Source organism: Eleutherodactylus coqui, chromosome 1 (genome assembly GCF_035609145.1).
Source record: "Eleutherodactylus coqui strain aEleCoq1 chromosome 1, aEleCoq1.hap1, whole genome shotgun sequence".
NCBI classification, from domain to species: Eukaryota; Metazoa; Chordata; class Amphibia; order Anura; family Eleutherodactylidae; genus Eleutherodactylus; species Eleutherodactylus coqui.
In genome coordinates this window covers 156,152,385-156,440,742 of record NC_089837.1, presented here as the reverse complement: position 1 = coordinate 156,440,742, position 288,358 = coordinate 156,152,385, and the positions used below count along the sequence as shown (strand labels likewise).

The following is a 288,358-nucleotide window of genomic DNA, read 5'->3' as shown; positions in this document are numbered from 1 at the left end:
ATAAATGGGAGTGCTTGTGAGCGGGAAAGAGGTCCATGTCTCCTGGGTTCCTGGCAAATAGTGCCAGCTACATGGGGGCACCTTCAGGCCTCATGTAGTGAAGAATGGAGGAAGACGAGAGATTTCCCACACACCACCAGAAATGCTGCTAAAGAAGTGCGTTCCCAAAGGACAGAGAGCGTGAGTTGAGCGTGCGTGTTCTTGTGGCAAGGTCTAGTGCAGAGGTACTCGTATCTAATCAGTTCACACCTGCGCATCCTACAGTCTGGGACCACCAGGTGGAGGTACTTCGGTTTCATTGTTCACACTCAAGCATCTAAAAGTCTTGCTGAGTGGAGGTACGCATCTTCATTTAATTACACATGCCTTGTAATGCCACTGCCTTGTGGAGTTACTTTGTTTTCTCTCATTCCTGCATGTTTTAAACTTGTAATTTGTGCCTTGTACCACTGAAGCGTCAAGTGAATGTTATTCCAGGTCCTGACCGTTCCTAGGGACCTGAGGTACTACACAACTGTCTGTTGCTCATTTATTTCCTCGTTGATGTTCATGCCGGCGGGGACCGGAACGGTGGCGTCACCCGTGACAACTCCTTCACCATGCCGGGGGTGTCCGGAAGAGGCCCAGAGCTACATGCTACATGCGTCCCTCCGGTAGCGAGTGTGGTAAGTGCTGCCGTGACAAGCCAGCATCTTGCCCTCCCAGCTCCTCAGCGTATGCCACGTGTCCGGGGGTCACCATACAAGACACTGCTGTTTATCTTACCATGAGAATTAAGAACCTTTTTTTTTTTACCTTTGTTGGCCATATTGTCATTACCTAGATGCTCAGATGTATTTACTGTATACATATCCCCTATATGGTATATGCTTTATATAGTGTCTATGTTTGTTTGTTTGGGTATTTTTAATTGTAACAAATAAACCTATTCACAAAATTCCCTGCCAGTAGCTATACTAATTGATATACTGATACAGTAGATCAGTACAGAATATCGGTATATCAGTAAGTATGGACAATGGCAGTGTTTTGTGAATAGATTTGTCCCCTTCTCTGATTTGTTTGTAATGTTAGTTTAGGGACATGCAAAATAAAGAGGACCCTTTAGTGGCTGTTGCCCCATATAGCAATTTACCTATCTGCATTAGGCGGGCTGCAGAGGACCAGGTCGGATTCCGGATGCAGGATCCCACACCCGAATCCAACCCTGTGCCGGGCTGGTAACCCCAGGTACCTGTCAGTCAGAAGTCTCCTCTGTACCGCGAATAGTCCGGACGGCTCGCCATCGGACATCAGCAGTACAGATTTACTGCGCCATTGCCTAGCAATGATAAGGAATCCATGACCTTTCAGCAATGTTAATTGCGGAAGAGCCGCTGGTCTGACAGCTTCCATTGACTTCATTGGAAACCGTCCATGCAGAGCCCAAAAATAGAGCATGCTGCAATTTTTCCTCCGTAAGTGGAAAATCCCAATTGATTTCCGCTTGTGTACAGGAAAAAGTGCTTTTCCGTTGCATGCTATGGGCGGTATTTACTACGGAATCCGGGGGCGGAATGTCTGCCTTGGTTTCTGCAATGCAAATATGCCAGTGTGCAGCCGGCCTTAGGCTGACCCATAGAGATAGGGCAAAAAATAAAATGGCAGCTATACAGCAAGACACCTTCCCAATGTGTTACATCTGCTAATAGTAATGCTGGGGTAAAGTTTTAGCATTAAATTCCAACTGCAAGATGGTGCTCAAAACCAATGTATATTATGAGAAATGGCACTTAAGATTTCCAATTACACAAGCGGCAGCAATAATATTATCAATTTGCTTTTGTAAAAAAACACTATACTTTAAAACATTAAGTACAGACAATGGCATTTATCCTGACAATCTACACATTTGTGCTGTTCCTACAACAATAGCCCAGGTGCATCTTCTACCTCTGCATCTTCTATAGCTGCAGCCCTGCCTAGCACATGGTATGAATGCTATACAATAAATATTCTGAGCATGTTATCAGACACTAATACTAGGCATACAATAGAAAACCCAAAATGTTTTATGTTGCATTCATATCCAGTGGCAAGATCAGCAGAGATGAAACATAGTCTCTATACAAAAGGAACTCCACCACATCCATCAGTGAACACTTTACACTAGCCAAAAGTACATAGCGGACTCACATATCACATTAGCCCACATATCTTGGGCTAATGAGTTCAATGGGTATAGAAAGTGCTGACAAGGGTTTGGGAGGTGCATTTGTATATGATATGTGTTTCGGCTAAGAACTCGTGAAAATACTTTGACTCAAAGAGACATCTGCTATTTGATAGTCTGAAAACTGGGAAATACAGGATCATTCCTGTTCCATAAACAAGGATGGATTTGAACTATATAAGAAGTGATGACTCCAGTCATGCAGTAATACTGTATGTAGCAGAGTGACTTAGAGAGTAACTTGTTTCTTATACAGGGGTTTTCAGTTTCAGCCACTAAACGTGTGTGATTGCTCATCAAGTTTCACCTTAGTTACAGAGGAGTTAATCAGAAATCCTGCAAGTACGAGTCTCCCCAATGAATGTGTTGTTACTTGCTGTGTTTTGCTGAAACACTAAATTTTTGTGTCCAGAAACAGGGTGTGGAGCTGAAGTACACAGAGTTATGTTAGTTTACCCTTTCCAGGCCTACAGACACAGTTATGTATTATAGTATGTAACTAAACTAATGTAACTCGCTTGTAAAGTTCCTAAAGTAACAAGAAGTTATAAATTATGGAAGAAAACATGACATTGGTTAGGATCTCTGTCACCTCTTGTTGTCGCACAGAATGAGATTAGATGAATACGGAGGGTGGAGGCAAGGGTGTCATGCATTTTTTGCTAAAAAATTGCTTAACACTCTACGCTGTGTAGGAAAACCGGTGACTGGTTCTTCCATCATGACAACGCACCTGGGAGGACCAGTCACCCGTTTGCCCACATAGCGCTTTTTTTGATGAAGAATGGCATGGCCCTCTTGACTCACCCTCTGTATTCACCCTATCTCGCCCTGTACATCTTCTTTTACAAGTTCTTTGAGCAGTGGAAAAGGATGGAAATTTTCAGAGCTGCACATAGTTCGTATAAACCAGCCATCACAAAATGGGTGAAAAACTGAACAACTTGTTAGAAAAAAAATCACTAGAGCAAAACGCAGCCTTCTCTAACAACATTGGCTGGCATACCACCTCAGAAGGCTTTCGCAGACATTCAGCTAGCAACAGAAGCCTATAGTGGTAACACTCCGCCAACCAGAAGAAGATGCCTGCTCTTTTGGGTACCCCATTGTAAAAAACAAAAATGTTTAGTACCCTTAGAGGGCTTGAACTTGTAATTGTATAGCAGTATATTGTTATTTTAATGTTTTAATAAATGGCATCCCTTGAAGTCTTCACTAGACCCAGGGCTACCATGACAACCCTAGTCATCCCATTATCGCATCACGGTGGTCCAATGGTGAATTGGAGGGATCCCACCTCCGGCTGAAAGCTTACATGCAGTGGTCAGGATTAATAGGGTGTGTAAGCTGTCAAACAGAAGTAATTGGAACTAACTCCGATTGTGGTTGTTCTCAATGGGTTTGAGCTGTTTCAAACAGCCGGACCGCTCATCTGGTATGCAGCAGACACAGCTCCTGAGCCCACTTAAGATACAACCAGCGCCTGTAAGGGGAAAAGGATCAGAATGGTTATCTATTTTAGTTTTCCTAGTATCTGGGGTGTCGCTCATTGATCTGTGTGCAACTGGTGCCAAAAGTGGTTTATTCTACTTGCAGCAACAGGACATAAACCTACATTTTTTGCATAGCACGAACTCAGAAGTTAAGCCCATTCCCTCTGCAGTAGGAGCTGGCTGTGACTGACAACACCGATCCCTGTTAACATAGACAAAGATATATATATATAGCCCCAGCAGTTCTTGTTAAAAAAATTTATCTTTATTAAAGTATATCCATAGAAAAGTAGAAAAGCACGCTTACATTTGAGAATAGGGACCCACACAGGGGTTTTACTGTGCCAAGGTGGAAAAACCTATAACAAATATGTAATTTTGGTGTTGTCATAATCGTACCAACCTGCAGAAAAAAATTATCATGCCATTTGTGCTGCATAATTCATGCTGTAAAAAAAAACGCAATATTTCTCTCTGGCCTCCGAAATTTTTTTATAAAGGTTATACAATACATTATATGTTCCCAGAAAATGGTACAAAAAACCTGCAGCTCATTAAGTAAAAAGTAAAAAAGGCTCATATGGCCATGTCAATGGAAAAATAAAAAAGTCATGGCTTTTATAAAGTGGAGAAAATCCCCCCCAAATCACTGTGTCCTTAAAGTCAAAATAGGCCATGCCCTTAAAGTGTTAAATGGTGGTGCATGTACAGCTATCTATCTATCTATCTATCTATCTACCTATCTATCTATCTCATATCTATCTACAGTATCTACCTCATATCTATCTATCTATCTATCTATCTATCTATCTATCTATCTATCTATCTATCTATCCATCTCATATCTATCTAACTATCTATCTAATATCTATCTATCTATCTCATATCTCTCTATTTCATATCTCTCTATCTAATATCTATCTATCTATCCATCTATCTCTCTATCTCATATCTATCTATCAATCTATCCCATATCTATCTCTCCATCTATCTATCTTATATCTATCTACCGCATATCTATATCTCTCTCTATCTCATATCAATCTATCTCTCTACCTCATATCTATCTAGCTAGTATCTATCTATCTCATATCTATCTATCTATCTAATATCTATCTATCTATCTATCTATCTATCTATCTATCTATCTCATATTTATCTATCTCATATCTATCAATCTATCCCATATCTATCTATCTATCTATCTATCTATCTATCTATCTATCTATCTATCTATCTATCTATCTATCTATCTATCTCATATCTATCTATCTATCTATCTATCTATCTCATATCTATCTATCTATCTATCTGTCTCATCTATCTATCTATCTCATATCTATCTATCTATCTCATATCTATCTATCTATCTATCTATCTATCGATCTCATATCTATCTATCTATCTATCTATCTATCTATCTATCTATCTATCTATCTGTCTCATCTATCAATCTATCTCATATCTATCTATCTCATATCTATCTATCTATCTATCTATCTATCTATCTATCTATCTGTCTCATCTATCTATCTATCTCATATCTATCTATCTATCTATCTATCTATCTATCTATCTATCTATCTATCTATCTGTCTCATATCTATCTATCTATCTATCTATCTATCTATCTATCTATCTATCTGTCTCATATCTATCTATCTATCTATCTATCTATCTATCTATCTAGATACAGTATTTTGGTTTTTTTTTGTCTTTTATTCCCCACAGATGTTGCTTTCAGTGGCGCAGAGCAGAATCTGATGGAACTTGTTCCTCACACTCCCCGTGTTCCCAGTGAGCTGTCACACCCAGCTATGCAATGCAGCTCCAGGGTGTGTAGAACAGCAGGAACTCTCTTTTGTCTAGTATATGTATTACACATCACCATGTTAGAGAATGTGCTTGGAATTCAGGGACATTCACTGACCATGTTTTTATTTCCTATAGAGGATCACCAGAATCCCTTTCACACAAAGTATCCCTGTACTAAAAGGGAACCTTACCTTAGTTTACATTGTGAAGCATTGCATAGGTATATATATTTTATAGCATTTTGGACACCTGTACTGATAGATTCTCAATGCTGAAACAATTAGGCCGGGCTCACTCAGGGGCGAAATCCATAATCGACGTCCACAAGGAGGATTCGCAGCAAAACACAGGCATTGAAAAGCATGTACTTTCACTTTTTCGATCACTCTCGCAGGTGCATATTTCAGGAGCGGAGAAAAAAATTGCAACAAGCTCTATTTTGCCACGGACTCTGTGCAGATGGCCTCCATTGAGGTCAATGAAGGCCGTCTGACCCGCAGCCCAAATTCAATTAACACTGCAATTAGCGTCATCACTTAGCGACGGCACGGTAAATACAAATGTTGAAATAAAAAACTTTACTGCACATGACCGACAACGAGTCACCATGGTCATCTGTAATACAGGAAAATAAGGTACGCAGAGTCGTCTGCCTGGTTCACAGCCATAGGGCTGAGTCACACAGGCGCATCGTGCCCGTACTGCACGAAGAAGATGGCCGCACTACAGGAGAGACGACTCCCCGCAGCGCCGAAGAAAGAACACATGACCGGCAATGAAGTCAGTCACATGTTCTTTCTTCCGGCGGTGCGGAGATTTGTCCGCATCTGCAGTGCAGCCGTCTTTTAGTGCAGTAACACGGGAGGCAATGCGCCCGTATGACTGAGCCCATAATCCTCTGCGGGCCTCCCGCATGTTGAATCTGGTCATGCCACGTAAGCCTGGCCTAAAATATGATTTTTTCTGTCATATTTTTGGATATTTTGGTCTACCGATAGTTTGATATTAGTAGATGAACCTTCATTAAACAAACATACTAATACTGTACATAACAGTTACTGCTTTAGTTTTTATGAAGGCAGGAATAGTGTGGTCCTTAGTGATAGTCTTGCCTTAAAAGCAATAAAACCTGCAAACCTGAAGAAATCCATATATCATGCATAAGGGCTTCAACAGACGAATGTCAAAGGCCGCAATTAAGCAAGCGGGAAATTCCTATGTGCCTAACACTGTAAGTTGAAACCATTGAATTTATTGGTTCATTCTCACATCTTTTTTGCGCCAGGGACCTATCTTTCTGCATTTTGTGTGCCAAAGACCTCCATAGAGGTCTACGAGAGGTCTGCTAACACGCACATCTGCTATCGCAGAACTCAGCACATACCCTCAATCACTGGCACCTCGTTAGGCAAACTAGTGTGTTAATTAGGGTAGGATGAGAACAGGTGCATGTTCATGGGGATGTTCTGAAAGAATAGCTGTCTACTCAGCTTTCTAAGGTGTATGGTCATCTGAGAACAGACAGTTTACTTCAAAGTGGGTGAGGGAATAGATATGGGGATAGAACAGCCATCAGGGCATATCTGTGCATCTTCAAACCATTACATAGGAGACAGGACTCATAAAATAGTTATTATGAATAGGAGAGCAAAAGATACAATGTGCAATCCCTGTATGGGAGCCAGAGGCAGCTTTAGGACAGGACTTTGGATATATGTTCCATATTCAATTTTTCAACAATGAGCTATATAGTATTTTAGACCCTTTATATTTTCAGAATTTGCATCTTTTAGTGTATGCTTTCCCACTTTTTTCTCTGATTATGCAAAAAAAAAATTGTTTCCTAAGCATCTCCCATTGATAGACATAGGCTAAAGCTGGCCATCACACTTTAGATAGCTGTCAGCAGAACACTTGTTTGGCCAAGGGCTATTTCTGCTGACTCTCCCATAAACAAGCATGGTAGATAGACTTAACACGCATGTCTATTTCAATAGGGAAAGGGTGGTAGCAGCTTATCTCCAAAGAATGCCCTTTTCTCCGAACAACAGTTGTCAGGGAACCGTTGATGACCCCCATACATGTGAGGTCATTGTCTGATCTTATCTGTAATAATGTAAGCGATAGAAAAGGTTTTCCTTGACTTCCTACCAGGAATTCCAATTGCACTTTTGGGTGTTTTCTTTCTTAAGACTAGTGCTCCTACCTCTATGTGTAGCATTGTGAAAATAAAATTGCATATTAGGTGCTGCCAAATCCCTAAATTCTTTAGGTGCCTGTTAGGTAGATAGACTAAAACCAGGTTCTCCATCAAGTTAACATTGACCCTAAATTCCAATCATGGATAAAACTCCTATATGACGCACCCGTAGCCAGGATTAATTGAGATGTCTCCTCCTCCTTCCCCTATGAAATGGAGCATGAGACAGGGTTGCCCCTTATCATCCCTGATTTCGCTCTAGCAATAGAACTGTTTCCAGTGGTAATTCATCAATCCTTATCGATCAAGGGTATTCCCAGAGGTTCCTTGGTCAAAAAAGTTTCTCTTCAAATGGATGATAACCTGGTATATCTAGTGGATTCAGGCCCTTTCCTGGTTACCCTATTGAACTTTGTGGCTCCTTTTCCAGGCTCAGGATTTATTGGGCTAAATCTTTGTTTTTCCACCTGCTTGATTCAAAATATTAGTTTTCTGGTGCAAATTAAGCCAGAAAACTGTTCTACATGCCATGCACCACATTTACTATGTGTTTTTAGACACTTTCCAACAGTTTTTCTGACTTGTCCATAAAACGGGAGTGACCTCAGCTGTGCCAAAATTTGCTCCAAATTGCGCCAACGATTTGGCACAATTTTTGGTGTAAACTAAGCCAACTGATGGGTGGTCTAAACTAGACAGTCTTAAAATTAGACAGATTTATTATTCAGCAAAGCCACTATGATAAATCTGGCCCATTTTAAGACCATCTAACTTTTATGTTTCAAAAGTATTTATTGAAGGTAATTATAAACTGTTGGCAATATTCCTGCCGCATAGACCCCACTCAGGGAGAAAAACAAATCTGGCATCACAACAGGAATTCTTGGCATATTTTGAATCGATTGATTCCAAGAAACAGTTATCAACTTGTATAAACTTGTACAGCTATATAACGAACAATGTATAGAGATGGGGGGAGCAGGGTATAACAGTACAACACAATATAGGCACCTTGTTGGTGTTTCACAGTAAGTCGGGATGGTGGAATTTTGTGTGTATATATATATATATATATATATATATATATATATATATATATATATACACAATATATATATATATATATATATATATACACAAAATTCCACCATCCCGACTTACTGTGAAATATATATATATATATATATATATATATATATATATACATACACAAAATTCCACCATCCCGACTTACTGTGAAACACCAACAAGGTGCCTATATACATATAGTGTGCAATTGTGACATTATACAATTTATGCATACATATTTGAAGTTCCGCCTAGTGTTGTTCGCTCAAGTGTGCCTGCTTCCAATTCTGTATAAATTGGTGCATAACCCCCCCCCCCCCCAAAAAAAAGGTTATTCTATCATACTCCGCTATTTGTGCACATAAAATAGTCATCACTACCTGGAAATCGACTTCTCCCCTGGTTCTTTCCTATTGATTGAATTTAGTAAATACGTATACACCCTATTACAAGCTCTTATATATGTCTAGCAAATGCCATACTAAATTTGAAAAAGTATGGCCTGTATTGCTAGGAACTCCAGAGACCGGTATTTAAACTTCTTAATAGGTGTTGGGTTCTGACCCACAATGAATCTTTGGACTTGATGCTGTTGGCAGTCCCTTCTTTTTCTCCTTTTTGGTCTCCCTTTTTTTGCTACTGCCCAAATTGTTTCTGGTTGTCTAATATTTATATTATTGGAGACAGTGCAGTTATCTGTGGTTGTGTCCCATTAAACGGCGGTTTATCATGGCATGGACCAACTCTGTGATCTTGGTCTAGAATTTCTGTTGATATTGCTGTTATATGCTGTTTATTTGGAAGCATTTACATAATTTATTTTATTTTTGTAAAATTATAAATAAAGCCTTTAAAGAAGTAAAAGAGGAAATACAAGCTGCAATAAGAACAATAGTGAGGGAAAGTGTGTGTGACTCTCTGTATGCAGCAGTCATGTTGCCTCTCAGTGGTCAGTCCCGGGAAACACATTTTGTAGTGCTCTGTGCTCCGTTCTTGCTGTGAAGAGATGTGTGCTCATTAGAGATGAGCGAGCACCAAAATGCTCGGGTGCTCGTTACTCGGGACGAAATTTTTGCGATGCTCGAGGGTTCGTTTCGAGTAACGAACCCCATTGAAGTCAATGGGCGACTCGAGCATTTTTGTATATCGCCGATGCTCGCTAAGGTTTTCATTTGTGAAAATCGGGGCAATTCAAGAAAGTGATGGGAACGACACAGCAACGGATAGGGCAGGCGAGGGGCTACATGTTGGGCTGCATCTCAAGTTCCCAGATCCCACTATTAAGCCACAATAGCAGCAAGAGTGCCCCCCCCCCCGCACTGTCAGCATAAAGATCGTTCTCCTCTGCCATAGCTGTAACAGCTGTGGCAGAGAAGAACGATGTTTGCCCATTGAATTCAATGGAGTCGGCAATACAGCAGGTTCCACTGAAAGCAATGGGCTGCCGGCGATCGCGGGATGAATTGTCGGGAAGGGCTTAAATATATAAGCCCTTCCCTGCAATTCATCCAGAAATGTGTTACAATAAAAATATATACCGTATATACCGGCGTATAAGGCAACGGGGCTTAGAACACGACCCCCCAACTGTCACCTTATACGCCGGGAATACAGCGGAGCAAAGAATAAAAATCATTACTCACTTCCCCCGGCGTTCTGCGGCGCTGCTGCAGGCTGTCGCTCCCTCCTGGTCCCCGGCAGAGCATTGCTTTCTGGACGCAGGGCTTGAAATCCCCGCCTCCAGAAAACACACGTGCCTTCAGCCAATCACAGCCATTCAATGACATCATTGTCATTGGCTGTGATTGGCTGAAGGCACGTGTGTTTTCTGGAGGCGGGGATTTCAAGCCCTGCGTCCAGAAAGCAATGTTCTGCCGGGGACGAGGAGGGAGCGACAGCCTGCAGCAGCGCCGCAGAATGCCGCAGAGCGCCGGGGGAAGTGAGTAATGATTTTTATTCTTTGCTCCGCTGTATTCCCGGCGTATAAGGTGACAGTTGGGGGGTCGTGTTCTAAGCCCCGTTGCCTTATACGCCGGTATATACGGTATATATTTTTATTGTAACACATTTCTGGATGAATTGCAGGGAAGGGCTTATATATTTAAGCCCTTCCCGACAATTCATCCCGCAATCGCCGGCAGCCCATTGCTTTCAGTGGAACCTGCTGTATTGCTGACTCCATTGAATTTAATGGGCAAACATTAGAGATGAGCGAGCACCAAAATGCTCGGGTGCTCGTTACTCGAGTCGAACTTTCAGTGATGCTCGAGAGTTCGTTTCGAGTAACGAACCCCATTGAAGTCAATGGGTGACTCGAGCATTTTTGTATATCGCCGATGCTCGCTAAGGTTTTCATTTGTGAAAATCTGCAAAACACAAGAAAGTGATGGAAACGACACAGAAACGAATAGGGCAGGCGAGGAGCTACATTTTGGGCTGCATCTCAAGTACCCAGGTCCCACTATTAAGCCACAATAGCGGCAAGAGTGAGACCCCCCCCCCCCCCCAATGTCAGTGTAAAGATCGTTCTCCTCTGCCACAGCTGTAACAGCTGTGGCAGAGAAGAACGATGTTAGCCCATTGAATTCAATGGAGCCGGCAATACAGCCGGCTCTATTGAAAGCAATGGGCTGCCGGCGTACGCAGGATGAATTGTCGGGAAGAGCTTAAATATATAAGCCCTTCCCTGCAATTCATCTAGAAATGTGTAAAAATAAAAAATATATATACTCACCTGGTCCCGGCAGAGCGATGTTAGCCCATTGAATTCAATGGAGCCGGCAATACAGCCGACTCCATTGAAAGCAATGGGCTGCCGGCGATCGCGGGATGAATTGTCGGGAAGGGGTTAAATATATAAGCCCTTCCCTGCAATTCATCCAGAAATGTGTAAAAATAAAAAATATATATATACTTACCTGGTCCCGGCAGACGGAGTTCAGCGCGGCAGGCTGCAGTTCTCCTGAACTGCTCTAAACAGCTGTGAGTAGTATTCAGCAGCCGGGGATTTAAAATCCCCGCCTGCTGAATGAGATGCCTCTGATTGGTCACAGCCTGACCAATCAGAGGCATCCCTCACTCACACCCATTCATGAATTCATGAATGGGTGAGTGAGGGCTGCCTCTGATTGGCTCAGCGCAGGGAGCTCTCAGCTGTCCCTGCGCTGAGCCAATCAGAGGCAGCCCTCACTCACCCATTCATGAATTCATGAATGGGTGTGAGTGAGGGATGCCTCTGATTGGTCAGGCTGTGACCAATCAGAGGCATCTCATTCAGCAGGCGGGGATTTTAAATCCCCGGCTGCTGAATACTACTCACAGCTGTTTAGAGCAGTTCAGGAGAACTGCAGCCTGCCACGCTGAACTCCGTCTGCCGGGACCAGGTAAGTATATATATATTTTTTATTTTTACACATTTCTGGATGAATTGCAGGGAAGGGCTTATATATTTAACCCCTTCCCGACAATTCATCCCACGATCGCCGGCAGCCCATTGCTTTCAATGGAGTCGGCTGTATTGCCGGCTCCATTGAATTCAATGGGCTAACATCGTTCTGCCGGGACCAGGTGAGTATATATATTTTTTATTTTTACACATTTCTAGATGAATTGCAGGGAAGGGCTTATATATTTAAGCTCTTCCCGACAATTCATCCTGCGTACGCCGGCAGCCCATTGCTTTCAATAGAGCCGGCTGTATTGCCGGCTCCATTGAATTCAATGGTCAGTGCTCGTTTAATCGAGACGAGTACCGCGTGGTGCTCGTCTCGAGTAACGAGCATCTCGAGCACCCTAATACTCGAACGAGCATCAAGCTCGGACGAGTATGCTCGCTCATCTCTAGCAAACATCGCTCTTCTCTGCCACAGCTGTTACAGCTGTGGCAGAGAAGAATGATTTGTCTTCTATATGTTCTCAATGGGGTCGGCGCTGCTGCCGCTGGCCCCATTGAGCGCATATAGAGAAGAGAACAGAAATCTCAGATCGCACATAGGTGCGATCTGCGATTTGTATGGCCTAAGAAGGACCGTTGGGGTTCTTGAAGCCTAAAATCACTCCTAACGCTCTCCCTATAGCAGCTCTGGCATCAACAGCACTTTCCCTGAACTATGTAAGAATGCATCTGTGGCGAGCCGCGGGCGGGCAGATTTTAATACTCGGGTGATGACATTCGTTACATGGATTCGTTACATAGATGACATTCTTATTCTCTGGACCGGCACAAAACCACAATTCAAGGACTTCATGAGCTGGTTGAATAGCAACAATTTGAACCTCAGATTCACGGCAGAAATTGATAAACAATCTATAACCTTTTTGGATATTACTATCGAGATCCAATCAGATGGGAAGCTTTCCACAAATCTTTTTAGGAAAAAGACTGCGACGAACAGTCTACTCTCCTGGAACAGCTTCCACCCATATCCACTACGTAAGGGCATCCCAAAGGGGCAGTACCTTAGAGTGAGACGCAACTTCTCAGAGGATGACTCATTTAACATCGAGTGCCAAAAACTGAGGAAAAGGTTTCAATAACGTGACTATCCTGCTGAAGTCCTTGATCAGGCAGAATCATATGCACATGCCCAGAAAAGAGACAAGTTACTTATCCCGAGAAAACGGAAAGATTCTGGTGAATTGCGCATAGTGGGGACATATGACACGGGACAAAAAGAAATCCTGGAAATTTTGAGATCTTACTGGGATGTCCTCCAGAACGATAAAGATCTGCATGCTTTCATCCCACCATACCCAAAAATAACATACCGTCGTGGCCGGAATATTAGAGACCATCTAGTTAAGAGCCATCTCAGATCTGGTAAATCACAAAGTGATTGGCTTTCTCGCTCAATCCCGAAAGGAACTTTTGCATGTGCAAATTGCATGGCATGCAAATTTATCAACAAAAGCAACTGTTTTGTCTCTACAACAACAGGTAGACAGTACCAGATATGTGATTTCATCAACTGCCTCTCCACCAATGTAGTTTATCTGATCACATGTATCTGTGGCAAGCAATATATTGGTAAAACCCGTCAACAGTTGTGTCGACGACTACTTGCACACATTGGCAACATCGGGAGAAAGGAAGCCACACCGGTATCCACTCACGTTTGGGAGCAACATGATGGGGATCCAAACTGCCTCAGTTTCCAAGGAATAGAGAGGATAAAATCTGATGGAAGAAGAGGAGATTTGGATTCTCTACTCCTCCAAAAGGAAGCCGGCTGGATTTATCGCTGTGAGACACAGCATCCAGCGGGCTTGAACGAACAGCTATCGTTTAATTGTTTCCTCTGAATAACCACTAATTTATCATCATACATACTATTGCACTCTTGATAAATGTATGATAGGTATAAAATCCATTCAATCATCCATCTGAGGATAAATCAGTAGACCCATATAAGGTATAGGAAGCTAACTGAGTATGAAAACTCCCTTACGCACAATGAAGCAAAAACAGAGACACCAACTGATACTTGGAAGTTTATTCAAAAAAATATATGCATATGCTTTATTTAATACTCGGGTGACACCTAGTCTCGCCAGCCACTCACTGCAGGGGGGTGGTATAGGGCTTGAACGTCGCAGGGGGAAGTTGTAATGCCTTCCCTGTCTTTCTATTGGCCAGAAAAGCATGCTAACGTCTCAGAGATGAAAGTGAAAGTAACCGGAACACCGCGTGGTACTCGTCTCGAGTAACGAGCATCTCGAACACCCTAATACTCGAACGAGTATCAAGCTCGGACGAGTATGCTCGCTCATCTCTAGTGCTCATCATTAGAATTATATATTACACACTGAGTTGATGTTGTATGTCATAAGAAGAAACTTGTTGTGTTTTTCAGCACTTTGTAACAATGGTAACAATTATCTGATCTGTTCATGAGTCACACGGGTTACATAATAGTAATAGTTTCTTTGGAAGTGTCTGAATGCTATTTCTTCTAACACTTAATATGTTATGATATTTCAGCAAAAATACTTACTGTATATAGAGATGAGCATTCACGTTGGTAGTTGGAGGTTCTGTGGTATATGTCAGGTCCACTTGGGCCCGAGAGGCGGTAATTTAGATGCTGTCCTATTGAAAAGAGAGGCGAGATGGATCTTTTGCCCGAAGAGCAAAACACCCTTAGGATTGAACGAGGGTTTTTCTTTTGGGGCATTTATTTAAATGCCTAATATGATATTTGATACTATTGAGTATTAGTATGTTAAGACATGCTTTTCTTTGTTTAGAGGGATGGGGCTATATATATCTAATTTGCATATTTCATATATCTAAATTGTTTTCACATAATCATTAAGCTGTCGGCTTTATGCTGCAACGGCTGCAAACCAGTAGAGTATTAGAGAGGGATCTAATTTATTTTGTCACATTAAAGTAGGAAAATGAGTGTGATTGCTCGGCTATCATAGCGCAAAATATATTTCCATCTAGGCCTTGCAGAGATTTTTATTTAGTCCATTTTGATATACTAAGCATGCTCTGGCTGATGAACACTGGAAATGCCTCTGCATTATGGAGACTTTTAGCCTATCGGCCCGTTTTGATCCACTGAGCACTCCTGGCTGACGAACACAAGGAGTGCCTTGCCAATGTATTTCCAATTGGCTGATTGTTAAGTGTTCCTCTATTGGCTGAAAATAAGGGAGATGGAATAATACCTCCACAGTGCCACCTATTGGAAGGCAGCATTCCTTCAAGCCAAATACAAGCCTTGTAACAATGACTGGGAATCTGCGCATGGAGTCTGGCTTTGCTTTTAATTCCCAATCATTGTTACAAGGCTTGTATAAAGACTCTAACTTTGGCTTGAATGAATGCTGTCTTCCAATAGGTGGCAGTGTGGAGGTATTATTCCATCTCCCTTATTTGCATATTACCCAGAAATGCCCTACTAAATTTGAAAAAGTATGGTCTGTAATGCAAGGAACTCTAGAGACTGGTATTTAAACTCCTTAATAGGTGTTGGCTTCTGACTCACAATGAGTCTTTGGACTTGGTACTGTTGACAATCCCTGAACACCTCCTTTCCCTCCTCCTTTTTTTTGCTGCTGACTAAATTGTTTCTGGTTGTCTAATATTTATATTATTGGAGACAGTGCAGTTATCTGTGGTTGTGTCCCATTAAACGGCGGTTTATCATGGCATGGACCAACTCTGTCATCTTGGTCTGGAATTTCTGTTGATATTGCTGTTATATGCTGTCTATTTGGAAGCATTTACATAATTTATTTTATTATTGTAAAATCATAAATAAAGCCTTTAAATAAATAAAGGAGGAAATAAAAGCTGCAATAAGAACAATAGTGAGGGAAAGTGTGTGTGACTCTGTATGCAGCAGTCATGTTGCCTCTCAGTGGTCAGTCCCGGGAAACACATTTTGTAGTGCTCTGTGCTCCGTTCTTGCTGTGAAGAGATGTGGTGCTCATCATTAGAATCATATATTACACACTGAGTTGATGTTGTATGTCATAAGAAGAAACTTGTTGTGTTGTTCAGCACTTTGTAACAATGGTAACAATTATCTGATCTGTTCATGAGTCACACGGGTTACATAATACTAATAGTTTCTTTTGAAGAGTCTGAATGCTATTTCTTCTAATGTTTACTATGTTTTGATATTTCAGCAAAAATACCTACTGGATTAGCATCCAAACAGGGCCTCATTCACATGGCAATGTTTACATCACTATTGTACTTGTAAGCCAAAACTAAGAGTGGGTCCAAAACACGGAAGAGGTGCAAATCTTTTCACTATACTTCTCTATGCTTGTTCAACGTCTGGTTTTGGCTCACAAAATACTAATCAAATACACACATGGGATTGGCCTAATATAATATTAAATTAGATAGATAAACATTTTTTTTGTACAGACTGTTTTAAATGCTCCAGGTATTAATATGCTCATGTTTATATGATGGCTAAGAGAATGGCAAGCTAGAGACATCAAGAAGATACTTAGTAACCTACCCAGAATGTATTACTGTTTTACCGAGACAATCTTCTTTTTTACTACCAGTGTTTGACTCTGTTTTCCTGTAGATTAAGTCACCATTTCAGGTGACTTTTCATAATAAGCTGTAGTATGTGTACATGAGGAATAATATGTTTTCTGGCCTTTATATGATGTGATTTCCCCACTGAAGTCTTTATTTCTCAGTTTTCCCAGAGCTGGTTGGTGGAGACTAGCTGCTATGATGCCTCACATACACTGCACACATAAAGTGGAGGAGATTCTGCACGCCTAACAGTATCTATCATATACAGAGAAGCAGCAGTATGGATGACATTGCAGACAAGTACTTATATATGTGCTTCCAGGAGCTGTGAGACAGTAAGGCCCCCTGCACACGGGTGGAAATTCTGCAGGCATAGCAGAGACGAAAGACACCAGGAGCGGGTGAGCCGCAGGCCTCTGCAGGGGCGCAGGTCCGCATCCCGCTGCAAGAGTTCTCACAGCGAGATCCGACTCAGCCGTCTGCAGGCGGCCTAAAACAGCATTCGTTTCAGCAGCATTTGTGTATGTCTTTCTCTGCTTCTCTTTTGGTTCTTACTCACCTGTCTCCTGTCTGTAGATTTCTACGGGCGGCATATAAACTGACTTGTTAGTGAGCTGTTCGCCTTGAGAGTTCTTCTTGTCTACCAAAATGGCTTTTAACAGTTTTTTGGAATGAGTGAACAGTATATGAAGACCGGGTAGGAGAAATAAAAAACTGATGATAGGAGAATGAAGTCTTTTTCTCTGATAAGAAACATGACAACGTTCCTTATTTTAATTTATCAGTTATGCAAAGTTGGTTGAAGCAATAGTGACCATTTAAGCGTTTGGTGAGTGCCAATTATCAGAATAGTGCATTAGCTGCCTAAAGGGTAACAAGTTGCATTTTATGACTTTTCCATTTTCATGGCTGAGCTGGTTCATTATTTTAAATTTATAGGATTTCTAATTACACGACTTAGATTTTATGTCAGATACATTAGGGGAAAATGAAATTGCAGAGGCTTATGAAATACTAGAAGTTGGTTTTATGAATAATTTTGTGTTTTATTACAAGTAGTTATTACAAAAATACAAATAATAAACCAAATTTAAATAACACCTTCCCAATTTATAAATTGCTTATATCATAGCCCAAAATAGATAAAACATGGATCAGTACTACAAGTACAAAACGCAACTTTAGCAGTACATCAAAACTGCTTATTTAACACTTCTGTCACCATGTCAGCTTTCTTTCTAAATGCTCCAAGGAAGATGTCTGTATTTCCTGTTCTAAATATGTTGGCAGCAAATAGAAACAGATTGAAAAGAAAATCAACTGATCATCAACGTTGCTCATTCAAAAACCTGTGGGGAAGCTACTGCTAGCCATCATTTTTGTTTTGCAGTGGCTGTGGCAGGGCAAATATAGGATGCCATGCCAATGAATCATTCTAACATAATACATGGCTAGTAGAGATGAGCGAGCACCAAAATGCTCGGCTGCTCGTTACTCGAGACGAAATTTTCGCGATGCTCGAGGGTTCGTTTCGAGTAACAAACCCCATTGCAGTCAATGGGCGACTCGAGCATTTTTGTATATCGCCGATGCTCGCTAAGGTTTCTATTTGTGAAAATCTGGGAAATTCAAGAAAGTGATGGAAACAACACAGCAACGGATAGGGCAGGTGAGGGGCTACATGTTGGGCTGCATCTCAAGTTCCCAGGTCCCACTATTAAGCCACAATAGCGGCAATAGTGCCCCCCCCCCCCACTCCCAACAATTTTTACTTCTGAAAAACCCTCATTAGCCATGCATATCTTAGCTAAGCACCACACTACCTCCAACAAAGCACAATCACTGCCTGCATGACACTCCGCTGCCACTTCTCCTGGGTTACATGCTGCCCAACCCCCCCCCCAGCGCACGACCCAGTGTCCACAGCGCACACCAAAGTGTCCCTGCGCAGCCTTCAGCTGCCCTCATGCCACACCACCCTCATGTCTATTTATAAGCACGTCTGCCATGAGGAGGAACCGCAGGCACACACTGCAGAGGGTTGGCACGGCCAGGCAGCGACCCTCTTTAAAAGGGGCGGGGCGATAGCCCATAATGCTGTACAGAAGCAATGAGAAATCCAATCCTGTGCCACCTCCATCAGGAGCTGCACACGTGGGCATAGCAATGGGGAACCCATGTGCCACACACTATTCATTCTGTCAAGGTGTCTGCATGCCCCAGTCAGACCGGGGTTTTTTATAAATAGTCACAGGCAGGTACAACTCCGCAATGAGAATTCCATGTGCACCCACAGCATGGGTGGCTCCCTGGAACCCACTGGCTGTACATAAATAAATCCCATTGCATTGCCCATCACAGCTGAGGTAAAGTCAGGTTTAATGCAGGTGGGCTTCGGCCCACACTGCATGCCCCAGTCAGACTGGGGTTCTTTAGAAGTGGACACATGCAGTTACAACTCCGTGTGGACCGACAGCATGGGTGGGTCCCAGGAAGCCACCGGCGGTACATAAATATATCCCATTGCAGTGCCCAGCACAGCTGAAGTAACGTCAGGTTTAATGCAGGTGGTCTTCGGCCCACAGTGCATGCCCCAGTCTGACCGGGGTTTTTAATACATAGACACTGGCAGGTACAAATCCCTAATGTGAAGTCCCTGTGGACCCACAGCATGGGTGGCTACCTGGAACCCACCGTCGGTACATAAATAAATCCCATTGCAGTGCCCATCACAGCTGAGGTAACGTCAGGTTTAATGCAGGTGGTCTTCGGCCCACACTGCATGCCCCAGTCAGACTGGGGTTCTTTAGAAGTGGACACATGCAGTTACAACTCCGTGTGGACCGACAGCATGGGTGGGTCCCAGGAAGCCACCGGCGGTACATAAATAAATCCCATTGCAGTGCCCTGCTCAGCAGAGCTAACGTCAGGTTTAATGCAGGTGGTCTTCGGCCCACACTGCATGCCCCAGTCAGACTGGGGTTCTTTAGAAGTGGACACATGCAGTTACAACTCCGTATGGACCGACAGCATGGGTGGCTCCCTGGAACCCACCGGCGGTACATAAATAAATCCCATTGCAGTGCCCATCACAGCTGAGGTAACGTCAGGTTTAATGCAGGTGGGCTTCGGCCCACACTGCATGCCCCAGTAAGACTGGGGTTCTTTAGAAGTGGACACATGCAGTTACAACTCCGTGTGGACCGACAGCATGGGTGGGTCCCAGGAAGCCACCGGCGGTACATAAATAAATCCCATTGCAGTGCCCTGCTCAGCAGAGCTAACGTCAGGTTTAATGCAGGTGGTCTTCGGCCCACACTGCATGCCCCAGTCTGACTGGGGTTCTTTAGAAGTGGACACATGCAGTTACAACTCCGTATGGACCGACAGCATGGGTGGCTCCCTGGAACCCACCGGCGGTACATAAATATATCCCATTGCAGTACCCAGCACAGCTGAGGTAACGTCAGGTTTAATGCAGGTGGGCTTCGGCCCACACTGCATGCCCCAGTAAGACTGGGGTTCTTTAGAAGTGGACACATGCAGTTACAACTCCGTGTGGACCGACAGCATGGGTGGCTCCCTGGAACCCACCGGTGGTACATAAATAAATCCCATTGCAGTGCCCATCACAGCTGAGGTAGCGTCAGGTTTAATGCAGGTGGGCTTCGGCCCACACTGCATGCCCCAGTAAGACTGGGGTTCTTTAGAAGTGGACACATGCAGTTACAACTCCGTGTGGACCGACAGCATGGGTGGCTCCCTGGAACCCACCGGTGGTACATAAATAAATCCCATTGCAGTGCCCATCACAGCTGAGGTAGCGTCAGGTTTAATGCAGGTGGGCTTCGGCCCACACTGCATGCCCCAGTAAGACTGGGGTTCTTTAGAAGTGGACACATGCAGTTACAACTCCGTGTGGACTGACAGCATGGGTGGGTCCCAGGAAGCCACCTGCGGTACATAAATAAATCCCATTGCAGTGCCCTGCTCAGCAGAGCTAACGTCAGGTTTAATGCAGGTGGTCTTCGGCCCACACTGCATGCCCCAGTCAGACTGGGGTTCTTTAGAAGTGGACACATGCAGTTACAACTCCGTATGGACCGACAGCATGGGTGGCTCCCTGGAACCCACCGGCGGTACATAAATATATCCCATTGCAGTACCCAGCACAGCTGAGGTAACGTCAGCTTTAATGCAGGTGGGCTAAAAATTACTAGGATTACAATGTAGGCGAGGGCCCCCAAAAATTGGTGTACCAACAGTACAAATGTATCTCAGAAAAATTGCCCATGCCCAACCAAGAGGGCAGGTGAAACCCATTATTCACTTTGGTTAATGTGGCTTAATTTGTAACTAGGCCTGTAGGCGGCCCAGTTAAAATAAATATTGGTTCAGGTGCAAGTTTCAACGCTTTATTGAATTGAGAATTGAAACGTATAAACATTGTTTACAAAAGTTATATGACTGAGCCTTGTGGGCCTCAGAAAAATTGCCCGTTCGGCGTGATTACGTGAGCTTTCAGGAGGAGGAGCAGGAGGAGGAGGATGAATATAATACACAGATTGATGAAGCTAAAAGGTCCCTGTTTTTTATGGTGATAGAGAATGATGCTTCCATCCGCGGGTGCAGCCTACGTATTGTTTAGGTATCGCTGCTGTCCGCTGGTGGAGAAGAGAAGTCTGGGGAAATCCAGGCTTTGTTCATCTTTATGATTGTAAGCCTGTCGGCACTGTCCGTTGACAGGCGGGTACGCTTATCCGTGATGATTCCCCCAGCCGCACTAAGCACCCTCTCTGACCAGACGCTAGCCGCAGGACAAGCAAGCACCTCCAGGGCATACAGCGCGAGTTCAGGCCACGTGTCCAGCTTCGACACCCAGTAGTCGTAGGGGGAAGAGGCGTCATGGAGGACGGTCGTGCGATCGGCTACGTACTCCCTCACCATCCTTTTACAGTTCTCCCGCCAACTCAGCCTTGACTGGGGAGCGGTGACACAGTCTTGCTGGGGAGCCATAAAGCTGGCAAAGGCCTTGGAGAGTGTTCCCCTGCCTGTGCTGTACATGCTGCCTGATCTCTGCGCCTCCCCTGCTACCTGGCCCTCGGAACTGTGCCTTCTGCCACTAGCGCTGTCGGATGGGAATTTTACCATCAGATTGTCCGCCAGGGTCCTGTGGTATAGCATCACTCTTGAACCCCTTTCCTCTTCGGGTATGAGAGTGGAAAGGTTCTCCTTATACCGTGGGTCGAGCAGTGTGTACACCCAGTAATCCGTAGTGGCCAGAATGCGTGTAATGCGAGGGTCACGAGAAAGGCATCCTAACATGAAGTCAGCCATGTGTGCCAGGGTACCTGTACGCAACACATGGCTGTCCTCACTAGGAAGATCACTTTCAGGATCCTCCTCCTCCTCCTCCTCCTCAGGCCATACACGCTGAAAGGATGACAGGCAAGCAGCATGGGTACCCTCAGCAGTGGGCCAAGCTGTCTCTTCCCCCTTCTCCTCATGCTCCTCCCCCTCGTCCTCCTCCTCCTCAACGCACTGAGATATAGACAGGAGGGTGCTCTGACTATCCAGCGACATACTGTCTTCCCCCCACCTCCGTTTCCGAGCGCAAAGCGTCTGCCTTTATGCTTTGCAGGGAACTTCTCAAGAGTCATAGCAGAGGAATGGTGACGCTAATGATTGCAGCATCGCCGCTCACCATCTGGGTAGACTCATCAAAGTTTCCAAGGACCTGGCAGATGTCTGCCAACCAGGCCCACTCTTCTGTAAAGAATTGAGGAGGCTGACTCCCACTACGCCGCCCATGTTGGAGTTGGTATTCCACTATAGCTCTACGCTGCTCATAGAGCCTGGCCAACATGTGGAGCGTAGAGTTCCACCGTGTGGGCACATCGCACGGCAGTCGGTGCACTGCCAGATTAAACCGATGTTGCAGGGTCCGCAGGGTGGCAGCGTCCGTGTTGGACTTGCGGAAATGTGCGCTGAGGCGGCGCACCTTTCCGAGCAGGTCTGACAAGTGTGGGTAGCTTTTCAGAAAGCGCTGAACAACCAAATTAAAGACATGGGCCAGGCATGGCACGTGCGTGAGGCTGCCGAGCTGCAGAGCCGCCACCAGGTTACGGCCGTTGTCACACACGACCATGCCCGGTTGGAGGCATAGCAGCGAAAGCCAGCGGTTGGTCTGCTCTGTCAGACCCTGCAGCAGTTCGTGGGCCATGTGCCTCTTCTCTCCTAAGCTGAGTAGTTTCAGCACGGCCTGCTGACGCTTGGCCACCGCTGTGCTGCCACGCCGCGTTACACCGACTGCTGGCGACGTGCTGCTGACACATCTTGATTGCGAGACAGAGGTTGCGTAGGAGGAGGAGGAGGAGGGTGGTTTAGTGGAGGAAGCATACACCGCCGCAGATACCAGCACCGAGCTGGGGCCCGCAATTCTGGGGGTGGGTAGGACGTGAGCGGTCCCAGGCTCTGACTCTGTCCCAGCCTCCACTAAATTCACCCAATGTGCCGTCAGGGAGATATAGTGGTCCTGCCCGCCTGTGCTTGTCCATGTGTCCGTTGTTAAGTGGACCTTGGCAGTAACAGCGTTGGTGAGGGCGCGTACAATGTTGTGGGAGACGTGGTCGTGCAGGGCTGGGACGGCACATCGGAAAAAGTAGTGGCGACTGGGAACCGAATAGCGCGGGGCTGCCGCCGCCATCATGTTTTTGAAAGCCTCCGTTTCCACAAGCCTATACGGCAGCATCTCCAGGCTGATCAATTTGGCTATGTGCACGTTTAACGCTTGAGCGTGCGGGTGCGTGGCAGCGTACTTGCACTTGCGCTCCAACACTTGCTCTAGCGACGGCTGGACGGTGCGCTGAGAGACATTGGTGGATGGGGCCGAGGGCAACGGAGGTGAGGGTGTGGGTGCAGACCGGGAGACGGTCGTGTCTGTGTCCTGAGAGGGGGGTTGGATCTCAGTGGCAGGTTGGGGCACAGCGGGAGAGACAGTGGTGCAAACCGGAGGTGGTGAACGGCCTTCGTCCCACCTTGTGGGGTGCTTGGCCATCATATGCCTGCGCATGCTGGTGGTGGTGAGGCTGGTGGTGGTGGCTCCCCGGCTGATCTTGGCGCGTCAAAGGTTGCACACCACTGTTCGTCGGTCATCTGCACTCTCAGTGAAAAACTGCCAGACCTTTGAGCACCTCGGCCTCTGCAGGGCGGCATGGCGCGAGGGGGCGCTTTGGGAAACAGTTGGTGGATTATTCGGTCTGGCCCTGCCTCTACCCCTGGCCACCACACTGCCTCTTTCAACCTGCCCTGCTGCTGCACTTGCCTCCCCCTCTGAAGACCTGTCCTCAGTAGGCTTAGCAAACCAGGTGGGGTCAGTCACCTCATCGTCCTGCTGCTCTTCCTCCGAATCCTCTGTGCGCTCCTCCCTTGGACTTACTGCAATTACTACTATCTGAGTGATAGACAACTGTGTCTCATCGTCGTCGTCCTCCTCACCCACTGAAAGCTCTTGAGACAGTTGCCGGAAGTCCCCAGCCTCATCCCCCGGACCCCGGGAACTTTCCAAAGGTTGAGCATCGGTCACGACAAACTCCTCCGGTGGGATAGAAACGATTGCTGCCCATTCTGGGCAGGGGCCCGAGAACAGTTCCTGGGAGTCTGCCTGCTCCTCAGAATGTGTCATTTTAATGGAGTGAGGAGGCTGGCAGGAAGGAGGAGCAGCAGCCAGAGGATTCAGAGTTGCAGCAGTGGACGGCGTAGAACTCTGGGTGGTCGATAGATTGCTGGATGCACTTTCTGCCATCCACGACAGGACCTGCTCACACTGCTCATTTTCTAATAAAGGTCTACCTCGTGGACCCATTAATTGTGAGATTAATCTGGGGACGCCAGAAACGTGCCTCTCTCCTAATCCCGCAGCAGTCGGCTGCGATACACCTGGATCAGGAGCTCGGCCTGTGCCCACACCCTGACTTGGGCCTCCGCGTCCTCGCCCGCGTCCACGTCCTCTAGGCCTACCCCTACCCCTCAGCATGGTGTATTACCAGTAGTGCAGAAACAGAACGCTGTAATTAAATGTGCCGCTTATTGGCCTGTGGTTGGAGGTTGACTTCGCTTACGGAACGCACAGCAGAGCCAGGAAAGAATTTTGCGCAAGCCTGTAGTGAGACGTAGGTGCGTATGACTGAGCTAGTGGAATTCACAGCACTGAAGCAGTCAAGTGTCCAAAGGCCACTAGTAGGCCTTAAGTATTTTGCTTCTATTTTTTAAAGGCTGAGCTGAGACAGCAGACAGATACTGTAGGCAGCGTATATATGTATACTGTTTCCCTCTGGACGAGATGACGGCGGTGATGTAACGGGCAACGTAGAGCCAGGAAAGAATTTTGCGCAAGCCTGCTGTAACACTTAGCTGCGTATTAATTAGGACTACTACCCCCAGCAGAGACGCAGTACACTCAAGACGGTCACAGGCAGCCCAAAGATAGTATTTTTCCCAAATTTGTTTGAAAAAGCCCACTGCCTATATAGACAGTATATCCCTTTCACCTTTCCCACTGTCCCTGCCTCACCACTACTGGCCCTATACTATGTAAAATTACTGCAGACTGTTTCCCTCTGGACGGGATGACGGCGGTGATGTAACGGGCAACGCAGAGCCAGGAAAGAGTTTTGCGCAAGCCTGCTGTAACACTTAGCTGCGTATTATTTAGGACTACTACCCCCAGCAGAGACGCAGTACACTCAAGACGGTCACAGGCAGCCCAAAGATAGTATTTTTCCCAAATTTGTTTGAAAAAGCCCACTGCCTATATAGACAGTATATCTCTTTCACCTTTCCCACTGTCTCTGCCTCACCACTACTGGCCCTATACTATGTAAAATTACTGTAGACTGTTTCCCTCTGGACGGGATGACGGCGGTGATGTAACGGGCAACGCAGAGCCAGGAAAGAATTTTGCGCAAGCCTGCTGTAACACTTAGCTGCGTATTAATTAGGACTACTACCCCCAGCAGAGACGCAGTACACTCAAGACGGTCACAGGCAGCCCAAAGATAGTATTTTTCCCAAATTTGTTTGAAAAAGCCCACTGCCTATATAGACAGTATATCTCTTTCACCTTTCCCACTGTCCCTGCCTCACCAGTACTGGCCCTATACTATGTTAAATTACTGCAGACTGAAGACGCAATGCTCTGCATGCCCGATATACAAAAAAAAAAAAATGTGCAACACTGCTCACAGCAGCCTTAACATTACTGCACATGGTCAGATGTGGCCCTAAGAAGGACCGTTGGGGTTCTTCAAGCCTAAAATAACTCCTAACGCTCTCCCTATAGCAGCAGCAGCATCAGCAGCACTGTCCCTGATCTCTGTCAGAATGCATCTGTGGTGAGCCGCCGGCGGGGCAGATTTAAATACTCGGGTGACACCTGATCTCGCCAGCCACTCACTGCAGGGGGGTGGTATAGGGCTGGAACATCACAGGAGGAAGTTGTAATGCCTTCCCTGTCTTTCTATTGGCCAGAAAAGCGCGCTAATGTCTCAGAGATGAAAGTGAAAATAACTCGAACATCGCGTGGTACTCGTCTCGAGTAACGAGCATCTCGTACACCCTAATACTCGAACGAGCATCCAGCTCGGACGAGTACGTTCGTTCATCTCTAATGGCTAGGCCTCAACTTCCGAGTAATTTCTGAAGCTGGACCTGTGGTGATCAGCTGATTGGTGTGCTATCTCAATCTACAAAAAGAGTTGTCATAATGGCCTGCTCTTGCTTAACAGTACCTTAATTCCTGCTCACAGAAAGGAGTCCCAAGTAGGGTGGTCCCCTTAATATGGTCCTTATTTCATTACAGGGTGTAAGGAATTTAAGTGTCCTGGTTAGATACACCCTCTTAAAAGTTTTTACTCAATTCAATCTTCTACAAGATCTATTCCTCTTTTGCGGCTGCATGGAGGAACAGTTCATTCTGAACTAAAAGTACATTTCTCATACATCACTATATTATATAATCCAGTTATCAATACATTTGTATAATCAGAAATTGCCATTATTTCCTCAAGACATTATATGGGCACAGTCTTTGTTAGGCTCCACAGTGGTTTTCAGGTTTCTTCTAGTTGAATGAGTTGTCTGCTAAGTTAAAAACATAGGGCAGTATTTTAATGGGCATCATACCACCCGCTTAGGAAATACACTTCACAGTCTTCACTGATGCCTCTGATCTCCCTTGTACTCCACAGTTGAGTTAATCGAAGAGTGCAGCATACAAGATGAAGAACAGGTCACATGATCAGCAGATGGGACATCTTGCTGCAGAGCTTGAACACCGCTCCCATTGGGGCATGTGACCATGGACTGCAACGTGGGTCAGAGACATCAGTGTACACAAAGTGTAATTGGCAAGTAGATGGTAAAATGCCCTCAAAAACATTGCTCCATATTTTTTGTTCAACAGACAATAACTTTAGGGGGCTTTTACAGGGGATGTAAATGCTGGAGAATTTCCCCAGTGGAATTTGCTGTGGGAAAATCCGCAATATTTAGAGTGCAAGCGATGTGGATGATATTTAAAAGAACTTGTCCACATGAAGAAGAAAATATTAATGCAAAAATCTGTAGTGTATTTGAAATACGCTGTGGATTCTAAGTTCACCACATGTTAATTTGTGCTGTTATCGTGACTGGAGATTTCAAACTTTGAAATGCAAAGGTTCAAATTTGCATATCTACACCAAAATCTGCAACACATCAGTATCATTTAGGTGTGTATTTGGCCCTGAGGATTTTCTGTGTATTTGCTGCTTATTTTCCGCTGTGGAAAGTCGGTAGTGAATATGCCCCATGTGAAGGCACCCTAAATGTCCTCTTTCTAGAAGTGCACTCATTGTCAAAAAAAAATCCATACCTTAGAAGGAGTTGTCGAAATCAAATGAAACTTCATATGTGTGATTGTCACTTTGATATAAATAAGTGATTACAATAGGAGAGCAAAAGAGTAATTTATTGTGGAAAACTGAACACTTGAAGGGCAACTCAAGTACCCTGCTGTACCACCTCTAGCATGGATACAAGATGTGATACAGGCTGGCATGGAGGCTCTAGTACCCTGCTGTACTGCCTCTAGCTTGGATGCAAAATGCAATACAGGCGGCATGGAGGCTCAAGTACCACCTGCAGCTTGGATGTAAAATGTGATACGGGCAGGCATGGAGGCTCTAGTACTCTGTTGTACTACCTTTAGCTTGGATACAAGATGTGATACAGATGGGCATGGAGGCTCTAGTACCCTGTTGTACCCCCTCTAGCTTGGATACAAGATGTGATACAGATGGGCATGGAGGCTCTAGTACCCTGTTGTACCACCTCTAACTTGGATGCAAGATGTGATACGGGTAGGCATGAAGGCTCTAGCAACCTGTTGTATCTCCTCTAGCTTGGATGCAAGATGTGATACGAGCGGTCATGGAGGCATACAATTTCCGTTTGGTATCCTGCAGCATATAAATCCATATTTACCACAGAAGTGTGACAATGTTGTGGAGGATACTGTATATCTACAGTGTATTTTTAAGCACACATGCAGCACGGCGTAAGTGAATTGACATTCATACACCTAAAACAGGCAGTAGAGTTGTGAAGCAATGCTAGTGAATAATTAACTAATCTTTCTAATGTGAATGTCTTTCTTTTTACTTATCCCCCATCCTACTCCCCTATGCCTAAATATCTGTGGTTCATTGTGAACTATACTTCCATTCCCTTCTCATGCTCAATGTGTCAAGACCACGGAGACTGGCTACACTATATTGTAGCCTATATTTTTAATCCATAGGCTTGTTGCAGTTCTGGAGCCTTCTAAGTAATCTCCTACCTAGACATTATCCGTTCTGCTGTGGGACACAGTCACAATTATACTTGTAAAGATTTGCCTAGACATTAACACCCATTTTTCAGCTGATCACCAGATGTATGTAGTCTTATGATATGGATGCCTCAAGTGCCAGTCTTGGCATAGTAAGGGACCTGTCCCAATACATAGGCTTTTTTCTTGCTTTTGTGTCTGCTGGCTTTCTAATTGTGGCAACCTGGACTGATTGTTGGATGCAAAATGCAGACGACTCCCTGGAGGTAAGACGCAATAATGCTCATCTAAAAATGGGAATTATCAATTTATTTTTCATAATGAAGAGCAGTTCTTCATATACCTCAGTACATAGTAGGCAGTAGATGTGATATTCTCTAGATACATATTGCCAGGAAATTAAATAATGAAGTGCATTCAATTTATCTTCTGTATTGTGGATTGAACTTCTTTCAATTTGTCTCTCATGAGTATTTTTAAAGACATGACGTAATAAAACCCATGTCCTGTTTATCAACATACTGAGTTGATGTCAGGAGATGAAATGTATGCAGATTGCAACTGAATTATTTTTATTTAGTTTTATATTATAGAAAATGATACCAGATGCATATCCATAAATATCCACCGCATCGTGAATTTCTGTTATACTAAAAATGTTCAAAAGCAAAATTATACTTTTTCTGCTGAATGTACAATAAGCAATAGGTAAAAGAAAACTTTGTTTTGTTTAAAAAGTTTATTGTATAGTCCAATCATTCAGGAGATAGATGTTTCAGGAATCCAAAAACGTAGGAAGAAATGAAAGCAAAGTGTTGAAAATAATTTTCTGCATGTCACAAAGTGATTAAGAAAAAAACTAGTTTAAGTAGAACCTATGTAAGGGCATTTTCACACGGGTGTATGCGCAAGTACAATCGCAGCTACGGAGCGTAGTTGCCCATGAACAAGGAAAAGATCTTTTTTTTCACCTTTCAAATGCTGCGCTACTCCATGCAAGTTTGAAAAAAAAAAAAGCAGGAAGAAAGGTCCTTCCCTATCATTCTATCATTCTCGCATGTAGTAATCACTAGTGAGAATACCGATAGGAAAAATGAAACCATTGAAATCAATTGGCGTGATTTTCATGGACCCTTAACAGGACAAAATCATGCCCATCTGTTTAAGCCCTAATGGCTTATTCACAGTTTTCACGGCCGGCTGATATACGCTGCCATTTGAGCTGTTTTCCCCCTTCCCTCCCCCTCGCTGGCTCTCTGCCTCTCTCCTCCCCTCCAGCTGCTTGTAATGAGACGGGTCTTAACAGCTGCAGACAAGGGGCAAGGCGGGGGGAAGGGGGAGCCTAGCACCGCCCCCTCCCATTGCAAACAGCCGGAGTGAAGGAGAGAGGTAGAGAGCCGGTGAGGGGGAGAGAAAGGGGCAGACAGCTCAGATAGTAGCATATATCGGCCGGCCGTGAAAATGGCAGCCAATATAAGCTCCTGTGAATAAGCCCTAAGCCTGTATTGACTTGGGCGTTTTCCAATGTGAGTTCTGTCCAATTCCAAGATGGACAGAACTCGTACAGGAGAGGAACCCACTCATTTGTATAGGTTAATTCACATAAGTTATTTTTCTATCAAAGTGATAGGGTTTGCTCTATGTCCTATTTTTGTGTGATTCTTGTTCAAGAATCAACCATTATTTTCTATAGAAGCATGTAAAACGGATTACATGCTATTTTGATGCATGTTATTATAAAGACTACATGAAAGAAATGAAATACAGAGCAGTAAAAACCACATGTGAAAAACAGATGTAAAAAGGATGCAAATTGTGCGTGAAAATCACATGGAAAACAGTCAGTTTTTAACTGACCAAAATCCCACTTGCCTGTGTGAATACAGCCCTAGTTAATTGATCCAGAGTGAGGGCGGCATCATACAACCGTATGAGCAATGGTGCACTCTTCAGCACAATGTACTTGCACTGTAAACGAGGATTGATGAGGTATATTTGCGAGCCTTAGGCCTTAGTCACATGGGCGTTTTTTCACGCGATTTGCGGATCGCATGACGGATGCGCATCCGCAAATCGCGTGACCGGTGCGCAAGTCGCGGGCAAATCGCCCAAAAATCTGCTCCTAGCCGCGTTTCATTAGAAACGGGCCGGAGCTGTCGAGCGCATTGCATTCAATGGAGACGGCAATAGAGCCGGCTCCATTTAAAGCAATGCGCTGCGGGCGAGCCCGGGATGAATTGTCGGGAAGGGCTTAAATATATAAGCCCTTCCCTGCAATTCATCCTAAAATGTGTAAAAATAAAAAATATATGTATACTCACCTTCTCCCGGCAGCCGGAGCTCCGCGCGGCCGTCCTGCAGTGGGTGTGAAGGGGGTGTGAGTCAGACCTGCCCCCTGATTGGCTCAGCGCTGAGCCAATCAGAGGCATGTCTCACTAACACCCATTCATGGATTCATGAATGGATGTGAGTCAGACCTGCCCCTGATTGGCTCAGCGCTGAGAGGCAGCAGTCACTCACCCATTCATGAATGGGTGTGTGAGTGAAACCTGCCTCTGACCAATCAGAGGCAGATTATTCAGCAGGCGGGGATTTTAAAGCCCCGCCGGCTGAATAGTGCCGAGAAGCAGTTCAGGAGAACTGACAGCGGCCGCGGCAGAACTCCGGCTGCAGCGGAAAGGTGAGTATACAATTTTTTCTTATTTTAACACATTTTAGGATGAATTGCAGGGAAGGGCTTATATATTTAAGCCCTTCCCGACAATTCACCCCGCGCACGCCGGCAGCCCATTGCTTTCAATGGAGCGGCTGTATTGCCGGCTCCATTGAATTCAATGGGCAAACATCATTCTTCTCTGCCACAGCTGTTACAGCTGTGGCAGAGAAGAATGATTTGTCTTCTATATGTTCTCAATGGGGTCGGCGCTGCTGCCGCCGGCCCCATTGAGCGCATATAGAGAAGAGAACAGGAATCGCAGATCGCAGATAGGTGCGATCTGCGATTTCTGTTCTATAATTTATCGGACGAGCGCATAAAAAGCGCTCATGTGTCCGATACCATTGCAAAGCAATGGTTTTATAAAATCGCCGGACGCATGCGCATGCGCAAATTGCGGCTAAAAACGCCCGTCTGACTAAGGCCTTACGCAGCATAGTACTGTAGTTTTTGCTCACACAGGCCACTTAACACACCCACTGTGGTTTAAAAGGCAATTTAGCCTAATGAGGTTCAGATATGTTCTGTTTTTAATGAAATTGCGCATTTGCATGCATATTCAGTGTGCATTTACATACCTCCCATAGTCTTCTATGGGGCCCTTGGTGCGTAAATGCATACAAGAATAAAGCAGATGCTATTTTTTTCTGTTCATGAGGATGAACCCATTGACATCAATGCGCTCTATTCTTTGCGCATTGCGCATGTATATTTCACACACACAAATACCAGCACACACACAGTTGTCTGAACTTCCTGGGCCATTAAAAGTGATCTTTTTAAAATCATTGTCAGCCCTTTTTATTAATTCTAACTCAAAATATCTTTAGTCAGAAAACAAATGTTTAGGACTTTTTCTTCCTGAGGATTTAAACAAATGGGCGCATGCGCTAATACGATCGCCACTATGGAGCATATTAGCGCATGAACTTTTTTTTTTTGACTATTCAAACTCTGCGCCATTGAGCACAACTTTGAAGAAAAACACAGGAACATAGGATCTGCTCTTTCTTGTACATAAAAAACATGCAAGAAAGATGAGGCAAGCCCTATCTTTTCTCGGGTGTAATGTTAACAGGTGGGAATCCCGCTAGTGGAAAGAAAAGCATTTAAATCAATGGTACCGCTTTGTCCTTTTGTGGCCGTGATTTTCACGATCGCAAAAGGGGACAAAAACATGCCCATGTGTTTAAGCCCTAATGCTGTCATTATTTTTCCCACTAATACCTCTTCAGGTAAGGCATTCCAGAGTTTTACTACTCTAAGGGCGCCCACCCACTGGCGATTTTTTTTCCCTGCGAAATTCGCAGCATTTTTTTCTCTGCAGGGGTCTATGGGACTTGTAATGTTAAAATCGCGATCGCGCAAAATCGCAATTTACCGCGAAATCGCGATTTTGCGCGATCGCGATTTTAACATTACAAGTCCCATAGACCCCTGCAGAGAAAAAAATGCTGCGAATTTCGCAGGGAAAAAAAACGCCAGTGGGTGGGCGCCCTTACTATAAAGAATACTTTCTTCATTGGGAGTTTTAGAGCTATATAAAAATAACTCTAAAAAAAAAACAATACAAAAGCAGTTTCTGAAACTTATACTAAGATCTCAGCTTAGTAAAATGTCACCATAAATGTAGAACAATCTTGGTAATGTTGCAGAAGGGTTAGAAACACTGAAGCAGCTGGGTACTTTGTAAGATAAACAAAATCAGAACATCAGACTCCTCTGGTCTTCATTTATTTATCCGTAATGTACAACAATGCTTTCAAAGGCTATCATAATAATCAAAGAATGCTGAATTATGTTTTGCTAGTGCAAATCAGAAAAATATGTGATCACATTTCAAAACAATGCTATATCCCAACGTACGACCTATTTATTAAAAAAAATAAATCTTTTGCTGTTACAAAATAGATCAAACTATGAGCATAAATGAAAATGCAGCCCACTTTTAGGCCTCATTCACATGAGCGTATATATGCAGCTATTGGAGCTGTGTTAAAAAACTGCGACCATGTGAAGCATTGGATTCCAATGCATTCATTCACATGAGGGTTTTATGAGCGCATTAAAACATCACGCCGCCAAAACGAGAAATTGGCAAACGTTTTTGATCACCGAATTTTGATTTCAATAAGAGCCGTGCCTGCAGTTACAAGCGCTGGCCACTACACAGAGGTCGGTGCGGAGGCTACTGCTCTGACCTCTCTTATTGCGGCGCTGACAACCTGCGATTGCTCAGCTGGTCGGTCTCGGACGATCAACTATTGACCTATCCTGAGAATAGGTCATCAATAGCATTTCACTGGAAAACCCCTTTAAGGAAATTCTGAAAACAAGACCTGTTGGGGCAACTTGGGAATGGATTTGAAGACAATATCCTAGATGCCTGTGGGCTGGGATTACCATTATAAATCCCATTTGTTACCTTTTTTGAGATATCTGTATTCACTTTCTGTGGAATGAAATGGCTATTTAAAGCCTAATAAGGGTCGGCTGTCTTATTTTCCCAGCATTGCCGGCAAGGTCACCCCCTTCCCTTTGATTTTTTTGAACCTGCCATAGACTTCTATGGAAGCTTGCTGCGTATAACACAGAAAGATAGGGCAGGTCGTAACTTTTCTCATGCTCAGGAATCGCACACGAGAAACACGCTCATAAGAACTGAAAACCTGAAGACAACAGAAGATTGGAAAGAATTCTATGGGAAACTAATTTTTTTCATTGGTGCTATTTAGCTTTGACATGTCATGATTATAATCTAAACCTGCTCTAATCCAAAACCTTACTCGATATTCAAAGTTGCATAAATCCTCTATGAACATCAAAGGGGTTTGTTTGCATCCCCAAGTTTCATGACCCCTTTATTCTTGACACTGGTGAGAATCATTTTACCAAAATTTGGGAAGATAACTGTACTGTCCTTTAAGCCTTTCCAATCCAATTTGTATCCTGGTTTTTCTAGGGGGCTTGCTCTTTTTCTGATGTTATACAACGGTGCTATATGCTGGCTAAAGCCAGTACTGCATGAGGTGACACGTTGGATAGGATCCGACAGCAGAGAGGCTGGCAATATACAGTAAAAGAACCCCGATGGATGCCTTCCAACATTGGAGCTGTACAGCCTTAAATCATAGTGTCTTGAGACGTCAGACAGTGGATTGGAAAGGGTTAAGGTGCTGCCCACAGTGCTCACAGTGGCTCCAGGTTTAGATACAAGTAATGGTCCCTACCACAAAAAGGACTATGGAATTCAGCAAAAGAAAATATGTGAAATGTCAACACCCAAACTCTACTAGTCTTTGCTTGTGATAGCAAAGACTAGTAGAGTTTGGCTTTTGACATATAACTGTACAATATAGTATGTAGCCCAATAATCATCTTCCCTGTTGAACTTAAGTGGTTCTGAAAGTTCTGTCCAAATAATTCTCAAGAGTTCTCAGGTATACCAGAGATGGTTTTGCCTTTGAGGCATACATGTAGTGAAGAAAATTAAAGATACTTGAAAAAATGGCAACGAAAAAACAAACTATATAGTAATACTATAGTATAAAACATATAATATCAGCTTAAGAGAAAAATAGTAACCTTCTCTGCTATAGACAAAGGCACCTTTAGCAGGTATTGGGTATAACAGCTTCATTAACAGAGCTCTTAGTTAATGATAACTAATTTTCTCACGTATCTGGGAGTCGAATCAGTGCCAAACCCTCCAAGAACAGGCCTTAGGCTTTAATATGTGATAAAGTGGGTTTCCTTCCCTGCTTAATAACCTCAGAGACTTTTTACTATGTACATGCAAGTAAATGACCCATAGCTGCACAGCTCCTGCTGAGTTATGAAACGACATCACCTCTCTTGAGGATGGAGAGAGGTTTGCAGATATTCAGCCATCAATGTATTTCGCGAGTTAGCCAGTTATTTACAGTACTAATCTCATCAAGGTGCTAGGATTTGAGTGTGCTCATTTGCTGCAGTAAGCAATATGAATATTGATTATATGGAGTAATATGGTGCACCAGGGAGACATTATTTAATATACCTGCTATGAAGGGATTTATAAAATGTGTTGCAGTCAGGCAGCACAGTCATTATGAAGAATATCTAGCAACAGGATGCATATTAAAGCAGAGGCTTGCGCTGCTTGTTGCATGTTTTTCCATCACAGCAACTGCTGCTTCTAAATTAGTAGTAAGACTCTGCCATGCCAGCAGATTAATAATTCAGGAAATTGTAAACATCATAAATTACAAAGAAAACATATGTTTTACACTAAAGGTTATTAAAGGTTAATATGACTATGAGGGTCATATATAGAATGCATTGGTGCAAGTGAGATACAATAGTGAGGTTAAATGTTATTTTAAATTCACACAATTTAAAGCTCAAACAGATGGGCGTGTCTTAGTTCCCTCATGTAGCCGTGAAAATCATGGCCGCATAACAGGACAACACAAAGCCATTGATTTCAATGGTTTTTTTTTCTATTATTGGGATTCTCGCTAGGGATGAGTGAGCACCAAAATGCTCGGGTCCTCATTAGTCGAGCTTTTTGTAAAATTCGAGAGCTCTATTCCAGTAACGAACCCCATTGACTTCAGGCCAATTCGTTTCATAAAAGGAGGAATCCTATACCATCTGGTTAAGGGTGGACACCCACTGGCGTTTTTGTTTCCTGTGCTGCAAGAGCGAGTGAAAAATCCCCGCCTCCTGAAAGGGCTGTGCTGATCGGCTGAGCACTCAGCCAATTACAGGCAGCGCTTAGCTATTCATCAAGCGCTGCCTGAAATTGGCTGAGCACTCAGCCAATCAACACAAGAGTTTACATGACCGCAAGAGTTTACATGACCACTCCAGGAATAAGGATGCATCACAAGAAGCCTTGAGATCTAGTTAGAATACAAGCCACTTCATGTTCAGAAAACTTTCTCTCGATGTCTATTTCCCATTGTCTAATGAAAGATGGCGTTCCAGAAACATTTAGTTTGAATATGATTATAAAACAGAGAAGGGTCATTTTTGGGGGTAAGGTGGGATTAAATCCCTCTAATCCTTTTTGGACAGGATGCCAAGAAGGCTTTTGATACAATTAACTGCACATTAATGACATAGACACTCATAAAATTTGGATTCCATAATAAATTCACCTTTTCTATAATGTCCCTGTATACCAACCCTGCTAATGTAGGTAAAAGGTTACAGGTGCCTCTATTTAGGCATCAGAAGTCATCCTGTGGATTTATGCTGACCGACGGATTTTCGGGAATTGACGAGAAAATGCTAATTAAGCTTGGAACTTGAAGGGAAGGGACTTGTTATTTGTATAGCGCTAACTTATTCCGCAGCTCTTTCAAGTAATTTGTTTATTACCCCCCACCAAGCTGGGTACTCATTTTACCAACCTTGGAATGGTGGAAAGCTGAGTCAACCTTGAGCCAGCTACCTGAAGCATTCAGGGATTGAACCTGCAACCTTCAGGTCATGAGTGAGAACTTAGGACTGCATTTTGCTGCCTTAACACTCTGCACCACATGAGGCCCCATTCATGAGATTTTCATCTATGATGTGGTCAGTGTGAAAATGCATATGCTTGTGTGAAGGAGGCCTTAGAAAGATCTTTAGTGGCACCTTATCAATGTTCTGTCCATCAGTGATAGCAGTTTTTTAAATTCAATGCATGGAGGGAGATGAGCAATACTATTCTATTCATGTCTGGTGCTATGTTATGGACAACATTAATAGCAATATGACTGTCAGGCTTCCTGCCTATGGCAGTGTCGGACTACGCCAGCGGAATACCACAGCGAAGTCCGACACCGTGCCCCACAAAGACCCCAATACTCACCTCTCCAGATCCGCCACGAGAATCCCATCCGGCGGGCCGGCGCACATGTGCAGTTAGCGCATGATGTGCCAGTGGTGGGCGGTGACGTGTATTCTTGCAATACTTCCACTGTGCTTTCAGCGGAAGTATCCTGTGACAGATAGCTTCCATTGACTACAATGGAAGGCAGCTGCACGTTTTTCCGCGGCAAATAGAACATGCCGCATTACAGGCAGAAAAGCTATTAGGTTCACTAGAACCTAATAGCTGCGGAATAACGATGCAGATTTCCTCCGCGGGAAACACGGCAGAAATCCATTCATGGGAATTAGCCCTTACAGTTGGAAGTAAAAGTAAGTGAACCCTTTGGAAATACCTGGATTACTGCATTAGTTGCTAGTAAAATGTGATCTGATTATTATTTTAATCCCAATTATAAATAAACAATCAAACTGAACTAATAACACATACGCAGTTGTATGGCTCATGCTTATTATTGAGTACATTGAGTAAACATCCACAATGCATGGAGAAAAAGTAAATGTATCCTTGAATTTAATAACCTGTACATCTAGCAGCAATTATTTGCACTAAATACTTTCTATAGCCAGAAATAAGATTTGCATAAATTTGAAGATAAATTTTGGACATTTGCTCTCTGCAAATGTCTTTCAGTTCATGAATGTTTCTGGGATGCCTAGCATGCCAAGACCCCTTCAGACCATACCACAGCACCTCGATAGGGTAGGGTTAAGGTCCTGACTCTGACTCAGGCCATTCTAAAACAAAAATCTTCTAGAAGGTTAGTTTAGTTGATTTATTTGTGTGCTTTGGGTTATTGTCTTGTTGTATCAACCAACGTCTCTAGCTTGAGGTTATGGACTGCTGCCCTTACATTATCCTGCAAGATGAATTAATACACCTTAGAATTCATTGTTCCCTAAATTGCAATGTGTCCAGGCCCTGAGATAACAAAATAGCCACAAACCATGGTGTTCCCTCCACTATGCTTCACACTTGGGATGAGGTTTTGGTGTTGATGTTCAGTGTATTTTTCCCTTCAATTATGGCATTGTGCATTTCTGCTAAAAAGTCCCACTTTTGTCTCATCTGTCAACAGAACAATTCAGCACAAATACTCTGAAACATCTAAGTGGTCTTTGACAAACTTTGACAATGTTTTGGGGCAGCAGCTACTTCTTTCGTCGTGTCGTGTTGTTGCTTAGTGGTTTTCTAATAGTGGACACATGAGCAGAGGTTTGTTGTAGTTCAATTAATCTTCCATATGTATTTGGCTGTTACTTTTGGGTTCTTTCTCACCTCTTTCAGGATTGTCAGAGTGATCTTAACAGGATGCCAACTCCTAAGGAGAACAGCAACAGGGAATACATAGGGAGCTGTGTTTGCATTACTATCCCAGGCCACTGAAATGTGAAATTATTATTGATGACCAGGGGCGTAACTATAGGGGATGCCCAGGAGCCATAGGGGAGGCCACAAGGCCTCTCTTCTCCATACAGGGAGCCCAGCACTATGAATAAAGCATTATAAATTTTGTATTGGGGCCCAGTAGCTTCAAATTACGCCTCTGTTGATGACCTATCCTGAGGGTAGGTCATCACAGTATAATGGTGGACAACCCCTTTATTTTAAACAAGCTTTTTCCAATTAGCTCTTGGAGAAGTCATTAACACAAATGTTCACTACTTTTTACTCCCTGTTCTATGAATGTTTACTCAATATGCTTAATAATAGACATGGACAGCACAACTGTTTGTGTGTTATTAGATTACTTACACTGTTTTTGCCTATAATTGTGACTTAAATAACAATCAGACCATATTTTATTTCTAATCAGAGCAAAAATGCAGGTAATTCCAAAGGGTTCACTTACTTTTTCTTGCAACTGTAAGTAAAAATTCTAATTGAGTTGACTTGACCCTGTTGCTATGACACTAACATCATTATTTCACATTTAATCTTACTACTGTGTTCACATTTTATCATGTTATTTTTTGCATATCTTTTTGATATTTGCTTCTCCAATGTCATGTCTGTCTGAGACTGCTGGCAAAACTGGGGTGCGCAGGATACTTGAGCAGTCTGGATAGATGTGTGTACAGTAGACTGCTCTAGATGTCAGATGCAGGACTAGACAAAACAGAGGGGTACACATGTGAACAGAGCACCCTGAGCCTCCCGACTGAACTACCTCGAAGTGTAGCACCAGTCCCAAAAAAGACAACCGCACTGCTTGTATGAGGCAAAGACCAAAAACAGAGAGGAATCAGGGAACCAGACCAGGGACTACAGATGGACTGGACATCCTGACAACCTGAAAACAAATAGATAGACTGAGTTCAAAACTGACCGCAAACAGGTATGCAGAGTACAAGACTAACAACAGACTGATATGCAGAGTACAAGACTGACAACAGACTGATATGCAGAGTACAAGACTAACAACAGACTGATATGCAGAGTACAAGACTGACAACAGACAGGTATGCAGAGTACAAGACTGACAACAGACAGGTATGCAGAGTACAAGACTGACAACGGACAGGTATGCAGACTACAAGACTGACAACGGACAGGTATGCAGACTACAAGACTGACAACAGACAGGTAGGCTCCTCTGTAAGGATAGGCTGGTTTAAATATCATAAGAAAGTTGCTGACTGGGCTGTCAATTATCCTAGCCAGCCCATTAGCTGAATAACTCTAATAAGGTTACTGATTAGCAAACTGAACTGTCAATCACTAGCAGGTCCTTCAACTAAATAGCAGCAGGGAGATATTTCACCCTTGATGACCAGGGCTGACAGAAAGATATGCACATTGGCAGGTGCAGCGCACAATCTGGAGCTGACATAGTGACGTCACCTCGGACCCAATCCTGAGACAAGAAACCAGCACCTGTGGCACCATAACATGTAATCCATCCCTAAAAAAATGTCTTAGGTTTTTTGCTACGTTTTGTGTCCTTCCCTCCTGGGGTGAAGATATGTAGTGTCTGGCCTTGGGAATGTGTGACTTGAATGGTTGCAGAGAGTGCATCATTTGTCACTACTGAAGGAGATGTCACAGGACCTGATGGCCTGGGCATTAGGGTGGCCCAGAAAAACTCAACTTTCAACTACAAAGCAAGACACCCTCTAATTTTCTTCCTTTTAACAAACCTTTATTTTGGGGCAGTTTCAGGTTCTCATGTCTACGACAAGGTTTGGCTCAAAGACCATGAATTGTCAGGCTTTTTACTAATGATGAAGAATAACAACAACTGTTGCTTCAAGTCATGGAAGCAAATCACAAGGCTGTTCCAACACAGATTACCAAGAAGTCTGCTGTCCAGTCCTTAAGCGCTGACTGACAAGTGTTTGTGTCGTAGTTTTGACTATTTTCATATATTTGGAGGAATTGTTGTAGGAACAGCACAGATGTGTAGATTGTCAGGACAATGCCATTGTCAGTACTTAATGTTTTAAAGTAATACTTAATGCTGCAGCTTGTGGAATTGGAAAATTAGCGTGTAAGCGCCATTTCTCATAATATACATCACTTTGGAGCAACATCTTGCAGATGGAATTTAAAGCTAAAACTTTACCCATACATTACTATTAGCAGATGGAACACATTGGGAAGGTGTCTTACTGTATAGCTACCACTTCATTTTTTTCCATATCTCTGTGGGCCACCCTACTGGGCATTCTCATCTTTTTTAGCAGAACTACACTTGGAGCCCAAACCGATGGAAATCAAATTCACTGAATGTAATTACATTCCCCACTTGATTGATAGGGAAGTGTTAGGCAATTGTCTGGCATGTTATTTTGGTACGGTGTGGTATGGTTATTTGTACATTTTATTGTCAATATTTTTGGCACCACATAGTACAGCATGGGAGGGAGGCATTAAAGGGGCTGCCCAGCTGTAAACCACTAATGTACTATCCTTAGGATAGGCCATCAATAGTAGATTGGCGATGATCAGATGTTCACTGAGCCAGTGTGCTTGTGCACTGAGCTGAATTCTGCAGGAAGTGGATAGCTCTGTTCCCACTGCAGTGGCCAGGCTTGGTATTACAGTCAAAATTCCAAATTCAGTTTGATGGAAACTTTGCCTGTAATACTAAGCCTGGCCACTGCAGTGAGAACAGAGCTATCTGCTTCCTGCAGAATTCAGCTCAGTGTAGGAGCGCACTGGCCTAGAAAACAGCAGGTTGACAGAGAGGGAGGGGGTGGTAGGCAGCCTCCTATTGATTAACTATTGATGACCTATCCTGAGGATAGCCCATTAATACTTTCTAACTCAACAACCCCTCTAATAAACAAATACACTATAGTCAGCACAGACATTTGTAAACAATTATCAGATTTCATGGTCAAACAGTATTATTTATTTCTGGACATCAGTGTAAGTTTGTCAGCATTCACTTTTGTGCAAGTATTTATTTACTCTTCTACATGACACCATATATCGACTCACATAAGGGTCTTTTTCGAAGGAAACTCTTTTTATCAAACAGCCAAGAATAAAAAGGTATGTCATCCAACCATATTTTAGCAATAAAAGCATTTGTATAAAAATACAAGTAAAAATAAGAATAAAAATGTTCAGTGGCTGAATCCACATGGGCGGTATCCATCTAAAAGAGTGCATGTGCCATCATTCTGTTGGAGTCAATGCACATATCAGAACATTAAACTAGCATCCCGTTATTAGGGATTAAGCAAACGAACGTGTTTTTGCACATTTTTGCATTCGTGAAACTCACCCCCGCAAAACGTAACAAAGTGAACCCATTGATTTCAATGGGTTCGTTCTCATGAGTGTGTTTCAGAAAGCTGCCATAGAAGTCTATAGCAGGTTTTAAAAGCAAGGGGAAGGTTGTGACCCGGCGTAGAAATTTTGTTCATGCGCAAATACGCTCCATGGTGGCTAGCATATTTGCACATGCGCTTGTCTGTCAAAGCCCTTATGGAGACACATAAATTCCATCTACAGGAGTCCGGCTTTTGTGAGATAGTTCCTGCTTTATTCAAATAAACTTGTGCTCATGACAGACAGACAAAGTACGCGTTTCGGTTCACATAGAACCTTGCTCACCTTATGGAGATACTACTCGCTACTTAGTCTTGTTCTTACCAGGAGGAGCATGCATTGTGCACATAACATCTCGTCCCTATAGGAGTAGGTGCATCCGCACTGCGTTATGCTTCTTATTACGATGTTACTCTACTGAGAGAAATTAGGAACTATAGGGCAGCATACCATGTTTCCCCGAAAATAAGACAGTGTCTTATATTAATTTTTGTTCAAAAAGGTTTAACTTTTTTACACGTATAGCTGCCTGGACACTATTTAAATTGACTTTTTAAATTAACTATTAGCAGGGCTTAATTTTGGAGTAGGGCTTATATTTCAATCATCCTCAAAAAGCCAGAAAAATCATTTTGCATCCTCAAAAATTCTGGAAAATCATGCTGTGTCTTATTTTCAGGGTATGTCTTATTTTCAGGGAAACATGGTAGCACTACAGGGATGCTCTGTGTGTCAAAGAAAACTGGTAAATATATCTTTGTTTTGTCTCTGGGACTCCTGCTTGTGAATCTGTGGTTTAAATACGCTTTCGAATTAACAACTTATACTTTCAACTTGTTTTTAAACTATTTGTAAACTTTTCATACATGATCATCTATAACGTTACTCTATAACAAAGTGTAATAATAATTGATTTTCCTTGACTGACATTAGAAAACAAAAAATCTGACCTATTAAATGCTTTTTGTACTTTTATAACAGGTGAGTACCAAATGCCGTGGTCTTTGGTGGGAATGTGTCACGAACGTATTTGATGGAATCACAACTTGTGATGAATATGACTCCATATATGCAGAACACCCATGTACGTATTACTTTAATATGTGTAGTCTACTAGTTTGTTTGTTTGTTTCACGTTTGCTCAGCTATCTTTAAATTGACAGTCAAGTGTGGAAAAATGGAGGTTAAGAGATACCGTACCTCCTATACTTCTCTTAGGTAAAAAGGCTGTGTGGTCTTACCGAAATCTCTACACTCTAGCACCGTATCAGGCAAACACAATGGCTTTTTTTTAGTGGTGTCCATCAGTTGCTGGTGAGATATACAGTATAAACAGAATATGCTGCACACGGAAGTGTAACTTGTACTGCTGTAACTGATCCCACCTACCATGTGACATTTTTAATTCTGGTGTTTGTTTATGTGGAAAAGGGACTTTTGGGGGCTCTCAGTCACCAGGATTTGAGTGCAAAAGTTACTTCTGTACTTCTTAGGTCGCTCTCAGCCAAGCATATTTTTACTCAATATTTGGTCTGCAGTGTTAATCCATGTTTCTATTCAAATAGCCATATTTTTCACAGCAAATTTTAAAAAATGCAGCATGCACTACTTTTGTTCGTTTTTGCCTCTACATCTACATTCATTGGTATTATTTTCTATTGGACAAATACTGATCTGCATTTTCTCAACAGGAAATAAAAACTATAACAGCAAATATGAAGGCAAATGCACATAACAGTGCTGACATGCTGATGACAGATGGTTGCCATGTCATATGTAACACGTCCATATTATGGATCTGTATTATGGATGTGTGACAATCCTTGGCTGCACAGGCCTTTCTTTGGCTACAGCAGCCTCTGGTTTAGCAACACGATTGACACTTTTTATGCTTCGAGTCATACTGGATTCTGGAGACTGCAATGTGTATGTTTGTTGTGATGTCTAATTTATTAATATACCAAATGTCAATTTCAAAAGATGACCAAAATGACTTTTTCCTATCCTGACTGCTCAATTATGTTATGACCAAAATTAATCTGTGGAATGGGCATACATAGAGGATGTACACCAAGAGTGCTGCTGAAGCAGAGCGGGTGCCTTTGCCTTGTGCATCCATATACAAATCTGTCCACTAAAACATATTCCACAAGCAGGCAGAGTAACTGCTACTCCAGCAGGCTTGTCACAATGAAGGTCCTTTTACTTGGGCCAAATGTTCCTACAAATGCTCATTTGCCTGACAGTTGGGCTGTGTAAAAGGATGAACAATCAGTCAACAATCAAGCAAATGCCTGTTCACCAGCTGATTTTGTCATTTTGGCCTTATTTACTCGAGCGTTTTTAAGCAGCTCTTTTAGCCACAATATAAAATCGTGACCGTGTGTAACAATGTCTGGCTGGAAAAGATAGGATATGCCGAAAAGGTCTTGCCTTATCTTTCGGCCGCCATTAGCTGGCGGCTCCCATAGGCTTCTATGGGAGCTGCCGGCAAAGGGAGGGGGAGGGAGTTTAGCAGCAGCTAGCACTGCTAAACTATGTCAGCTGGCTCTATTGAGCCGCTAGAAGAATTTTAGAAGATTATTCCCAGTCAAAGGAATTCTAGGCTGCAGCTGTATGAATGTGTGAGAAAATGTGAGATTTAGCTGCGACTTGGTCGCAGCTTTTTCTCGTTTATGCGGTTTTCGGCTGAGATATGGCAAGCGAAAATCGCAACACTAATGTCTAAGAGGCTTAAGGGAGAAGGAAAATGCTCTCTGGTTGTCTGCATATCTCCTTATGTAAATAGGGAAATGGGCAGCTGATTAGTGACAGCTTTTTGGGTACGAATGACCGTGTTAATGATTGGTTGTCCCCAGAGAGCATATAATCTGCCCCTAAACATGAAGGGGACAAGTGCTGACCGACATACTCATTGTTAGCAAAAGCAGATCTACCCTTGTAAAAAAACCTTAAATGTCCATCTCCATGATAAAAACATGCCAACAGTACAAAACAAGTATGTAAAAAAAGATATGCTGACATAGCTCTGATCTCCAGCTCTATATATTGTAGGCAGAAGGTGCCAATTGATAGCCAATTCTATAGGTGTAATCAGAGTAAAAAGTGTTCTATTTTCTAAAACACAACACAAACAATACAATTCAGAATTGCCCGTATTTCCATATTTTAGCAGAAGCCTGGCTGTCTGATCAAACAGTATGCCACATTTTGTAAATACGCTCCTTCTGTAGACTTACCAGGTATCAAGAATTGTTAATTGGAAAACAGAATCACTTTCTAAATTGAAATTGAAGATCTTGTACGATTTAATTTACATCCCCACAAACTGCAGTCCTTCAAATCAATCTGCTGTAATGGATTTGACTGTACTAAGGTTCTCATTACAAAGCCACTCTATCATAATCAGAGGTGACTTCACATTTTATTTACATTGGGCATCTAATCTCACTGAATGCCACATCCATTGACTGACAGATCAATAAATTAGCCCAACCAATTTGTGTTCTTCAGGGAATTCAGTGATTTTCTGAACCACCGTGGAAATTGCTTTGTGGTTGAACACACTGCTGGCCTAATGTATATTAATTCATTTATGATGTGCTCTGTCTACTGTTAACTTATAATACATTCATGCATGCTGTTTGTATGAATATTACTTAAAGGGCTTGTCCCGCGCCGAAACAGGTTGTTTTTTTTTTCAACCCCCCCCCCCCCCCCCCTCGTTCGGCGCGAGACAACTCCGATGCAGGGACTTTTTAAAAAAAAACGCTCAGCGCTTACCTGAATCCCCGCGCTCCGGTGACTTCTATACTTACCGGTTGAAGATGGCCGCCGGGATCTTCTCCCTCCGTGGACTGCAGGGCTTCTGTGCGGTCCATTGCCGATTCCAGCCTCCTGATTGGCTGGAATCGGCACGTGACGGGGCGGAGCTACACGGAGCCCCATTCAGAAGATAAGAAGACCAGGACTGCGCAAGCGCGTCTAATTTGGCCATTCGACCATTTTAGACGGTGAAAATTAGACGGCAACCATGGAGACGAGGACGCCAGCAACGGAGCAGGTAAGTGAAAAACTTTTTATAACTTCTGTATGGCTCATAATTAATGCACAATGTACATTACAAAGTGCATTAATATGGCCATACAGAAGTGTATAGACCCACTTGCTGCCGCGGGACAACCCCTTTAAATACACTTTCAATCTTAAATATTCTTAGTCCTAGTAAAATGGTAGTTTGATACATTTCGCTGTAGTTTGATGCATTTTGTTGTGTCTCCATGTTATTTTTAAAGTTAAAGAGATCTTCTAGGACTCAACTATTGATATCCTCAGAATAGGCCTTCAATAGTTGATTGGTGGAAGTCCACTGTCCTGGACTTCCACCCATCAGCTGATATGGAGCCTTTACAGTAGTATACAGAGCTGATATATTGCCAGAAGCACATAGGTTGTTAAGACACTAACTGGTGTTTAACCGTAGTGGAAATGCTGCGGATTTTCTGCAGGCGAAAATTATGTGGCAAAATCCGCAGGATTTCTGCAATAGACACACAAAATGCGCACCATCGTGTGGATTGTGACTTGAAATCAGCTGTACTTCCGCAGCTTATTTCAGAAGATACCACATTAAGGGCTCTTTCACACAGCCATATGCGTTTTTACGTTTTCTCGGATATGCCGTAAAATTGCATGAGCGGACGTTTTTCCACGCTAACGGCCAGCGTTTGCGCGCCCATTTACACCACTGTGAGCGACCCTTTTTAGCGAAAAAATGCATTGCACCCCTGAAAACCTTTGCTCTGCCAAAAGCCTTAGGATGCCTTCTAATGTGTTGGACGCTGTTAAAATGCCTCTCCCTCCCTTTTTTTTCCAGCTCCCATAGAAGTCTATGGGAGCCACCGATGTATATCGGGCAAAAGATAGTTCCAGAACTGTTTATGCACTCATGTGAAAAAGCCCTTACTCTCATCTCATCTCATCTTCTTTGCGCTCTTGGCGCCTTTTTCACTGGGCATCTGTCAGCCTCTAGTGAGCGCAGTAATGTGAGCGCTGTGCTCACTGGAGGCTGCAAGGTACCCGAGATATTGGAAGTAGAATCATTTGTTGTGATACAGACGAGTAATGTGAAGCTCCAGGGCCTCAATGCAAAACCTGTAACAGGACCCCAACTATTTATTCATAGTACTGGGCTCCCTATATGGAGAGGAGAGGTCTGATGGGCCCCCTAAGGCTTCTGGGCCTGGGTGCAACCGCATCTCCTGCATTCCCTACAGTTACGCCCCTGTTGTGATAAGCTAAACCATTAGTCTTGCCCCTTAACCACACCCCCTATTTGGTAGGGATTCCCCACAGTAAAAAGCGTTTTCCCAGAGATGCTCCTAGGCTGAAATGGTTGGGAGACACTGCCCTATACTATGGCCACTAACAATCAAAGATATTATTTAAAAGTGTTGCGTTCAGATTCGTCAGTCTCTAAAGCTTCATCCTCACAATTGGATAATGTGTTAAATGTTTCATAACTAGATGCATTATTTTGTAAAAGGCGCAACAAGAAGATTAGTTTTATGTTAATATGATTAAGTGTTATTGTAAAGTATAATTTCTGCTTCTGATATGTGATTGAAAATAAAAAAATAAACTTGTCACTCATCTATTATTACTAAGGAACACAGAGAAACATTCATTTGCATTTAATTTTACATCTACATGTGCAAAGAACAGCAAGGCTTTCATTTCAGATAAATTACCTCTATTTAGTGTATAGCTATAGGGGGCCCAGAGGTTAATCAAGGCAGTCTTACTTGGATTCGGAAACTTAGGAGAACCTAAAGGCCCTGGGCCACATACCATTGCAAGAAAAAGTAAGTGAACCCTTCGGAATTACCAGGATTTCTGCATTGTTTGCTAATAGAATATAGTCTATTTGTTACCTATGAATGAATAACACAAACACTGTGCAGTTTATGTCATCTTTGGAGCACTTTGATTAAATATGCATGGCGCGAGGAGAAAAAGAAAGTGAGCATATATGTTTAGAACTTTAGGAGCTAATAGGCAAAAGATATTTCAGTTAATGAGATAAGATTAAAAGTGTGGGTTTCACAGGTGCTTAGCCCAATAAATAAAGGTACACAATGCCTGGGTACTGATAAATCTGTTCTTCTCAAGAAACATTGTCCATAGCCATCAATGGGAGGAGGCGGGGCAGTCCGGTGCTTAGCTCCCCCCCCCCCACCCCGCCCCTGCGCATTGCACAGAACGAGAAGGGAGGAACGAGAGGTGAGCCTGCGATGGGGAGGGAAGGGAAATGGGCGATGGCCTGGTGAGCTCGGCACATTTGTGCCGGCCTTATCAAGCCATATGAATGGGCGCATAAACATTTGATTTGTGCGCCCGTTCACCAGATTTTTCACTCCCAATGTAACGTATATCGTCCGGCTGTGAAAACGTCCGGCCGATATGCGCTCGTGTGAAAGAAGCCTAAGGGCTCTTTGCCATAAGCGCATATCGGCTGGCCGTTTTTACGGCCGGCTGATACGCACTGTGATCTGATGCACTAGATTTCAAGCATCAGATCACATGGGTGTATTTCTATAGTATCCAAGAGAGAATCCCGCAGCACACCAGGCAATACACTAACAGCGCAGAGGTATCCAGCAATGTATGCCAAGCCACTGAAGAGACTATGGACCTCCAGTCCCCAAGTCAGACATCAACAAAGAAGAAGTGGCAGCATCCGTTGAGGGTTTTAAAGTAAAATCAGCAACTTTATTATTCCATATTCAAAGCGGTACAGGCAACGTTTCGACTACAGTTAGTCTTTGTCAAGCCTGCTAGTAAGTCCACCACCCAGATCTTAAATAGTAATGGCAAAGAAAATGGAGGTGGAGCAAATACCAACAACCACCAATCAAATACAGGAACATGATAAAAGACCAATTAACATATAATTAAAAACAAAGTGCATATAATTAGGTGAGTGCACTTTGTTTAGTTGACAAAGACTAACTGTAGTCGAAACGTTGCCTGTACCACTTTGAATATGGAGTAATAAAGTTGCTGATTTTACTTTAAAACCCTCAATGGATGCTGCCACTTCTTCTTTGTTGTTGGGTGTATTTCTGAGACGTAAAAACGCCCAGCCAAGCCAACATTGTGCTGGGCGTTTTTACATCGGGTCCAAAAGATGGTCCTGGAACTATCTTTTGGGCCAAAATACATCGGCTGCTGCATGGGCTTCTATGGGAGCCCATGGCAGCGGCCATAGATGGGAGGGAGTTTAGCAGTGTGGCTGCTAAGCTCCCTCCCTCTGTTCTCCTCCCCCCCCCCCCCCCCCGTGCAGGCTCACCGCTCGTTCCTCCCTGCTCGTTCTGTGCAATGGGAAGGGGACAAGACGTGGGCGGAAGTAAGCACTGGTCCACCCCGCCTCCTCTCATAGATTGCTGTGGACAAAGGCCCCGTCCTGTCCCCTTCCATTGCACAGAACGAGCGGGGAGGAACAAGAGGTTAGCCTGCGATGGGGAGGAAGGGAAAATGGGTGATTGCCTGGTGAGCTCGGCGCATTTGCCTAAAACGTATGAAGCAGGAAACCTACAAAAAGATTGCTAAAGACTTGGGCAAAAGTTAGTTAAATTATCAACAGCTGCAGAAAATCCAGGATTGTTGCTACTCTCCCTAGGAGTTGGTGTCTTATTAAGATCACTCTAGGGTCTCCTTCACACGAGCAATGCGTTTTCACACATTTTCTCGTCCATTCACACGGCCGAGAATGGACGTGAAAAGGACTCCGCAGCGGTGATCAGCAGAATGGCTCTACTTAGCTTAAATAGCTAAATAAAGCCAGCTGTCTTCTTTGGTGAGTTCTGGAGCAGGTAAACTTCCTCCCTTTTTTTTTCAGCTCCCATAGGAATTTATGGGAGCTCCCTGTGATTTTCATCAAAAGATAGGTCATGATGACCGATCTTTGACGCTGTGAGGAAAAATCACAGAAAATCAACAGTGATTTGGTGATTTTCAGTCTCAGTATTTTCTCGGGCTAAAAATCTCCCATGTATTGGAATCAAATGCTTTACATGGTCACTATTTTCTGGCGACATTTTCTCATGGCTAATAGCTGCGGGAAAGTGCTTGTGTGAATAAGGCCTAAGAGCACAATAGGAAATCCTGAAAGAGATGAGTAAGAACCCAAACGTCACAGTCAAGACCCACAGAAGACCCTACAAACTCAAAAACCTCTGTTTATGTGTCCACTATTAAAAAAAAACTCAGGTAAAAAGTACCAGCACATGTGCTGTGGCAGCGCTGGTTGTCTCAGCATGGTAGTGCTTGACAAATCTGTCAGTATTGCAATTTGTGCTTTAGATCTCTCTTGGTGTATATGAAGTGTGTATGTCTTCACAATGACTGAGAGCTTTGTAACAAAGGTAGTAATGATATAATAGTCCAGATGCATTGTAGAGTATAAAGTTTACTCCTCCGTCAGGAAATGTTTATGATTTTCTGCCCATTAATAAGCTCTGAGATAAGATTAAAAGTGGGGGATGCAGAGGATGCACCCGGACCCAGGAGCCTTAGGGGGCCCATAAGGCCTTTCTTCTCCATATCGGGAGCCCAGTACTATGAATAAAGCATTATAGTTGAGGGCCCTGTTATAGGTTTTGCATTGGGGCCCAGGAGCTTTAAGTTACGCCTCTGCGTTAAGGAGTTAAGAGAACTTGGGGGGCCTCAAGATAAACTTTGGTTTTGTTTTGGTGTGCATAAATTATATGATCAGTCACCAAATGAGGGATCGTTGTTCAGTGTAAACGGTCTATAATCTGATTCTGACTCTAAAGTCTTTACATTTAAGTGCTAAACTTTCTTGGCAAAACAATAGGTCTATGATCAGTGACTGGTGGCTCAGATGTGTGTATGGTGGTCTATTTGGTTAATAAATATATAATAGGTAATCTTCATCTTTAGTGGGTTAATAATTATCAGCTGAGGTGTGTCAAATAAATTAATATTCTTGGTGGTATACAACACTTAGGACATCAACTCAATTAATCTAGCGATGCCATCTTTTTTGTTTTCCCATTTTTTTAACCCTTTCCAATCCACTGTCTGACGTCTAAAGACATTCTGATTGAAGGCTGTATAGCTCCGATGTCGGAAGGCATCCGGCAGGGTATTCTTACTGTAGATTACTGGCTACTCTATTGTCGGGGGTCTCTCCAGCATGTCCGATACCACATTAGTGGGTCTAGCCAGCAGATGGCACTATTATATAATGGCAGAAAGAGAAAACCCCCTAGGAAACCCTGAATACAAAATTGGATTGCAAAGGGTTAATGCAACAAGCAAAGATATAGGTTTCCTAGGCTTGGTCAGTTACTGGAAGTTGCTTGTACCTATATTTGTAAAACTTTAGCTCTCACTTTACAATATGTGATAACTTGTTTATCAGCCATTTACACGAAAATAAACAACTTGATATTTTTCAACTAAAATCTTGTCTTTTCTTTCAAATAAAGTGTCTGAGTGTTTCATTCGCTGATCCCTTGACCTTCTTTTCTTTTACTACCATTTCCAATGCTGTCATAAAAGCTTTATGTTAGCCTTGGAACCCCTTCTATACTTCCACAAAGGTATTGAATCTCCCAAACTACGCACTATAAACTATTATCCCTTCCTTTGTTGCATCCAGCACCCCTGGCCCCGATCCAGCCTATTTCTCTAAGCATCCTTCTGTGAGTACACTCCAAATTTACTGTAATTTTCTAAAGTGCAATGCATCAGGGAAGCAGATTGCAACAGTTGCACTTTTTTTTAAAGACCAATAATCATAGTGACATTTAACTATTTATTAAATTGTGTAATCTTATTATTTGTACCATAACAGGAAAGTGACTAATTATACCATAGAATTTCATGTGAACTTTATATTTTATTTTTCTGTGTCTTCCAGTGAAATTAGTCGCAACACGTGGTCTTATGATAACAGCAGATATTCTGGCAGGGTTTGGCTTCATTTTCCTTCTCCTAGGACTCGACTGTGTCAAATTCCTTACAGATGAATCACACATCAAATTAAAAATCTGTTATGTGGCTGGAATTACCCTCATGATTGGAGGTAATGCTGAGATAATTAGAGCATGCTGATAAAAATCATATCATTAGTGTGGCAAATGCATGTACTGTATGTGGCTGCAGAGTATTTCTCTCTGAGAGCTAGTAGTGCAAAGACGTGTTAACAGAGTGTGGGAGAAGTCTTCATCTGACTGTCATAATTCTGATTTAGGCCTCTTTCACATGACTGTATGCGTTTTTACATTCGGCCGTATGCACTGAAATGTCACGTGAATGAAGAATAGCCGCGACCAAGTCCCAAAATTAAGCCATGTATTTGTAGTGCATCAGCAAAAAATTATGCTGCATCGTGGAAACAGAAATCCTAAGAATGACTGCTAATGCTTAAATAGAGCCAGCTGTCTTCTTTTCTCAGTGTTGAATGCCAGGAAACTCCCTCCCCCTCCCTTTTTTCAGCTCCCAATGGAGTCTATGGGAGCCTCCAGCATATCTCAGTCAAAGATAGGGCAAGACTTATCTTTGGCCGAACGTAAAAACGCAGATGCACATGTAAATCCAGCCTAAGGGTGGCTTCACACGAGCGTGTTTGTGCATACATAGGTGCGTACATATAGGTGCTGGCGGCTCCGTTGAAGCCAATGGTCGTCTGTCATCCCTTGTTTTTTTCAGGGAAGAGCTTTAAATATAAGCTCTTCCCTGAAGAACAACTATATATATATATATATATATATATATATATATATATATATATATATATATACATATATATAAAATAATCTTTATTTGTATAGCGCGAGCATATTCCGCAGCACTTATATAGACAGGGGGAATACAGAAAGACAAAAGTACAAAAAATACAGAACCACGGTTACATAGTAATCAGTTGATGGAAACAATGGGGGTGAGGGTCCTGCTCCAAACAAGCTTACATACTACAAGTAATGGGGTGATACAGAAGGTAAAATGGCTGGAGATGTGCACAGTATGGCGAGGTGGAGAGTGAGGGATGCTATATACAGACAATGGTCGGGCATTTAGCCATGTGACTGCAGGATCAGTATGACTGCAGGAGCGGTTTATGATGGCTAGCAGGGATTGCAGTCACTAGGACAGAGAGCATGTTATCAGGCGGAGTACAGAGGGGTTTGTCTAGGGAATGAGGTATGCCTCCCTGAAGAGGTGCATTTTTAGAGCACGCCTGAAGTTTTTTGAGCCCTGAATTGCTCTGATATCCTTTGGTAATGTGTTCCAGAGGGCTGGTGCTGCTCTGGAGAAGTCTTGGAGGCGGGAGTGAGAAGTTCAAATTAGAGGGGTGCGTAGTCTAGTTTCGTTAGCTGAGCGGAGAGCCTGGGCTGGGTGATGGATTGAGATGAGGGAGGCAATATAGGGGGGCGCTGCGCTGTGGAGAGCTTTGTGGATGAAGGTAGTAAGTTTAAATTGAATTCTGTATTTAACGGGCAGTCAGTGCAGTGACCCGCACAGGGCAGAGGCATCTGAGTAGCGGCTGGACAGGAATATGAGCCTGGCTGCCACATTCAGGATGGATTGCAGAGGGTAGAGTCTGGTGCAGGGGAGGCCGATCAGCAACGAGTTGCAATAATCGAGCCATGAGTGGATGAGGGCAACAATAAGCGTTTTCAGCGTATCTATGGTGAGAAAAGAGCGGATTCTTGCGATGTTCTTGAGGTGCAGCTGACATGTTCGGGCGAGAGATTGGATGTAGGGGGTACATGAGAGATCGGAGTCGAATATGACACCAAGGCAGCGGGCATGCTGTCTGGGAGTTATGGTGGCGCCACACACTGAGATGGAGATGTCAGGATGAGGTCGGTTAGTGGAGGGTGGAAATACCAGCAGGTCAGTTTTAGAGAGGTTTAGTTTTAGGTAGAGAGAGGACATAGTGTTAGAGACAGCGGACAGACAGTTGCTGATGTTTTGGAGGAAAGGTGCAGAGATGTCACGGCAAAAGTTGTATAGCTGGGTGTCATCAGCATAGAGGTGGTATTGGAGGCCAAAACTCCTAATGGTTTTTCCAACAGGGGCTGTGTAGATAGAGAAAAGGAGGGGGCCGAGGACCGAGCCTTGGGGGACCCCAACAGCAAGGGGAAGAGAAGGAGAGGTAGAGCCAGCAAAGGAGATGCTGAAAGAGCGGTCAGATAGGTATGAGGAGAACCAGGAGAGAGCAGTGTCCTTTAGGCCGATGGAGCGAAGCATACTGAGGAGGAGTTTGTGGTCGACAGTGTCAAATGCTGCGGAGAGGTTGAGGAGGATCAGTAGGGAGTAATCGCCCCTCGATTTGGCTGTCAGTAGGTCATTTGATACCCTTGTAAGGGCAGTTTCTGTTGAGTGTTGGGGTCAGGAGCCAGACTGTAGGGGGTCGAGGAGAGAGTTCTCTGATAGATAGCTTACAAGTCGGGAGTAAACCCGCCGTTTTAGTAGTTTGGAGATGAAAGGGAGGTTTGAGATGGGTCGGTAGTTGGCAACATCAGTCGTGCCAAGAGTCGGCTTCTTTAGCAGTGGAGATATGATGGCATGTTTGAAAGAGGGAAAGATGCCAGAGGTCAGAGAGAGGTTGAATATAATGGTGAGATGGGAGATGACCACTGGGGAGAGGGATCTGAGGAGGTGTGAGGGAAAAGGGTCACTGGCGCAGGTGGCGGGGCGAGCAGAGAAGAGCAATTTTGAGACTTCTTCCTCTGTCGTTGGTCTGAGTACAGACAGTGAGCAGGAGCTAGATGCAGTGTTTATTGAAGAATATATATATATATATATATATATATATATATACATATATATATATATACATTCAGCAGATGTTTTCTTCTTCCCCACGGGGAATAAAGAATTCCCTGCTGCACCTGTCACAGATGTGACAGATGCGGCAAAAGAATTCTTCATCCCTGTGGGGAATAAAGAATTCCCTACCACAGCTGTCACAGATGACAGCTGTTGGCACCCCGTAATTGTTTTTTAGGGAAGGGCTTTAAATATAAGCCCCTCCCTAAAAAACAAGGCAAACTAGTGTAAAAAAATTAAAAAAAACACATACTCACCTTTCTTCAGCTGCTGGGGCTCAGCCGCATCCTCTGCACTGTCCCCGGCTCTGCAATGCAGTTCTTTGAGCAGGCGGGGAATTAAAATCCCCACCTGCTGAAAGAGCTGCTTCTGATTGGCTGAGGCACTCAGCCAATCACAGGCAGCTCTCGCCTGTCATTCACTCAGCGAGAGCAGCCTGCAATTGGCTGGTGCTCAAAAATCAATATACAACAGGGTCTTATTTTCAGGGAAACACGCTATATATACTAATGTCATGCTGCTTATATTCAGTATTGCTGATTTTCCAATCACATTAAGTAGAAGTTTGTTCCAAACATCTACTACTCATTCAATAAAATAATACTTTCTGACGTTGTTTCTTATCTCCCCCCCAATTGTGTGCCTTCTTGTTTAGCTTCCTAAAGCTGCTTGCACACAAGCAGAATATTTCCACAATATAAGACATGGAAAATTCCACCCAAAATCTGCATAGCTCTGTGCAAATTTTGATGCAGATTTTAAAATGGCTTATTTCTGACAGCAGTTCTATATCAAAATACGCCGGTAGACCTACAGGTCTTGCATTGGAATCCGATGACAGCAGATTAAGCTGCGTCTTGTGGTTTGTATAGTGGAAATGCTTATGGTTTTCTTGCACTGCTGATTGAAATGTTCAGTACTACATATCTTCTCATCTTATCTCTGGCTCTCATATTCCTCCAGGTGTTCCCGGGATCATTGGTTCGGTGTGGTATGCCATTGATGTTTATGTGGAACGTTCAAGTTTGATTATAAACAATATTTTTTTGGGAATCCAGTATAAGTTTGGCTGGTCCTGCTGGCTTGGAATGGTTGGATCCTTGGGATGCTTTTTGTGTGGCGCTCTACTCATTTCTTGTCATTACTTTTCTAAAGGTAAAGACATTTTACACGCATTAAAATAAACTGCTGCATAGTAATTACATATGTATAATTAGTGTTGCATATATTCAGGGGATGACTAGCTAATTGTAGCCCACAACACTGGCCCATGAGTAGAGGCCCATCCTAAAGGGGAAAACTCATGGTGTGGATTGCTGCACAAAGCCAAACTAAGCCCACCTACTAATGGCCATACAAATTTACCCATCTGGCCCACACCACCATAAAGATTTCTTCCAGCCAGGACTTGTCTCTATAATATTTGCAACACAAACATCTTTTGGTCATGGCTTTTTCCATTAACCTTTTGCCTATTAAAAACTCCTTGAACAGTATTTATATTGCACCTTTAAGGATAATAGTGCACACAAGTTGCCCCTTACTATTATTTATAATGACACTAAGTATCCCCTTGATAGTAGTAGTGCACCAGGTAGTCACTTAACAGTATTTATAATGCCTCTTAGCATCCGTTTAATAGTAATAGTGTCCTCCAAATTTAATTGCCCTCTTAATTGTAATAGTGCCCCAAATGTCCCCTCCAGAGGAAGCCAATGGCCACAAGAAGTTGCCTGCACTCAGCAGAGAAAAGCTGAGCAGCACCCTACACAGCTTGCTCCTGCCTAGTCATCTGTTTTTGTTGATGATTTAGTTCATGTTGACTAGCAAGCAAGTATTTCTCTGGTCTGAATGACCACTGTTACTCTACTGAAGTAGTCACAGGAAAATTGGACTACTATACGTAGCCTCTCCATGACACTATGGCTCAGTTTAGATTCCTCCCACTTGACAACATAAAACATAAAGGTCCCTTTACACGGGATGACTGTCGGGCATACAAGCACTTGACTGCTAGAGATGAGCGAACACCAAAATGTTCGGGTGTTCGTTATTCGGAACGAACTTCCCGCGATGCTCGAGGGTTCGTTTCGAACAACGAACCCCATTGAAGTCAATGGGCGACCAGAGCATTTTTGTATTTCGCCGATGCTCGCTAAGGTTTTCATGTGTGAAAATCTGGGCAATTCAACAAAGTGATGGGAACGACACAGCAACGGATAGGGCAGGCGAGGGGCTACATGTTGGGCTGCATCTCAAGTTCACAGGTCCCACTATTAAGCCACAATACCGGCAAGAGTGGGCCCCCCCCCCCTCCCAACAACTTTTACTTCTGAAAAGCCCTCATTAGCATGGCATACCTTTGCTAAGCACCACACTAGCTACAACAAAGCACAATCACTGCCTGGATGACACTCCACTGCCACTTCTCCTGGGTTACATGCTGCCCAACCGCCCCCCCTCCCCCCCCACAGCGCACACCAAAGTGTCCCTGGGCAGCCTTCAGCTGCCCTCATGCCACACCACGCTCATGTCTATTTAGAATTGCGTCTGCCATGACGAGGGACCGCAGGCACACACTGCAGAGGTTGGCACGGCTAGGCAGCGACCCTCTTTAAAAGTGGCGGAGCGATAGCCCACAATGCTGTACAGAAGCAATGAGAAATAGAATCCTGTGCCACCGCCATCAGGAGCTGCACACGTGGGCATAGCAATGGGGAACCTATGTGCCACACACTATTCATTCTGTCAAGGTGTCTGCATGCCCCGGTCAGACCGGGCTTTTTAATTCATAGACACAGGCAGGTACAACTCCCTATTGTGAAGTCCCTGTCGACCCACAGCATGGGTGGCTCCCTGGAACCCACCGGCGGTACACAGAAATATCCCATTGCATTGCCCAACACAGCTGAGGTAGTAATGTCGTGCTTAATGCAGGTGGGCTTCGGCCCACACTGCATGCCCCAGTCTGACTGGGGTTCTTTATAAGTGTACAGATGTAGTAAAAACTCCGTGTGCACCTACAGCATGGGTGGGTGCCAGGAAGCCACCGGCGGTACATAGAAATATCCCATTGCATTGCCCAACACAGCTGAGGTAGTAATGTTGTGCTTAACCCTTTCCAATCCAATTTGTATATGGTTTTCCTAGGGGGCTTACTCTTTTTCTGCCGTTATACAACGGCGCTATATGCTGGCTAAAGCCAGTACTGCATGAGCTGACACGTAGGATAGGCTCCGACAGCAGAGAGGCTGGCAATATACAGTAAGAGAACCCCGACGGACGTCTACCAACAACGGAGCTGTACAGCCTTAAACCCTAATGTCTTCACAGGTCACACAGTGGACTGGAAAGGGTTAATGCAGGTGGGCTTCGGCCCACACTGCATACCCCAGTCTGACTGGGGTTCTTTACAAGTGGACACATGTAGGTTAAACTCCCTGTGGACCCACTGCCTGGGTGGGTGCCAGGAAGCCACCGGCGGTACATAGAAATATCCCATTGCATTGCCCAACACAGCTGAGGTAGTAATGTCGTGCGTAATACAGGTGGGCTTCGGCCCACACTGCATGGCCCAGTCAGACGGGTTCTTTAGAAGTGTACAGATGTATTAAAAACTCAGTGTGCACCTACAGCATGGGTGGCTCCCTGGAACCCACCGGCGGTACATAAAAATATCCCATTGCATTGCCCAACACAGCTGAGGTAGTAATGTCGTGCTTAATGCAGGTGGGCTTCGGCCCACACTGCATGCCCCAGTCTGACTGGGGTTCTTTACAAGTGGACACATGTAGGTTAAACTCCCTGTGGACCCACTGCCTGGGTGGGTGCCAGGAAGCCACCGGCGGTACATAGAAATATCCCATTGCATTGCCCAACACAGCTGAGGTAGTAATGTCGTGCGTAATACAGGTGGGCTTCGGCCCACACTGCATGGCCCAGTCAGACGGGTTCTTTAGAAGTGTACAGATGTATTAAAAACTCAGTGTGCACCTACAGCATGGGTGGCTCCCTGGAACCCACCGGCGGTACATAAAAATATCCCATTGCATTGCCCAACACAGCTGAGGTAACGTCAGCTGTAATGCAGGTGGGCTAAAAATTAATTTGATTACACTGTAGGCGAGGGCCCACAAAAATTGCTGTATCAACAGTACTAATGTACATCCCAAAAATTGGCCATGGCCAGCCAAGAGGGCAGGTGAAACCCATTAATCGCTTTGGTTAATGTGGCTTAAGTGGTAACTAGGCCTGGAGGCAGCCCAGTGTAACGAAAAATTGGTTCAAGTTAAAGTTCCAATGCTTTTAAGCGCATTGAAACTTATAAAAATTGTTCTGAAAAATTATTTGAGTGAGCCTTGTGGCCCTAAGAAAAATTGCCCGTTCAGCGTGATTACGTGAGGTTTCAGGAGGAGGAGCAGGAGGAGGAGGAGGAGGAATATTAGACACAGATTGATGAAGCAGAAATGTCCCCGTTTTGGATGGTGAGAGAGAACGTAGCTTCCATCCGCGGGTGCAGCCTACGTATTGCTTACGTATCGCTGCTGTCCGCTGGTGGAGAACAGAAGTCTGGCGAAATCCAGCCTTTGTTCATCTTGATGAGTGTAAGCCTGTCGGCACTGTCGGTTGACAAGCGGCTACGCTTATCTGTGATGATTCCCCCAGCCGCACTAAACACCCTCTCCGACAAGACGCTAGCCGCAGGACAAGCAAGCACCTCCAGGGCATACAGCGCTAGTTCAGGCCACATGGCCAGCTTCGACACCCAGTAGTTGTAGGGGGCAGAGGCGTCACCAAGGATGGTCGTGCAATCCGCTACGTACTCCCTCACCATCCTTTTACAGTGCTCCCGCCGACTCAGCCGTGACTGGGGAGCGGTGACACAGTCTTGGTGGGGAGCCATAAAGCTGGCCAGGCCCTTAAAGACTGTTGCACTGCCTGGGATGTACATGCTGCTCGATCTACGCACATCCCCTGCTACCTTGCCCTCGGTACTGCGCCTTCTGCCACTAGCGCTGTCGGCTGGGAATTTTACCATCAGCTTGTCCGCAAGGGTCCTGTGGTATAGCAACACTCTCGAACCCCTTTCCTCTTCGGGAATCAGAGTGGGCAGGTTCTCCTTATACCGTGGATCGAGCAGTGTGTACACCCAGTAATCCGTCGTGGCCAGAATGCGTGCAACGCGAGGGTCACGAGAAAGGCATCCTAACATGAAGTCAGCCATGTGTGCCAGGGTACCTGTACGCAACACATGGCTGTCTTCACTAGGAAGATCACTATCAGGATCCTCCTCCTCCTCCTCCTCCTCCTCCTCCTCAGGCCATACACGCTGAAAGGATGACAGGCAATCAGCCGGTGTACCGTCAGCAGCGGGCCAAGCTGTCTCTTCCCCCTCCTCCTCATCCTCCTCATGCTCCTCCTCCTCCTCCTGTACGCGCTGAGAAATAGACAGGAGGGTGCCCTGACTATCCAGCGGCATACTGTCTTCCCCCGCCCCCGTTTCCGAGCGCAAAGCAGCTGCCTTTATGGTTTGCAGGGAATTTCTCAAGATGCATAGCAGAGGAATGGTGACGCTAATGATTGTAGCATCGCCGCTCACCACCTGGGTAGACTCCTCAAAATTACCAAGGACATGGCAGATGTCTGCCAACCAGGCCCACTCTTCTGAAAGGAATTGAGGAGGCTGACTCCCACTGCGCCGCCCATGTTGGATTTGGTATTCGACTATAGCTCTACGTTGTTCATAGAGCCTGGCCAACATGTGGAGCGTAGAGTTCCACCGTGTGGGCACGTCGCACAGCAGTCGGTGCACTGGCAGCTTAAAGTGATGTTGCAGGGTGCGCAGGGTGGCAGCGTCCGTGTGGGACTTGCGGAAATGTGCGCAGAGACGGCGCGCCTTTACGAGCAGGTCTGACAAGCGTGGGTAGCTTTTCAGAAAGCGCTGAACCACCAAATTAAAGACGTGGGCCAGGCATGGCACGTGCGTGAGGCTGCCGAGCTGCAGAGCCGCCACCAGGTTACGGCCGTTGTCACACACGACCATGCCCGGTTGGAGGCTCAGCGGCGCAAGCCAGCGGTCGGTCTGCTGTGTCAGACCCTGCAGCAGTTCGTGGGCCGTGTGCCTCTTATCGCCTAAGCTGAGTAGTTTCAGCACGGCCTGCTGACGCTTGCCCACCGCTGTGCTGCCACACCGCGCGACACCGACTGCTGGCGACATGCTGCTGCTAACACATCTTGATTGCGAGACAGAGGAGGAGGAGGAGGAGGAGGGTGCTTTAGTGGAGGAAGCATACACCTCCGCAGATACCAGCACCGAGCTGGGGCCCGCAATTCTGGGGGTGGGTAGGACGTGAGCGGTCCCAGGCTCTGACTCTGTCCCAGCCTCCACTAAATTCACCCAATGTGCCGTCAGGGAGATGTAGTGGCCCTGCCCGCCTGTGCTTGTCCACGTGTCCGTAGTTAAGTGGACCGTGGCAGTAACCGCGTTGGTGAGGGCGCGCACAATGTTGCGGGAGACGTGGTCGTGCAGGGCTGGGACGGCACATCGGGAAAAGTAGTGGCGACTGGGAACTGAGTAGCGCGGGGCCGCCGCCTCCATGATACTTTTGAAGGACTCAGTTTCCACAACCCTATACGGCAGCATCTCAAGGCTGATGAATTTTGCTATGCGGACGGTTAACGTTTGAGCGTGCGGGTGCGTGGCGGCGTACTTGCGCTTGCGCTCCAACAGTTGCGCAAGCGACGGCTGGACGGTGCGCTGAACTACACTGCTGGATGGGGCCGAGGACAGCGGAGGTGAGGGTGTGGGTGCAGGCCAGGAGACGGTAGTGCCTGTGTCCTGAGAGGGGGGTTGCATCTCAGTGGCAGGTTGGGGCACAGGGGGAGAGGCAGGGGTGCAAACCGGAGGCGCTGAACGGCCTTCGTCCCACCTTGCGGGGTGCTTGGCCATCATATGTCTGCGCATGGTGGTGGTGGTGAGGCTGTTGGTGTTGGCTCCCCGGCTGAGCTTTGCGCGACAAAGGTTGCACACCACTGTTCGTCGGTCGTCAGGCGTCTCTGTGAAAAACTGCCAGACCTTAGAGCACCTCGGCCTCTGCAGGGTGGCATGGCGCGAGGGGGCGCTTTGGGAAACACTTGGTGGATTATTCGGTCTGGCCCTGCCTCTACCCCTGGCCACCGCACTGCCTCTTGCAACCTGCCCTGCTGATGCCCTTGACTCCCCCTCTGAAGACCTGTCCTCCTGAGTAAGCGTTGCACACCAGGTGGGGTCAGTCACCTCATCGTCCTGCTGCTCTTCCTCCGAATCCTCTGTGCGCTGCTCCCTCAGACTTACTGCCCTTACTACTACCTCACTGCAAGACAACTGTGTCTGATCGTCATCGTCCTCCTCACCCACAGAAAGTTGTTGAGACAGTTGGCGGAAGTCCCCAGCCTCTTCCCCCGGACCCCGGGAACTTTCGAATGGTTGGGCATCAGTGACGATAAACTCCTCTGGTGGGAGAGGAACCGCTGCTGCCCAATCTAAGCAGGGGCCCGAGAACAGTTCCTGGGAGTGTTCCCGCTCCTGAGCAGGTGTTATTGTAGTGGAGTGAGGAGGCTGGGAGGAAGGAGGAGCAGCAGACAGAGGATTCGGATTGGCAGCAGTGGACGGCGCAGAACTGCGGGTAGACGATAGGTTGCTCGAAGCACTTTCTGCCATCCAGGACAGGACCTGCTCACACTGCTCATTTTCTAATAACCGTCTCCCGCGTGGACCCATTAATTGGGCGATGAATGTGGGGACGCCAGAAACGTGCCTCTCTCCTAATCGCGCAGCAGTCGGCTGCGACACACCAGGATCAGGAGCTCGGGCTGTGCCCACACCCTGACTTGGCCCTCCGCGTCCTCGGCCGCGTCCACGTCCTCTAGGCCTACCCCTACCCCTCAGCATGCTGTATTACCAGTGATTTGATTTCACAGGCAGGAAATAAATTGGCGCAAGACTGCAGGCCAAATATAATTTTTGCCCTTTTTGGAAAACGAAAGGCCCCACTGCCTCTAGTGAATGAATTATCTAAGTTTAATAACTGTGCTGTGTCCCTGCTAATGTGTCACAGAACGTGAGGGTAGCAGAGTTATTATAACTCTTGGAGAGCAGGTATTTTTTTCCCAATTAAGGAAAGCAAATGGCGAAGCCAGCAGTAAAGCGTAGCTGGGTGCGTCTGATTTAGCAATGTTGTTCACGCAGCTCACACGTCTCCACCGCCCTTAGGACGGACAGAGGCTGGACAAATAGATTTGTTTTCAGTTTTTTGGCACCAAAAGGCAGCACTGCGTATATTCAATGAACATGAGAAGTTTAATAACTGTGCTGTGTCCCTGCTTATGTGTCACAGAACGTGAGGGTAGCAGAGTTATTATAACTCTTGGAGAGCAGGTATTTTTTTTCCCAATTAAGGAAAGCAAATGGCGAAGCCAGCAGTAAAGCGTAGCTGGGTGCGTCTGATTTAGCAATGTTGTTCACGCAGCTCACACGTCTCCACCGCCCTTAGGACGGACAGAGGCTGGACAAATAGATTTGTTTTCAGTTTTTTTCCACCAAAAGGCAGCACTGCGTATATTCAATGAACATGAGAAGTTTAATAACTGTGCTGTGTCCCTGCTTATGTGTCACAGAACGTGAGGGTAGCAGAGTTATTATAACTCTTGGAGAGCAGGTATTTTTTTCCCAATTAAGGAAAGCAAATGGCGAAGCCAGCAGTAAAGCGTAGCTGGGTGCGTCTGATTTAGCAATGTTGTTCACGCAGCTCACACGTCTCCACCGCCCTTAGGACGGACAGAGGCTGGACAAATAGATTTGTTTTCAGTTTTTTGGCACCAAAAGGCAGCACTGCGTTTATTCAATGAATAACAACTGTGTTGTCGCCCTGCCTATACAATTCTTTCCCTGCAGTATCAATGGAGGGTGCAATGGTCTGCAGAGGCGATTTTGAGAAGCAAAAAAAAATGCAGCACAGCTAACAGCAGCCTGGACAGTACTGCACACGGATAAATATGGCCCTAGAAAGGCCCGTTGAGGTTCTTGAAGGCTACACTCACTCCTAACACTCTCCCTGCCTATGCAGCACTTCTGTCCCTAATGCCAGGTGCAACGGTCTGCAGAGGCGATTTTGAGAAAAAAAAATTTGCCACTGCTAACAGCAGCCAACACACAGCTATCAGTGGCCCTAATAAGGACCTTTGGGGGGTCTTGAAGCCTACACTAACTACCAATTCTTTCCCTACAGCAGCTTCGGTACAAACAGCACTGTCCCTCATCTAACTCACACCGCATCTGAGGCGAACCGCGGGAGGGGCCGACTTTTATGTTCGGGTGACACCTGATCTTCCCAGCCACTCACAGCAGGGGGGTGGTATAGGGCTTGAACGTCACAGGGGGAAGTTGTAATGCCTTCCCTGTCTTTCAATTGGCCAGAAAAGCGCGCTAACGTCTCAGGGAAGGAAGTGAAAATAACCAGAACACCGCATGGTGTTCGTTACGAATAACGAACATCCCGAACACCCTAATATTCGCACGAATATCAAGCTCGGAAGAACACGTTCGCTCATCTCTATTGACTGCTATCCCACCAACTGTCGCTCCTATGATTCCACGCAGGAGCAAGAGTTGTTCAGAGAATGGAGATACACTGGCTAGAAAAGCAAAATGTTTAAAATGTCAAGAGTGGTTTCACACACTCAGCACTTTTGTAGAAAAAGCTGCAGTTTTTGTGGCACTTTTTCATGCAGTTTTTGAACTAAAGCTGGAAGTGGATTCAAAAGATATAGGAAATATAAAGAACTTAGGCTGGGTTCCACTGGACAGATATCCTGCAGAAATCTCGTGGCTGGGCCGCATCGAAAAGCCGCAAGATTTCCACGGGAAAGCCGTAGCTTCCAAACCCGCGCATTTCGGCTTTCTCTACCCATGGAAAGAAAGTGAGACTGCAACAGAAGAAAAAAAAAGAATTGACATGCTGCGGCTGTCAATTTCGCGCTGCATTGCCGATTCCGCCCAGCTTTGCCGTGACAGATTGGCCACCCCGTGTGGACGAGATTTTTGCAAAATCTCGTCCATATGGCTGGCTAATCCTGGGATTAGGAGCCACAGGCGGATTTGCCGCACAACTGTTCTGGTGTTGTGCATATAAAACATGGTGTGTAAAGCCACCATTAGGCAGCCTGTTTAATGGGTACCATGCAATAACAAAAATGAGAAAAACTATGATTGCAGGCATGAAGAAACAGATTCTTAAAAATGTCCTTTGTAAATGTTTCCCTTTTCCCTTGGTCTGATATGTATTCCCATTTTTTTTAACTTGGTTTATTAAAATATTTGTCAAAACATTATGAAATTAACAGGGGCAGAATTGTACAAAAGTCAAAATACAACGGTACTATTTCAGAACATATAAATTGAGTCCCACAGGCCAATACATATGAGTAATTTGTCAGGCAGTAAAACAAATGTCAACTTCCACCCTCAACCATTCAAGAAACAGATAACAGAGATCCCACTTGGAGATAGCAATGTCAAGTAAGAATCAGACCAAGCCCCCCACACCTTACCAAAAATGTGCAGGCCAGTTTCTGTATGCAAACTTTTCATACATTATAGTAGTGTTGACCATGTTTTGAGTAACACAAAATGTTCTGGGTGTCATCCATTTGAGGACTATCACCTTGCAAGCCAGAAAAAGAGTGCTCCTTTCAAAGATTTTTTGCTGGTGTGTCTAGATTTCAACACCAAAGATGCCCAAAGGGCATACACCAGGAGTGCCTGGTATCGGCATGCCCAGCACCTCCGAGAGCACTTCCAACACCCTTTCCAAAAAAGCTGCCACCCCAGGCCAAAACCATATTAGATGCATAAAGTCTGCCCTTTGTTCATAGCACTGATGGCACCTTGCATGTAACAACCAACCCATTCGAAAGAGTCGAGTTGGGGTGAGATAATGTTGATGGAAGACATACAGTTGGACCATTTTATTATTAGCAGCAGGAGAAACACATAGATGTGATTCCATGGCCTCCTCAATATCATCTCCAGTAAGGTTAGGGGAGATATGTCAAAATTTATCAATAAACCCCAAGGGTGCTATTGTCATACAAGTGTTTGCGAGATGGGTGTACAATATTGAGATCCTCTAGGATCTGGAATTTTTAAAATACCTATCAGGAAATATGAAGAGATGAGTAGATTAGCTGATCCATACTAACTTGCCAAGGAATTTGCAGGAATTTATAAAAGGCGGTCTGAGGAATGTCATAGGGTTGCTGAATTACTGAAAACATTTTTATAGTACCTGAATCATGTAAATGTTGTGAACTATGTACTTAGTGATCCCAGTTTAAAAGCTAATATACTGAAGGGTTGTCCCAAAGCAAAGTTCTAGCTATAAACTATTTGAACTGTGCCTGTGTCTTAGATTGTTACCAGACCTGTCTGGCAAGTTTGTGTAGGGGCAACAGTAGCCTTAGGGGTGTATAGGGTTTCTCTAAGACAGGCCCCACATTTAGAATACTCAATAAATGATGCTCAGCATTAGAAAGCTCCTCATTCATTATTCATGAATTAATGTATCTTAACTGTCCAGCCAGATAATATAAGTACGTCTGGTAACGTGGGTCCAGCCTAATCTCGAAAAACCGCGAGATTTCCGGGGAAAAGCGCAGCTTCAAAACCCGCACCCTTCAGCTGTGGGTATTGGAGCGGTTTTGCCGTTGGCATTTTGCTGCTGCGTAAACGAGAAAAGAATTGACATGCTACGGAATTGAATTCCGCACCGCATGTCAGTTTTCATGCAGCTTGGCCACAAGGGATTGGCTGCAGCGTGGGGACAAGATTTTTGCAAAACCTTGTCCACTTTGCTGGCTAATCCAGGGATTAGGAGCTGCGGGCGAAGTTACCGTGTGGACTTTCTGCATGGAAATTCCACGGCAATTCTGCCCCATGTGAACCCAGCCTTACAGTGACCCAACCTCTCCGGATGATCTGCTTGCCTCCGACTTAGAATGTGGTTGTCTAAGACCCCCTACAGGTAATCCCGCAGCCGAATTTCCGCCCGTACACGCCTGCATAGGATTGCATTACAATATGCAATCCTATGCAGACGGCCGCGGTTTGCCTGCGCGAAATCACGCGCAGAAAGCAAACCGTGGCATGGTCTATTTCTGTGCGGGGCTCTGTGAGCTCCGCACAGAAACATCACTCCCCGGCTGCGGTCTGCGCATGCGCCGGCTGCCCGGCAGCTGGCACATGAAAGAGCCGGAGCTGCGGGAGCGGGTGAGTTCCGCGCTGCTCTCTGCAGGCGCTCGGGTTGGGTCCCGCACTGCTCTCTGCAGGCGCTTGGTTTGGGTCCCGCTGCGGGAATTCTCGCAGCCGGATCCGACCCGGCCTTCTGCTGGCGGCCTAAACCGAAAAATCCCCAAAAAGGATAATACCTTCCTGACATCTAATACTGTTGATTTAAATAATGTTGTTTTTGTATTCCTGTCTTTAACGCCTGTGGACTTCTCTCCCAAACACATTGTACATAATAACATATAATTCATGCTGGAATTTTAGATTAGATCAGCAAATTGAAGCTCCTGTACTATTAACTATTGGTTCTGCCAGCTGACTTGATAAATGGTGCAGTGAAGTTGATCTACAGCTTGTATTATAAGCAGCACCCAAGCATTATTCACACAAATTTCAGCCTTCAGAAAATAATTTATTTTCAACATTTAGGCACTTATTTGCCAACATTCACTTCAGGAAAGTTATGAAGAATGAAAGTACTTTCTGTGTTTTTACCGATATTGAAGGGACATGCAAATTAATGTATTTATATTATTTGTCTGTATAGCTTGCATTAATATCATTATTTTATACTTCTTAGGATAATTAAAAGGTTTACCATAAGACACATTTATCATATGTGATAAATGTATGATCACGGCGGCACCACCATTGACAGCCCCACAGCCAATAGAAGGCAAGTCGCCAGACCACCATCCCGACTCACACAGGAGGAGTTTTAATGAAGCACTGGTTTAATGTCTATGGGTCTGACAGCTAAAGCCAAGCACCCTACAACAATATTAACATACATGCGATATGGCTCTGTTATACCACGCCCACAAACGTCCATGAACCCATACTGTATCTCCATGTGGATCTGATTTTGTACAGCCTTGTATAAAAGCTTCTTCCATCACAGATTCAATAACAAAATACATTGTGGCATGTGTTGATGCATACCATGTTATGGAGATATCACCATAGTTGTATTGCTTCTAGTTAAGAGAGCTGCCTCACAGAGCAGGGGTTAATGATTGTGGTTTATGGCATAGAAATATCAGTATAATCTCATTCTATTTACTTAAAATAGGTGTAATACTCCTCGTAGTGGTTGAATTTGTATGCAGAATTACAAGATAAAATTCTATTTGCTTGCAGCCACCACTAGGGGGAGCTCACTGCATAGATATTTCTACATTCCCATTGCACTCCCACTAAAATAAACTAAATCGCCCCTATAAATTCATATGGTGTCATATGAAGTAACTATGGGTCATCATGTGTGCTGCTGTATAGGCTCTGTGCACATGGCATGAGCTGGTATGAGAAAAGTAAATGCAAATAGCATAAACATAAGTGGAATAAAAAACTGTTGTTATCAACCAGGGTGATGTAAAAGTTCATTCATATGTTTCTTTATTCCAGAAGCACGTTATGCAAGGAACCATCCATATTCTTCTAGAAAAACCTATCTTCATGCAAGGAGTTCTGGGAGCAAGGCTTATTCTCCGCCGCAGACAGAGACTGCAAAGATGTATGCTGTGGGTACAAGAGTGTAATTCCATACATGACATCACTTTAAGCAGAATCCTTTGTTCTTTTCAGTGGACATCTGGAAAGTGTTGATAAAATCTCCATTTACACCCAGTTTTAATGTTGTCTACTGATTTCAAGATATAGATGAATAGTGATGTGAATGTATCACATAAAAGTATGGACACAAATGCTGTGTAAGAAACAATGTTTTCTCACTGGTACAAGTAGTGATGACTGGGCCTTCTTATAAAACTAAACTACAGATAGTCCCCGACTTGCGAACATTCGAGTTACGAATTTCGCTAGTTGCGAACAATCTGTTCTGCACAGTATGATGTAATGCTATGGCATTACATCATGCTGTGCAGGGACCGGGCAGGCTTCTATCAAGCCTGATAGAAGCCTGTCCGGTCACATCGCGGTTGCTAGGCAGCCGGGGGCCTTCTGAAAGGCCCTAGGGCTGTCTATGCAGAGCGCCTAGCAAGCCGTGCGCATGATGGGCACTCTGCATAGGCAGCCCTGGGGCCTTTCAGGAGGTCCCCGGCTGCCTAGCAACCGCACAGCGTCCCGCGATCTCATCGTGGGATGCTGTACGGGCCCCCTGAACGTCGGGTGCAGGCTGTTCTTACAGCGGGCACCCGGCGGCAGCAGTTCCGACGAGCCGCGCCGCTCGGCGGAACTGTTAACACTCTAAATACTGCTGTCAGAGCGGTATTTAAAGTGTTAACAGTTCCGACAAGCGGCGCGGCTCGTCGGAACTGCTGCCGCCGGGTGCCCGCTGTAAGAACAGCCGGCACCCGACGTTGTATGGAGCGGGATCCACCCGCGATCCCGCTCCATACTACTACTTGTTCGACTTGCGAACAAAACGGACTTGCGAACGGGCTCCCGGAACGGAACCTGTTCGCAAGTCGGGGAGTAACTGTATAAAGAACACCACATATCTACAGTATCTAAACTAAAAAGAATGGCAGCAGCTTCACTCCTTCTGCGCATGCATCCCCCATTCCTCTCTATGGGAGGTACATGTGCAAAAAAAGTTAAGATATTGGCATGTGCCAACTTCACAGGGACACAACGCTGGAAATGGGTGCTTGGTGAGTATAAGGTACAGCTTCCCGGACTCCCCATTTCCTCACCATTGAGCCCCATAATGTAGTTTATGGATTCAAAGGTGATGACAGTGTCCCTCTAAACTTTATACAGTAGTGGTTTCTGTAGTAATAGTCTAAATAAGATTATAACAGGAGAAAGTCCCTTATTTGTCGGTGTAGTTGGATGATGAATGCCAATTTTGAATTTTGGCCACTTTCAGACAAGTTTATTAAGGGGCGCATTTTTGTGCATGTATTATGGACAAATACCCTTGCTTTAAGCTAGACACAGCCTTGGAATATATGTTAACCCCCTAATGGCTTCTTCACGCGGTCGTATGTGCAATTATGCTTGCCGCTAAGGAGTGTAGTTGTACACGAACAAGGTTTTTTCTTCTCAGGCCATTCAAACTCCACGCCATGGAGCACAAATTTGAAAAAAACTGCGGGAAGATAGGTCCTGTTTTATCTTTCCCACACGTAGTATTAACAGGCGAGAATACCGCTAATGAAAACAAACCCATTGAAATCAATAGTTTTGTCCCGTTATTTTCACGGCTGCATAACGGGACAAAATCACACCCATGTGAAGAAGCCCAAGTGTGTATTTACATGATGGAGTTTTCCGTGCAAGCTTTGTGCATTGTGAGATGCCCAAAACGCGCAAGAAAATAGACCCCATTTTTTTTCAATGGGACTATATGCAAGTGCGATTTTTCTCTCATTGCGGTGCTGCTAAATAGAAAAATCGCAGCATGTTTTATTTTTCTGCAATTCTGCAGGAAACACATTCATTATTTCCTAAGGGGAAATCAAAAATAGCATTGCACTTACATTATATTTGCATGTATGCGAGTTTCATGCGAGCGCAATACGATTTTTAAAATTTTCCTATTGAAAGAACAAGTGATTTTCATGCGCATGTAAATGCAACCTAAGGCCTCGGTCGGACGAGCATTTTTTCCGTGCACGAATAGGCGCGCAAAAATGGGAGCTTATGAGAGCTGCCAGAAAAGGGAGTTTAGCAGAGGGTCTGCCATACTCCCCCCCCCCTCTCCGCCCCTTGCTGGCTGTTGGCAAAGGGAGGGGTCAGGACGGGCGGGAGATTAGCTCACTAGCACCCGCCCCATTCCCCCCTCCCATTGCCATCAACCGGCAAGTGTCAGAGAATGGTAGGGAGTTTAGCAGAGCTAAACTCTCTCTCCCCGCCTGACGGTATTCTGAGCTCCGGCGTATATTCACCATACCTGGGCCATCTGAACGGGCGTTTAAACGGGAGATGTACCTGGGACTTGGTCACGGCTGCCTCTCGTTCATGCGATTTTTGGGAGCACTGCAGCCATGATGCGGCTGTCCAAAAATCAGAGCACCCATGTGAAGGAGCCCTCAAGTAGATAGCAATAGTGGACACATAACTCGGGTGTCTTAAGTGTATTGTAACCCATTAGTGACATAATTGATTTAAGCTATTAAAAATGGCTTTCAATAGCCCCATAAAATGAGAAAAGACGCCAAAATCAACTACTTAATCCCCAGGATTCTATTTCCTGACACTCTTACTCCCCCCCAATCTTTGATTTTGGAGTTATGGCAATTATGCACCTGATTACCCACATGACCCCTGCAGCCCATCACTGGCTGCAGCCATACCATGGCATGTGGTTGGGGGAATGGGGGTGGACTCCTAATCATTGAAGCACCGATCAAGCTGTAGCGTTGATGCGCCTGACTTTTGATGTGAAAGTTGTAGCCAATTGCAGGCCTCGGGGTCACGTTGAAAGTCGGGCAAGTCATGGCTGCAGTGCCTGAAAACAAAGACTAGTGTGGAGCACTGGCAAGAGATTGAACTTTGTTATAGGTTTTTGGAAGCTTTCAGTAAGTCTATAGAAAGCCATAAATTTGGGGGGCTGAGTTGCAATTTTTATAGGAACCATTTTGGGGTACAGTACAAATACTGTATTGAATAATTAAAATTGATTTTCTGGGTGGGGGGGGGGTGGAAAAATCTAGCAATGTCATCATTGTTTTTATGTTTTATTTTTCAGAGATCGTCGTGGGGCATAAATACATGATCGCTTAAATCTACAGGTCGTTTATTACGGCAATACCAAATTTTATATACTTTTTGCTTTGCTTTACTACTTTTACACATTAAAAATACTTTTTCTACAAAATGATGTGTCTGTGTGTCATTGCATTCCAAAACCCATAACTAGAGATGAGCGAGCACCCAAATGTTCGGGTTCGCGTTATTCGAGTCGAGCTTTTCGTAAAATTCGAGAGCTCTACTCGAATAACGAACCCCATTGACTACAATGGGAGACTCGAGCATTTTTGTATGTGGGACGCCGGGTCCCGAGCTTTTTTTTTTTTTACTAGGTTCGGTTCTCTCTCTCTCTCTCCCTCTGCCTGGCAGACAAAAAATTTTCCAATGACGTGTGCTGCGTCGCGGCGGGGTGGGGCCAAAACAGGCACGTCACAGCGGGGAGGAGTCAAAAACTGGGGTGGGGTCGAAGACAGCTTGATGCTCGTTCGAGTAACAAGCACCATCGAGTACGCTAATACTCGAACGAGCATCAAGCTCGGCAGAGTACGTTTGCTCAACTCTACCCATAACTCATTTATATTTGTCCACAAAGACAACTGTATGAATCTTTTTTTTTAAGAAACTCAGTTTTCAAAAGTACAATTTTGGGGTACATATGACTTTTAATTACTTTCTCTTCCTGTTTTTTATAGGTGAGATGAACAAAAAGTAGCTTTTCTAGTATTCTTTTAGTTTGTATATATTTTCTTGTTTTATGGCAGAGAAAAAAAAAACTATTGATTTAATAGTATGGGCCATTACAGGTGTGTGCATGCGTATATATATTATGCACACTCTTTGTCAAAAAAATCAAGCACCTGGAAGAAGTTGTCATTTTGCAGCAAAACTTAGCACACAGTAACATCTTAGGATGATATGCAAATGTTAGAGTTGCGGTGTGATCAGGTGAGTGGTCTTGGCACCTGAGGCCCTAAAAGTATCTCCCCCTTTGGCCTATAAAAAGGCTCTCAGAGGGCACTTGTGTTTAGTGACCTCTTTTTCCGTGTGTGTAGAGCTCGATGATCACTAGACATGTCTCTACAAAACAATCCAAGAGATTTCGCCCAGTTAAAAGAGTTTGAGAGGGGCGCATTATTTGAATTTGAGAAGCTGGATGGTCATATTGACAAATTGCCCGCCACCTGGGCCGATCTGACCGGACTGTTACCAGACTGGGACCAGTGGATATGTGAGGGCACACACAAACAAGTTGAGCACCAGTAGAGAGGATCATCTGATCTTCCGACAACCATGAGCAGCTCTAACGGTTTTGTTATATAAAATAAGACCTACAAAAGGTATTAGGAATAGAGTTGAGCGAACATACTCTGCCGAGCTTGATGCTCGTTCGAGCATTAGCGTACTCGATGGTGTTCATTACTCAAACGAACATCAAGCCGTATTCAACCCCGCCCCAGTTTTTGGCTTCTTCCCGCTGTGACGTGCCTGTTTTGGCCCCTCCCCGCCGCGATGCAGCACGCGTCATTGGCAAATTTTTCGTCTGGCAGGCAGGGGAGAGGGAGAGAGAGAGACCGAGACCCTAGGAAAAAAGAAAAAAAGCTCGGCACCCGGCGTCCCACATACAAAAATGCTCGAGTCTCCCATTGTAGTCAATGGGGTTCGTTACTCGAGTAGAGCTCTCGAATTTTATGAAAAGCTTGACTTGAATAACGCGGACTCGAGCATTTGGGGGCTCGCTCATCTATAATTAGGAACAAAACCATCCATGCAAAAGCTCTGTAATACATATTGGCAGCATGGAACAGAAGAAAATAAAAAAAGGGAAATATTGTGTGTGAGGTACTGAGGGGCGTAGTGGTGGACGGTCGCTACGTCGCCCCTAGGTTCCAGTACTATGCATAAGGGGACTGGAGAAAGGTCACGTCCCGCTCTCGGAGACGTAAGAAACCAGGAGTGTAATGTGGTCTCCAGCAAGCAGTTGCTGGAGATCTGTTCTTTAAAAATATCTGGGCCTGTTTTTTTTGGAATGGATGGCAGGTTGGTAGTGGGGCCGTCCATTCCACCTCCTCCACTCCAGGGTGTGGGCAAGCTCAATCAGCCCAGGTGCTGAGCCTGAGCCAGGGTGCACATAAATAGCAGGTGCACGGACACAGGGTAGCTAAGATGGCTGCTGGACCCTGACAGCTTGTGTGACCGGCTGGAGATAGAAGCCCTGCTGAGCGTTGCACTTGCTAAGTGCGACCTGATCAGGCCGGGACGGCCTGATAGCTGGATTTTGGACTATTATTTGTTTGCCTAAAGCTAAGGCTGGACTTTTATGTTGCTGTTATAAAAAATATACGCAGGTCACGCCTGCTTTGGACAGCATCCGCTGGTGTCCCGCCTCTGAATATCGCGAAACCCACACGCTACCGAGCTACTCTCCCACATGTGCTACAACCACCAAATGTATTAAATCTTTATTGATTACTACAGAATGTTAAAGCATTTAAGAGAGATAAAGTGCCACAGAAGACCCTAGCCCAAGTAGAATCCAATAAATATAATAGACCTCATAAGGTATCACAATACATAATGTTATCCATATACCATATAACAAATTAAATGCAAGTGCATATGAAATAGCACTAAAGCAATGCTTCGTCTGGGTCACATGTTGGACTCTGTTGGCTGTGGTTTTCTGTGGCATTTTATCTCTTTTAATTGCTTTCATGTTTTGTGGTAATCAATAAAGATTTATCTTTTTTATACATTCGACAGTTGTAGCATAATATTTCCTTTTTTTTTATTCTCCAACTGTTTTGTTGTCTGGCATCCAGAGACAGGTCGCACCATCGTTACACTCATGTGTTTGTGAGAACCATTTCGAGGTGCTTGGTTGAAGGACACTTGGTCTAATGGCACCCATTATGTGTACTGTCTTTGACACATACCCACTGTTGCCTCCATTTGCAGTGGTGTCATGAACAATGAAACTGGACTGCTACAGATTGGAATCAGGTTGTCTTTCATCCAGGTTTAGTTTGGGCACCGATGGCGGCCATGCTCGTGTCTGGAGACCTAAGGGTGAGTGCCTCAATCCTGCCTTTGTTGTGGTGCAGCACATGGTTCCCACTGCTGGTGTGATGGCCTGGGGGGGGGGCAAGGGGCAGTGCATATGACAGTCGGTCACTTCTAGTAGTCGAGCAAGCGACAATGACAGCTCAGTAATTTGTTCAGAACATCTTGCAGTGACGTGTTGCTTCTCATGGCAAAGGTATCACAGGAATGCCTCCACAACATTGCCACACTTCCATGGCTTGCCCAGTTGCCAAGCTTAATACCAATAGAACATGTATGGGACTATCTGGGATGCCAATTTCAACAGCTTACCAGTGTGCATGAGCCAGAGGCTTAGTTATAGCAAATGTTTACCGATATGACACAGGATACTATACGGAACCTGTATGCCACAATGCCTACCCGTATCTCATCTTGTATCCAAGTTAGAGGAAGTACAACAGGGTACTAGAGCCTCCATGCCCACCCCATATTGCACCTTTCATCCAAGCTAGAGGTGGTACAATAGGGTACTAGAGCCTCCATGCCCACCTGTATCACATCTTGTATCCAAGTTAGTGGTGGTACAACAGAGTACAAGAGCTTCCATGCCCACCTATATCACATCTTGTATCCAAGCTAGAGAAGGTACAACAGGGTAATAGAGCCTCCATGCCCACCCATATCACATCTTGTATCCAAGCTAGAGGAGGTACAACAGGGTACTAGAGCTTCCATGCCCACCCATATCACATCTTGTATCGAAACTAAAGGAGATACAACAGGGTACTAGAGCCTCCATGCCCACCCGTATCACATCTTGCATCCAGTTGTAGATGCAGTATAACAGGGTACTAGAGCCTCCAAGCCCGCCCATATCACATCTTGCATCCAGTCTAGATGTGGTACAACAGGGTACTAGAGCCTCCATGCCCACCACATATCACATCTTGTATCCTGGCTAGAGGCAGTACAACTAGGTACTAGAGCCTCCATGCCCACCTGTATCACATCTTGTATCCAAGCTAAAGGGGGTACAGCAGGGTACTAGAGCTTCTCTTCAAGTGTTCAGTTTTCCACAGTAAATTATCCCCTTGGTGACCAAGCCTGTTTGCTCCTTAATGACCAAGCCAAATTTTGGATATCTCATGTGTGTCACTTTAACAAAAAATAACTCCGTTAAGGTTTTGCATATCCAAGTGATTCTGACATTGTTTTTTCGCCACATATTGTACTTCATTTAGGTCGTAAAAATAGACTGATAGAATTTGTAATTATAAAAAGCCAAAAAAGCCCCCGCGCTCGTAGACTCCGGGAAAGTCAAAGGGACACAATGGTCCGTATAATACAATTACGTTTTATTAATATTCAGCTATTACAACGCGTTTCGGCGATCTAAATCGCCCTTTTCAGGCATAGCATAACCGTTTTACAAACATACATTTATACAAAATATCAAAACTTACATTAACACACGGACGCCGCTGGTCAGGGCCATCTTGGGATCACGTATACCAATACGTCATCGTCACGTGTCCCACACGTCATTCTCAGGGTCCTGTGATGTATCCCGTTAGTACTAAATAGTACCTATTCATAAAAAGACCGGCTTTCCGCATTGCTCTAGTCTATTCCTTCTTTCACGTTCTACTAATAACTAGCATAATATCACTTTACACTTATGGTTTAGCATAATATCCACCACTTATTCTATCTTATATTCCTTTTCTTAAAATTTATTTCACCTCTAATATCAGCCTCTCTCGCTACTTATAAAACTATATTGCAGTATCTTGCAATCATTCATCATTTCATCTATACTCTGCATATATCAATTGTTTTCTATGATACACATATATAGTATTAAATTAATAACAGATATATGTATATATATATATATATATATATATATATATATTAAAATTACTTCTAGCTTTACCAGTAATTATCATAAAATTGTATCATTCCTATTATCATAATTAAAAAAAGAATAAATTATTTATATAGCAATCATATGAACTATCTAACTACCTAAAATACATTATAGTAATTATACATAGAGAGTAGCTTTTTAACCCTTACTCCCCTCTCATTTTATTCATAAATTTATCAAAATATTTTCTTTATAAAAGTATACCGCCTTTTCAAAAAATCATATAAAATTTATACTATCATGTATTGAGTTCCCAATAAATATGAATTACTCTAAAATCATATAAATAAGTGATCTTCGGATTGTTCATCATTTTGTTTCCTTTTAAAGTTATATACCGTTAATTCCCTTTATATACAGTAATTCTATATAATTTCCCCAATTTAATTCATAAAGTTGTTTTTTTATTTGAAATTTGCCATGACCATTCTTTAGGTTCCAGATAGGAAAAGTAAAGGGGAAGCAGAAACCAAAAATGGCAACAGCACGCAAAATAAATGTACTATCAGAGGTATACATACATGTAATCAATACTCTAACGCAAGGTTCTTGGTATATAATTTGATCAAATTACATTGGCCCATCTACCAACGTCCAGGTGACCAAGCTCTCATATGGGTCCTAACTAGAGATGAGCGAGCACCAAAATGCTCGGGTGCTCGTTACTCGGGACGAAATTTTCGCAATGCTCGAGGGTTCGTTTCGAGTAACGAACCCCATTGAAGTCAATGGGCGACCCGAGCATTTTTGTATATCACCGATGCTCGCTAAGGTTTTCATTTGTGAAAATCTGGGCAATTCAAGAAAGTGATGGGAACGACACAGCAACAGATAGGGCAGGCGAGGGGCTACATGTTGGGCTGCATCTCAAGTTCCCAGGTCCCACTATTAAGCCACAATAGCGGCAAGAGTGGGCCCCCCCCCCGCACTGTCAGCGTAAAGATCGTTCTCCTCTGCCATAGGTGTAACAGCTGTGGCGATCGCCGGCAGCCCATTGCTTTCAGTGGAACCTGCTGTATTGCTGGCTCCATTGAATTAAATGGGCAAACATCGTTCTGCTCTGCCTGGAACCAGGAGGGAGCGACAGCCTGCAGGAGCACCGCAGAACGTCAGAAGAAGTGAGTAATGATTTTTATTCTTTGCTCCACTGTATTACCGGCGTATAAGGTGACAGTTGGGGGGTCGTCTTATACGCCCCGTCACCTTATACGCCGGTATATATTTTTATTGTAACACATTTCTGGATGAATTGCAGGGAAGGGCTTATATATTTAAGCATCGTTCTTCTCTGACACAGCTGTTACAGCTGTGGCAGAGAAGAAGGATTTGTCTTCTATATGTTCTCAATAGGGTCGGCGCTGCTGCCGCCGGCCCCGTTGAGCGCATATAGAGAACATTTATGGCCTTAAGAAGGACCGTTGGGGTTCTTGAAACCTAAAATACTCCTAACACTCTCCCTATAGCAGCTCCACCAAGATACCACTTTCCCTGAACTAATGTCAGAATGCATCTGTGGCGAGCCGCGGGAGGGGCAGATTTTAATACTCGGGTGACACCTAATCTCGCCAGCCACTCACTGCAGGGGGGTGGTATAGGGCTTGAACGTTGCAGGGGGAAGTTGTAATGCCTTCCCTGTCTTTCTATTGGCCAGAAAAGCGCACAAATTTCTCAGGGAAGAAAATTAAAGTAACCCGAACACCGCGTGGTACTCGTTACGAGTAACGAGCATCTCGAACACCCTAATACTCGAACGAGTATCAAGCTCGGACGAGTAGGCTCGCTCATCTCTAGTCCTAATGCTAAAACCAGGCGGTATAATCTTAAAACCAGGCGGTATAATTTACCTTCTGTCCCTCCTACTGGAACATCTAAATAGTTTCCTACCTTCCCTGGTTTTATTTGTAGGCTTAGTCCCAAGAGAGGAGCATTCTGAGAGGAAGGAACTCGGCTTTGCCAGGTTGAGATTATACCGCCTGGTTTTAGCGTTAGGACCCATCTGAGAGCTTGGTCACCTGGACGTTGGTAGATGGGCCAATGTAATTTGATCAAATTATATACCAAGAACCTTGCATTATTTAATGTGGTTAGAGTATTGATTATAGGTATGTATACCTCTGATAGTACATTTATTTAGCGTGCTGTTGCCATTTTTGGTTTCTGCTTCTACTGTATGTTGCAGCCATGGTTTAACGTGCACCTTAACATTTCTATTGGGATATATTTCCATTGGGTAGTGCTGACATTTTTTTTCTTTTTTGTAGGAAAAGTAAAGGGGTCACAACTCGATTATTCAATGTTAATTGCAAAAATAAGTGCACCCCTATATAATGTAACTTCACGGTGTCATACAAGTGTGAAATTTGGCACCAGCATTCTTTAGATCCTAAATGGGAAAAGTAAAGGGATCACAACTACATTACTCAATGCTAATTGCAAAAGTAACTGCACTCCTATATAATGGCGCAAGTATTCTTTAGGTCCTAAGTGAGGAGAGTGGGATCGGTGGCACATTCTGCAGAGGGACATTGGTACATGCAGCCTAAGGAGAATCTAATGCTCCTTTATGTGTATACATATTTTATTCCTTGGTTCCTCTAAAGTAAACATGACTTAATAAAATTTTCTGAGCGAACAACATGTAAACATCTGTATCAAATTAACTCGGGCAAAGCTGGGTATATCAGCTAGTCATGTATAAATGCTGCCTGTGATTGTGAGTCCTAATCTGTGCTTTTGCTGCAGACTGTGATAGGCTGAAAAGACTTCCCCTATCAGTGGTGGTGGTGCTGCTGCGGTATCTTCCTGCTCATTTACCATGAGCCGCAAAGCGGCGAATGTATCCTTACTGCCAAGGGGAAATGCTGTGATCAAGCTGCTTAATAGTCTATCCTGATACTGCTGCATTTTGAGGTCCCTCTCTACTGCTGGAATGAGATTTCTCATTTTGGATCAAGAAGAGTGACCAACCAGTAATGATCTGATGTTTTGATGTGGACTATGCAAAGAGTGATGGCCCACATTCCTTGAGGGTAAAACTTAAGAGTGTCTTCCGGCTGGTCCCGCCATCTACATAGAATAGCTGGGGTTAGTGATAGTTGGAAGGGATGCTGTGGGAGATTGGTGTCCCTTCCTCCTCTTCCTCTTGTGACAACAATCCTGTATCATCTGTTCCAGTAGGCAGACAACAGGACTGGTCATACTAACCCGTACATCATCACGACTGACCATTTTGGTCTCTTCCTCAAAGCAGGCTAAAAAGCACAACTCTTTGATCTGCAGCCACTCCACAGGTGTTACATACTTTATAAAGCGCCTGCTAATTACATACACCATCTGTTACTCCATGAGCACTCTCTGCTGCTGCCTTAGCCTCTGCAACATATGGAATGTGGAATACCACATTGTAGACATGCCACACATGAGACGGTTGAGTGGTAGTCTGAAGTGACACTGCACTTCCGCCAGATGAGTGGCAGATGGGTGTGAATGCTGAAAATGCAAGCACAATTTCTGTCCTTTTCCAGCACTGGTTGTAAACCTGGTTAATTGTTTGGGAAGCACTGGACTACCAGCTTCATCAAATGGGCCAGGCAAGGTACATGTGTGAGATTGCCGAGGCAAAGGACTGCCCACATTTTTACACATGACCTAGCCTGGCTTCAGATTGTGTCGGGTCAGCCAAGTGCCAGCCTTGGCCTGCTGAGCCATTAACAGCTCTCTTGCATGTGGCTGCACTTCTCTAAACATATGACTTTTAGGACAACAGTTTGGTATTTACCACATGCACCACTCTATGGGGCTGGATTTTGTCAGATACAGATATCCATGTTAATTTTGAGAGTTGAGGTGGATGAAAAGAGGGAGGAGGGGGGAGGTGAGGAGGGGACAGCCAAGGATAAATGTCCCACAACTCTTGATGGTACCATGAAACATAGACCACCACTTCATGCCCCACCTGCAGGACATTGACCCAGTGTGCTGTTAAGAATGTGTAATGCCCCTGGCTTTACTTGCTCGAATTGTTTGCGGTCAGGTTCACCGCCAGGTTTCAATGCCAGGGACACATTATCATTCACATGGTGGTACAGGGCAGGGATAGTTTTTTGGGCAAAGAAATGTCAGTTGGTAGAAGTGGGTTACCATGGAGCATCATGTTTAGATAGCCGTCTGTATCTTTTAGACTGAGAGCAGCATTTCCCAAACCAGCAGCTGTGCTGTGGTTGCATTTAGGCTCTGTTCTCAGGGGTGGTTGGGTTGGTACTTTTTTTTATGCACGCATAGTTGGGGATGGAAGACTGGCTGCTGACCTGGGACATGCTGTAATTTTGAGTTGATGTCAATGTTTTGGCTCTGAAACCCGCAGTTGAGTTGTCCATTGCAAAGGATGTGCAATCGACCCTACAATGGACTGCCTTTCTGTGCTCAGAGGCTACTGCATGAATAGGGAGGAAGATGGAGGAAGAGAAAGCTACAACAGTGGAAAAGGAAACCGGATGAGGGCTCAGTCACACGGGCGCATCTGGGCGCCGATGCGCCCGTGTTACTGCATGAAGAAGACGGACGCACTGCAGGTGCGTACGACTCCCCTCAGCGCCGGATGAAAGAACACATGACTGGTAATGGAGCCGGTCATGTGTTCTTTCTCCGTGACTGCAGTGCGGCTGTCTTATCCTGCAGGAAGACGGGCGCATCGGCGCCCAGATGCACCCGTGTGACTGAGCCCTCAGGCTGACTCCTTGTCCACTGGCCAAGGTGGGCTCTCAAAGGCAGTGGGTGATGTGAATTCATGTTGCTGTTCATACACATTGTGTTGAAGTTGTCTACATTCTTTCTGCATTTTAAACTTACCGCAGATCTTACAGAAGACCGCTCTTCTGTCATCATGTCCGGTTTCAAAGAATGTCCAGGCTGCACAAGTCCTGTGAGTAGACCTAGCTGTGGGCCTGATACAGCTGCTGCAACTAACAGTAGCTGATGGTGACAGTACGGCTCTTTTATTCTTCTGAGACACTCTACTTCCTATTTAGCCAGGATGCTGCCCCCCTACCTCCACCTTTTCCTCCTGCCCCTGCGAGCTGCTATCTTGACTCTCCGTGTGGCTCCATGTTAAGTCAAGAATCTTATCATTTTCCACCTCCGCTTCCTCTTTGTCATCCTTCTCCTCCTGAACTGTATGTCATAATCAGCACCGGAAGCTAGCACCTCCGTTACCACATCCCCCTAAGTACACTTTGTCTGTGGAGGGTTATCCCACCCTCATCTTCCTCTTCAAAGGAAAATATGGTTAAGCATTAGAGATGAGCGAGCACCAAAATGCTCGGGTGCTCGTTACTCGGGACGAACTTTTCGCGATGCTCGAGGGTTCGTTTTGAGTAACGAACCCCATTGAAGTCAATGGGCGACCCGAGCATTTTTGTATTTCGCCGATGCTCGCTAAGGTTTCCTTGTGTGAAAATCTGGGCAATTCAAGAAAGTGATGGGAACGACACAGCAACGGATAGGGCAGGCGAGGGGCTACATGTTGGGCTGCATCTCAAGTTCACAGGTCCCACTATTAAGCCACAATAGCGGCAAGAGTGGGCCCCCCCCTCCCAAAAACTTTTACTTCTGAAAAGCCCTCATTAGCATGGCATACCTTAGCTAAGCACCACACTACCTCCAACAAAGCACAATCACTGCCTGCATGACACTCCACTGCCACTTCTCCTGGGTTACATGCTGCCCAACCGCCCCCCCCTCCCCCCCCCACAGCGCACACCAAAGTGTCCCTGCGCAGCCTTCAGCTGCCCTAATGCCTCACCACCCTCATGTCTATTTAGAAGTGCGTCTGCCATGAGGAGGAACCGCAGGCACACACTGCAGAGGTTGGCACGGCTAGGCAGCGACCCTCTTTAAAAGTGGCGGGGCGATAGCCCACAATGCTGTACAGAAGCAATGAGAAATAGAATCCTGTGCCACCGCCATCAGGAGCTGCACACGTGGGCATAGCAATGGGGAACCTATGTGTCACACACTATTCATTCTGTCAAGGTGTCTCTGCATGCCCCAGTCAGACTGGTAATATGTACCTTAACAGTAACAGCGTTGGTGGTAATGTGGTGGTGACTGCGGACCTAGTAGCGCGGTTTTATTTTGTTGGTTTTCGGAATGTGGCCAGGATTAAGTGGGCCGTGGCGGGGGGATGGTGGGGGGTCTCTCTTGTAGTGTCGGTAAAGGTGAAATTCTTGGACTGCCACCAGACGAACCAATGCAAAGGCATTTGCCAAGAATGTTTGTTTTCCCTGTTGGAGGAGGAGGGGGATGTTTTTGAGGCACTACGTGTCCTCTACACGTGTCCGTGGTTATATGCACCTTAACAGTAACCGCGTTGGTGGTAATGTGGTGGTGACTGCGGACCTAGTAGCGCGGTTTTATTTTGTTGGTTTTCGGAATGTGGCCAGGATTAAGTGGGCCGTGGCGGGGGGATGGTGGGGGGTCTCTCTTGTAGTGTCGGTAAAGGTGAAATTCTTGGACTGCCACCAGACGAACCAATGCAAAGGCATTTGCCAAGAATGTTTGTTTTCCCTGTTGGAGGAGGAGGGGGATGTTTTTGAGGCACTACGTGTCCTCTACACGTGTCCGTGGTTATATGCACCTTTACAGTAACCGCGTTGGTGGGAAATGGCCTCGCCGCCATCATGTCTTTGGGAAGCCTCTGTTTCCACACCCCAGAGACATACCATTAGCAGCGGTATAGGCAGAGCCCAGAATTCGTAACATTTCAGCCGTAGCATTAGGACAGGCCCCACTAACATATCACTAGCAGCATTATAGCGGGAGCGCAGTCTTCGTTCCATGTCAGCAATAGTAGCACTCAAGACAGGCCCCACTAACATATCACTAGCAGCATTATAGCGGGAGCGCAGTCTTCGTTCCATGTCAGCAATAGTAGCACTCAAGACAGGCCCCAGTAACAATTCCGAAGCAGCAGTATAGTGGGAGCGCAGTCTTCGTTCCATTTCAGTAGCTGCAGTATAGCCAAGGCCCAAGTTACATTTATGTAGCTAAAGTGTAGGCCAACCCCACACACACTTCTGTACCATGAGTGCAGGTGAAGAACATACAAATTGCTATGATTACACTGTAGGTGAGGGCCCCAAAAAATTGGTGTACCAACAGTACTAATGTACCTCAGTAAAAATTGGCCATGCCCAACCAAGATGGCAGGTGAAACCCATTAATCGCTTTGGTTAATGTGGCTTAAGTGGTAACTAGGCCTGGAGGCAGCCCAGTTTAACGAAAAATTGGTTCAAGTTAAAGTTTCAACGCTTTTAAGAGCATTGAAACATATTAAAATTGTTTCGAAAAATTAGATGAGTGAGCCTTGTGGCCCTAAGAAAAATTGCCCGTTCAGCGTGATTACCTGAGGTTTCAGGAGGAGGAGCAGGAGGAGGAGGAGGAATATTAGACACAGATTGATGAAGCAGAAATGTCCCCGTTTTGGATGGTGAGAGAGAAAGTAGCTTCCATCCGCGGGTGCATAATACGTATTGCTTACGTATCGCTGCTGTCCGCTGGTGGAGAAGAGAAGTCTGGGGAAATCCAGGCTTTGTTCATCTTGATGAGTGTTAGCCTGTCGGCACTGTCGGTTGACAGGCGGGTACGCTTATCTGTGATGATTCCCCCAGCCGCACTAAACACCCTCTCCGACAAGACGCTAGCCGCAGGACAAGCAAGCACCTCCAGGGCATACAGCGCGAGTTCAGGCCACGTGTCCAGCTTCGACACCCAGTAGTTGTAGGGGGCAGAGGCGTCACCGAGGATGGTCGTGCGATCGGCTACGTACTCCCTCACCATCCTTTTACAGTGCTCCCGCCGACTCAGCCTTGACTGGGGAGCGGTGACACAGTCTTGCTGGGGAGCCATAAAGCTGGCCAGGCCCTTAAAGACTGTTGCACTGTCTGGGCTGTACATGCTGCTGGATCTACGCACCTCCCCTGCTACCTGGCCCTCGGAACTGCGCCTTCTGCCACTAGCGCTGTCGGATGGGAATTTTACCATCAGCTTGTCCGCCAGGGTCCTGTGGTACAGCAACACTCTCGAACCCCTTTCCTCTTCGGGAATGAGACTGGGAAGGTTCTCCTTATAGCGTGGGTCGAGCAGTGTGTACACCCAGTAATCCGTAGTGGCCAGAATGCGTTGAATGCGAGGGTCACGAGAAAGGCATCCTAACATGAAGTCAGCCATGTGTGCCAGGGTACCTGTACGCAACACATGGCTGTCCGCACTAGGAAGATCACTTTCAGGATCCTCCTCCTCCTCCTCCTCCTCAGGCCATACACGCTGAAATGATGACAGGCAAGCAGCATGGGTACCCTCAGCAGTGGGCCAAGCTGTCTCTTCCCCCTCCTCCTCATCCTCCTCATCCTCCTCCTCCTCCTCCTGAACGCGCTGAGATATAGACAGGAGGGTGCTCTGACTATCCAGCGACATACTGTCTTCCCCCGGCTCTGTTTCCGAGCGCAAAGCGGCTGCCTTTATGGTTTGCAGGGAAGTTCTCAAGATGCATAGCAGAGGAATGGTGACGCTAATGATTGCAGCATCGCCGCTCACCACCTGGGTAGACTGATCAAAGTTTCGACGGACCTGGCAGATGTCTGCCAACCAGGGCCACTCTTCTGAAAAGAATTGAGGAGGCTGACTCCCACTGCGCCGCCCATGTTGGAGTTGGTATTCCACTATAGCTCTACGCTGCTCATAGAGCCTAGCCAACATGTGGAGCGTAGAGTTCCACCGTGTGGGCACGTCGCACAGCAGTCGGTGCACTGGCAGATTAAAGCGATGTTGCAGGGTGCGCAGGGTGGCAGCGTCCGTGTGGGACTTGCGGAAATGTGCGCAGAGCCGGCGCACCTTTACGAGCAGGTCTGACAAGCGTGGGTAGCTTTTCAGAAAGCGCTGAACCATCAAATTAAAGACGTGGGCCAGGCATGGCACGTGCGTGAGGCTGCCGAGCTGCAGAGCCGCCACCAGGTTACGGCCGTTGTCACACACGACCATGCCCGGTTGGAGGCTCAGCGGCGCAAGCCAACGGTCTGTCTGCTCTGTCAGACCCTGCAGCAATTCGTGGGCCGTGTGCCTCCTATCTCCTAAGCTGAGTAGTTTCAGCACGGCCTGCTGACGCTTGCCCACCGCTGTGCTGCCACGCCGCGCGACACCGACTGCTAGCGACGTCCTGCTGCTGCTGACACATCTAGATTGCGAGACAGAGGTTGAGGAGGAGGAGGAGGAGGAGGGTGCTTTAGTGGAGGAAGCATACACCGCCGCAGATACCACCACCGAGCTGTGGCCCGCAATTCTGGGGGTGGGTAGGACGTGAGCGGTCCCAGGCTCTGACTCTGTCCCAGCCTCCACTAAATTCACCCAATGTGCCGTCAGGGAGATGTAGTGGCCCTGCCCGCCTGTGCTTGTCCACATGTCCGTAGTTAAGTGGACCTTGCCACTAACCGCATTGGTGAGGGCGCGTACAATTTTGCGGGAGAAGTGGTCGTGCAGGGCTGGGACGGCACATCGGGAAAAGTAGTGGCGACTGGGAACTGAGTAGCGCGGGGCCGCCGCCGCCATCATAGCTTTGAAGGACTCCGTTTCCACAACCCTATACGGCAGCATCTCAAGGCTGATAAATTTGGCTATGTGGACGGTTAACGATTGAGCGTGCGGGTGCGTGGTGGCGTACTTGCGCTTGTGCTCCAACACTTGCGCTAGCGACGGCTGGACTGTGCGGTGCGAGACATTGCTGGATGGGGCCGAGGACAGCGGAGGTGAGGGTGTGGGTGCAGGCCATGAGACGGTTGTGCCTGTGTCCTGCGAGGGAGGTTGGATCTCAGTGGCAGGTTGGGGCACAGGGGGAAAGGCATCGGTGCAAACCGGAGGCGGTGAACGGCCTTCGTCCCACCTTGTGGGGTGCTTGGCCATCAGATGTCTGCGCATGCTGGTGGTGGTGAGGCTGTTGGTGGTGGCTCCCCGGCTGATCTTGGCGCGACAAAGGTTGCACACCACTGTTCGTCGGTCGTCAGGCGTCTCTGTGAAAAACTGCCAGACCTTAGAGCACCTCGGCCTCTGCAGGGTGGCATGGCGCGAGGGTGTGCTTTGGGAAACAGTTGGTGGATTATTCGGTCTGGCCCTGCCTCTACCCCTGGCCACCGCACTGCCTCTTGCAACCTGCCCTGCTGATGCCCTTGCCTCCCCCTCTGAAGACCTGTCCTGAGTAGGCGTTGCACACCAGGTGGGGTCAGTCACCTCATCGTCCTGCTGCTCTTCCTCCGAATCCTCTGTGCGCTGCTCCCTTGGACTTACTGCCCTTACTACTACCTCACTGCAAGACAACTGTGTCTCATCGTCATCGTCCTCCTCACCCACAGAAAGTTCTTGAGACAGTTGGCGGAAGTCCTCAGCCTCTTCCCTCGGACCCCGGGAACTTTCGAATGGTTGGGCATCAGTGACGATAAACTCCTCTGGTGGGAGAGGAACCACTCCTGCCCAATCTAAGCAGGGGCCCGAGAACAGTTCCTGGGAGTGACACCTGAGCAGGTGTCATTGTAGTGGAGTGAGGAGGCTGGGAGGAAGGAGGAGCAGCAGACAGAGGATTCGGATTTGCAGCAGTGGACGGCGCAGAACTGTGGCTGGACGATAGGTTGCTCGAAGCACTTTCTGCCATCCAGGACAGGACCTGCTCACACTGCTCATTTTCTAATAAAGGTCTCCCGCGTGGACCCATTAATTGGGCGATGAATGTGGGGACGCCAGAAACGTGTCTCTCTCCTAATCGCGCAGCAGTCGGCTGCAACACACCTGGATCAGGAGCTCGGCCTGTGCCCACACCCTCACTTGGGCCTACGCGTCCTCGGCCGCGTCCACGTCCTCTAGGCTTACCCCTACCCCTCAGCATGCTGTATTACCAGTGATTTGATTTCCCAGGCAGGAAATAAATTGGCGCAAGCCTGCAGGCCAAATATAATTTATTTTCCTTTTTAGCAAAGGGAAGCACCCACTGCGTATATTCAATGAACAAGAAGTTTAATATCTGTGGTGTGGCCCTCAAAAAGTGTCACACAACTATAGTGTAGCAGAGTTATTAACTCTAGCAGAGCAGGTATTTGCCAGTCAGGAAAGACAATGGCGCAAGCCTGCAGTAAACCGTAGCTGGTTGCGTCTGATTTTTGTACGTTGTCCACGCAGCACACACGTACATGGAGACCTTAGGACTAACACAGGCAGGCCAAATATAATTTCTTTTCCTTTTTTGCAAAGGGAAGCATCCACTGCGTATATTCAATGAACAAGAAGTTTAATATCTGTGGTGTGGCCCTCAAAAAGTGTCACACAACTATAGTGTAGCAGAGTTATTAACTCTAGCAGAGCAGGTATTTGCCAGTCAGGAAAGACAATGGCGCAAGACTGCAGTAAACCGTAGCTGGTTGCGTCTGATTTTTGTACGTTGTCCACGCAGCACACACGTACACGGAGACCTTAGGACTGACACAGGCAGGCCAAATATAATTTCTTTTCCTTTTTTGCAAAGGGAAGCACCCACTGCGTATATTCAATGAACAAGAAGTTTAATATCTGTGGTGTGGCCCTCAAAAAGTGTCACACAACTATAGTGTAGCAGAGTTATTAACTCTAGCAGAGCAGGTATTTGCCAGTCAGGAAAGACAATGGCGCAAGCCTGCAGTAAACCGTAGCTGGTTGCATCTGATTTTTGTACGTTGTCCACGCAGCACACACGTACACGGAGACCTTAGGACTGACACAGGCAGGCCAAATATAATTTATTTTCCTTTTTAGCAAAGGGAAGCACCCACTGCGTATATTCAATGAACAAGAAGTTTAATATCTGTGGTGTGGCCCTCAAAAAGTGTCACACAACTATAGTGTAGCAGAGTTATTAACTCTAGCAGAGCAGGTATTTGCCAGTCAGGAAAGACAATGGCGCAAGCCTGCAGTAAACCGTAGCTGGTTGCGTCTGATTTTTGTACGTTGTCCACGCAGCACACACGTACACGCAGACCTTGGGACTGACACATGCAGGCCAAATATAATTTCTTTTCCTTTTTTGCAAAGGGAAGGACCCACTGCGTATATTCAATGAACAATAACTTTTAGAACTGTAGTGTGGCCCTGAAAAAGTGACACACAACTTTAGTGTAGCAGAGTTATTAACTCTAGCAGAGCAGGTATTTGCCAGTCAGGAAAGACAATGGCGCAAGCCTGCAGTAAACCGTAGCTGGTTGCGTCTGATTTTTGTACGTTCTCCACGCAGCACACACGTACACGGAGACCTTAGGACTGACACAGGCTGGCCAAATATAATTTTTTGTCCTTTTTAGCAAAGGGAAGGACCCACTGCGTATATTCAATGAACAATAACTGTGTTGTGGCCCTGCCTACACAATTCTGTCCCTGTAGTATCAATGGAGGGTGCAATGCTCTGCACAGACGATTTTTAGAAAAAAAAAAATATGCAACACTGCTAACAGCAGCCAGCACAGTACTGCACACGGTTAAATTTGGCCCTAGAAAGGACCGTTGAGGTTCTTGAAGGCTACACTCACTCCTAACACTCTCCCTGCCTATACACCACTTCTGTCCCTAATACCGGGTGCAATGCTCTGCACTGCCGATTTTGAGAAAAAAAAAAAAACCACTGCTAGCAGCAGCCTGCACACAGGTAGATGTGGCCCTGAGAAGGACCGTTGGGGTTCTTGAAGCCTACACTAACTCCTAACGCTCTCCCTACAGCAGCTCCAGCACGATAGTACTTTCCCTCAGCTAAGTCACAAGGCATGTGTGGCGAGCCGCGGGAGGGGCCGACTTTTATACTCGGGTGACATCAGATCTCCCCAGCCACTCACAGCAGGGGGGTGGTATAGGGCTTGAACGTCACAGGGGGAAGTTGTAATGCCTTCCCTGTCTTTCAATTGGCCAGAAAAGCACGCTAACGTCTCAGAGAGGAAACTGAAAGTAACCGGAACACCGCGTGGTGCTCGTTACGAGTAACGAGCATCCCGAACACCCTAATATTCGCACGAATATCAAGCTCGGACGAGTACGTTCGCTCATCTCTATTAAAGGAGATGTCCCGAGGCAGCAAGTGGGGTTATACACTTCTGTATGGCCATAATAATGCACTTTGTAATATACATTGTGCATTAATTATGAGCCATACAGAAGTTATAAAAAGTTTTTTACTTACCTGCTCCGTTGCTAGCGTCCTCGTCTCCATGGTGCCGACTAATTTTTGGCCTCCGATGGCCAAATTAGCCGCGCTTGCGCAGTCCGGGTCTTCTGCTGTTCTCTATGGGGCTCCGTGTAGCTCCGTGTAGCTCCGCCCCGTCACGTGCCGATTCCAGCCAATCAGGAGGCTGGAATCGGCAGTGGACCGCACAGAAGAGCTGCGGTCCACGAAGATAGAGGATCCCGGCGGCCATCTTCAGCGGTAAGTATTGAAGTCACCGGACCGCCGGGATTCAGGTAAGCGCTGTGCGGGTGGTTTTTTTAAGCCCTGCATCGGGGTTGTCTCGCGCCGAACGGGGGGGGGGTTTAAAAAAAAAAAAACCCGTTTCGGCGCGGGACATCTCCTTTAAGCATCAGTGCATTCAATGTCTTGGTTTGAATTCAATGTCTTGATGCAGTAAATGTCTTGGTCTGCAAGAAGCAGGCTTGCATCGCTTCCTACAGAATGTGGAGACATTCCTTCAGTAGTTTGAAGTACCAACTTGTCCTGTCCTCTACCACCACCATCATGACTACTGACACGTACATGTCCTCTACCCCTTGTTTTATTCATGTTTTTATTTGGTAATTTTTCAATTCAGTTTTTTGTTATTCTTTTTTATTTTGGTTTATTGTTTGTTTATTTTTTATTTTAGTTTTACATCAGTTTTCAGTTAACATTTTAGGTTTCAGAGAACCACTGGCAGCTACGTAATGTATGCAAGTAATTTCTGTTGATTAAACTCATGACTTTGAACACATAGTTTGTGTTTTACATTTTCCTAGTTTGTTTTTTAACTGGCACCATCCTTACAATGTACAGTACTAGGACGCAATCCCAGGGCGGCACAATATGTGAGAACAGAAGTCTACAGAGCATCAAAGTGCTAACATCCACTTGTCCATCATTGCGTGTGTGATGTTGGAGTTACATGCAGAACCTGATAGCACATGTGATGTCAATTACCGGCTCTTAGCTCCACCCCTTAATCACATGATGGAGACATCATCACAGGTCCTTTATCCCCCTTGAGTACTGAATGAGGGATTATGGGTGGACTACATCCTCCACAAACCCATGCAGCCTCAGTTGCTATGGATACAGAAGTACTTAGTCTGGAGGTTTGTACTTGGTTGTGAGACAGCTGGCCACTTGTGTGGAGACTCCAATAAATGGCACTTCACAAATGTACACATACATAGCTGGTGGTGCATGTTGACCAACAACAACATTGAAGCATAGTCCTTCACCACTATCTTCAAATATCCTGAATGTGATTACAATCTTAAGTGCTAATGCCCCCAACACCAGTCCAGCCTTCATCTAATCATGAACAGTTGTCCAGTGTTAAAACAAACCATTGCTGTCATGCAAACGTCACCACAGAGGGTTCAAAGCTGCCGTGAAGCTAATGCAACATACATGACGCAGCAATGTAACCTTTGCCACCAGCTGAAGTTTGTAAATCTCGTGCAGCAGATATGAGAAAGCTACCAGCAAACATGTCTCTTCAGCGACCTGCTGAAGTTCATAAATGACAAGCAGCTTATGTGCAAAAACAACAAGCCAATGTGTCTCCTCGGCAAGCTGCTGAAGTTCATAAATCATATGCAGCTCATATGCGAAAGCAACGTAACAGAGCTGTGTGTATGTGACGTGCATGTAGCAGAGCTGTGTGGTGCATTGCGCCACCAGAAGCACTAGTACCATAATTTCCTAATAAATATCAGTAAATTGTATATTCTGGAATGTCCCTGTTTTGTGGTAATTCAATTCCCCACCCCTCACAGTTAGCTGCATAATGTAAGTAAGTAATTTTTATTGAGCAGACTCACAACTTTGAAAAATGCCTGAGGCTACAAACAGAAAACTGCAATATTCCCTACCCAACAGCAGTTTGTCTATCTGCTGCTATATATGGTGACAGCAGCAGAAATATACGTTATGCAGAGTATATCTCCCAAACCCCACATATTATAAGGCTGGGTCACATGGTGCAGGCGTCCAGTGAAAGTGCTATCCATATGTAAGATGGAGGAGACATTTGGTATCATCTTTAAGGCACTCTGGCTGCTGATTGACTGTATACTCCCTTTCATACCAGGTATTTTGGGAAATTCGATTTTCCAACGATTTTCATCAAAAATCATATGGGACACACCCGATCTGATTTAGCAAAAATCAAGGTGATTTTACTGCCTGGTCGATTATGACGATCAACCCAAGTGCTTATAACACTATTGCTCCCTCTTGTCTACATCCATACATGTGTGACATTTGCATGGCACAACTGCATTTTTTTTTTATTTCTCCCCATTTAATTTTTTTAAAGTTTTTTGGTACACTATATGGTATGTTAAATGGTACCATTAAAAACATAACTCGTCCTACAAAAAGCAAGCCATTATACAGTTATGTCAATTGAAAAGTTATGGCTCTTGGAAGGGGAGGATAAAAAAAACTAAAATTTAAAAATGGGAAATCTCTAGTCCGAAAGTGTTTAAAGATAGTTTCCTATAAATGGACAAGTGAAATAAACAACATGACTAAATTTATAAGACAATGAATACATTCATGATCAATGAGATGGATATTGCCAATACATTTTGAAGTTCTTTATACTTATATATGTTATCACAATGGTCTTGGCCTAAAAAACATTACAATTTTATCACTTGTTTCTTAGTTGCACAGGCTAGAGACAATATTCATAGAAAACCATTTTAGTAAGTGTCTGAACTGCGGGGCAAAAAGAATGAATACAAGAAAAGAAACTCATGCACTGCTCTGGCGAATTCAAAGACATGGAACTAATACTAGAAGAGAGCAGCTCTGGATAATATGTCACAGTCCTGCTCATGCCCTTTTCTCAGTTTACAGTACATACATAAAATAAGAACGAAAAAGGTCATACAATGCAAACATAGAGGGCCCTTCAAGCATGAGATTAGCTGTACTTAGGAAATACAAAATTGAGTCTGCATTGCTGTAGATATAAATTTTGAGTTTAAAGGTTCACCAATATAAGCATAGCGGCATTAGCAATTTTTGAATAATTATATATGTAAAATATATATTTAATTAAAAAAGTGTGGCTCTTATCCTATGAAAACCATAAAATTACAAAGAAGGCAAAATTAGCAAATCTGTTTTATTTGTACCGCATACATATTTTTGGAAATGGTACATACTTTATTGTTATAGAAAAAAATTAGTACATAAGTTTGTGTATTTGGCGTTGGTTCACATATGAATGATACATTAAAAGCCTTGATGATCCGAATGTCATTTATGATTTGACAAATGGGTCATGCAGGGTCCTTGACATCAAACATCATATCATTTAAATGGGTGAAATAGGTCCAAAAAATTGTATTTATTTTAAATACTTTATGGAGCTGATATTGAATCAGTGAATACCTCAAGCTTATAACAATGCTGAAGAATATCCTTGCTGAGGGAGGTGATGTAATAAAGGGTCACTGCCATCAAACAGGCCATTAAATATTAAGACATCTATAATATTCTCACTCTAACAAACTGAAGTAAATTGGTAAGTCCGGCCTATTAAATGACCCATTTAATTCTCTATTGCTAACATTAAAGATTCTGACTGTCAATGGATAATCATTAAAGGAGATGTCTCGAGGAAGCAGTGATTTTTTTTTTTTGCCCAGTCCCCCTAATTAAACATACATTACTAATTACCCCTGTAAATGACTTTCCTAGCTGGTTCGTACTTACCGTTCCAGCGTTTCAGCAACTTATAAAAGTTTCCCCAAGATGGCCGCCGGCTCTTTCCCCGTCGCTCGCTGCAGCCCGACGTGCGCGCTCCCGAGACGCTGCCAGCTGTGTCTCCATGGCAACCGGACGCCCCGCAGCCGCCGACCAGACGCCCCGCAGCCGCCGACCAGTCACCCACCGCCAGGCAGCAGGTAACCGGCGCTAGCCCCCGGCTCCCCAGCGCTACGCTCCCGGCTCCCCAGCGCTAGACCCTCAGCCCAGGTGAAGGCCCCGGAGCCCAGCGCTAGGTTCCGGAGCCCAGGTGAAGGCCCCGGAGCCCAGCGCTGGGCTCCGGGGCCTTCACCTGTCAGTGAACATCACCCCCGACCCATCACTTACCCCCCTGGCCCAGCGCTAGTTCCCCCGGCCTAGCGACAGCCCCCCCCGGCCTAGCGACAGTCCCCCCATCGCAGCGACAGCCCCCCCCCCCCTGGCGCAGCGGCAGCCCCCCCGGCCCATCACTTACCTGGACGGCAGGACAGCCGGACGGCAGGACAGCTGGGCGGCTTCTCCAGACAGCTGGGCGGCTCTGCACCTTCCTCTAACAGAGGAAGGTACAGAATGGCCGCTCCAGCGCGCTCCCGAGCAGTGACAGCTCATCTGCGCATGCGCAGAAGAGCTGTAGCGGGGAGCACACTGAAGCGGCTCGTGCTGAAAGGAGAAGACCGGACTGCGCAAGCGCGTCTAAAAAAGCAAGCTGCCGGCGAATTTAGACGGAACCATGGAGACGAGGACGCTAGCAACGGAGCAGGTAAGTGAATAACTTCTGTATGGCTCATATTTAATGCACGATGTACATTACAAAGTGCATTAATATGGCCATACGGAAGTGTATAGACCCACTTGGTTTCGCGAGACCACCCCTTTAAGTGTCTCCAATCAACAGGCCAACTGTGATATTAAAGCCCCAATTTTACTTATTATCCAATGTGGCACCTGGGAGGCCATTGCATGTGGAGAAGGGATGTATCTGAAGAGGTACCAAGGTGCAGCAACAAATGTCACCACCGGAGCAATGGTTTGGCATTCTGGTGATCTTTCAAATGTTATTTCTGTTGTAACTGTAAAATAAAAGCTGTGCAATATCCCAATGCATTATAGGAATTATTGCATTGCTTATTACTACAGCTTTGGGCTCGTTCAGACAAGCACTGCTTTAGTGCTGATAGCAGTGAGATAAGCTTGGTGCTAAAGTGCTGTAAAGAACGTGTGAATGGGCTACTTCAGGCTATGTGAAGTAGCCCGTTCACACGATCCAAGGTGCGAGCTTTCAAGGCTTCCATAGGAGTGTATGGAAAGCACGCAGCATAGCTAGTACAGGTCCTATCTTTGCATGCACCTTGGAACTGACATGCGAGTTTCAACGCGCATGGCCTATCTTTGTTAGATGCTCTGAATTATCGCATCTACCAAGTGCTCATGTGAACACTTCTATAGGAACCCATTGATTCCTATAGAAGCGCTCTTTTCACTTGCCTTTCAAGCGCTAAAACAGGGCTCATCTGAATGAGGCCTTAAAGGTAACAAGTTCATCTAAGTTCAGCCAGACATTTTTTCCCCACATTACTTGAACATTACAGTTCAAACTCATGATAAGGAGCGTCATTATATTGGCCTGATTGTTTCTTCTGACATGTAACTGAGCCACTGTTATGGATCTGTGCCCTTTGACTCCCACAAACCACTAGAAAACAGGGTCAGCAGACTTCTGAGCATTATACACCTTAAGTGCCCCTTCTTGGGCATGAACATTTGTGCGAGTGTCCATTTGCCCGCTCAACAGCCCATGGTAATATGCCAGTGATCAGTCAATGAATGAACAAATGCTCATTCATTGGCTGATTGGATCTTTCATATAGGCATTAAAATGCTCACTTGTTGGCAGCACATCTGAATAGGGGCATGTTCTGCCAATGAATGCAATCTGAATCTGGGCGAGGCAACATATTGATTTTTCGACTCCATACCAGTGATTCTCTGCTGTATGTGAATGGCAGTAATGAGCACGCTGTTTGTCAGCTGGCACCTGCTTTAAAAGACAGGCAATCGACTAAAAGGGAGCATAGTCTTCTGACATCTCTGGAGTTTTCCATTCATTGCACTCAAATGGGCATTCCCCATTGTTAGGACCCATGGATAACATGATCTGCTATATCACAATATTTTTTAAGGTGCCTCTTCCTTTTATCTTCATGGCCCCTAACAGGAAAGCCATACAGTCAATCCTGTTTTTTTATTTAGATCCTATTTTTTCGAAAGCTCTCTTTAAAAGCTATTGGTACCAATAATTTTGTATTTCAACAAATCTTTACTAAAACCTCAAGAATTAAACATTCATGCATGGAAACAGTCTCTGTCAAGACTGTGGCCACCTATTTGGTACCTCTTCATATAAACACCTGTGGTTATCCAATGAAGATCAAAACAGAACTGCCTTAGTTCAATGATACCCATCTAGTAATATTCATACTATGGGTTAAAGTGACTCTCTAGTATGGGCCAAAATTCTGTCCTGGGACCAAAGGGGAGAAGGATATATTACCTGCAATTGTTCTTTTCTGCCGGCCCTCTAATCCACCAGTTCTAGGTCCTGTTTTTGCCTGTCAGAGATGGCCAATGCAATCTGCAGACTGCCTAATCTTCACAAAGCATTGGGAATATTAGGGTGTTAGACTGCCAACACACTATACTTGCTCTCTCATTAGCCTGTGCTGCTAGTGTGATCAGTGCTGGCCAATCAAATAGTAGTGCGCAGTGTGCATTGGGTAGTTAGAAAATTCCAGTGGCCATCTTGGATGGCTGTGAATGGGATCTGGAACCAGAGAGATGGATGGACAGCAGTGAAGAACAACTGCAGGAAATAACCCCCCCTCTCCCCATGCAACCATCATTACAGTCCTGGAACAGAATTTTGACTCAATACCAGAGGTTTGCTTTAAGAAAACAGTATGTTTAGCAAAACCCCATTTTTTTGAGTCAGAACTTTCTACTGACAAATAATTCTTCATATGAAGGAGGAGCTCCTAACTCCGATTCCCCAAGTGATACGGACGAAAGTGAAGCGTCTGAAGTTTGATGTGAGGACCAGGACCGGGAATGAAGATGCTGTGAAGATTCTGTTACTGTGGGAAAGGAAAAAAACCTGTTATATGCAGTACTGACTACTACTGTACACTCTGCAGAAATAGTAGAGTGCATCCAAAGCTAAACTTGCAAGTTAAGATGTGCTGAAAGTATTATGTGTGAACCACTAATTTTATAGCCTCTCATACTGTATATTTGCTAACGTCAAACAGGAAGAAGAACAAGTTTACTTCCTGAGCAGAGGTCTCTCAATATTTGGGCTCACACTAAAAAATTACCCCCCTTGAAAATAATATAGTGCATAAATGTTCATATGTTATTCCCACTACCACAGAACTTTCATTGTAGTAACATACTTGAAAATGTACGTACCGTATATAGAGTCTGAACCACTCACAGTAACAACTGTACTTATGCTTGCAGAAGAAAATCTTGCATGTCTTTTTACACAACACTGGAGGAAGCACACAGCCACACAACGTACAATCAAGATCAACAGGACTAGCAAGACGATCCTGGAACACAAAAGACACTTACTTCTAGCATCCTACAGAGTTAGCTGTCTGCAAGCATGCATGGTTATTTTAATGAGCAGCGAATAAACCTCTACCAGAACCCTTTTATATGTACTAAGAGAATAACAATGTTCAACCTGTTCTTAAATGCCCAATTCCAGGTTCTCACAACATCTGCCATCAGCGGGTAGAAGGCCCCCACATGTATAAGATCGTCAACCTATCCTGCCAAAGTCAACATTTCATAGAATCATAGAATGGTAGAGTTGGAAGGGACCACTAGGCTCTTCGGGTCCAACCCCCTGTTCAATGCAGGATTCACTAAATCATCCCAGACAGATATTTCTCCAGCCTTTGTTTGAACACTTTCATTGAAGTAGAACTCACCACCTTCCGTGGTAACCTGTTCCACTCATTGATCACCCTCACTGTCAGAAGGTTTTTTTAAATATCTAATTTGTGTCTCCTCCCTTTCAGTTTCATCCCATTGCTTCTAGTCTTTCCTTGTGCAAATGAGAATAGGGCTGATCCCTCTAGACTGTGACAGCCCTTCAGATATTTGTAGACCGCTATTAAGTCTCCTCTCAGCCTTCTTTTTTGCAAGCTAAACATTCCCAGATCCTTTAACCGTTCCTCATAGGACCTGATTTGCAGACCCCTCACCATCTTGGTAACTCTTCCCTAGACTTGCTCCAGTTTATCTATGTCTTTTTTAAAGTGGGGTGCCCAGAACTGGACAAAGTATTCCAGATGAGGTCTGACTAAGGAAGAGTAGAGAGGAATAATTACATCATGTGATCTAGACTCTATGCTTCTCTTAATACATCCCAGAATTGTGTTTGCCTTTTTGGCTGCTCCACTACATTATTGACTCATCTTCAGTCTATGATCTATTAGTAAATAGAGATGAGCGAACGTACTCGGTAAGGCCGGTTTAGCAAACGAGCACCGCGATTTTCGAGTACTTCATTACTCGGGTGAAAAGTACTCGGGGGCGCTGTGGGTGAGAGGGGGGTTGCAGAGGGGAGTGGGGGGGGAGAGGGAGAGAGAGCTCCCACCTGTTCCGCGCTGCTACCCCCCGCTCCACCACGCCACGCCCCACCCCACAGTGCCCCCGAGTAATTTTCATCCGAGTAGTGAAGTACTCGAAAATCGCGGTGCTCGATTGTGAAATCAGCCTTACCGAGTACGTTCGCTCATCTCTATTAGTAAACCCAAGTGTTTTTCACATGTGCTGCTGCTCAGCCCAATTCCTCCTATTCTGTTTGTGCTTTTTTCATTTTTCTTGCCCAGATGTAGGACTTTGCATTTCTCCTTGTTAAATACCACTCTGTTAGTCGCCGCCCACTGTTCAAGCTTTTCTAGATCTTTTTGAATACTCTCCCTTCTCTTCCTTAGTGTTAGCTATCCCTCCTAGCTTTGTGTCGTTAGCAAATTTGAACAGTTTCCCATCACTTCCCTCCTCCAGATCATTTATAAAAAGGTTGAGCAACACTGGGCACAGGACAGAGCCTTGTGGTACCCCACTTGATACAAGCTTCCACTTGGATGTGCAGCCATTTATGACCACTCTGTGAGTACGATCACTCAGCCAGTTGTGAATCCACCTAACAGTTGCCTTGTCAATCCCATATTTGATCATTTTTTTCTATAAGTATGGTATGAGATACTTTGTCAAATACTTTACTAAAGTCAAGATATACTATATCTACTGCATTTCCCTGATCAACCCAGTCAGTTATTCTGTCATAGAAAGAAATTAGATTCATCTGGCATGACTTGTTTGTTACAAACTCATGCTTGCTCTGGGTAATTACTCAATTTTTATCCAAGTACTTGCATACATGCTGTTTAATAATTTGTTCAAAGAAGTCAGGCTCATTGGCCTATAGTTTTCTGGATCCACTTTCTTCCCTTTTTTGAAGATAGGGACAACATTTGCCCTTTTCCAACCTTCTGGGACTTCTCCTGTTCTCCAGGAATTTTCAAAGATTATGGCGAGTGGTTCAGCAATTACCTCCACTGCTTCCTTTAGTATCCTAGGATGTAATTCATCTGGACCTTGAGACTTGAATTAATTTAAAGGAGTTGTCCGGCCACACAGGGTAAAAATTTTTATAATGCTGCTGCTTCCCTTTCAGTAAGGATAGTAACAGACAGCATACAGGGGCTCAAACCGGCCGGCAGATCAGCTGCAATGTCAGTTTATTACCTTAGACTCTGATCTTCTCTGCAGCTTTCAAAGATGGCGCCTCTGTGCTGCCTTCTCACATGCTCTGCGCTCTCCCTCCTCTGTGTGCACGCTCCCGATGGTAGTAAAGAGACATGAAAGGCAGGATTTCCCTCAGCTCATGTCCTAGCCCCGCCCACGACACGCCCACCTCTATTGAACTGCTCTACAGTCTCTCCCCGCCCAGGCCCCGCCCCCTGTATAGTAAAACATTTTCCCACACACACATGCCCTCATAGTGCCCCTCTCACAATGACCCCCCCCCCCCACACTTCTGTCAGCCGGGTCAATGCACATACACATCACTGCACCCCCCATCCTGCACACATCCATCCATCCATCGATCTCTCCCACTCCACACCCCCCCCCCTTCCCCCGGGACTTCTGTCAGCCGGTCCGTGCACACACACACACACATCACTGCACCCCCCCTGCACACATCCATCCATCCATCCATCGATCTCTCCCACTCCACACACCCCCCTTCCCCCGGGACTTCTGTCAGCCGGTCCGTGCACACACACACACACATCACTGCACCCCGCCCCGCCCCCCCCCCCCCCCGTGCACACATCCATCCATCCATCTTTCCAACATTTCCAACATTTCTCCCCTTCTCCCCTACTCCCCCTACTCCCCTTCTCCCCTTTCACATACTTTTCAAGTCCCGATGGTGTCTTCTTGGCTCTTGTCCAAGCAGCAGCGGCAGGCAGTCACTCACTCCGCTCTGGTATATGAAACCAGGAAGTGAGTGTACTGCGCATGCGCCGACCGGCGGCGCGCGTCCCCTGCGATGATTAGGTAAAGAGCGTGGTCCCGGCGGAAGAAAGAAGGACTGCGCATGCGCGGAAGGGAAGAGGAGCGTTCCAGCGCCGACGAGAGCTGCTGCCGGCCCGACAAGAAATGCAGACGATTTCTTGTCGTAACCACGGACGACCGAGGGTCAACACAGGGGGGGCACCCCTAAAGGTAAGTGAATAACTTCTGTTTGCAACATTTTCAATGCACAATGTACATTACAAAGTGCATGGAAATGTGCAAACAGAAGTAATGAGATATGATGTTCATGGCCGGACAACCCCTTTAAGTTAGCTATGCGTTTCCTCACCATATCTCTACTTATAGATAGCCTGCATTCTTTTATTCCCCCAATAGCACAGGGAAGATCAGTTGGTATTACATCTACTGTCTGAGAGAAAACAGATACAAAATAGGAATTTAAAATTTTGGCCTTTTTAACATCATTCTTAACCTATTCACCATTTTCATCCTGTAAGCATCCAATAGCATCTTTGACCTTTCTTTTGCTTTTGACATACCCCCCAAATCCTTTTTTATTGCTTTTGGCCTCTATTGCTTGTCTCAATTCATTATTAGCTATAGCTTTTTTGACACTTGCCCTACAGTTTCTGCAGACCGCATCATATTCTTCTTTAGATATTCCCCCGTCTTTCCATTTGATAAATGTATTTTTCTTCCTTTTTAACATGTGCGCAAGTTCTGTGTTCATCTATCCTGTTCTCTTTAAATGCTTCCCATTCTTCCTTCGTTTAGGGATTGTTAACGATTGTGCTTTGAGAATCTCATTTCACAATATTTCCCAACCTTCTTGGATATTTCTGTCCTTAAGAACATCCAGCCATTGGATTCTTCCTATCTTCTTTCTGAGTTCATAAAAATCTGCCTTTCTGAAATGCAACCTTGAGATCTGAGTTTTCTCAGGTCTTCCTCCTCTTTTCATCCAAAATTCAAGGATAGCATGATCACTGCCTCCTAAGGTCTAATCCACCCTTACTTCCTCAATCATTCCCTCCCTGTTGGTAAAAATTAGGTCCAAGATAGCAGATCCCCTTGTTTTCTCTTCAACCTTTTGGGAGATAAAGATGTCAGCATGAACGGATAAGAATTCGTTGGATCCATTACTTAAACCTAAAAAAAGATTCCCAACAAATGTCTGGATAGTTAAAATCTCCCATGATCACTATGTCATGCTTTTTTGAGAGCTTGGCCATCTGATCTAGAAAGAGTTCATCAATATCTTCTGCTTGTCCAGGCAGCCTATAGGAAATGCCTACAATGGTGTCCTTTCCTTTGTTGTTTCCTAACTTTGTTGTTCTCTCCTTGTATTCTTACCCAAACAGTTTCTACAGAACTCCCATGCTCTGAAGCTTGAATCTCGGCGGAGATAAATGTTTTCCTAACATACAATGCAATACCTCCTCCCCTTTTTTAGATCTGTTTCCTTTAAATAAGTTGTATCCTTCAAGCCTTGTATTCCAATCATGTGTATCATTCCACCAAGTTTCCGTGATGCCTATGACATCACGTTTCTCTTCCTGTGTTAGAAGCTCCAATTCTCCTTGTTCATTTCCCATGCTCTGTGCATTTGTGTAAAAACATTTTAGTTTGTGATCAGTGTCTCTTGCTCCTCTACTTTCCTTCTGAATTTTTTTGCTTCTTTGTTCTTTCTTTCCACTTCTAATAGTGAGGTTCTCAAATGTATTAATTAGCTGTATATTTTTACCTGGCCTTTCCCTTCCCATATTGTTCTAATCTAAAGCTTTCATAATGAGTGAAGCAAGGCACCCACTTTTATAGTATTTTTTTCTGGCCAATTTTATATCAACTCAAATCTAGTCTTCATGACTAATGACATTACAGTACAGTGGTCAAAGGTGGATTGTATAGAACAAAAAGTGAAAAGGTTGCCTTCAGTATTTGTCATAAGGAAAAAGTATGAGAGAAACACGTCAGGATCTTGTACCCAACATTTGCCGTAAACCTTATACTGTATGTTATTTCAGCAAAGTATAGCACATGTAGTGTCTCGCCATGCAGTTTAATAGATTGTTTGAGTAAGCATCTGACTGTATAGCGTGTCAATGGCAAATACCTTCTATAGTGCCATGCTCATGGGCACTGCAGTGCTGGTAAAATATATCACCAACATCTTGTCAGCAAGACTAATGTTGCACATCAGTCTGTAACGTAGGCCCTTGCAACTCAGTTCTGGCATACACAGTGATTACTAAGGAGACTTCAGTAAGATTGAATGATGTCTGTAAAGCTGTCACTCCCTGGGCTGCTGGACACCCTTCATACTTACTAATCACTCAACCAGCACCGCAATTTCTACATGTAACGTTTAGACATCAGCATCAAATAAAAATGATATAGACTGTAATGTTGCTGCATATAGGAGAAACCTTGATTTTGCAACTCCTATTTTGGGGTTTGTCATTTAAGGCCTGTTCAATAAACAGGAGTTACAGCACAGGGCCCTTCTGCACCACGTATGCCTCAGATTTTATATTGAAAATACAGATTTTTTTTGGCTTTTTTAGACTGTGTGGATCTTATAGGATTAAAATTGCATGCAATATTATAAAGGCATTTCTTACATATGGCACTTGAAGGAGTACCATATGACAGCATTGCATACTGTACTATAGAACCACAAGGAACACATTAATATAATGCTGCAGGGGACTCCCTGTACCACTATACAGTCTCTGCATATAGCCCTTCTGTGTGCAAGAGGCCTTAAAGGGATTCTCCACTTTCAATAATCCCTGTCTATTAAAAGCTCCCCTCAGCAATAAGCTGATCTTTTATGCCGCACTGTCACAAGATAAATTAATTATTAGGGTGTGTTTACAGGGGGTGGAAATGCTGCAGAATATCAACCATTGGTGCAGATTTTGACTTGAAATCAGCTGCGTTCCTGCGGCTGATTTCAGAAGGTACAGCGCTCATCTCTGGCCTTCAGCCGTCAGCACAGTCCTTCACCCAGTACCCCGTGGCATCTAGTGAGCACAGCGCCACTGGTCAGTTCATGCAGAAGAGCCATCAACTGACCACGGGCGCTGCGCTCACTAGAGGCCATGAGGTATCAAATGAAGGAGTGTGCTGACAGATGAAGATTTTAAGTCAAAATCTGCACCAATGAATGCGGAACTGCTGTGGCATTTGACAAAGAATTTCTGCTGTGGACATTCCGCAGTATTCTGCTACGTGTAAACATATCTTAAAGGGCCATTTACACCTAACGATTATCACTCAAAATTCGTTCAAACGACCAAAAATGAGTGATAATTGTTACATGTAAATGTGGGCATCATAAACTTTTTGTTTGAACTTAAAATCCATGGTTCAGACACCGAGATAAAGTGTTTCTTAATAGACTGCATGCTGTTATCTCCACGGGAGGCAGCAGATAACACTGTAATTTTCTGGTAACCAGAAACAGAACAATGCAGCTGTGTGCACAGCTGGGCATGCGCTTAATCCCACACTGGGCTTTGCAAACAGTTCCTGGAGGCCCTTATACATGCAAATGAAGATAATAAAATGTTAATGCCCATTAACATTTTATGCAAATAGATTGCAAAATCTTTCAATCTTTCAGACCTTTGAAAGATTATCTTTGCATGTAAATGGACCTTAACTTAGTTTGTGTGGTCATCATTTGGCTCTCTGTGTAATGTATGAATATGCTGGATCGTCCAGAGCGAGAGACAGTTTTGTAGCTGATCTGGGTAATAGGTAGTAGAACACACTAACAAGCAATTGCTTTTGTAAACTCCTTTAATAGTTATAGAATTGTCAATAGACTATTAGTCTCATTAGATACTAATAGGGAAATGCATGCAGAGCCTTAACTGTGTGTATAGTGTACATATAGTGATGCTATTCAGCCCTCGGCTCGGTTTACATCAGCATTGGGCATTCTGCTTTTCACTTCTGTTTCAGAACAGAAAAATGAAATGCAAGCTGATAGGATTTGCCACATGATGGACTCCATAATAGGATTAAACATAATGGGATCTGTCGGTTTTCTGTCATAGTTTTCATCATCTTCATTGAACAAAACAGTGCAGTGTTCTTGCTATTCTTCTCAGCTTTTTAGATGGAATCTGGGCTGAAGGGTCCTAATGGAGCCTCCAATGTAGATGTAAACAGAGCCTAATCTATGTCTCCCACAGTACATAGAGCTTCTATATGTCATTAAAACACCATTTACATTTCTGAGGACAATAAGCACTTGATGCCAAAAAAGTCAAAAAATTCACCAAAAATATGATGCGTAATCTATGTGCTGAAATTCTGAATGCCGATGCAGCAGAAATGTGTCCAAGTACTACCTAAATATAAACAGTAATTATAATAACACTACTACTGCTAACAGTAAAAGCAGTAGCAAAAGTGAAATGAGATTTTCTAGCAGTTTTGGCAAACCACTTGGAAAACTAATCTAAAGAAGACATTCATATTTCAGGCCTCTTGCACGCTGCTGCAGTGTTTCGCAGTCAGCCCCACTGACTTTACTGAATTACATTCTCTCTGCCAATATCACAAAGTATTTATCACTGACAAAGGTTACGATTGAAAGCACAGTATTGACATTGAACACACATAAAAGACACTTGTCTGTCTCCTTACAAAGAAGGAGAGATTTACATTTTCAATATTGTTGAATTGCACATTTTACTATGTCAGAAGTGCACCCTTTTGTTGGGGTTTTTGTTTTTGCAGTATTCCCGGAGCAGTAAAAAGGACATGTTCACTCCATTCTGTGGGTCAGTACAATTCCAGCAATACCACATTATTATAGTCAGGGGCGTACCTAAAGCCTAAGGGGCCCGGGTGCAAAAGTTCAGCTGGGCCCCCCTCCATCTGTACCCGTACCTATACCTAAACCGTGCTAATTTACAAACATGATCTAGCCCCTTGGTGTAAGCCTTCTCATTATGACTCCTTTCCTTGACTACAAAAAACCTGTTGGTAATGTCTTAGGCCGCTTTCACACGGCCGCACAAATTGCGTGAGATTTGTGCGTTGCAAGATGTACAAATCGCACATGAATATGAACCCCATTGTTTTGAATACAATCATACACAGGAGCGATGTTTTGTTTTTCTCTGCATCGCACGAGAATATGATGATGTGATGCGAGCTGGTTTTAACACAACAACCGCTCACATCCGCGGGGACGACACACGTTGGTGAGTGTGATAGGGGGCAGAGTTTCACGGCCTGATATCAGACTCACTCCTGTGAAATTAGCCTAAGGCCGGCTGCACACGACTGGATTTGCATTGCGGAATATGGAGCGGGCGTCCGCCTACGGATTCCGCAGCATGTACTGCCCATAGCATGTTATGGAAAAGCCTTTTTTTCTCTACACGAGCGGAAAGAAATTGCGGTTTTCCACTCACGGAAGAAAAAGCATGGCGTGCTATATTTTAATGCATGTATATACCCAGGTTATACCAGCTATACATATATAATTATATACAGGAGAGGTATAACCTATACCAGCTGTACATATATAATTATATACAGTATATACCCAGGTTATACCAGCTATACATATATAATTATATACAGGAGAGGTATAACCTATACCAGCAGCACATATATAATTATATACAGGAGATACACAGGTTACACCAGCATGGTACATATAGCTATATACAGGATGTGTATCCCCCTGTATATAGTGGTATGCCCCATGCTGGTGTAACCTGTGTATCTCCTGTATATAATTATATATATATATATATATACAGGAGAGGTATATGTTATAGCAGCTGCACATATATAATTATATACAGTAGATACACAGGTTACACCAGCATGGTCCATATCACTATATACAGGATGTGTATCCCCCTGTATATAGTAGCATGTCCCATGCTGGTGTAACCTGTGTATTCCCTGTATATAATTATATATATATACAGCTGGTATAACTTATACCAGCTATACATATATAATTATAATTCCTTCTCTACTCACCTCTGCAGCAGTCTCTGGGCAGCCTGTAATGGAAAGTCCCCCGTCTTTTGATCACATGACCAGGCTGATCACATGACCAGAGCCTGGTCATGTGATCTGCAGCCACAGGTCCTCTCCCAGGTCCTGTGCATACAGCGCTCCGGAGGTGAGTAGAGCTGCAGTAGCCCCTCCCCCTGGTAATCGCTGACCGGCAGAGACTGATACCACTCACAGCTGCAGTCTATCAGTTGGAGGGCCGCGCCGTGGGAGTCTGCAGCCTGTAACAGCCCTCCCCTCTGCTCTTGCCGACCTGCGGCGCTGCCTCCCGTCTCTCTCCTCAGCCATCATGCGGCCGACAGCGCCGATCCCCCGGGCCCCCTCAGCTCAAGGGCCGGGTATATGCACTGATTGTGCATGTGGGTATGGCGGAGGGCGGCCACGGGGCCCCCTGAGCGCAGGGGCCGGGTCGCCATGGCGACCCCAGCACCCCCTGACGCTACGCCTATGATTATAGTTTTTATCACGCTGCACTACTTTAAAGCAAAAAACTTTAAAAATGCACTTTTTGGTGCTGCATACTAACTGACACATAACCTTTTTTATTTTTCAGTCAATACAGCTGTGTTTGGCTTGCTTTTTTTTTTTGCAAGGCGAGCTGCAGTTTTTGTCGTTGCCATTCTGGGGCACATGGAACTTTTCAATCACTTTGTATTTAATTTTTGTTGAGTGGAGGGGTGACAAAAGACCATAATTCTGGATAAATAATGCATTATTTAATGTATTGTACTTTTACAGATGTGACAATACCTTTTTTATGCAAAAACTGGGAAAAGGGTTTTTTAACTTTTAATATTTTTTACATTTCTTTTACTATTTAAACATTTTAACTTTTTTTTAGTCCTCACAGGGGACTAAAACTTGCAATTGTTTGATCACCTATACAATATTCGCTAATGTAACTCTTCTCCCTTTACCCCACTTCTACACTCCCCCTTGGAAACCTAACCCCAATTAGAGATGAGCGAAAGAGGATTCATCTCACTCACCAACGAAGAGACCTAATTCAATCAATCATCCATGGAACAAAGTACCCAGGAGCAAAACTATATTATCACTAGAGATGAGCGAACGCGCTAGTTTAGAGCAATTACTCAATCGAGCATCGCTTTTTTCGAGTAACTGCCTAATCGGGCAAAAAGATTCGGGGGATGCCGGGGGTTGCGGGGGGGAGTGTGGGGGGGGAGAGAGAGAGCTCCTCCCTGTTTCCCCCTGCTACCCCCCCCCCGCTCCACCCCGCTGCCCCCCGCCCCCAGTGCCCCCCTAATCTTTTCGTCCGAGTAGGCAGTTACTCGAAAAAGCGATGCTCGATCGAGTAATTGTCCTAAACGAGCACATTGGCTCATCTCTAGCCCCAATTCTTCCCACTGTATCCACCACAGGCCTTGAACAGGCCTATACACAGATACAGTTGGTGACTGGCTCATGTAGAGTTGTGTATACATATATGTATAGTACCCTATATGTATGTATATATATATATATATATATATATATATATATATATATAATTTAGCTTAATTCTATAGAACAAGCTCTTGTACCTGTTGTCTCACCCCTACTTTCTTATAGTCCGTAAGCTCTTACAAGCAGGGTCCTCACTCCTATTGCTCAAACTGTCTGTTGGTTAGCTATTATATGTTATGTCTCATCTATATATATAAAATTGAATGTATGCGTGTCTGTCTGTCTGCGTGTCTGTCTGTTTGTCCTTTATGCGCTACTACACCATTCATCCGATCGCCATGAAACTTTGGGAAGTTTTTAAGTACACTCCTGGGAAGATTATAGGCATAGTACAACTATCCTATGATAAATGGCGCGCGTGCGAGCATCGTCGACAGTTATGCCCCCCCCCCCACGTAGATCGTTCGATTTCCATCATTGCCACTAATTCTCTCACTTCCCGATAGCGTAGAAACATGAAATTTGGCACGAGCATTGATTATGTCATAAATAGGAAAAGCTAATGGGTCCCAACTCGATTATTCAATTGTAGTGCAAAAGAACTAGTGTCCAAATTTTACGTATGGAATCTAATTCTCTCACTTTCCAATGTCATAGAAACGTGAAATTTGGCATGAGCATTCATTATGTCATAAATATGAAAAGTTAATGGGTCCCAACTCGATTATTTAATTCTAAGTGCCAAAGAATTAGCGTCCAAATTTTACATACGGAATCTAATTTTCTCATTTCCCGATGTCATAAAAACTTGAAATTTGGCACGAGCATTGATTATGTCATAAATAGGAAAAGGTAATAGGTCCCAACTCGATTATTCAATTCTATGCGCAAAAGAATTAGCGTCCAAATTTTACGTATGTAATCTAATTCTCTCACTTCCCGATGTAATTTGGCACGAGCATTGATTATGTCATAAATAGGAAAAGTTAAAGGGTCCCAACTCGATTATTCAATTCTAAGCGCAAAAAAATTAGCGTCCAAATTTTACGTATGAAATCTAATTCTCTCACTTTCCAATGTCATAGAAACGTGAAATTTGGCATGAGCATTCATTATGTCATAAATATGAAAAGTTAATGGGTCCCAACTCGATTATTTAATTCTAAGTGCCAAAGAATTAGCGTCCAAATTTTACATACGGAATCTAATTTTCTCATTTCCCGATGTCATAAAAACTTGAAATTTGGCACGAGCATTGATTATGTCATAAATAGGAAAAGGTAATAGGTCCCAACTCGATTATTCAATTCTATGCGCAAAAGAATTAGCGTCCAAATTTTACGTATGTAATCTAATTCTCTCACTTCCCGATGTAATTTGGCACGAGCATTGATTATGTCATAAATAGGAAAAGTTAAAGGGTCCCAACTCGATTATTCAATTCTAAGCGCAAAAAAATTAGCGTCCAAATTTTACGTATGAAATCTAATTCTCTCACTTTCCAATGTAATAGAAACTTGAAATTTGGCACGAGCATTCATTATGTCATAAATAGGAAAAGCTAATGGGTTCCAACTCGATTATTCAATTCTAAGCGCCAAACAATTAGCGTCCAAATTTTACGTACGGAATCTAATTTTCTCACTTCCCGATGTCATAGAAATATGAAATTTGGCATGAACATTGATTATGTCATAAATAAGAAAAGTTAGTGGGTCCCAACTCGATTATTTAATTCTAAGCGCTAAACAATTAGCGTCCAAATTTTACGTACGGAATCTAATTCTCTCATTTCCCGATGAAATTTGGTACGAGCATTGATTATGTCATAAATAAGAAAAGTTAGTGGGTCCCAACTCGATTATTCAATTCTAAGCGCCAAACAATTAGCGGCCAAATTTTACGTATGGAATCGAATTCTCTCACTTCCTGATGTCATCTATATATATATATATATATATATATATATATATATATATATATATATATATAAATGAATGACTGTCTGTCTGTCTGTTCTTTATGCATTACTACACCATTCATCCAATCACCATGAAACTTTGGGAAGTTGTTGAGTACACTCCTGGGAAGATTACTGGCATAGTACAACTATCCTATGATAGGTAGCACGCGTGCGAGCATCGTCAACAGTTATGCCCCCCAGACAAAGATCGTTTGATTTCCATCTCAAGCACGAAAGCAAAAGGCATTACGAGCAACGGGATGCGTGTTCAACTACAAAATGATGCATCCGCCAAACGTTTCGCAAGACAATTGCTTGATATTGAGAATCCTGAGGTAAAATGAAAGCTGTGCTGTGATTGGTTGCTATTTCTTATACTGCTGAGGTAACTTGAAAGCTGCGCTGTGATTGGTTGTTATATAGATATATAAAAACAAATGTATGTATGTCTGTCTTCGCAGCAACGCGCGACGGGTAAGCTAGTTTTATATCTATTTCTCTCTGACTTGTAAAGTGCTATGGCGTATGCTGCAGTATAAAACATTATTGTTATTACTACAATATAACGGGCTTAATAGGCTGCATTACATGGCAGGCCTGGGAGCATTCACTAAACTCCAGACTGCCATAACAACCCATCTGCACCCCGTGATGGCGTCATGGGGAAGGATGATGGACACTGGACAATAGATCACCCCCAGTTAGTTGCTTAGATGCCACCATCAGCATTGACCGGAGCATCTAAGCAGTTAAATGGTCACAATCAAAGCTGCCTTCAATCGCAGCCTTTCCCAGTGGCTGTCAGCTGTATGAAACAACTGTTGGGTGCCAGGTACCCAACAGAAGCCCATTCTATACTTACCTGCAGACCAGAGATGTACATGTAAATCATTCATCATTAAGGAGTTAAAATCCTACAAAACTCATTTATATTGGCCTTACATTTATAGATGTTTATATAATTATAAATAGAATTCCCTAAATCCATACTTCATGATTGGACTGCAGATTTTACAGTTAATCTGTCACCACTGGGAACCACTCATGCCACTGTAATGACTGGATAGGTGAAAAGGTACTGATTACAAATACCTAATTTTTATCTCAGCTCTCAGATTCCACCGCTGTAGTCCCACAATTGGTCCAGGTGCTGAAGCATATAGGATTTCTACTTACTATACTGCAGCCCTTAAGAGTCAGGGTTTGTATCAGCATGCAGCACACAGCCTGTTTGTAAGCTTGGGACTCATGTTCACAGGTGCTTTTTTACCGCGTATTACACGTGCGATGCACAGCCACGTAATACGCGTTGAATAGAGTGATTGAAAGTCAATGTACTTTCATTGATCCATGCACATGAGTGTGTAGACATTACGTGTAGATACGCAAGAGAAATAGATCACAGCATGCTCTATTTCTCAGAGTGCCACACAGCGTGGGCCCTATACCTTTGTATAGGAAGCGTATGCAAATGCTGTCCATACGCAATACATTGCATATGGGCACCGATTTCATACAGAACCCCACTAAGAAACAGAGCGGAGAATAAAAAAAAAAGACAGTCACACTGCTCATGACCAGCCGCGTTTTACCGACACACCTGTGGACAGGAGCCCATACTGTGGGGGAATGCTACTAAAGATAAATTTTATATATTCGGAATAAGCACCTTTTCACCCTTCCAGTAATTACGATGTTTGGGAAGGTGTTAGCATGCGGTGGTTGCGGCTCCTCCCGGGGCGGCGGGGTGCTGGGTCCCGCCGTCGGGGCGCATCCCCCTGGCTGGTGGTCCGGCTGCCGGGGGCCTGGCCGGTGGTGTGCTGGTGGCTCACGGCGCCGTGCGCGTCAGTGAGTGCAGCTGTCATGCATGAGCTCCCTTTTTATGTGCTCTTGGGAGTTGGCTGCCTCCCTCTCTCCACCTCTGGGGGAAGGCTTTGCTTTAAAAGTCTGGCAGTGACTGCAATCACTGCCAGTTATTGGTTTCCTTCAGAGAGTTAGCTAGTCTGCATCTGTAGGTCTCCTGCCTCCGTCAGCTTGTCTGCCTTCTTGTTACTATCTGCCAGGTTTTTCCACCTGCCTCAGTTTTATTAGAGTTGTTTCGTGTTGCTATTATCATCTGCCTTTCCTGTCGGTATTCTATCCATTCCACCCAGGTACGCCAGCGTCCCTTTCTCAGTCCTTAGATAGAGTAGGGACCGCCGCCCAGTTGCCCGCCTGGGGTTAGGCAGGAGTGGAGGCAAGTAGGCAAGGACAGGGGTTGCGGGTAAGATTCAGGGCAACCCGGGCTGGCGTATCCAGGGTAGTATACCGTAACAGGAGGTCAATAGTGACAGATCCTTAACATTTTGCAGGTGCTAGTCTGCTGACAATAGGGATAATGTGTTAGCTTTGCATTATAAACTTTGGACATGTTGGCAGTCATGTATCAATTAAAGTGGAATTTGGCACGAACAGGCCCCATCTGACTTATAGGATTTTTGTTGGTAGTGGTAAAAGAGGACACGGCCTTTCACTATCTGGTGGACCAAGGCAGAAGATGTTAGATATTGCTTCTGGTTAGTATAAAGATGATATACTTACCATACATACCATACACTCAAGGGTTGCTCAATATAATTGACACATCTAGAAAATACAAAAACACAGCATAAAATGTATATCTTGGACTCAGGCCCAAGTATCAATTGAAATGAAGGGAACTTACATCTCCGACAGGTCACACAAACCGGAGCAGGAAGCCTGCAGACACATAAAATGTTTAAGGACAGAACCAAGAAACACATGTACATTCTCTGATATCTAATGAACTGTACTTGTGTATTATAGTCACTTAATCATTTAGCATTCATGCACATAACAGTATCCAAGATTTGTATGGAAAAGGTCTCTAATAAGAAGCTAATCTTAGGCTCCTGCGCACAGCCCTATATTCATGTGGCATTATTACTATATGCCATCTGTGCAAAGCGAATCACTGCATGCTTCATCAGATACATTTGCAAGCTGAATTTACACTATGGTAGTTAATGGAGATCTTAAAATTCTGATTTATGCATATGACTCTATACTAGAGATGAGCGAGCACCAAAATGCTCGGGTGCTCGTTACTCGGGACGAAATTTTCGCGATGCTCGAGGGTTCGTTTCGAGTAACGAACCCCATTGAAGTCAATGGGCGACCCGAACATTTTTGTATATCGCCGATGCTCGCTAAGGTTTCCATTTGTGAAAATCTGGGCAATTCAAGAAAGTGATGGGAACGACACAGCAATGGATAGGGCAGGCGAGGGGCTACATGTTGGGCTGCATCTCAAGTTCCCAGGTCCCACTATTAAGCCACAGGGCACATCGGGAAAAGTAGTGGCGACTGGGAACTGAGTAGGGCATACAGCGCGAGTTCAGGCCACGTGTCCAGCTTCGACACCCAGTAGTTGTAGGGGGCAGGGGCATCACGAAGGATGGTCATGCGATCGGCTACGTACTCCCTCACCATCCTTTTACAGTGCTCCCGCTGACTCAGCCTTGACTGGCGAGCGGTGACACAGTCTTGCTGGGGAGCCAGAAAGCTGTCAAAGGCTTTAGAGAGTGTTCCCCTGCCTGTGCTGTACATGCTGCCTGATCTCTGCGCCTCCCCTGCTACCTGGCCCTCGGAACTGCGCTTTCGGCCACTAGCGCTGTCAGATGGGAATTTTACCATCACTTTCTCCGCCAGGGTCCTGTGGTATAGCATCACTCTCGAACCCCTTTCCTCTTCGGGTACGAGAGTGGAAAGGTTCTCCTTATACCGTGGGTCGAGCAGTGTGTACACCCAGTAATCCGTAGTGGCCAGAATGCGTGTAACGCGAGGGTCACGAGAAAGGCATCCTAACATGAAGTCAGCCATGTGTGCCAGGGTACCTGTACGCAACACATGGCTGTCCTCACTAGGAAGATCACTTTCAGGATCCTCCTCCTCCTCAGGCCATACACGCTGAAAGGATGACAGGCAAGCAGCATGGGTACCCTCAGCAGTGGGCCAAGCTGTCTCTTCCCCCTCATCCTCCTCATGCTCCTCCTCCTCAACGCGCTGAGATATAGACAGGAGGGTGCTCTGACTATCCAGCGACATACTGTCTTCCCCCGCCTCTGTTTCCGAGTGCAAAGCGTCTGCCTTTATGCTTTGCAGGGAACTTCTCAAGAGGCATAGCAGAGGAATGGTGACGTTAATGATTGCAGCATCGCCGCTCACCATCTGGGTAGACTCCTCAAAGTTTCCAAGGACTTGGCAGATGTCTGCCAACCAGGCCCACTCTTCTGTAAAGAATTGAGGAGACTGACTCCCACTACGCCGCCCATGTTGGAGTTGGTATTCCACTATAGCTCTACGCTGCTCATAGAGCCTGGCCAACATGTGGAGCGTAGAGTTCCACCGTGTGGGCACGTCGCACAGCAGTCGGTGCACTGGCAGATGAAACCAATGTTGCAAGGTGCGCAGGGTGGCAGTGTCCGTGTGGGACTTGCGGAAATGTGCGCAGAGCTAGCGCACCTTTCGAGCAGGTCTGACAAGCGTGGGTAGCTTTTCAGAAAGCGCTGAACCACCAAATTAAGGACGTGGGCAAGGCATGGCATGTGCGTGAGGCTGCCGAGCTGCAGAGCCGCCACCAGGTTACGGTCGTTGTCACACACGACCATGCCCGGTTGGAGGCTCAGCGGCGCAAGCCAGCGGTCGGTCTGCTCTGTCAGACCCTGCAGCAGTTCGTGGGCCGTGTGCCTCTTCTCTCCTAAGCTGAGTAGTTTCAGCACAGCCTGCTGACGCTTGCCCACCGCTGTGCTGCCACGACGCGCGACACCGACTGCTGGCGACATGCTGCTGCTGACACATCTTGATTGCAAGACAGAGTTGCGTAGGAGGAGGAGGAGGAGGGTGGTTTAGTGGAGGAAGCATACACCGCCGCAGATACCACCACCGAGCTGGGGACCGCAATTCTGGGGGTGGGTAGGCTCTGACTCTGGCTCTGACTCTGTCCCAGCCTCCACTAAATTCACCCAATGTGCCGTCAGGGAGATATAGTGGCCCTGCCCACCTGTGCTTGTCTACGTGTCCGTTGTTAAGTGGACCTTGGCAGTAACCCCGTTGGTGAGGGCGCGTACAATGTTGCGGGAGACGTGGTCGTGCAGGGCTGGGACGGCACATCGGGAAAAGTAGTGGTGACTGGGAACTGAGTAGCGCGGGGCCGCGGCCGCCATCATACCTTTGAAAGCCTCCGTTTCCACAACCCTATACGGCAGCATCTCTAGGCTGATAAATTTGGCTATGTGCACGTTTAACGCTTGAGCGTGCGGGTGCGTGACGGCGTACTTGCGTTTGCGCTCCAACACTTGCGCTAGTGACGGCTGGACGGTGCGCTGAGAGACATTGGTGGATGGGGCCGAGCACAGCGGAGGTGAGGGTGTGGGTGCAGGCCAGGAGACGATAGTGCCTGTGTCCTGAGAGGGGGGTTGGATCTCAGTGGCAGGTTGGGGCACAGGGGGAGAGGCAGCGGTGCAAACCAGAGGTGGTGAACGGCCTTCGTCCCACCTTGTGGGGTGCTTGGCCATCATATGTCTGCGCATGCTGGTGGTGGTGAGGCTGGTGGTGGTGGCTCCCCGGCTGATCTTGGCGAGACAAAGGTTGCACACCACTGTTCGTCGGTCGTCTGCACTCTCAGTGAAAACTGCCAGACCTTTGAGCACCTCGGCCTCTGCAGGGTGGCATGGCGCGAGAGGGCGCTTTGGGAAACAGTTGGTGGATTATTCTGTCTGGCCCTGCCTCTACCCCTGACCACCGCACTGCCTCTTCCAACCTGCCCTGCTGCTGCACTTGCCTCCCCCTCTGAAGACCTGTCCTCAGTAGGCGTAGCAAACCAGGTGCGGTCAGTCACCTCATCGTCCTGCTGCTCTTCCTCCGAATCCTCTGTGCGCTCCTCCCTCGGACTTACTCCAATTACTACTACCTGAGTGATAGACAACTGTGTCTCATTGTCATCGTCCTCCTCACCCACTGAAAGCTCTTGAGACAGTTGCCGGAAGTCCCCAGCCTCATCCCCCGGACCCTGGGAACTTTCCAAAGGTTGGGCATCGGTCACGACAAACTCCTCCAGTGGGAGAGGATTCGGAACCATTGCTGCCCATTCTGGGCAGGGGCCTGAGAACAGTTCCTGGGAGTCTGCCTGCTCCTCAGAATGTGTCATTGTAATGGAATGAGGAGGCTGGGAGGAAGGAGGAGCAGCAGCCAGAGGATTCAGAGTTGCAGCAGTGGACAGCGCAGAATTCTGGGTGGTCGATAGATTGCTGGATGCACTTTCTGCCATCCACGACAGGACCTGCTCACACTGCTCATTTTCTAATAAAGGTCTACCGCGTGGACCCATTAATTGTGAGATGAATGTGGGGACGCCATAAACGTGCCTCTCTCTAATCCCGCAGCAATCGGCTGCGATACACCTGGATCAGGAGCTCGGCCTGTGCCCACACCCTGACTTGGGCCTCCACGTCCTCTAGGCCTACCCCTACCCCTCAGCATGCTGTATTACCAGTAGTGCAGAAACAGAACGCTGTAATTAAATGTGCCGCTTATTGGCCTGTGGTTGGAGGCTGACTTCCCTTACGGAACGCACAGCAGATCCATGAAACAATTTTGCGCCAGCCTGCTGTAACGCTTAGCTGTGTATTAATTAGGACTACTACCCCCAGCAGATAGATACTGTAGGCAGCGTATAATATTATGTATACTGTTTCCCTGTGGCGGGATGACGGCGCTGATGTAACAGAGACAGCAGATCCCGGAAACAATTTTGCGCCAGCCTGCTGTAACGCTTAGCTGTGTATTAATTAGGACTACTACCCCCAGCAGATAGATACTGTAGGCAGTGTATAATATTATGTATACTGTTTCCCTCTGGCGGGATGACGACGCTGATGTATCAGAGACAGCAGATCCAGGAAACAATTTTGCGCAAGCCTGCTGTAACGCTTAGCTGCGTATTAATTAGGACTACTACCCCCAGCAGAAACGCAGTAAACTGAAGACGGTCACAGGCAGCCCAAATATAGTATTTTTCCCCAATTCTTTGGAAAAAGCCCACTGCCTATATAGCCTGAATATCTCTTTCCCTGCCTCACCAGTACTGGCCCTATACTATGTACAATGACTGCAGACTGAGGACGCAATGCTCTGCACGGCCGATATACAAAAAAAAAAAAACATGTGCAACACTGCAAAAAGCAGCCTCAACAGTACTGCACACGGTCAGATGTGGCCCTAAGAAGGACTGTTGGGGTTCTTGAAGCCTAAAATCACTCCTAACGCTCTCCCTATAGCAGCTCCGGCATCAGCAGCACTTTCCCTGATCTCTTTCAGAACGCATCTGTGATGAGCCGCGGGAGGGGCCGATTTATATACTCGGGTGACACCTGATCTCGCCAGCCACTCACTGCAGGGGGGTGGTATAGGGCTTGAACGTCGCAGGGGGAAGTTGTAATGCCTTCCCTGTCTTTCTATTGGCCAGAAAAGCGCGCTAACGTCTCAGAGATGAAAGTGAAAGTAACTCGAACATCGCGTGGTGCTCGCCTCTAGTAATGAGCATCTCGAACACGCTAATACTCGAACAAGTATCAAGCTCGGACGAGTACGTTCGCTCATCTCTACTCTATACACATAAAGTGCATATACTGCAACATACTTCAAAAGTCATATGGAGCAAATCATGTTTATAGTGAAATTCATATGGAACTAGGGAAAAATACTGTAGAACGCTTTATTGTCCTATTTTCTTACAATCATGTACATGAGGTGTAAAAATACTGTATGACCAACATGAAAAGCTACTTACACATATAGCAAATGTTAACAGACCAGTAGAAACACATAGTCCAACAACTCTTTGCTTTCTAAAATGTCTTTACTCCTCAGGAATAATGAGCTTAAAGGCCCACTCCAATGATTTTTCCCCCCATTTATTATGAAGATATCCTCCAGTATATATACGTCAGCTGTGACGCACATAAACCGAATGTGCATACAAACAACTACAAAGTCAACAGATACCAAAATACTTGCCAAATCTACTACAACTCAAACAGATGGAAATATAAATAAGTACATATGAGGTACTGTACTAGTTATTGGTTTGTATTTTGGCCAGAATACATAAGCTCACAAGCCCATATCAAGGGTCCTCATTGTCTTGTAAGTCCCTACTCTAACAAGACAACTCAACCCACAAAAAGGGAACCTTGCCTACAAGCAGAGCGGTCATCCCAATAGGGACGGCCCCACACTGGAATCTAGGGGCCTGGCTCGCAATAGATGGTAACAGGCAGGAACATCAGACAAAGGAAATGCCACATATTACAGACTGAAACAGTACAGTTCACACCTAGTGCATTCAACACCGACAGACATACACAGAACACAACCCTGTTCACACCAAGTGACTGCAACATAAATGGAACACCACACAGAACAAGACATTGTTCACGCCAAGTGTAGTCAACACCTTCAGACATACACTGAAAAAGACATTGTTCAAATGTAGTGCAGTTGACAACGTCAGACGTACACTGAGCAGGACCTAGTTCACACCAAGCGTAGTCCACAACGTCAGTCATACACTAAATAGGACTTAGTTCACAACAAGTGTAGTCCACACCTTCAGACATACACTGAAAAAGACATTGTTTAAATGTAGTGCAGTTGACAACGTCAGATGTACACTGATACACTGAAAGACTCTGTTTACACCAAGTATAGTCCACACTTTCAGACATAGGCCGCCTGCACACGAGCGGAAAATCTGCGGCGGGATTTCCCGCGGAATTTCCACAGCAGGATGGCCGCGATTTGTCCGCGCGAGCTATATCACACGGCAAATAAATCGCGGCATGTTCTATTTCTGTGTGGGGCTCGCAGAGCCCCGCACAGAAATGTCACTCACCAGCCGCCAGCTCCAGTCTGCGCATGCGCCGGCAAGCTGGCACATCCAACAGCCGGAGCAGGCGCGGGTGAGTACGCGTCGGTCCCTGCAGGTGCTCGGGTCGGGTTCCGCGGCAAGAATCCTCGCCGCCGGATCTGACCTGCCCATCTGCAGACGGCCATACACAGAGAAAGTTATTGTTCATATCTGAAGTCTGCTCACCTTACAGATGGAAGGAAGCCCCACTCAGAACTTCATGCATAGATAGATGAAACTAGAGCTAGTTCAAGTGTCCACACACCAATAAAATACATGGCATCTTGCTGGCAGTTGCTAATGAAAGTTTGTTTAGTTACAGCCACCTATAGCAGCTTTCTGAACTCATCATCTTACTGACCACACAGGCAGACGATTCTGCTGATGCTGACCATTTTTTAACTTCCGGAACATTTTAAAATCCTTTCAGCACGTTTTGATGCCACTACAGCACCTTCTACCCACAGGGCTTCAAGTACTGTCCCTTCCAACCATACTAAGTTAAAACATGACGATAACTATCCTTTGCCATAAAACCACCAACCTTTGCAATAAACACATAACCAATAATGAACATGTATAATGAACATGGAGATATATCAATACACAGTCTTTCATCAAAGATATGACATCATCACTCGTCATGAGCGATGTGTGGAATAATCGGTTTGTGTCGGGATAGGGCCTTTTCACCGAAATCATCATGAATCAGAAAAGCCAATTCCAACTTCAAGTAAAGTCAATGGTAGTAAAAATCAGGTTCACTAATCTGCCCTTCAGAAGCTCCCCAATGCAGCCAAACCCAAGAAATTACATGGGAATACAGCCACATCTCTGGGGAACATTGTGATCCTCCCAGGGGGTGTCACTAAAAACAAAAAAAGGTCAACATATGGTCTCTTAGATCTAACATTGCACCAAGAAAGACAGCAGGTGTGCTCTTTGTTTTAAAAGCAATGTAATTGTCACTGGACAAATTCTACCAGGTGAACAGAACAGCCAAGCACGGGCCTTATCCAAGGAAAAGCTCTAGAGCTACAGATATTTCTTGCGCTTTAGAAAATTTTCGTTTTGTGAGAAGGAGGGGGAGAACACCTGAAAGCAGAAGAAGGAGAGCAGCAGCACCAGTAACAGCAATAGCACCTTGCGTGTGCTCCTTATGGAAACAGGAGTGCTGCAACTCTATACTTGCATAATTACGTTTTTTTTAAATTTGGGACGAAGTAAGATTAGGAAACATGGCAGAAGCAGGAGAAGGAGAGCAGCAGTTACATCCCCAGAAACAGCAGCATCTTAAGGGCACAGTGTGGTCCTTGATAGTAGAATCTGCCATAGGGGTGTAGAAGTCAGATAAAATCAACACCTGGTTCATTCTTATTAATGTCAAGTGATCCACACGTCTGTTGACAGGCGGATGTGTCTGTCAATTATCACAACTCCAGCTGTGCTGCACACACCTTCTGATAGCACACTGTCAGCTAGGCAGGCAAACACCTCTTAAGCATGTTTTGCAAGCTCCAGCCTCTCTCGGAGCTTGGACACCCAGAAGTCAAAGGGGCCAATGCCATAGTAACATAGTATGTTAGGCCAAAAAAAGACCTATGTCCATATAGTTTAGCTTACAGACCCCCCCCCCCTCTTTCCTTATATTAATCAAGAGGAAGACAAAGAAAAAAAAAACAATGAGGTAGAAGCTAATTTTCCTCAATTAAGGGAAAAAAATTTCTTCCTGAGTCCAAATCTGGAAGTTGGAATAATCCCCGGATCAACAACCCTTCTGAAGTAATCAGTGATTATAACATGTAACATTGTAATGCTAATGAAAGCCATTCAGGCCCCTCTTGTACTCTTTTTTCGAAAATGTCATCACCACATCCTCAGGCAGAGAGTTCCATAGTCTCACTGCTCTTACAGTAAAGAACCCCCATCTATATTGTGTAGAAACCTTCTTTCCTCTAAACATAGAGGGTGCCCCCTTGTAAAAGTCACAGCCCCTGTATAAACAGATCATGGGAGAGATCTCAGTATTGTCGCCTAATGTATTTATACATAGGAATTAGCTATATTTTTTGATCAGTGAATGATCCCAATTTTGATAACCTCTCTGGGTATTGTATTCCGCCCATTCCATGTATTAATTAAGTTGCCCACCTTTGTACCCGCTCAAGCTCTGGTATGTTGTCCTTTAGAATCGGCGCCCAAAACTGTACACAATATTCCATGTGTGGTCTGACTAGTGATTTCTAAAGAGGAATAACAATGTTCTCATCATGTGCCTCTATTAGAGATGAGCGAACGCGTTCGTCCGAGCTTGATATTCGTGCGAATATTAGGGTGTTCGGGATGTTCGTTATTCGTGACGAACACCATGCGGTGTTCTGGTTACTTTCACTTCCTTCCCTGAGACGTTAGCGCGCTTTTCTGGCCAATTGAAAGACAGGGAAGGCATTACAACTTCCCCCTGCAACGTTTAAGCCCTATACCACCCCCCTGCTGTGAGTGGCTGGCGAGATCAGGTGTTCGCCTAATATAAAAGTCGGCCCCTCCCGCGGCTCGCCTCAGATGCGGTGTGAGTTAGATGAGGGACAGTGCTGTTTATACCGGAGCTGCTGTAGGGAAAGAATTGGTAGTTAGTGTAGGCTTCAAGACCCCCCAAAGGTCCTTATTAGGGCCACTGATAGCTGTGTGTTGGCTGCTGTTAGCAGTGGGATTTTTTTTTTTTTCTCAAAATCGCCTCTGCAGACCGTTGCACCTGGCATTAGGGACAGAAGTGCTGCATAGGCAGGGAGAGTGTTAGGAGTGAGTGTAGCCTTCAAGAACCTCAACGGTCCTTTCTAGGGCCATATTTATCCGTGTGCAGTACTGTCCAGGCTGCTGTTGGCTGTGCTGCATTTTTTTTGGGCTTCTCAAAATCGCCTCTGCAGAGCATTGCACCCTCCATTGATACTGCAGGGAAAGAATTGTATAGGCAGGGCCACAACACAGTTATTATTCATAGAATATACGCAGTGCTGCCTGTTGGTGGGAAAAAACTGAAAACAAATCTATTTGTCCAGCCTGTGTCCGTCCTTACGCCTGTGGAGACGTGTGAGCTGCGTGAAAAACATTGCTAAATCATACGCAGCCAGCTACGCTTTACTGCTGGGTTCGCCATTTGCTTTCCTTAATTGGGGAAAAAAAATACCTGCTCTCCAAGAGTTATAATAACTCTGCTACCCTCACGTTCTGTGACACATAAGCAGGGACACAGCGCAGTTATTAAACTTCGCAGGTTCATTGAATATACGCAGTGCTGCCTGTTGGTGGGAAAAAACTGAAAACAAATCTATTTGTCCAGCCTGTGTCCGTCCTTACGCCTGTGTAGACGTGTGAGCTGCGTGAAAAACATTGCTAAATCATACGCAGCCAGCTACGCTTTACTGCTGGGTTCGCCATTTGCTTTCCTTAATTGGGGAAAAAAAATACCTGCTCTCCAAGAGTTATAATAACTCTGCTACCCTCACGTTCTGTGACACATAAGCAGGGACACAGCGCAGTTATTAAACTTCGCAGGTTCATTGAATATACGCAGTGCTGCCTGTTGGTGGGAAAAAACTGAAAACAAATCTATTTGTCCAGCCTGTGTCCGTCCTTACGCCTGTGTAGACGTGTGAGCTGCGTGAAAAACATTGCTAAATCATACGCAGCCAGCTACGCTTTACTGCTGGGTTCGCCATTTGCTTTCCTTAATTGGGGAAAAAAAATACCTGCTCTCCAAGAGTTATAATAACTCTGCTACCCTCACGTTCTGTGACACATAAGCAGGGACACAGCGCAGTTATTAAACTTCGCAGGTTCATTGAATATACGCAGTGCTGCCTGTTGGTGGGAAAAAACTGAAAACAAATCTATTTGTCCAGCCTCTGTCCGTCCTAAGGGCGGTGGACACGTGTGAGCTGCGTGAAAAACATTGCTAAATCATACGCAGCCAGCTACGCTTTACTGCTGTGTTCGCCATTTGCTTTCCTTAATTGGGAAAAAAAATACCTGCTCTCCAAGAGTTATAATAACTCTGCTACCCTCACGTTCTGTGACACATAAGCAGGGACACAGCGCAGTTATTAAACTTCGCAGGTTCATTGAATATACGCAGTGCTGCCTGTTGGTGGGAAAAAACTGAAAAGAAATCTATTTGTCCAGCCTCTGTCCGTCCTAAGGGCGGTGGACACGTGTGAGCTGCGTGAAAAACATTGCTAAATCATACGCAGCCAGCTACGCTTTACTGCTGTGTTCGCCATTTGCTTTCCTTAATTGGGGAAAAAAAATACCTGCTCTCCAAGAGTTATAATAACTCTGCTACCCTCACGTTCTGTGACACATAAGCAGGGACACAGCGCAGTTATTAAACTTCGCAGGTTCATTGAATATACGCAGTGCTGCCTGTTGGTGGGAAAAAACTGAAAAGAAATCTATTTGTCCAGCCTCTGTCCGTCCTAAGGGCGGTGGACACGTGTGAGCTGCGTGAAAAACATTGCTAAATCATACGCAGCCAGCTACGCTTTACTGCTGTGTTCGCCATTTGCTTTCCTTAATTGGGGAAAAAAAATACCTGCTCTCCAAGAGTTATAATAACTCTGCTACCCTCACGTTCTGTGACACATAAGCAGGGACACAGCGCACTTATTAAACTTCGCAGGTTCATTGAATATACGCAGTGCTGCCTGTTGGTGGGAAAAAACTGAAAAGAAATCTATTTGTCCAGCCTCTGTCCGTCCTAAGGGCGGTGGACACGTGTGAGCTGCGTGAAAAACATTGCTAAATCATACGCAGCCAGCTACGCTTTACTGCTGTGTTCGCCATTTGCTTTCCTTAATTGGGAAAAAAAATACCTGCTCTCCAAGAGTTATAATAACTCTGCTACCCTCACGTTCTGTGACACATAAGCAGGGACACAGCACAGTTATTAAACTTTGATAATTCATTCACTAGAGGCAGTGGGGCCTTTCGTTTTCCAAAAAGGGCAAAAATTATATTTGGCCTGCAGTCTTGCGCCAATTTATTTCCTGCCTGGGAAATCTAATCACTGGTAATACAGCATGCTGAGGGGTAGGGGTAAGCCTAGAGGACGTGGACGTGGACGTGGCAGAGGACGCGGAGGGCCAAGTGAGGGTGTGGGCACAGGCCAAGCTCCTGATCCAGGTGTGTCGCAGCTGTCTGCTGCGCGATTAGGAGAGAGGCACGTTTCTGGCGTCCCCACATTCATCGCCCAATTAATGGGTCCACGCGGGAGACGGTTATTAGAAAATGAGCAGTGTGAGCAGGTCCTGTCCTGGATGGCAGAAAGTGCTTCGAGCAACCTATCGTCTACCCGCAGTTCTGCGCCGTCCACTGCTGCCAATCCGAATCCTCTGTCTGCTGCTCCTCCTTCCTCCCAGCCTCCTCACTCCACTACAATGACACCTGCTCAGGAGCGGGAACACTCCCAGGAACTGTTCTCGGGCCCCTGCTTAGATTGGGCAGCAGCGGTTCCTCTCCCACCAGAGGAGTTTATCGTCACTGATGCCCAACCATTCGAAAGTTCCCGGGGTCCGGGGGAAGAGGCTGGGGACTTCCGCCAACTGTCTCAACAACTTTCTGTGGGTGAGGAGGACGATGACGATCAGACACAGTTGTCTTGCAGTGAGGTAGTAGTAAGGGCAGTAAGTCCCAGGGAGCAGCGCACAGAGGATTCGGAGGAAGAGCAGCAGGACGATGAGGTGACTGACCCCACCTGGTGTGCAACGCTTACTCAGGAGGACAGGTCTTCAGAGGGGGAGTCAAGGGCATCAGCAGGGCAGGTTGCAAGAGGCAGTGCGGTGGCCAGGGGTAGAGGCAGGGCCAGACCGAATAATCCACCAAGTGTTTCCCAAAGCGCCCCCTCGCGCCATGCCACCCTGCGTAGGCCGAGGTGCTCTAAGGTCTGGCAGTTTTTCACAGAGACGCCTGACGACCGACGAACAGTGGTGTGCAACCTTTGTCGCGCAAAGCTCAGCCGGGGAGCCAACACCAACAGCCTCACCACCACCACCATGCGCAGACATATGATGGCCAAGCACCCCGCAAGGTGGGACAAAGGCCGTTCACCGTCTCCGGTTTGCACCCCTGCCTCTCCCCCTGTGCCCCAACCTGCCACTGAGATGCAACCCCCCTCTCAGGACACAGGCACTACCGCCTCATGGCCTGCACCCACACCCTCATCTCCGCTGTCCTCGGCCCCATCCAGCAGTGTAGTTCAGCGCACCGTTCAGCCGTCGCTTGCGCAAGTGTTCGATCGCAAGCGCAAGTACGCCGCCACGCACCCGCACGCTCAAACGTTAACCGTCCGCATCGCAAAATTCATCAGCCTTGAGATGCTGCCGTATAGGGTTGTGGAAACGGAGTCCTTCAAAAGTATCATGGAGGCGGCGGCCCCGCGCTACTCAGTTCCCAGTCGCCACTACTTTTCCCGATGTGCCGTCCCAGCCCTGCACGACCACGTCTCTCGCAACATTGTGCGCGCCCTCACCAACGCGGTTACTGCCACGGTCCACTTAACTACGGACACGTGGACAAGCACAGGCGGGCAGGGCCACTACATCTCCCTGACGGCACATTGGGTGAATTTAGTGGAGGCTGGGACAGAGTCAGAGCCTGGGACCGCTCACGTCCTACCCACCCCCAGAATTGCGGGCCCCAGCTCGGTGCTGGTATCTGCGGAGGTGTATGCTTCCTCCACTAAAGCACCCTCCTCCTCCTCCTCCTCCTCTGTCTCACAATCAAGATGTGTTAGCAGCAGCATGTCGCCAGCAGTCGGTGTCGCGCGGTGTGGCAGCACAGCGGTGGGCAAGCGTCAGCAGGCCGTGCTGAAACTACTCAGCTTAGGCGATAAGAGGCACACGGCCCACGAACTGCTGCAGGGTCTGACACAGCAGACCGACCGCTGGCTTGCGCCGCTGAGCCTCCAACCGGGCATGGTCGTGTGTGACAACGGCCGTAACCTGGTGGCGGCTCTGCAGCTTGGCAGCCTCACGCACGTGCCATGCCTGGCCCACGTCTTTAATTTGGTGGTTCAGCGGTTTCTGAAAAGCTACCCACGCTTGTCAGACCTGCTCGTAAAGGCGCGCCGGCTCTGCGCACATTTCCGCAAGTCCCACACGGACGCTGCCACCCTGCGCACCCTGCAACATCACTTTAAGCTGCCAGTGCACCGACTGCTGTGCGACGTGCCCACACGGTGGAACTCTACGCTCCACATGTTGGCCAGGCTCTATGAACAACGGAGAGCTATAGTCGAATACCAACTCCAACATGGGCGGCGCAGTGGGAGTCAGCCTCCTCAATTCCTTTCAGAAGAGTGGGCCTGGTTGGCAGACATCTGCCATGTCCTTGGTAATTTTGAGGAGTCTACCCAGGTGGTGAGCGGCGATGCTACAATCATTAGCGTCACCATTCCTCTGCTATGCATCTTGAGAAATTCCCTGCAAACCATAAAGGCAGCTGCTTTGCGCTCGGAAATGGGGGCGGGGGAAGACAGTATGCCGCTGGATAGTCAGGGCACCCTCCTGTCTATTTCTCAGCGCGTACAGGAGGAGGAGGAGGAGCATGAGGAGGATGAGGAGGAGGGGGAAGAGACAGCTTGGCCCGCTGCTGACGGTACACCGGCTGATTGCCTGTCATCCTTTCAGCGTGTATGGCCTGAGGAGGAGGAGGAGGAGGAGGAGGATCCTGAAAGTGATCTTCCTAGTGAAGACAGCCATGTGTTGCGTACAGGTACCCTGGCACACATGGCTGACTTCATGTTAGGATGCCTTTCTCGTGACCCTCGCGTTGCACGCATTCTGGCCACGACGGATTACTGGGTGTACACACTGCTCGATCCACGGTATAAGGAGAACCTGCCCACTCTGATTCCCGAAGAGGAAAGGGGTTCGAGAGTGTTGCTATACCACAGGACCCTTGCGGACAAGCTGATGGTAAAATTCCCAGCCGACAGCGCTAGTGGCAGAAGGCGCAGTTCCGAGGGCCATGTTGCAGGGGATGTGCGTAGATCGAGCAGCATGTACATCCCAGGCAGTGCAACAGTCTTTAAGGGCCTGGCCAGCTTTATGGCTCCCCACCAAGACTGTGTCACCGCTCCCCAGTCACGGCTGAGTCGGCGGGAGCACTGCAAAAGGATGGTGAGGGAGTACGTAGCGGATCGCACGACCATCCTTGGTGACGCCTCTGCCCCCTACAACTACTGGGTGTCGAAGCTGGACACGTGGCCTGAACTAGCCCTGTATGCCCTTGAGGTGCTTGCTTGTCCTGCGGCTAGCGTGTTGTCGGAGAGGGTGTTTAGTGCGGCTGGGGGAATCATCACAGATAAGCGTAGCCGCTTGTCAACCGACAGTGCCGACAGGCTAACACTCATCAAGATGAACAAAGGCTGGATTTCCCCAGACTTCTGTTCTCCACCAGCGGACAGCAGCGATACGTAAGCAATACGTAGGCTGCACCCGCGGATGGAAGCTACGTTCTCTCTCACCATCCAAAACGGGGACATTTCTGCTTCATCAATCTGTGTCTAATATTCCTCCTCCTCCTCCTCCTGCTCCACCTCCTGAAACCTCACGTAATCACGCTGAACGGGCAATTTTTCTTAGGGCCACAAGGCTCACTCAAATAATTTTTCAGAACAATTTTTATAAGTTTCAATGCGCTTAAAAGCATTGGAACTTTAACTTGAACCAATTTTTCGTTACACTGGGCTGCCTCCAGGCCTAGTTACCACTTAAGCCACATTAACCAAAGCGATTAATGGGTTTCACCTGCCCTCTTGGCTGGCCATGGCCAATTTTTGGGATGTACATTAGTACTGTTGATACAGCAATTTGTGTGGGCCCTCGCCTACAGTGTAATCAAATTAATTTTTAGCCCACCTGCATTACAGCTGACGTTACCTCAGCTGTGTTGGGCAATGCAATGGGATATTTTTGTGTACCGCCGGTGGGTTCCAGGGAGCCACCCATGCTGTGGGTCCACAGGGAGTTAAACCTACATGTGTCCACTTGTAAAGAATCCCAGTCTGACTGGGGCATGCAGTGTGGGCCGAAGCCCACCTGTATTACGCACGACATTACTACCTCAGCTGTGTTGGGCAATGCAATGGGATATTTCTATGTACCGCCGGTGGGTTCCAGGGAGCCACCCATGCTGTGGGTCCACAGGGAGTTAAACCTACATGTGTCCACTTGTAAAGAATCCCAGTCTGACTGGGGCATGCAGTGTGGGCCGAAGCCCACCTGTATTACGCACGACATTACTACCTCAGCTGTGTTGGGCAATGCAATGGGATATTTTTGTGTACCGCCGGTGGGTTCCAGGGAGCCACCCATGCTGTGGGTCCACAGGGAGTTAAACCTACATGTGTCCACTTGTAAAGAATCCCAGTCTGACTGGGGCATGCAGTGTGGGCCGAAGCCCACCTGTATTACGCACGACATTACTACCTCAGCTGTGTTGGGCAATGCAATGGGATATTTCTATGTACCGCCGGTGGCTTCCTGGCACCCACCCAGGCAGTGGGTCCACAGGGAGTTAAACCTACATGTGTCCACTTGTAAAGAATCCCAGTCTGACTGGGGCATGCAGTGTGGGCCGAAGCCCACCTGTATTACGCACGACATTACTACCTCAGCTGTGTTGGGCAATGCAATGGGATATTTTTGTGTACCGCCGGTGGGTTCCAGGGAGCCACCCATGCTGTGGGTCCACAGGGAGTTAAACCTACATGTGTCCACTTGTAAAGAATCCCAGTCTGACTGGGGCATGCAGTGTGGGCCGAAGCCCACCTGTATTACGCACGACATTACTACCTCAGCTGTGTTGGGCAATGCAATGGGATATTTCTATGTACCGCCGGTGGCTTCCTGGCACCCACCCAGGCAGTGGGTCCACAGGGAGTTAAACCTACATGTGTCCACTTGTAAAGAATCCCAGTCTGACTGGGGCATGCAGTGTGGGCCGAAGCACACCTGTATTACGCACAACATTACTACCTCAGCTGTGTTGGGCAATGCAATGGGATATTTTTGTGTACCGCCGGTGGGTTCCAGGGAGCCACCCATGCTGTGGGTCGACAGGGACTTCACAATAGGGAGTTGTACCTGCCTGTGTCTATGAATTAAAAAGCCCGGTCTGACTGGGGCATGCAGACACCTTGACAGAATGAATAGTGTGTGGCACATAGGTTCCCCATTGCTATGCCCACGTGTGCAGCTCCAGATGGCGGTGGCACAGGATTCTATTTCTCATTGCTTCTGTACAGCATTGTGGGCTATCGCTCCGCCACTTTTAAAGAGGGTCGCTGCCTAGCCGTGCCAACCTCTGCAGTGTATGCCTGCGGTCCCTCGTCATGGCAGACGCAATTCTAAATAGACATGAGCGTGGTGTGGCATGAGGGCAGCTGAAGGCTGCGCAGGGACACTTTGGTGTGCGCTGTGGGGGGGAGGGGGTGCGGTTGGGCAGCATGTAACTCAGGAGAAGTGGCAGTGGAGTGTCATGCAGGCAGTGATTGTGCTTTGTTGGAGGTAGTGTGGTGCTTAGCAAAGGTATGCCATGCTAATGAGCGCTTTTCAGAAGTAAAAGTTGTTGGGAGGGGGGGGGGGGCCCACTCTTGCCGCTATTGTGGCTTAATAGTGGGACCTGTGAACTTAGGATGCAGCCCAACATGTAGCCCCTCGCCTGCCCTATCCGTCACTGTGTCATTCCCATCACTTTCCTGAATTGCCCAGATTTTCACACATGAAAACCTTAGCGAGCATCGGCAAAATACAAAAATGTTCTGGTCGCCCATTGACTTCAATGGGGTTCGTTGTTCGAAACGAACCCTCGAGCATCACGGGAAGTTCGTTACGAATAACGAACACCCGAACATTTTGGTGTTCGCTCATCTCTAGCCTCTATACATTTTTTGATGCACTCCATGATCCTATTTCCCTTGGCAGCAGCTGCCTGACACTGGTTGCTCCAGTTACGTTTACAGTTAACTAAAATCCCTAAATCCTTTTCTGTGTCAGTTCTGCCCAGTAGTTTCCCATTTAGTCTATAATGGTGATATGCATCTCCTCTGTCCATGTGTATAACCTTACATTTATCAGTGTTAAACCTCATATGCCACTTTTTTGGCCAATACCCCAATTTATCAAGATCCATTTGCAACTACACAATTCTCTAGTGTTAATTACTTTGCATAATTTTGTATCATCTGCAAATATTGATATTCTACTGTGCAATCCTTCTACCAGGTCATTAATGTTTTTTAAAAAATTGGGCCCATTACTGACCCCTGTGGTACCCCACTAGTAACGATGACCCAGTCAGAGTAGGTACCATTCTGCTTTCTATCAGTGAGCCAATTACTTACATACCAATACCAAGCATTCTCTTTTTATATTCCTACCTTTAATGCGGCACAGTATCAAAAACTTTGAAAAAGTCCAGATACACAAGATCCAATGACTCTTCCCATTCCAGTCTTGAACCTATCTCCTCGGAGAAGCTAATCAGATTGGTTTGACAGGAGTGACTCCTGTATAACTCCATGCTGATATAGCATCTCTTAGAAACCGTTCAAACATTTTACCCACGATAGAAGTAAGACTTATCGGCCTGTACTTTCTGGGTCCACTATTGGCCCCCTTTTTGAATATCTGCACCACATTGGCTATATACCAATCTAGTGGAACAAACCCCATCACTATAGAGTTCTTATGTATAAGAAACAATGGTCTGTCTATCACATTACTTAATTCCCTTAGAACCTCAGGGGTGTATGCCATCAGGATCTGGCGGTTTGTCAATTTTTAATCTTTTGAAGGCAGCTCTGCACTCTATTCTGGGTTAAACTGGTGATATTTAATGAAGAGTTTACTTTATCACTCTGCATCTCATCTGACATTTTCTTTTCCTCTGTGAATACGCTGGAGAAAAAAAATTAATAGATTTGCTTTCTCTTCATCACCCTCTACTATTTTTCCTACATTATTTATTAAAGGACCAACACTTTAGATATTTCTATTTTGACTGCTTATATAATTGGGGAACAGTTTATGGTTAATTTTACTCTCTTTGCAATGAGTCTCTTTGACTCTACCTTTGCTGCTTTTATCTACTTTTTACATCATTTATGTTTTTCCTTATAGGTTTTTAATGTTTGTTCACCACCTTCTTGTTTTAGTAGCATTTAGTTTAAAAGCTTTATTTTTGTTATTTATTACCCCCTTACATCTTTATGGAGCCACATTGTTTTTCTTCTATTCCTAACCCTTTTATTCCTGTAGGGTATAAACAGCTCACAGCAAGTATTTTAAATGTTTTTTAAATATATTTTTCCCATTTATTGTCTGTACTCTTATTTTTGAGGACATTGTCCCAGTCAGTAAGGTTAAGGGCATCATTAATCCAAACCAACTTTGCCTTCCTAAAGTTAGGATTTTTGTAGCTCCCTGATAAAACTCCCTATTGAAAGACAAATGGAAATGTATTATATTTAGAGATGAGTGAACGTACTCGTCCAAGCTTGATACTCGTTCGAGTATTAGCGTGTTCGAGATGCTCGTTACTCGAGACGAGTACCACGCGATGTTCGAGTTACTTTCACTTTCATCTCTGAGACGTTAGCGCGCTTTTCTGGCCAATAGAAAGACAGGGCAGGCATTACAACTTCCCCCTGCGACGTTCAAGCCCTATACCACCCCCCTGCAGTGAGTGGCTGGCGAGATCAGGTGTCACCCGAGTATATAAATCGGCCCCTCCCGCGGCTCATCACAGATGCGTTCTGAAAGAGATCAGGGAAAGTGCTGTCTTGCTGGAGTTGCTATAGGGAGAGTGTTAGGAGTATTTTAGGCTTCAAGAACCCCAACGGTCCTTCTTAGGGCCACATCTAACTGTGTGCAGTAGTGTGGAGGCTGCTTTTTGCAGTGTTGCACTTTTTTTTTTTTTTTTTAAATCGGCAGTGCAGAGCATTGCGCCCTGCAGTAATTATACATAGTCCAGGGCCAGTAGTGGTGGTGAGGCAGGGACAGAAGACATATTTATTGAATATAGGCAGTGGGCCTTTCCAAAAACATTTGGGAAAAAAAATCTATTTGGGCTGCCTGTGACTGTCCTCAGTGTACTGGGTCTGTGCTGGGGGTAGTTGTCCTCCTAATTCATACGCAGCCAGCTAAGTGTTACAGCAGGCTTGCGCAAAATTCTTTCCTGGCTCTGTGTTGGCTGTTACATCACCGCTGTATTCCAGTCCACAGTGCAACAGTCTGCAGTTATTTTACATACTCCAGGGCCAGTAGTGGTGAGGCAGGGACAGAAGACATATTTATTGAACAGAGGCAGTGGGCCTTTCCAAAAACATTTGGGAAAAAAAATCTATTTGGGTTGCCTGTGACTGTCCTCAGTGTACTGGGTCTGTGCTGGGGGTAGTTGTCCTCCTAATTCATACGCAGCCAGCTAAGTGTTACAGCAGGCTTGCGCAAAATTCTTTCCTGGCTCTGCTGTGCATTCCGTAAGCGAAGTCAGCCTCCAACCACAGGCCAAAAAGCGGCACATTTAATTATAGCATTCTGTTTCTGCACTACTGGTAATACACCATGCTGAGGGGTAGGGGTAGGCCTAGAGGACGTGGACGCGGGCGAGGACCCGGAGGCCCAAGTCAGGGTGTGGGCACAGGCCGAGCTCCTGATCCAGGTGTATCGCAGCCGACTGCTACGGGATTAGGAGAGAGGCACGTTTCTGGCATCCCCACATTCATCTCACAATTAATGGGTCCACGCGGTAGACCTTTATTAGAAAATGAGCAGTGTGAGCAGGTCCTGTCGTGGATGTCAGAAAGTGCATCCAGCAATCTATCGAACACCCAGAGTTCTGAGCCGTCCACTGCTGCAACTCTGAATCCTCTGGCTGCTGCTCCTCCTTCCTCCCAGCCTCCTCACTCCATTACAACGACACATTCTGAGGAGCAGGCAGACTCCCAGGAACTGTTCCCGGGCCCCTGCCCAGAATGGGCAGCAAGGGTTCTGAATCCTCTCCCACTGGAGGAGTTTGTCGTGACCGATGCCCAACCTTTTGAAGGTTCCCGGGGTCCGGGGGATGAGGCTGGGGACTCCCGGCAACTGTCTCAAGACCTTTCAGTGGGTGAGGAGGACGATGACGATGAGACACAGTTGTCTATCAGTGAGGTAGTAGTAAGGGCAGTAAGTCCGAGGGAGGAGCGCACAGAGGATTTGGAGGAAGAGCAGCAGGACGATGAGGTGACTGACCCCACCTGGTTTGCTACGCCTACTGAGGACAGGTCTTCAGAGGGGGAGGCAAGGGCAGCAGCAGGGCAGGTTGCAAGAGGCAGTGCGGTGTCCAGTGGTAGAGGCAGGGCCAGACCGAATAATCCACCAACTGTTTCCCAAAGCTCCCCCTCGCGCCATGCCACCCTGCAGAGGCCGAGGTGCTCAAAGGTCTGGCAGTTTTTCACTGAGAGTGCAGACGACCGACGAACAGTGGTGTGCAACCTGTGTCGCGCCAAGATCAGCCGGGGAGCCACCACCACCAGCCTCACCACCACCAGCATGCGCAGACATATGATGGCCAAGCACCCCACAAGGTGGGACGAAGGCCGTTCACCGCCTCCGGTTTGCACCGCTGCCTCTCCCCCTGTGCCCCAACCTGCCACTGAGATCCAACCCCCCTCTCAGGGCACAGGCACTACCGTCTCCTGGCCTGCACCCACACCCTCACCTCCGCTGTCCTCGGCCCCATCCACCAATGTCTGTCGGCGCACCGTTCAGCAGTCGCTAGCGCAAATGTTGGAGCGCAATCGCAAGTACGCTGCCACGCACCCGCACGCTCAAGCGTTAAACGTGCACATAGCCAAATTTATCAGCCTGGAGATGCTGCCGTATAGGGTTGTGGAAACGGAGGCTTTCAAAAGTATGATGGCGACGGCGGCCCCGCGCTACTCAGTTCCCAGTCGCCACTACTTTTCCTGATGTGCCGTCCCAGCCCTGCACGACCACGTCTCCCGCAACATTGTACGCGCCCTCACCAACGCGGTTACTGCCAAGGTCCACTTAACAACAGACACGTGGACAAGCACAGGCGGGCAGGACCACTATATCTCCCTGACGGCACATTGGGTGAATTTAGTGGAGGCTGGGACAGAGTCCTACCCACCCCCAGAATTGTGTGCCCCAGCTCGGTGGTGGTATCTGCGGCGGTGTATGCTTCCTCCACTAAACCACCCTCCTCCTCCGCAACCTCTGTCTCGCAATCAAGATGTGTCAGCAGCAGCACGTCGGCAGCAGTCGGTGTCGCGCGGCGTGGCAGCACAGCGGTGGGCAAGCGTCAGCAGGCCGTGCTGAAACTACTCAGCTTAGGAGATAAGAGGCACACGGCCCACGAACTGCTGCAGGGTCTGACAGAGCAGACCGACCGCTGGCTTGCGCCGCTGAGCCTCCAACCGGGCATGGTCGTATGTGACAACGGCCATAACCTGGTGGCGGCTCTGCAGCTCGGCAGCCTCACGCACGTGCCATGCCTGGCCCACGTCTTTAATTTGGTGGTTCAGCGCTTTCTGAAAAGCTACCCACGCTTGTCAGACCTGCTCGGAAAGGTGCGCCGGCTCTGCGCACATTTCCACAAGTCCCACACAGACGCTGCCACCCTGCGCACCTTGCAACATCGGTTTCATCTGCCAGTGCACCGACTGCTGTGCGACGTGCCCACACGGTGGAACTCTACGCTCCACATGTTGGTCAGGCTCTATGAGCAGCGTAGAGCTATAGTGGAATACCAACTCCAACATGGGCGGCGCAGTGGGAGTCAGCCTCCTCAATTCTTTACAGAAGAGTGGGCCTGGTTGGCAGACATCTGCCAGGTCCTTGGAAACTTTTAGGAGTCTACCCAGATGGTGAGCGGCGATGCTGCAATCATTAGCGTCACCATTCCTCCGCTATGCCTCTTGAGAAGTTCCCTGCAAAGCATAAAGGCAGACGCTTTGCGCTCGGAAACAGAGGCGGGGAAAGACAGTATGTTGCTGGATAGTCAGAGCACCCTCCTGTCTATATCTCAGCGCGTTGAGGAGGAGGAGGAGGAGCATGAGGAGGATGAGGAGGAGGGGGAAGAGACAGCTTGGCCCACTGCTGAGGGTACCCATGCTGCTTGCCTGTCATCCTTTCAGCATGTATGGCCTGAGGAGGAGGAGGAGGAGGATCCTGAAAGTGATCTTCCTAGTGAGGACAGCCATGTGTTGCGTACAGGTACCCTGGCACACATGGCTGACTTCATGTTAGGATGCCTTTCTCGTGACCCTCGCGTTACACACATTCTGGCCACTACGGATTACTGGGTGTACGCTACGGTATAAGGAGAACCTTTCCACTCTCATACCCGAAGAGGAAAGGGGTTCGAGAGTGATGCTATACCACAGGACCCTGGCGGACAAACTGATGGTAAAATTCCCATCCGACAGCGCTAGTGGCCGAAGGCGCAGTTCCGAGGGCCAGGTAGCAGGGGAGGCGCAGAGATCAGGCAGCATGTACAGCACAGGCAGGGGGACACTCTCTAAGGCCTTTGACAGCTTTCTGGCTCCCCAGCAAGACTGTGTCACTGCTCCCCAGTCAAGGCTGAGTCGGCGGGAGCACTGGAAAAGGATGGTGAGGGAGTACGTAGCCGATCGCACGACCGTCCTCCGTGACGCCTCTGCCCCCTACAACTACTGGGTGTCGAAGCTGGACACGTGGCCTGAACTCGCGCTGTATGCCCTGGAGGTGCTTGCTTGTCCTGCGGCTAGCGTCTTGTCAGAGAGGGTGTTTAGTGCAGCTGGGGGAATCATCACAGATAAGCGTACCTGCCTGTCAACCGACAGTGCCGACAGGCTTACACTCATCAAGATGAACAAAGCCTGGATTTCCCCAGACTTCTCTTCTCCACCAGCGGACAGCAGCGATACCTAAACAATACGTAGGCTGCACCCGCGGATGGAAGCATTGTTCTCTATCACCATCAAAAACGGGGACCTTTTAGCTTCATCAATCTGTGTATAATATTCATCCTCCTCCTCCTGCTCCTCCTCCTGAAACCTGACGTAATCACGCCGAACGGGCAATTTTTCCTAGGCCCACAAGGCTCAGTCATATAATTTTTGTAAACAATTTTTATACGTTTCAATGCTCATTAAAGCGTTGAAACTTTCACCTGAACCAATTTTTATTTTAACTGGGCTGCCTCCAGGCCTAGTTACAAATTAAGCCACATTAACCAAAGCGATTAATGGGTTTCACCTGCCCTCTTGGTTGGGCATGGGCAATTTTTTCTGACGTACATTAGTACTGTTGGTACACCAATTTTTTGGGGCCCTCGCCTACAGTGTAATCCAATTAATTTTTTGCCCACCTGCATTAAAGCTGACGTTACATCAGCTGTGTTGGGCACTGCAATGGGATATATTTATGTACTGCCGGTGGGTTCCAGGGAGCCACCCATGCTGTGGGTCCACAGGGAGTTGTAACTGCATGTGTCTACTTCTAAAGAACCCCAGTCTGACTGGGGCATGCAGTGTGGGCCAAAGCCCACCTGCATTTAATCGGACGTTACCTCAGCTGTGATGGGCACTGCAATGGGATACATTTATGTACCGCCAGTGGGTTCCAGGGAGCCACCCATGCTGTGGGTGCACACGGAATTCCCATTGCGGAGTTGTACCTGCCTGTGACTATTTATAAAAAACTGCGGTCTGACTGGGGCATGCAGACACCTTGACAGAATGAATAGTGTGTGGCACATAGGTTCCCCATTGCTATGCCCACGTGTGCAGCTCCTGATGGCGGTGGCACAGGATTATATTTCTCATTGCTTATTAAACAGCATTGTGGGCTATCGCCCCGCCCCTTTTAAAGAGGGTCGCTGCCTAGCCGTGCCAACCCTCTGCAGTGTGTGCCTGCGGTTCCTCCTCATGGCAGACGCACTTATAAATAGACATGAGGGTGATGTGGCATGAGGGCAGCTGAAGGCTGCGCAGGGACAATTTGGTGTGCGCTGTGGACACTGGGTCGTGCGGGGGGGGGGGGGGGGTTGGGCAGCATGTAACCCAGGAGAAGTGGCAGCGGAGTGTCATGCAGGCAGTGATTGTGCTTTGTTGGAGGTAGTGTGGTGCTTAGCTAAGGTATGCATTGCTAATAAGGGCTTTTCAGAAGTAAAAGTTGTTGGGAGGGGGGTGCCCACTCTTGCCGCTATTGTGGCTTAATAGTGGGACCTGGGAACTTGAGATGCAGCCCAACATGTAGCCCCTCGCCTGCCCTATCCGTTGCTGTGTCGTTCCCATCACTTTCTTGAATTGCCCAGATTTTCACAAATGAAAACCTTAGCGAGCATCGGCGATATACAAAAATGCTCGGGTCGCCCATTGACTTCAATGGGGTTCGTTACTCGAAACGAACCCTCGAGCATCGCGATAATTTCGTCCAGAGTAACGAGCACCGAGCATTTTGGTGCTCGCTCATCTCTAATTATATTATTTCCCAGGTGCTCCCAGATCTGCATCCTTGTTATTCTTTTAGTACTGTTGGTTAATATTAAGTCCAAAATGGATGGCCCTCTAGTTGGGTCATGTACAAGTTGAGAAAGGTAATTATCTTTGGTTATTTATAGAAACTTGTTACCTTTATGAGATCCGCAGGTCTCAGCCTCCCAATTTATAGCCGAATATTTAAAACCGCCATAACAATTACCTCATTATGATTTGCCGTTTCACCTATTTGCCTCAGTAATAGGTTTTTGATGGTGTCTGTTACATTTGATGGCCTATAAAAAACCTCAATGAGGATTTTATTATTGTTTATCCCTTCGTGCATGTCTACCCAAAGAGACTCCATGTGTTCATCTCCCTCACAGCTGCACTCTTCCCATTGTGATGTAGCCCATCTCTACGGTAGAACCTGTAGCCAACAGTAACGTTGGCCAAGTTCTAGAAGAATCCAAACCACTCCGGCCTACACCAACTCTTGAACCACTTATTTACGTACCTAATATCCCTCTGCATTTCTAGTGTGGCACATGGTACAGGTAGTATTTCAGAAAATACTACTTTGGAGATCATTGCCCTAAGCTTACATCCTAGTTCCCTAAAATAGTTTTTAAGGACCCTCCACTGCCTCTAACCTCTGGATCCTCACCAGCCCCTCCCAGTAATCTGTAAACCTGATCTGCGATGTGTTGAACATCGAGCGCCAGGAAGACAGCACACTGTTCTACAATCCCGTTCTTTGTGGCAGATTGCTCTTCTGTCCCCCTAATAATTCATTCTCAGTAGCTGCAGCAGTGCTAATCCTGCAATGGCATTCCCCTCATCTGCCAACTCTGCAAACTTGTTGGGGGTGTGCCAATAGCCTCCCTGGATCTCTTCCCCCTACTTTGTCTACAAACTGTCACCCAGCCAGCTGCCTGTTCATTGTGTAATAGTAGACTGGCCAGACTGTTGGAATATTGGGCCTCTGACAACAACACATCAATGTCCCCGAGATCCTGTAGCATCTATTCCAGCAGGCGGGCAACAGGTATGGTAATACTGGTCACTGTATCATCCCAAATGACAATTTTGGTTGCTTCCTCAAAGCAGAGTATAGCGGCACACATAATTGATCTGCAGCCACTCTTTAGGTGTCAAGTGAACGACATCCATACAGTGACTGCTAATGGCATACACCATCTGGTACCCTGATCACTTTGGGCTGCTGGCTTAATCTCTGCATATGCAATGCAGAATTCCACCGTGTAGGTGTTACAGATGAGGCAACTGGATGTGTACACTGAAAGTGTGAGAACAGTTTCCTACCCTTTTATAGCACTAGATGTGAACCTGGGTAATTCTTTAAGAAGCGCTGCTCTACCAGGTTTATCACATGGGCCAGGCAAAATATGTGTGTGAGATTTCAGAGGCAAAGGGCTGTCAGCAGGTTGGCCCCACTGTCACACACCAAAGCATAGTTTGTATGTTGCTTTTATGCTATATTTGGTGACAGCAGCAGAAATATCCCCTCTCCCAATGTATAGACCACGTTTCGTATAGGCATATAAACGTGATGCAGCTTCTTTCTCTGTTCTCTCCATTAGAGATGCATTTAACTTCTTTGCTGGTATACAAGCTTTCACACTCAGCAGCAATATATCCTCTGTAGAATATCCATTCCTAAGAACAGACCACATTTTATATAGTCATATAAACCTGATGCTTGTCCTGTGCTCAGCTGTAAAATGGCCAATAGTTACACTGTGCCTATGTTATACATTCCTAGGTCATGTGATGCAGGCGTCCAATGAAACTGCTGACCATGTACAGGATGGAGGCACCCTGGCTGCTGATTCGATGCACTCTGACCTCTGCAGCAGGTGTTTTCGGAAATTCGATTTTCACCAAAAAATCTGGCAAAAATCTTTACAATTTCTCTGCCTGGCCAACCAAGACTAGCAACAATAATCACTTTGAGCAAACCTCAAAGTTCTACACTATTAACATAGAAAGCCATTCTAATAGTAAGTATAGCAGAATGTTAAAACTGAACCTCAGCAGAAAATTATAGTGAGGCTCTTGCTTCACACAGATCTACAGTTTAGAATGGGGTTTGCCCCAGAATCCAGAGTACTGTGTGTGGGCCCCACTATTTAAATGGGCTTAGACATCACCCCCCGGCACCCCAGCTAGATACAGTAATGCCTCTAAGACAAATGGCCGTTTTACACAACAGTCCTCTAAATGACTGCACGAGCGCTGACGTCACCGCTAAGGTCGTTAGCGCTCGTTCAGAGCACTTACACTGACAGAATTCACTCCTGGATTATGGGTTTCTTGCTCAGCGCTTCACCTTCTATGTGAAGCTCTGAGCCGGGAGCGTTCACACAGGACAAGAGGCCAGCGATCCAACAATCGTTTTTAGTCTGCAAAAAAATCATTAAATGTTTGTTCACAGATTTTTCTCATTCATGTTGCATGATTACGACTCAAATTTGTTTGTTTGAACACATTTTGAGCGATAATCATCCCATGTAAATGGCCAATCAGGTAGGAGCTTTTAGATGTTGATCCAGAGATTATTCTGACTGCCATTATAGAGTTGGGATGGAATTTTTTTCACCAAATGAGGTAAATTGGCGTCTGCCTCATTGTTTTTTTGCCTACTTCTGAATCAACAAGGGGGGAGGTAAGTGGAAATAGGCTGAACAGCATAATTTGCATTTTTAGATTTGTTTTGTAAGATGATTACATATTTTTTCCTAAACATTGAGCGATTTCTTTTTTATTTCTGGAAAAATATAAGCCATTAACTGAAGTAATGTACTTTCATTTTCTCGAGACATTATTTGTGAAGTCAAAATGTTCAGCTATTTAAGGGATATTCCGAAGACTGGGCAAATTGTTTTAAATTTCCCTAATGTTTGCACATATTACTATTATTCCAAACATCCATCTAAATTATCAAACTGAACTTGAGTGCATTCTTTGCTGACCAGCACCACTGTTGGATTCCAGCCAGTTTCAGATTTCTACATTATTATTCAAAATGGGAAATGTAAAAATCTACATCTCCCACAATGCCTCGTTTTCAGTTACTGATGAGTGCACATTCACAACTCTTTAAACTCTGTCATCATTACATAATCTGAAGGCACTGAGCATGCCTGACCAGTAAAACAATGGAGCTCACAGGTCAGAAGCATTGGATACCAATGGAGAACTAAGCTGTAGGGGAACCACAGGTAAAGCTATATCTCTGCAGCTTATAACATTTTATTGTAAAGTCACAGGTCATCACCTTATGAAGCATATAACTTTCACTTTGAATTACTGGAATACCCCTTTAAACAAACAAGGCTTTGTGTCACACCTTTGATTTCTGTACTGTATTTGCTACAAAGTATGAAAACTGAGTGAACATCCGCTAAGTGTGGTGATTTAAAAATTTCTTACAGGGGTTGTAGACGAAAACATGTTATATCTTCAGAACTTTTATAGTGTATTAAGTATCTCTTACAATTCATGGAATTAAATGATGCATTTGTACTGTATATTCCACAGTTCTTTAGTTGCATTTCACTATTTAATACTCATACTGGGAGAAATTTGTAGATCACTCCAAGTTCTTCCACCAGAAGAGTAAAAGGTCATTTTAAAGCAAATCAGTTTAAATTGTGTATGAAGTGAATAATTAGTTTAATCGGATAAGCTAGATGTAATTTTAGACATCTGGTTCAATCAAGCAATAAACATGCTGCTGCTAATGTAAAACCTATGTTCTACAAGTAGCTGATCAGCAAAACAATCAATTTCAGCATTAGCAATGGTAAAAATAATGAGAACTGAGTCAGACACTTCCAGTTTATTCCCATTAAGAGCAACATTCTTCATGCCAGTCGGAACTTTCACATTAAAGTGCAGGCATAGGGCAAACATATTTTAACTTTTGTTTTCTAGGCTTATAAAATGTAATTGAAGGAAAACCTAGAAATGAACTGCCTATACAAAAGCAATATTGAGAATGTAAAGAATCTAATTTTTTTTGTCCAAATATTTTAATTGTTGATGGTTCAACAGCTGCAAATTAAAGTCTAAGGTGGATTTAAATCAACAATGCATCTATAGGGTGGACTTTGAGGTACAAAGGCAAAAGTCTAACTTTGGGTTCACACCAACACTCGGTTGGTACATTGTTTGGCTCCATCGTAGGAGTCAAACAACTGAAATAACCAGAAGTATTGCATCTGGCATATGCCAGACCTGGACAGCACCGAGAAGACCAGTTGTCTATAACAGGGTCTGTTTGGCTTCTGGCATGCCAGCAGAATTTTTTTTGGAATAAAATAGCATAGCTTTCCAAGTACAGCACATAGTCTCACATATACCATGAAAATCACACAGCCCCTTTAACCCCGTAGTAACAACCCTATACTGTTTTTACGCCCTGCGGCTGCAGGACGTGTATGTATGGTGAGATCGTGGGGTGATCTCTCCCCATACATCCCAATTGCTAGCTGTTTCTTACAGCCGATACATGGCGGTAACAGCCCTGATAAGCCATGTGGCTCATCGGAGCTGTTAACCCTTTAAATGCTGTGGTCAATTCTGACAGTGGCATTTAAATCCCTTGAACGATGTTCGGCGTCCTGTATGCCCCCCCCCCCCCCCCCCCCCATGATTAGATCACAAGGAGCCATACGAGTCTCATGGTAGACGGAGGCCTTCTGAAAGGCCCCAGGGGTGTCAGGGCAGAATGCCTATCTAGCCATTCCTATGTAATGCTATGGCATTACATCATACTGCAGGAGCAATCAATGCATCGCAAGTTGTTGTCCCCTCTAGGGACTGAAAGAGAAAGTGAAAAAAAAAAGTAATAAAAGTAAAAAAAAAAAACCCTTTTGCCATATTTATAATAAAATAATCTAAATAATAAATCAAGAATACATATTTTTTTATCACTGCATCTGTAAAAGTCCAATCTATCAAAATAACGCATTATTTACCCCGCACGATGAACATTGTCAAAAGAAAAAATAACGGCAGGAATGTGCTTTTTTGGTCACCTTTAGAGATGAGCGAACGTACTCGTCCGAGCTTGATATTCGTGCGAATATTAGGGTGTTTGGGATGCTCGTTACTCGTAACGAGTACCACGCGGTGTTCCGGTTACTTTCAGTTTCCTCTCTGAGACGTTAGCGCGCTTTTCTGGCCAATTGAAAGACAGGGAAGGCATTACAACTTCCCCCTGTGACGTTCAAGCCCTATACCACCCCCCTGCTGTGAGTGGCTGGGGCGATCAGATGTCACCCGAGTATAAAAGTCGGCCCCTCCCGCGGCTCGCCACACATGCCTTGTGAGTTAGCTGAGGGAAAGTGCTATCGTGCTGGAGCTGCTGTAGGGAGAGCGTTAGGAGTCAGTGTAGGCTTCAAGAACCCCAAAGGTCCTTCTTAGGGCCACATCTACCTGTGTGCAGGCTGCTGCTAGCAGTGTTTTTTTTTTTCTCAAAATCGGCAGTGCAGAGCATTGCACCCGGTATTAGGGACAGAAGTGGTGCATAGGCAGGGAGAGTGTTAGGAGTGAGTGTAGCCTTCAAGAACCTCAACGGTCCTTTCTAGGGCCAAATTTAAGCGTGTGCAGTACTGTGCTGGCTGCTGTTAGCAGTGTTGCATTTTTTTTTTTCTAAAAATCGTCTGTGCAGAGCATTGCACCCTCCATTGATACTACAGGGACAGAATTGTGTAGGCAGGGCCACAACACAGTTATTGTTCATTGAATATACGCAGTGGGTCCTTCCCTTTGCAAAAAAGGAAAAGAAATTATATTTGGCCTGCCTGTGTCAGTCCTAAGGTCTCCGTGTACGTGTGTGCTGCATGGAGAACGTACAAAAATCAGACGCAACCAGCTACGGTTTACTGCAGGCTTGCGCCATTGTCTTTCCTGACTGGCAAATACCTGCTCTGCTAGAGTTAATAACTCTGCTACACTAAAGTTGTGTGTCACTTTTTCAGGGCCACACTACAGTTCTAAAAGTTATTGTTCATTGAATATACGCAGTGGGTCCTTCCCTTTGCAAAAAAAGGAAAAGAAATTGTATTTGGCCTGCCTGTGTCAGTCCTAAGGTCTCCGTGTACGTGTGTGCTGCATGGAGAACGTACAAAAATCAGACGCAACCAGCTACGGTTTACTGCAGGCTTGCGCCATTGTCTTTCCTGACTGGCAAATACCTGCTCTGCTAGAGTTAATAACTCTGCTACACTAAAGTTGTGTGTCACTTTTTCAGGGCCACACTACAGTTCTAAAAGTTATTGTTCATTGAATATACGCAGTGGGTCCTTCCCTTTGCAAAAAAGGAAAAGAAATTGTATTTGGCCTGCCTGTGTCAGTCCTAAGGTCTCCGTGTACGTGTGTGCTGCGTGGAGAACGTACAAAAATCAAACGCAACCAGCTACGGTTTACTGCAGCCTTGCGCCATTGTCTTTCCTGACTGGGAAATCAAATCACTGGTAATACAGCATGCTGAGGGGTAGGGGTAGGCCTAGAGGATGTGGACGCGGCCGAGGACGCGGAGGGCCAAGTGAGGGTGTGGGCACAGGCCGAGCCAGTGCGGTGGCCAGGGGTAGAGGCAGGGCCAGACCGAATAATCCACCAACTGTTTCCCAAAGCGCCCCCTCGCGCCATGCCACCCTGCACAGGTCAAGGTGCTCTACGGTGTGGCAGTTTTTCACAGAGACGCCTGACGACCGACGAACAGTGGTGTGCAACCTTTGTCGCGCCAAGATCAGCTGGGGAGGCACCACCAACAGCATGCGCAGGCATATGATGGCCAAGCACCCCACAAGGTGGGACGATGCCCGTTCAACGCCTCCCGTTTGCACCACTGCCTCTCCCCCTGTGCCCCAACCTGCCACTGAGATCCAACCCCCCTCTGAGGACACAGGCACTACCGTCTCCTGGCCTGCACCCACACCATCACCTCCGCTGTCCTCGGCCCCATCCAGCAATGGCTCTCAGTGCAGCGTCCAGACGTCGCTAGTGCCACAGTTTGAGCGCAAGCGCAAGTACGACGCCACGCACCCGCACGCTCAAGCGTTAAACGTGCACATTGTAAAATTGATCAGCTTACAGATGCTGCCGTATAGGCTTGTGGAAACGGAGGCTTTCAAAAGCATGATGGCGGCGGCTGCCCCGCGCTACTCGGTTCCCAGTTGCCACTACTTTTCCCGATGTGCCGTCCCAGGCCTGCACGACCACGTCTCCCGCAACATTGTACGCGCCCTCACCAACGCGGTTACTGCCAAGGTCCACTTAACAACGGACACGTGGACAAGCACAGGCGGGCAGGGCCACTATATCTCCCTGACGGCACATTGGATGAATTTAGTGGAGGCTGGGACAGAGTCAGAGCCTGGGACCGCTCACGTCCTACCCACCCCCAGAATTGTGGGCCACAGCTCGGTGGTGGTATCTGCGGCGGTGTATGCTTCCTCCACTAAAGCACCTTCCTCCTCCTCCTCCTCCTCCAACGCAACCTCTGTCTCGCAATCAAGATGTGTCAGCAGTACGTCGCCAGCAGTCGGTGTCACGCGGCGTGGCAGCACAGCGGTGGGCAAGCGTCAGCAGGCCGGGCTGAAACTACTCAGCTTAGGAGATAGGAGGCACACAGCCCACGAACTGCTGCAGGGTCTGACAGAGCAGACCGACCGTTGGCTTGCGCCGCTGAGCCTCCAACCGGGCATGGTCGTGTGTGACAACGGCCGTAAGCTGGTGGCGGCTCTGCAGCTCGGCAGCCTCACGCACGTGCCATGCCTGGCCCATGTGTTTAATTTGGTGGTTCAGCGCTTTCTGAAAAGCTACCCCCACTTCTCATACCTGCTCGGAAAGGTGCGCCAGCTCTGCGCACATTTCCGCAAATCCCACACGCACGCTGCCACCCTGCGGACACTGCAACATAGGTTTAATCTGCCAGTGCACCAACTGCTGTGCGACGTGCCCACACAGTGGAACTCTACGCTCCACATGTTGGCCAGACTCTATGAGCAGCGTAGAGCTATAGTGGAATACCAACTTCAACTTGCGCGGCGCAGTGGGAGTCAGCCTCCTCAATTATTTACAGAAGAGTGGCTTCCTGGCACCCACCCATGCTGTGGGTCCACAGGGAATTATAAATGCATCTGTTTCCACTTGTAAAGAACCCCAGTCTGACTGGGGCATGCAGTGTGGGCCGAAGCCCACCTGCATTAAACATGACATTACTACCTCAGCTGTGATGAGCACTGCAATGGGATATTTTTATGTACCGCCAGTGGGTTCCAGGGAGCCACCCATGCTGTAGGTGCACACGGAGTTTAACCTACATCTGTCCACTTGTAAAGAACCCCAGTCTGACTGGGGCATGCAGTGTGGGCCGAAGCCCACCTGCATTAAGCATGACATTACTACCTCTGCTGTGTTGGGCAATGCAATGGGATATTTCTATGTACCGCCGGTGGCTTCCTGGCACCCACCCATGCTGTGGGTCCACAGGGAATTATAAATGCATCTGTTTCCACTTGTAAAGAACCCCAGTCTGACTGGGGCATGCAGTGTGGGCCGAAGCCCACCTGCATTAAACATGACATTACTACCTCAGCTGTGATGGGCAATGCAATGGGATATTTTTATGTTCCGCCGCTGGGTTCCAGGGAGCCACCCATGCTGTAGGTGCACACGGAGTTTAACCTACATCTGTCCACTTGTAAAGAACCCCAGTCTGACTGGGGCATGCAGTGTGGGCCGAAGCCCACCTGCATTAAGCACGACATTACTACCTCAGCTGTGTTGGGCAATGCAATGGGATATTTCTATGTACCGCCGGTGGCTTCCTGGCACCCAGCCATGCTGTGGGTCCACAGGGAATTATAAATGCATCTGTTTCCACTTGTAAAGAACCCCAGTCTGACTGGGGCATGCAGTGTGGGCCGAAGCCCACCTGCATTACACATGACATTACTACCTCAGCTGTGATGGGCAATGCAATGGGATATTTTTATGTTCCGCCGCTGGGTTCCAGGGAGCCACCCATGCTGTCGGTCCACAGGGACTTCACAATAGGGAGTTGTACCTGCCTGTGTCTATGAATTAAAAACCGCGGTCTGACTGGGGCATGCAGACACCTTGACAGAATGAATAGTGTGTGGCACATAGGTTCCCCATTGCTATGCCCACGTGTGCAGCTCCTGATGGCGGTGGCACAGGATTCTATTTCTCATTGCTTCTGTACAGCATTGTGGGCTATCGCCCCGCCCCTTTTAAAGAGGGTCGCTGCCTAGCCGTGCCAACCCTCTGCAGTGTGTGCCTGCGGTTCCTCCTCATGGCAGACGCACTTATAAATAGACATGAGGGTGGCGTGGCATGAGGGCAGCTGAAGGCTGGGCAGGGACAGTTTGGTGTGCGCTGTGGACACTGGGTCGTGGGGGGGGGGGGGGTTGGGCAGCATGTAAGCCAGGAGAAGTGGCAGTGGAGTGTCATGCAGGCAGTGATTGTGCTTTGTTGGAGGTAGTGTGGTGCTTAGCTAAGGTATGCATTGCTAATGAGGGCTTTTCAGAAGTAAAAGTTTTTGGGAGGGGGGGGGGGCCCACTCTTGCCGCTATTGTGGCTTAATAGTGGGACCTGTGAACTTGAGATGCAGCCCAACATGTAGCCCCTCACCTGCCCTGTCCATTGCTGTGTCGTTCCCATCACTTTCTTGAATTGCCCAGATTTTCACACAAGGAAACCTTAGCGAGCATCGGCGAAATACAAAAATGCTCGGGTCGCCCATTGACTTCATAGGGGTTCGTTATTCGAAACGAACCCTCGAGCATCGCGAAAAGTTCGTTCCGAGTAACGAGCACCCGAGCATTTTGGTGCTCGCTCATCTCTAGTCACCTTGTTTCCAAGAAAAAAATACAATAAAATGCGATCAAAAAGTCATATATATTCCAAAATGGTACCAGCACAAACTACAGGATGTTCCACAAAAAATGAGCCCTTGCACAACTATTTCGACTGAAAAATGAAAAAAGCTATTGCACGAAGAAGATGGTGGCAGAAAATAATTTAAAAAAGGTAAATATCTTTGAAAAAAATACAAGTAGTACAGCAAAAAAAATGATATAAGTTTGGTATTGTGGTAATCGTACTGACCCATAGAATAAAGTTATTATGTAATTTTTGCTGCAGTTTGTGCGCCGTAGAAACAAGAGGCACTGAAAGATGGTGGAATTAAATTTTTTTTCCATTTCTCTCCACCTAGAATTTTTTAAAAGTTTTTCAGTACATTATATAGTACATTAAATAGTACTCTTGAAAATACAACTCGTCCCACAAAAAACAAACCCTCATACAGCGACGTCGATGGATAAATAAAGGAGTTATGATTTTTTAAAAGGGGGGAGGAAAAAACGTAAATTGAAAAAAGCAAAAAAGCTCTGTCATTAGGGGGTTAATAGCCTACTAAGATATTCAAATTCATAGATGAGAATAGCACATGCAATGAGCGAGGTCCATGTTTATCAAACAATACACAGATGGGTGATTGTTTGCTGTCTAATGTAAGTTGCTTCCAAATTACTTGAATGCAACTTCCATACGGCCGTCTTAACTTGGTCTTAGGGCTTCAACACATGAACTTGTTTCAATCCCATTATGTGGCCGTGATAATCACAGCCGCATAATGGGGCAAAACAAAACTTTCATTTCAATGATTTCGCTTTCACTATCGGGATTCTCACTCGTTAAATTCATAGGTGAGAAAAGATAGGACTTGCCCTATTTTTTCTGCACATAGTATCCTGCAGTTTTTTTTCCCAAACTTCTGTGGTGTGGCGCAGAGTTTGAACAGCCAGCAAGGAAAAAATTTATGTTCCTATGCAACTATGCTCCATACTGGCGAGCGTAGTTGCACATGTGGCCCCCTGACACCGTCCTTAGGGTGTATTCATATATTTCAGATTTGTTTGGGTGCTTTCCCATGGGTGGAATTATGCCACAAGAATGTTGTGGAATTTGAAGTTGCAGAATTTCGCACCCAAATCCACATGGCTAAATGCATAGTTTGAAGTGGAATTGCTGGCAGAGTTATGTAATTTTCATTCCGTATCAAATCTGTGTATTAGCAGTGCAGATTTTGGCGCTGAATATTCCGCAAATTGCAAATTCTGCAACGTTCTTGCAGAATAATTCCGCCCACGTGAAAACGCCCTTTCGAAAATTTCTGCAACTATTCCTTTTATATTAATGGCACAGAAACCCATCCACATATTGCAGAACCAACCCCATAAGGAAAGTGAAAAAATATCCTACAGTATGCACAGAATTGGACAAAATATAGTCTAACATAGTGTATAGTGTCTGTACTATATTCCCTCCCCAATGAATCTTGTTTGCCTAATCTGCCCCACATGTTGACTAAATCCATTACATATATATATATATATATATATATATATATATATATATATATATATATATATATATTAGATACTGCACACCTCTATTGGATGCTTTTCTAATGTCCACAAGGCCTTCTTAAGACGCCAAATGATTGGGTGCCCTATAGCAGTACTGCTTGAACCTGTCTTGAGGGCAGTCTTGGCTTTGTCAAATAATACACTCTAATCATTTTGGATATTATTGATAACACCGACACATGTATTAATAACTAGAATAACAACAACACTATTGTATCAATATTGTAACTCATATTGTATCTTACTACATGGACTACCTTAAGAGAAAGTTTTATACTGACTTCCTTCTAGATTTTCATTCCGTGAAGATTTTGCTTTAGAAATATTTTGGACATTGAGCGATTGCCTGGCGTAAGAACCGAGCAGCAAGGCTCTTACCAGTGATTGAATTGAGTGCATCAGCCATAGAGCATAATCTTCTACAAAATGCCATCTATCAACTCATCTGCAATGTTATACTTCAGATAACTCAGGGTATCTGTGCCTCAAATTATTACAGAACTATTTCTTAAAATACTGGGCTACAACTGTGATAGTAACATCAGGGTCATTTGTCTTTGTACGCTGTAATCTCTTAGGGTGTACTTTCTTTACAGTAGTTGGAGAACTCATTAGTTTACATGCAATTAAATATAATATTCTTCTCAAAGTTTGCAACCGGACAGGAAAAATGCTGGTCATGACATTAAAAAGAAGTAATGTATATTTATATATGATATGTAATGTTACCTGAGGGAAAGCAAAATGCACCAATCCGTTTAAAGGGTTCAGGAAATAGGAGCACACTGTTTTAAACCTCATTATGAGTGTGAAAAATCCTATTAAGATTTGCGCTCACAGCTGGTACGCCGCTCTCCTGTGCTTTTGAAGTTCTCTGCTCTGGTTGCTGAATTCATTAGGGAGTTTTCCTGTGTGACCAACTGATTATTGGATGCAGAAAGTGCTGCTTTAAAGGGTGTTAACAGCAAATGAACTTTTGTTTCACACCATTAGACACAGAAGCGCATAAGCTCTCCACATAAAATTTCCTATCTGGAGGAGTCAAAATTCCCCTCATGTAGACAGTAGGTTCCTGGTCTTTAATACCTAACTATAGCTTGTAGCAACTTGGCAGTGGTGACTGGGAATCTCTTTGGTCCATCTTTGTTGTGATTAAGGTTGTTGTTACAGTTATTGATTTTAATGTTTGTAAAGGTAGCAGAGTAAACACAGCTCAATACCCATTACAAACTTGGTATTGTACAAGTGTATCTATTTGTGTAATATACAAGGCTTAGCTATGCATCAACTATACATCTTACTTAGCATACTACAGTAGGGTTACAGGGGTTTTGTGGTTGTAGACAATTGTTGCCCTATCCTTTGGACAGGATATCAATAGTAGATTGCTGGGAGTCTCCCCCACAGGCCCTCTGCTAATCAACTGTTCTGTGGGCCAGTGCGCTCATGCACTGAGCTGATTCCTGCAGGAAGCACATAGCTCCGTTCACACTGCAGTAGTCAGATTTGGTATTACAGGCAAACTTTCCATTGACATGAATGAGAACTTTGCCTGTAATACTAAGCTGAGCCACTGCAGTGGGAACAGCTTTTTCTGCTTCCTGCAGAAATCAACTCAGTATATGAGTGCACCAGGCCAGCCAACAGCTGATTGGAAGGGTTCCCACTAGACAGACATCCCATTGATCTGATACTGATAGCTTATCCTGTGGATATGCCATTAATAGTTTGAAACTAGGTTACCTCTTTACACCTAAACTGGAAGAACCTTGTTTTCTACAAAAACAAAGAGTCAGTCTGCCTTATCTCATAGACATTAGCAGATGAGCAGATGATTGAATCTATTCATGGCACTTACAGGATATTAGAAAAAAATGGCTCGCTTTTTTCCAGATGCAGCACTATTCTTTTCCATGAGTCATGCTTAGCATTGCAGTTTAGCCCCCTGGGAGCTGCAATACCAGACACAGCCCATGAACAAGAGCGGTGTTGCTTTTGAGAGATAAGAGACCCCCTTTAGTGTGTTCATGCTAAACAATAAATGTTATTTACATGACAGGAAGAGAAGTCACAATAGACTGGGGATTAGCTTTCATTCCTAACACAACCCTGAAATCATAGCATTCAGTCAGTTATTGCACAAGGAAATATACATGACATTGCTGGGCTTTTTTTTTCCAATCAAGAATATGTGAGCTTTCCTAATATGTTGTAGACAGGAAAGGTACTGGAGGGAGTGCACATCAGACCCAGACAATTAGCCTGAGTGAGATGAAAATCCAGTACAGGATTTCTTCTTGGGTCCCAGTTAGCTCAGCTGTTTCCACTGAATTTGTTACAGAGACATAGAAGACTGCAATCCCATACAGTCTGGGTCAGAACCTGGAGTGAACACTAGTGTATTGTGAACTTCTGATTATTTACTGACAAACACTACATGTTATTACTAGGAGAGCAAAGTACCATGCAGTTACTGCCCTGCCGGGCAGGTGTTTTATTTCAGTTTATGGTCTAAAGATTTTGTGCTGCAAGTGGTTGTTTTGCCACTGATTTTTCTGTTGCTGGAATAAAATATAACTGGATGGACTTTATATGGACTGTGTGAGTGACTGTATACTTGCCAATCCTCACAACTACCATATATGGTGGAGGATGCGGGCAAACCTGGTTGCTAGGGGTAATGGCATGACAACCTGCTGCTGTTAAAGGAATAAGTCTGCTTACATCTTAGGTGAAGCATGCATCTTCTATGCAATCACAATCCACTGCTCTAGAAGAGCTTGTCAAACAGCTTATTCAGGCAAATGCCAGCAGCTGGAGCAAATTGATCTGCTGAAAGAAACACTTCTGGGGCGCCCTGAGAGAAAAGATGAAATGGTCCCTGTAAGTGTAAGTTCAAGAGAGGCTGTGCAATGGTCCCTACAAAAGGTGACTACTAGAGATGAGCGAGCATACTCGTCCGAGCTTGATGCTCGTTCGAGTATTAGGGTGCTCGAGATGCTCGTTACTCGAGACGAGCACCACGGGGTACTCGTCTCGATTAAACGAGCACTGACCATTGAATTCAATGGAGCCGGCAATACAGCCGGCTCTATTGAAAGCAATGGGCTGCCGGCGTACGCGGGATGAATTGTCGGGAAGAGCTTAAATATATAAGCCCTTCCCTGCAATTCATCTAGAAATGTGTAAAAATAAAAACTATATATATACTTACCTGGTCCCGGCAGAACGATGTTAGCCCATTGAATTCAATGGAGCCGGCAATACAGCCGACTCCATTGAAAGCAATGGGCTGCCGGCGATCGCGGGATGAATTGTCGGGAAGGGGTTAAATATATAAGCCCTTCCCTGCAATTCATCCAGAAATGTGTAAAAATAAAAAATATATATATACTTACCTGGTCCCGGGAGACGGAGTTCAGCGCGCAGGCTGCAGTTCTCCTGAACTGCTCTGAACAGCTGTGAGTAGTATTCAGCAGCCGGGGATTTAAAATCCCCGCCTGCTGAATGAGAGGCCTCTGATTGGTCACAGCCTGACCAATCAGAGGCATCCCTCACTCACACCCATTCATGAATTCATGACAGCTGAGAGCTGCCCCTGAGCCAATCAGAGGCAGCCCTCACTCACCCATTCATGAATTCAGCTGAAGGCTATCTATCAGAAAGATGCATGAATGTCATATGCATACAGGGTGATTAAAAGGTGTACCCTGTAGCTCTTGCTGAAATAGTGCTGGGAACTGTGTCCTACGGAGTAGGCATGTTAAGAAATGTGATGTACAGTATGATGTTGGGGTGTGATTTCCCTCTATTTTGGGGCTTGTGGGGAAAAGCAATGTCTTATACTAAAAAGGCTGATGAAAGGCCTCCTGTCAGCAGTATAAACGTGGACATTGAAGAAGAATGTACTAACTTTCTGTTGCAGGTTTTGGCTGAAAAAGATGAGGATTAGAGATGAGCGAGCACCAAAATGCTAGGGTGCTCGTTACTCGGGACGAACTTTTCGTGATGCTCGAGGGTTCGTTTCGAGTAACGAACCCCATTGAAGTCAATGGGCGACCCGAGCATTTTTGTATATCGCCGATGCTCGCTAAGGTTTTCATTTGTGAAAATCTGGGCAATTCAAGAAAGTGATGGGAACGACACAGAAACGGATAGGGCAGGCGAGGGGCTACATGTTGGGCTGCATCTCAAGTTCCCAGGTCCCACTATTAAGCCACAATAGCGGCAAGAGTGCCCCCCCCTCCCAAAAACTTTCACTTTTGAAAAGCCCTCATTAGCAATGCATACCTTAGCTAAGCACCACACTACCTCCAACAAAGCACAATCACTGCCTGCATGACACTCCGCTGCCACTTCTCCTGGGTTAAATACTGCCCAACCCCCCCCCCCCCCACGACCCAGTGTCCACAGCGCACACCAAACTGTCCCTGCGCAGCCTTCAGCTGCCCTCATGCCACGCCACCCTCATGTCTATTTATAAGTGCGTCTGCCATGAGGAGGAACCGCAGGCACACACTGCAGAGGGTTGGCATGGCTAGGCAGCGACCCTCTTTAAAAGGGGCGGGGCAATAGCCCACAATGCTGTACAGAAGCAATGAGAAATCCAATCCTGTGCCACCTCCATCAGGAGCTGCACACGTGGGCATAGCAATGGGGAACTTATGTGCCACACACTATTCATTCTGTCAAGGTGTCTGCATGCCCCAGTCAGACCGCGGTTTTTTATAAATAGTCACAGGCAGGTACAACTCCGCAATGGGAATTCCGTGTGCACCCACAGCATGGGTGGCTCCCTGGAACCCACCGGCTGTACATTAATGTATCCCATTGCAGTGCCCATCACAGCTGAGGTAACGTCCGATTAAATGCAGGTGGGCTTCGGCCCACACTGCATGCCCCAGTCAGACTGGGGTTCTTTAGAAGTAGACACATGCAGTTACAACTCCCTGTGGACCCACGGCATGGGTGGCTCCCTGGAACCCACTGGCGGTACATAAATATATCCCATTGCATTGCCCATCACAGCTGAGGTAATGTCGTGCTCAATGCAGATGGGCTCCGGCCCACACTGCATGCCCCAGTCAGACTGGGGTTCTTTAGAAGTGGACACATGCAGTTACAACTCCCTGTGGACCCACAGCATGGGTGGGTGCCAGGAAGCCACCGGCGGTACATAAATATATCCCATTGCATTGCCCATCACAGCTGAGGTAATGTCGTGCTTAATGCAGGTGGGCTTCGGGCCACACTGCATGCCCCAGTCAGACTGGGGTTCTTTAGAAGTGGACACATGCAGTTACAACTCCCTGTGGACCCACAGCATGGGTGGGTGCCAGGAAGCCACCGGCGGTACATAAATATATCCCATTGCAGTGCCCAACACAGCTGATGTAACGTCAGCTGTAATGCAGGTGGGCTAAAAATTCATTTGATTACACTGTAGGCGAGGGCCCCCAAAAATTGGTGTACCAACAGTACTAATGTACCTGAGAAAAATTGCCCATGCCCAACCAAGAGGGCAGGTGAAATCCATTAATCGCTTTGGTTAATGTGGCTTAATTGGTAACTAGGCCTGGAGGCAGCCCAGTTAAAATAAAAATTGGTTCAGGTGAAAGTTTCAACGCTTTAATGAGCATTGAAACGTATAAAAATTGTTTACAAAAATTATATGACTTGGCCTTGTGGCCCTAAGAAAAATTGCCCGTTCGGCGTGATTATGTGAGGTTTCAGGAGGAGGAGCAGGAGGAGGAGGAGGAGGAATATTATACACAGATTGATGAAGCAAAAAGGTCCCCGTTTTTGATGTGGATAGAGAACGATGCTTCCATCCGCGGGTGCAGCCTACGTATTGCTTAGGTATCGCTGCTGTCCGCTGGTGGAGAAGAGAAGTCTGGGGAAATCCAGGCTTTGTTCATCTTGATGAGTGTAAGCCTGTCGGCACTGTCGGTTGACAGGCGGGTACGCTTATCCGTGAAGATTCCCCCAGCCGCACTAAACACCCTCTCTGACAAGACGCTAGCCGCAGGACAAGCAAGCACCTCCAGGGCATACAGCGCGAGTTCAGGCCACATGTCCAGCTTCGACACCCAGTAGTTGTAGGGGGCAGAGGCGTCACGGAGGATGGTCGTGCGATCGGCTACGTACTCCCTCACCATCCTTTTACAGTGCTCCCGCCGACTCAGCCTTGACTGGGGAGCGGTGACACAGTCTTGTTGGGGAGCCATAAAGCTGTCCAGGGCCTTAGAGAGTGTTCCCCTGCCTGTGCTGTACATGCTGCCTGATCTCCGCGCCTCCCCTGCTACCTGGCCCTCGGAACTGCGCCTTCGGCCACTAGCGCTGTCGGATGGGAATTTTACCATCAGTTTGTCCGCCAGGGTCCTGTGGTATAGCATCACTCTCGAACCCCTTTCCTCTTCGGGTATGAGAGTGGAAAGGTTCTCTTTATACCGTGGGTCAAGCAGTGTGTACACCCAGTAATCCGTAGTGGCCAGAATGCGTGTAACGCGAGGGTCACGAGAAAGGCATCCTAACATGAAGTCAGCCATGTGTGCCAGGGTACCTGTACGCAACACATGGCTGTCCTCACTAGGAAGATCACTTTCAGTTTCCTTCTCCTCCTCCTCCTCAGGCCATACACGCTGAAAGGATGACAGGCGAGCAGCATGTGTACCCTCAGCAGTGGGCCAAGCTGTCTCTTCCCCCTCCTCCTCATACTCCTCCTCATACTCCTCCTCACTGCGCTGAGATATAGACAGGAGGGTGCTCTGACTATCCAGCGACATACTGTCTTCCCCCGGCTCTGTTTCCGAGCGCAAAGCGTCTGCCTTTATGCTTTGCAGGGAACTTCTCAAGAGGCATAGCAGAGGAATGGTGACGCTAATGATTGCAGCATCGCCGCTCACCACCTGGGTAGACTCCTCAAACTTTCCAAGGACCTGGCAGATGTCTGCTAACCAGGCCCACTCTTCTGAAAAGAATTGAGGAGGCTGACTCCCACTGCGCCGCCCATGTTGGAGTTGGTATTCCACTATAGCTCTACGCTGCTCATAGAGCCTGGACAACATGTGGAGCGTAGAGTTCCACCGTGTGGGCACGTCGCACAGCAGTCGGTGCACTGGCAGATTAAACCGATGTTGCAGGGTGCGCAGGGTGGCAGCATCCGTGTGGGACTTGTGGAAAGGTGCGCAGAGCCGGCGCACCTTTCCGAGCAGGTCTGTCAAGCGTGGGTAGCTTTTCAGAAAGCGCTGAACCACCAAATTAAAGACGTGGGCCAGGCATGGCACGTGCGTGAGGCTGCCGAGCTGCCGAGCCGCCACCAGGTTACGGCCGTTGTCACACACGACCATGCCCGGTTGGAGGCTCAGCGGCGCAAGCCAGCGGTCGTACTGCTCTGTCAGACCCTGGAGCAGTTCGTGGGCCGTGTGCCTCTTATCTCCTAAGCTGAGTAGTTTCAGCACGGCCTGCTGACGCTTGCCCACCGCTGTGATGCCACGCCGCGCGACACCGACTGCTGGCGACGTGCTGCTGACACATCTTGATTGCGAGACAGAGGTTGCGTTGGAGGAGGAGGAGGAGGAGGAGGAGGGTGGTTTAGTGGAGGAAGCATAGACCGCCGCAGATACCAGCACCGAGCTGGGGCCCGCAATTCTGGGGGTGGGTAGGACGTGAGCGGTCCCAGGCTCTGACTCTGTCCCAGCCTCCACTAAATTCACCCAATGTGCCGTCAGGGAGATATAGTGGCCCTGCCCGCCTGTGCTTGTCCATGTGTCCGTTGTTAAGTGGACCTTGGCAGTAACCGCGTTGGTGAGGGCGCGTACAATGTTGCGGGAGACGTGGTCGTGCAGGGCTGGGACGGCACATCGGGAAAAGTAGTGGCTACTGGGAACTGAGTAGCGCCGGGCCGCCGCCGCCATCATATTTTTGAAAGACTCTGTTTCCACAACCCTATACGGCAGCATCTCCAGGCTGATAAATTTGGCAATGTGCACGTTTAACGCTTTAGCGTGCGGGTGCGTGGCGGCGTACTTGCGCTTGCGCTCAAACACTTGCGCTAGCGACGGCTGGACGGTGCGCTGACAGACATTGGTGGATGGGGCCGAGGACAGCGGAGGTGAGGGTGTGGGTGCAGGCCAGGAGACGGTAGTGCCTGTGTCCTCAGAGGGGGGTTGGATCTCAGTGGCAGGTTGGGGCACAGGGGGAGAGGCAGTGGTGCAAACCGGAGGCAGTGAACGGCCTTGGCGCATGGCGCGAGGGGGCGCTTTGGGAAACAGTTGGTGGATTATTCGGTCTGGCCCTGCCTCTACCCCTGGACACCGCACTGCCTCTTGCAACCTGCCCTGCTGCTGCCCTTGCCTCCCCCTCTGAAGACCTGTCCTCAGTAGGCGTAGCAAACCAGGTGGGGTCAGTCACCTCATTGTCCTGCTGCTCTTCCTCCGAATCCTCTGTGCGCTCCTCCCCCGGACTTACTGCCCTTACTACTACTTCACTGATAGACAACTGTGTCTCATCGTCATCGTCCTCCTCACCCACTGAAAGGTCTTGAGACAGTTGCCGGAAGTCCCCAGCCTCATCCCCCGGACCCCGGGAACTTTCCAATGGTTGGGCATCAGTCACGATAAACTCCTCTGGTGGGAGAGGAACCACTGCTGCCCAATCTGAGCAGGGGCCCGAGAACAGTTCCTGGGAGTGTGCCCGCTCCTCAGAATGTGTCATTGTAATGGAGTGAGGAGGCTGGGAGGAAGGAGGAGCAGCAGCCAGAGGATTCTGAGTTGCAGCAGTGGACGGCGCAGAACTGTGGGTGGACGATAGATTGCTGGATGCACTTTCTGCCATCCACGACAGGACCTGCTCACACTGCTCATTTTCTAAAAAAGGTCTACCGCGTGGACCCATTAATTGTGCGATGAATGTGGGGACGCCAGAAACGTGCCTCTCTCCTAATCCTGCAGCAGTCGGCTGCGATACACCTGGATCAGGAGCTCGGCCTGTGCCCACACCCTGACTTGGACCTCCGCGTCCTCGGCCGCGTCCACGTCCTCTAGGCCTACCCCTACCCCTCAGCATGCTGTATTACCAGTAATGCAGAAACAGAACACTGTAATTAAATGTGCTGCTTATTGGCCTGTGGTTGGAGGCTGACTTCGCTTACGGAACGCCAGGAAATAATTTTGCGCAAGCCTGCTGTAACACTTAGCTGGCTGCGTATGAATTTGGAGAACTACTACACCCAGCAGAGACCCAGAACACTGAGGACAGTCACAGGCAGCCCAAATAGATTTTTTTCCCCAAATGTTTTTGCAAAGGCCCACTGCCTATATTCAATCAATATATCTCTTCTCTCTCTGCGTCACCACTTCTGTCCCTGGAGTATGTCAAAGAACCGCAGAGTGTTGCACTGTGGACTGCAATACAGCGGTGATTTAACAGCCCAGACAGAGCCAGGAAATAATTTTGTGCAAGCCTGCTGTAACACTTAGCTGGCTGCGTATGAATTTGGAGAACTACTACACCCAGCAGAGACCCAGAACACTGAGGACACTCACAGGCAGCCCAAATAGATTTTTTTCCCCAAATGTTTTTGCAAAGGCCCACTGCCTATATTCAATCAATATATCTCTTCTCTCTCTGCGTCACCACTTCTGTCCCTGGAGTATGTCAAAGAACTGCAGAGTGTTGCACTGTGGACTGCAATACAGCGGTGATTTAACAGCCCAGACAGAGCCAGGAAATAATTTTGCGCAAGCCTGCTGTAACACTTAGCTGGCTGCGTATGAATTTGGAGAACTACTACACCCAGCAGAGACCCAGAACACTGAGGACACTCACAAGCAGCCCAAATAGATTTTTTTCCCCAAATGTTTTTGCAAAGGCCCACTGCCTATATTCAATCAATATGTCTTCTGTCCCTGCCTAAGCGCTTCTGGCCCTGGAGTATTACTGCAGGGCGCAATGCTCTGTACGGCCGATATACCAAAAAAAAAAAAAGTGCAACACTGCAAAAAGCAGCCTCCACAGTACTGCACACGGTTAGATGTGGCCCTAAGAAGGACCGTTGGGGTTCTTGAAGCCTAAAATACTCCTAACACTCTCCCTATAGCAGCTCCACCAAGATAGCACTTTCCCTAAAGTATGTCAGAACGCATCTGTGGCAAGCCGCGGGAGGGGACGATTTTTATACTCGGGTGACACCTGATCTCCCCAGCCACTCACTGCAGGGGGGTGGTATAGGGCTTGAACGTCGCAGGAGGAAGTTGTAATGCCTTCCCTGTCTTTCTACTGGCCAGAAAAGCGCGCTAACGTCTCAGAGATGAAAGTGAAAGTAACCCGAACATCGCGTGGTACTCGTCATGAGTAACGAGCATCTCGAACACGCTAATACTCTAACGAGTATCAAGCTCGGACGAGTACGTTCGCTCATCTCTAATGAGGATCCTTCTCCTGTTCTAGGTGTAATTGAACTGGAGGTTTCACATGAAACCTTTGGTACCGCACAATTGAGGGATCCCACTCTCTCAGTATACCAACAGCAAGAGGCCAAAGAGATCCTTCAGAAAAATAAAAGGAAGTTCTCTGACCTGCCAGATCGTACCCAAGTCATAAAACACAGTACAATAACTTGAAACACAGGTTCAAGATCCTGGAAGCACGTAGAGAAGCAGTCTCTGCCGAGGTTAAGCGCATGCTTGAACTAGGAGTTATTGAGGAGTCAAAAACTGAGTGGTCAATCTCAATTGTTTTGATTACCAAATCTATTGGCACTTGGAAATTCTGTAATGTCTTTAGAATACTAAACAAAATCTCCAAGTTTTATCCTTACGCCTATGCCAAGGGTTGATGAGTTGATTGAGAGACTGGGTAATGCCTGCTACATTACTACTCTTGATCTTACAAAGGTATACTGGCAAAAACCTTTAAATGGTAGAGCAAAAGAGAAAACTGCCATCTCCACCCCAAATAGTTTGTCAGTACTAAAACATATTGTTCGGTTTGCACGGGATGGACTGGATTTTGAGACCACATTGTGACTATTTAGCTGAATACCTGGACGATGTGGTAAGTTGTAGTTTGGCTTGGGAAAGTCATCTTTGCAAAGTACAGGCTGTCTAGGATGCTATAAGGCTGTGTTCACACAGGGCGGATTTGCCGCGGAAATTCCGTCTGGAATTTCTCCGTGGCAGATCTGCCTGCGGCCGCTAATCCTAGGATTAGCTAGCCATGTGAACAAGATTTCTCAGAAATCTCGTCCACGCGGGATGGCAAATCCATCGCAGTAAAGCCGGCAGAAATTGGCGCTGTGCCGCGGAATTAGCTGGCTGCAGCATGTACATTCTTTTCTTTTTCCCGTTGCTGCCACACTCTCCTCTATGGGAGTGCCGGCCACAACAAAAAAGCGTGTGGCCAAGCCGCTCCAAAACCCGCAATGGGTTTTGAAGCAGCGCTTTCCTGGTGGAAATCTCGCTGTTTTTCGCTGCTGCCAAACCGTGAGATTTCCGCTAGGAATACGCCATATGCGAACCCAGCCTGAGGGATGCAGGCCTGACCATAAACCCTGAAAAGTGTGCTCTAGGTTTGGAGTAAGCCAAATATCTTGGCTACATCATTAGCCAAGGAGTAATTAAACTTCAGATTAACAAGGTGGAAGCCATACAGAGTTGGCCTAGGCCTTTAACTAAGAAACAAGTTGGGGTTTTTCTTGTTATCATAGGATACTATCGCCAGTTTATGCCAAATTTTGTCTCTATAGCTAAACCACTGACTGACTTGACTAAAGGTCGGTGACGTGGACTCCAGAGGCAGAGAAGGTTTTTCAGAGCCTAAAAACTGCTATGTGCCAACACCCAGTACTAATTCCCCCTGATTTCACTAAGGAATTTATAGTACAAACAGATTTGGATGCAGTGTTGTCTCAGACGCTAAATGGTGAGAAACTTCCAATAATATATTTAAGTCGAAAGCTGTCTCCTGCAGAAAAAAATTATGCCATTTTAGAACAGGATTGTTTATTGGCTGAGTAGGCACTTGATTCATTAAAATATTATCTTCTAGGTAGAATTTTTAGGCTGAACATATCAGGCCATGCCCTTTGGCATGGATGAAATAGAACAAAGAGAAAAAATGCAAGGGTAACTAGATGGTTCTTGTCATTACAGGAATTCTATTTTACCATTGAATATAGACTGGGCAAGTCACAGGGTAATGCTGACACCTTGTCTAGCGTGTACTGTATGATAGTCCAAAAACAGCCCTCCGGTCTGGAGTAGAGGGGTAAAGGATATGTAGACATGTGACAGAAAAGGTACTGAAGGGAGTCTACATCTCACCCAGATGCTTAGCCCTCGTGAGATAAAAATCCAGTAGAGGACCTCTTCTTAGGGCCTAGTTAGCTCAGTTGTTTCCACTGAGATCGTTACAGGAACATAAGTCCAGATAGTCTGGGTCAGAGCCTGGAGTGAGCACTCTGAACTTCTGATTATTTGCTGACAAACGCTGCATGTTATTACTAGGTGAACAAAGTACCATCTAGTTAACACCCTGCAGGGCAGGTATTTTATTTCTGTTTATGGCACAACATTTATCTGCTGCAAGTGGCTGTTTTTCCATTGATTTTTCTGTTGCTGGAATGAAATAAAGCTGGATGAACTTTATATGCACTGTGTGAGCGACTGTGTCCTTGGCGATCCCCACCCCAAACGCTGGCATTGCCACAGTATTAATACATGTCATAAAAATACGGCCTTCTTCTGTATGGCACACACTGACCTGAGTACATGTAAACATTCCAGTATTACTGTAGTTGGCACCCGGTCCCCTCTCACTGTCCCATACATTGAACAGTAAGGGTGTCTTTGCTGCAGTCATATTGCAAACTGTCAATTTTATAATATTCCTTATTTTTTATACATAGGAGGGCTGCATAAAAAAATGCCTAGAAAACCCGTTTTTTAGGCTTCCTTCACACAGTCTTTTTGTGGCATTTATTTTTACAGTAATTCTTTATTCAGGAGTGACCAGATTGAAGAATTACTGTAGCAGATTTAAACTCATACACAAAATACTACTTACCAATATTTGCACAAATATGCATAGTTGATAGCTATGCCAATGCAGCAGCTTTCACAATGAGAAGGATCGCAAAAGAGCCTTTATCACTGTTAGAAAATTAGTATTCCTTATTTCGTATTAAAGAGCAACAGTTCATGTTCATCTTTTGGAAGTGCTTTAATAGCACAGTGATGCTTCGTTCCTCCAGCTCTATCTTACTGTGTGAAGTAATACTGAAAACTACTTGACTCCTATCATGATGAAGCTAATGAGACTCGAATGTGTTGGGAATCAATGCAATAACGTACAGTAGCAGTGCCAGGCAGCAACAGTAATCCATGGCAAGCCCATATGAACTAATCTATCTAGTTTCATTATGGCAGTATCATGCAGCTACGTAAAGAACTGCTCATTCGCACAGCAAGCTGATTTTCAGGAAAAAAGGGAAATGGTGACAGGTGTCAGCACAACAAAGTGGCATGTGAAAGCAGACTCGCAATCACACTTTTATTAATATGTAACTACTTTGAGGATTTGCAGGAATATCTAGTCAATATTACCGTTATTATCAAAAGTGTTTCCATAATCTGTCTTATAGACATAATAGCAATGTTATCTCTTCCAGTAGTCATACTCATAAGAGCAGTCAGTGTAGGGTAGTATTCTACTAGTGACCACAGTGTTCCTGCATTGTCTGGCAGAGTAATAACAACAGTACATCCTCTCCCATTTGTCACAGCAGTTCGTTCCTCCACCTGTCACAGTAGGCCCTGCCTTTATTTTATCCGGCAATCACAGCAGTACCCCCTCTAGTAGTCATAGAAATTCCCACTTTTCTTAAGTAACAACCCACTTCTTCACCTAGTAGTCACTGCTATCTCCACACCCCTGATCAGTTAAGACGGTGACCTCTTTCCCCCAGTAGTCTCAGCAGAACTCCTCTCAGCAGAAAGTGCATCCTTTCCCACATTAGTATCCTCTTTACCTTGACTGTAGTCATAGTAAGACCACCCTCAGTAATCATATTAAACCACCAGCCTCACTTCTGTAGCAAGAACAAGACCTCATTCCCCATTACTAACAGAAGGGCCACCCATTTCCCAAGTACATCAGTGCTGCCCCTATCCTTGTTGCGTGAGCAGGGCTTCACCCACTTCTTTCAACAGTGATCATATCAAGCTTCCCTTTTCACAGTAATGAAACAAACTTTCCCAGCTTTCCTCATTAGGAAACACATGTAGATTTACTGATTTTATCAGTGTGTTAGCTCAGCCAAATACTTGTGGTTTAAGTGAAGTTTCACTTTTTGTAATGCCAAGTGGACAAGGAGCTTCACTGACATAAATATGAATGACCTTTTATAACACCTGCTATAAAATTAGGCAGCTTGTGATAGTAGTGCTGAAAATTAAAAGACAGGCCACACTTCCCTGGTAACTCTCATTAATTACATGCCAGTTATTACCAGAGCATATCATACCTTAGATGCCAGACACCATATAAAAATATTGGATACTCTTCGAACTATCGTATAAGCTGTAATTGGATACAGTATGAGCTGTTGCCTATTCCTGGAATTGTAATAATGTTATAAAACATGGGTACCGTTATAGCCATATCTAATTTTATGAAATGACCTTGAATCCAATATGCCTAGACACTGTGACCTTATAAACTTTTATCGTGATATTAAGATATATTTCAGAACAGAAAAATATTCATCACAGCTCGACTCATATAGATTCCATTTAATCCAATGCATAACTGTCAGCGAAGAAAAACTTATACTTTGAAACTCTCCAATACATAACTTGTATATGACAGCTAAACCAAGCAATTTCATTGTGTTTCAAAGCACCATATCTCATGCAAATGCCAGCAAATATTGCATAATCAATCATTTTTAATTACCTTGTAAAGTATCTGAGCCTAAAATGAAAGTCTTTCTATCATATTGAAATTCGCTTAGCAGTCTCCAGGCTAATGCCATGTGATCTAGAAGAAACATAACTTATTTTCAGCATTATTCTTCTATGATGAAGTGGATATATAGGTTTGCATAGGTGAACGATGGTAATAGCTGTGCATTTCCAACTGTCAGCTCTTGCTATGAGCAGCTTAGGAGGCATACTTAGATATCATTGTCGAATACATAGATATCAAATACGGGATGTCAAAAGAAGAATAAAATAAAATAGTTCTATTCCCATCTGATGAGTATATAAGTTATAGCAACTTGTGTTTGACTTTAGCTGGCTGGAAAATGTAGTGATTTACTCCTTTATGTTCATTATAAAGCTCTTTCTGTTCTTCCATCTATAGTTTGGCAAGGAGACATGTTCCACATTTTTTCCAGTAATACTCTTTTGTAAATATGCTTATACTTAGTCAAAGTGATTTATATCCATGCTGTTGGCTGTTGGTGTCTATCAATCTACTTTGCTAAATGACAAGTGCCTTGTTGCCAGTGACTTTGGATGGGGAACTTGAATTATTATCTCTTCAGCCAAAAATCAGACTCAATTTTCAATGCAATAGATATGACATATCTCACTATTGGCTTCTGATATTATACAAGATAAATATGACCACTTTGCGTATGGGTTATGCTCTTCAAGGTGGTACTGAGGACCTTGGTTTTTTTATGTTTAATGTTGTCACTTACTGTCTTGGTCATAAAATGGTTCATTAAGCTACAACATTCACAACACATTTAAAACGTAAGGTGTTGGTCTGAATCTGTTTGCTATAATTAGTAGTTATACATTGACATCAACAAGAAATGTGTGTTAATCATTTATGTACAAAACATGCTGATTTACATGTGTTCTGCGGGTAAGTGCTATGTATTTGGTAAACTCATTGTTCTTTCTATCATGTGTGTACTGAGTCTATAATCATAGGTGGTAATTAAAGATGAGCGAACACCAAAATGTTCGGGTTCGCGTTATTCGAAACGAACTTCCCGCGATGTTCGGGTGTTCGTTTCGAATAACGAACCCCATTGAAGTCAATGGGCGACCGGAACATTTTTGTATTTCGCCGATGCTCGCTAAGGTTTTCATGTGTGAAAATCTTGGCAATTCAAGAAAATGATGGGAACGACACAGCAAGTTCTCCTCTGCCACAGCTGTAACAGCTGTGGCAGAGAAGAACGATGTTAGCCCATTGAATTCAATGGAGCCGTCAATACAGCCGACTCCACTGAATGCAATGGGCTGCCGGCGATCGCGGGATGAATTGTCGGAAAGGGGTTAAATATATAAGCCCTTTCCTGCAATTCATCCAGAAATGTGTAAAAATAAAAAATATATATATACTCACCTGGTGCCGACAGACGGAGTTCAGCGCGGCAGGCTGCAGTTCTCCTGAACTGCTCTGAACAGCTGTTAGTAGTATTCAGCAGCCGGGGATTTAAAATCCCCGCCTGCTGAATAAGATGCCTCTGAATGGTCACAGCCTGACCAATCAGAGGCCAGCCCTCACTCACACCCATTCATGAATTCATGAATGGGTGAGTGAGGGCTGCCTCTGATTGGCTCAGGGGCAGGAGAGCTGCCAATCAGAGGCAGCCCTCACTCACCCATTCATGAATTCATGAATGGGTGTGAGTGAGGGCTGGCCTCTGATTGGTCAGGCTGTGACCATTCAGAGGCATCTTATTCAGCAGGCGAGGATTTTAAATCCCCGGCTGCTGAATACTACTCACAGCTGTTCAGAGCAGTTCAGGAGAACTGCAGCCTGCCGCGCTGAACTCCGTCTGTCGGCACCAGGTGAGTATATATATATTTTTTATTTTTACACATTTCTGGATGAATTGCAGGAAAGGGCTTATATATTTAACCCCTTTCCGACAATTCATCCCGCGATCGCCGGCAGCCCATTGCATTCAGTGGAGTCGGCTGTATTGCCGGTTCCATTGAATTCAATGGGCAAACATCGTTCTTCTCTGTCACAGCTGTTACAGCTGTGGCAGAGAAGAAGGATTTGTCTTCTATATGTTCTCAATGGGGTTGGCGCTGCTGCCGCCGGCCCCATTGAGCGCATATAGAAATGATTTCTCAGGGAAGAAAGTTAAAGTAACCCGAACATCCGAACATCGTGTGGTGTTCGTTACGAATAACGAACATCCCGAACACCCTAATATTCGCCCGAGCATCAAGCTCGGACGAGTACGTTCGCTCATCTCTAGTGGTAATAAATTCTGAAGGGGGTTACTAAGGTTCCTCTGACACATATAGGGAGGCCAGTACTTTAAATTATGTATCATAGTTGAGTTACTTTGAAAGATTTTGAACTGGATAACAAAAGCTTCAAGTTCGCCTCTGCTTTCTATTCAAGACCTACTTGTACACCAATACAAAGAAAGAAGCTTGAAAGGAAGAACAAAGAACTATAGATGATTGTACTTTCCGTGCAAGTGTTAAGCCATCAAGTATGTCAGTAGGTGAAAGAAATACAAATAGATTTATTTCCTATGATGGTTTATGATGTGAAGAAATGGTGTTATGTTTACTTGGACACTATCTTAAGTTTAGCTTAACTGGAATAAAGTTTATATTACACAGACAACGTCTCACTCCTTAGACTACAAGGTTTTTCAACTACCTTTTATACTATCTTATGCCAAAGAATAATGCAAATGTAAAACATATAATAGTAACCATCATGATTGGTAGCCATGGATATATATAAAAATCATTAACAACCCTAACATTTGTACAATAGATAACGCTAATTGTTACTTAGCGTATGCTATCTATGATACAAAAATCATTGGTTTCAATCAATGCAAATTTGCTCCACTGTTCGGAACACATTGTTCATGCCGAAAAATGTTTTCTCAGCCATCAATTGCTACAATAGCAAAAGAAAAATACACGTAGCCCAATGCACAATATTTTCCACAATATGATGTTCTATGAAAAAAAATAATTTGCATCATGGGAAATCATTTTTGATATATGACCACTTTTTTATTATGCAATCAAATAATAAAGATTATAGTAGCCAAATCATTAAAAAGTACCTGCACTTTTTTTTAATGTACAGAATAGGCGATTTTAAAGGGGTTGTCTTGAGGAAGCAGTGAAATTTTTTTTTGCCCAGTCCCCCTTATTAAGCATGCATTACTAATCACCCGTGTAAATGACTTTTAAAGCCGGTTTCTACTTACAGCTCCAGCGTTTCAGCAACTTATAAAAAGTTTCCCAAAGATGGCCGCCGGCTCTTTTCCCAAGGTGCACCGTGGTTGCTTCAGCCCGACGTGCGCGCTCCCGAGACGCTACGAGCTGTGTCTCCCTGACAACCAGACGCCCCGTAGCTGCCGACAAGACCACGGCACACGCTCTTGGGCCACAGTCACCCACTGCCAGGCAGCAGGTAACCGGCGCTAGGCCCCGGCTCCCCCGTGCTAGGCCCCGGGGCCCAGTGGCAGGCCCCTGACAACAGACGAAGGCTCCGGGGCCCGGCGGCAGGCTCCGACGTCCGGCGGCAGGCTCCGATGTCCGGCGGCAGGCTCCGGGGCCCGGCGGCAGGCTCCGGGGCCCGGCGGCAGGCTCCGGGGACCGGCGGCAGGCTCCGGGGACCTGCAGCAGGCTCCGGGGCCTAGCGGCAGGCTCCGGGGCCCGGCGGTCTATACAGTCCCCCAGCGCACACAAAAAAACCCCCGACCCCTCACTTACATGGGCGGCTTCTCGGCAGGGCGGCTTCTTAGCAGGGCTGGGCGGCTTCTAGGCAGGGCTGCTGGGCTCGGCTTCTCGGCTGGGCTGCTCAAGTTTCTGCACCTTTCTTTAACAGAGAATGGTAGCAGAATGGTCGCTCAAGCGCGCTCCCGAGAAGTGACAGCTCGTCTGCGCATGCGCAGAAGAGCTGTAGCGGCTAGCAGGCTGAAGCGGCTCGTGCTGAGAGCAGAAGACCGAACTGCGCACGCGCGTCTAAAAAAGCAAGCAGACAGCGAAATTAGACGGAGCCATGGAGACGGGGACGCTAGCAACGGAGCAGGTAAGTGAATAACTTCTGTATGGCTCATATTTAATGCACGATGTATATTACAAAGTGCATTAATATGGCCATACAGAAGTGTATAACCCCACTTGATTTCGCGAGACAACCCCTTTAAGCATTTTTGCAGTAGGTTTTATCAACCTATTCTGTACATTTTTTCTACAAAACCCCTCTTCTGCTATGCAGCTAGGTGAAGACGGGGCTGAGAAATCTGTCTTTACCTAGCCATATAACAGTAGAGGGGGGCGTAGCTATGCCAGCAAGGAGAGCAGCCACAGGGAGAAGTAGCTCCTCTAACATAGCAGGAAATTTTTAAAGAAAAAACAGATATTTCCCTGTTTCTCAGACCTCCACTTCTGTGGACTACCTGTGAGAGACCCTACTAAGCAGCTGAGTAACGGAGAGGAAGTTTCTCCACCTCTCCTGCTGCTTATTTACATCACAGCCTCTTGGACCTGCTGAGAGGGGAGAAGCTAGGACCTCAGTTTTAGAAGCATCCACTGGAGCAACAACCCCGAGCCAGTATAAGCCAACAATTATCCAAAGCCAGTGCAGCAGGGTCACATACCTGGACACAGCCCCTGGATCAAGGTGAGGAGGCAGTGGAGAGGTGCTGGGATGATTAATCAGCAAGAGAGTGGTGATACACAGAAGGGGGCCAAGCACAGGGCTTAACTATAGAGGGTGCAGAGGATGTGGTTGCACCCGGGCCCAGGAGCCTTAGGGGGCTCATAAGGCCTCTCTTCTCCATATAGGGAGCCCAGTACTATGAATAAAGCATTATAGTTGGGGGCCCAGTTACAGGTTTTGCATTGGGGCCCAGAAGCTTCAAGTTATGCCTCTGTGCAGCATGGTTTAGGTATGGGTATGGGTACGGGTACAGATACAGATAGAAGGGGGCCCCAGCTCACCTTTTGCATCAGGGCCCCTGAGCCTTTAGTTACGCCCCTGGGGCCAAGCACTAGAGAAGTGAAAAGGCAGATAAAAGCTTTGTGCAGCCCTCAGCTCACAGTCTTAGTGAACCCCGAGGTTAATTAAAAGAGATCTACTTTCAAACTACAACGTATTCCGAAACCACAGAACCTCTAGATAAGGCAGCAACACTGCATCTGCACAGAATAAAGAAAGGAAGAAAGAGGGAAGCCTGTAATAAATACAGCATTCATCTACATGTATAAAATCAAATATAAAAGTACAAAAATTACCTTAATCCACCATTAGTACAAAGGGACAATTATCCCACAGCCTCCTTTTTGAGGTAGTGGTGAAGATCTGGGCACAATAAAAAAAACTGACCTCACCTGCCACCTAGCATCCATACTTGATTACACAGTATGCTCTCCTCTTCTAAATGGATAAGCACAACTTAATATGAATAAGACTACAAGATCCTAATCCTTGCAAAGGGCTCTTTTCTGCTACCTGATGCTCCTATATCCAAATCCAATGATCTATATATACCGTTATCATTATGAATTAGGAGCACACCTCACAACCGCCGTGTTCACAGCAAGCTCAAACCCTAACATATTTGTGCAGCCTGCAATTTTCTCTTCTCTCAGTACCTATTAAATCATGAAAGCACTACAGCAAATATGACTAGAGGCAAAAGAAAAGAAGCCACCCAACCAAAACTGACAGCCTTCTTTCAACCACTCCAGGACGGATCAGATACATGCAAAACTGACTACCCAACAAATTGACTGAAGACAGCTTCTCAAGTTGTACTGTCTACTTCAGCAATAGTAACATATTCCTCCCTGCAACATAAGCAATGTACTCAAAATTACCATCAAAAGTCTTTCTCTAACAAAGCCTTCACGCCTATATCTTCCTCCTTTATGTCAGAGCCTATATCAACTGGTGATCTAAAAGAATCCATACAAAAAGATATAAGAGATGTCATTTCAGCCATACACACAGATATCATAGCGATTGGAGAACGCAAAAAAACACCTTGAGGAGAAGATGGAGGATTTTGTAGTAGCCCACAATTCCCTTGTGAACACACACAACACAATGGAAGACAATATCACATTCATGAAACTCAAACTAGCTGATTTGGAGGATAGGTCAAGGAGAAATAACATCAGATCCCAGAAGACGTTCATGACTGTAAGCTGGTAGAATTTCTCACCAATCTGTTTGTAGCCATCCTCCCCGAATCTGCTGAGCGAGATCTCTTAATAGACAGAGCTCATATAATCCCCAAGCCAAAAAATGTACCTCCAGGAACACCAAGGGATGTATTGGCCAGATATCATTTTTACCACTATAAAGAAGCACTCCTTAAGTCATCCGTTAAAGCTGCAAACCTTCCTGATCACTTTCAATGGATTTCTGTGTTTTCTGACCTGTCCCCGGCAACCCTAGCAAGAAGGAAGAGTTCAGAAGATACACCAAGATATTGAGGGAGGAAGCCCTACAAATGGGGCTACCCAGTAAAGTTGCTCATTTTGAAAAATGGAATCACAGCATTTCTTTGCCCAAAGAGATGGATAACATTTTTACCAAATGGTCTCTCATGCTTCCACAAGAGGATTTGGCTCACTCACCAACGAAGAGACCTTCTTCAATCAATCATCCATGGAACAAAGTACCCAGTAATAAAACTATATTATTACTAGAGATGAGCGAATGTGCTCATTTAGAGCAATTACTCGATCGAGCATCGCTTTTTTCGAGTAACTGCCTAATCGTGCGAAAAGATTCGGGGGGCGTGGGGGTGAGCGGCGGGTTATGGGGTGGAGTGGGGGGGGAGAGAGAGAGAGAGCTCCCCCCTGTTCCCCCCAGCTACCCCCGGCGCCCCCCGAATCTTTTCGTCCGAGTAGGCAGTTACTCGAAAAAAACGATGCTCGATTAAGTAATTGTCCTAAACGAGCACGTTCGCTCATCTCTAATTATCACTTATCCAAAACCAAAGAGCCCTGGAAGAGGTCTGAAAAAGCTGCTCACAGAAATGAGCTTTCAGGTTGCCACATTACAAGTTTGTCCACGGTAACCTAATATTTTCATTTTCATATAATTTTTTTCCCATAATTTTTTCCCATTTTTTGACACACCTTCCTGTTTCTCTGTTTTGCGAGATAGAAGGGAGGGTTCCATTTTATGCTTGCTGCTTGCCTTTGTGGCTTACCCCCCACCTCGGGTGACAGGTAAAAACTCACCCGAAATAAGCTTTTGGGTTCACTTAGAACCTGGACTAATACTAAGAAACATGTTTTTCGATTTTTGTTTTACTATGTTTAGGTTAAGTTACTGGATCAAGTCGTCGCTAATTACTCTTAGCATATCAATGTCAGTCCTCATGCTTATATTAAAGAAGGCAGATGAAGGGACGTTGGAGGGGTCTAATTCTGAGCACTGGAGATCTCCGCAGATTTCAGTAAAAAAGAAAAAATTGATCATCCTGGTATTTAAAATTTGTTCTTTAAATGTTAAAGGGCTAAATAGTCCAAACAAACTCTTTCTTTTTTTTTTGGAAGAAACTCAAAAACCAGTGTTGCGATATCTTCTGTGCACAGGAGACTCATCTAAATGCCATAGATGAAATCAGAATCAGAAATAGTGCTTTTCCACATATATTGTTCACACATGCCATAAACCAAAAAGAGGGGTTCTTATTGTAGTTAAAAACACGCTGGTATTTGACTGTATTAAGGTTTTTTCAGATGATGATGGTAGATACATTATACTGTTGTGTGCAATCAATGGTTCTCCATACACTACATTGTCCCTATAAATGTCAGACAATCTACTTTTCTTCGTAAAACATTAGAGCATTTCAATAATGTCCGACAAGGGGCTGCTATAATTTGTGGTGACTTTAATATTGTCCCTAACTTGGCCCTGGATAGAAATCCATCTGAGCTATCTGATAAGTCTCAAGATGTCCAAGTCTTGATTTTTAAGGTGGGGCTATATGATGTTTGGAGAATCCAGCATGCCAATGAGACAGAATTCTCTTTTTACTCTAATCCACGCAAGCTGTACTCTCATATTGATTTTTTCATTGCAGATGGATAGCTCCTACAAAGGGTCAGCTCCTCCAATATTGATTTGATATCCTGGTCAAACCATGCCGTAGTATCAATAAAGATCAAAGAAAAATACAATTTCATTCCTTCTTCACCTTGGAGGCTTAATCATTTTCTCCTCAATAGACTTTGAGGGAACTGAAACAACTCAGATTTGAACTCCACTCACTATTACAAAACAAATACGAACTTCACCTCTGTAAAACTAAACTCACTCAATACACCGTAGGTAATAAGACTTCAAAATTCCTTGCTAATAAAATTAAAACCAAAGAACTCAAATCTAGAATCCCTTATCTAGTAAACTCCCAAAACAAAAAGATTATGAATCCTTGAGAAATATCAGAGGAATTCGCTAAATACTACAGCTCTTTACACAAGTTAACAAAAGACCCATCTATCACAAGTCAGATACTTATAGCTAAATTTTTTAGGAGATATATCCCTCCCCTCCTTATCCCCCTCACAACTAGAATTTCTAAATAAAGAGATCTCCACCACAGAAATTCTAGGCCCCATTACATCGTTAAAATTCAACAAATCTCCAGGACCAAATGGTCTCACAAATGAATATTATAAATCATTTTCTACTGTCTTAGCGCCCTATATTTTGAGAACTTTCAACCATGCTATAACACACAATTCCTTTACATCTGAAATGCTTAAAGGGGTTGTCTCGAGGAAGCAGTGACATTTTTTTTCCCAGTCCCCCTTATTAAGCAAACATTACTAAGCACCCGTGTAAATGACTTTTCTAGCCGGTTTCTACTTACAGTTCCAGCATTTCAGCAACTTATAAAAAGTTTCCCCAAGATGGCCGCCGGCTCTTTTCCCGTCGCTTGCTGTAGCCCGACATGCGCGCTCCCGAGACGCTACCAGCTGTGTCCCCCTGACAACCAGATGCCCCGCAGCCGCCGACCGGACCCCACAGCCACCGACCGGGCCTCGGGATTGAACGCGGCCGACCACGGCACACGCTCTTGGGCCACAGTCACCCACCGCCAGGCAGCAGGTAACCGGCGCTAGGCCCTGGCTCCCCAGCGGTGGGCCCCTGGCCCCAGCGGTAGGCTCCGGGGCCCAGCGGTAGGCTTCGGGGCCCAGCGGTAGGCCCCGGGGCCCAGCGGTAGGCCCCGGGCCACAGCGGCAGGCCCCGGGGACCAGCGTTAGGCTCCGTGGCCACAGCGGTACAGTCCCCCCTGCGCACACATCACCCCCGACCCCTCACTTACATGGGCGGCTGGGCGGCTTCACGGCAGGGCTGCTGGGCAGCTTCACGGCAGGGCTGCTGGGCGGCTTCACGGCAGGGCTGCTGGGCGGCTTCACGGCTGGGCTGCTGAAGTTTCTGCACCCCTCTCTAAGAGAGGATGGTAGCAGAATGGCCGCTCCAGCGCGCTCCCGAGAAGTTACAGCTCGTCTGCGCATGCGCAGAAGAGCTGTAGCGGCGAGCACGCTTAAGCGGCTCGTGTTCAGAGCAGAAGACCGGACTGCGCAAGCGCGTCTAAAAAAGCAAGCCGCCAGCGAAATTAGACGGAACCATGGAGACGTGGACGCTAGCAACAGAGCAGGTAAGTGAATAACTTCTGTATGGCTCATATTTAATGCACGATGTACATTACAAAGTGCATTGATATGGCCATACAGAAGTGTATAACCCCACTTGATTTCGCGAGACAACCCCTTTAATGCTCTTATCATAACTCTACTCAAGCCAGGAAAACTTCATACTTTCCCCTCTAACTATCAGTTCATCTCATTATTAAACACAGATTTTAAAATGTATGCCAGAATTTTAACCTCCAGACTGGCAGATATTCTCCCATCATTAATATTGAATGATCAAGTGGGTTTTATTAAAAATAGACAGACTTCAGACACCACTAGTCACTTCATAAGCTTGATTGAATATGTCGAAAAATGAATCTCCTCTTTACTACTATCATTAGATGCTGAAAAAGCATTTGATAGAATCCATTGGGGTTATTTACATTCTGTCCTCAAAAAATTTGGATTTCAAGGTAATTTCAGCAGTTAAGTCCCTCTGCTTATTTCCCAATGCTTTAGTATATTCTTCAGGCTTCCTATCTAAACCTTTTACAATAAGCTACACCACTAGACAGGATTGCCCCATGTCTCCCTTAATCTGTGCCCTAGTTATGGAACCAGTTTAGGCTCCCACAAAATATTAATGGAATCAAAGTAGGGAAAAAGGAGCATAGAATAGAACCTTTTGTGGATGAAGTCATTCTTGCACTCTCAAACCCAGCTACTACTCTACCTCCTGTCTCCAAAATAATTGATAATTTCTCCAAAATTTCATACTACAAAATCAATATTTCAAAGTCACAAATACTTAACCTAGGAATTAAGAAGTCTTTTCTTAGCCACTTCACCAATTTATATAACTTTACCTGGGCCAAAAATTATATAATGTACCTAGACATTTCTCTAACCTCCTCCACATCAACATTATTTGAAGCAAGTTTTGAACCTTTAATCCCCCAAAGCCGAATTAGGAAAATTAAGAACTCATGGTATCTCCTGGCTAGATAGAATTGCTACAGTCAAAATAATAATCCTTCTCAAAATTCTTTATTTTTTCCGCAATGTCCCAATACATTTACCAATCTCCTTTCTTAAAAAAATTCAATCCCTCACCCAATCTTTTATCTGGAGGAATACAAAATCTAGAGCTAAAGCTGATATTGTCTTCCAAAATCAAAAAAAGGGGGACAGAGTTTTCCTTCAGTCATACAATATTATAGAGCTTCTATTTTAGAACAACTCAGGTCTCTATGGGTCAACGATCATTCAAAATTATGGGTTACACTTAAAAATTCTATAATTGGGAAATGTCCACTCAAGAACCATTTACCAGCACATTTATTCTTTAAGGGTGATTATCCCTTTTATTCGTCCACACTTCAAGCTATTACAAACGTTTGGCTCATGTTAACTGTCACAAAAGGACTAATTGCTTTCCCCATGCATAATTCAAGTATTAATATTCTATCTATTGCAATTGAAGACCTTGATGTCTCCAACCGGAAAAAAGGGGGAATCTCTCAGGTCCATCAACTTTGGATGGACCGGGGTTTCATTACATTTCCAGATCTTGAATCTATTTTTAAGATTCCTAGAACGGATTTATTTAAGTACTTTCAAATCTGTCACCTATTACAATATCCCCAGCCCCCACTAGAGTCAATGTCCCCTCAAAATTAGAGGCCTGGTTGAATTCCACTCAAGGATCAAACAAGGGAATTAAGCCAGAGAGTGAGCCTGAGTGAGCCAGTGAGGAACTGAGTGAGACGCGCCAGCAGAGAGAGAGCGCCAGAAAAGAGAAGCACCCCCGACAGGTGAAAAGAAAGGGCCAGGCAGGAGAGAGAAGTGAAAAGAGACAAGGATCAGCTGTGACGGAGAGAGAAAGAGAGAAACAAGAGAAAATTCTGAGAAACCATGAATAACTGAGAAGGATAGAGAAAAAAAATGTGTATAAATGAGTAAGACACAGGTGTCTACGTTGTTGCAATTTGTGTATCAGTTATTATGCACTGGATGTTATGAAGAAAACTACCTCATCTCATTGCCATATTTATTAATACTGGTTTTACTACAAATTAAGCAAAATATTTGGCTCGTGTATTATTCCACACCTCACCACTCACAACTACAAATTGTGCCCAAGGGTACTGGTGTCTGAACAAAACAAATCACAATTAATTGCCAGCCGCAAATAATAATAAAATTAGCACTTACCATTGCACTTTGTGGTGTCACAATAGTTCTTTGGGCTGGCACGACCGCCATTAGTGGTGACACAACAGCCTTATGCATACTGGGAGCTTACTCTGGATTTCTTTTCCCTATCCTTTTTTCTATTTATATCTCTTTATTTCTTTATCTCCCTCTCTTCATATTTACATCTTTTATTTTACCTCTATTAACTGGCTCTTCTCTTTTCTGCCACTCTCTCTCTCTGTCTGGCACCTCTCACTCACTCCCTCACTGGCTCACTCAGGCTCACTCTCTGGCTCACTCTGGCTCCAGTGACCGTTGTCTGGCAATTTATAATCTCTGTCACCTGACCAGTTTGTCTGAGCCAATCACAGTCTATCTGGTTGCCAGACTACCTGCCTCGTCTGAGTCTCTATGCATTTTTTCTATTTTGTGCAGCTGGTTAATAAACATCCTAACTGGTTGCTAGGTTACCTGCATCCCTTGTGTAAACTGACTCAGATTAAACTCTTGGACCGGTTATTATATTACTGGTCCCCCATCTGTGAAATTGGAGGGAAGGTGTAAAACCTAAGACTAGTTGGCTTGATTTTACTAAATAAAACATTACTTGGCTTCTACACCATTGGCTAACTCTACAAAATCCTTATTTTGCTTTACACACCTTTACTTGTACTCTATAGTGTATGCAACTCGTTAGTGCTTTAAACTGCACTGACTATAGGTCTCGCTGGAGTCCAAGCCTTTTCACCTCCTCTCCAATTTCATGAATATTATTTGTCAGTGAGAAACCAGAGAGAGGACCAGACAGTAATAACTCCCCTCTGACAGATTAACCCTCAACCAATACAGTCAAACATCCATTATGTCTACAGCACTATGTGAAAAAATGGAAAATCTTAACATATTGCTGTCACCTTAGATGAACTATACAAACAAAAGCCACATTGTCCTCTAGCTATAAAATACATATGCAGCAAAGACCATGTTGCAATCAGAGCATGCTAACATCGAAAGAAAATCCACCATCTGGGGATGCAATGCCTGTAGATAATTTTTTCCCATGTTTTTGAGATACTGTATATCCCCTTATTTTAACCTACTAATTCTGGATAATGGTTTCTCTGAACTTAAACTACGGGTTTGTGCAGTACAGTTTTGTAAAACGATGCCGATTCAACTGTATAGACACGTACTACATCACTGTGTGCCTCCGATTTTATTCAGATCCACCATGCTGCAGCAAATGAAGTATAACAGCTCTGGAGGGAATTCAGTTTTATGATGCAATGAACTTGAATCTGAACACAGTTTGTTATTTCAGTCCTCATTTCCCGAACCTTTGCTCTTATGTTAGACACCGAAAGAAAGATCGTTATGTCAAATGTGCCTTAAAAGTGTAATAAAGACACTGGGAACATGTGTCAATATTGTTTTAGGAGAAAATTCTGTTACTATTTTGAAAACAGTCTTTTATTTAACTTATGTGTTACACATATTTCTTAAAATGTTACACAGACTACTTTATTCTACCCATCAAGTGCCATAGCAACCCAACGGATCAGAACTATGGTGCCAATGTGAACAGAGCCTCATCCTAAAGACAGTTCGAGAACATATTTGAGCTTTAGGGAATTTTTTAAAAGTGTCTATAAAAGACTTTTGAGAAAGCAATTCAACTTCCTACTTTTTTATAGTTTTTCAGGAGCGATATATAATGTTGCACAAGATAAGTTACACTACAATACAGAAGAACAAGGATATCTGGACCAGAAGCAGAAGTTTGCTTTCCGAAGAATCATCACTAGAAGAAAAATGCAGAATGCCACTCCAATTACAAATTATTGGACGGTACCAGTTTCTTGGAGCAAAATTCAAAGGAAGAAAGGCGTGAATAAGGGACATATCCAAGGAAGTTAAGAAATTATGGCACAATAAATTGAATTTTCCATGTGTCGGATCAAGTAGTAAAAACAAAGTTTGGCAAAGTGCTGAAGACTTATGATGAATGTGTCCGGAGGGGAAAATATGATGCCCTGAATGTAGTGTTACAAAAGTTAACTGCCAATGGTTATTCACTGAAAACAAACAACTTTACTATGTACAAGTGGAAAGCAAAGGAGAAGTGGGGTACTCAACAGGTCAAGTTGCAAGCGAGAAAACAATTCAACTTTCAAAAAGACGAAAACGTCTTGCATTAGCATCAACATCTTACAATCTAGTTGTAGTGATACTGAGTCTAAAGACAGTAAATATGAAGATCAGAGTACTTGTCAACCAGTCGAAAAATACAAAAGCTTTCCACTCATTGAAGAATCACTGGAAGCAGGGGCCATCCATACTCAACATACCAAGAAGTAATCAGTGCGCAGAAAGCGCAATCAAAGTGATGCAGGAACTGTATGCTGCCTGTAGAAGCAAAGACAAACTGCAACTTTCATTTCTTTTGAGCAATAAGCAGTGATGTACAAGTATTAGAACATTTGCGAGTTTTTTTTGTATTATAATACATGCATATTAGGTAATAATTAATCATTTACATACAAAAAATAATAATTTTTGATGATTTTGGGGTGACCTTTTCTGAAAAAATATTGAAATAACAATTAAATTCTTTGTTTTTAGGCAAAAGTTAATCGAATTCTTATGCAGGAGTATGAGGTTGTAAAAAAGTAATAACCCTGGTTACTACCATTTGCCTAAACAATATAAATTCTTTAAGATACATTTGCACACAGTTTTTGAAGGAACTCAGCAGGGAGACTGCTCTAAACTTTAGGTAATCCCAGACAGACTCAATGATGTTGAGATCAGGGGGCTATATCATCACTTCTAGGACCTACCTGCAGTGTCCAAGCGGGGCATGTCAAAGTGGGGGAGACAATGGGGAAAACAAGATGGATGTCACGGGTGGCTCTGTGATCTCTCCCAACAATGACGGCAAAGTGCCTGAATCAGTCACGCACAGTAGCAAAAGAGTTATAGCAATAGGAATTTATAAATCGTGGTTTGTCACGTGATGCTAGTTTCTCTAAGTTAACAGAATCCTGGAATGTGTATATAAATAATTGACACGAATCCTTGTAGCCCTGAGGTTCAAACTGAAGATACTCAGTTTACTTCAGCCTTTCAGTACAACTTTTATAACAACAGATGCAGTTCTTTAGCAACTGGCAGTAGGTAATAATGTTGCTCCACACTTTCATTTCTGAGGCAAAGACAATTGAATACTTCAACGCTCTCCTTCTTAAAGGTTGCTCAGAGGAATTCCCACAGTCCTAGTTATCTGTAAGGTTACTCTGGTGATTGCTAGGCAGCTGGTGAAGATTTTTTAGTCATGGGCCTTTTTACACTTCCCTGGCTTCACTGTTAACAGGGCTCATGCAACTCACTGTTGGGATGGTGAGTCCCACACTTTATCCTCCATACTGCAGCTTGTTAGGAAACTTGTAAAGTTCTTGCCTTCTCCACTGGAGCATGCTAGATCCATTTCACGCTACTGCACCCCCTCTCACGTCTTCCTCCTCCAACTGCTCATTATGAACTCATTTTTACCACTCCTGACGACTCCCGACTAACTCCTTCTCTTCCTGTCTCCATTTCCGCACTTTCTTAACCACCACCCCACATTCTGTCTCTTTCTCCTAACTTTTCCCACTCTTGAAACTCGCCCATTCCCCTCTACCAATCAGGATTTATTCAAAAAGCAGCCAATCAGCAGCCAGCTGTTGCTAAGCAGTTAGCTTTAGTGTCTAAAGAAAGGGGAAAGACTGGGTCTTTCTGACATATGGCACCTCTTATGCCTCCTAGGAGCACATAGCTAGGTGTTACAGGATAGGTGAGGGTGTGGCTATTCTGGAGGCCCCTCTCGGCCACTATATACCCAACTGCCAAAACAGAAAGAGATGAGAGCGGGGCAGAGAGAAGAAAAGAAGAGAGAGAGAAAAGAGAAAAAAGGATAAGAGGATACTGAGAGATATGGAGGGGTGAAAAAGGTGATATCCAGTGTATTCCAGTGGATACTATTTGGTACGACATGCTGTAGAGTTGTCGAGGGGATCAACGTGTCACTAGAAGCATGGGGACGGTAATCTCATGTATTCCAGCAATGGTGTCTTTCATATCTTGAAGATATGAGGGAAGTGTGCTGGTAAAAGATGTCAAAACTTCGTCTAAGCAAATGCTTGCAGATTTAGCTGCCCAATACTATTGGTCTGCCTAGTACTGAAAGTATTTAAATAAGAATCTATCATATTTTTCTTCAGTTTGATCTCACAAATTTCTTTCATGACCAAATGAGTAAATAGGTTTATACTGCTGTATTGGCTCAAGGTTGGTGTATTTTTGGATTTTGGTGTTAGTCTAGTAAACGGGACTGTCATAACTGCATAAGCGCATCTGGTATAAAGAGAATAATAGTGCAGGAACTGGTATTGTATAATAGATAGGAACTGGCAAAAGAATATGTCTGTGGCATCTCTGAGGAACACAGTATTAACAAGACAATGAAATTTAGAGTTCCAACGAACAGATCACAATAAAGTCCAACTAATAAATAGAAATACAGACACTGAAGAATTCTGCTAAAGAAGAAAAAGCTAGATGTCTTGGGCTGATGGTGAACAAGTCATCTTTGTGTTGGCTCTGCGCCGGGTTCTCTCCCTTCCGCAACACCTGGGTTCTCATTGTGGGCAAGGAGGCAGCCCTTCTAATGGGGCCTATGGGAGAATGACCCAGTCTGAAATTTCCACATCAGGAAGGTCAAGTCCAGAGACAAGGGCGGGGAGTCTCCCTGGATAACGAAAAAGTAGGCTCCTGAAGGGAGCGGAGGCGACATGGAGGAGCTGAATGGGGAAAGAGGTAAAGGCAGACAGAGAGCAGCATCTATTTGCATTCCATGAGACCAGTCCCTGACACTGGTGGTATCTTGAGGAGGAAGCTGCATAGGATCATCGAAGGCAGCTGAAGGCAGGAAAAGGCTCCTGTGCTGCAAGGTTCTGTGAAGGTGGCACTGTTGCAACTGCTGCTGATCGCAGTGATGCCCAGGAATCACAGAGAAGCTCCCAGAGCTGGAGGTGCAAGGTATTTAAGAACGGGATATATGGAGGGATCGCAACCATCCAGAGCAGCAAGGTGAACTGCAGAAGAGGTTGGCATCGGCCAGGAGATAGTGTCCTGTGAAGTATCTGCAGGCAATTTTCCTGCCAAGTAATGCTGCATGCCAAAGGAGAGTTGAGGTGATCAGTCTTTCTTCTTTTGCCCGTTTGGAGCTGTTGTAATGCCTGAAAAACGGGTAAAACAAGCAAGTATCTGTAAGTGAGAATTGGAGCTCAAGAAGCATGTGTTCTCAAGCCTCTAGAGCTAGGCCATGCCCCTTACATTGGTGTTATATTTGTGGTTGATGTCTTGCTGCACAATAAATTTAGAGCCAAAAAAACTCTTAACTGGCAGCATTTTTTCTACAGTACTGTAGTTTCCCACAAAACAATTTTTAGGAAAAATACTACTAAAGTTTTTGCTACACGTTTCTGAGCCAATGCCAGAATTGTATCCAGCAAGAAGTATAAGCCCCTCCTCTTATATTTTTTAGTACTTTTGAATATACTCCTGACTTTGGCTCAAAAAACTGCATGAAAAGCTTCATAACAACTGCATTAGTGAGGTTTTTTTTAATTGTCTTGTATACTTCTGCAGCAATCAGTATTGAACTTGTCCATTTTATAGCACATCACACATCAAGAGTTACGCATATGACCTTGCTAGGCAACAGCTTTCATTATGAGAAACATTTTATTTTCATAGCTCACCTGATAGGTTTACCCCTAGAAATAAAGAAATATTCCTTTAAGCTAGAAACAGGATATACACAATAATGTAATTGTTATCATGATCACATGGAAAAGTGTAGGTGGTAGCAATTAAAATAAAGTCTAAGACAGAAGACAGCTTCAATCCAAATTATTTAACTTCCATTGCAAATTAGGTTTATTTGCCAAAACTTAACATTTTTCAGCCATTTCCAAAAGAAGACATTCAAGCAAGAACAATTAAAGTAGCTCAACACAACTAATATAACAAATTAAACACAAAATGCCATTTTATTGACTACTACAGTCTGAGAATTATTCAACCACTTCATGACAAGTGTTCTCAGTACTTAGTAGAGCATTATTTTACTGTTATGACCTACTGCAAACATGATGCATTGCCAGACAGCAGCTTCTAACAGCATTCCCGAGGAATCTTAGCCCATTCCTCAAGGGCAATAACCTTCAGTTCACTAGTATTCTTGGGTTTCATTGCTGCTACCACCTTCTTCGAATCCCACCAAAGATTTTCTATAATGTCCAAGTCAGGGAACTTTGGTGGCCACTCCAGAATCTTCCAGAACTTCTGAAAATAAGTCTTTGTGGACTTTGAGGTATGCTTGGGATTATTATCCTGTTTGAAGGTTTTATGATGCTCCAGCTTCAGCTTCAAAAGGCACAATGATTTTTCCTAGGATTTCTTGATATTTGACTGAATCCATATTGCCCTGCAGATTTCCAGTGCCAAAGAAAGTAAAGTAGACTCAGAGCACCACCAAGCCACCATTATACTTCACTGTATGCCAAGTATTCTTTGCAGCATTGGCTTCATTCTTCCTCCTCCAGACATACATCCATAGGCCTGAAAAGTTCCAATTTTGTTTACTTTCTTCACAGAACATAATCCCCAAACGTCTATGGGTTATTTATATGGTTTTGAGCATATTGGAGCCAACCTTTCTTGTGCTTTTGGATCAGTGGTAGTGTACATCTTAGAGTTCAGGCAGAAAGACCTTTAGCTTTTACTACACACCTTACTGTGCAAGATGGAAACCTTAGTGCCTGCGACCACCAAAATTCGCCACAAGACTTATGCAGTCACTCAAAGGGTTTTTTGACCGCCTGTCTTCTCAGGAATCTAGTGGTGTTTAACCACTGCAGACTGGCTCTGGGTGATGCTTAAGGAAGGGGCGAGCGTTACCTTGATCAGCCGCCAACCAATTCCACACTGCAGACTCCCCCAGTGTGCGGTCCTAACTACCACTTCATCACAACTGCAGTCTATCAATTCACTACTGGTAGCATGATTGGTCCAGCCAATGGTGTCTGATGGCGGAGGAGAGGAGCAGACCATGCGGTGTAACAAGGTATGTGCAGTATATAATTATATATATATAGCTGGTATAAGTTATACGGTATAGCCAATACCAGCTGTACATATATAATTTTATACAGGAGATATCCAAGTTCCACCATCATGCTCCACATCACTATATAAAGGAAGATGTACATCTCCCTGTACATAGTGATATGCAGAATGCTGGTGTAACCTGGGTATCTGCTTAAATAATTATATATCGTAGAAGGGTAGCATACAGAATGGGCTATAGGGACGGTAGACTGGCATTTTGATACCTGAAAGGAGAGAAAACACCTGTGGGTGTGACCGGAAGTAATAAAAAAGGATCAGTTCCTGCCACACTCAGGTTGGCTGTCAGCCAGAGTGAAAGGATGTGCAGCAGCCATCAGGTACTAGGAGCCTGAGGTGCATGTGGACCAGTCTGGGCCTATCACAAGTCTGACAGAGAAGGATGCCCTCTAGACAGATGGTGACGGTGACCCTGAGGAACTGTATGTACCACTGACTTCTATATGTGAAATAAATACTGGCAGGCATCAGAAATTAAAGAAACTGCAAATATCATTCATTTTTGCTAGTTTGAACGATTTTTTGATTGATAATCATTCCATGTAAAAGGGCCTTTAGCCATGTTTATAACATGCAGTCAAACTTCACAGTCAACAAAGCCCTAGCCAATCCAGGTATTTGATGTATTTTTTCTCACAAACACCTGATGTAATTAATGAAGCCCTCAATAAGTTGCAACATTAGTTGCATCAGGTATGTTTGAAGCAACACCTGATTTGCAAATGTGTGCTCTTATAAGGGATTCTTATTAGGGGGTTGAATAATTTTGAAACTGCAGTAGTCATTAAAAGTGGGATTTTGTGTTCAATTTGGAGAAACCACTTGTTATATTAGTTGTGTTGAGCAATTTACGCTGTTCTTGCTTGATTGTTTTTTTCAAACAGTTAAAACATTGTAAATTTAGCAAATCAACCTAATTTTGCAGTGGGGTTTGAATAATTTGATTGCAGCTGTATGTGGTTATCTTATTAAGTGTTTGAAAGTTGTATTAAAAGCTTGAAGAGCAGGATAGTGGTCCATGAACGTGAGTTTCATAATCGAGAAAGATGAGATGTGAGAATGGTGGAGATGTGGAGCAGAGGAGATGATAATAAGCAGAATAAAGGAGGTGTTAGCATAATATAAGTAATATGTTTGAACAGGGAAACATAGAAGATTGATACCATGGGTATTCTTACTATAGGATATCCTGAAAACATAACCTGTTGGGGTGCGTTTAGGACTGGAGTTGGGAAACTCTGTTCTACACAATAACATATTGCTGACAATGTGGCAATACTGTGGAAATGGTCAGCGATACATCCAACAAGACAATAAGTCTTGGCATAAATCCAATGCTGTTTTACATTGGATTGAGGATATGGATGTTCGACAATTGGCCTGAGCTGCACAGAATTCCGAGCTGAATCTTACTGAACATCTTTGGGAGAAACCAATTTCTGGTCAGCAAATATGAACAGTGACTATCTTCTCTGACCTCCCCTCAACATCTCCATTCCAGTGCCTGGCACCATCATAACCCCAAGATGGCATGCCCGATGCCTTTGGATCACACTGGACTCTGACCTCTCCTTTACCCCCCATATCCAATATCTGGCCCAAACATGCCACATGCACCTCAGAAATATTGCTAAAATATGTCCGTTGCTAACCATGGACACGCGAAAGACACTCGTGGTCGCCCTCATCCACTCCCGGCTTGACTACTGTAACTCGCTACTCATCGGTCCCCCCCGCACTAGACTCGCTCCACTCCAATCCATACTAAATGCGGCAGCTAGGCTCATTTTTCTATCTAGTTGTTACTCAGACACCTCTGCATTATTCCAGTCGCTGCATTGGCTTCCCATCCACTGCAGAACTAAATTTAAACTCCTCTACCTCACTCACAAAGCTCTGCATGTCGCTGCGCCAGAATACATTGCCTCCCTCCTGTCAGTAAACCACCCAGCGCGCTCACTCCGATCGGCTAACACACTCAGACTAAACACCCCTGTAACACGAACCTCACATGCTCGCCTACAGGACTTCACTAGAGCAGCACCCATCCTCTGGAACGCTCCACCCCAAGGCATCCAGACAATTCCCGATGCACGAAATTTCAGACGTGCCTTAAAAACGCACCTCTTCAGGGAAGCATACCAAATCTCCTGACCTAGTCCCTCGCCCCTCCCTATGGTGCCCCTCCCCGTTTGCCTTCTAATAATTGATCTGTACATGAAATTTCCTATTGCGTGTGTTTCCCACCCCTTGCACCTCCTGTACCACCCTCAACCCATTTGTGTCTAACCATTTATCCATGGCTGAAAGCGCTGCGGAATAAGGTGGCGCTATATAAATAAAGATTATTATTATATTATATTATTATTTTCTGAAAGAACTCACCAGAAGTTTGCAGGATGAATGGAAGGAAATACCGGCTGAAGTGTATCAGACGTTAGTAGAAAGTATGCCACGGAGAGTATCCAATGTCATTAGAGCCAGGGGAGGCTGCATTAGGTATTTGCATATTTAAATACTGCTTTTGATTCTTGCTCAGGTGTCCAATTACTTTTGCTGTATGTGTATGGTGTATGTAGACAAAAACTGTAGTGTTATATATCATCAGGATAACATCAGCATCAACATTTGTTCAATTGCTTTAATACTGCCAACATAATTTGCAGCACTGTACAGAAAATCAATGATCTGGAAACCTACTTTCACAGTTTTTTCTGTTATGATCTGAAACTTTCTTCTTGATAAAGAGTGAATGGAACTATAGTCCTCATTTATAATATTGTATGTATGTACTGTATATATAAGAATAAGGGTATTCTGTAAGCTAAATAGTGAATGAATTAACATCAGAGTGATGTATACAAATTGTGATAGATAACTGTCTCCGACAGCCAAGTTGAACAAGCTTGAAATAAATGCACATCACGTTTGCTATTGCCAAAATGAGTTAACAGCAAATGTTATCCAAAGGGCCTTGTTGTTTCCAAAACACGAACATAGCAATAACTGTGCAGCACAATAGCCCACCATACGTTTTGGACAAGAAGAAGCCAACAACATCACCTACTGAAAGAGTTAACATTGCCACAATGCTTTGATTGGCAGAAGAAAGAAAAACTCATATGAATTCAGCATGTGCCATTTTTTGTACAGGTTTACAATGCAGTACAAAGTGGTGTAAGTTCGCTATTTCATTACTGTGCCACGTCTGCCTCAACAACAGTCTAGCCAGCTGCAGCCTGGAAATAATCACAATAATTACATTGTTCTTTTATTCTTTTGAAATCTAAAAAACAATGAAGAAACTCTATGGGAGAGTATCTGCTGCTGTAGCCACACTCCCACGCTGCTATTTGTGCATCTCTCCTATGCAGACAGTCAGAAAAAAATGAATAGTATGTATAAAATCGTTATTATTACTGCTTGGGGCTCAGCTATATGTGCTTCTTTTTTTTTTTTTTTTTTTAAGAGAACGCTTCAGTAGCCTAATTGTGCAACACAAAGAGAATATAAAAACATATTGACTTAAGAAACTAACAAAATATACACTTAAAAATATTATTTTGAGCCCCAAATACAAATCTAGATGACAGCAGTGCATGAACTGACTAAAAATATGTTGACTATATATACAATTTATTTTAATTCTGGCAAAACTGAGCTGGTTAAAAATCACATAAATAGCTTAGTAAGGCTGCATTGGGACATCTGTCCAGAGGTTGTGGCTGAAAATACCGGAAGAAAAAGCACTGCAGCGCTTTGTCTTCCATCCAAAAGTTGGGCAGCTGGGCAGAAAGGAGGGGGACCCCATTATAGTCAATGGGGACCGTTCGGCGCTATTTGGCTCTGTCTAGAGACGGAGCTGTTCGGCCGCTGGGATTCACTTTTCCTGGTCTCCAAATGGAGCAGGAAAGCAGAATCCCCAACACAGATGTGAAACCACTCTCACTGACAGATAGTAAACCAGTTTATAGGCAGTAAAAGCCATTGATAAATGAAATTTATCATACATTTTTCATTGGCTCAAGTCAATGTGACATCCTGACGGATTTTGTGGTTGTACCTGAGACTAAGGGTGGTTTCACACGGGTGATAAAATGGCACGATTTTCTCGCGATGCTCAATGCTACAAATCATTTGTATGTGAAGACAATGCTTTCCAATGGGTTCCTTTATATTAAAAATGTTTTGTAGGCTGCTACATTGCGAGAGAGAAAAAATGGCGACATGCTGAATATTGCAGCGATTTGCTAAGTTTTGTAGCCCGTGTTTCCCTGAGGAGCCTTCCTTTGTGTTGCATCGCTTCACACGAAAATGTGGTTTTTGTGCAGTGTGATACAACCTTAACAGTAGGAACTTTTACTGCTTGAGCCCTAAAATAAGCCCTATCTGCATTTAAATTAAAAAAAATACATTACCTAACAGACGCTGTCCGCTCTGATGCACTTCTCCTCTGCAAATCCGGTACTTGTTTGTAGTCTTTAGCCAGTGCTTCCTAGTCAGGGGTTTCAAAAGCCCCACCCTCAGGAAGTTCAGCCAATCAGAGCTAGCACTCGCATTGAATGGCTGTGATTGGTTCATTGAGTGCTGCAGTGATTGGCTGAGCCGCGGTGCTCAAGAACCAATCAGAGCCAGCACATCTTGGAGGTGCTGGCTGAAGACTAAAAAACAAGTGCAGGAGCTGCAGGAGGAGAAGTGTGGCGGAGCGGACAGCGCCTGTTCGGTAGTGTATTGCATTTTTATTTTATGCAGATAGGGCATATTTTTGGGCTTAGATTTTAACACCCACCCTTCCCGAAAATCTCGGAAGAACATTACAAAGTTGCAAGACTTTCTAGCGCCGCAACATCGTGATATGTCCGCTGCAAATTTCTTGTGGCAATAGCCAATGTGTGAAAGAGGCCTTAAAGTATAACAACTGCATTTTTTTTATTTATATAAATATAGGGATTCAAAACTGTAGTATAAGATGCCGACGCCAAGATGCAAAGTATAGGATAAGTAAGACATTAACGTATTTAAATGTTAAAACCTTCCTGTAAATTTGCTCATAGAAATATTTTCTCAGGAGATTTCACGAATTTCTTATAATTAAAAATGTTGCTTCACCTTAAAAACATGTGATGTTTACGCCTGCAGTCGTACAAGATTTGTGCTTTGTGACACGCACAAATGTGAACCTCATTCAGGAAAAAATTGCGGCATATTGTATCTTGTGTGTGCTCTCACATCGCAGTACCCATTGTTTTCAATGAAACCAGCGGCAGCATGGCACCACGTGCCGGGTGTATGTGATGCGATGCAAGGTCTCCCATTAAAAACATTGATCCTTTCTACCTCAAAGTGATGCAAGTCTGTTTTGACAAGAAAATGCCTCGCATCCGCAAACCATTTACATGGTGGGGAGCGCAATATAGGGCCATGATTCACGGCCCCATATCGCGCTTGCCTAAGTTAGCCGTAGGGTACTTCCACATGAGGGGGAATTTTATGTGGAATATCCACAATGGACATTCTGCAGCAGGTCCTCAGCGCAAAACCCATTTCAAAATCTGCACTATTTTGTGCGGATTTTGACAAGGATTTTAACATGGATTTTGGTGGAGAAGTCATCTCCTCGTTTGAAGAGATAGAATCCACTCCGCAGATCTGTGGCAGCTAATTGACATCCTGTGGATTTAAATTCGGCACCACATGTCATTTTCCACACGGATTTTGGGTGGATTTTGAAAATCTCATTCACATTGCTGCTACTGTAAATGCTGCAGATTTTCCATGTGGACAGTCAACAAGAAAAATCTGCAGCAAATTCGGCCTGTGGAAACATACCCTTAGGCCTCCTGTCCGCGGGACGATATGTCACTACGATATCCACGACAATAATCCGGCCGTGGGTAATGCAGTGAACGCTTTCCATAGACTTAACTATGGAAAGCGCAGCCTGATGTCCACAAGCGGAGAATCGTAGTGATTTTTCGCTCGCGGGATTAAAATCGCAGCATGCTGCGATTTGCCATGATTCTCTGTGGTGAGCCTGTCTATCGGATAGGCTCGCTGTGGAGACCTGTCAGTTCTCCCCCCTCCTCCTCCACGGTGGAATATCGCTAGCGATATTCCGCCTTGCCCATGGACAGGCAGCCTTAGGCTAATTTCAAACAGTCAAACGCGATATCAGACTGTGAATCTTGGCCTGATATTGCACTCAGGAACGTGCATTCCCCACTGATGCGAGGTGTGGTTGTGTCAAAAACGCCTCACATCGTTTTAGGGAAGTAACGATTCTCCAGTGCAGCTTTCAGCAGTGCTGGATAGAGATGAGCGAGCGTACTCGCTAAGGCAAACTACTCGAGTGAGTAGTGCCTTATTCGAGTACCTGCCCACTCGTCTCTAACGATTCGGCTGCCGGCAGGGGGCGGGGAGCAGCGGGGGAGAGCGGGGAGGAACGGAGGGGAGATCTCTCTCTCCCTCTCTCCCCTCCGCTCCCCCCTGCTCACCGCCGCAACTCACCTGTCTCCCGCGTCAGCAGCCAAATCTTTAGAGACGAGCAGGCAGGTACTCGAATAAGGCACTACTTGCTCTAGTAGTTTGTCTTAGCGAGTATGCTCGCTCATCTCTAGTGCTGGAGGATCAGCAAGTGTTTCCCATTGTTTTTAATGGGAAATACCACATTGCACTTACATGCACCCTGCACTCTGTGCCATGTTTTTGCCGGCGCCATTGAAAATAATGGGTAACGCATTCTGAGGAAACGCCCGAACATAGGACAAGCCGTGATTTTTTTTCACACCTTGATTTGGGAAAAAAATTGCTCATGTATATGACCCCATTCAAAAGAATGGGGTTCATATTCGTGCAAGATTTATGCGTCTCGCTTTGCACAAATCTTCCGCGATTTTCTGGGCCCTGCAAAAGCAACCTGAGGTTGCTTTAACTATTGCCTTCAATGGAGAAAAACATGGCCTTGAAAACCATGTAACAACTACAACTACATAGGAAACGTTCTAGTAATATATTCCTTTATATTCCTTTAACTATTTCATTTATAAAACTACAGCGGCAATTGCTGCAAAACCAAAGATGAACATCAGCTTGCTTTTGCGCAGTTCAAAATTTGGTGAATTTTACAACCTAGTGATCTTTGTAGCTAAGACAGTATCTGCAGCATCCCATAGGGATACACTGGACACCTGACATATGTAGGGAGCTGGAAGGGTGAAATGATAGCTTGTCACGGCGGCACTTACCAGACTCCTTTCCCTGAGAGACGACATGCATCCAAGACCAGAGTATATCTGCAGGCCACCAAAGACACCCCTAGGATAGGGAATGCCAATAAACAGGATGATGGGGGTAGTAGTTGTCACGAGTGACGCCACTGTTCCTGCACACCGGAATAACACTCGGTGGAGAATAATTATAGACACAGTCTTTTAGTACCTCGGGTCCCTAGGAACGGTTAGGGCCTGGTATAAACTTTAGTTTAGCAAACTTGCAGAAAACAATTATTACACGGCAATTTTAGTATAGTCTATACAGTGCAGGCAAGACAAGAGGTTTGACATCAGGGAGGAAACACAGGATGACATTGGGCCTGCAGTCCATCTTACAAAGGGGACAAGGATACTGTACTGGGCCACTACATATACACAATTTATTTTGGAGTATATGTTTGGGTTTGTTAGATTTTTCTTAGGACTCATGCATAGGGCTGAGCCATGTGTAAGAGACAATATGGCAATATGTGGATCCCCCTATGGCTCTGTACTAAGGAACCACAGGAATTCTGTGTACTGCCATATGATGCTCCATCTGCTGCTGTAAACAAGAAGGTGCTTAAGGCTCTGTACAACGTAAAAGTGCGTATGAGCCTTTGGATTAATCAAAGTTAGCGAATTTAGATGGGGCATGCAAATCCATAGTCATTGTGCTCCAAGCTAAACATGATACACAGTCGACTTGTCCCTGAAATTTCTAATACAAGGAGATGTAGCCTGTGGGAAAATGTTAGTTGTCCTGGAATACAGTAAGTCGGATAACCCATTAATATACATGTTTTCGGCAGTCCTAATCTTCAGGGAAAACAAAGGATCCAGCATTTTGAATTTCATCACCCCTGCAGTAGGAGGATTTTACAGTACTGTAGTGTTAGAGTACGGCCACATGTACCGGAAAAGTTGTAGATTTCCTATGTGGATTTGTACACTGGAACACTGAAAATCTGTAGAGGAGTCCAGGAGCAGCAAAGTGGGCAAAATTTCAACAAATCTCATCCACATGCTGCTGAAAATTCCCATGCAGAAATTGTGCTGCAGTGCAGATTTTTACATCCATACCATGTTCTGCAGGGGATTTTCACTGCAAATTTCCTCTGTTTTAGTTTAAAGGGGTGAAATCTATGGTGACATCTGTAGTGGCCCAGAGTTAACGGGGCCTCTCCATAATGTTCAGTGTTTGTCTCATGGCTTTGTATTGTCAGTGTCTTCTATGTTGTATGCATTTGATGTGTACAGGACTGAATGGAATAATGTCTGGGTTATGTCTGAGGAATGTATCTTGTTGTATGTCATGTGATCATGCTAGATATATGTTTTGTCAAGGTGTAGTGCAAGGGTCTTCTGGTCTGGTCTTGCAAAAGAGAGTGTGGAGTGAAGACAGTCTTGCAAGAGCCTCAGTGCAAGTAGTGGAGCCTGTCTTAGGAAGAGAGGAACTTTTATGGAGTAGACAAAAGTGTGCCTCGTCTTATGAGGATCCCAAGATGAAAGAGGCTAAGCAATGGCCTGATTTCTGCCCTGGGCCCAATGCACCCAGTCCACCTCGGTGCTAAGATGGAGTACTGAGTAAGAGGAGCTGCCATGCAATGCTGAGTGCAACTTCCAAATGCGAGTGTGTACCAATAGAGAGCTGGAGAGAGAGTGATGAGAGTCACCGGGAGCAGAACCCTACAGATAACTAGGACTGTGTCTTCTGCCATCCTGTGAATCCTCCCTGTCACACCACTATCCATTTGGCACCTGTGTTTTGCTGGCTGTTGTAATGTTCATGGACTGCTAACATTTTATTCAAGTAAATGAGCTCTACCGACCATTACCGGTTTTGCTCAGTCCCCTGTGTGTGTGGACTACTTATTACAACTTCAGGATTCACCACAGAGGACAGAACGGTGGTGTCACCCATGACAACAAAACTGTAAGGTAAACCACAGATTGGGGTTTCCCTCTGAAACTCCCCCAGTAGTAACTTTGTCGGGTCCTGTGCTACCCCCAGAGGAGAACATAGTAGGGCCTCATGACAGGGCCTTATCTACCCTGCTGTCTCCTCGGCTGTGGACTCCTTGAACGCTGAACGGCCACAACTAATACGCTGCAAAATCTGCATATTTAGTATATGAATTTTGTTGCAGATCCACCACAGATTTGCAGCAAAATCTGCTGGCTGATTTGTGGCAGATTTTTCCTCCACTTGTGAACCTGTACTAAAAAAAGTTGTCCAATTTATATAAATGTGTTAAAATACCAAACCAGTTTATATTCCTCTCTCCTGGCTCCCCACTGTTTCCAGCGCTGCCGCTCAGGGTCTACTTATGGACATAACACTTACAAGCTGCAGCAGCCTCTGTATGGGACTTCAGAGGCAGCTGCAGGCAATGACAGAGCTAAGTGCCCAATCATTAAACTCAGTTATGTCCTGTACATAGGCTGCTGCAGCAACATGTAAACATTGCGTCTGAGGGGAGACCCGAAGTTGCAGCGCTGGACACAGCGAGGAGCTGTGAGAGGTGAGTTTAGTCTTTTATGTTATTTTAACACATGGGAAGCATGTTTGCATCGGAAGGTGATGTAAATATTTTTTATTTTTTACAGCAGCTAGGTATGATTTTCAGGGAAGGGCTTATATTTCAGGGCTTTATATTGATGCAAAATCACTGCGGGGGTTGCCTGCACCCCATTGCTTTCAATGGGGCCGGCTGCAGTAGCACTGGCCCCATTGAAAGCAATACATATTTTCCAATTCTTGTCGTCCTAATCTCAAAGGTAAATAAAGGATCCAGCATGTTGAATTTCTATATCACCTCTGCATCTGTCTTCAGGGGATAGAAAAAGAGAAAAAAAATTGGTACCATCCTTAAACATTTATCTAATACTGGTAGCTTTCTTCCCAATATAAAATATTAGCATAGTAAATAACCAAATTATCTTACTTGAGAAAATAATGCTAAGAAATGGAACTGCTCCATCAGTGTAATTTATTTTGGCTCACAGATGGTCCCCAGGTAGCTCATGTCTGATAAGAAAGGTTTATTCAAAATCTAATCTGCACATGTTGGAGAGTGAACTGGTTAAACCAATCTGTATTCATTACTTCATATAAAATAGGGATAATACTGCATATTGAATTAACTCTTACACTCTTGCCAAAGTAAATCCTGCAAGAAAATCACATAGCTGAGCGTATACAGAAATAAATCTGAGAAAGCAACAACCACGCCAAGGCTGGTAAATCGTGAACAGAATCTCTTTCCTTTGACTTGTTTCAATTCCTTAGTGTGAACTGGCTTGACAAATGGTGACACTATGTGGCAGAGGGGGGGTAAGACATATTTACTGCTTCTCGCAGAAGACTGCTTCACCATGTTGGGAGATGACACTGACACCAAGACTATAACTTGCACCTTACTGTATAGGACAAGGATGCAATATAAATGACTGGATCTGGGCTGTACAGTGGTAGGAAAGGATTGTTTTATTAATACAGCATCACGATGATCGTATAGCAATAAATTAGGCTAGCAAGTATAAATCGTATGTTATAGGGATCATCTGGTTGCTGATTAAAAAACAAATCGTCTCATGCCAAATCTATAATAGCAAACATGATGTTAAAGTTACTCAAGGCCAGTGGTCTTAATGGATTGTTTGGGACTAAATATATAAATCTCCATTAAAATAGCACAGGATGCAGCTTTAACTATGCAATCAATATTGTGTTTCACTTCTTGGAGTTGCATTATAATATGTTTCAATTTGGAAGGCGAACTGAAATAAACATTTAATAGAAAAGCTTGAGCACATCCTGTACTTTGTTCAATGGCATTTGTTTACTTAGCCCTGAAGAACTCCATTAACACCTTACAGTTTATACTGTTCTCACAAAAGGCTGTTCAGCGTGCGTCAAAAATGTGAAAAATGTTTTCTATATCTTCAAGAATTTATTGAAAAGAAATATGATCCCTTAGAGTTACAGGCCCCATGTGCCCTCTGTCTCCTCTGATTATAGTGATACCCAATATGTGTACAGAGGACCACCTTTTTCAGAGGACCTGCCCCTTATTTAGACCTGATTTTTGGTTCCAATATTTATTAAGATTCTATATGAAAGCTCTATATATTTTTTCCTTGGAACCCGCACTCCAGCCTATTTAGCCCAGGTGTTTTTAATTAGCAGGTAACTGCATAAGGGTGATTTGTCTACTTGGATCTTAGTCTAGTTCCCAGGATCATATGGACAGGTAAGATATAGAGGCCTGTTCACATGATGCGGTTCTGCAAGGTGGCCTAGGTTATAATGGTGCTGTGCCTGTGGGGTGGGGTGCCCCAGAGCCATGGGGGCTGAGCCTGGCAACAGTGGTATTGTTGGGTCACTGGGTTACTCCTCCCGCGACTGTTGTGTTGTGGTGGCAGGAGTCGCCATGTGGTACTGTGCCCAATAGTGTAGGGACCCACTAAGAGAAGACTAACCTCTAGAAGATCAGTTTTCAATGTAATTTTGGGTGCTGGTAGTCAACTGGCTAAAAGATACGGACAATTGGAGAACTAAGGATGGCAAGGTCCCAAATGTCAAGGGGAATCTTACAGATCTTGAAAGGAGCAGGGCAAATGGGACCATACAGGATCTATGGGATTCCCCTTGATATTTGGGACTTTGCCATCCTTATGTTCTAAGCAGATGAAGGGGTATGACCCTGAAACGTGTTTTACCGTGCTATCTACGTACAGGCAAATATGTAGTGATAATTTCAGATACTCCTGTTCTTACGATGGAATATTTTAACTCTGTTATAGACCCGTCGTGGGATAAGTTCCCTATAGAAGTCATGGTATCAGAAAACTCCCCGACCCCTATGGGATGCCTACTTCTGGAAATGTTGTTTACTGACATGTGGCGAGCTGGACATATAGTAGTCTGGTAGTATACCTGCCTCTCAAGTACCTACCATTTCTTATCTCAAATAGACCTAGCCGTGGATAATGATTTATTGTGTAATAATGTGTCAGCAGTAATATAAAAGACTTTTCTTGGAACTACACATTTACTTGATGATCTAGAGGCTCAAATTTAAATGTAATTCTAAAAGTCTCCTTACATTGACATTTATGCATAATGTTTGGTGGAGGGTCATAGAAATTCTGGGCATTAAACATTTCACACAACATAGGCCGGTGACTCCGCGTACCTGGCATCTTTTTGTGTGTGCAGGTGGCCTTCTGTACTGCGGATGGTTCGTTCGGCAAACAGTGGGTGTTCATCAAGCCAGTGTTGCGTAGTCCATTTTCTCGACATACAACAGTAGCTATTGCCATCTGTTCCTCATATATGGGCAGTACAGATTTTCATGCACTGTCGCTAGGCAATGATGCGGGTTCCACAACCTTTCCGCAATGTCAATTGAAGCCGTCTGTGCGGTGGCCACACAAAAATAGAACATGCTGCAATTTTTCCTCCAGGAGCAGAAAATCGCAATTGTTTTCAACTCGTGGGCAGGAAAAAGCCCTTTTCCATAGCATGCTATGGACGGCATTTGCTGCGGAACCTGGGGCCAGATATCGGCCCCAAATTCCGCAATTCAAATCCGGCCATGTACAGCCAGCCATACATTACTGTGGAAAACTGCTTGGCTTTGGGAGCTGAATAAATTAGAGGATTTTGAATCTTGGGGGAGTGAGGATATTCGAGGAGTCTCTCACATAGTGAGTGGGTTGGAGGCAAAGTCCTTTGCTAAGTTACAAGCTGATTATAAGCTGCAACATGCTGACTTAAAATACTTGCAGCTATAACACGCTTGTAGGTTGGAATGGCTCTTTCTGAAATGAATGTCACTAGCTTTGTGCCACCAGAGGTCATTGGTGCAGAAACATCCACAGTGGGAAAAATTACTATGCTATATGCTTATATACAAGCTAAGCTTAATTTACAAAACCCTTCTAATGTTTGGAGTAAGTGGGAGGAGGATATTCCTAAATCCATGAGTGAATTACTTCGACTGTCTCTGATCTATTTAATTTATAGCCCAGCCTTTCTGTATGTGATTGGGTTGACGAATTTGCCATTGTATTTGCGGTGCAAAAATCAAACTGATGGATCAATCCATATGTGGTGGTGTCAATTACAAAGATATTGACATGAAATTATCTCTTTAATTAACAATGTAGTCTTTGGATACTTCATAGACACTAATTAACAATGTAGTTTCTTTGGACACTTCTCCCTTAGTTTTTAAATTAGGGTACCTGACTAATTTGCCTATGGAGGAGAGGAACAGATGGCAATAGCTAGACTGTTGTATGTCGATAAAATGGATTGTGCAACACTGGCTTGATGAACACCTACTGACACCCAGAGATTTTATAAAAAAAAGTTAATTGGGTGTTGGCATTGGAAAAGACCGTGTATATTAAATACGTAAATACGAAAAGCTCTGGGCAAAACGGCTGAGTATTCCAGGTTTAGCCACTTTATCCAAACTTCCCCGTTGTCTCATTTTCCTGTTTCTGGGTAATTATTAAATTATAGAAACATATATTTAGGATATCTTATTGCTAGGCCATTTTACAGAATCTATGCAATGTCCCACTGCAGGGCCCTAATGTCATGTGTATACTGAGTACGAAACGTGACATATAATGGTTCTGTATTCATGCCTTATGCTTTTCCTCATGGCCTCTTCTCTTTGATGGACTGTATTTGGCATGCTGTTGTAGCGTGCAACTTCCAAAGATTACAAAGACAAATTAATTTACTGTAATTGGACTTTATTGATGCAAACTGATGACAACTACACTAATTTATGGGGAGATTATACATTGGCAGCGGTTAAAGGGGAGATTGCAGGGAGGGGCAGAGCGGGGGATTGATTGTTATTCTAAAATATTTTCTTTTTGAAAAATTAAAGAATAGATTATTCAAGAAAAAAAAAAAAAGATTAAGTGTAGCATGGTATTAGACTGCCACGGTAGATACAAGTCAGTTTGTGAAATCTCTGATCTGCTAGATCTTACCTGTGCAACATTTCTGTCAAAGTAGAAATCACCTGTTTAGGAACAGTGTGTTCATGACCAGGTTACTCTGGTTAGCAATTCTTAGGAACCACGGGTTTCCACCCTTTAACCCTTTTTAACCCCTTGTTAAGGGATCTGGTCTCCATTTCTACAATACCATTGTTGCATCCCCAGAGTAGCTGCTGATTGGTGGAGTAAACAGGCAACACACAAGCCAGTGGTTGATTCCAGGAAATCAGACTGTATGTCAGTTAGGCTGCATTCAGACGAACGTATATCGGCTCGGTTTTCACGCCAAGCCGATATACGTCGTCCTCATGTGCAGGGGGGGGGAGGATGGAAGAGCCAGGAGCAGGACCTGAGCTCCCGCCCCCTCTCTGCCTCCTCTCCGCCCCTCTGCACTATTTGCAATGGGGAGAGGCGGGCCGGGGGTGGGGCTAAGTTACTGTGCTGTCACAGTGTTCAGTGATGAAGGGACTCCCTGCGGTGATTTTGTCCACGCAGCAGGGGCCTTGGTGCTACATGCATGTCCTATCTTTTGCAGGTGCGAGTATTTTGCATCTGTAAAAGACGGACATGGGAACACTTCATAGGGAACCAATGGTTCTAACAGACGCACTTTCTTTTGCGCTCATAGGTGCGCGCAAAAAAAAACGCTTGTCTGACTTTGCCCCATGCATGTGTGCCTTGTTACATGTGAACAAATTGTGACTTCTAAGGAATTTTGTGTCCAACTCTCTGTCTACTCAACCATCTGTGAGTTACTTTGTTTGCCACATCAGATCTAGCGCTTAGTCTACGTGTAATAAAGAGAAGACAGCCGTTAGCCAGAATGAAGAACTGCTGGAAAAAGTATCATAAAAGCTTCATGTCATTAGATTCAATTCAGAATGTATCAGAAATTGCCAAGAACACTAAATGAGGCTGCCTACACCACTAACCAACTGGGACAATGTGATGATTATCCATAAAAGGAAGAGAATACGAGGAGAATTTGAAGATTAATTAAGACTATGAACAGTATAGAAAAAAATAAGTGCAAAACTAATAACCAAAAACTGCTAAATTGATTGATAGGGCGCTTTTACACTGAATCATTATCGTTAAGATTCTCGCTGGATCGTGGGAATCTAAGCAATAATCATCCAGTGTAAATCCTGGCATCAACTGAATGATGAGCGTTACTGCTGACACATCTGTCTGGCCTGATGTCATCCTGTGTAAAAGGACCCTTAGGCCAGATTCACATGAATGTATTTGTGTGTGTATTTGCGCACAAAAAAATTGAAAGTAGAACTCATTGATTTCAATGAGTCTGTTCATATGTGTGTATTTGTTGTGTGCAATTCCGTCATGCAATAAAATATGCAGCACGCTCTATTCTCCTGCACATTTTCAACTCATTAAATTAATTGGCCATTTCAATGGCTGAGAGCAGCAGTGCATGGTCTTTTTTGAGCATGCAAAAAATACAGAAAAACACAGTTGCGCGTTTAAATATGCAACGCCCAGCGGGCAAAAATGCGTTACAAATGCATGCTAGATGGCCTTAGGGCTTATTCACACGAGCGTATTTATGCAGGTATTTCAGCACGTAAAAAATGCACCTAAGATGCGACTATGTGAAGCATTGGATTTCAATGGCTTCATTCAGATGAATGTTTTTTCTCCGTGTAAAATATACGCGCGTGAAAAAATAGGACACATGCGATCATATATTTTATACAGTGTGGGAAAAGATAGATCTTGCCCTATCTTTCAACATGATACGCAGCAAGCTCCCAAAGACTTCTTTGGGAGCTGGAGAAAAGGGAGGAGGAGGGAGTTACCTGCATTCAACACTGGGGAAAGAAGGCAGCTTGCCCTAATTAGGCATTTTAATGTCATTCCAAGGATTTCTGCCGATTGTTGCTTGCCATCGCATTTTTTAACATCCACGCAGCAGCGCCCCATGTGAATTCCTTTAAATACACAAATTAACCCTTTGCAATCCAATTTTGGATTCAGGGTTTCCTAGGGGGCTTTCTGTTTCTGCCATTATACAATGGCGCCATCTGCTGGCTAGAGCCAGTACTGCGGTATGGGACATGCTGGAGAGGCCCCCGACAACAGAGTGCCCACTAATATACTGCAAGAATACCCTGCCGGACGTCTTCCGACATGAGAGCTGTACAGCCTTCAATCAGAATGTCTGAAGACGTCAGGCAGTGGATTGGAAAGGGTTAAGATCGGGACTCGATCGTGTCAAAAAGTCATTTATGTGTATATGCTAGGGTGGCCCTTAGCTATAGGTAGTTTTCCGAAAAAATTAAACTTTTGCTGCTCCACCCCTTAATCCGCTTCCAATAAAAAAAAAATGGGCCAGGCAAAACTTTAGCTTAATCGGGCAACTTCTAGGTAACCCTCAAATGCCTTGAAGTTGGAACATAGTATACGCATTACGCAATGATCTGGCATAGATATTCAGTGGTGAAGATGTGACAGCTCGACTCCCTCACCAATCCTGAAAATGGGGGTGCCCATTTGCTGCACCCCTACCACACATTCATGAAATATCATATAGATATGCCATAACTGTTTAATTTCAAACTATTTAAAAAAGCATTGAACATTATTAAGAGAGGATTTAGTAGCAGTTGGGTATTCTTTACAGTCTCTGGCAATGATCTGTAAAACAAAATGTTGGACAGCACCGCCCCTCTGAGCTCATGAATATAATTCACTGCACTTAATGAGCTTTACCTCATTAAGTGCAGTGATAAAACCAGATAACATTTCCTATGTATAAAGGCTAATTTAGACACAAAGATTTTCACTAAAAAATCGCTCAAAGCCGTCTTTTGAGCGATAATCGTTGTGTGTAACTGCACTGACATTGTGCAGTTTTCGTTAAGCCATCGCTCATCGTTGTCTTTCAGCATGCTGAAAGACGATGATGAGCCTTATCAGAAATTCACAGCGGGATACAGCTGATACTATTTTTTCAGCTGTATCCCGCTCCCTGAAAACAGGCTGAGTATGAAGAACAGAGCCGGTGGCTCAGTGCAGAAAACATCTGGATGCAGAAGTCTTCTGTATCCCCCACTCGGAGTGCTCAGCTGTATAACAGCAGAGTGCTTCAAGCAGAGAACAGCTGGATGAAGAAGAGAAGCAGCTCCGCTTGTCTTCTGCATCCCCTACTCGGAACCCAAAGTGATGGTTCAACATTTGAGCGATCCCCTTGCGCTTAAAGGCACACAACGATTATTGCTCATAAGTTACTCAAAAGATTTTTTTGAGCGATAATCGTTGTGTCTAAACAAGGCTTATCTGAGACCAAAACCGCACAGAATTATACATAGGGAACCATGGTAAAAGTACAACGCCGTTAATAGCGATGTTAATTTTAATGCAGGAAAAGTCCTGCATGCAGGGTTATTATGCAATGTGCAAATCTCATAACATAATTCTATGTTAAATCGATTGTAGTGGCGGCTTAACTTAGCAATAGCAATGCTAATTAAATTAATGAAAACTCACATTAATTTCCATTACTAGTGCTTCCAGGTAAATTCTAAATAAAATAACTAAAAAACATTTTATCTAAAAAAAATGAATTTCTGGCCCAAACAGTTGCCCGATTGGGCTAAAATTTTGCACAGATCATTTTTTTGTTGATTGTAATGAGGGATGGGAGCTAAATGTTAATAAATAAGGGCCACCCTAGTATGTATGCTGTGTATGGGCGAATGTAAAAACACATACGGTGGGAAATCTTATTTGTCTGGGGATCTGGATTCTAGTCAGTCTACCCATTGATACATAACACCATCCTATGTTTAAAGGGAACCTGTCCCCACCATTGTACCCCTAAAACTAACTTCACTGATCCACAGGAGATGAGAAATCAATCACTTCTAATGTCCTCTCTTTTCCTAACAAGCCGATGTACCTCCACAATTCGGTTCCAAAGTTATCCCTTGCTGTATGCAAATCAGTAAAGAAGAGTTACCTAGCTGAGAAGAGTTTTGTCCACATAACAAGGGAACATTTTGGAATCTAACTGCGGAGTTACATGGGCTCATTAGGAAAAGAGAGAAGTGACTGTTTTTTCAACCTCTGCTGCCCTGTGAAGTAAATTTTAAAGGTCAGATGATGGTGACAGGTTCCCTTTGACAGCTTATACTAGCTGTGATATCTTATCAAGCAAATTTACTGGTAGTATAAATCCCATAATAGTAGGAGTTAGGAATTACTATCCAGGGATTTGGGTATATTAAAACGTAGGAGTTAGAAATAATTTTTCCACAGAGCTTGTCAGTTATGTCCCTGGATTTCTTCCACTTTCCTTTGGATCAAGAGGAAATGAAAAATGGTTAACTATTATGTCTGATACGTAGGCACGGCTCTTCTCTAAGCCTTAGAACTGAATCCAGTATAAATGACATGGATAAACCGAGAACCTATGTTTAAATTCTTCACACAGATAATCGTGTTCTTGCACCATACATTTTTCATATTTATGGGCGATTCATATGGCAAATTGAGTTTTGTGTACACTTTGACAGTTTCTTTGTGTATTTGAAGAATAAATATTTCATTTATGTTTCAATATGTGGTGTTACTGTCCAGGTTTTGAGTAGCATGTTTGATATTGGGGTTTGGTTGCACATAGTAGGGTCCCCTTTTTTTGGCGAGTTGCTTCTAGTGCTCGCCCTTTGAGTGCTGTCTTGGTTACAGTTCTCTGAGATGCCGTTTTCTGGTTAAACACAGATCCCCAGATGGTTATGTCATATAGCATATATTGAAACAGTCCTTTTAGTGAGTGTTAGTACTGTATATACTGCCGTAAAGCTCTGTATACTATTATATAGCCTACTGGATGCTTTTCGAGGCCATATGGAACTAGTCATATGTGTCAATTCTCCAGTTCTCTGGTATGGATATTTACTCTTCCAGTTTACTTTGGTTACCACTGAGAGATTTTAGTGGTTAGCGGAGGTGCATGAATGTAGTTTTTGATCACATGATGCATGCCGGTCAGTTGACTGGCCTATGCTTGTCTAGGGGCATTATGCTTTTAGGTCTACATCCAACATGCACAGTAAGCTCGAGCGGACGCTGGAGCCTGCTGTTATGTATTTTTCTAACATGGAGATGAGCTGCAGGATTTCTGAACCTACATGTCATGTCACACATCACTTCTTGACACAGAAACGCTCATTTCCTGCAACAAAATTCTGTACACGGATTTTCTCATTGACAGGACAAATTCTGTGTGTGGCTCACGTGGATTTTAACCCTTTCTAATCCACTGTCTGACCTCTAAAGACATTATGATTTAAGGCTGTTCAGCTCAGATGTTGAAAGAGGTCCGTCGGGGTTCTCTTACTGTATATTGCCAGCCTCTCTGCTGTCGGAGCCTATCCAACGTGTCACCTCATGCAGTACTGGCTTTAGCCAGCATATAGCGCTGTTGTATAACGGCAGAAAAAGAGTAAGCCCCCTAGGAAAACCAGGATACAAATTGGATTGGAAATGGTTACCACATTTTTTTAGGCAGATTGTGATCATGACATGATGAACATTGTGACAACATTGTGATTTATATCATTGTGATGTCATTGTGATCACAATGATATCATAATCTTGAGGATGTCACAATCACAATGCTGTCATAATTATTATGCTAGCAAAACAAAAACAGGGACCCTGGGTATGCATGGCATCAAAACAAATCAACAAACAATAATCTGCCTCATAGAGCAAAAAGTTTAGCACATTGAATATTTCCCTAATAAAAGTTAAAATGGAACACTAATAGGCTTAAGTAAAATTCGGGTTACTGAGGAGACTGAAAGTAAATGTCTCCCAACACTCACGTAGTGCTGAAAATCTTAGAATACACATAAAGATATGCTCACATAGAGGAATTTGCTGTGGAAATTTTTGTGGTGAATTCCATTTGATAAAAAAAAATGTGTAAAAATCTGTGGCTTTCTGCAGTGGTTTTGGTGCAGATCTGCACACAGAGTTCTGACATGGAAGCGAGCATTTTCAAGGCAAGAAGTGACGGGTCACTTCTTAATGTAGAAACTTGTGGAAAAGAGATTTTCCGTATCCGAATTCCGCATGCTGATTCGGCCCACTGACAGGGCAAATTCTGCATACGAATCAGAAACTAAAACGCAGCAGAAAGTTGCAGATTTTGATGCTTTTTTGACTGCCGGAATATCCATGATGATGCCATAATTACAAGATGATATTGCAATCATGATGATGTTAATGTTACCATGCGGTAGTTGCTGTATGGCGCCGTGCGGGATCCCGCGGTCAGGGCGCATCTCCCTGGCTTGTTGTTCGGCTGCCAGGGGCGCGGGTGCCTGGTTGACATGGTGCTGTGGCGCGTTCTGTTGGGAGTTGGCTGTCTCCCTTTCTCCGCCCCTGGGCAGAGGCTTTTGCTTAAAGGTCGGGCAGAGACTTGCAATCACTGCCAGTTATTGGTTTCCCTCAGTGTGTTAGCTAGTCTGCCTCTGCTGGTCTCCTACCTCTGTCACCTTGTCTGCATTCTTTGCTATTGTCCGCCAGGTTTTTCCATCTGTCTCAGTTCTGCTTAGTGTTGTTCGTGTTGGTTACTTACATCTGCCTTTTCTGTCAGTATTCTACCCTTTCCATCTAGGTACACCAGCGTCCCATTTCCAGTCCCTAGTTAGAGTTGGGACCGCTGCCCAGTTGCCCACCTGGGGTTAGCCAGGAGTGGAGGCAAGTAGGCAAGGACCGGGGTTTTGGGTGAGATCTAGGGCACCCAGGCTGGCGTATCACGTGTAGTATACCATAACATAATAACTGGCCCTTAAAATTGCTCTCCAATGGAGGTCATGAGTACCCTCGCAAGTCAGTTGCAGGATTTAGTGGTCGTGATCCAAGACCTGTCCGGTCGTATGGTGGCCCAGGAGCAGAGGAGGTTAGTAAATGTTTCTACTGCCCCTTCTATTCCCGAGCCCAAGTGTCCTCTTCCTGAGGTATTTTCAGGGGAGATTAGCAAGTTTTTTGTTTTTCAGCAAGCATGTAGAATGTATTTTCGGATGCGGCCCGCTCCTCCGGCTCAGAATCCTGGAAAGTTGGATTGATTATGTCTTTACTTCAGGGTCCCCCCCAGAGATGGGACTACTCCTTGCCCAAGAGTTCGTCTTGCCTGCAGTCAGTTGATTTCTTTTTTCAGGAACTTGAAGGTATTTTTTATGAGCCGGACCGTGCGGGGTTGGCAGTATCTCATCTCATGTCTCTACGTCAGGGACAGCAGTGGGTAGAGGATTATTGCTCTAAATTTAGACAGTATGCAGGTGAACCCTCTTGGAACGATAGCGCCCTTAAAGATGTATTTTTGTTGGGTTGGTCCAACGCTGTCAAGGATCTACTCATTTCTCATCCCTCTCCCGTAACACTCAATGATGCGATGGAATTGGTGGTCTAAGCTGACAGGAGGCTGAGATATAGAAAAGAGGAGCGTCAGGCCCGTAAGGCTAGGGAATGCAGCAGACCTGCTCCCACTTCTCCCATGCCAACTTCTGGTGCCGGGCCTATAGAAGTGGACCAGCTAAGTCCCGAGGAACGGCGACGGTTCCGGATGATTTATCATCTCTGCCTCTATTGTGGGAAAGCTGGTCATCGTGTAGCAACCTGTCCTCAGAAGCGTCTACAACATCAGTCTGAACCGGCAGAAAACTTCAGATCGTAGGCGATATTTGGAAGGATCGCCTAAGATCACAGGTACTCCCTACGTTGTTGGTGCCTTGTCAGATTGCCATCCGGAATTTCAATTGGTCCGGTCAAGCTTTTATTGATTTCATTGATTCGGGTGCTGCTGCCAATTTGATTAGTTTAAGTTTTGTCAGACATCTGATGACTGAATTCTTGACATTAAAGATTCGCATTCGCTTCACTAGTATTGATTCTACCCCTCTTTCGGCAGGTGTTGTACAATGGAGGACTCCCATTTTACAGTTTTACAGAACACTGTGGGTGTTCTCCATTCTGAGAATCTGACGTTCTTGGTAATGGAAAGGATGTCCGTTGATGTAGTACTTGGTATGGCCTGGTTGGCACTGCATAATCCCCGATTTGATTGGTCCACTTGGCAATTGACAAATTGGGGGTTGTCCTGTCATAGTCACCTTGCTACTATATCCATGTGTTCAGCAGATACCATTCTAATTCCTGAGTATTTGTCTAATTTTCATGATGTATCTTCCAAGAAACTGTCTGAGACTTTGCCTCCCCATAGGGTATTGATTTGATCCCCGACAGTCCCATCCCTAGGGGAGTCATTTTCAATTTACCTGGGCGTGAGCACAAAGCCCTTAAGTTCTATATATCAGAGTCTCTGGCCAAATGACATATCCGGCCGTCCAGGTCCCCTGCCGGGGTAGGTCTCTTCTTTGTAGAGAAGAAGGATGGGACATTGAGGCATTGTGTGGATTATCGGGCTTTGAATAAAATTACAGTTAAGAACCAGTGTTTCTTGCCCCTGATTCCTGATTTATTGAATCAGGTGGTAGGGGCCCACTGGTTTTCCAAATTGGATTTAAGGGGGTCTTACAATTTAATTCGCATCCGAAAGGGAGATGAGTGGAAAACCGCATTCAACACCTCATTGAGACATTTTGAATGTCTTGTCATGCCCTTTAAACTTTGTAATGCCCCCACGGTGTTCCAGGGATTTATGAACGCGGTCTTCCAGGACTTCCTGGGAGTATTTTTGGTCATATATCTCGATGACATTCTCGTGTACTCCCCAAACTGGGATTCACATGTGCAGCACCTGAGGCTGGTTCTGACTCGTTTGCGTGAGTACCAACTTTTTGTCAAGTTGGAGAAATGCATTTTTGGTACTAAACAAGTGTCTTTCCTTGGTTATGTGATTTCACCCACAAAGATTCAAATGGATATGGTGGCAATCTCCCAATGGGTCTGACCAGACAACCTGAAAGCTTTCCAGCGGTTTTTAGGTTTCGCAAATTTTTACTCTAAATTCATTAAGAATTATTCTGTTATTGCTCAACCCCTGACCGATCTTACCAAGAAGGGTGCCGACTTGGTAAGATGGTCACCAGAGGCCTTAGAGGCTTTTAGTCGTCTTAAAAGGGCGTTTACTGCTGCCCCGGTGCTAGTACAGCCTGACGCGCGGCAACCGTTCTTCATTGATGTCCATGCGTCTGAGGTGGGGGCGGGGGTTGTATTGTCTTAGGAAGTCAGCAGGAGATCTGGGTATAGTCCATGTGCATTCTTCTCGTGGAAGTTCAGTTCGGCGGAACGTAACTATGACGTAGGTAATCGTGAGTTATTGGCGATTAAGTGGTCTCTAGAAGAGTGGCGTCACCATCTTGAGGGGGAAAGGCATCCCATTACCGTCTATACTGATCATAAAAACTTGGTATATCTCGCCAATGCTAAGAGACTCACAGCTCGTCAGGCCAGGTGGGCGTTGTTTTTCGCCAGGTTTAACCTAGTCGTTACATATATTCTAGGGGAGAAGAACATGAAGGCAGACACTCTCTCACGGAGTTTCGGTTCGCCGGAAAGTGAAACAGTGGCCCCCTAGAATATCGTGGCACCTGGGGTGGTGGTGGCAGCTGTAGAATCTAATCTCGTGCCTGATCTACAAAATTCTCAGCAGGACACTCCCTCGGGAGTGCCGGGGGGCAGATGGTTTGTGCCAGAGATCTTACGTCTTAGAGTAATTGAAAAGTCTCATTTATCTGTTCTTGGAGGCCATCCACGGGTTATGGGGAATCTAGATCTTTGTACTAGACACTACTGGTGGCCAGGCATGTCTCAGGAGATTTGCGACTTTGTTAAGGGATGTGTTCGGAGGGGCCTCTGAGACCGTTACTGGTGCCTTCCCATCCGTAGTCGCATTTATTGGTAGATTTTATCACCGATCTACCTGAGTCTCAGAAGTTCACCACTATCCTAGTTGTTGTAGACCGTTTCTCAAAAATGGCACATTTCATGGCGTAATAGAAGCGTTCTGCGATAGAATTTTTAAAGATTTTTGTAAAAGAAATCATTCATCTACATGGGGTTCCCAAGAACATCGTATCTGCTTGCGGTGTTCAGTTTGTTGCCTAATTCTGGCGAGCCTTCTGTAGAAACCTGGGAATGTCGCTTTCCTTCTCATCAGCATTCCACCTGCAAACTAATGGTCAGAGAGGCGGAAGAACCAGGATTTAGTGCAATGTTTATGGTTGTTTGCTAGCAAAAAGGCTCATCAGTGGGCAAAATTCCTGCCGTTGGCAGAGTTTGCTCTAAAAAACCGTACTCGTTCTTCCACTGGGGTGTCTCCATTCCTTTGCGTATATGGTCAGCATCCTCGCTTCCTTACAGCTATTTCTACTCCGTCTGCCTGTCCTGCAGCTGATGTCGCCACAGATGCGCTGCAGGGGGTATGGAAAGAAGTACGGAAGAACCTGGAATCAACGGGGGCTCGTATGCAGTTGTGTAGTGGGAGGAGTCTGTCAGTATCTGAACCATACAGGATGGGACAGAAGGTGTATTTGTCTTCTAGAAATCTCAAATTGAAGGTTCCATCTTTGAAACGGGCTCCGTGTTACGTGGGTCCCTTTGTCATCATGCGTGTAGTAAACCCGCTTGCTTATGAACTTGATTTGCCAGCTACATGGAGGTTTCATAGGCTTTTTCATTAGTCATTGTTGAAACCTTTTGTCCCTTCGGTGCCTTCCTCTGGATCAACATTGGGGGGTAATAGGCTGAACTGGATGGACATATGTCTTTTTTCAGCCTAACATACTATGTTACTATAAAAATGCGCCAGACCAGAGAATAAGGGGCTGCTCGCTGAGAGGACACAGCCAAGGGCTTGGTTCATCCAGAGAAGCAAGATACCAGACTGGAACGAACCTAAGAACTAACAGCGGAAGCAGAGAGGATTGCTTCTGATCTCTAGGCAATGCTGTGGGTGACTGAGGTTGGTGGAAGCTGTAAGTGTGACTAGTGTGCACACCAACAGTGACACAAATAGTTTGTCAACAGGACTGTAGCAAAAGACACAAACTACACTAAACAAATTTGGACTATTTTGCAAACACTCTATGCTTTATCAACAACTGCCTGTTTACTGTGAATAGAGGCAGTGGCTAGAGCACCTCTGGCACACTTCACCTCTATTCACTGAGTAATCATCGCTTTTGTTTGAAAACACAGGAGCAATTATCGCTGGGATAACTGTCAGGCGCTTTAGCACCCAAAAATCGTCCTGCGTAAAAAGGCCTTTACTCTGTTACGTTCGTGAGGGCTAGTGAGCACCGGGCTCACACGAACATTACCCAGATAGAGAACACCAGGTAAAACAACCACTGATTAACACGTCTCCCTATGTTCTACAAAGGAAGATGACCAAGGAGCTACCTGAGCGGAGACTTTGCCCCAATAGGGGGCGGCCCAGCGGTCTTCGGATCTGGGCCCTTGCTGTCCCTAGGAACCAACGCACCCAGGCTAGAATGCATACACATGCCACCACTGACAGTGACAACTGGACAGGATAAGAAGACACAGAGAGCCATAATCACACCATACAGCAACCAATACTCAAACACTAGTAGCAGATGTAAATTCTATAAATGCCAGGTTTTTGTTGACATTTTGGCCAAAATATGGAAGCTAGTGGGCCACATCATGGCTCCTGGCAATACCACTAGTCCCTACAATAACAAGGAGTCCAGCGACATAACCAAACAAAACACAAAACACAAACCTTTCTTGCAGCCACCAAACATAAAACCTGCTCACGTGACACACAGAAAAAATCAGAACAGAGACAGCTGACCACACCTGGGAAGACAGCTTTATGTGTACTGACCTAGAGTGATTGGCTGACTGGAGACACACACATCCAGCAAGCACAATCCTCCACACCTGAGCAGGAAAGCTCCAGAGAACCTGCAGTACAACAGATCTCAGGAGACAGATGTGACATACCACTTCTGATGCAATGTATCCTGAGTCCTGCATCACATCTCTACACCCACAACAAGTGTAAAACTAATAATTATACACACATGGCAGAAATGCCCTTCTTTAGGTCCCAGTTGCTGTGGCATCCCATTGGTACCCAACGATCTGATCACAGGGGTGCTGATGCAGTGACAGAAGGAGCAATTCTCTTTCTCTAAGCATTTAGATATCATAGTCACTTTTGATTGAAGCATCTAAGGAGTTAAGGAGTTAAACAGCTAGGATCACAAGCAGATCTCAGCAGAATGTCAGCTGAAATGTGCTGCTCCTCTTCTTGCAGACTGCCTGCATAATAGATTTATGGTGCTGAACGCTAATTACAAAGCACCAGGGCTGTGAATATAAAATGCATATGGCTAAGGGGTTGTCTCGCGGCAGCAAGTGGGGTTATACACTTCTGTATGGCCATATTAATGCACTTTGTAATGTACATTGTGCATTAAATATGAGCCATACAGAAGTTATTCACTTACCTGCTCCGTTGCTAGCGTCCCCGTCTCCATGGCTCCGTCTAATTTCGCTGGCTTCTTGCTTTTTTAGACGCGCTTGCGCTGTGCGGTCTTCTGCCTGGTGAATGGGGCCGCTCGTGCCGGAGAGCTGGTCACCGCGTCGTCATCGTAGCTCCGCCCCGTCACGTGTGCCGATTCCAGCCAATCAGGAGGCTGGAATCGGCAATGGAACGCACAGAGCCCATGGTGCACCATGGGAGAAAACCGCAGTGCATCCCTGGGAAAGGACCGGCGGCCATCTTAGGCAGAAGATTTTTAAAACTTCACATTTCAGCACATCGGTGAGTAGCAAGCGGCTTAAAAACCGCTTTAAATTGGTATTTTATGCCAGGGGGGTGACAGGGGAATGGGGTAATGTAAAATTTTGATGTTTGCCGCGAGACAACCCCTTTAATAAAACATTTTAAAAAACTATTGCAAAAATGATTCTGGTAGCCCAAAAAATTAAACAAAATTTCTAAAAAGTGTCTAGTCATTTAGAACCAAAACACTGGTCATTAAAGGGTTAAAGTGGAGCTGTTGATTCTCTTGACATATCTGTCTTAGTAAATACTTGTAATTCCCCATGAGAAAACTATTCTAAGGCATCTTTTCTAGAAACTGTTCTGTCCTTCCTCAGATATTCTTCCTGTACAAATAGGGCTACACAGTGATTTCGTGCAGATGTCCAGAAGATTATCTTCAAAGCAGAAATTTAATCTAGCACTTTACAATAAAAGTTTTAGCCCTTACTTTAGATCATATAAAATCCAATAAAATAGTCACAGCCAAGGTCTGCAATGTACAAACATCCGCTTATACGTTTCGATGTCAATATATCACAGTATACTGAGGCATACAACCAGCTTGCTATTTAAAGCTAAAAACTAGAGATGAGTGAGCATACTCGCTAAGGGCAATTGCTCGATAGAGCATTGCCCTTAGCAAGTACCTGCCGGCTTGGGAGCAAAGATTCAGCTGCCGGCGGCTGGCGGGGAGCGGCGGGGGAAAGTGGGGAGGAACGGAGGGGAGATCTCTCTCCCTCTCTCCACCCCCCCCCCCCCCCCCGCTCCCATCTGCTTATGGCCTCAACTCACCTGTCACCCTCGTTGGCACCCAAACCTTTGCTCCTGAGCGGGAAGATACTCGCTAAGGGCATTGCTCGATCGAGTAATTGTCCTTAGCGAGTATGCTCGCTCATCTCTACTAAAAACACATAGACGAATGAAGTCCATTCCCACATTGAGGGCTTATTCTGACGTACATATATCAGCTGATATATGCTCTCTCTCTCTCTGCAGGGGGAGAAGGTGGGAAGGGACGGGAGCAGTGCACGGAGCTCCCGCCCCCTCTCCCCCCCTCACCACTATTTGCAATGGGAGGGGTTGGGAGGGGCGGAAGCTCAGTGCACTGCTCCTTGCCCGGCCCGCCTCCTCCCGCTGCAGAGAGGGACAGTGAATATCAGGCGGGCGTGGAAACCCAGCTGATATATGCACGTCGGAATAAGCCCTAAGGCTGGGTTCACACTGGGTGGATTCCGGGCGGAAATCTCACTGCGAGATTTCTGCCGGGAATCCGCTGCTTCAAAACCCGCGGCCCTTAGCTGCGGGTTATGAAGCGGCTTGGCCACACGCTCTTCCGCTGCTGCCGGTGCTCCTACAGAGGAGAGCGTGGCCGCAGTGACAGAAAGAAAAATGAACATGCTGCGGCCAGTGAAACCAGCTTTGCCACGGCGGATTCGCCGTCCCATGTGGACGAGATTTCTGGGAAATCTTGTCCACATGGCTGGCTAATCTCGGCATTAGCGTCCGCAGGCGGATTTGCGATGGCAAAATTCCGAAAGGAATTTTCATGGCAAATCCACCCAGTGTTAACCCAGCCTTAAGGGTATACAAACCCATCAAAGATTATAGGCACATATAAACTATTGAACACTATGTAACCCAAACAGTTAAGTATACATTATAGCATTTCTTCTATCAACTGTTATATTGATACTTAAAAAGCAACCGTTTGACATTCTGATTGTTAGAATGAGTAGGCTGCAGCGCTTTCCATAGATTTCTATGCAGCCATCTTCAGCTGCTGGGAGGAACTGAAAAGCAGCCAAGGGAAAACGGCACTCAGTGAGTGCTGAAACCCCCTTGTACTAGTGATCAGTGGGGATCTCAGCAGCAGGACCCCCACTGATCAATACTTTTGACATGTCTTTATGGCATGTAAAAAGTTACTTGAAAGTGCAGTTGAGGTAACCAGGTTTTATTGTAAGTCTGTAAAGGAAATGCACTTGGGGACATCAGGTCATTTAAAGCCCTCCCTCTTCTAGCCACACATCTAATGGCCCTTTTACACAGCACAATAGTCAATTAAATGACTGCATGAGCGCTGACATCACCGCTAAGGTGAGTGTTTAGACAGACATACTTCACCGCTGGATCGCTGGCTTCATCTTCTTGCTCAGCGCTTCATCTTCCATGTAAATGGACCATAACTCTTTCATCTATAATAAAATTACGAGTTTTGTTTTGTGTAAATAGAGGTAAATACTTACAAAAATGATATCCCTGGTTTCTCTGAAATTTCTCCTATAACCATTGGAAAATACTGTGTTCCACAGAGTGCTAGTTTTATCCCATCCTTCGTTTTCTAATAAAAGCATATCCCGTGCTTTGTGCGCAACCTTATTAGTAGCCCTTTTCAGGGTCCAATCTTTATAAGTGCATTACATTAAAGGTTAACTCGTGTCCCTATGTATTGCCCACTCGAATTGCCTTTACTCTATGATTCGGATATCAGCTCTGTGCACACAGTATGGTTTTACCAGTTTTGCAGGTTCCTTTAAAATCAGGTGCTCAATTTGCCATCTAGCCTTTTTAGATACTGAAAGTCATTTCAGTATATTCCACCTTATAAATTCCATAAGGTTATGTATGGATGCTACATAATGAAAGCTCACTAACAAGAGGTCATTGATGTAGCATCCATACAGAATGCAATCACAGAAGAGGTTGGGGGAAGAAATAGTTATCCTCCCACCACATCATAAATAACTTTTTGAGAGAGAGTGGGAGTCTATACTCTATTGTGGTACACCTTATTTGTAAAAAGTAATCTCCATTAAAGTTTAAAAAAAGTTTTTTTTAAGTAGATCAGTGTTTCCCAACTCCAGTCCTCAAGGCACCCCGACAGGTCATGTTTTCAGGATATCCTATAGTAAGAACCCCTGTGGCAATGTCTGAGGTATTCACAAGAATCACATCACCTGTGCAATACTGAGGAAATCCTGAAAACATGACCTGTTAGGGGTCCCTGAGGACTGGGGTTGGAAAACACTGAAGTTGATATTGCATAGTCATCAAGATAAATGTCGCAGCTTGTCAGTCTCGACAGTGTCGTGGCATGGTGGCCGCAATGCATTGTCAGACTTGTCGCTCTGCTATGCGGGACAAGGGTTAATGCACATTGTGCAGAGATTGCTTGTTGCTGTCTCTCTATATGCTGCATGGATGCATGCTGAGTTTTAGGGTGCGTTCACACGAGCGTAGGCGTATTTACGTTCGCACGAGCGCAGCGTATAATCGCCGGAAAGAACGTTTTTCGCCGATCACGACCAGAGCTAGAAAGCGTATTTTCGTTTGTTCCTACTTTTCAAACGGTCTTTTCGGCCATCGAATATTCGCCGGCACGTATTTCGGTCGCGTATGTCCGTTTTCCTGCGGGTTGCCGTTTTTACGCGCCGTAAAATCGCCCATGTGAACGAATACATTCGAAACCATAGCCTCAGATGGTCACGTATATACGTTTGGTCGCAAAAACGCGCCGTTTATGCGCTCGTGTGAACGCACCCTCAGTGATTCCTGGGAGAGGGTTGGGGATGTAGTTCTCTAGTTGTTCTTCCTATCAACAGGTGTGGAGAGCTTTATATTCATACCCCTCCCCTTACTCCTTGCTGCTTATTAAGTTTTCTAGAGGAGAGGTTGTGTTGGTGAATTGCTTCCGTATTCAGATAAGTGCTGCTGTATTCTTTCTGTTGTTTTTTGGTTACCTTTATTGTTTTGCTTTGCGGTGTCAATAGATCTCTCCAAAAGTTCCTATAGGGATAGTCAGGGCCCAGAAGAAGACAGTAGGGCTGTCTTTATCAGGACAATAGCTCTGCTTGCAGGCAGGGACTCTTCACCTCCCTGTTTGGTAAGGCACAAGTTTTCCATCTTCCTGGAGTGATGCTCACTGTCCTGCATTGCATGGTGTACTATTATTGCCTTCATTGTGAACGTCACCATGTGCCCGTGCTGAGCGTGGTGCTATTGTGCCTCAATTGTGCCTTGTTTTTCAATATAGATTTAAGTGATGCACTTTTCCTGCTGGTCTTCCAATTATTAACAACATTCCTATGGTAATTTCTCATATCTCTCATATTTAGCCTTTTTGACTTGCATTATGATGAATTTCAGTTTAAATACATTTGTTTTCACCTTCATATCCAAATCATTATAATCCAGCATGGACATAATTTGTCAAGAGAATGGCAGGTAGCTGCAATAGTTTTGTTTTTTTTATTTCACTGAGCTTTGTAGCTTCATATTCAATAATCAAATTCATCGAGGCTATGGAACATTTAGATAATATATCATTCCACATTTCAAGGAACTCAGAAGAATACACAGTTGTTGGAAGCTTTTTTTAAACTCATGTTTTGTTCCACATAGGTTTTAAATGTGTATTGATCCCACTATATTTTTTATTTGACAGACAATTAGACAGTGTCACAGTAAGTAAGGATGCGTGCCTTTGACAATGGGAATAGTTATACCCTGTTGCTATATTCATTCATTTTCAGCAGGAATAACAAAGAAAAGCACAATACAGACTTCTAAGAAAAAGTTCTCTAGAATTGTTATTTCATGAGTAATTCAAGTATTTGACAGACACATCAGGAGAGCTGACAGATGCTTTTAAACTCTTGTTGTGTGTTCTGACTGTGACAGCATCTGATTAGTACTATATTCCCTTGTGTGGTCTCAAGCATGGCAGTACTCTGCAGACCACCTGCGTAGAATTGGCATCTAATCACTGTTATGATCACTGTTAGGAAGTTATTATTGATTATATCGGAGCTTGTATAGTGGTGTAGTGACCTGGACTGGCACTACAGAATAGAAGTACTTTAACTGTACGTTAAGTGCAACTGTTCTAACTCCCAGTTCATTTAACAAACGGTAGTTATGCTGAACTTTATTTAATAAGAATAGGAAGTCAGGATAGGGAACTAAAAAGTTATGTTTGTTTAGACAGTTTACCATCGTAAATCACATAGCTGGAGCTGATCTGTGACAAGCCCGGAGGGAGGGTGTTTCTGGCTCATTTCGTGTGGCTGGTGCAGTTAGAAATTATAACAGTGTTAGGAGATAGAAGTCAGGGGGGTGTATGGAGTGAGTCAGTAAGGAGTTCAGTCAGAGTGGAGAGAGATGGAGAGGAGAAAGTCGAGGGGGAAAAATGGCTGCAGCCATGCTGTCCTCTCCTCTGTCCTGCTGTAATTACAGATGCGTTATGTAAACTTTCAAGCAATTTTGTGTGTAGCAGCTAATAAATCACTCCGACGCTGAGAAAAAACTGTTGGTTCTTCAAAACCTTCCAGCTCTGCTTTATACCGGACAGAAACACAAACACAAGCTTCAGACAAGCAGCAGAGAATCTTCATAGGGATTTTGTGAGTACTGAAGAAAACATGAGCACAGTACTTCATGGTGGGCAATTTACTGTTAGTCAGAAGGAAGGTGTTTTCAGATTTCATCAGTTCTCTCTTTGTAGCTCCCCCTTATCTCAGATGCTGCCTCCCCAGAGCCTGTTTATCCATGTATAAAGTTTTCAAGTGTGTACATGCAAGTTGTATATGCAATTTCTGGTGTTTAATATTATTGCAGACAACCACATGCCTGAAAGTAAATGGTGTGCCTGTAGTTTACTTACAAACATGGGTTAGTCTTATTTCGCTACCAAAAGCTTTTAAAGGAGATGTCCCGAGGCAGCAAGTGGGTCTATACACTTCTGCATGGCCATATTAATGCACTTTGTAATGTACATTGTGCATTAATTATGAGCCATACAGAAGTTATAAAAAGTTTTATACTTACCTGCTCCGTTGCTGGCGTCCTCGTCTCCATGGTGCCGACTAATTTTCGCCCTCCGATGGCCAAATTAGCCGCGCTTGCGCAGTCCGGGTCTTCTCCTCTTCTCTATGGGGCTCCGTGTAGCTCCGCCCCGTCACGTGCCGATTCCAGCCAATCAGGAGGCTGGAATCGGCAATGGACCGCACAGAAGCCCTGCGGTCCATGAAGACAGAGGATCCCGGCGGCCATCTTCAGCAGGTGAGTATGAAGACGCCGGACCGCCAGGATTCAGGTAAGCGCTGTGCGGGTGGTTTTTTTAACCCCTGCATCGGGGTTGTCTCGCGCCGAACGGGGGGGGGGTTTAAAAAAAAAAAAACCCGTTTCGGCGCGGGACATCTCCTTTAATCCAGGCACTGGCATTATAATTACCTAATTTCATTAGTCATCCAGATCCTGTTGTATACCTTCAATGGTGCACAAGATTACAAACAGCCTGCTGCACTCATTGCCACCGTGACACGGCTCCTCAGCCACATCTTAGAAGCCACTCAGAGAGTGCATCCCTCTTCCCACTTGTCGCATGTTGCAGTGATAGTGCACAATTGTCCCTGACTGGAAGAGCAAATATCTGGGTTTGTCTGTTCTTGTGATAAGGTTTTTCTATTTTTTTTACTTTTCTTTTCTTTACTGTGTTTATGGTGTGATTTACAATTTAAAAGATGGGAAGAGGCATGACTAAGCAAAGCAAAACTTGCCACAGCACACGATTGCTAATATTCCTTTCCTTTAGCCCTCAATTTCAATCCTAAAATATTAATGTTTGGTCAGGCTTCTTCATAATTTCTCAATGCCCATCGGGTAGGGTTATTCACCTGTTCCATCTTGGCATATGTTTATACAACTTTATCATTTGACATTTTTATCATCATACATTTGCTGTACAATTTCTTTTAGAAAACTTAAAGGGGTTGTCCCGCGGCAGCAAGTGGGTCTATACACTTCTGTATGGCCATAATAATGCACTTTGTAATGTACATTGTGCATTAAATATGAGCCATACAGAAGTTATAAAAAGTTTTTTACTTACCTGCTCCGTTGCTGGCGTCCTCGTTCCCATGGAGCCGACTAATTTTCGCCCTCCGATGGCCAAATTAGCCGCGCTTGCGCAGTCCGGGTCTTCTGCTGTTCTCTATAGGGCTCCGTGTAGCTCCGTGTAGCTCCGCCCCGTCACGTGCCGATTCCAGCCAATCAGGAGGCTGGAATCGGCAATGGACCGCACAGAAGAGCTGCGGTCCACGGAGGTAGAGGATCCCGGCGGCCATCTTCACCGGTAAGTATAGAAGTCACCGGAGCGCCGGGATTCAGGTAAGCGCTGTGCTGTTCTTTTTTTCAGTCCCTGCATCGGGGTTGTCTTGCGCCGAACGGGGGGGGGGGGGGGGGGTGGAAAAAAAAAACCTGTTTCGGCGCGGGACAACCCCTTTAAGCCCAGGCAAACACAAACAACTAGAACTCTGAGACCAATCAGTAACCACTTGGCCACAGGAAACATGCTTTCTTTAATGAAATTTCCTCTTGAAGCTTTGGACCAAAACAAGTTGTTTTTTTTTACTGTAAAACTTGTTATGTAGATTGGGGGTGACTTTTATTTGCTGTTTTAGCAACAGCATCATCACAGGAATAGAGGTACTCCTTTTTATCAGTCTTCTTCTGGGTAAATATGAATGGTAGGTACAGTTTCCTCTGTATCCACACTAATCCAAGAAAACGTTGAACTGCTGTTTTGATATTTATATTGCATGATGGGAAGGTGAGATCCATTTCTTTATTATCCCATTGGGTGCAAAGGGACCAATGTAGTTTACTTCATGTCATACCTGCAGCTGTTTCTGTATATCTTTCATCTGCTTCGTTTTTGTTTTTTTTAACTCACTTTATTGAAGTCTAAACATTATATATGCATACAAAACATAGAAAAAAGAAGAAAAGAAACTTGGTACATAATACATGACAGGTTGATGTACAAGATAAGCAAAGAAAAGAAAAAAGGAAGAAGCCTCTTCAATAATGATCATAACTGTGCAATCAGGGATAATATGAAAGGTATAAAAAAGATCACGAATCCCATCTCAGAAATAGACCAACTAGGGATAACCCCTTTGGAGTACTGATATTGATGAAGAAAGTAAGCATGGAGGATAGCAGGTGAGAGGGGTATTACACCACATACCCCACACCTTATTAAGTTTATAGGGACATTGACATTCTTTGAAAACTATATAGTTAAATGGTACAACTGGGTTAACCAACCTTCTCCACATAGATAAAGAGGTTTTTCACAATCCATCCAACACAGAGCAATTGTCTTCCTGGCTAAAAACAATGTTTCCCTCGGGAATATTCTTGTGTGGTATTGCGAGATCTCTTTATCAAGTACTACAAATAGACAGATTTCATGACAAATAAGTAAAGGAAACCCCAAAATCTCAGAAAGGAGATTCGTGACCTCCCCAAAAAATCTTGAATGGTTGGGCACTCCCAAATCAAATTCCAAAAATCAGCATAAATACATGAACATCGAATATAGTTTTCTGATGACACTTTCCCAATTTTTTTCTAGTCTTGCAAGGGTGAGGTAGCATTGGTGCATAATGTATAACTGTACCAGTTAATTATTTGCGGATGGAGACACGAATAAAGGTGATTTTAATAACTCATGAAAAGTGTCGTCCGTTAATGTGGGTATAAATATTCTCCATATTAATAAAGCTGGGGGTGTTGCATGAGATATTTTGGATGATATCAGATGGGAATATAATGTAGACATGAAGCCCTGGGGGCCCTGAGAACATAATATACCACTTAAGGGGTAATGTAATATGCAAAGACTGGGAGATGGGAATTGTGTATGCAATGCATGTCTAACTTGTAAACATCTATAAAAATGGGTACAGGGCAATTCATGCTTAGTTTGCAGTTTGTCGAAAGAAACTAGAGTGTTGAATGTATATAAGTCTCCCAAAGTCTGAGAATCCAGGGTTATGCCACAGGGGAGTATCTGGCACTATATCAGTAAACTTATAGATTGACTCGGACTGTCTCCAGATCTTTGAAGTCAGTTTATGTATAGGAAGTAGTTTACCAGATACAGTTGAGGGAGACTCTAATACTGGCCACGAGCTAGGAATTTTTAAGAAATGCATTAGGTGAGCCTCTGAATTAGGAAGAGAATTATCTCTAAGCCAACGACTCAAATGAGTAAGTTGACTAGTCACGTAGTATATAAACAGGTCTGGGAGTGCAGCGCCCACAGCTTGTATTGGTCTTTGAAGGGTAGAGATTCACAATTTAGGGTGTGAACTATCCCAAATACAGGACATTACAAGGGAATTCATTGACAAAAAATAGCACTCCACGGGTCATGTTTTCAGGATATCCTATGGTAAGAACACCTGTGACAATGTCTGAGGCATCTACAATAATTACATTACCTATGAAATACTGAGAAAATACAGAAAACATGACCTGTGTGGGTTCATGAGGACTGGAGTTTGAAAAACACTGCACTATCATTTTAATCCTGTTAATAAGACTGGTTTCTGAAAGTGGTACTGAACCTCAGATCTTGATTTTAGTTTGAAATTATCTATTAAAGAGTATATATTAAGAGAATGCTTATTATATAAGTGACTATCTGAGGAGGGGGGCATAAAAGCAGACTTAGCCCAGTTAATATGGAGCCCAAAAGAAAATGCCAAATTTGTTTCTAAGATCTATTGCATAGCGAAGGGATGTTATAGGATTCAATAGGAATAGCATGAGATCATCAGCATATAGTGCCATACGGCCCTCCTTATTCACCATGACTATGCCTCTATATGATGGGCTTACCCTAAGCATAATAGTCAACTGTTCAATAGACAGTAAAATAATAGAGGGGGTAAGGGGCATGCCTGTCTTGTACCTCTGTGTCGTGGCAAATAAGGGGAGCACAAACCATTGACTGAAACTGCTGCCAGTGGTGATTTATATAGTAAGGACATCCATTTGATAAAAACGTAGTCATCGGTTTATAGCCTATATTTGATAATGATATTGGCCGATAAGAGTCACAGCCGAAGGGATCCTTGTCAAGTTTTAGAAGGCGTATAATTGTGGCTTTAAAAGGAGGCAAACATCTCCTCCCTAAGCAACAAGATATGTGGCCAGGAGGCTAGGAAGCAATGCATAATGATACCTTGCATATACTTTCACTGGAAGGCAATATTGGATAGGCCCTCTGACAATTTTATCAGGATAAAAGGGCATCTGTAAATGGTTTTTTGAAGGGTGGCTGAAAAATATAGAAATATAGAAATTTTAGTATTGTTGAATTTAACCCCTTAACGACCAATGACGTACCTGGTACGTCATGGAGCGTCGGGGTATGTATGAAGAGAGGTTGCGATGCAACCTCTCGTCATACAGTGCGGGCATCAGCTGTTTATAACAGCTGACATCCGCGGGCAATAGCCGCGAGCGGCCTCGCGGCCGATCGCGGCTATTAATCATTTAAATGCCCCGATGTTCGGGGGTCCCGCACGGCCCCCCCGCGGTGAGATCGGGAGAGCCGTGCATGTGTCATGGCAGCCGGGGGCCTAATGAAAGGCCCCAGGGCTGCCTTAGCAGACTGCCTATCAAGCCGTCCCCGTGGGGTGGCTTCATAGGCTGCCTGTCAAAAAGCAATATGACGTAATGCTATAGCATTACGTCATACTGCAGGAGCGATCAAAGCATAGCATCTTAAAGTCCCCCAGGGGGACTTCAAAGTAAAGTAAAAAAAAAAATCAATAAAGTTTTTTTTTAATTGAAAAAAAAAAAAAGTTGTAAAAGTTTAAATCACCCCCCTTTTGCCATATCTATTATTAAAAAATCTAAATAATAAATTAAAAATATGTATTTTTTTGCATTTTTTTAGTTACCCTGTCTCCCAGAAAAAACGCAATAAAAAGCAATCAAAAAGTCGTATGTATTCCAAAACGGTACTATCAGAAACTACAGGACATCCCGCAAAAAATGAAACCTTGCTCAACTACATCGACGGAAAAATAAAAAAGTTATTGCGTGCACAAAATGACCGCAGAAAATAATTGAAAAAAATTTTATGTCTTTAAAAAAAAAAAAGAGGAGTGTAGTAAAAAAAAAACCTATACAAATTTGGCATCGTAGTAATCGTACCGACCCATAGAATAAAGTTATCATGTCGTTTTTGTTGCCATTTGTGCGCCGTAGAAGCAAGATGCACTAAAAGATGGCAAAATGTCGTTTTCTTTTCATTTTACTCCACTTAGAATTTTTTTTAAGTTTTTCAGTACATTATATGGTACTTTAAATAGCACCATTGAAAAATACAACTCGTCCCGCAAAAAACAAGCCCTCATACAGCGACGTGGATGGATAAATAAAGGAGTTATGATTTTTTTAAAGGGGGGAGGAAAAAACGAAAATGGAAAAAGAAAAATGCCCGCGTCATTAAGGGGTTAAAGTCTCTTTGCATCTAGACACTTGTAGGGTAGCATCTCTGTCTTTGCTTCTAAGTAGGCAGGGCAGCATTGGCATTGACAGAGTGCCCAAAGGCAGAAGGTGTGCTGAGACCCTACTTACTCATTCAATGGTAAATGCAGGAGAGAAAGCAGCTTCCGGAAGAAGATTTTAAAACTATTTTTCAATTAATTCACATGGATTTTGTCCTTTATATCGCTCTGGTAGACCAAGGATACAGAGATTGTTCCTGCATAGCCTATTCTCTAGGTTATTGGCTCTTTTAATCTACAAATTTCCTGATTTCCCTGTTCAGTTATTTTAGTAGGAATAGGAGCCATATTGTCCTCCACCTCACCAACACAGCCTCAAAGATTCTGCATGCCTTAGGATAACAGGCCCACATCGATTTTAACCACCTCCATTTTGCCCATCAGTGATGTTGTACTTGATTGTTTAGCTTCCAACAACTGAGCAGTGACCTGCAACAACTGCATATACGTCCAGAAACAGCTTGCAGTGTAGGGTCTTTAGTTCTTTAACCCCTTCCTGCCACAGGACGTAAATCTACATCCTAGGAGAGGGGTACTTAACGCAACAGGACGTACATTTACATCCTGGGATAACGCAAGATCATAGGAGATCCCGCGCTATATGGCAGCGGGAGCCGGCTGTCACAGATAGCCGGCCTCCCGCTGCAACAGCTGGGGTGAATTGGGACAGCGACCCCCACTGTTAATCCCTTCCCTGCCGTGATCTATGTAGATCACGGCATGTAAAGGGTTCACAGAGGGAGCCTGCTCCCTCTATGACGTCATAGGACTCTTGCGATTAAATGGTCAATTTTGGCCATGAGAATGCAACAATTTTTGGGGGATGTTCATCTCCACTTTTCAAAAGCTATACCTTTTTTATTTTTCCATCGACATGGCTGTATGAGCGCTTGCTTGTTGCATGGTGAACTGTAGCTATTATTGGTACAATATTTAATTATATATGGTGTATTGTAAAACTTTTATTCTGTTTTAGACATCAATTCTGCCTTTTTTTAACAGCATTAATCATACAGCATAAATGACATCATAATTTTTTTCTGCTGGTTGGTATGATTATGACGATACCAAAAATATCATAATTCTAAATTGGAAATTATTAGTATATTTACATTGCTACAGTCAAAGCCCCATAGCTTTTTTATCTTTCCATGGTCGGACCTCCGTAAGGGCTTAATTTTTGCGTGATAAGCTGTAGTTTTTATTTGAACCCTTTTGGGGTACATATGACTTTTTTGAACACTTTTATTTCCTTTTTGGGGGGTAAAACAAACAAAATAAGCATTGTGCCTATTTTTTGGGGGGCTTTTTAAGAGTTTTTTTGCAATGCAGGATAAAGAGTGTGTTCAATTTATTATACAGATCATTACGGACTCAATGACATTAATTATGTGTTTTTTTGTTTTTTTTTATTTTACATTTTTTATACACAAAAGTTTTTTGACATTTTTTTTTACACTTTTTAAGTCCCTGTAGGCAAACTATAACAGCTACGATCGCTATGATAATGCATTGCAGTACTACTGTACTGCATTGCTATTTCACTCACAATAGCAATCACAGGCAATGGTAAGCCGGGACACCAGTATTTGGCATCTTGTTGCCATGAAACCCATCTGCCCTCTGCAATTATATTGGGGTGTCATAGAGGGAGCATGCTCCTTCTGTGAACCCTTTACATGCCACGATCTATACAAGGGATTAACAGCGGGGATCTCTGTCCTTATGTACCCCCGCTGTTGCAGTAGGTGGCCGGTTGTCTGTAACAGCCGGCTCCCGCTGCAAAGCTGATCTTGCATCATCTACATAATGCAAGTTTAGGTCCTGTGGCGTTAAGAAATCCCCCAACAGCCAGGACGCAAACTTACGTTCTGTGGCATAAAGATGTTAAAGAGGTAGTGAACAACTGAAAAGATTACACTGAACGTCCACATAGATAATTCTTGCACTTACATAACTTGTAGATTCCCTTTTAGTAGCAATCAGAAAAACATTAATAAGAAAAGAGAAGTCAATAAACGTCCAGCTTTGATTTTTACATCATAGGTTATCATCACATTTAGGCCTTAGTCACACGGGCGTAAATACACGCGTATATATGCACGTAAAAAAAACGCGAGACCATGTCCATTGCCACCAATATGTTCTATCTTTTGCAGGTGCGTTTTTACGCGCGTATTTACGCTTGTGTGACTAAGGCCTTAGTGCGATCTGGCAGCTGATGGACGAAATCTCTACAGGCTATCCAACATCTTCTTATGCCAGGATGGTCTGCATAAACTTATACTCTATTATTTTTCAAAGGCCTTCACAATCTTATTATGTATGCCAGGGGTTCAGTTCAAAGTGAAGAAGGATTACTATACAGCATATGTATCTGATTATACATTTCTGTTGTCTTTCATTGCCATGATTATTATGTACAGTACAATGACTCTCAGAGAAAGAACACAAAAAAGTTCGTAATTCTACATTTTCCTTTTCCTGCAATCTGAATAAAAAGTGATAGCAGACACATACTGATACTGTGTTCATCTCTGTGCACAAAGTGGATAACATTAGGATACAGTGCTTTACCAAAGAGTCTTCTCAAACTTATGCTCAGAATGTCAAATAACTAAAATATACTGTGTCTAGTATTCTAGTAGTCTAGTATCCATTCTCAAATGACAAACCTGCTTGATTCCCCAATCCTGTCTATTTTGAGTGTCCTTATATTGCAGCAAGATATAAACAGGTAAGCTCTTTTCTCTTGACTTGACATACCCCGAGATGAGTGGTGCGACCTGACCAGCTTTAAAAAAAAAAAAAGCATGATTTCAGGTTACTCTGTCAGGAGATTTAATATAGAATTTAGCTTTCCTATAGTGTGAAGAGCCTAACAAAAATAAAACCATGTTTTTTGTGGTTTCAGTACTGAATAATAATTCACGGATTGCTGTTTCCAGTTCTCATTTATTCGTGTACTCAACAAATATTGAATTTATTTTACTTTTATCCATGCAATTAAAGCATCAAAACAAAGCAAAACTTAATATGGCACCATTTGGTATCATCAGTGCATCAATATTTGCCATTATTACATCATAAATTTCTAAATACAGTTCCTAAAAGCATAATAAATGTGAGAATTTGTCAAATACTGTTCCTGAAACAAATGGAAAATGGCTATTTCCAAACAACTTTAACATTTAAACACATCTGGGAAATTAGAAAGTAAGAACGACAGCGTACAATAGAATTTTCCTTACCGTTGAAGATTTAGAGAGATAAAATGAGTTTTCTTCTTCTCATATTTTTCTTATCTTAATCTTACTTAACTGCTTTCTGTGAGAGTCACTGGAGGCAGGAACCGCTGAGAGGGATTAGAATCTGTAGATCGCTGCAGAATATGTTGCAGCTATATAAATAATGGAAAACAATTATACAGGAACAAAAGCAACTTAAAATTTCATGATTGCCATTACCCTTCTTATTAACATTTTAAGGTACATATGAAATCAGGTGCCAAAATTTCATTACTCAAATGACAAAGGCACAAAATACAAAACAGAATAAGAGCCAAAACATGAGAGCGTGAGTTGTGGTGCAAAAGTTCTGCTTACTCTCTCCGCCCTAATTCCGTCATAATAAAAAACGGTAGCCTATGCACATGGTGGGTTTGAGGTGGTGCCTGTTCTCCACATGGGTACAGGACATACAGGTGAACCTGCACCTATCAGAAATTTACAGAATATCCTCTGGAAAAGCTATAAATGTCTGAGCTGAAATTAAGAGACAATACTCATCTGTTAAACCTCTCATCACATTAGCACTAGAGATGAGCGAGCGTACTCGGCCACGCCCCTTTTTCGCCCCAGCACCGCGATTTTCGAGTACTTCCGTACTCGGGCGAAAAGATTCAGGGGGGCGCCGTGGGTTAGTGGAGGGTTGCAGCGGGGAGTGGTGGGGAGAGGGAGAGAGAGAGGGCTCCCCCCTGTTCCCTGCTGCTACCCCCCGCTCTGCCACGCCGGCCCCCGGCGCCCCCCGAATCTTTTCACCCGAGTACGGAAGTACTCGAAAATCGCGGTGCTCGTTCGAGTAATTACTCGAAACGAGTAGGTTTGCTCATCTCTAATTAGCACCAATACTTCTGGGGTGCCCCATAAGATGCTATTTATTTTACAGCAGTGATGATGAGCGATTCCAGCCTGTGACTGCTGCAGTGAGTGACCATTGACAGCAGGTCAGGAACACTTTCTTTTCTCCTTAGGGAGAGCACCTAGAAGAAGATCAGTGAGTGAGGAGACTCATAAGGCCATTCATGCTCCTCTCGGTAATATGCAAATAAGAGAGATGGAACAATAGTGTGAGGTTTTTAGGCTAAGTATGAAGTGTACCATATACTTTCCCTATGCATTGTACAGAATACCTAGACATTTCACAGAACAACAAGTACTATTTAGGCAAAGTATTAAAAAAAGGAAGAAGTGAGCAAGAAGGTCTCTTTTTAAAAATCAAAAAGAGAAAGATCATGACAACTGATGTAAATGGTATAACCACCATCAAAATGAACAATGAAGAGATTGATGCTGTACCAGATTACATTTTTCTAGGCCTCAAGATAAATCGCAATGGAGAATGCAGTTCCACCATCTAACTGCTTCCAAGTTCCCTAACTGTAATTTAGCCATGCAGGATATTGTACAACCCTAACTATGAATGAGCGTGGCCACGTTTTTTCATATATAAAGGTCTTCACCAATGTTGATCAGGCCCTGGGTTTATGAATAGTGAAATCATCTGTTCCAAAAATCAGGTGCACGGCATGGCATAAATGGATCAAACAGTTTTTTTTTCTACTGTGATTTCAAATTTGATCACATAATGCTATAATAGAAACATGGCCGTGCACAGATATAGAAAAACACTGCGCCAAACCTCAGTAATGACCTCATGTGGTTCCTCGTTTAGACCATGTTAGCGTAGCAAGCACATCACAGTTATATGAATATTACATTTTCTGAATAGTCTGTTCGGTGTAATCTAATTCTTCCATTTATAGGCTCATAAATATAATCTGAGCCAAACTCACATTTACCTTTTTCACCCCAGGGAACAAACTTGGAATTAGAATAAAATGTTTATCAAATTAAATTACATTGAAAGCAGTAAGCAAGCCAATACTGCAAAACTGTTAAACACAATGTAAGTGCAGCCTTATATAAAAGCCGTTGACCAGCACGCTGCTTATACATTCAGATAGACAAGGGTTAATATATTCTTAATCTATGTTTCTTAGTGACATTAAAGCCTTCTAGAGAATCATTATCATTCAATAAACGAGTACTACCGACTGAAATATCCTTTTTTTCATATAGTAGGATCTAGTGTCCTGCTTCTGGTAGACTGGAAGAAGATTAAAGATGGCCTGGAATTAAAAACCATATTTATGATTTTACAGAGTAGAGAAGGGCAGGGTGACTGCTCATGAGTTATGGAGCAAAGGCCAGGCTGCCCCAGTAATAGACCATAATTCTTCAATGATAATAGGACTAGGACCACACATTAGATTGCATTTTATTTTAACCTGAACCTTCATAGAAAACCAGTTTGTAAAGGTCCTCTTAAAAATAAAATGAGTGCAAAACTGCAAAGCAAGTATGTCTGCTACACATAAATCTGCCATTGTTTGATAATCACATTAATCTTCCATCCATGTAGTCGGCTTTTCTGGGAATATTTCATCAGATGCCATATTATATTGTTTGCAGTCTTTTTGTGCATTTTTTTCTCTAGCAAACTCTTTGTTGCAAGCTAACAATATAATCAAGGTACATGTTGTCTCATTAAAGACTGCAGGCATCTGGCCAAGCCACTTCATTTGTTTTTGGCCCTGCTCTGTGACTGCCTGAAAATCATAGCAGAACCAGCAGTAGGTGAACGAGCCTGATGCTTTCCCAGTGCCACTTCACTGTAGTGATTGGTGGATTTTACAATGGTTGGACTTCAATGTTTGGACTTTAGTGACATATCCTAAAATATCTTCAACATTATAAATAAATAAATATAAATACACAAACATGGTGATTCAAAAATCAGAGCAAGGCCGCCTGCACACGAGCGGAAATCCCGCCGCGGGATTTCCGCCGCTGAAAGTCTGCATAGGAGTGCATTAAAGTACGCACTCCTATGCAGACGGCCGCGGTTTGGCTGCGCGAAATCTCCGGGTGCGTGGCAGCCGGCACATGAAAGAGCCGGGGCCGCCAGGCGCGGGTGAGTACGCGCTCGTCCCTGCAGGCGCTCGGGTCGGATCGCGCGGCGAGAATTCTCGCTGCCGGATCCGACCCGCTCGTCTGCAGGCGGCCCAACTCAGAAAATCTGCTGAGCAAAAAGAAATACAAGTTGACAACTTTGTAAAACACATAGATGGTGGGGGGAAACTTTTTGGCACTATGGGGGTGCCTATCACTTCTTACTCCTGCTTCTTCTTCTCTGGAGGAAGAGAAGGAGAAAAAGAAAGAGAAGAAAAGACCTTCCGATTCTTCTTGTTTTCTTTCTTCCTTTTCTCCTCCCCTGTCTTTCTACTTCTTCTTATACGTCTTCTCCTTTTCATTGTTCTTCTCCTTTACTTTCTTCCTCTTCCTATTCTTCACTGGAGAAGGAAGAATAAATTGTAGGAAGGAGAAAGAAAAATAATAAGAAAAAGTAAGCATGGTGGCTCAGTCATTAGCATTGTTTCCTTGCAGTGTGGGGTCTTAGGTCCAAATCTGTCTTTGTCTTTCTCTGACTTCTCTTCCTCTACAGAAGGAAGATCCAGCATAGTGGCTCAGTTGCTGTCCCTTCTGCCTTGCAATACTGAAATTCGAGCTTCAAATCTGTCCAAGAGCAATATCTGAATGTTTTTTTAAATGTTCTCTTTATGTTTATTCGTGTTGTTCTTCACTTTCTCCAGAGCAGAACAGACAAGTGTTGTGGCATAGTTGTTAGCACTGCTGCTTTGCAGTGCTTGAGTTGTAGGTTCAACTCCAATCAAGGTCAATAACTGGATGGCTTTTAGTGATTTTTGCAAAAAATTAGGTTGGGATGCCACAATGCAATTTTGAAAGAAAATCGGCATGATTTTACCGCACAACTTATCACGATGAACAACACTAATGAGGACAACAGTACAACTGTGAAGAGGCAAGGGGAGCAATTGGAAGTGGGGAGAATGCGGGAATTCTGTAAGTGGAGGTTATTCTCTGTGTGTAGGGGGACATTATATTGTCATGGGGGGGGGGATATTCTATGAGGGAAGTATGCACTGTGTGGAGTGATAAAATATGCTCTGTAGATATTGTGATCTACTGTGTGATCTTGTGTCTCAATTAATTTAGGGGTTTGGCTGAATTAATTTTGGGGTCTGTTTGGGGGTCTGAATTCAGCTGTCATTCAGCTGAAAGCTGCCCCTGATTGGTCCCTGCGCTGAGCCAATCAGAGGCAGCACTCACTCACCCATTCATGAATTCATGAATGCACCCATTCATGAATTCATGAATGGGGGAGTGAGAGCTGCCTCTGATTGGTGAGGCTGTGACCAATCAGAGGCAGCTCATTCATCAGGCGGGGATTTTAAATCCCCACTTGCTGAATACTACAGAAAGCAGTTCAGGAGAACTGCCGGCCAGACGCGGCTGAACTCCGGCTGCAGCGGAAAGGTGAGTATACTTTTTTTTTTTTTTTACACATTTTAGGATGATTTTCAGGTAAGGGCTTATATTTTTAAGACCTTCCCGAAAATTCATCCCGCGCTCGCCGGCAGCCGATTGCTTTCAATGGAGCCGGCTGTATTGCCGGCTCCATTGAATTCAATGGGCTAACATCGTTCTTCTCTGCCACAGCTGTTACAGCTGTGGCAGAGGAGAACAATCTTTATGCTGACAGTGCGGAAGGGGGGGGGGGGTCTCACTCTTGCCACTATTGTGGCTTAATAGTGAGACCTCGGAGCCCGAAATGCAACCCTGCTTGTTGCTCCTCGCCTGCCCTATCCATTTCTGTGTTTTTTACATGACTTTGGTGATTTGCTAAGATTTTCACGAAAGAAAACCTTAGCGGAGCACCAGTCATATACAAAAATGCTCGAGTCGCCCATTGACTTCAATGGGGTTCATTACTCGAAACGAACTCTCGAGCATCACTGAAAGTTCGACTCGAGTAACGAGCACTCGAGCATTTTGGTGCTTGCTCATCTCTAGTCACTACCTGAATATATATTCATCTGAATGGATCCTAATTTTGATGTTCCTCTCAGACTATAATATTCTGACAATACAAGAGACAGTAATAGAAATATGTATAGCTGTAAGGTTGGAGAACCTTTAACCTGACAAGTTCATGGAGCACCAGAAAAGAGGGTCCACCCACGGAATGATGGGAGCAGTGATGCAACTTCAGTGCCCTGGAAAACTAAGGCTACAATAGAGAAAAGTGCTGCACCTGAAGCTACACCCCTTTTAAGATGCAATTTGCTCATCAGAGAAAGAGGAGAGGCTTTATATTAAAACCTGAAGAGTGTCATTTTTTGAGTAAAGAAGTGGCGCAGTAACAAACTGCAGTGAGAGTGTGGTGTCATCTACATGTGTGGCCATGTCCCCATGCTAGGGAGTGTCCAGGAGCCCAGGAAGTAGTTGTGGCTGAGTGACCAAAATCCCAAGAGCTGAAAGCGTCCCAGGTAACAGATGAAGTGTGTAAAACAGATCCAGAGATGGGAACATGGTCCTGGGGTGACTGACCTAGTCCAAAAAGAACAAGTACGGAAGCACAATGTGCATGAATGGGCAGGAAGCCCTGGAGACTGGGAAGGTCAGGTACAGCCAAAAGCACTGTGCTGTGAGGTAGTCCCGAAGCTGCAGGACTGAAAAGTTAAGTAATACACAGAGAGAGAGAGTAGTACTCCTACATGTAAGAGAAAAAGGAGTGAACTTTGTAGCCATGATATGTATGCTGACAGAGAGTCATTGTTTGATTTCATGTAGTCCAGCAGCAGAGAGAATCAGCTGAATGGAGATGGAGTGAGGAAGAGTTACTACCACAGAAACTGTGAATGCTAATTTTCATGTGCTGTTGTATGCAGCCCCAGAGCTGCACTAGTCCTATGTATTGGAAAAGACCATATGTTGATTCCACCTGGGCAGTAAAGCTGCTACTATGTTACCAAGAATTAAAGTGTACTTGAGTTTTCAACATGTTTTTAAAATATACCAGATTCACCTCCTTTATGTATATAAGTTCTGATTTTCAGGTGGTCTTCCCTATTTTTCTGTAGCTCTGCTGTTTGCAATCCGCTTTCAAGGAGGGAGAGTTTAGCAAGCTCAGCATTCTGCCAGTAGTTCACTGTTCTGATTTCTTTTTCCTTACTTTCCATGCTGCATTGCACATTCCCAGGTCCAATCAGCAGGGAGGCCGTATCTGAATGCCCACCCTTCTGCTTTTCCAGGACAATTGGGTATTTAAAGACATTCTGGCCAAATGGTTAGTAAACCCATTATTATGCGTATATGAAATATGGGCACACACACAGACACATACCCACATGCTTTAATAGCAAGGGAGGCAGAGCCTATTGAGATCATTATCACAATGCCTGCAAATCTGTCAGCCTGCTGCTCTGAGTGCAGGGAAGCTGCCTATGATGATAGCTCCTCCCCCTGTTATGGAAACATCTCTGTGTCCTTTTACTAAAGAAACTCTGTACCTAACAACAGAGAGTGGATTGCACAGAAGCTGGGAGGACATTGGGATAGCCATTTCAAACATGATTTACAGTGTTAAAGCAACAAAAATGTTAATGCAAGTATATTACAGAAATGATTATTCTAACACAAGCTAGTAGATCAGCATAAGTTGTCTAAAAAGTTAATGCCCCTTTAAAGACTCTGTTACTAAGAGCTAGAGTTTGTGTTGCTAAGTTGAAGAGTGATGAAAGAATGTGTCCTTTTGGATGATAAGCCCAAGTGTGCAAGATTGTTCCAGAGTGGTTTCTTGGCCCATATGTTCTTCAGCCTGCAATGTTCAGGACTGTACGGTAATATGTTATGCAATGTGCAAGTGTTATGTTCTCCTATGGAGTGAATTAATGTGCTTAGTAAAGTTCTGCTTGCCTACATCTGTCCAGTGCTGCGTCATCAATTTACACTGAACCTGCATGTTACCTAGATTCATATGTAGAAAATAATGCTATACAAATGAGTGATTGAATAATGCCTCCACAGCACCACCTATTAGTAGGTAGCTACCCTGTTATTCAATGTCCAATCTTCTAACAAGCCTTGCAACATAACTAGGGATGTAAGCCAAACCAGAATACCCATGTACATACATCTGTTTTGGGGTTTTGGTTGACTGGGTAAAAGGCTATCAATGTGAGTCTAGGGAGGGGTTGTGTTTCTCTTTATGGAGAGCACCATGACAGTGTAGAGAATCCTATAGACCATGAAATGTTCTCTGAGAAAAAGCTATGCAAACAAGTGATGGATTAATGCTTCTGCAGCGCCACCTATTGGAAGGTAATTCCTCTATGAGTCAGCATTCAACCTTTTAACAAGCCTTGCAACATGACTAGGAATGTAAGCCAAACCATGGTAACATAATTGCAAATTAATGAAAATAAAATAACATATAATGAAAAAAAAATACTTTTTCAAATAACTCCATCAATGCTTTCCTAGCTGGTGATTTACTCAATTGAAATCCTGATTTTCTTGATTGCTTATAAACTATTAAAGCACAATAAATTATTAAAAATAACGTCATTATCCTTGCAATTGTAAGAAGCAATCATGTCACTTTTTTACATAAATTGCTTATTAATCCTCTGCGCTTGGAAAAACAAAATTGTAAATGTTCAAGCTTAAACAAGTCAACTGATTCCCCCAAGCAGTAAACAAGTAAACAATTATGTGCTGTGTTGTCATCTTATCTCTTTTGTCGACTTTTTATTTAGAGGGGGAAAAATGGATTATTGATACACTCTGCAGTCAAGGTCTTCTCGGAACAGAAATCTCAGCTGTCTCAGTGCCGGCAGGCAGCCAGCAGGGGGAGGAGTATGCTAGATTTCAATATACATAAAGGATCATCATGTGAGTAATGCTTTCAAGGTCGTTATATCTGCATGAACTGACTTCTCCAACTCTGCACCTCTGGAGGCCGCTTGTTCACAGTGAGCTATCTTTCCTGCTGCTTTTCTGAGACTCTGCAGCACAAACTATCACTGCATCAATGACAAAAAGATAAGTTGGCTCACATTTAGAAGCAGTGGGAAAGTTTAAAACTTTGGAGGAGCTTAGTTTGCTAGCTACTTGGTTGTTTTCTTGACAAGAATAAAGTAAAAAAAAAAGCACTACAATTTTAGAGTAACAGTAGGCAAAATAAAAATTGAAAACAGTGGAAAGTCTTGCAGTATGAGAAAATAATAGGAAATTCCATCCATAAAAGCACTATGAAACCCATTTCGACAGTGCCAAGTGGCTGCAGGCAAGAAGTATACTGGAGATTAATATTAGTTCATGGTTCCGTATATAGCTATGATTGCAGAACTGGCCAGTGCCCAAAGAATAAAATAAAGTGGGCAATATTGTCACAGGTTTCTTAACACTTTCCAATCCACTGCCTGACGTCTAAAGACATTCTGATTGAAGGCTGTACAGCTCCGATATCAGAAGACGTCCGGCAGGGTATTCTTACTGTATATTACTGGCTGCTCTGTTGTCGGGGGGGGGGGGGGGACTCTCTAGCATATCCCATACCGCAGTATTGGCTCTAGCCAGCAGATGGCGCCATTGTATAATGGCATAAAGAGTAAGCCCCCTGGGAAACCTTGAATCCAAAACTGGATTGCAAAGGGTTAATATTCCAATTTACAGTGCACAATAGAGATACAATAGATACATACATAGTATGTCAGTGCACCTTTGAATCAACATTGCAGATATATTATTAGATAGATTTAAGACATATGATGCACATAAGACAATGTTTAAAATCACTGAAAAGGGAATATAGAGAAAAAAATCAAAACAACCATATACAAATGTACTGATACAAGAGGGCAGGTAGGAGCACCACATCCCTCAACATGCAGACATCCAAACTGCTAAATGGAGGAGCCACTGCACAGGTGGAGGTAGTGATGAACAACAATTTGTACACCTTCCTAATGCTGAGAGAGGTGGCTGCTTAGTACTACACTTGCACATAGACAAAAGCATACCATTGGTGTCAGGCCGCATAGTACATGTAGTGCACCATGAAGACTTACAAGCTATTAGTAACAGCATATGCAAGTTCAACAGGCTGCCCCTGCACATCAGAGGTGAACCGCACAGGCACTGACACCCTGGACTACCCTAGCTTTCAAGACCACACTGCATGTTACTGATCAATATGAGGTATTTGGCTAAAATACACAAGCTCACAGGCCCACGTCAAGGGTCCTTGTTCTCTTGTGAGTCCCTACACTAACGTCAATTTAACTGTATATTCCCTTTTTCAGTGATTTTAAATTGAGTGGAACAGGTTATAATGGGAAGTGGTTAGTTCTCCTTCAATAGAAGTCTTCAAACAGAGAATGGACAGACATCTGTCTGGGATGATTTAGTGTATCCTTCACTGAGCAGGGGGTTGGACCCAATTGCACTGGAGGTCCCTACCAACAATACAATTCCATGATTCTATGATTCTACACTCTTTATTTGGCCATTAGCTATTATCAAATTCTGCTTCAAATAACACAGACCTCTTCCTGCCCCAAAGGGGGTATGTCTCCGAGACACCAGACATTCAAAATATCACAAATTATAATTTTCCTAATTCTCTGTCCTATCATGACTATTTTTTTCTCATACTGTTTTACTAGCGCCAGCTGCACCATTACAATATCAAGTCAGAGCAATCATGGCGCCTTACATGCATAGTTTGTACATCATGAATATTCTTTCCATGCCTTGCAGACCTGCATCAGCTGTCACTTACTACTGCTCCATGATCCCAGCTCTTTGCTCGTGTCCAAGCCCATAAAATATCACAGTCGCACTCATTATATACATTGGTGGGAGCCATACCCTTGACCGTATGTGATATCAGTTCTTCATCTTATTCAGTTGACTTTGCAACTTCAGCCCCAGCTCTCATGGTTCTCTGGGTGCTTCTCTTCACCCCTGATCTTTGGGGTCTTTTCCTGCTGATCTCGCCAACTTGGGGACAGTGCTGATTGCGCTGTCATCTGGACTCAATGGCACCGCCATGAACAATGCAGTACTTCTCTTATTGCTGCCCACGCTCACTGAAGCTGAGCAGCACATAGTGATACTCTGTTATCTGCTGCCTCTCCTGCTGTCTTCTTGATGGTACGGCTAGAGTTTCTTATATCCCCAAGATGGACGCAGGTAATCTCATGAGAGCAAGACCGGGCTCTACACTTGAAAGTGAATAGTCCCTTGGGTGAAGAAATCTTCTCTCTAACATTCGCCTGTACGCATATTTGTTTGCACCAATGAGGGAATCTACTTCCATGCCTTCGCATGAGCCTCTTCTATAAAGACTTCCAAATCCAACTTGTCTCTGCAGACAAGCACTGTTGCTACTCCCGGTGTCCCAGTCAGTACCCCCTCACATTAATAGTGCTCTCTGTACACCCAAAAGTAATAATACCCCTGCAGTCTCCAGACAGCACTGTATAGAGATTGTCATCTGTCCCTATCACCAGAGAGACTCATGATATAAATGGTTTATCTCACACACTGGGAACAGTTTCACAGAAAGACAATTAAAGGGGTTGTCTCGCGAAAGCAAGTGGGGTTAAGCACTTCTGTATGGCCATATTTATGCACTTTGTAATATACATCGTGCATTAAATATGAGCCATACAGAAGTTATTCACTTACCTTCCCTGCTCTGGCGTCCCCATCTCCATGGCTCCGTCTAACTTCAGCGTCTAATCGCCCGATTAGACGCGCTTGCGCAGAAGGGTCTTCTGCCTTTGGCTCGGTTCGGCAGCAGTGTTCTGGCTCCGCCCCCTTCTACGTGTCATCGCGTAGCTCCGCCCCGCCACGTGTGCCGATTCCAGCCTCCTGATTGGAGAAACCCACGGAAAGATGGGTAAAACATACAATCTCTATGTAGATGTTGTCCCTGGTTGGATTCAAACCCAGGACTACAATACTGGAAGACAACAGTATTAAGCATAATATTTAATCACAAAAAAGCAACATAGAAATACCAACTTCTATTCTGATTCTCTGTGTCTGTCTAAAATACAGAGTGGACACTATCATGACGGAGGCCGGGTGGGTGGCATGCTACACTTTAATGTGGAACTAGATGGGTATGAAATAATCAGAGGTGAGAAGCAGCCCCCCTGCTGTTGCTGGTGACACCATACAATTTCCCCACGCATCTAATAAATACTTGTCTCCGTATGTGTTAGACAAGGATTCCAAATTAATGGGATACCGCCTAGTCAGACTGCCTCACTAGAATACGTAAAGCTTTTTTAATCTTCTGGAAAGATGCAGAAATCACATATCACTCCGGGTGTTCAAGGAAATATTGTTTTCCTTGTGGCTTTATTGGGTTTTTGTGCTCCATTATGATCTGCCAATTAATTTGCATCTTGGTTCACAAATGTTTTCCTGAGTGAGGACTTGACAGTAAATATATTTCTAAGCTGTAAACCTTCTGGAAGCTACCTTGCCAAAATAATATCACTGTTGTTTTCAGGAATTTAATGCCTTTATGATTTGGGAACGTAATACAAATGTAAAGCGTATTTATTTTAAGCTGTTTATAAGGCTTGGGTCTTAGAAGTTATAAAGTTTTAATTGATATTTTGTGAAGCCAAAACTCTGTAAGTCAAAATATATGCTGCCACATAGTGTCACAGGAGGAGAGCAGAGAGATAATAATTACCTTCAGAGAAGTGTTTTCATGGTGGCATCAATAGATACATGTAGATATAATTGCATGGTAATTGAAGAGTTTGAGAAGTTTAGGTATATGGTGCTGAAGGGCATCGCTATGCCACAATATTGTGATTGCCACATGATACAACATTTGTGCTGGTGCCTATGAGCTTCTTCTTATTCTTCAGTTTTTATCCCAACAGCCCATTAGCCAGGGTTCTTTGTGTGTACATTTTAGCAAGCGTAGACCATCCGCTAGTTGAAAGGTATAGGGGAAGGATGTTTGTGCAGCAGATTTCTAATGAGAGAGGTAGGCACAGAAATAAAGAGAATATGTTACATAATATCTGCTCATAGGTTTCTTTTATGTTTCTGCCCACAGTAGAGAGGAGGTATCAATGTGAGATTACTATGAGCTCATCATTACTATGAAGCTGCCATGATAGACAACACTCTGACTAATGTCCATTTTTCCCTAACTACATGACCAGGAATGGCTTAGAAGGTGTAACCTATGTCATCAAGGGAGGTTTATGTCGGAAAATAACTGCTGTGGGACATTATATGTGATACAAGTGCCCATTTCTCTTTCCTATCTACAACTTTATGAGGCTAGCACCATATCACGTTATGCCTCACATAACAAAAAGGCTGCAATCAGTTAAACGTCTTTCCACATATATAATAAATTCACTATGATCTATGTGTTTCTCTGCATCCGGACCTAATGATATTTATCATAGGTTTTGTTCTAAGAGAGAAACACGTCACTCATACATGCTGACTTTTTTCTCTCTGCAGTGTAAAGATTATGGCCAGCATTATTCTTCCATAATACCTTGATTATAGTAGCATTTTCCCTTGTGCTTATATACAATGCCTATCTATATGCTCAATGCTTACCTTACAGGGCCGACTGATAAGTCCCTATTATATGATTGAACAGGATTGAGTGATGAAAGTTTATAACAGCACAGCAAGTTTGTATCATACAGTACTTCAAGCACTGGCATAACTATAGGGGATGCAGTTGTACCCGGGCCCAGGAGCCTTAGGGGGCCTATAAGGCCTCTCTTCTCCATATAGGGAGCCCAGTACTATGAATAAAGCATTATAGTTGCGGGCCCTATTACAGGTTTTGCATTGCTTTACATTACGCCTCTGACTTCAAGATCAAAGACAATATACATTATATTGGTTGTACCGTACAGTTATGCTAGTGCATATACAGTATACAGCATTTTTCTGTTAGCCTGCAGTATATAGGTTTACGTTCAGGGAAAATCAATGCATAATACAAGACATGCATACAGATACTTCAGTGATCAAAATGTACTGTACTGTGTACTCTAGAGAAGACATGCAAAACACATAGCACATGGTGCTTGCACTGCATTTTTGATTATACAGAATTCAGATTATGTATTAAGCCGGTCCTGCTAGTCATTATATTTATTCTCTTAGTTTCATGATTTTTTTATTAGTATCTGCAGCTATAAGGCAAAGAGCAGTTCAAGCTATTTAAATTTGTGCATGTTATGCTGAATAGTTCCTAGTAACTAATATTATACTGTCACACATATCGCCAGGAGCTCTGTCCATGGTGCTAGAAGTCAAGAGAGCATAGACATAGGTCTCTACTATTAGGACTCAATATTTAAAAAAATATATTAAAGGGGTTGTCCAAGTTATTTTTTTATCCAACTAGCCATGCAGAAAAAGAATACAATAGCCTATATTTACCCGTCTCAGATCCCTGTAACTCCAGCCCCTTATCTGCCGTTTTCCGTGCTAGCGCTCCGTTGGTAAGCTGCAGTCAGCCCGTATGAAGAAAGTCACAGACGGACTGCAGCCAATGACAGGTATCAGTCAAAACATCAAATTGCATCCCAATTTTTGTGTGGCCTTTGAAAGGGTTTTTCCAAGATTGAAAGTTAATCTACAATATAGGTGATAACTGTGTCATTGGTGTCATCTCTATGGGACAAGCACAAGATATCTCTAGCAGTCCCATAGAGATGAATGGATTGCATGCTCAGTCACTGCTCCTTCCAGTGGGGAATAAGGGACCCTTGCTGTTGCTATCAATGGGGGTTCCAAGTGTCGGTCCTCTCCGACAAGACAGTTATGTCCTATCGTGTGGATAGGGGATAACATCAATTTTGGGAAAGCTCAATTTAACCCATGTAACCATAAATATAGGATTAGACAAGACATCTCATTTTGGAGTGACTGGTGGTATGAAATAAAATTCCAGTATAGAAAGAAGTCACTTGTCTTCAGAAAAGCATTGCAATAATTGGTAGAGTAGCAAATGTATTTGTTCCACTGGAAAGGCATTAGTAAAATGGGAAAATTATAAATAAGCGTTTGACTAAACAAGATCCTTTGACAAATAAGACATCAGTGCTGCAATATTCATCTCTTTCCGAAGTGACACCTTAACAATGCCATATATTTCTATCTATTGTAACTTTTTCAGTGACTAGGGACAGAATTCACACTTCAATTATAGAAATGTAATGCTACAAGACATACATATAACAGCCTCACATAGTTATAATACCACTAAACTGGAACATGAAAAAGAAAAAACAGTTTCAACAAGTAATCATAAGAACAGAGTTTTTAGGTTTATAATCCTCATTTTCTAACTCACCATCCTTTCTATGAACACCATATATCACTGCTATATGGTCATGGCAGAAAGGGCACAACCTATTTGCCCCTTGCTATTTAGTAATTGTCTGTTACTATATGGCTTTTTCATTCAGATAACTTCATTGACCAGTCAGAAAAGCCAGCCGAGTCACTTAACATACAGTAAACCGAGTGGAACACTAATTATTCTAACAGACATATGCCTACTCTTACTGTATTTTACATTATACTTAAATGGAAACTGTGATCTTGAACATGCTCTTTAATTTGCAGGCAGCATGTTATAGAACAGGATGAGCCGAGCCATATATATATATATATATATATATATATATATATATATATATATATATATATATATAGGTGAAAACCCTCACTGACTGAGTAATTGCAATACAAAACAATAAAGTTTTGTGATTTTATTTCACCGTTCATGCTGCCACTTTTTTGCAATTACGTGGACTCCATCTTTCCACTTCATCCTATTGGGATTCTACTAATCAGTGAGTGCTGTTGATGAGACAATTTTCACATTCATGACTGGCTGACTGATTAACTGACTGGCTCGTCACTAATTCTCTAATTTCCCGATGTCGTACAAACATGAAAATTGGCACAACCATTCTTTAGGTCCTAAATAGGAAAAATGCGCGAGTCCCCCGTTGACTTCAATGGGGTTCGTTACTCGAAACGAGCTCTCAAGCATTACGAAAAGCTTGATTCGAGTAACGAGTACCCAAGCATTTTGGTGCTCGCTCATCTCTAGTCACAACTCGATTATTCAATGCTAAGTGCAAAAGTATTGGCACCCCTGTGTAATGTACCTAATCTAATTCTCTAACTAGCCGTTGTTGTACAAACATGAAATTTGGCAGGAGCATTCTTTAGGTCCTAAATAGGAAAAGTAAAGGTTCACAACATGATTATTCAATGCTAAGTGTAAAAGTTTTGCCACCCCTATGTAGTGTAACTTCCCGGTGTCGTACAAGCATGAAATCCGGCATGAACATTCTTTACGTCCTAAATAGGAAAAGTAAATGGGTACGCAAATTTTTTCTGTTACTTCATTCTATGTGTGCAGTGCATTAGGCAGACAGCTCATCGCTAAACGGTACGCTAATATTTCCTGGGCCACTGCAGAGCATTTCAGCTATACCGTTCTATGTGTGCAGTGCATTAGGCAGAGTTCTCATCACTAAACATTATGCTAATATTTCCTGGACCACTGCAGAGTATTTCAGCTATACCGTTCTATGTGTGAAGTGCATTTGGCAGAGTTCTCATCGCTAAACAGTACGCTAATTTTACCTGGGCCACTGCAGAGCATTTCAGCTATACTGTGCTATGTGTGCAGTTCATAGGCAAAGTTCTCATTGCTAAACAGTACGCTAATATTTCCTGGGCCCCTGCAGAGCATTTCACAGCTACCGTTCCCTGTGTGAAGTGCATTTGGCAGAGTTCTCATCGCTAAACAGTACGCTAATAGTCCATGGGCCCCTGCAGAGCATTTCACAAATACCATTCTCTGTGTTGGGTGAAGTAGCCACAGTTCTCAGCACTATCCACTGGCTTTAGAGTTTTCTGCCCCTGTGCAGAGCGTTTCACAATACCCTTTCCTGGGGTGCGGTGAAGTAGCCACAGTTATCAGCACTATCCACTGGCTTTATAGTTTCCTGCCCCTGTGCAGAGCATCTCACAATTCCCTTTCCTTGGTGGGGTTGAGGTACCCACAATTATCAGCACTATCCACTGGCTTTATAATTTTCTGCCCCTGTGCAGAGCGTCTCACAATTCCCTTTCCTTGGGGGGGTTGAGGTAGCCGCAGTTATCAGCACTATCCACTGGCTTTATAGTTTTCTGCCCCTGTGCAGAGCATCTCACAATACCTTTTCCTTGGGTGTGGTGAAGTAGCCGCAGTTATTAGCACTATCTACTGGCTTTATAGCTTTCTGCCCCTATGCGGAGCATCTCACAATACCCTTTCCTTGCCGCTAGCGTCTTGTCAGAGAGGGTGTTTAGTGCAGCTGGGGGGATCATCACGGATAAGCGTACCCGCCTATCAACTAACAGCGCAGACATGCTTACACTCATAAAGATAAACAAAGGCTGGATTTCCCTAGACTTCTCTTCTCTACCGGTGGAAAGCAGTGGATCCTAAAGATTCTTTTAGCTGCAACAGGAGAAATATGCATCCTCTATCACCACAAAAAAGGGGAGAAGTAGCTTGGTCTATCCCTCTCGGATATTACTCCTCCCCAAACAGCGTGTCATCAAGCTGAACCGCCAATTTTTCTGCAGGCCAAAAGCCTCTGTTGAAACCAATGTTTTGGGAACGCTGCCTTCAGGCTCTGTTACAAATTAAGCAACAACGAGCTGCATCTTTAAAAAATGTTTATGGGTTTCACCTGCCCTCGGGGTTAGGCAATTTTTCAGGGGTACACTTGTACTCTTGGTACACCAATTTTTCAGGCCCTCACCTATACTCTTAGGCAACTGATTTTTCCGGCCTTCGCCTATACTCTTAGCAAACAATTTTGTTCAGGTGTTCGCCTATACTCTTGGTACACCAATTTTTCAGGCCTTCGCCTATACTCTTAGCCAACTAATTTTTCCGGCCTTTGCCTATACTCTTGGCAAACAAATTTTTTTCAGGTGTTCGCCTATACTCTTGTGTGGGAGATGGCTGAGAGGTTCACTATTTTGTCTGTGTTTTCTGTATTTTTGTTAGCTGTGAAGATTCTAAAATGCTATATTGTGTCTCTAACCTAAACCTCTGGGCGAAGGGAACATCACCCCCCCACCTCCACAAGAATTAAAGGAGCAGTATATTGTGTCCAAAACCAGGTAAAACCAGTTTTGACTAGCAGAAGGCATCTCCAGGGATCGAGTTACAATTGCATGGCAAAAGGAATGTCTTTGTGTAAAGGGACAGGAAATAGCTGGCTAGAGAGAAACACAGGAAGTATTTCCTTTGGACAACAAGTCAAGAATGAATAGAGCATGCTCAAGAGAAGCTCCTCCCAGGTGAATGATCTCACAGCTACCTCACAAATACCTCCCTATGAGAATGACCTATCAGCAGACAAAATTATGTAACTGTATCCTCAATTACCTAACTTCCTGATTTGAAACCTTATATAAACTTTTACCCGCCTAAATAAAGGTTAGATCCTTTTTGGTGTACACAATGTAGATGTGTGTTTATTGGGAGGGTCTCCGGGCTTGTATATTAATAAAATCTAATATGGCACCCACAGTATATCGAATAGCGAAAATTGCACTAACACTTGCTACAGAAAAGTTTCAGGGGTCCGCCTATACTCTTGCTACAGAAAAGTTTCAGGGGTCCACCTATACTCTTGCTACTGAAATGTTTGAGGGGTTCGCCTATACTCTTGCTACAGAAATGTTTCAGGGGCTCGCCTATGCTGTGGGTGCACAAAGATTTCCCATTGCAGTGTTTTAGCTATCTGGCACCAATACACTGAATGACTTGGGTAGGGCAAAGAAGGCTTTCCCATTGCGGTGTTCAGCTATCTGACGCATACAAAAAATGAATTGGGCAGAAGTGTGGGCAGAGGCCGAGGTCCTTGACGGGGTGAAACTCTGCCATGTGTGGGCACTCTGATTTCTTCATATTTAACCCCTTAACGACCAATGACGTACCTGGTACGTCATGGAGCGTCGGGGTATGTATGAAGAGAGGTTGCGATGCAACCTCTCTTCATACAGTGCGGGCATCAGCTGTTTATAACAGCTGACATCCGCGGGCAATAGCCGCGAGTGGCCGCGCGGCTGATCGCGGCTATTAACCATTTAAATGCCGCTGTCAATTCTGACAGCGGCATTTAAATCCCGCGAACGATGTTCGGGGGTCCCGCACGGCCCCCCCGCGGTGAGATCGGGAGAGCCGTGCATGTGTCATGGCAGCCGGGGGCCTAATGAAAGGCCCCAGGGCTGCCTTAGCAGACTGCCTATCAAGCCGTCCCCGTGGGGTGGCTTCATAGGTTGCCTGTCAAAAAGCAATATGACGTAATGCTATAGCATTACGTCATACTGCAGGAGCGATCAAAGCATCGCATCTTAAAGTCCCCCAGGGGGACTTCAAAGTAAAGTAAAAAAAAAAATCAATAAAGTTTTTTTTTAATTGAAAAAAAAAAAAAGTTGTAAAAGTTTAAATCACCCCCCTTTTGCCATATCTATTATTAAAAAATCTAAATAATAAATTAAAAATATGTATTTGGTATCACCGCGTCCGTAAAAGTCCGAACTATCAAAGTACCACATAATTTTTCCCGCAAGGTGAACGCCGTTCGAAAAAAGAAATGAAGAACGCCAGAAATGCATTTTTTTAGTTACCCTGTCTCCCAGAAAAAACGCAATAAAAAGCGATCAAAAAGTCGTATGTATTCCAAAATGGTACTATCAGAAACTACAGGACATCCCGCAAAAAATGAAACCTTGCTCAGCTACGTCGACGGAAAAATAAAAAAGTTATTGCGCGGACAAAATGACCGCAGAAAATAATTGAAAAAATGTTTATGTCTTTAAAAAAAAAAAAGAGGAGTATAGTAAAAAAAAACCTATACAAGTTTGGCATCGTAGTAATCGTACTGACCCATAGAATAAAGTTATCATGTCGTTTTTGTTGCCATTTGTGCGCTGTAGAAGCAAGATGCACTAAAAGATGGCAAAATGTCGTTTTTTTTTCATTTTACTCCACTTAGAATTTTTTTTAAGTTTTTCAGTACATTATATGGTACTTTAAATAGCACCATTGAAAAATACAACTCGTCCCGCAAAAAACAAGCCCTCATACAGCGACGTGGATGGATAAATAAAGGAGTTATGATTTTTTTAAAGGGGGAAGGAAAAAACGAAAATGGAAAAAGAAAAATGCCCGCGTCATTAAGGGGTTAATACTGTCCCTGGGTTGCAAGGGCTCGCCTATGCTGTGGGTGCACAAAGATTTCCCATTGTGGTGTTTTAGCTATCTGGCACAAATACACTAAATGACTTGGGTAGGGCGAAGAAGGCTTTCCCATTACGGTGTTCAGCTTTCTGACGCATACAAAGAATGAATTGGGCAGAAGTGTGGGCAGAGGCCGAGGTCCTTGGCGGGGTGAAACTCTGCCATGTGGGGGCACTCTGATTTCTTCATATTTAATACTGTCCCTGGGTTGCAGGGGCTCGCCTATGCTGTGGGTGCACAAAGATTTCCCATTGCGGTGTTTTAGCTATCTGGCCACAAATACACTGAATGACTTGGGTAGGGCGCAGACAGCTTTCCCATAGCTGTGTTCAGCTATCTGACGCATACACAGAATGAATTGTGTGGGGATACAAGGATTTCCCATTACTCTGTAACTCACGGCACCTTGGGTCACACAAGGTGAAGGCTGGGACCAAGCCTGACCCTGGGCCCGCTCACATGCTTGAAACACAGAGTATTGTGGGTCACGGTTTCTCGGGCTTATTATGCCACCTTCTCCTCCTCCTTGGGGTCTGGGGATCAGCGTTGGTCAGCATGTATTATCTCTCGTGCTACAAATTACCACAGTTATCCGAGATACTGGATTGGAGAGTTCACAGGAAGCGTAACTGAGTTAATGAGACTTTCACAGGGTCACTGTATACCTGTGGTGGCTACTTTTGCGACACCTCCTGCTTCAAACCAATCTTTGGTGTTAGTATGCGCAGCTGCATTGTGGAGATGTGTAGAAGTGCTGGGACCTGAGTCCCCTTTATGTCCACATTTGCGGCTCCTGACAATTTTGTGACAGAGGTGGCACGGGATTGGAATTATGATCGTACGTCAATTTATTATCAATTCTCATCAGCATTGTGGGCTATCGCCCACACTTTCAAAGAGGGTCGCTGCCTGGCCCTGCCAACCCTCTGCAGTGTGTGTCTCCGGTTTCTCCTCATCCAGTACACACTTATAAAAAGACATGAGGGTGGTGTGGCTATGAAGTGAGCGTGTGGCATGGGGGCAGCTGAATGCTGCTCAGGGAAAATTTTGTGTGCGCTGTGGACACAGGCTTGTGCGGGGGGTTGGACAGCAATGCCAGCATGTAACCCAGGAGAAGAGGCAGCGGTGTCACCCGCAGGCAGTGATCGGCCTTGGTTGCACCTAGTGTAGTGCTTAGCTAAGATGTGCCAGCGCGTGTGCCTTGTTGCCTATGGTCTGTCCCAAGTAAATTGTTAGGGTGGTGACCGCCAGGCTCCTGCCCCCAATTTGGCTTAATAGTGGGACCTGGAAGCCTCAGATGCAACCATGCATGCTGTCCCTGTTGTTCCCTATCCGTTTCTGTGGTGTTTCCATGACTTTCTCATGTTTTCAGGTGTTTCACACAACCTCCCCCATGCGGAGCATCGGTCAGCTTGAAAAATGCGCGAGTCCCCCGTTGACTTCAATGGGGTTCGTTACTCGAAATGAGCTCTCGAGCATTACGAAAAGCTTGATTCGAGTAACGAGTACCCAAGCATTTTAAGGTGCTCGCTCATCACTAGTCACAACTCGATTATTCAATGCTAATTGCAAAAGTAAGTGCACCCCTATGTAATGCAACTTGTCGGTGTTGTACAAGCGTGAAATTTGGCACGAGCATTCTTTAGGTCCTAAGTGAGGAGAGTGGGAGGGGTTGCACATTCTACATAAGAACATCGGTACATGCAGCCTGAGGAAAATGTATAAATATAAGTATTTTATTCCTCGGTTCCTCTAAAGTAGCTTATGTTATTTGAGTAACCCGGCCACCATTAAATAACAATGAGCTACATAGTTAATGCAGTGCGCCAAATGAATATTCGATGCATTAAACAAACAGATGTAGCAAGTCGAACATTCATTTTCCGCTTGATACACCTAAATATGATTCTTCCCTCCTCCTTCACACTGCCTTGTATGTGCTTTCTTCCATATCAACAGCCTGCATGATCTGCCCTCTCTCAAAACTTTTATGCTTTCTCCTTTTCCACACTCTGACTTGAAATGTATGATCTCTTGCCCTACAGTTTCTTCAGACTGCATTATATTCTTCTTTAGATATTCCCTCTCTTTCCATTTGCTGAGCAGATTTTTCTTTCTTTTTAACTTACATAAATATCAAAAGGAAGAAAAATATGTTTATCAAATGGAAAGGGGGGGGGAATATCTGAAAAAGAATATACTGCGGTCTGCAGAAACTGTAGGGCAAGTGTCAGAAAAGCTAAAGCTAATAATGAATTGAGGCTTGCAACAGAGGCCAAAAGCAATAAAAAAGGATTTTCCGGGTATGTCAAAAGCAAAATAAAAGTCAAAGATGCTACAGGATGTTTACAGGATGAAAATAGTAAATTGGTTGAAAATGTTGAGAAGAACTTTTAAATTTCTACTTTGCATCTGTTTTTTCTCAGAAAGTAGATGTAACATCAGCTGATCTTTCCTGTGCTATCATAGGAATAAAAGAATGCAGGCTATCTATAAGCAGAGACATGGTGAAGGAACACTTAGCTAACTTAAATGAATTTAGGTCTCAAGGTTCAGATGAAATACATCCTGGGATACTAAAAGAAACAGCTAAGGTAATTGCTAAACCACTCTCCGTAATCTTTGAAAATTCCCGGAGTCCCAGAGGATTGGAAAAGGACAAATGTTGTCCCTATCTTCAAAAAAAGGAAGAAGGTGGACCCAGGAAACTATAGGCCTGTGAGCCTGACTTCTATATTGGGAAAGATCTTTGAACAAATTATTAAACAGCATGTATGCAAGTACTTGGATGAGAATGAAATAATTAACCAGAGCCAGTATGGGCTTTTAATGAACAAGTTATGCCAGACAAATCTAATTTTCTTCTATGACAGAATCACTGACTGGGTTAATCAGGAAAATTCAGTAGTATATTTTGACTTTAGTAAAGCATTTGACAAAGCATCTCATACCATACTTATTAAAATAATTATTGGCAAGGCAACTGTTAGGTGGATTCACAACGGGCTAAGTGATTGTACTGAAAGAGTGGTCATAAATGGCTGCACATTCAATTGGAAGAATGTGTCAAGTGGGGTATCACAAGGCTCTGTCCCAGTGTTGTTCAACATTTTTATAAGTGATCTGGAGGGGGGAATTGAGGGTAAACTGATCAAATTTACCAACGACACAAAGCTAGGAGGGATAGCTAGCTAACACTTGAAAACAGAGGGAGAATATTCAAAAGATCTAGAAAAGCTTGAACAGTGGGCGGCGACTAACAGAATGGTATTTAACAAGGAGAAATGCTATATCCTGGCAAGAAAAATGAAAAAAGCACATACAGATTGGAAGAAATTGGGCTAAGTAGCAGCACATGTGAAAAAGACTTAGGTATACTAATAGATCACAGATTGAACATGAGTCAACAACATGATGCAGCAGCAAAAAACCCAAACACAATTCTGGGATTTATTAAGAGAAGCATAGAGTCTAGATCACATGAGGTAATTATCCCCCTCTACTCTTCGTTAGTCAGACTTCATCTGTAATACCGTGCCCAGTTCTGGGCACCCCAATTTCAAAAAGACATAGACAAACTGCAGCAAGTTCAGAGCTACCAGGATAGGGAGGGGTCTATTTCCTCCTTTTTCCTGCTTCTATCTCTAAGGCTGAAAGACTAGAGGGGAAGAGAAGATAGACTTGACATAGTTAGTAGTGTGTTCTCAGACTTATATAAGAAGCAACAGGACAATTACCTATGTGAAGGCATTAGACAGACTCTACAGCAGCAAAATGGTAGGAAATGTTAGAATGGAGAATATTTAGAAGCAAATGAGCTAAGTGCAAAAGGTGTTTGAAGTTTATATTCATATTGCTATCATTGAACTAAAACATGACCTTTATTTTTTTGATAAAAAAAACATTTGTTTGTGGGAGTGATTCAAAGTAAAGCAACATGACAAACACAGAAAGATGAAAGCATGCTGGACTATAGCCTCCTATAGGAGGACCTACTATCAAAAATTGCTACTCACTCAAGCAAATGAATGAGTTTTTGTACCTAGTAAAATGGTTATGCTTCAGTTTACTGATAGTTGTTCAATAAATATTAAAAAATTGTAAACAATGTAATTTTATTACACTCACTGGTCCAGTTTTCAGCCTAGTGAAAGTAGAAGATGCATATTGATGCAATCAAAAATTATATCTCTTTAAATATATTAAGTAATGTAGAATATGTCAAAATCTCCATAGGGGATGTTTAGTAAGATTGATGTTTCATACACTGGTCTTAAACTGAAGTTTGTTGGGGTGAATTAAAACACATTTACTAAAAGGTACACACTTCTTAATAAATTTGGTGCATCTCACCTAAAGACAGAAAGTGAGATTTATGCCTGCTACAGGATAAGTATCCATGGGTTCGTACTATAATTTACACCATTAATTTCTCTAAAAATGATAAATTTTTGGAAAGTTTCTGGCCATACCCCTCCTAGATAACCCTGTCACTTTATTGACACTTTTGAAGAGTGGTGAAAGGCGAGAAAAGTTGCAAAATATAAGCACCATTATTTGTGACTTTTCATTGCCATAATACTGGTGCAAATCAAATGATATGCTCCACACTTTCAGAAAAGTGTGTGTGGACCCACTGTGCCACAAACTGAATTGGCTTGAGGCTACTCCGGAGTGCAGCACCTGTGGTCTTCTGGTTCTCACCCTTTAATGTCTCCAATTAGGATCTGGTCTTCACTGATGGGACCCCCAGGCTGTTACCCCAGGAGTAGTCACAGAGGACATGGAATACATAGCACTGTCGAAGACTGAGAACAGGAGGAGGTAGAGGATGTTGTCAGCTGCAACCAGCTGCCATAAAAGTACCCCCTCTTCTTAGGTCCAGACTGCATATGGATCATTTAATAAGAGTTGGTGCATTGATATTCTCCACTGGCTCCAAAGATCTCTTTTTCCAGTCCCCTGGGTAATGTAGTCTAATTTTTTAGCATCCAGGATTCCTTTAACCTAAAATTCCTTATCTGGAGCAGCAGACACAGGAGCCAAGACAGAGGTCTTGAAGAAAAGGTTAAGAATTAATTACTTCAAGAGTGAGACAAGAAAGGAATTAGGAAAATGCCAGGAGATATGTGGGTGCAAATTTGAAGAGGGCATTTTTTAAGTATATATCCTTGGAGGACAGCCAAACATGGTTCCCAGGGAAGCAAAGAGGAGGTCTCCGGTTCTTGTCCATACTTTGCATCATCCAGATGACTGCATGGAACAATAACTTCTTGATTTCCTGTCAATTTTTAAAGAACTTTTGGGGGGTTGTATTGGCTACTGGCATCTCTGAAGCTCTAGCTGTGGAAAGTGTAACTGGCAAATTATGTCTTTAGACAGAAAAGAAGGGTAGGACTCCTGCAGATTCACTGGTTATATTATTATAAGAAAACGTCTCCCAAGGCAAAAGCAAGATTCAGTTGTCTTGATGGAAAGACACAAATTCCATAAGTACACTTCTTGCGTCTGCTTTAAACGTTCCATCTGCCCATTGGACCAGATGTGGTAGACCGAGGAAAAGTCCATTTTAACACCTACCAATCTGCACAGTGCCCTCCAGAAGCGGGAGATGAATTGTATGTGCTAAGGAAGTCCACAAAGCTGTAACATGTTGCAAAAATAAGTGAGCCAGTTGAGCAGGTCATGGAAGACCAGGCAGAGGGACAAAATTCACTATTTTTTAAAAACAGTCCCCAACAACCTAAATGGAACAACTGGAGGAACATGGAAGTCCATTGATATGTATTGCCAAAGAGACTGGCAAAGGCAACACGTATCCAGTGGGTTGCTAGTGGGTATGTCTCTGGCCCTGGTCTGGCAAGCTGGCACATATTTTCATTTGCTCTTGAGCAAGGAAGATCACCAGTAGTAGTAAGATGTGAAATCTACTGTCATTTTCACTCCAAGATGTCCAACCAATCTGGAATCATGACCCCTGGATAGAATCTGGTGGTACCTGGCAGATAAAAAGAAGGTCTTTCCAGGTGGAATCTCATGCAGGTGTACAGGGTCCATAGTAATGATTTAGGCTGGATTATTTATGTGCCATGGCTCAGTGCAGAGATAAGTTGCCTCAAGATCAGAAGTAAAAATGAGGATATTATCCAGGTAAACAAGAGCATAAGTGTGCAGCAGGTATGGAAGAATGCTGAAGGGCATAACCAGGTACTTGTAGTATCTATCAGGGGTGTTGAAGGCAGTCTTCGACTCATCATGCTGATGAGTGCAGATCAGGTTGTATGCACCCCCACAAGTCTAGCTTCATGTGGACTTAGGCTCCCTGGATTCTGTCAAACAGTTTCATGATCAGAGGCAGAAGGTATTTGGTCTTCCCAATGACTGTATGTAGACCATGGTATTCAAAACATGGGCAAAGAGACATATCCTTCTTTTTAATGAAGATGAAACTCACTCCAGTGAGTAAAGATTTTCAGATGGAACCTTGTTCCAGACTCTCATTGATGTAGCATGATATAGCCTCAGTCTCAGGAAGGGACACCAGATGGACATGGCCTCTTGGAAAAGATATTCCTGTAAGTAGATTAATAGGCAATTGTATGATCTGTGTGGTGGTAATGTCTCTGCCCCTTTTGTGCTAAAGACATCAGCATAAACAACAACTCCCAGACTGGAAAGATCTTGCGGTACCAGGATCTTCTGAACTCAAGAAAAAAAGCCAAGCAATCTGAGTGAGGGTTTGCAGCCCAATGAGAAATTTATCATTAACCATGATCAATCAGAGGAGAATACAGGTAAGGCCAGGGAAGACCGAAAAGTAGCGGACTAAGAGACTTTTTGGTAATGTTACAATTTGCACCTGTGGCCATCATCTTGCCTTATCTATCTGTGGATAGATGGTACTGTGCAAACAACTGCTGCCTTATAGGACTAATGTGCATTCTGCAAATCTGTCCACCTCTAATTCTTGTCTACCTATGCCTACATCTAGCACCTTTAGCCTGAGGAAGGTGCCTAAGCTTTGACTTGGAGCTACTCCTGAGGGAATCACTTCTGGCTTTCATTTTTATCCCACCGTTCAGGATCTGATCTTTGCTGCAGAGAACCTCTGATCATTACCTAGGAGTAGTTTTGGTGTTGTGGCAGCTGCCATAAACTCGTCAGGGTAACTGTTGCATCGTACTGGAGCAGCAGGTAGAGATATGGTCACGATACACAGCCAATATTAGGTCAGGCAGAATTCTTGCATGATGGCATTGTTACGTCTGTGCTGAGCGTAAACACACCATGCCTAGCATGGACACAAGGCAATGTTCACACAGGACAAATGAACAGTGGTAGGTCCAACATAAAACAAAAAAAAACACAACTAAACACAAACAAGGGGGGGGGAGGAGAAATCAAGCCCTAACAGCTTGAAGAGGAAAAACTCCTGCCAGGGAATATCTATAGACAGGTGGAAAAAACTATAGTTAGAAGGAGCGAAGGCAGAAGCAACTCCCATATACAAATAAATACACCAGTTACTTAACTGAATCAGGGTACCAACACCAAGGAAAATATGGACTAGATCATGTTCACCAAACGAGAGATGAATAATCAGCAACCAGTACGAGCAGGTGATAGAATTAGAGATGAGCGAGCACCAAAATGCTCGAGTGCTCGTTATTCGGGACGAACTTTTCGCGATGCTCGAGGGTTCGTTTCGAGTAACGAACCCCATTGAAGTCAATGGGCGACCCGAGCATTTTTGTATTTCGCCGATGCTCGCTAAGGTTTCCTTGTGTGAAAATCTGGGCAATTCAAGAAAGTGATGGGAACAACACAGCAACAGATAGGGCAGGCGAGGGGCTACATGTTGGGCTGCATCTCAAGTTCACAGGTCCCACTATTAAGCCACAATAGCAGCAAGAGTGGGCCCCCCCCCCCCTCCCAAAAACTTTTACTTCTGAAAAGCCCTCATTAGCAATGCATACCTTAGCTAAGCACCACACTACCTCCAACAAAGCACAATCACTGCCTGCATGACACTCCACTGCCACTTCTCCTGTGTTACATGCTGCCCAACCGCCCCCCCCTCCCCCCCACAGCGCACACCAAAGTGTCCCTGCGCAGCCTTCAGCTGCCCTAATGCCTCACCACCCTCATGTCTATTTAGAAGTGCGTCTGCCATGAGGAGAAACCGCAGGCACACACTGCAGAGGTTGGCACGGCTAGGCAGCGACCCTCTTTAAAAGGGGCGGGGCGATAGCCCACAATGCTGTACAGAAGCAATGAGAAATAGAATCCTGTGACACCGCCATCAGGAGCTGCACACGTGGGCATAGCAACGGGGAACCTATGTGTCACACACTATTCATTCTGGCAAGGTGTCTCTGCATGCCCCAGTCAGACTGGGGTTCTTTACAAGTGGACACAGATGCATTTATAATTCCCTGTGGACCCACAGCATGGGTGGGTGCCAGGAAGCCACCGGCGGTACATAGAAATATCCCATTGCATTGCCCAACACAGCTGAGGTAGTAATGTCGTGCTTAATGCAGGTGGGCTTCGGCCCACACTGCATGCCCAAGTCTGACTGGGGTTCTTTACAAGTGGACAGATGTAGGTTAAACTCCGTGTGCACCTACAGCATGGGTGGCTCCCTGGAACCCACCGGCGGTACATAGAAATATCCCATTGCATTGCCCAACACAGCTGAGGTAATAATGTCGTGCTTAATGCAGGTGGGCTTCGGCCCACACTGCATGCCCCAGTCAGACTGGGGTTCTTTACAAGTGGAAACAGATGCATTTATAATTTCCTGTGGACCCACAGCATGGGTGGCTGCCAGGAAGCCACCGGCGGTACACAGAAATATCACATTGCATTGCCCAACACAGCGGATGTAACGTCAGCTGTAATGCAGGTGGGCTAAAAATTCATTTGATTACACTGTAGGCGAGGGCCCACAAAAATTGCTGTATCAACAGTACTAATGTACATACAAAAAATTGGCCATGGCCAACCAAGAGGGCAGGTGAAACCCATTAATCGCTTTGGTTAATGTGGCTTAAGTGGTAACTAGGCCTGGAGGCAGCCCAGTTTAACGAAAAATTGGTTCAAGTTAAAGTTTCAACGCTTTTAAGAGCATTAAAACATATAAAAATTGTTTACAAAAATTATATGAGTGAGCCTTGTGGCCCTAAGAAAAATTGCCCGTTCAGCGTGTTTACGTGAGGTTTCAGGAGGAGGAGCAGAAGGAGGAGGAGGAATATTAGACACAGATTGATGAAGCAGAAATGTCCCCGTTTTGGATGGTGAGAGAGAACGTAGCTTCCATCCGCGGGTGCAGCCTACGTATTGTTTAGGTATCGCTGCTGTCCGCTGGTGGACAAGAAAAGTCTGGGGAAATCCAGGCTTTGTTCATCTTTATGAGTGTAAGCCTGTTGGCACTGTCGGTTGACAGGCGGGTACGCTTATCCGTGATGATTCCCCCAGCCGCACTAAACACCCTCTCTGACAAGACGCTAGCCGCAGGACAAGCAAGCACCTCCAGGGCATACAGCGCGAGTTCAGGCCACGTGTCCAGCTTCGACACCCAGTAGTTGTAGGGGGCAGAGGCGTCACGGAGGACGGTCGTGTGATCGGCTACGTACTCCCTCACCATCCTTTTACAGTGCTCCCGCCGACTCAGCCTTGACTGGGGAGCGGTGACACAGTCTTGCTGGGGAGCCATAAAGCTGGCAAAGGCCTTGGAGAATGTTCCCCTGCCTGCGCTGTACATGCTGCCTGATCTCTGCGCCTCCCCTGCTACCTGGCCCTCGGAACTGCGCCTTCTGCCACTAGCGCTGTCGGATGGGAAGTTTACCATCAGTTTGTCCACCAGCGCCCTGTGGTATAGCATCATTCTCGAACCCCTTTCCTCTTCGGGAATGAGAGTGCAAAGGCTCTCCTTATACCGTGGATCGAGCAGTGTATACACCCAGTAATCCGTAGTGGCCAGAATGCGTGTAACGCGAGGGTCACGAGAAAGGCATCCTAACATGAAGTCAGCCATGTGTGCCAGGGTACCTGTACGCAACACATGGCTGTTCTCACTAGGAAGATCACTTTCAGGATCCTCCTCCTCCTCCTCTTCCTCCTCCTCAGGCCATACACGCTGAAAGGATGACAGCCCAGCAGCATGTGTACCCTCACCAGTGGGCCAAGCTGTCTCTTCCCCCTCCTCCTCATCCTCCTCATGCTCCTCCTCCTCCTCCTCAACGCGCTGAGATATAGACAGGCGGGTGCTCTGACTATCCAGCGACATACTGTCTTCCCCCGGCTCTGTTTCCGAGCGCAAAGCGTCTGCCATTATGCTTTGCAGGGAACTTCTCAAGATGCATAGCAGAGGAATGGTGACGCTAATGATTGCAGCATCGCCGCTCACCACCTGGGTAGACTCCTCAAATTTTCCAAGGACCTGGCAGATGTCTGCCAACCGGGGCCACTCTTCTGTAAATAATTGAGGAGGCTGACTCCCACTGCGCCGCGCAAGTTGGAGTTGGTATTCCACTATAGCTCTACGCTGCTCATAGAGTCTGGCCAACATGTGGAGCGTAGAGTTCCACTGTGTGGGCACGTCGCACAGCAGTCGGTGCACTGGCAGATTAAACCGATGTTGCAGTGTCCACAGGGTGGCAGCGTGCGTGTGGGATTTGCGGAAGTGTGCGCAGAGCTGGCGCACCTTTCCGAGCAGGTATGACAAGTGGGGGTAGCTTTTCAGAAAGCGCTGAACCACCAAATTAAAGACATGGGCCAGGCATGGCACGTGCGTGAGGCTGCCGAGCTGCAGAGCCGCCACCAGCTTACGGCCGTTGTCACACACGACCATGCCCGGTTGGAGGCTCAGCGGCGCAAGCCAGTGGTCGGTCTGCTCTGTCAGACCCTGCAGCAGTTCGTGGGCCGTGGGCCTCTTCTCTCCTAAGCTGAGTAGTTTCAGCACGGCCTGCTGACGCTTGCCCACCGCTGTGCTGCCACGCCGCGTGACACCGACTGCTGGCGACGTGCTGCTGACACATCTTGATTGCGAGACAGAGGTTGCGTTGGAGGAGGAGGAGGAAGGTGCTTTAGTGGAGGAAGCATACACCGCCGCAGATACCACCACCGAGCTGTGGCCCGCAATTCTGGGGGTGGGTAGGACGTGAGCGGTCCCAGGCTCTGACTCTGTCCCAGCCTCCACTAAATTCACCCAATGTGCCGTCAGGGAGATATAGTGGCCCTGCCCGCCTGTGCTTGTCCACGTGTCCGTTGTTAAGTGGACCTTGGCAGTAACCGCGTTGGTGAGGGCGCGTACAATGTTGCGGGAGACGTGGTCGTGCAGGGCTGGGACGGCACATCGGGAAAAGTAGTGGCGACTGGGAACCGAGTAGCGCGGGGCAGCCGCCGCCATCATGCTTTTGAAAGCCTCCGTTTCCACAAGCCTATACGGCAGCATCTCTAGGCTGATCAATTTTGCAATGTGCACGTTTAACGCTTGAGCGTGCGTGTGCGTGGCGTCGTACTTGCGCTTGCGCTCAAACTGTGGCACTAGCGACGTCTGGACGCTGCGCTGAGAGACATTGCTGGATGGGGCCAAGGACAGCGGAGGTGAGGGTGTGGCTGCAGGCCAGGAGACGGTAGTGCCTGTGTCCTGAGAGGGGGGTTGGATCTCAGTGGCAGGTTGGGGCACAGGGGGAGAGGCAGTGGTGCAAACTGGAGGCGGTGAACGGGCATCGTCCCACCTTGTGGGGTGCTTGGCCATCATATGCCTGCGCATGCTGTTGGTGGTGCCTCCCCAGCTGATCTTGGCGCGACAAAGGTTGCACACCACTGTTCGTCGGTCGTCAGGCGTCTCTGTGAAAAACTGCCACACCGTAGAGCACCTTGACCTGTGCAGGGTGGCATGGCGCGAGGGGGCGCTTTGGAAACAGTTGGTGGATTATTCGGTCTGGCCCTGCCTCTACCCCTGGCCACCGCACTGGCTCGGCCTGTGCCCACACCCTCACTTGGCCCTCCGCGTCCTCGGCCGCGTCCACGTCCTTTAGGCCTACCCCTACCCCTCAGCATGCTGTATTACCAGTGATTTGATTTCCCAGGCAGGAAAGAAATTGGCGCAAGGCTGCACTCAACCGTAGCTGGTTGCGTCTGATTTTTGTACGTTGTCCACGCAGCACACACGTACACGGAGACCTTAGGACTGACACAGGCAGGCCAAATATAATTTCTTTTCCTTTTTTGCAAAGGAAAGGACCCACTGCGTATATTCAATGAACAATAACTTTTAGAACTGTAGTGTGGCCCTGAAAAAGTGACACACAACTTTAGTGTAGCAGAGTTATTAACTCTAGCAGAGCAGGTATTTGCCAGTCAGGAAAGACAATGGCGCAAGCCTGCAGTAAACCGTAGCTGGTTGCGTCTGATTTTTGTACGTTGTCCACGCAGCACACACGTACACGGAGACCTTAGGACTGACACAGGCAGGCCAAATATAATTTCTTTTCCTTTTTTGCAAAGGGAAGGACCCACTGCGTATATTCAATGAACAATAACTGTGTTGTGGCCCTGCCTACACAATTCTGTCCCTGTAGTATCAATGGAGGGTGCAATGCTCTGCACAGACGATTTTTAGAAAAAAAAAAATATGCAACACTGCTAACAGCAGCCAGCACAGTACTGCACACGCTTAAATTTGGCCCTAGAAAGGACCGTTGAGGTTCTTGAAGGCTACACTCACTCCTAACACTCTCCCTGCCTATGCACCACTTCTGTCCCTAATGCCAGGTGCAATGCTCTGCACTGCCGATTTTGAGAAAAAAAAAACACTGCTAGCAGCAGCCTGCACACAGGTAGATGTGGCCCTAAGAAGGACCTTTGGGGTTCTTGAAGCCTACACTGACTCCTAACGCTCTCCCTACAGCAGCACCAGCACGATAGTACTTTCCCTCAGCTAAGTCACAAGGCATGTGTGGCGAGCCGCGGGAGGGGCCGACTTTTATACTCGGGTGACATCTGATCACCCCAGCCACTCACAGCAGGGGGGTGGTATAGGGCTTGAACGTCACAGGGGGAAGTTGTAATGCCTTCCCTGTCTTTCAATTGGCCAGAAAAGCGCGCTAACGTCTCAGAGAGGAAACTGAAAGTAACCGGAACACCGCGTGGTACTCGTTACGAGTAACGAGCATCCCGAACACCCTAATATTCGCACGAATATCAAGCTCGGACGAGTACGTTCGCTCATCTCTAGATAGAATATATAACCCCCCACTCTAATAGATTGATCAGCCAGGGAAAACATATAAGAAAATATCAACACTCAATTCCCAATGACCATTTAGCAATAACAAGGGAATCCAAGGGATAATAGACATACGATCAAGAAAAGTGTCATAATGTGGCTCTCGTTGACACACAGCCACTGCGGCTATTATGCCATGAACCTGTCACAGCTGTCGAGCCACGACCGGTATGATAAGCCAAGGGTCAGGGCAGGCAACAGATAGATATAGCATGGTCCAGAAACTAGCTAAGGTAAGAAATGGGGAGGGCAGGAAAGGGGAGTAAAAGGGGCCCAGGGCAAACCAGGAATCAGAAACAGAACCATCAGAGAATTGACCACTGAGCTCCTCAATGGCAATCCTGGACAGTAAGTGCAAACGCTTTAATCACTGTGGAAAAAAGATGGCAGGACAATGCCTTGCAAGGCCAGATGGGCCCAGTCATCAGTTAAGTTACCAGTGGCAGAGGACATGGCACTGTTCCTTACACAGCTACAGATAAATACAAAATATATATTTTTTTTTTTTCTTCTATCTAAGTGCATTATTTTACATTTGAAAACATTGAACTGCAGTTTTCAATATTTTGACCATTTATCCAATTAGGCTAAACCTTTCTCCATGGTTCGGGTGGCAAAGACAGGTTCTCTTTAATGAATACCAGATTTTTTTGGTTCAACAGAAAGCATATACTATCTCTATTTTATATTACCTCTTCAAGTCTCCTGTGACCAATGTAACATTCTCCAGTCCCTATTCTTGACTAAAGTGAGAAAAGCTTGTGAAAACAAACAGTCACTTATTTTGGGTTACAAAAAAGGAAAGTGTTAACACTTCAGCGCTCTCTAGTGTGAAATCAATTAAGCGACTCGTTGGATTTGGCTATTAGAATTTTTTAATTACTTGGAAAAATTGATATAGATAAGAAGCATACTTATAAGAATCCAATAATTATCTGATTGTAATTTTGTTAGAGGCTCGAAAAAATATCATTGAGAGAAGCCATGATTAAAGCATGTGTTGTTCGGGAACAGATAGTGTCAGAAAATGCAGGATAACTCATAAGGAATAATGCAAGGAGGTCAGAGAATCCATGGACTGTTGGATATTATCTCACAGTGCGTGTAAGTCAAATACACATAAAATGAAGGAGAACTGTCAGAATTATTCTCTGTATACCAGCAAAAAGAGAATAGTGTTCCCACAGCAATCATTTCCTGTCTATGGTCAAGTGCCTATTAGTAATTATTAAAGCAATCCTCCTATCCCAGGACACAATTTGTCCAGGAGCCAGAGTGTGGCTGTGGGGAAAGGGGGGAATTACATTACCTGGTGTCCTCCATTCTCCCAGTTCTGTTATTGATTCGTCTGTTGCTGGGGCACCTCATCAGTCTTCCAAAACGGCTGTGGTACTCCTGTTACTACTGGATGCACGGTGTGCATCAGTAGTCAAACACGACATGCTGCTTTTGTATTGGTGAGCACTGCTCATGATAGTAGTGGTGGCCAATCAGAGTAGTGTGCTATGTCTTACACTATCAATGCACCACCTCTGCTTAGTGTGCATCAAGTAGTCTAAGGATAGCATGCCCATCTGGGATGAATGAAGAAACACCACAGGAACAGCCAAATCAACAGCAGAATGGGGAGAAAGAAGGGAGGCAGGTAACGTAACTGCCTTCCTCTGAGCCCTGGACAAATTTTGGCCCAGGAACAGATTGTGGCCGCCTGCATACGAGCGGATTTGCATTGCGGAATCTGGAGTGGGCGTCCACCTCTGGATTTGACAGCAAATACCGCCCATAGCATGCTATAGAAAAGCGTTTTTTCCTGTCCATGTGCGGAGATCACTCGCGATTTTGCAGAAAGGTCGCAGGATCTGCATCCTCGCCTAGCAACATTTCGCATAATCTGTACTGTGCATGTGTGCCAGCACATCCACAGCACAGATTATGAAGACTGTGGACAGGTACATAAGGTTCCCTGGCCAGGCACATGGTCGAATTTCCGCTGCGGGGTCCCGCATGCGGAAACCGACCTGGCCGTGTGCAGGTGGCCTATCCCTTTACTAAGTGCGTTATCTTGTTCATCTTCCCAACATGTCTCTTCCAGAGAAATCACATGCCTATTGGAACAATACACTCAAGACATCTTTTCTTCTTCCAGGAATATGGGAATTCTTAATAAGCTCTATTTGATGATTTTAATAAAAAATACACATAAGATATCTTGTTAAATAAGTGATATTGTCAGAAATGTGGACCAGAGATTTTATCAATATAAAATGTAAAAAATCACTGTACATGGGAAAGTTATACAAGCGAAAAGGAGTAATGAAGGATTAGAAGCCGCTGCCAACAAAAAGATCTACAACTCAGATTGTAACAAAAGTAAATTAATTAGTATGTAATCACTAAACCACTACCTTCATCAAGCTCCAAGCTTCTCCTATTTGAATGACGTGGGACTAGTGTAAGACTACTTGCTTTTACAATAATTACGCCTTCTAATGGCACAACTTAAAGTGAGTAAGTTTCCTGCCATCGTTATACTCTGTTGAGCACCTCAGCCATATTAGGGTACATGGTCAAAAAAAGTGTATTGATGCACAGATAACCATTGTCATTAAAAAGTTTGAAAAATTATAAACGAGTAATAACAACCAGAAATATAAAAACATTGTATGTATTTTTCAATAATTTGGCTGTATATGATTTCCATTAAAAGGGCTGAATGTTGAACATATCATTGTCTGGCAGAAACAAATAGTCTGCCTCTGGTAATAACAAGTGAAAAAAACAACCATGTTTGTGCTTTTATGCAAGAACTCTCATCTTTCTAGTACAGGACTAACTTTAGAATAAAGCACTCTTGAGACAGCAAACATCATATTCTTTGTGTCCAGTGATTTCAAATATCAACCGTTTGATTCACTCAAAGTTAATCATAAAAAGCCTATTAATGTGGGAATTTTCACAAAGGAGTTTCTCCATAGTGCTAAGAAATCTTTATTCTGCGTTCCCGGTCTCCAAGGACCTGGTGAGAGGTTTCTAACAAGTAAAACACATTATTGTTCCCTTGTATCACTGTCTGGACTATTTATCATTCTAAGTGTATTGTTACCTCAACCACTTGCTGCACGTTTGTAAGTATCATCCTGGGGGGATTGGGTTTTAAGCAACCTTGCCAGGAGCACATTGAAATTCTCCATCAGTCTCCATGCCGCAGGAATGCATCAACTGAGCGTGATTAGATTACAATGTCCTACGAGCGGTGTTTACCATACAACGGATGCTTTTAATTCAGTTTTTAAAAGGCCATTACATCCCAAATTATGAAGTCAATTCCAGAAGTGACTTATGATAGGCTTGTAAACTTTTAACACTTTCAAACACCATTATGAAATCAAACAACAATGGTTTTTTGCAGAGTGTTGATCTTTGCTTCTCTGCTCTCATGCCCATGCACGTCGATTTATTTTTTAATTGAGAATTTCATAAGGAGGAGAGTTTATTTCCCCCTTGAGTTGAAGATGCTCCCTGATACATATTCAGCACAGCGCGGACAGGTGTTTTTGGAAAATCAGAATTTGAAATTTTAAGATTATGTTGTAATGAAATATAGAAAAGGCACATACTTTATTTAAATTATAGAACTCATCAGCCACAAGATTGTAATTTCAAAAAAGTGATTAAAGTTATTTAGTCATTGCTTTCTTGACTGGAGCATAACTCTGTTCCCATGGCAGCCTAGTATTGCATATCATAATCCTAACAGATTGTTCATTTGTTTTCTTCTTTATTGGTTTCTTTGCAGTCACAAACAAAACTTCTCTAACATTAGATCAGAAATTACAGTTTAGCGATAGACAATGCTCTTAACTACAGCAGGAATATAGTTTGCGCAGAATGTTAAAAACCTACAACCTCAGCTCAGAACAGTATATTAATATGAAATGGGATCTATCCAGGTAAGAGAATGTATATCTGGAGACTTTAATTATTAAAAGCCGTATTCAATCTCGCCAGTTAGTGGAAAAGAGCAAGTGAAAACAGCCTGAGACTCTGCAATTCTCATCTATTAATGCAAATGATGTTGGAAATAGAAAGAGTCTTTATTTTGTGAAAAATGCTGAAGTTTTTCCTCTAGAATGAGATCAGGGAGGTTATAGCTACCCTGACAAATAATTCCTCAATACTGTATACATTATATTGTTCTATTTATATATGATAGGGTTCTTCTACTGGTTAGTATAAGAGCATGTAGTTTTTATTTCAGTAATAAAAGTTTAGATTGCAGTCGTAATTATTCTTTACTTATTCCTAATGCGTTTGGTAAGCATTAGCATATTTGTCCTGGTTGTAGTATAAAAGTTTAATAAGAGACAGCAATCATAATCATAAAAAACTCACTAATAAAACTGTGGTCCAGATGTATGTCTACCTTCAACCAACGGCAAGCTTTGTGTCTTGTATCTAAGCAAGATGAGTAAATAGGTTCATGGACTGGCAGACATATACTTTGCTTCATTCTGTAGGTTCCTTCTCTACTTACTGCTGGTCTTTGTCTATCTACATTGTGCGTAATAGAACATTTATGCCTCATGCACTCAATATATGTTCCTCAACTGGCATGCATATATATCTTTATCCTGCATGTTCCTTCTTTACCTATTGCTGCTCTTTGTATATTTCATATGGAATGTAACAAAAATAAACCTATATATGTCACATATAATCTGAGGCATAGAGAGGTACAGGAAAGCCCCATGCACCTTTCTGAATGCCATATTACGGCTCTGTGCAATACAAACCAAGAATACAGCCTCATGCAAAGTTTCAGAACAGAGCTGTCACACTGCAGCCACACTCATATTTATCTTCTAGTATAGTATGCTGTGTGTACAACTTAGTAGTTCCAAGAACAGCATAAGCATTTTTTGATTTTACTTTTAAGTTAAAAGGTGTCCTACGTCAGACTGTCAATAAAGTATGACATCACCCATGGACAGCGACCAGTGGGGACCACTCACTTGACACATTGACAGCTCTGGGGGCCAGAGCTAAGAAGAGCTTGACTGGGTGATTGGAGGTATGAAATAAAAGATGATAGAGTCAGCAGAGCAACAGTGGCAGAGCTATGGAACCATGCCTGCTGACTTCACCCCATGACAGATCCTCTTTAATATATTGAACTATTTTAAAACAAATACTGAATTTATTTTTTCTTTGTTAATGCCAGTACTGACTAGAATGTTCTGTTCATCCTACAAAGACATCCTACAGTGAGTGAGTCAGTAAGTGAGAGCTTTTGCCTTTCTATATATATATAAAGACGAAAGCTCTCACTTACTGACTCACTCACTGGTTCACTGACTGACTCGCCACTAATGCTCTAACTTCCCGGTGTCATACAAAAAAGAAATTTGACACAACCATTGTTTAGGGTGGGTTCACACGAGGGTGTTTTTGTGTGTACTTAGTTGCTTACATACGTGCGCACCTAGGTACGAGCAAAAACACGCGTGAACACAGTTGAGTGCTTGTTGTCAATGGAGCCGTGGCTGCTGCCAGCAGCTCCATTGCAAAAAAAATGCTCTGCCGGCACCCCTGCATTCTTTTTTAGGGAAGGGCTTTACATATAAGCCCTTCGCTGAAAAAGAAAAATTTTAGTGTAAAAAAAAAAAAAAAGCAGGCATTCTCTTCAATGGAGCCGCTTCTGCTGCCGGCAGCTCCATTGAAGACAATGGTCTGCTAGCACACCTAAATTGTTTTTCAGGGAAGAGCTTTACATATAAGTTCAGCCAATCACAGGCAGCTCTCCCCGAATGAATGACGGTTGAGAGCTACCTGTGATTGGCTGAGCACCTCAGCCAATCACATTCAGCTCTTTCAGCAGGCGGGGATTTAAAATAGATTAGCACCACAGTGCAGGGGACAGCAGGAGAAGACACAGCTGTGCCCCAGCAGCTGAAGCAAGGTGAGTACCTATTTTTTTTGTTTTTTTTAAACCACTTTTACTTGATTTTCAGGGAAGGGCTTCATCCCGTAGGGGTCACAGCAGCGACAGACAGGTAAGTATATATATATATTTTTTTTTACACTAAAATGTTTCTTATATGTAAAGCCCTTCCCTGAAAAAGAATGCAGGAGTGCTGGCAGAGCATTGTTTTTAATGGAGCTGCCAGCAGCAGCTGCGGCTCCATTGAAGAGAATGCCTGCTTTTTTTTTTTGCTTTTTTTCACAGTAAAATCTTTCTTTCTCAAGAAAGAGCTTATATGTAAAGCCCTTCCCTGAAAAAGAATGCAGGGATGTCGGCAAAGCATTGTTTTCAATGGAGCCGCCGGCAGCAGCCGCTGTTCCATGGAGAACAATGCATGCATTCCGAATGGTGCACGCATGTCCTCTCTTTGCAGGCACACGCCTGTAAAGCACGGACATGTGCATGCACCATAGGGAATGCAATGTTACATGAGATAGTTCTTTTCTCAGAAACCATAAAACCTAGTGAAACGATTTGAGGAGAATCTACCTCACTACAATGTGTATATATTGAGGAGAATCTACCTCACCACAATGTGTATACTGAGGAAAATCTACCTCACTTCTATGTGTATATACTGAGGAAAATCTGCCTCACTTCTGTGTGTATACACTGAGGAGAATCTACCTCACTTCTATGTGTATATACTGAAAAGAATATAACTGACCTCTGTGTGTACATACTGAGGAGAATCTACCTCACCTCTATGCGTATATACTAAGGATACTCTAATGCTCCTCTGTGTGTATATACTGAGGAGAATCAACCTCACCTCTATGTGTATATACTGAGGAGAATCAACCTCACCTCTATGTGTATATACTGAGGAGAATCTAGCTGACCTCTGTGTGTATATATTAAAAGGCTATAAAGTACATAAGAAATCAGCCATGGACTGCAAATATGGACATGCCTTTAAGACTATAAAGGGGCTGCAACATCCAGTCTGGGGCTAAATTTGAATAAAAAGGGTGTTACCTTTAAGGGTAAAAAGGGAGGAGAATGGGGGAGTGGCACATTCTGCAGAGGGACATCAGTACATGCAGTCTGAGGAGAATCTAACGCTCCTCTATGTGTATACATATGTTATTACTCATTTGCTCTGAAGTAACCACGACTTCATAAAATTGTACCAAATTAACTCGGGTAAATTCGGATATATTAGCTAGTTATATCATATGGACATCATAGATGGGGATCCCCTGCTTGATACTCTTTTCCAAGAATCATAGCAGAAAGGCACTCTGCACAAGCAGCTTCCATTCTGGCAGCTTCTAAACATTTTTACTCTGCATGTCATATAAATCATTATCTGAATGTCCACATGTACTACTACATTTCCTCTGCAACAGCTATACAGGCAAAATGCCTAACAACTATAAATTTGACTTGCTTCCTGAATGTGTGATACCATTGCATAATATTACTCTTTGATGTACACTCTTTAGTTAAAATGCAATATATAACTGAGATGTCACTACAAATGCTGATCTATGACCTATGCCTTTTTTAGAACATTGGAGCAGATTCAGTAATCTAATTTCTGTCTTAGGGCCCTTTTACATGGAATGATTATCATTCCAATAAATGTCGAATCGTGTGAAAATGAACCATATTGTTCAGTGTAAACATGGTCACCGCTTGAATGATGAACAATAATTGCTTATAGTTCATTGTTTATTTTATGGAGGCATAAAAATCATCACTTGTTGTTTGCAAGTTCTTTCATGTAAAAGGCGATCATTCAGCCATTCGCAGACCATTCCCGCTCATTTTCAGATTCCCCTAACACACCAACAATGGACTGAATGAGCTATGGCAAATTGCTCATTGTAAAAGGACCCTATCGAAGCCTAGGATGTCATGCCAGTGTGGCGCACTGTGGCGATACAGGGCAACCCATTGCTATCTGCAGTTACTCCTCCCCAAATCTTGGGTTGAGTTGAGTGCCTGAGCATTAGTCTGCACTGAACATTAAACCCCTTCATATTGTAATCTGGCTTTCAGCATGTCAGCATGCTTCTAGGGGACATGGTGATTGAGCCTGCCCTGCAGTATCAGAGGATGCATATTTGGCTTCCTTTTCTGTGAGTTATGTCTTTGTACATTTTTCTCTCACCTCTGTGATTTTACTTGTTATTTTTTAGGTTCAAGGCTCTGTGTTAATTGAATCATTTATATTGTTTAATATTACTTAGAACACAAATTCCTTCCATGGACAGAATTAAATGAATCAATTTTGGTTTGATATAGTCACCACTAAGGAAAACTTAAAAGTTTAGTACATATTGTTACACATCAAACTCAATAATAACAGTATGTAGGTAGCTCCTAAACACCCTCATATGGTGGCTGCAAGCAACCTGTATTTTATTATTTACGCAGGGGATCTGGAGCTCAGAAAAACAGAGCTCTGACTGATATAAAGATATATACAAACATTTTTAAATCTTGTAAGGAGGTAGCACTGCTGCACTTTTTTCTTACAGCAAGTGGCTTATAGCTGCTGCCACTGGCAGCTCAGGAGCCATTAGATATTAGAAAAAACGTAATTACAGTCAGGGTGATGAATGAGTGGAACAGGTTGCCATTGGAGGTGGTGAGTTCTCCTTCAACGGAAATCTTCAAACAGAGGCTGGACAGATATTTGTCTGGGATGATTTAGTGAATCCTGCATTGAGCAGGGGGTTGGACCTGATGACCCTGGAGGTTCCTTTCAACTCCAGAATACTATGATTCTATGTGAGGCTGAAGAATGGAAATGTCTGCACATCAGCATTGTGAAGAGTGGCCATTGGCAGGTCAGTGCAAGAGGGAAGGGGGTTGCATCTTCCCTCTCGGGAATGTTCAAGATGTCTCAGGTATCCTATATATACGAAAATGTAGCTGTGTCACTGGTGAAAGCAAGCTAGTGAGCAGCAGAGTAGCAGCAGTATCAGCAGCTGTGTGTGTAGTGAGCCACACACAGAGTGGCCTGTAAAGTTCCCAAAGCCGTCAAAGGGAGAGCAGAGTGAGTAATGCAGGCTGACAATGTGAGAAAGCCCTGATAACCTGGGAGTCAATGAATATGGAAACAATCTACGTGGAAGGAGAGGAAGGTTCCCTTCCCACAGGGTACTCGGTCCCGGAGTTAGCAGACATCACCATAAACCTAGATTTGACGACAGTGCCAGATGCGACAGAGCAATCTGAGTGATCGTACTCAAAGAGTGGTCATAAATGGCTGCACATCCAAGTGGAAGAATGTATTAAGTGGAGTCCCACAAGGCTCTGTCCTAGGCCCAGTGTTGTTCAACATTTTTATAAATGATCTGGAGGAGGGAATTGATGGAAAACTGATGAAAATTTGCTGATGATACAAAGCTAGGAGGGATAGCTAACACTAGGGAAGAGAGAGAGTATTCAAAAAGATCGAGAAAAGCTTGCACAGTGGGCAGTTACTAACAGAATGGTATTTAGCAAAGAGAAATGCAAAGGCCTACATCTGGGCAAGAAAAATGAAAAAAGCACATACAGAATGGGAGGAATTGAGCTAAGCAGCAGCAAATGTGAAAAAGAATTGGGTATACTAATATATCATAGACTGAACATGAGTCAACAATGTGATGCAGCAGCCAAAATAACAAACACAAATCTGGGAGCTATTAAGAAAAGCATAGAGTCTAGATCACAGGAGGTCATTATCCCCCTCTACTCTTCCTTAGTCAGACCTCATCTGGAATACTGTAAGCAGTTCTGGGCACCCCACTTTAAAAAAGATATAGACAAACTGGAGCTAGTTCAGAGAAGAGTTACCAAGATGGTGAGCGGTCTGCTAATCATGTCCTATGAGGAACGGTTAAAGGATCTGGGAATGTTAAGCTTGCAAAAATAGAAGGTTGAGAGGACACTTAATAGCGGTCTACAAATATCTAAAGGGTTGTCACACTGCAGAGGGATCAGCCCTATTCTCAGCACAAGGAAAGACTAGAAAGGGTTGTCACACTGCAGAGGGATCAGCCCTATTCTCAGCACAAGGAAAGACTAGAAGCAATGGGATAGAACTGAAAGGGAGGAGACACAAATTAGATATTAGAAAAAACTTTTTGACAGTGAGAGTGATCAATGAGTGGAACAGGTTACCATGGGAGGTGGTGAGTTTCCCTTCAATGGAAGTGTTCAAACTAAGGCTGGACAAATATATATCTGGGATAATTTAGTAAATCCTGCACTGAGCAGGGGGTTGGACCCAATGACCCTGGAGGTCCCTTTCAACTCTACCATTCTATGATTCTATAATTAGACATGTAAGACTGATTCAGCAAGATGTTAGTGTATGCAAACTGTGACTATAACAGACTAATATGAACTGTGGGAGTACCTCTACTAAAAGACTTAAATTAGTCCAAAATTGTGACTCTTTCTTATGAGTTTGATATTTGTGTTAATAAGTGACATGATGTGTAAAACATGGTGTAATGGGAGTTGGTATATAAATGACAATGTGATGAAGTGATGCCATGTACCTATGTGATATTTAGAGATTGTACCAGGAGAACAAGGCACTTCAGAGTAGCAGCACCATGCCCCAGTAAGAGAGAATCTGAGCTGTAAGTGAACAAGATATGTCTGTATGCACCTGTGGTACATTGATTCTGCAGTGATGCAGGACTCCGAAATGTATTATGTACTTTAGCACCTGCAGTACCTGAAGCCATGATGTTGCCATACTGCAAGCCTTCGAGAATATAGTACAGAGTACAAGTATAGGTACTGAGTACTAGAAAAATAGTGGTTAGTCATGACAGAGGTTCGAAGTGCCTTGTTTCACTAAGGTGTCTCCCTGACATGGAAATATAGATACCGCATTTTTCATTCTATAACACACACTTTTTTTTACCCCAAAAGTAGGGGGAAGTCAGTGCATTTTATAAAGTGAACGTGTCGAAATTCGCACATCTGCAGATCTGGCCGGATGCGCTCCATAGGCAGGGAAGGAGAGTAGTTCTCTTTTTCCTCTGCACTGCCGGCCATACGTACCGCTGAATGTTGGTGAGGGCTGGTGGGAACTGCTGCTGCTCTCTCGTCTCCACCAATCAGCTTACTCCTTTCCTCCCACCGTACCATGAGCACCGCTGTTACAGAGATCACCGCTGTTACAGAACTCTGTGAAAGAGAAAGGAAATGTTATAGTGGCTCTCCATCGCCCAGTACTATCCCCTGCACTGTCATCTAAAGTCCCTGGTCCGAGTCCCTCCTCTAAAACCTTGGTGCGTCTCATAGAGCGAAAAATACGGTATATATTGTAAGTGTGAATTTCTGTTAGACATACGTAACATTCAAGTATAGTACCTCCCATGGAGCGAAATAGCGTTTAAAAGCTTATTGTTCAGGAAAGCATATTTTTGTAAAAAAAAACTGCCTCCGCCTCATCGTAACACACAACCTCCCACCTGCTTCAACCTATTAAGACAAAAAGCTGTTCAATTGTGAACACTTTACATGTTACAGAAAAATAATGTTATAATTATGATTACAATATTAAACCTCTAAAATGTATATTAATCATATGCTGCTGAATGTGATTGTGTTCTAAGTAATAATTGTTGACAGGATACGCTGTATAGGGATAATATGAATGATTGGTGTGCACTCTACCAGTCACTGAGACTAAATGTTAACCATGCTATATACATTATTCTCCTTTATGTTTCATTTGGTAAAAACAATTTACTATAATAAAAGTTGTCTAGAAAAAAAGAGAAAAAACAGGAACACTTCTTTATGCCTCTGTCAGTGGCCCTGAGGCACCAAGACGACTTCAAAGGCAATTGTCAATAAAGGAGAATTTACAGCTTTATAAAGTTTCTTTTTAGGTGATTCAATCAATTTCTGTTTCTGATTCTCAACACAGAAGAATACAAAAGACACGCACATTAGCATATATTCAAATGAGATGGCTGCATGGTCATTAACACAAATGCACAAGAGTTCTGTGTACAATACACTATGTAAGCATAGCCGCAGTGTTAAGTATAGCCTATGTTAGTCTGCCCATATAGGTGAGAGAGCTATCAGCCAAATGCTCATTCGCTACCTCTCCCCACCCACCCATACACATGCTCAGCTGAACCCAGAGCCTTATTAGAAGCTGATCAGATAGCACACAGAATTTTATGCTGTCACATACCGATACCCTTAAGACATCTGTAAAGTTAAAGGGGTTTTCGCATGACTTAAAATTGCTTCACAACCACTTTGTCCTTCCTGGTTGCTGCTGACCAGGACAAGTGACTGCAGCAGCCAATAATTGACTATAGAAGCTTACTGCTGCGGCCAGTGATTGGTTACAGCAGTCACATGTCCTGGTAACTAGGAAGGACAAAGTGGTTGTGAAGCAATTTTAAGTCGTGGGAAAACTCCTTTAGCCCCTTAGTGACAACGCCTGTCTGTGCCGTAACCTCTTCAGTAGCAGGTTTCTTACCACCCTGTCAGACCCACCAGGGCAGGTTTTTTTAAATGGGCCAACCAGTTAATTTCAACTAATTTTGCAGTCGCGTTCCAAGAGCCATAACTTTTTCATTTTCCCATTGACACGGCCATATGAGGGCTTGTTTTTTGAGGGAAAAGTTGTACATTTTGATGGCATCATTTTGGGGTATATATGATGTGTTGCATAACTTTTGTAAAAAAAATTGTAGGGAGATTGGGGGAAAAAAACAAAATTCTGCCATTTGTTTTTTGGATTTCATTTTAACGGCATTTAGGCCTCATGTCCACGGGCAAAAGAAGAATTAAAATCCGCAGCAGATTTTAACTCTTCTCCTGCCCGCGGATCCGCACCCCATAGGGATGCATTGACCACCCGCGGGTAGATAAATACCCGCGGATGGTCAATAAAAGTGATTTTAAAAAAAATAGAGCATGAAAAAATCTGGACCATGCTCCATTTTCGTGCGGGTCTCCCGCGGGGACGGCTCCCGCGGGCTTCTATTAAAGCCTATGGAAGCCGTCCGGATCCGCGGGAAACAAAAATCAGATTTTACTCACCCGCTCCGTTTGTTCTCTTCGCCGCGGCGCCATCTTCTCTCAGTTACGGCCAGATCATTTTGCTTCGGGCCGGCGCATGCGCGGGGCACGTCACCGACGTCATCCTGCACATCCGCCGGGCCGAAGAAAGAAGATCTGGCCGCGACGCAGAGAAGATGACGCGGCAGCGAAGGAAGGATCCGGAGCGTGCGAGAGGTGAGGTAATTCTGATTTATTCTTATTTTCAGCGCTCATGTCCGCGGGGCAGGAGGGACGCGCTGCAGATTCTCCATGCAGAATCCGGAGCGGGCCTGATTTTCCCCGTGGACATGAGGCCTTAGCGTGCAGAACAAATAATGTGATAACATTATTCTCTGAGTCAACGCAATTCCGGCGATACCAAGTTTATACAGTTTTTTTATGTTTTGCTGTTTTTGTACATTTAAACCTTTTTTATTTTCTTAAAGGTTTGCTTTTATGTCGTTGCATTCCAAGAGCCATATTAATTTTGTTTTTCCATTGCCAAGGCTCTAGAAGGCCTTGTGTTTTGCGGGATGAACTCTAGTCTTCATTTATCTAATTTTTAGGAACATGTAAAATTTTGAGCGCTTTTTATTAAATTTTTTCTAGTGGCAAGATTAACAAAATCTGTAATACTGGCGTGTTTTTTATATTTATTTTTCACTGCATTCTCTAAGCAGTATAAATAATATATTAACCCCTTAGTGACGAAGCCTGTTTGCGCCTTAGTGACGGAGCCAAATTTTGGAAATCTGACATGCGTCGTTCAACGTAGCATAACTCCGTAAAGGCTTTACATATCCAAGTGATTCTGACATTGTTTTTTCACCACATGTTGTACTTCATTTTGGTTGTAAAAAGAGACCGATATAATTTGTGTATATTTATTAAAAGCGCCAAAATTTGGAAAATTTTGAAAATATTGTCATTTTTTCACATTTTCAACTGTAATATCTCAAATATGTCCAAACATACTGTACAAATTTTTATAAGATATATTTCCATCTGTATACTTTATTCTGAATGCACATTTGAAAAACTTTTGGTTTTTTTAACCATTTAGAGGACATACAAATTTAACATTACTTTTCAGCATTTTGAGGAACACTTTGTTTTCCTGCACCAAGCCAAGTTTGCAAAGGCTCATTAGTGTCAGAATAATAGATACCCCCCCAAATGACCCCATTTTAAAAAGTACACCCCTTAATGTATCCACTGAGGGGTATCACGAATATTTTGACCCCCACAGTTTTTTTTCAGGAATTAATTAAATTTAGAGGAGAAAAAATAAAATTTCATATTTTTGCAAATATGTCATTTTAAAGACATATTTTTTCCTATAGTGCCCATGAAAACGAGGATTTACACCCCAAAATGGATACCCCCATTTCTCCAGTGTTCAGAAATATACCCATTGTGGCCCTAATCTTATGTCCGGATGCACAACGGGACCCAAAATGAAAGGAGTAGTCGGTGTCTTTCAGAACATAAATTTTGCTTGAAGGCGTTTTAGGTCCCATAGCACTTTTGTAGAACTCTTAAGCGGCCAAAACCAAAGAGAACCCCCACAAGTGACCCCATTTTGAAAACTAGACCCCTTAACGAATTTATCTAGGGGTGTACTGCCCATTTTGACCCCACAGTTTTTGAATGAATTCAAGCAAAGTAAAAGGAAAAAATTGTGATTTTCGTTTTTTTGTCAATTCTGTCATTTTATAAACAGCTTTTTTTGTACAGCACACACATGAATGAAGCCTTGCACCCCGAAATGGATACCCCTGTTTCTCCCGTGTTCAGAGACATACCCAATGTGGCCCTAATCTTATGTCTGGATGCACAACGGGGCCCAAAACAAAAGGAGTAGTCAGTGTCTTTCAGAACATAAATTTTGCTTGAAGGCGTTTTAGGCCCCATGGCACATTTGTAGAGCTCTTGAGCGGCCAAAACCAAAGAGAACCCCCACAAGTGACCCCATTTTGAAAACTAGACCCCCTAACGAATTTATCTAGGGGTGTACTGTGTATTTTTACACTACAATTTTTGAATAAATCTAAGCAAAGCAGTAGCAAAAAATTAAAATTTTCATTTTTTTGGCAGTTGTATCAGTTTAAAAACTGTTTTTTTTGTACAGCACACATAGGCATGAAGACTTTCACCCCAAAATGGATACCCCTGTTTGTCCCGTGTTCAGAACCATAACCCTTGTGGCCCTAATCTACTTAAAGGACACATGGCTAGGCCTATAATTGAAGGAGCACCCGTTGGATTTCAGGGTACAACAGAATAAATTCCAGGCCCCATCGCCCACTTATAGAGCCATTGAGCGGCCAAAACGATAAAGAACCCCCACAAATTACCCCATTTTAAAAACTAGACCCCTTAACGAATTCATCTAGGGGTGTGCTGCGTATTTGAATAAATCTAAGCAAAGCAGAAGGAAAAAATTACGATTTTCATTTTTTTTGGCAATTTCGTCAATTTAAAAACTGTTTTTTTTTTGTACAGTGTACATAGGAATGAAGACATTCACCCCAAAATGGATACCCCCGTTTGTCCCGTGTTCAAAAACATGCCCATTGTGGCCCTAATCTACTTACAGGACACATGGCTAGGCCCATAATGGAGGGAACACCCGTTGGTTTGCAGGGCACAACTGAATAAATTCCAGGCCCCATTGCCCACTTTTACGGAATAAAAATTGACACCTTAAAAAAATATCCCCTCCCCCACACACTCCGCACCCTTTTTGGCGTTCCCTAAATCTTAGATAAAAGTAATAATGTTAACTGTGTAGTATTTCCAAAGACAGGGGTAATTACGGAGGCTGGTTGGGATGGGTACATGGGGCAATAAAACTGTGTATCCCCCTCCTCTCATGCTTTTTGGGGGTATTTTGTGACCTCAGTAGCGGGTATGCGGTGTAAAAAGTGGTGTTCCGTGAGTCTCCTTAAGCTTGATGAGGTGCGGCGGTCTCACACAGAAGGCGCTCAACAAGCTGCTCCTGGAACTGCATGAAGGCAAGCGTTCCCGGGGCTTCTTGTAAATTGCGTATTACAGGTAGCGGTCTGAATAACGCCAGGCTCACGCGGCCGTAGGTGGAATCCGCTTGCGGAGGCCCGCAGCGGATCCCACCCTGCGTACGGCCTCGTAATGTACTGCGCATAACTGCCTACTCACACAGGCGGTCATTCGGAGTATAAATTATTATTTTTTGTTTGGATTTTCCGCACCGTTGCTTAGCGTAGTTGCGTATGGGCCGCGGGTATATTCGCGACCATGGAGCACAATGGGCTCTATGTTGCGGATATCCGCGGTAAAATAGAACATGCTGCGTTCTCTTTTCTGCGAGTGGATTACGCAATTCCGACCCACTAATGTGAGCGGAATTGTGTAATCCAATGCGATTGATCTGCGTAATCCCGCGGATCAGACACATGCGGAATCCGTAATTCCTATCCGGTCATGTGAGACCGGCCTAAGGTAGATCGCTACCTTTTTTTCACGTGACCGGGGAGCGCTCAACAAGGCCACCCGTCACTGCTCTAGGCTCATTGGTCGCCTGGGAGCAAGGAGATTTTAATTTTCCTGGGCTCCCCAACTCCTGTGTTTTGCCGGCGGTCGCATGTGCAGAATCCGGGAAAGTTCACGGAGGAAGATCGCGTCGGGGTGCAAATACGGAGGCTTCCGGTAAAAAGTTTCATCTCCTCTCACCTCTCGCATCGGTGAGGGGAGATGATTGAACCTTCACCTTTTTTTTATTTTTACGTGATCGCCATTATCCATTGGATAACAGCAAACACGTGATCAGGAACCGCTCACCGCGCCCCCCCCCCGTAAAATCTCCAGGCCCTCGGCTAAGTTTTATAGCCAGGAGCAGGGAGATTTTAAATTATCACAGCTTTTGTGCATGCTCCTGCCATTGTGGCGACGGCGGCGTGCGCAGAAGCTGGGGTAAGGTCCGCGGATAAATCCGCGGGCCTTAGGTACGTCATTTCATCCTCCCTCACAGATATGATCCGTGGGGGGTGATAAAATGCAAGCTTTTTTTTTATTTTTTAAAACTTTTTAAAACTTTTTTTTTTACTTTTTACCCTTTTTTTTTTTACTTTTTACACTTTTTTTTTTTACTTTACATGATCACTGTCATCCATTGGATGACAGTGATCATGTCCCTGGGGACATCTCTCTGCTCCTGGCTACATATGGCAGCCTGGAGCAGAGGGATTTTAAATTTCCCGGGGCTCGAGCCCCTTCGTGCATGCGCCCGATGTCAATCATCGGGCGCCCATGCGCAGACGGGCACTTCGGGTCCTGGGACATCGGGACATTGCAGAGGACCCGAGGTGAGTATTTTCACCTCCCCTCATGGATCCGATCCATGAGGGGAGGTGAGACTTTACTTTTTTTTTACTTTTTTAAACTTTTTCGCGATCGCCACTATCCAGTGGATAGCGGCGATCGCGTGCCCGGGGACCGCTCGCCGCGATCCCCGGTAACACTTCCTGGTTCCCGGCTACTTTCAAGAGCCGGGAGCTAGGAGTTTTTAAATTTGCCGGGGGCTACCGGGCTTCTGCGCCTCATTGTCTGGCGCGCATGTGCAGAAGGCCGGCGGCGGGTCCGGGAGGACCAGATCTTCAGCGGGCAGCGGGGAGAAGGTGGGTGAGTATTTTCAGCTGCCCTGATGGATCCGATCCATCAGGGTAGCTGAATATCTAACTTTTTTCACTGTTTTATTTACTTTTTTGCGATCGGCACTGTAGCGCCGATCGCAATACCGGGGGGGACTGCCCGCATCCTGGGATGACAGCTCCATGCTGTTGGCTACCTGCGGGCACCGACAGCATGGAGCTGTCACGTCCTCAGGCAAGTGGGCATTAATTCAAAGAGGATACATAAAACTACATCCTCTAGGATTAAAGCCCACTTACTGAGGACGTAGTTTACTGATGGGGCAGTCGTTAAGGGGTTAAAGTAAATCTACAGGCCAGTACGATTATGCCAATACCAAATTGTAATACTTTTTTTCTTTTTCGTGACTTTTTCACAGTTTTAAAATAAAACAAAGTAATAAAAGTTTAAATCACCCTCCTTTTGCCATATCTATAATAAAAAAATCTAAATCATAAAAGAAAAATACACATTTGGTATCACCACGTTTGTAAATGTCCGATCTATCAAAGTAGTGCATTATTTACCCTGCATGGTGAATGTCGTCTGAAAAAAATAAATAAAGAACGCCAGAAAGGCACTTTTTCAGTCACCCTGTCTTCCAGAAAAAATGCAATAAAAAGCGATCAAAAAGTCATACGTATTCCAAATTAGCACTAACGGAAACTACAGGAAATTCCGCAAAAAATGAGCCCTCGCAGAAATACGTCTACGGAAAAATAAAAAAGTTATTGTGTGCACAAGATGACCGCAGAAAATAATTGAAAAAAAATTAAATATCTTTGAAAAAAAAAAGAGTAGTAAAGTAAAAAAAACTATACAAGTTTGGTATCGTAGCATAGTACTGACCCATAGAATAAAGTTATCATGTCATTTTTGTTGCATTTTGTGTGCCATAGAAACAAAATGCACTGAAAGATGGTGGAATGTCATTTTTTTTTCATTTTACTCCACTTAGAATTTTGTAAAAGTTTTTCAGTACATTATATAAAATAGCACCATTGAAAAATAGAACTCGTTCCACAAAAAACAAGCCTACATACAGCGACGGCAATGGATAAATAAAGGAGTTATGATTTTTTAAACGGTGGGAGTAAAAAAAGTAAAGAGGAAAAAAAGGGGGGGGGGAGCGTGTCATTATGGGGTTAAATAATGTACCAACTTCCTCCTCTAGGTCATTACCACGCAGGGAATTTGTTTTTAATTTTTTACTGAGTAAAGGGAGAAAAGTGTTTTAATTTTTTTAATAATTTTTAAACTTTTTTTTTGTCCCTTTAGGGGCCTTCCACAGAGTGCCATCAGGCCCCCCTGATCACATTGCAGGGGTCTGATGGTGACAGCCCTTAAATGCTGCAGTCGCATAGACCGCGTCATATAAAGGGTTAACACAGCAGAGATCAGAGGTTTTCTCCATTCTCTGCTGTGTAAGAGCTGGTACCTGGCTATCCTCTGACCAAGCACTGACCAGCTCTCCCTGCCACAGAGACCATCAGCTGGCTTCTGACAAGCCAATGGTCTCCATGGCAACCTGTAAACACTGCAGGAGGTTGAAAATAGAAGCGGGAGGTTGCTGACAGATCGGTAATATCCTCCTGCTTCTTTTTAGAAAAACGTCCTGCACTGCTCTGTGTGGGACCGTGCAGGCAGAGCACACTGCCACAGCTTATGGCATTGTGCTCTGCAGGTCCCATAGTGAATCATAGCCCGGGAATCTTCTGGGCTATATCGCTATAGGCAGTGGAGCTTGTCCCGGAAAATTTCCGGGCGTGCCACTGAAGGGGCTAATGGCCAACTAATTTTTCAGTTGCATTCCTAGAGCCATAAATATTATCTTTTTAAGTCAATGTAGCCACAAAAGAGCTTTTTTTTTTGCATGACAAGTTGTATTCTTAATAGCATTATTTTGGGTTACATAGAGTATTGTATAACTTAAATTTTTCTTAGGGGGATTGGCAGAAAAAAAAGAAATTGTTTTTTAGATCAAATTTTTCTGGCATTCAGCATGAAGAATAAATAATGTGATAACATTTTTCTCTAGGTCAGCACGATTCTGGCTCTACCAAGTTTTTTATGTTTTGCTATTCTTCTACACTAAAAGCATTTTTTTAAGATTTGCTTTTGTGTCGCCGCATTCCAAAAGCCATAGCATTTTTATTTCCATTACTGCTTGTTTTTTATTCCATTTTTTCAACAGGTATGATTAACAAAATCTGCAATTCTGGCATGTTTTTACTTTTGATGGTGTTTACTGTGCAGTATAAATAATATGTTACATTAATTCTGCAGGTGGAGGATCATGGAGTGTTACCCATTGTTTTTAATGGGAAACCTCGCATCGCACTCGCGTGCATCTCATATGCCATGCAATGCTTTGCTGGCCCAAGTGAAAACAATGGGTGATGCGAGGCATTGCAAGGGAAAGCCTAAAGGTAGGTCATTACGCAATTTTTTTCCCACACCGCGATGGTCATTTATGACCCCATTCAAAAGAATAAGGTTCATAGTCGCGATAGATTTGTGCGTCTTGCAATGCACAAATCTTGCACAATTTTCTCGGCCGTGTGGAAGCGGCTTTAAGGGTTAACAAGCATTTTAAATTACACATTTTAAGTTTTCTTTTTTTTTAAGGCTGGATGCTTGTTTAACTTTAGAGGCATCATAAAAGTTTAAAAAAATGTGTCAAATATTTTTGACAACTGAGTCATATTGTTAAATTATGTCAAGTAAAATCTCAAATGCTAGTCCACAGTTGGGACAGGTCAAAGCTTCACGACTGAAATCCAGAATAGTGCCTTAGGCCACATATTTCTCTCTTTTAGTCCTACTGAAATGCAAAGACCCTACTGGCCTCAGTAGTTGCTTTTGGGAACTTAGAATAACTCCAAGTTAGTATTTATTTCAGTAATTCACAAGTTTATTTGTATTATTCATTCGTTATGCCAAATCCCCAGTAAAGTTCTGTGAAGTTTCCCTCAGTGTTAATGTTTCATAAATAGCCTGTATTCTTTTACAAAGTTAATGTTGACATATTTAGAGTTGGCTATGTTTCATATGAGCATACATTTATGTTAAGAGCACGCAAGCTAAAACGTGTGAAGATAGATAACAAAGTACTGTATATACTCTAGTATAAGCCTAGTTTTTCAACACATTTTTTTGTGCTGAAAATGACCCCCTCGGCTTATACTCGAGTCAGGGAAAGCTTAAAAAAACCCTCCATACTCACCTCCCAGCCGCTGTCTGTGTCTTCGGCGGCGATGGGGCAAGCTGCTTGAATTCTCTCCGCTGTCATCCCCCACTGTCCTCTTTGCTCAGCTCTGTCATTCCCCGCCGTCAGCGCTGTGTAAGTAAGAGCTATGATTGGATCGAGCGTCAGCCAATCACAGCCGATGCTCGATCATTCACAGCCAATCAAGCTGCTTTAGAATTCTCTCTACTTGGCTTTCAAATCCCCTGCTGTCAGTGCTGTGTAGGTAAGTGCTGTGATTGGATCGAGCACCAGCTATAATTGGCTGGCGCTCAATCCAATCACAGCACTTACTTACACAGCACTGACAGAGCCAAGCAGAGAGGACGGCAGGGGATGACAGCAGGGAGAATTCAAGCAGCTTGTTGCACAGACACAGACGCCGGCTGGGAGGTGTGTATGGAGTTTTTTTTTAACCTAGTATATACTCGAGTATAGCTAGGCTTATACTCGCGTCAATAAGTTTTCCCAGTTTTTTGTGGTGAAACTTATTGTCTCGGCTTATACTCGGGTCGGCTAATACTCGAGTATATACGGTAATTCAAAGGGACATCACACACTGCCACTGGAATGGGTGCCAGGTAGACCTAGTTCTTATTCTAGCTGGATACACTCTTCATGTCTTAATAAGGGTGAATACCCACTTGCGTTTTTTTACAGGATATCGTTGCATTTTTTTAACTTGATTGTCAATGGGACTTTCTAATGTTAAAAACGCATCGCAAGTTGGTACTTGGCAATTTTTGTGCGATGCGTTTTTAACATTAGAAAGCCCCATTGACAATCGCGTGAAAAAATGCAGCGATATCGCGTGAAAAAAAGCGCAAGAGAAACACAAGTGGGTATTCACCCTAAGGCATATATAATTTATAAATAGCTGTGGGAATGGTAAATGTGTTCGCTGCTTATATTTACGTGATATTATCAGTCCAATTGTGGAGGTGTAAGAGTTCTTTTTAGGCAGATGCAGATGTTTGTCATTCTTTTTCTTCTACATTGAGTTCGTGGATCATTTTAAATTGCAGCAATGTGAAATGATCTCCTAGGTGACACTACTTAAACTTCTCAACAGAAATAGAATCATCTCTAGCTATTCTGCAATATGTCTGATCATGATTACTCTGGGCATTGGCAGACAATAGCGTCGATCCAGCGTTCTTGTACACTTATCAAATCATTGTACAAATCATTAAAAGGGAACTTGTGGTGTTAAACATGCTGTACATACTGCGAGTGGCATGGTATAGAACAAAATGCAAGAGTAGAGGAGCAGATTGAGATATAGTTTTGCAAGCCTTTTTATTCTTGGCTATTGTTGGGTTTGTCCTGAGGATTTTATACATTTCAGGGTAAGATGAAGAATATATGCACTGCTTGAGACAGCAATACAGTAGGTTAGGGGTGTTCGGAAGCATCTCCTAAGTAAATGGTGAGCAAATTATAACAAATGTAGCCGATGCTCATCACACCTTCTCTCAGAAGTTGCTATCCTCACTCAAAGCTGTCAGTATAGCAGGATCACTGTACACTCAGCTCCTGCCAGCCTAGTTGTAGACCAATGGATCCTGAGGAGCTAAATAAACCACTGGACACCATGCACTTCACTCACAAATGTGTTTATTAACTCAATCACTTCTATAGACCACTAGGGATGTTTCCATTAACCTCTTCTCTACCAATGACCCATACACAATCATTATGATTTCATTTTATGGCTTGGGGGGTCGATTTGCCTTATCAGTGTAGGGCATCAAAATGCCTTGTCCCAGCCATGAATACACTGCACAGCTACAGCGCACAATGCATTGTGCGCTATAGCTGTGCGGTGTGCTCAAACAGAGGCTGGACAGACATCTGTCTGGGATGATCTAGTGAATCCTGCACTGAGCAGCGTGTTGGACCCAAAGATCCTGGACGTCCCTTCCAACTCTACCATTCTATGAGTGCACCTGTGTGGGCACTCAGCACTGGATAGACAGAAGAAGAATTAGAGGAGCACACTGCAGCACAGCTCTGCAAGAGACACACTAGCCCTGCCCATGTACTGTTATATACAATGAGTCTTACAGAAAGCAGATATTGTATACTGTTTAATACATCAGTTTAGCATTTGCCAGCTTCTACAAGTCAGGGGCGTCGCTAGCACTGCAGATCTGGGGTATATGCCCTGGATCTCTAGTGCGGTAGCCCAAATCTCCTAGAGAGTGCTGACATAGGTGATAACAATGGTAGACAGCGGAGTCAGAAATTGCCTGCTTTATCGCTGTTAAAGTAATTCTGGGAGATCACATGAAGATCTGCCCTGACATTTGTTTACCTTGTGTTCTGAAATAAGCAGTTAAACCTCAGCTGGTGAAGAGCAGGACATATATTCTTTCAGTGCTGTGAAATTGCTCTAATGTAGTTCAGGGCAGTCAGTTTATTTTATAACCTTTTACAATAGGATTACTTAAAAGCATCCTCTACCGTATCACTCATTATCATCACGTGGACAAGAGGTTGCCCCAATCATAACAAAGACCAGCTTACATCAAGAATACATTAAAGATTCATTTGTAGCAGGAAGTTGCCCATTTAAGGTATTATTAATCACATGACCCATTACATTGTACATTCTTATGAATGCAGTATAGACTGGCTAAATCCACTCTGTACACCTTCTTAATGACTCACAATAACCTTTCATTGGGTCTCATGGTTACCTCAATAGTTTTAAATAAATACACACTTAAACAATGATAACAATTATTATAATTACCTTATCATTTGCCCTCCTATTTGTTATATTTTATTCATTTTGCTGAACACTTGTGTGTATCTGCCAGACAGACAGATATGGATCCACCTTACCACACATCAGTTTGGCTGTGGGCAAACTGAGGTGGCAGCACCTGGGGAACCCTGGTTTTCATGGTTGACCCCTCCAAGTGGGATGCTTATTTTGCTGCAGGGTCCCCAAGCCATTACACACACAAATAGTCCCGGTTGTGTGGCCGCTGATGCTGCACTGGGCCCAGGCAGGGTATCCTTCTGGGGGCAAACAGTAAATCAGTAACACATATAACAAAATTTGCAAACCTACCTGCAGGGTTCCACTAAACTATCAATCTATGCCCTAAGGGCTCAGTCACATGGGCGCATCGGCACCCGTACACCGGCGCCGATGCGCCCATGTGACTGAGCCGTTACTGCAAAAAGAAGATGTCCGTACCTGAAGACAGATGTCTCTCTGCAGCGCTGATGAAAGAACACATGACCGGCAATGAAGCCGGTCACATGTTCTTTCCTCCGGCGCTGCAGAGAGACGTCCATCTTCAGGTACGGCCGTCTGCTACCTGCAGTAACAAGGGGGCCGATGTGTCCGTGTGACTGAGCCCTTAAACTAAGTTTCAGAATTCAAAAATAAAAAGCATGAAGTGAAATCATCAGGCACCATTCTTCTTGTGTTTGCTCTGCTTTGTCTACTGGTACTCCTATTTGGACAGCTATCTTTGCATCTATACAATGGCAGCATGTGGGGTACTCACAAAATATTTTGATTTCTGATCTGGGGGCACTAACACTGATTTGCAATTTTCCTTCAGGTCTGGTCTCTACATTCATAAAAAGAATTAGACATAGTTACAAACTACTGAATTAGATAGAATTAATGGGGTTATCCGGGACATAGTATTCTGTAAAACCTTGATCAGCTTGCAGTATTAAGATAACAGAATACATAGTTCTGCACTGCTGTCTCACCGGCTCTCAAGTCCCCACTGAATTTCACTAGGATAGTGATAGCCACCCAACAGGGAGTCGCCACAGCTATGCACCAGCTGAAGGGAGTCGGGGGTTAGCTGCAGCAGTCACATGCCCCTTTTGCCTGGGACATCATTACTGGTTCCCTGCACCAAGTAGTGAAGGGCAGCGGAGAGCCGGTGAGATGACAGCAGCCGGAGTGCCGAAGTGTGAGTATGTGTTCTGTTACTTTATTACTGCAAACTGAGCAACGTTTTGCAGAATGCTATGTCCCTGGATAACCCCTTTAGGAAACAAATATAAAAGCAAATATATTTTAACATTGTTTTCTCGTCTTCTAATTCTAATAGATGTCTCAGTCCTTGTGCAATCATTTTTCCAGCTGTGCCAACCCTATAGTGGGTAAGGATAGACTTAATGACTCTTACGATCATCCATTGGAAAAGACTACTTTGTTCCATAAGATTGCTTTATCAGACAAACTCTCAGACCATCTTAGACTGTGTCTCAAGACATAAGGTACATTTGGCTGTCTCTCTTTGTTGGAGAAGTGTTGTCTTACTGTCATATTATAAAATGAAGGAGAATATCATTGTCTTTATGTATAGTATCAGGCCCTTACTGGGTACTTGGGTGGAAAGAAAGAGAATACTAGTTGATAAATACCACTTGTGCATATGTGAAATGATGGACCCTTGTACCTTCCATGCAACAACTACAGAGAGGGTGCCAACTGGAGCCTGTAGTTGAGTTTGGGCCATTGAAAGAAGTACTTCCTTTACTGCCTTCATGTTGTCACATTTGCTCCTGAGAACCTACAGGACCACAGGTCCCAAGAGCATACACTGCTGCAGGTGTGGTTGATTTGGCTGGCTGAGGGCATGGAATTCTCCAGCCAGCCAATCTCCACCGGTCTGTTGCATATAAATACCAGGCCTTCTCTGTAGAGGGTGCTAGTCATTTACCCTTTATGCTATTTTCTTCATTCCCTCTCAGAACCCTTGTGCTTGGAGTCATGCATATTCTGCTCTGCTGTTGCTTGCATTCGGTTCTAGTGGGGATTCCCTTGTCTGTTTGTTGGTATGGACAGTGACATGTTCAGTGTCTGTTGTAGGTGACTAGACATTGGGTGTGAACTGTCCTGTTCAGTATGTGTGTTTGTTTTACCTTGTGTTGTGTTCCTGCCTGTCATCTAGGGTAAGCCAGGCCCATAGGTTCCAGCATGGGCCATCCTTATTGGAATAATCTCCCTGCTTTCAGGTAGGACTCCCTTTGGGTTTTAGCTGTCTTGTTAGACTAGGGACTCACAAGGAAATGAGGACCCTTGAGGTGGGCTTGTGAGCTTCTGTACTTTAGCCAAAGCTCTAATGCCTCTTATTTATTAGTTATTTGATCTGCTGATGTGTGTTGGTGTTCTTGGTAAGTGTTTTGGCGTTTGGCGTTTTGGCAGTCGTTGTTGGATGTCTGATCACACATACATTTATCTGTTGCAGCAATACAATTCTGTTGTTGTTGGTTGTTTGCATGCAAATTCAGGTTATATTGTCATTGGTGTCCTGCGTGTATGCACATGCCATTCCTCTCTCCTTCCTTTACATCCAGCCCTTGTTTGGGTGGAGTCTGTGTAGGTCGTTGTCCCCACGTCTTGCACAGACATAATACATGGCATCCCTGGTTCTGTATCTTCCAGTTAAAGGATGCAAAATATTGAAATGAAGGGTGAAGCTTCTAACCTAATCAGCAGTTTGTAAGTGTGAAAACTACCCTTTCTTCAACTGAAGGCATTAGTGACTGCAGTAGCTTCAGAGACTGTGCAAATAGTGTGAATAGACATCTCAGAAGTCATGGCCAGAATCTGAATTTTGTTTTATCTTTGGTAGATTTATGTCCTATTATTTCTACTCTGGGCCTATATATTTGCTTTGTACAAGAGACCAACCCTTCAAGGATTACTTATAGTGGCCCTTCTAGAAACTAATCAACAGTTTGTCAGTCTGGGCTTGCTTTTGACGTTTAAATTGCATTTTTAAAACCAATATACAGACATATTTCAATATGCTATTCTATTATGCCTGTACATAATAGGCCAGTGTCACTATATGTAGACGAATCCCATTTAACATTGACTGCTGACGGGGATAAATGTGTGTGATCTGTCACTACTGTACGAATGAGATTGTCAATCATAGCCTTCTTCCCTCTGATGATAATGCTGGCGGAGTAGTAATGTTTGAACACTCATCAGAACAGGAGCTACCCCTTACTCCTGTTTTAGAGTACATCAATAAAAATATGCAGAAACAGGTTAAAGCAATGATTACAATATAAACCTGACAGTACTTTGTGTTGCAACTGTTTGTAGTTGTTTAATTGTAAAATCTAGGTCCAAAGTTGCTTTATTCAAGTTCTACATGTTGTCTATGCTGATCACTACAAATCTTGCTAACCTTCATTTTCTTAGTGTTATGAACAAGGCCAAAGTGTGGTTCATTGTAAGAGTCCACACATATGAATAAGAATGCATATGCCTCTTATATGTAGATCAGATTTTTACAACCTGTACCTCTCCAGTTGTTATGAGGGAAAAATTATAGATGGTGAAAGCAAATCTAAATAGTTTTTTTGACTGCATTTACAGAGGAAAATTAAATGTCAGGTGAAATGTAGAGTGATGAAGTAAACTCTCCATTAAATGTTATCAGTCTAACGCAGGAAGAAACACAGATCCATCTAAAGAATATTGAAATAGACAAGTTGCTGATTATCAATGGCATGTACTCCTCTGCTCTAGGGGAAATAGGTAATGTGATCGATACGCCTTTGTTTCTTATATTTAAGGGCTCTTTAGTGATGGGGTCTGTTTGACAGGATCAGCGAATAAGAATTGCGATGCCAATATTTTTTAAAAAGGGTCAAAAAGTGAACCTGGAAACTACAGGACAGCAAAATGTTTGAAGGGTTTCTAACATACCGTATGCTATCCTTGAGTAACTCAATGAAAATATCCATATAACTCTATATTAGCATGGGTTTATGAGGGATTGGTCCTGTCAACCCAGTCTGATCAGCCTATACTAGGCTGTAAATTCTAGACTGGACAAGGCAGAGTCTTTGGATCTTGTATATCTCATTTTTTTTCAAAGTGTTTGATACTGTACCACATAAAAAATTTGTATATAAAATTAGAATGCTTGGTCTGGGTAAAAATGTGTGTAAGTGGGTAAGTAACTGGCCCATTAATAGAAAGTCGAGAGTGCTTATTAATGGTACATACTCTGGTTGGGTCACCATTACTAATGGGGTACCACAGGGGTCAGTATTGTGCCCTATTCTTTTTAATACATTTATTAATAACCTCATAGAGGATTTATACAATAGAATATCAGTATTTGTAGATTATATAAACCTATGTAAAGTAATTAACACAAGAGAGAACAGTATATGGTTGCAAATGGACCTGGATAAGTTGGGGGCTTAGGCAGAAAAGTCGTAAATGAAGTTTAACACTGATAAATCTAAAGTTATACACATGGGCAGAGGAAATACATGTCATCATTACACACTAAGGCCTTAGTCAGACGGGCGTTTTTAGCCGCTATTTGCGCATGCGCATGCGTCCGGCGATTTTATAAAACCATTGCTTTGCAATGGTATCGGACACATGAGCGCTTTTTATGCGCTCGTCCGATAAATTATAGAACAAAAAATCGCACCTATCTGCGATCTGCGATTCCTGTTCTCTTCTCTATATGCGCTCAATGGGGCCGGCGGCAGCAGCGCCGACCCCATTGAGAACATATAGAAGACAAATCATTCTTCTCTGCCACAGCTGTAACAGCTGGGACAGAGAAGAACGATGTTTGCCCATTGAATTCAATGGAGCGGCAATACAGCCGCTCCATTGAAAGCAATGGGCTGCCGGTGTGCGCGGGGTGAATTGTCGGGAAGGGGTTAAATATATAAGCCCTTCCCTGCAATTCATCCTAAAATGTGTTAAAATAAAAAAAAATTGTATACTCACCTTTCCGCTGCAGCCGGAGTCCAGCCGCGGCCGCTCTCAGTTCTCCTGAACTGCTTCTCGGCACTATTCAGCCGGCGGGGCTTTAAAATCCCCGCCTGCTGAATGATCTGCCTCTGATTGGTCATAGCCCTGACCAATCAGAGGCTGAAAACACTCACACACCCATTCATGAATTCATGAATGGGTGAGTGACTGCTGCCTCTCAGCGCTGAGCCAATCAGGGGCAGGTCTGACTCACATCCATTCATGAATTCATGAATGGGTGTGAGTGAGGCATGCCTCTGATTGGCTCAGCGCTGAGCCAATCAGGGAGCAGGTCTGACTCACACCCCCTTCACACCCACTGCAGGACGGCCGCGCGGAGCTCCGGCTCCCGGCAGAAGGTGAGTATACAATTTCTTTTTATTTTAACACATTTTAGGATTAATTGCAGGGAAGGGCTTATATATTTAAGCCCTTACCGACAATTCATCCCTGGCTCGCCCGCAGCGCATTGCTTTAAATGGAGACGGCTTTATTGCTGTCTCCATTGAATGCAATGCGCTGGACAGCTCCGGCCCGTTTCTAATGAAACGCGGCTAGGAGCAGATTTTCGGGCGATTTGCGGGCAACTTGCGCGCACCGGTCACGCGATTTGCGGATGCGCATCCGTCATGCGATCCGCAAATCGCGCGAAAAAACGCCCGTCTGACTAAGGCCTAAAAAGGAAACCACTGAAAAACACTGACATAGAAAAGGACTTGGGGATTTTAGTTAACTGTAAACTTAACTGGAGCAACCAGTGTCAGGCGGCTGCTGCCAAGGCAAGTAGGATCATGGGGTGCATCAAAAGAGAAATAGGGGCAGATGACAAGAACACTGTTCTTCCATTTTACAAGTCACTGGTTAAACCACATATAGAATATTGTGTACAGTTTTGAGCACCGGTACTCAAGAAAGACATATCAGAGCTTGAGCGGGTACAAAGGCGGGCAACTAAAGTAATAAATGGAATGGACGGACTACAATACCCAGAGAGGTTATCAAAATTGGACTTATTTAGTTCAGAAAAAAGATGGCTGAGAAGTAACCTAATAACTATGTATAGTTATATCAGGGTTAGTATAGAGATCTCTCCCATTATCTAAGTATACCCTGGACCAGAGGCGTAACTTGAAGCTTCCGGGCCCCGATGCAAAACTTGTAACAGGGCCCCCAACTATAATGCTTTCCCTATATGGAGAAGAGAGGCCTTATGGGCCCCCTAAGGCTCCTGGGCCCGGGTGCAACCGCATCCCCTGCATCCTCTATAGTTACACCCCTGCCCTGGACAGTGACTGTGTTCTGTCCTCTCTATGAGTGGAGCATTAGTAGACAGGAAGATAACCTTCCCTGCAACACAATGACGATGGAGCAATGTCCGCTTTCAACTTTATTACAAGGTAGAGGTAAAACTGTAGAACGAAGAAATAATGCACTTAGCAATGTGCACTAACATAGCAGGACATAGAATACATTACATACATGAGAAAAGACAAGAAACATGAAATACAGCCATGAGAGATGATAAGCGAGCATGTGGAATAATGGAACAGGAAACATAATATGCAAAGATGTAAAAGCCTGGATAACGAAGATTTCCTGAGGGTATCTAGAACAGTCCAGACATGAAGAGAATATACCTAGAAAATGGCTACTGTGGGCTGAGCTGATGATGTCATCAAGGTCATGGGTAAAAGATGCAACATCCCGCGGAGGACAAAATAGACTGAGGCTCAGTATATAAATGCCCACTAGATGGAGCCCTAACAGAAAGTCCAACTAGTAACACTAGAAATAAACCAATACCATAATACATTATACAGTACAGACAATCTTATTGAACAAAGACTGCTGAAGGCACGACAGACTGTAACAAGGGGGCATCCTGTAAGTCTAGATGGAATTATTTTTTCCCTAAATTGAGGAAATTGTCTCCTATCTCATAGGGTTTTTGCCTACCTCTGGATCAACATTGCAAAATAATAGGCTGAACTGGATGGGCATGTTTTTTTTTCAGACTTACATACTATGTTACTATTTTATGAAACTGCGAATCTTATCAAGCCATGCAAGCTGCACACTGTTAAACAATGCAAAATACAAATTTTCACTTATTAACAGTTAAATATATACAAAGAAGATAAATGTTAGTATTGAAAGCATGCTCTGTAATATAGAAACTAGGGCATTATTCAGATGGCTAAGTGCGAGTTGCGTATGAGAGTCTTGGGTGCAACCTGCATCGGCTAGCACAACAATCTGTCCGTGTATTGTTTGAGCAACTTGGACAGTGCACATTACATCTCTTATTCTCCCCAAGCTATCACCGAGTCTGCCATCTTGG

At 44.4% G+C, this 288,358-nt stretch overlaps 2 protein-coding genes across 2 annotated transcripts; one reads left to right on the top strand and one right to left on the bottom strand.

Moving 5' to 3' along the window:
- Positions 1 to 28,793: 28,793 nt before the first annotated feature.
- CLDN16 (claudin 16) lies at positions 28,794 to 68,762 on the top strand. Its single transcript, XM_066590150.1, has 5 exons — positions 28,794 to 28,937; positions 43,014 to 43,116; positions 51,982 to 52,146; positions 55,863 to 56,054; positions 68,629 to 68,762. Exons 1-5 carry the CDS (start codon positions 28,794 to 28,796, stop codon positions 68,760 to 68,762), a joined length of 738 nt encoding a protein of 245 aa, XP_066446247.1.
- A 25,996-nt stretch (positions 68,763 to 94,758) lies between these two features.
- On the bottom strand, positions 94,759 to 228,219 carry TMEM207 (transmembrane protein 207). The gene is made up of 7 exons (XM_066605499.1): positions 228,144 to 228,219; positions 227,985 to 228,051; positions 227,876 to 227,891; positions 112,628 to 112,662; positions 112,504 to 112,548; positions 97,344 to 97,486; positions 94,759 to 97,009 (listed from the first exon to the last, which is right to left on the bottom strand). Exons 1-7 carry the CDS (start codon positions 228,217 to 228,219, stop codon positions 96,864 to 96,866), a joined length of 528 nt encoding a protein of 175 aa, XP_066461596.1. The 3' UTR covers positions 94,759 to 96,863.
- Positions 228,220 to 288,358: the final 60,139 nt, after the last annotated feature.

Coding starts and splice junctions, on each gene's coding strand:
- CLDN16 (XM_066590150.1), top strand. CDS start 28,794: ATGGATGCCTCAAGTGCCAGTCTTGGCATAGTAAGGGACCTGTCCCAA. Junction 28,938..43,013: donor ATGCAGACGACTCCCTGGAG/GTAAGACGCAAT, acceptor CTTTTATAACAG/GTGAGTACCAAATGCCGTGG. Junction 52,147..55,862: donor AATTACCCTCATGATTGGAG/GTAATGCTGAGA, acceptor ATATTCCTCCAG/GTGTTCCCGGGATCATTGGT.
- TMEM207 (XM_066605499.1), bottom strand. CDS start 228,219: ATGCTGGATCTTCCTTCTGTAGAGGAAGAGAAGTCAGAGAAAGACAAA. Junction 228,052..228,143: donor TGGACCTAAGACCCCACACT/GCAAGGAAACAA, acceptor TTCCTTCTCCAG/TGAAGAATAGGAAGAGGAAG. Junction 97,487..112,503: donor TTGAGTGTATGGTATGTATG/GTAAGTATATCA, acceptor TTTGTGTTCCAG/GATCGTCTTGCTAGTCCTGT.